Here is a 288,358-nt window from a genome sequence, read left to right as displayed (position 1 = left end):
GAAGGCCCATAACTTACTAGATTCAGGCCCACAATCCTTCTGCCTCAGTCCTCTAAATTGCTACAATTATAGCTATGAGCTACCACATTCAACACAATATTATTTTGCATTCTTGATAAACTAAAGTTTTCTAAATAAGACAACCCTTTGAGTTTCTAATAATAGACCTTACCTTAAAGTGGGTTTATCTGCTATTTTATCCTTATTTCATGGTTACGATTTATAGAACATCTCTTCCAATTTCCAATGTGTTTCCATGTAATGTGTGTGACCTATAGATAAACATATCATCTGATCATACTTCCTATTCAGTCTTGTAGTCTTTGTCATATGATTAGAATGTTCAACACATTTACATTAATATTGTAGGCAATATTCATATCTGTCATTTTGTCATTTGTTTTCTGCGCCCCTATGTATTTCTGCTCTTTATAATTTTGATTGCCTTGCTTGGTATGTGTTAAATGTTTTAACCTAGCATTTTAATCCTATGGTTTCTCTTTATTACACTTTTTCTGTTTTAATGGATTCTATAAAGCATTAAAAAGTAACTCTTACCTCAATCTACTTCCAATCAAGACTACTCTAATTCTAATTTGCTTTAAATTAGCTTCATTTCATCTTTCCTCTGTACCAGTTATTGCTGACATTGTCATGATTCTTACCTGTATTATAACCACAGTACAGTGTTTTACTTTTAAATGTTTATCATCAAAAATATTTTTTATGTATCTGTGTCTTGACTATTCCTGTTGATTTTCTTTCCTCCCTTTGGTTTCCACTTACTTAGAACATCAACTGTTGTAAGCTTAAAAAACTATTTTAGAAGTTCTCTTAAAGAATATAAAATTAATATGAATTTTCTTAGTTCTTATTTGAGAATGTTCTCATTTTGCTTTCTTTTTATATTTTGAATGGTAGTTTTCTTACCATTAAAATGAAACTAGCCAAACCAGTAAGAATTTTGTTTCATTGAATTATATATTAGGATTTCTGTTTGTTTCTCTTGTTGTTTTCATTTTGTTTAGTATTCAAATGCACCAGCCCATTGCCGTAGTGCTTGGATTATTTCTCAGCATGAGTTAACCAATAAGGAATTGCTTCTCCCTTTATATGGTAAGTTATTTTTTCATTCTACTTTTAAAGAAAATTATGTTTTCAGCTTTTGACAGTTATATTATAAATTGTCTAGGTGTGATTTCTTTTTATTTATCTGTCTTGGAACTTACTGAAGTTATTGAATGTATGCATTAATGTTTCTGATGAAACCTGGGACATTTCCAGACATTAATCAAGTAAGTTTTTGACTTTCTCTCTCTTCTTTCCCAGCACTCATATTTAAGTTTGTACAATATTATTACATAGGTTTCTAAGGGTCTGCTCATTTACTGTGCTAACTCATATAAACCTGTTTCCTAAAAAAAAATTCTCAGAGACAACACATAAGACAAATAGACAAGCATAGGGTTCATGGAAGCAGATACGAAAAGAGAAACCAAATTAACTGAGAAAAAGTAAAATCTGATCAGATCTTTGAAAGTGCCAGAGAAGCTTATAATTAGAAATAGAAAATAAACCAAACAAAGAAGGGTTTCAGAAGGTACTCTTAAGAGAAACATTTCTTTAGCTTTAATTTCTAAATCACAGTCCCTCACTGAGGAAACTCAGGGCTGGGATTTAGGCAGGAGTTGAAGCAGAAAACAGGGAAGAATTCTGTTTATGAACTCACATCTCTTCTTACATTCAGCTATTTCCTATACAGCCATAGTAATGGTGCCACCTACAATGGACTGAACTCTCCTACGTTAATCCTCAATCAAGACAAACCTTCACAGATACGGCCACAGGCCATTCTAATCAAGGAAGTCCTTCAGTTGAGGTTTCCTTTTCCTGGATGATTCTAGGTTGCAGCATTTTGACTATAAAACCAACCTCAATGAAAGTAATTAAACAAACTTGTAGAATTGGGGCTTATGTCATCTATTTTTGTAGAGGAATCATAGAAGCAGGGCTTTGCTCTGCACTGGATGCTGTCAGGAAGCAGGGAAAACTTCATGATTTAGTATTTTAATAAATCTCCTCTTGCATGTGATATGAAGATAAAGTCAAGGCCATAGTTGCTGAACAAACAACGGAAGTGACCCATATTCTCTCTGAAGAATGCTCTCTGCAGCCTAGGCTACAGTCAAAGGTGTGGGCTTTCTTACAGAGAGTGATGATGTAAAATCTGTAAGCCTCTTATTTTTGTGTAGTTTATTCTCCAATTACTGGAATTTGTTCTCATGCTTTTTAGTTTCTCTTGTGCCTTATTTACCTTTCTTACTGTTGGATTTTTAAGCATCATTAGGATCTCATAAAAATACTATAATCTGCTAGCCTGCTAAAATTGTTTGGATTTTTCTTAGTATAATACTTGTTTGTCTTCAGACATTGCTGAAAAGGCATCCTATCATTTTCGAGGAAACAGATATGTCAGGAATAATTACAGGAAGGCATGCCCAATGCCCAAGTGTCCTCCTATGAACAGTCCTCTATACTGAACTCTACTGTCTTTCTTAGTTCTCCTACTTTGGATTCAGTTTCTTGCTTTCCACCATCCCGTGACATTATTTTCTCCTAACATTTAAGAAGTGGACATACAGATACTTTCCTTTTGAAGGCTGCTTGTATACCACCCTGGTCCCTGACTCATGGCCAAAAGAAGCTAAGCTAAAACACAGTCTTAAACACAGTCTTAGTTTTCAGCCTTCATTGAACTCATCATAGAATACTAATGTCTTCCTTATTGAAAGAAGGATGACCTTGTTACAAAGCTTTATCTGTTACCTCTGCTAAATCACCTTTCTCTTTGGCAGAGTGACCCAGGAAACACAAGCAGCACACAAGTAGCACATGCCCATTACTGCAGTGTGGGCTCTCAGTAGCCAGGATGTACAGAGGAGGATCAGCAGGTTACAAAGACACCAGAGAAGAGGCATGACGTCAGGGGAAATTTTTAGAAATGCAAATGAAGAATGGCACAGTTGGTAAAGTGAGGAGAGAATTTGGTGGGGAGAGACCAGCTTGGTAAAGGAGGAAGTTATAATGCTTATTTTGAGCCTGAGATGCAGGAGAGGAAAGGCGAGGATCTCTAGTTTGCTGCAGTTCTTCCTCTAGGGACTCACGAGCTTCTACTTTACAGTTAGTGTGTCCATTGGTGGCCTTCTTGCTTCCCTCATAACAGCAGACAAGCTAGTGAGACTGTATGGGTGTGGCTTCTGACATTTCTAGGAGACATCATCTCAAAGCAAACTTCCTGTTTCCCTGGTTCTTACACATTTTCCACGCCCTCTTCTGCAATGCTCGCTGAGCCTCAGGCACAGGTGCTGTGCTGCTGATGTATCCACTGGGACGGGCCTCCACAGCTCTGTATTTTGATAGGTTTTGTTGTTCTGTCATGGTCTCAGTTTGTTTCAAAGAGAAGTTTCCTTTGATAAGTGATGAAGACTCCACTTATCAGTGGGTATAAGGATAGATATTTTGGATGTATTGGCGATTACCCTGGCTTAATAAAGCGACCCTTGTGGGTTTTCCCCCAAGGAATGCTGAGAACAGGAGAAATAGTCGTTCCCAGGGAAGAGCACACCAATTGGTTATTACAACACCACACAGCCCTAAATACACATATACCCAGCTAACATTCTATAAAGTGCACAGGTTGTATTTATATAATTCAGCAATGTGAAGGAAGCACAGGTGAGAAAAGGTGAGGCTGAGGCTTCCCAGAAGCACTGAGTGGGAAACATTTGCTGGACTTGGAGTCCTAGTTGACCTGACATTACGCCTAATTTTTGAACCAGACTCTTTGAAGCTCCACCTTCCCCCTCCTCAAAGGTTTCCATGGCCACTCCTACAGCCTCTACCCTACTCTATCTGTGCAAGAGTGGACAATCTGATGTATCAGCTGTGATGATGAGCTATCACATGATAGAACCTTTAGGTGGCCACCCTAACTTAGGAGACGAGCATCCCAAGGCTTCCTAGTCTGAATTCCAAAGCTGAGGATCAAAGCAAAATAATGGAAAGAGAGAGCAACAGAGGTCTGTAGAACAGAGACAGCAGCACACAGAGCGACTCGGGGGGTGGAGCAAGAAAGCAAGAAAGCTCGGCTTTCCATTTCTATGTCTTTCAGAGGCAGCATAGACTCATGGGAAAGACCAAGAGGCCCTGTTTCTGCATAACAGATGGGACTGCTAGTGGGCTTGGAATGACACAAACCCTGAAAGAAGAGCTGGTGTCCAGAATTAGGCTGAAGTGTGTACAGGCCTGAGTCTCAGCCAGGAACAGCACCTGTGATTTTAGAATTAGTCTTCATCAAGAAAGAGGCTATTTATTAGATTTTCCTTTCCTGAAGGTATATATTCCTGCAGACTAAACAATTTCTTTTACACTCCCTTTCCAAATATGACCTTCTGCTTCTGTTCTCTGATAATACAGAGGGGAAAATCTCTAATTCAGATTTTCTTACTATAAGTTCACAATGCAGATAACTTCTGGAATCACAAAATGAACTAGGGCTTTTTTTTTCTGCAAACCAATAATTCTCCTGTGAACCATAGATGAGGATCTCCTTTCAGTTCGTTCTGCTTTATCAACCCGGAGACAGCATCAGATCACAGATAAGGGCTCAGTCCTACAAGAATCCCTCAATTCAGACACCACAAGCAAGTCTGAGGCTCCAGGATCCCTTTGTTGGAGCATATTAATTTGCTTGAGTGGGTCTCAGAGGCCAGAAGAGCACTTATGTATACCTGCCAGAATGTTTTAAGGGAGAAGGGTAAACATATGAAGGTACACAAAATAAAGTCTGGAAGCTTCTCTAGCAGGCAACCTGTGCCGGGAGAGTGGAAGTACCGGCTCTGACAAATCCTGAATGAGACCGTCTCCAGCAGCCTGGGAGCCTCTGTGTGCTCATCTGCACAGAAATTCTTAAATTCCTCTCCTTTGAGGCTTTCCCACAGGAAGAGAGAGGAGAGAGAGAGAGAGAGAGAGAGAGACAGAGAGAGACAGAGAGAGACAGAGAGACAGAGAGAGACAGAGAGAGAGAGGGAGGGAGGGAGAATATAATATAATATCAAGGTTGGATGAAGTCACCCCGTAGGAGGAAAAGGGTTCCAAGTACAAGCAAAAGAGTCAAAGATTCTCAGTCTTGAGAGGGAATTGTTGTTCATGTGATCTGTCTTCAGGAGGAAAGAGAGAAGATGAAAAAAAGGTAGAAAAACAGACAGAGAGGGAGAATGGTGTGTGGGCTACTTTTGAGCTCTAAAGCTTCCCAACAATACAATAGGGGACTATCCGCTCTTTCAACAGTGGGCAGGCTCCCTTTACTCCACATTTAGCACTTCCTTGAAAATATGCTAGTGCTTAAACATTTGAGTCAGACGTCTTTTGGAGCTTTGTGATCTCTGCCTTATGCTCTGTAAAGAGCAATAAACTGGTACTTTTTTCAAGTGTCACCCAAGTCCATTTTCCCTCTCTTTATGCCTCTGTGAGTTCATATTTGCACTTACTCTAACACTAATTACTACCTGTTCTTTATTCACATTTTTCTGATTGATGCTTCCCAGGCTACCTGTTAAATGACCAGTTTTTCTTTTCTATTTTCAACCTATTTCAGACGAACACTTTTTAAAAGGAAAATTGTTTAAATTATTAGAAAAACAAAAGACTGGCTTATTTTCCATACACATTGGAAATAAAAATTATTGATAGATTCCTCAGATATAAACCAGTTAGATATATATAATTAGAATAAATATCAAACAGACTTTAAAAACTGCATATATTAGAAGCTTGTATGTGAACAAATAGCATAGACACTTCCTCCAGTTCTTATTTTTTGTCTTTCAGTGACCATATTTTGAAAAATAATGAATAGGATAGCAACTTCCCAAAAGAAACATACATACAACATAGAGGAAAATGTATTTATTGGTATTTAACCTTTTGAATATGAAAAACTTAGATAAAAGTAGAATATGAGTTTTACAGCCATTTTAGCAATGTCATATTAATTTTAATTGACATACTTTAACTTGTTTTCCTTTACAGACTGTCTGATTTACTATTTCTCTAAAAACAAGTCTTTGTCAATGAAAATATCTTGGGGACTTGCAACCCATTAATCTAGTTATTTGCCTTAGTGCTTGGCCCTGATAGCTCAACAACTATATAGCCCTGACCATCATCTTATAAACTTCACAGTACCTAACCTGTTCGGTAAACCAAGTCCACTGAGATGCTAAAGTATAGTCAAACTGTAGTGAGCTTTCTGAATGTGAGCTTTCGATTGGCAGATTATTCCTAGTCTAGGCCAACCGTCATCCTTACACTACACATGCAGTAACACCTAGAAGTAATATTAAGTTTATTTTCATGGTTCAAAAACCATACCATGACAGAGCACACAGAATTAGCTCCATTCAATAAATACTTATTAGAAACATTTACTAGAAGTACATATTGAGCCCTGTCATAGGCAAGTCATGGCTTTTACATATACATAGTTGTCTTCCTAGGGTTAAAGTCGGGATGAAAGTTTGCCTGTTGTCATTGGTTCTTCATTATTATTCTCCCAGTGGGGAAACTCAGCAAAAATGGGTTCATTTAACCAAAAGTTTCAAACAAAACACAGTCTGCTTATGAACCCATTGAAGCCTACTACTATATTTTGTCTATTTATTCAAATTTTCCATTACCATTCTCCTACCCACCACCAAAAAAAAACCATAATATCTTAACTGATTTTTATTTTGTGAGTTTGTAGAAAATATATATTGCTGCAATTTGTACACATATTACAATTGTAGTAAGTGCTTTTTGTTTCATTTTATTTTGTTCCTCATTAGTTCTAATTCTTCCTTCCATCAGAGCTTCCTGAAATATCCTATGCCAAGATTACAGACACTGCTGGCACATCAGTGCCTTATTAGATCCGGGGACTAGGGAGATGAATCAGCGAATAGACTGTCATTGTACAAGCACGAGAAAATGCATGTAGATCCTCAGAAGCCTTGTAAATAGCTGTAGATGGGGTCAAGATATGGTAACCCCAGCACGAGACAGTGGAGACAGGAGAATCCTAAGGGCTTGGTGGCCCATGAATCTAGCTAATTTCTGAGCACCAGATTTAGTCAGAGACTATTTCAAAAAAGAAGGTGGAGAGCAATAAAAACACCTGACATGAACCTTTGTGGCCACTACCTATGCACACATAGACTCACAGCACACACATACATACATTATACACATGTGTACGTATACACTCACAATCAAAAGATCTGTGTTTAGTTAGCATTCAAGTACAACAGCAGATCGTGTTTGACACTGTGTGGGTTTTGTTTTGTTTTTGATGAAAATAAACTTCATAGAACAAGGTCAGGTCTAGTTTGTTTGCACTTATTAATGGTTTTACCCTACCGCTACCATGGAAACCAAGGGGTTTACGAAGTTGATTATGTCTACTGTCATACCCTCCAGAGAAAGTTCACAGTGCCAGAAACTGGATGATCTCGTGAAGCCCCCATACATTGCTTGTTGAAAATCTATTTCTGCAGTCATTCTCACTGACTGATGAAGGGAAGCACATGAGCATTCGCCATGACGGTAGAGATTTTCCCAAGGCAAACTTTTCACTTCAGATACCCCACTGTGGTCATGTGACATGGCCACAGAGCTGGCACATCCACCTTGGAAATATGCCCTCAATGGGATCCACACTAATGTCCCTGGATTTTTATGGGCTTGAACAATCAAGTCATGGTGTGCAAATTCTAAAACTGCTTTTTTAAAATAAGCCCATGACTAATGCTCAGTTGGAACCAGAACCTGAGCTAAGTGGGAACTGGCTCCCATTCTTTCCTACTAGCAATATCCCCTTCTGTTTCTTAATATTAATTATGGATGACAATAGTTTTCTATGCTATGGATTACCATGAAGGAATCCAGACTTTGGGGGTAAATTTAAAAATACAGCAGGTACAACCACTTTGTGATTGAAGTAGGTCTGGGACAAACAGCAGACCTGTGCTCCTGGCTTCAGTCAAAGGCCTTTCAGAACATGATCACTCGGTTTTAGTTTAGGCAGCTTCTCCTGTTGGCTTGTTTTCCTCAAAACTTAATGTACAGCCAAGCTGATGTCTCTCCTAGTATGTGGCACATAGCAAGTGTCACTTGGATGTTGGGCTTTGGTGGACAGTTTTAACTAAACCCCAGTCCTCTAGAAAATTGGAGTGGAACAACAATATCTCAACATGGGTAGCTACCTCCATCAAGACAACATCATGAGAAGCATCTAGACATAAATAGCAAATAAGTCACTCCATCCAAAGACCTGCAAAAGGACCATCAGCTGTGAGGGTATCAGAGGCACAGCAAAATGGATGACTAGATTCACGGTAGTATTATTGATATGCAAGTGATGTAATTAGCTCTGTGCAAATCACCTTGTGTCATTAACCTTGTGAGCTGCCAGTAAAAGACATTTGATCTGTGATTTTTTTCATTGCTTTAAATTTCTCCTGTTTTCAGCTCCCTAGCAAGGATATAATTTGAACAAAGATGTCATTATTGAAGACTACTTACATTGAAGCCAAAGAGTTTTTCTAAGTTAACACCTATTTGCTCCAATATATAAGAAAATAATAAGAATTCATGAATAATGTTGTTTGCTATTTAATTGTTATTTATTGCTTTTTAAATTTGCTGTGCACATTTTTAATTTAATTTAATGTACACAAAAAGAACATCAAAGGTGACCGATTCATCCATTGCTCAACTTCGAAAAGAAAACATTTTTGATCCTTTTAAAGCCTAAAGCAGCAGCATCCGTCATAGAACCCTTTCTCCCTCACTCTAAGACAAAACAATTCTCTTGATATTGAAAATTATTGTTACTACATTTCTCTCCATTATTTCCATACTTTCATCCCGATAATATAGAATGTTGCGTGTGCCAGGTACATAACACATATCCTAATTTGGGTATTCCTTTTGCAAATTATTTTGACAAGTATTCCTCTGAGGTTTATTTATATTGATACAGGTAACTGTTATATAGTATCCCATTGTAGAAATTTAACACGTTTTACCTATGCCATTTTGGTGTGTGTGTATCTGTCTGTCTGTGTGTCTGTGTGTGTTGTGTTCTTTTCAATGTTTTTCTTATAACAAAAGTATTTTTACAACATTTATGCGTGCATTTTCTTGTGAACATTGAAAGAGGTTCTCTATTTGGAATCTAATAATAAAGACATTGTTCTACCACCATCCCCACTAAAATACAACTTACTGAAAGCTAATAATGCAAAATACATTTCATAAGTAGTAAATAGTTTTATCTTCATGTTAACCTGCAAGATAGATAAAATTATTATCAATATCTCATAATATAGAAAACATGTGAATAACTGTTGGGTGATATATAAATCTTTAATTTTATCAACATAGAAAATGATTTAGGTAAGTAAATCTCCCTTCTAATTTACTGACATATATAAGTTTCCATTAATCTATATGCTTTGAACTACTTACTAATGATAATATTTAAAAAAATGGATTCCAAACTCTTAATTGATATTCTTCTATCATATCTGTAATTGCTAAAATGAAAGTGAGATAGAAATCAATGCAAATTAGCTTTAAAAGTGGGAGAAGAATGAGAGTTTACCAAGGCCAGATGGACCGTGACTGAACGAGCATGTGATCCAACCAGATTCTCTGGTTGTGAATCCGAATGTGGCCGGATTTTCTGAATGTGGCTGGCCTGCAGTCTTTCCGAGAAGCCATTGACAATGACACTGGGACTGGTTTCCTCTGCATATACTGGATTTTTGGGATCCAGTCTGTTTGGATGCTCACCTTCCTGGACCTGGATTGAGGGGGGAGGAACTTGGACTTCCCACAGGGCAGGAGACCCTGACTGCCCTTGGGGACAAAGAGGGAGGAGGAGAGGGAGGGGGGAGTGGGAGGGCGTTGGGAGGAGGGGCGTAAATGGAAACTTTTTATAATTTAATAAAATTACTAAAAAAAAAAAAAAGTGGGAGAAGAAGGAGATCACAGGACTGTGATTGAAAAGACAGTAGAATGCTCCCAAAGTCCAGTGTTAGTGATGGTCTGGCAGGAACCTGCCTGTAGAATCAGCCACACAACCACAAAGTCTTTATTCTTCCTGTGTTCATGGGGCTGATGGAAATAAATCAAAAATTAGGGGGCAGATAATCTCGACTTCTTCTTAATGATTTGCCAGTTTGGACATTGCCACTTCAAGTGAGCAGTACACCTTAACTATTTTCATGGATTTTTCCCTCATTACACTTTCACATGCCCCTTCCTTCTCCTGCTCAAACCCTTTAACAAATTTGCCTTCTCTTGTTGTGTCTTTCTGTGAGCATGGCTCAGTGGAATTGAGGTTACTGGCTTGAGAATGGATGGGAAGTCATGTACTGATGCACCAGCCACTTAACAGTAGATCCATCACTGGAGAAAATGGCAACTTTCTCATCAGCAACTGTTAACTGACTATCATCCCTCAGGGAGGGATGGGAGTTCATGGGCCCCTCCACCACCCATTAAGAAATGTTGACTACCCCAGTCTTCTGCTGGTCATATGCAGGGACCCATAGCTGCAGTGACTTTATGAGTGTGATAGTCATGTCCAGAACACGTCATTTTGTAGCAGATTTCCCTGTTCTGTGGTTCTTCAGCTGTTTCCATAACTCTTCTGTGTTGTTCCCTGGACTTTGAAAGTGGTGATATAGATGCACTATTTAGAGACAAACACTACATGAGCACTCATTCTTTAAACTTTTACAAATTATGAGTCTTTATATTAACCACTGCCCACACCAGAAAGAGCTTGTATGTGAAAGACATAAAAGCACTAATCTGTGGGTTTAGATTTAGTGTTTAGAAGGTTGTTTGGCGAAATGCCCGTTTAGCAAAAAGACCAGGTTGACAGTACCAGACATGGGTGAGATCTGTGGTCCTTACAGTTGTGGTCAAATCAAACAAAAATAAAATATTCCAGCTCATGGAGATTGTAGAAAGTTCTGTTTTTCCACTAACACATTAGTATTACTCTTGAACACAGAGTGGTAATAAATCTTACTAAATGGAAAACTCCCAAGTGTGAGAAGTAGGCTTCTCACCCAGAGATGGCTGACTCCTCCTCATAAGTGGCTCATCTATGTTCAGGAGATTTCATAACCTCTGACATCTTTATAAGTATGCTGTGCAAACATGCTTAAGTAAAAGGGTAAGAATTGTTTTCGAAAAGAAATAAAATCCAGGCTTTGAAATGTCAAGCTCTGCTCACAGCAAGAGAACTACATACTAATCATACTGTCTGTTTTGATGGTAAGCACCCTCACCCACAGAAAAGAAGGCCCTTACCTCCTCGGTTCACTCCTCCCTTGCACACAAAGAAAGAGCTCTGAGGATCTCACTCCAAAATTTCATGGGCGTTTACATGCATGTCACTAGCCAGCCCTTACTTTCTGCAACTCCAACAAAAATATTGACTACATCAAGAAAAGCTACCTCTTTGGTTTCTTAGTTCCACTCATGTTAGAAAGATCTTCAAGATCTTTACAAGTCACCCTGGTTAATTAGCTAAATTAAATAAGTTAACAGTATTTTCGAGACTGTAGTTATAAAGAGGCAGATCGGACAGGCCATTGATATTGTCACAATCCCTCAGAACAAGGATAGAAAGTTCCTTTTTTTTTTCTAAAATGAAACTATTTCCTGGTGAACATTAGTGATGGGGGGAGATAGAGTCGACTTTGAGTGATTCTGGTGATTAAGGGTCTTTAATCTCACGTGAAACTGCTCAAAAACTTGAAGTCTGTCATGATATTCTAAGCGGAAAAAAATAATGGAAAATTGTATCTGTATCATATTTAAGCCAGAGAATTGTTCCGCAAGAGGATATCTAGTCCTGACTATAGCACATGATTCAGGAATAACCTGCCCCATTAAAGGATATTCCAAAAAGCAGCCTTTCATTCCAAAAAATACTCTGAAGTCAATATCCTTGATATAACTTAGTATCAAGAAAAGGTGTGTATTATCAGAGATTGTTTTCTTTCTGCCACACAATCAGCAGTCATCTTCTGATACTGGCCACTTTTGAAAATGGACTGAGAAGCTGGGTCCAAATGGAAACAAATGAACATGAAAAGAATGTGAAGAAATAAAAGTGTGGGAGGGACCAAGACCAAAAGAGATTATACAGGTGGAATGAGTCTCTATAATTAAAATGTCTTATTCCTAACAATTACTGTGTATAAAATATCACCATTTCTTTAAGAAAACAAAAGATCTTTGTTATTTTCAAAGCATTCTACAGTGCTATGATGCTGAATTTCAAATAAGACTATTTAGGAGACAGAAGCAAGCAGACAATGTTAGATTATAATTAGTTTCACAAAACAGATTATTGAAGATATAGGTATATAATACGCCTTCCTACTAAAATAAACCAATGTCCCAATTCCAATTTCTCCTTATGACTTTAATCAGAAACCTATGGTAGCAAAAGTGAAGTAAAAAGCATTTGAGCCAATGAAACTCCACAAGTAAAACAACAGATTCAACTGTAAGAACTCCATATTAGAGTTAATTATTATTGGCTTTCTCTTAGTTTAGAAGCCCACAGAGGCTGACCCTCAACAGGGATGCAGGTTCAATTAGTACATCAGTGAGGTAAAGGAAGCACCTGTGATATATTGATGAAGTAAAGAAAAGGAGTCATCCATAATAGTTTGGGTTAAATGAGCCAATTATCACCAAGGAGCTCAGAATCTATAGGATTCATACCCTTGGGTGTAACATGAGGGCCGGCTTGTTGGGGTTTCTGTCCCGCCCGGGTACCCAACAGCCGGCAAGTCCCAAAGAAAATCACAGAGTCTACATTAGGTTATAAACTGATTGACCCATTAGGTCAGGCTACTTATTAGCTCTTATAACTTACGTTACCCCATTATCCTTATCTACATTAGCCACATGGCTCAGTACCTTTTCCAGCAGGGCAGCTTACATCTTTCCTCTCCGGTGGTCTGGGCAGAACTGGGGAGAGAGCTTCCTGCTTCCCAGAATACTCCCAGTCTCTTTGTTCCACCTCTACTTCCTGTCTGGCTTTCCCACCTATCCTGCCTGCCTGGCCAAGCAGTGTTTTATTAAAATATGATTGACAGAATACCGATAATTCTCCCACACCACTTGGGTAATCCTTTTTGAGGTACATGGGAGTTTAAATCCTATTTGAATACTACTTCTGGTAGTGTTAATCCTCTGACACTCCCTATGCCTTCCATGGGTGGGTACCAGCATCCTCCCTCAGCACTAGAACACTCCTAGATACAGTAACATGGGCACATTATTCAAGAGTTGTAAAAGACATCAGTGGGGATTAGCAGTACTAAAGACTGTTGTATAGGTTCGAGTATGGCAGATTAGTGTAAGATTACTCTATGGCATAACCCATCAGAGACCGATTTCCTTGCAAAACATGTTACTTTGCAGAAACACTTCGTGAGGGATTCTTAACTAATCATTAGTCAAGAGCCATTTGCATTTAAGACAGGATTTGTAATAGTGTCCATTGTCAATTGATGGTATTTAAAATTACCAAGGAGAGAGACTGGGGAATGGGAAATAGGGAGGTGGTTGGGCATGCTGGGTACAGAAGGCAGGTTAGGGGTGGTACTGAGGGGGAGAGTAATGAAAGAGACATCTTGATTGGGGTGGGGGCATTTTAGGGTTAGGGAGAAACCTGTTGCAAGGGAAACTCCCAGGAACCCACAAAGATGGCCCCAGTTAAGATTCCCACCAATAATGGAGAAGGTGCCTGAACTGGCCATTTACTGTAATTAGATTGGTGACTACCCTAATTGTCATCAGAGAGCCTTTATCCAGTAACTGATGGAAGCAGATGCAGGGATTCACAGCCAAGCACTGGACTTAATTCAGGGAGTCCTCCTGAAGAAAGGCAGAAGGGATTGTGTGAGCCAGTGGGTTGATAATGATGGGGGAACCCACAGAGATAGCTGACCTGAGCACATGGGAGCTCATGGACTCTGTACCAGCAGTTAGGGAGCCTGCATGGGACTGACCTAGGCCCTCTGAATGTTTGTGACAGTTGTGTAGCTTGGTCTGTTTGTAAGGCTCCTAGAAGTGAAATCAAGACTGTCCCTGGTGCTTAGTTGGCTTTTGGGAACCTGTTCTCCATGCTAGATTCCCTTGCCCAGCCTTGATGCAAGGGAAGAATTTTGGTCCTACTTCAACTTGCTGTGCCGTACTTTGTACAATCCCATGGGAGCCCTGCCCTTTCTGAATGGAGACAGAAAAGGAGTAGATGGGGAAATGGATAGATGGGAATCGTGGAGAGGGATGAGAGGAGGGAAGGGAAACTGTGGTTGGTGTGTAAAATTGCGGCGCACTTCCTGACCAGCAGGAATGAACGCCACGAAAAACGAGAATTCCTTCCCTGATCACGTCTTTATTCGGAGCACTCGATTGAGGAAAATTGGGGGAAGGGAAGAGAGAGTGCAGGGACAAGAGAAAGCTTAGAGAGAGGAAGCAGAGCCCAGAGGCAGCTGCTTTTCTAGGGTGAAAGGCTCGAATGCTGATTGGTTGATGCCATTCTGCTAGGGCCCAAGGCCACAGGACAGGTCAGGGAACCACATCTCTGAAATGCAAAACAAGGCTCCAAGCACACTGGCCTGGACGGCAGCAACAAAGGATTTGTATACCTCCAGGCTGTAGGACTGCTAGCACTATCTCGCCAAGGCGACATCCTGGCGGCTTCCTACATAAAATAAATTTAAAATGCTAATTAAATAAAATTTAAAAATAATAATAAATAAACTTTGAGCGTATCTGTGAAGATGTTTCCAAAGAGGTTTATCTTTTGTGGAAAGACCCTCCCAGTTGTGAGAAGTACCATAATGTGGCCCAGGGGGTCCAGGGAACCAGTGAAGTACCAACATTCCTTTCTCTCTGATTCCCGGTTGTACACATTAAGTGATACGAACAGCTGCCACCTCTCCAATATCCTAGAGCATAGATGTGTAGTCTTCCGTTTCTTGTTGCACAGTTGCAATGATCAGAATAGTTGTGTGAGACTAGGGAGATGTCTCAGTCCGTAAAGTACTTATTGTGCAAGCATGAGGGGCTGTGTTCGGATCCCCAGTACCTACATAAACTCAGGTGTAGCCATATTCACCTGTAATCCTGAGCACTTAGAGATTTGTCACTCTCAGGAGCCTAATAGGCAGCCAGCCTATCAAATCGGTGAGCTCCAAGTTCAGTGAGGGACCATGTCTCAACTTAAAATGTGGAAAGCAGCTCAAGAAGATAGCCAGCCTTGACATGCATTTGTACCACCTGTATCTGTACACACACACACACACACACACACGCACACACACACACATCTAAAAGAAATAAAAGGTCTTAGAGCAGGCTTGATGACAGTTATCCTAGCCACTGGGAAACTAGGGTTGGAGAATTTCAAGGTGAAGGCATACCTCAACAATTCAGTAAGATGCTGTCCCAAAGTAAAAAGAAACAAAGGTTTTTTTAAAAAAAAAAAAAAAGAAAGAAGGAACGAAGGAAAGAAAGAAAGAAAGAAAGAAAGAAAGAAAGAAAGAAAGAAAGACTGTACATGTATCCAAGAGGCAGATGTACCTCAGGAGTAAAGTGTTTGCTATCTTGTGCAAAAGTGTGATATCTCTTCTCAATGCTGAAAAAGAAGTGCCCAGTGAATTCATTTTTCGAAGGGTGTAGGCAAGCAACATGTCCTCTTTTCTTAAAACAGGCTATGAAGTGGAATGATCCAAGGGTCATCCCACTGGTAAAGAAACAAGAAGCAGCCTGGCATCATGTGAAAGGTATGAGCTGAATTTGCCTTTTTCTCATTGTCCCTTCTACTTTTGTTGTATTCTTTAACTTCTGATAATTTAGGGGACATTATAACTGAATGAAAAACTTCTGAGAACATTAGAAAGTACACACTTTTGTTGTTTCCAAAAATACATCCAATAAATTTTTAAAAATTAAATATTCCATTTGCAAATGCACCTATAATGATAGCACACAGATACAGCAACGGTATCTTTTAATTAACTTCTGCCACATGAAACTGATTCCAGAGCAGTGACGACGCCGGAGAACAACAGATGCAATGCCATCCTGAGCCTTTCCATATCACTTCGTTGTCACTGTGTTAGAAACGTCTTTGAGACTCTGCAAAATTTCTGGGAAGCATTCTTAACAAAAGCAGGTGTACTCACATTGCACCAATCTGTATGAAGAAAGGTAGGGCTTTCTTTTCCCTATAGTGGACCTTTTGTTTCTCAAAAGTGCCATCTGCTGGCTTATATAAATGTATCCTTAGATGTAATAGTAGGTTCAGAAGCTAAGAATTTCAAGCAAACACCTTGCTTAAGAAGCGTATGTCTGGGTAGACATGGCAGCCCCCATGGCAGAAGGCTGTAGGGTGTCCCTGAACCTGGCCCGGAGCTTCCGAACGGCCAGGCCGCGGCTCGCTACACTCGCGTCTGATGTCTTCTGTGTCCGCATGGGACCGAGCCGGCTTCAGAGCACCGGACCTTCCCAGCCCAGTGGGTTCAAGCCACCACCGAAACCTGTCATGGTGGACCGGCGCCGAGCCCCGGAGGAACAGAGAAGGTTCCTGAGTCCTGAATTCATTCCTCCAAGGGGCAGAACAAACTCTCTGAAATTTCAGCTAGAAAGAAAAGATATGCTCGAAAGGAGAAAGGTGCTTCACATCCCAGAGTTCTACGTCGGAAGCATACTATGTGTCACCACAGCCGACCCATATGCCAGTGGAAAAACCAGCCAGTTCCTGGGAATTTGCATCCAGCGGTCAGGGAAAGGACTTGGGGCTACTTTCACTCTTAGAAACACGATTGAAGGACAAGGTGTGGAGCTTTGCTTTGAATTATATAATCCTCGAATCCACGAGATCCAGGTGGTGAAGTTGGAGAAGCGGCTGTATTTACGGGACGCTCTCCCCGAGTTCAGCACCTTTGATGTTAACATGAAGCCGGTCCCACACGAGTCCTCCCAGGAAGTGCCTGTTAACAAGCTCCAAGTTAAAATGAAGCCAAAGCCATGGTCCAAACGCTGGGAACGTCCATACTTCAACATTAAAGGGATCAGATTTGATCTTGCTTTAACTGAGGAGCAAACGAAAGAAGCCCAGAAGTGGAGCCAGCCATGGCTTGAGTTTGATATGATGAGAGATTATGACACTTCAAAAATCGAAGCTGCGTTATGGGAAGAAATAGAAGCATCAAAGAAGTCTTGATCTTGGGAATGGTGAGGTGGCTGCTCAGGCCTGATGATCCGAGTTCAGTTCTGGAGCCCGGAGTGGAAGGAGAGAACTGATTCTGAAAGTTGTCCTTTGCCTTCTACATGCACACCCTAGCATGTGTGGACCCAACTTGTACACACACGTAAAAATATATTTTTCATTAGATCCGTCCCCTTGTATCAGTGGGTGATCACATTCCTCGCAGTCCTTATTTCCTTTTTCATTTTCTTCCTCCTTCTGCTCCTCATTTGGACCTTGGGGGGCTCAGTCCGGTGCTCGAATGTGGGTTTCCATCTGTATCGCCATTCATCGTGGGATGAAGGTTCTCTCTGATCTTGCCGTCTTTGCTCACGTTCTCTTTCCTTCTGCTTCTCATTTGGACCTAGGGAGTTAAGTCCAGTGTTACGATGTGGGTCTCTGTCTCTATCTCCATCCATCGCCAGATGAAGGTTCTATGGTGATAAGCAAAATATTCATCAGTATGGTTATGGGCCTAGGCCGTTTCAGGCACCCTCTCTTCTGTCCAGAGAACAATCTGGGGATTTCCTTGGACCTGTGATCCCGAGGACGCAATCCAACCAGATTCTCTGAATGTGGCCGGATTCTCTGAATGTGGCTGGCTGGAGTCTTTCTGAAAAGCCATTGACAATGACACTGGCACTTGTTTCCTCTGCATATACTGGATTTTGCGGATCCAGTCCGTCTGGACACTCACCTTCCTGGACCTGGAGGGAGGCAGGAGGAACTTGAACTTCCCACTGGGCAGGAAACCCTGACTGCTCTTAGGGATGGAGAGGGAGGAGGAGAGGGAGTGGGGGGAGTGGGAGGGTGGTGGGAGGAGGGGCGGAAATGGAAACAATATAAAAAATAATAATAAAAAAATATTTTTCTTTTAAGCCCTTAAAAAAAAGCATATGTCTGCAATGACTTTTCCTAGAGTCAAAAAACCCTAGGCATCTGTACTCAAGCAAGAAACAGAATGCTACCAGCACCTGAGAAGCATATCCACCACCGCTTTCCTTATGACTGTCTACCGCTGCAGGAAAGGCAGCTTAGGACAGTACTTGACTCAGTACAAGCCAAATCCTTTATCCAAAATACTTCGGAAAAGAAAAAGAGAAGTATTTGAGAGTTGTAATCTTCTATTTTGGGAATATGCATACATACATACACATCACACACATGTACAATATAATATATAGTTACATGATATCGTGTATAATATAGCTTATGTAACACATAATCAGATTTATTACGGATGGGACACAAACCTAAATTCAAAGTTCGTGATGCTTTACACAAAGTCATCCATAGCCTGAAGATAGTGTTACACGATATTTAAACAGACTTACAGTTTGACTGCAATAGGTTTATTGTAAGAAGTCAGATGTGGAATTACTGTACTGGTATTCAAATAGATTTCATGTTTTGCATCATTTCATATTTTTTATTTATAATATTTAGAGTGTATTTTGACTATGTCTTAACTATTTATTAAAGAAAATGTACAGTCTTGGAGATTTTTGCCTCTTTCTTCATTCTCTTCTCTCAGAAGAAGAGCATATATATATGGAGACATGGGACAGAATGTCTCATGCTCTGGGGCAGAGGGTCTCAGATCTGCCTTGAATCCATTACTGGTCCTGCACAGTAATAATGATGACCAACTCTAATCAGTACTAATATCTGGACAATATTGCTCAACAGAGCAGGATCCAGCAATTCTTGGTGGTCCCCCACCAATACATTTATTCTGTCAATCCTTCCAAGTAGATAATTATGGCCCTGGCCTAGATTGTTCTAAAATGCCACTTCTCACAAAGATTTTTCTGCAATACTTTAAACCGTATCCCCAATTATTTCTTTCTTCTCTTTAGAGACATGTGACAAATCTTGGGTCCTATACATACCACGTAGCTGCTGAGTATTGTTGGGGAATCTCAGTACCAAGACTCTTTGTGCCCCTATTACTTGGACATGCCCTTCTCCCAGGTCTCCATGCTCTCATGTGTCAATCTTTGGCTGCTGCAGCAGCACCACTGCCCACAGATATGTTGCAAGTGACCAAATGCAGAGATGAGAGATCTGTACGTCCTATCTAGACTTCCAGGAAAGCAGACTATGGCATCAATGTTTCGGGCTACTCTCCACCCTGTCTACATGAACTTAAGAAGAGCTACTGCATCTTCTGACATTTATTCTCCCATCAGCATCTGCCTCTTTCCCAATTGCTTAGGTACTTAAAGCTCCATTTTCTTCCGTATTGTTTTCTATACCATTTCATCCGACTGAACATACTTTACTTCTTCTACAGCATCTTTATCTTCTTCTTTCTTAGCAGGCGTAGTTGGGTGTGACCTCTTCTTCCCATGAAAGGTCTATAAAATGAACCTATAGACAGCTTTTATTTGCTCAATAGAACCAAAAGAAGTTTTAGAGATTTCTTTCTCTCACGATGTAAAGCAAGGTAACAGCAGCAAGGATATCAATTTTGAACGACATGTTGTTCTCCTTGCATTTATTCCCCAACAGTTCTCACCTTTCTCTGTCCAATCACACCCATCCTTACCTTACATGTGTACCCAAGGTGATGGGTTAAGGTGATACTTCAGGATGGTTAAGGAAAAGTTATTATTCAGAAACAGGACACAAAAAAATATGTTTTAATATATGGTCATATCCACAAATAAATTAGTATAAATTACACAAAGAACAATTTTAATCAAAATTGCTGGCTCATGCCTATCATTTGAGCACTTGGGAGTGTGACTCAGGAATATTCTACATTCCAGAAAATTTTCAGCTAATAGCAAGTTCTAGGCCATACTGGAAAACATAGTAAGTCTCTGACCCCAAAATACAAGCCAGTTTCCTAATGACTGTCTACCTCTGGAGGAAAGGCAACTTAGGACAAATTCCTGAATTTGCAAGGAATTGCACACTCTGACTGAAGAATTCTGTTTTGTCAGATTCTGTACTATTGAGTTAAGAAACTTGAAGAAAATGACTTAGCACATTGGATCCTTTCTAGCTTAAAGATACTGTCACATCAATTATCTGATTTGGTCCCCACTAAATGAAATTATGAGCTGTTGGGGGCATAGAGAGGCTGACTTATTTGCCACGAGCATATCAAGGCACAGTGAAATCAATAAAAAACAGCTTCCATTTTGAAAAACACATCTTTTATGTAACTCTGGGCATAAAAGCTAAATTTGGCGTTTAGGTCAGATCATTTTTGAAAGCTGTCTTTGTGAACTACTTTTGTCTAACATAAATCAAATATTCATTGGAAAGCTGAATAATAGAAAGCAATCTAAATTCAAATGACACCAAATAAGCTGCTAAGTGTCCTGTTTGAAAAATGAGCACATGGATGTGGTGGACTTGCTGCTGCAGAGATTAATAACATTGAGTGATATTTGTATTTTATTGCAGGACTTGGGTGCCTTCCCACTAGAGACATAATAGACTTGGACTCTGGAGCAGTGGTTCTCAGCCTGTGGGTTATCACCCATTTGGGGTTTAAAGGCCATTTCACAGAGGTTGCCAAAGACCATTTGAAAACACAGATGTTTACATTAAGATTCAGAACGGTAGCAAAATTACAGTAATGAGGCAGCAGCTTACTACTATATTAAAGAACTGGTATCAAAGAGTCACAGCACCAGGAAGGTTGAGAACCACTGCTTTGGAGAAATAAAGCTGGACTCCGGCAGCTTGAAAACATGCTAGTCTATATGGTCAATTGTGAAATCGAGCAGAAAAGGTGACCGATGAATTCTGAAAAATTTTCCTTCTGTAAGTAGACATTTCATCTTCAAGAATTATTGAAGTCTCATTCACAGAAATATTCTTGGAAGGGTAATTTTTGTCGAGTTTCGAGAAGATGAAGAAGGAACTACAGTGTGGCAAGGAGCCACAGATCTGGGGTAGAACAAGCACTACAGTGGCATTAAAGGAAACCTCTTGCATCCTTGCCGAGGAATGGATTCTACCTTAGGATGGAGATGTGCTATTGTCTGTTCCCTTTAAGAGTTAATCCAGTTGGGATGGTCAATTACCTGGCCAAGAGACCCTCCCTCAAGAAGATGAGGTTCTTCAGTCCCATGCTTAGGACACAAGAGGCACAATTAGCCTTTAATGATGCACTTTTTCTCCCAGACCACTCCCAGTGCAGGAGCTTGCAAAGCCACCTGCTGTAAGTTCTGGCTCCACCTCCATTTTCCTGCATTACTCAGAAAAGCATTGTTTCCTCTTCTTCTTTTTATCTCCTCTCTGAGCATGTTTTTTCTGATAGTTTATACTTCACTCTTTTGTTGGCATACAAAGAAGTTCCACAATAGCCTGGAGTGGAGTTTAACAAAGGCTTATCTATTTGGGGATAAACTCACAGAAAGAGTAGCAATCTGCAGTCTTCTGCTTGTGCTGGGAACTGGAACCAAGTCCAGCAGCCAAAGGCCCTTGCATGCTTTTTGCACACAAGACCATGCCCAAAGTGGGTCAGTATCTTAAAGGCTATTGGCTGAAGGAGTTCCCACAGAACCTCCCCTTTTGTCTAAAGAAGAGAGTTCTAAGTCTAATACAAAACTATATACAAAAAGAAGAAATATCAAGTATCATCCTGAAAAAAGAAGAGGCAAGAGATACATAAAGATTAGAATTACAAGTAGCATGAACAACATCAAACAAGAAACATGCTAAATATTTCATAGTTATCCTATCCTATGGAGTCTAAAACTGGCTTGGTTAAGTCATGAGAGGGAAGTAACTATGACTGTCTAGTCTTCAACCCCATCGAAGACCTGAAAAGAGAAATAATATTACTTTAGTAAACAGGAAGTGCAATTAAGCAACTTCCAAAAGGTGTAAGAAATGACGGAGACAACCGGCTACCTGGGCAATCAGTCAAAGTTTCATTTGCAACATTAGGGCAATCAACTTTGGCTATGGCCTAGAGTATCTGACAGACCATTTTCAGAGGCAGGAAAAATTTCAAAACTGTCTTACCCTGTTTTGGCAAGGTTTGGCAGTCTTTTTTCCTGTATTCTGCTTGTCCAGTCTAGTGCATTTTGTCAGTGGTCTAGGCAGGGGCAGTTCTTTGCCCAAAGGCCAGTTTTGCCAAGAAGAGAATAAGCTCCAAGTGGAGTGTCTTTGGTATCCAACATTCTTCCAGGAATAGATTGGTGCAGCCAGGAGCAATTGAGGCTCACACCAACAAAATCCTAAGCTATTTAAATGTCATATTCCTCAGCTCTTTGAAGTGGTAGAAGATTACCTATCTATGTGGAATACAATTTCTATGCATCTAAAGAACCTAATTAGTCTACCTTTAAGTATGACAAACATGGATGACTATTGACTTGTAATTCTTAATACCTACATAGCTTAAAGACTAAGGCTTCGTATTTAAAAAAAATTAAGCAATCTTTAAACAAATGTGCAGCAATTGAGGACATTGACCTCAAAATGTAAACAATATATAAGCATATTGATCAGAGGCAGAAATGTATGGTGCAGTATGATAAATACATCCTAAAATTGCATCAGTATACAGAATATCTTAAGCAGAGGTAGAAACATGCATGCATATAATATGAGGAAATAACTTTGCATAGGTGCACAAATACTGTAAACAGAAATAGCATATTCAATATAACAAATATAATTTAAATTTGTATCAATATACATGAATCTATACCAATGCAAATTGTCTATAAATAGTAGATCACAAGTAATCTTCATTTCCACCCCCAAACCTATACCACTTATAACCACTAATTGATATCCTTCATCCTGAGGACAAACTTTATTGGGAGAGGGGATGCCATTTTCTAGAATTACTTCCATGGGGTAATGTTCTTTCTAGGGGATCCTGTAAAACTAAAATAATGGTTAAGTTTCAAGATTACTCTCTGGTACAATTGCAGACAGTCTCTGAGTAGTCGGTAAGTTTTTTCTGAAGTTCTTATTTGTAGCTCTGGTCAAAGCATTGTAAGAAGGTGCACCATGTCAGTTAGCCAAGTTGAAATCATCTTGAGCAGTTTATAACCCAAAACCAATCTTAAAGTGGTGCTATCAACATAATGACATCATGTCAATCAGATGGAATCGTTGTTGTGGGCCCCTCTTCTTCCTGGAAACTTCGAAGATTACTGTGGAAAAATTTATTGCTCATTGTGGAAAATTTAAACTTTATTCATATAGACGTATATTCAATGAAAGATAGAGACAAAAGTAGGTATGGGGAGAAGTTAAATTTTATGAAAGCAGAGTTTTGACAATAGTAGTTCCTAAATTTTATCTTCCTTCTGTTTCATACCAGGTATCTCCTGATATGAGACAGAAACTCTGAATTTTTCTTTTAACAACATGCCTGGATATAGAGAAAGATAGCCACTGTTCAACTCCAGAGCCAGGTTTGATTTTTAATAAATGATGACTACTATTATATGTATGTTGATAAGATCTTACCTTGCAGATTGGTATCATAAGTCAGATTTCTCGTTGCTTGGTGACTCTTTCTGTATATCTACCATTTTCTTTAAGCATCTATATGTCCAAGGTCTCCTGACTTTTCAAGGATAGGTATTTTCCTGCAAATACAAGAACAGAACTCTGCCCCAACCCTTAAGAGATTTCCTTACAACATGTGGATTGTCATCTCTGTGGATGAGCTATCATTTCTCTTTATCAAGAGGTTTCTCATTTTCAAACCAAATCTTTATTAACTTTGATATTATTCATTGCTTTTCTTCTTCTATGGAAACAAGAGCAAAACCCCTTCCCCAATGCAGTACATCTCCTGATATCCATTCTGAGGTCAACACATCCTTGAAATATACCATCTGGTTTAATTCAAAAGTTTTTTCTATTATTCATTATCTCTCTGTTGCCCTTGTTCAAAATTAATAAATTCAAGATTAATAAAGCACTATGCAATCTATTTCTGGGGGTATTTTTCATCTCTTTCTGTTTGTTTAGCAAATCTTTTATAGTTTTATTTGATCTTTCTATGACTGCCTAACAGGTAGGTTTGTGTGGTATGCCTGAAATATGCTTTATTATATTATAATAAGCAAAAAACTGTTTCATTTTCTTTGAGACATATGCCTTATTTGTGTAGGTATAACCATGATGGCCATAATTTCTAGTAAATGTGTGATTACCGGCCTTTTCTGAACTCAAACTAGTTGCCCATTGAAAACTTCAATGGTGTGGTGTACATATTTTAATTTTCCAAATTCTACAAAGTGGAACACATCCATCTGCCAGATTTCATTCCTTTGATAGCCTTTGGGTTACTTATTACAGGTAGTGGTGTTTGATTATATAAAGAACAAGTAGGACATCTCCTTTTAATTTCCTTAGCTTGTTGCCATGTAATAGAAGTTCTTTTTTAAGTTCTTTGCTATTGACATAATGTTTTTATAAAATTCTGAGAGCTTCAGCATATTTCTAATCAATAATCAATCAATTTCTGCATTACCTTGTGTTAGAGAACCTGGCAATCCTGTATGGGATCAGATATGTGTTATGTATATGGGACAAAGCCTAGTCCTGATTATATTTTGAACCTGAATAAATAATAAAGTCAATTCTGTATCATTTGGTATAAATTCAGAGGTTTAAATATGCAAAACAACTCTTTCTACATAATGCAAATCAATAACTATATTGAGAGATTCTTTAAAATTCCTTAATACCATGAGAATAGCATATAATTCTGACTTTTGGACAGACTCATAAGGGTTTTGTTCCACTTTACTTAAATCTTCTGGCTTGTAACCTGCCTTTCCTGGTTCACTTGCATCATTATAGACTGTAGTGGCTCTAACGTCCCACATCATTCTTTCTCTGTAGTTTCACTCCATAGCTTCTCCCCTCGCCACGTCTTCTTGTCTGCCATATGGATGACCTCCAGACCTCAAACAATGTACTTGTTCTTCTCCACTCAATCTCCTACATATGAATCTACAATAAACTCTCTAAAATTCATTCTCTGTGGTCTGTGGATTTCATTCTTCAAATTCACAAGATAAGAACTCAAAGTCACTGGCTTGGGCAGCTTCAGTGGCCACCAAGTTTTTGAGGACCTTAACTCCCAAACAAAGGTTCCATCATTCTCAAACATAGCTCAGTATTCCTTTATGGCAGGGAGGGGTGGATGAAACATTGGGATTGAGAACACTAATGGTAAAGGAGATAGACCAGAGGTCTGTCTTTGGGACTTACTTTTCTTTGGGAATTGGGCTTTGTAAAATAAAACAATGTAAAATGACAGTTACGACTAATGATAAAGTTTGTATTATAAACACTCCTGGTGTTTATTTTCCTATAAATAAAGATGTTTGTGAGGGGGGAATTAGACCCCTTCATGCCTTAGCTGCTTTGAGCAGAAGAGCTATCAGTGTAACAGCCAATCAGACAACCTTTATGCCAGCCCCAGTCATCTTGAACACTGCCTCCCCCCACCCAGACACTTTCAATAGCCGTGTACAAGGCTACAGCTGATTTCCCTGGCTCTAGAAGATACAGCTCTAGCCAAGACTGTTTGTACCAGTGTGAGACCCTAACTCAAATAAGACCCCAACTCAAGAAGCCTGCTTGCAGCTGCTTTCAGCACATGCTGATAGATGGCAATCAGCAGTGGAAAAGTATAAAACTTGCAAAACTTGCAAGACATCCTCAAGTTGTCGCTTGCACCTTGACCACAGTACCTTGTGCCACCCACCAGTAAGAAAACATCTGGTGCCAAAACTAGGCCAGACAGAGTTCGTGGTTGATGTCAACATCTTTTATGGTATTGCTGGGAAACAAAGCACTGTGATCTAGGACTGATCCAATATGCTAATGTTGTAGTCAAGCATGCTGTACCCCACACCCATTATATTTATGTTGCGGTTATTGCCTATAAAAACTTGCTGGAATTGCTGTTCGGGGTGCTCTACCTAGGCTAGAGACACCCGGTGGTGCTATCGTTAGTACGTTAATAAAGTCTCTTGCTTCTTGCATCTGGTTAATTGAGTCGTGGGGCTTCTCCTTCTTGGGCCTGCACCCAACTGGGTGAGGGTCTTTCACCAGACATTTTCTAGTCACAAGCCTCTGTGAGCCTTTCCATCTTGGTCATAAGGTGTGTACTTCTCCTAATAGAGGGCCTAAAAAGACTCATAGCAAGGTCATGGTTGGTTGAAACACAAGCCTTGAGGACCGATTTTCGCTGAGAAGCAAGGCTGTGATCGGTCCAAACAGTGGCTGTGACTGACCAAACAAGACTGGGACTGCTGTGGTTGGTTCAATCAAATATCTGTTATTGTTCTCAATACCTCCAACTACAAGCAGGCTTAGGCCCTCCGTGAAGCCAGCTGGGAGATGCGTTCCTATTCTACCTTTCCTGATGTTAAAACATCAGATCCAATAAAGTGTTTTGCCCGTGGTCTAACTTTCTTGTTTCCAAGTGTGCGGACTGGGCAGTGACAGAAGCCGCAGAGAGCAGTGGCAGCAATGAAGGGGACAGTCGACTGGTGTGCACAGGCTATCATTGACCCGGTTTCCACCGGGTCTCAGGCAACCTCGGGGTACTGGCTGCCTAATGCCGGGGACTCTAAGCAGACCACTGATGTGTTTCTTAGCTCAGACTTGGACGTCTTACGGGATCTCCGTGTTACAGCCTTGGAGTCAGTCCCACAGGTAGTGTGCTGTTTCTGACACCAGGTGCCGGGCTTCCCAACAGCTCCGTTTGTGACGAGCACCTGGATCCTAAGCCATGGGCAGCCTTCCCAGAGAAAAGCCTTGGCAGGGCTACTGGACTACTGTAAAAGCTGTGAGACCTTAACAAGTGGGAGAAAAGGCCTGCAACACGTTGATCCTGGCCACGCTGTCTAGGTCTGAATTTCCTTTCATCAAGATAAAGCAACGTACCCTGAGGCAAGCATTCTGGGAGGCAGCTCCTGACAGCTGAGCAGTTTAAGAGCAGCCAAGGCAAAGAGAATAAGGGAAATAGGTGCAGAGACAGAAGAGCAAAGAGTTGGTAAAACCTGGAGAGAATTAGAGAAGGGCGCCAGCAGGCTGGGATCGCCACGGCTGTTCCAGAGAACCGTCAAGCCTTCAGGGTGAGGGTCCCAGACCTAAGTTGCATGCCTTAACACTGGTAGCTGCCCAGGACCAACGTACTTGAAGCTTGCATTGGTACTGTCCTTTAAGAGGGTGCCAATTGCTGTTGCCACTGGAAACTGTCAATGTTGAGGGAAATGAAAGTTTTTAAAGCACAGTGTCATTTAAAGAGCTTCTTGTGTACCCATGATTTCTGTCTGAGTAGAGCAAAACGACCACCAGCATTGGTGATTAATTAAGGGATATTCCTGAATTCCTCTTGATGCTCAAAAATACCTTTCAACTTCCAAAGGGCTCAGATTATATTACTGAATAGTAAAGGAGAAGTTGCCTCTAATGATAGAAGAGAATATATTATGTTTACTAACTGTTTTTTTTAGGTTATCTAGGCTGAGCTTGAACTTAGGACGTTACAAAACCTATACCATTCTATTAGTCAAAATTAAAGTTATAGTTTTTCCAGTTAAATATTATCTTTCTTGTATACTTAATATACAATTAAATAATCTTCCCAAAACATGAGATGAAAATTAATTTTACTTATTTACATGTTGTGTTCTTAGGCCAAAATTCTACTCACCCATCATCCACATGAAGAATTTTTGATAAAAAGCCTGTTCATGCCAGGCCACAAGATGTCAGCCTAAGCTTAGTCATTGCTAAGATTTCTGGGCACTGAAACAGGTTTGGTTTTGTTTCATTTTGTTTAGTTTCATTTTTGTCTGTTTTATTCTATTTTATTTTATTTATGTTTTGAATAAGAACTCCAAAGACCTTAAGACGATTGTGGTCATATGTAGAACCTGAAGAAACTGCTGCATCCTGGGAGCTTTTCAGGGCTGATGACAGCTAGCTCCAGGCGATAATCACAAGATAAGACAAACTAGCTCCTTCTTAGCATGTGCCATGTCAGCACAAGAAACTCTACATTCTAAACACAGTTTGCAAACACCTCCCCCATTGTCTTTGTACTTGGGCTACACTTCTTTGATTAGTCTCTGGACAGATGAGCAAGCTTTATATTTTAGAGTCGTGTGTCTGGAAATAAATTGACTTCCCTTTTAGCGGGCATCCTGTCTTCATAAGCAGTTCTCAGATACCTCCATTGCTTGTCGCTGTATATGAGAAAGCATGGCTGTGACAAGTGCTTACTTCTCCAACCTCATATCCATATTCCTATAAACATCCCTTGTCTCCCAGTTCCTCTTTCATAACCTGGACGAGCATAGAAATGGTGTGTGTTTCCTCTTGGCAAGGTAGGGCCGGCCACATGGAGTTTGCAGATCTGTTTAACAGATGGGAATTTAACTTTGGCCAAACTGTTTAATTTCTTTTAAGTTTTACATTGTCACCTAGTAAAGAGAATGTAACCTGTGAGCTATATGTAGTATAAAGTGGAAAACGTGTTCAGGAACTTTATTCTAATTATCACAAGACAATGAAGCAGTGCTAGTCTTGCTTTATTAAGGAGAAAACGCTGAACTCAGAAAGACTCCAGGAACTTTGTACAAGAACTTGCTGGTGCTCCTTAAGTATAACAGACATATAGGCACATCTGATTCCGGAGCCCTGTCCTTACCCTGTTCCAGTTCGTAATTTTAAATAATCTCTGTGCAGATAATGATCACTTTTGAGGATAGGATTCTACTCAGTCAGGAATACTGGGGACTAAGCACAGTGCCCTGAACACAAGTCTGATGGAGAAAAACGACACTTCAACCCCTAGTTCATCATAGTCCTTTTTGAACATTGAAGATGCTTCCACTGAAAATAAATCTGACTTAAATAAAAATTCAACAATCTGTGCACGTCCCAGTGAAAAGGGAAGAAACACTAAGGCAACATGTCTTCTCTACAAATTAACATTCCATAATAATGGAACTAATGAGAATGGATAAATTAAATAAAAAAATTCAAAGTGGGGGGAGACATGAATAAACTCATGAATAGAAGAAAACAAATAACTGAGGGAAATAAGGAAGTCTACATAGGCTATGAAAATAGAATTCAATAAAAAGATAGAAAAGCTGAAGGAAATAACAAACTGGAGGCCTGGAAAAGGCAATTCCAGTGTCAAATTAAAAGACAATTCCAGTGTCAAATTAAAAGCTCAGTGGAAACTTTCACCAAAATATTGAACCACCGAAGAACAGAATATTAGAACTTAAAGGCATGGTAGAGGAATTGAACTTGAGAGAGCTTTAGAATATTATAAAAAGAAAAAATATGTGAATCATAAAGATTGAAGAACTTAATGCCAAAGAATAGAAAACATTTAAAATAAAATCTCAGAAAAATTTCCAAACCCAAAGAGAGAAACACCCTAACTATGAGACATTTAGAGTGCTGAGTATGCAAGATAAGAAAAGAAATTCGTCATGATATATTATAGGTAAAATACTAAATATATTGAAACAAAGAAATAGTATTAAAAACTGCAAGAGAAAAACACCAAGTCACATATGAAAGATAGAGCCATCAAAATAACAACCGAGTTTTCATGGGAAACTTTTACGTCAAAAGGGCTTGAAATTATGAATTTCAAGTTCTGAAAGACAGTGGTTACCAACCAACACTATTACACTCAGCAAAATTATCTTCTATAATTAAAGAAAGAAACCATATCTGTGGTGAAAGAACAGACAAAAAGAATTCGTAACTACTAAAGAAAACACTTGCAAAGATCCTTGAGACAGATGAATGAATGAGGCTATAGGAAATAGCCTACACAGAAAAAGATGAGAAGCGTGAAAACACCAAACACTACACAATCAGTAAATTGACAATAATTAATATATACTTAAACAATTTCTTTGAATATTAATGTTCCTAATTCCCAAATCCAAAAACACTGACTATAAGATTGGATTAAGAGACAAAAATCCATATTTGCTGTCTCCAAAGAACACATCTCACCATCAATAACAGATTCTACATAAAGGTGAAAGATGGAACATATCCATTCTAAGAAATAGAAGTAGGAGAAAAGCGGATGTCATTATTAAAATATCTGAAAAAAAATAGACTTCCAGCCAAAACTAGTTAGAGGAGATCATTGTGGTATATCTCTCTGTATGCTGTGTGTGTGTGGATATGTTTTATTACCACTGATTAACAAAAAAGTTGTTTTGCCCAATAGTCAGGCAGAATAGAGACAGGCAGGAAATCCAAGCAATGATAAAGGGAAAAAGAAGGCTGAGTCTGGGAGATATCAACAGCTACCAGAGAACAAGAGATGAGGTAACAAGAAATGAGGTAACAAATATATTTTATATTTGTGATAAAATATAGAATAAGAGAAATAGGTTAATTTAAAAGTAAGAGCTAGTTAGTAACAAGTATGAGCCATAGGAAAAACTTTTATAATTAGTATAAACCTCTGAGTGTTTATTTGGGAAATGATGGGTGGGAGAAAACCTCCATTTACAGGAGATGGAATTGGTTTCTATATGCTGATCAAGAAAACAATAAAAGATATTACAATTATATACATACATTCACTGAAATACATACATCCGATTTTAAAAAGACAAGTATCCCAGATATAAACATTAACCACAGCACAATAATAAGTAGGCAAACTCAAAATTATGCTCTCACCATAAAAAAGTCCTCCTGATAAAAACTAAACAGAGAATCATCTGAATTAAATGACATCAAAGACATCTACAGAACATTTGATCTGTAAACATGACAGAATATTCATTTTTTTTCCTCAGTAGCCCATAAAGTTTTCTCTAAAATAAATCATCTAATGGGGCAAAAAGTAATTTTAACAAACATAGAAACATGGAAATAATTGTGTGCCTTATATTTGACCACAGTGGATAAAGCTAAAACTAACAGCAAGAGAAACTGTCAAACATACATACACACAACACAGGAGATTAACAAACATTCCAATTCCAAGCAGTTAAGAAGCAGAGGATTGCCTGATCACCATGGTTTCTTCTACTGGACCATGAAAGCTCCTGCTACATGCTAAATCATTGACTCCCCTTCCTATGTAGGGAATATTGGGCTTAGGTGCCCTCTTCTGTTTGCTCCCTTCACTTTATCGTCTGATTCTTCCCTTGGTCTCCAAGTTTTGTGCTCATTACAGGAGGGCTATTTAGTGGTGATCTGGCACGTGCTTTTCCCCTCATGGTGCCTACTGTAAGAAAGAGCAAGCCAACACTTCCATCTCATGAATTTTTTGTTTGTTTGTTTGTTTGTTTTTCTATTTTCCTGGAAAATAACAGGACAATGTAGAGGACAGGATTATGGTGTCCTTTTCTCATTGTAATTCCTCCATTATGTGGATAGTCAGCTCAAACACAATTGTTTGTCTTATCATAAATAGGAATAGCCACAGCCTGCTTACAACCCATCTCATATGTGCTGACTTGAGGGACTGAAACATTTTCTCTACAAGCCACTTTGGGGGCTTTCCATATAATCACATGGCAAGGCGTCTATGTGCCACACTACATAGAAAAATATGGTCACCCAAAGAGTCTCTTCTAGGGAATGTCCATTCTCAGACAGCTCAGAACTGGTTGCATGTCTTCCAACTATTGTAAGGATTATGCAGCTGGAAGGAGGCACACCAAGTGGGAAATGCAGTGTCCCCATGAGAAGTGCACCTCTAGGCAGGTCAACCTCTGTTCTATGTTTTAAATCCCACAAAAGGATACATGTAACTGCTCCTTCAATGCTCATGTTTGGCTCTGTTGGTCTATATTCAGGCAGCAGTGTGTTATGTGATTATTCCTGGGGAAACATGAACATATGTTTATTAACCCCAGACAGGAAAAGCATGATAGACAAAAGATGTAATTTCGTCTAAGTCTAGCTTTGTAAAGCAATGAATTCTTTGAAGGGTTTCTCAGAAGAGCATGTGCAAGGTACAAGGCCTTCTTCATAGAATTCATTTTCAGAAATTATGGAATAAATACCTACTCAAACTTACTGATGCAAAGTCCATTAAGGAAACAGTAATATATTTATCCCATTCTTCCCCAGATATAATAAGAGAAATTTCTTTTTATTAAGCAGGTGTGACAAGGGATTCCCTACATGGTGTCTTTTCTTTCCTTCCTTCCTTCCTTCATTCCTTCTTTCCTTCCTTCCTTTCTTTCCTTCCTTCCCTCCTTCTTTCTTTCCTTCCTTCCTTTCTTTTCTTTCTTTCTACTTCCTGATTTCTTTCTCTTTATTAAAAGTATATTCTCTCATCTAATACAGCCTGACCACAATTTCCCCCATCCCTCCCAGCACATCCCAACCTCCCATCTCTACCAGATCTATTCCCTTCCCCTTTCTTCCTCAGAAAATCAATGGCCTCCAAGAGACAACAGCCAGATGGGACAAAACAAAACACAACAAGACAAGGCAAAAGCCCTCATATCAAGGCTGGAAAAGGCAACCCAATAGGCAGAAAAGAGTTCCAAGAGCAGGCAAAAAAGTTAGAGATACACCTGCTCCCACTGTTAGGAGTCTCACAACAACAATCGAACAGCTGTCACATATATACAAAGAACCTGGGTCTGCACCAGATTCCCAGAGAAACACTTTAAATTACATTTATTTATCTGCTTTGTGTGTGACTGTTTGTGTGACTTTGAGTGTGTGTGTGTGTGTGTGTGTGTGTGCATGTGTATGCAAGCATAAATGCATGCATGTGAGTGCACAGGTGATGCAGCATGCATATAGAGGTCCAGAAAAAACTTGCTGGAGTCAGTTCTGTATTTCTATCATGTGTACTCTAAGGATCAAACTCGCGTTGTCAGGGTTGGTGACCAAAACCTTCATCCACTGAGCCTGCAGGACATGGCACGAATTCACAATCGTTATTATTCACAATCCTTCATCATTTCTCTCTACCTTCTCTTCCACCATTCTTCCATGCTCCTTCAAATGTAACTTAGAGCACTAGAGTTAACTTTTCTCATATCTATACCATGTCTCATCCTATAAATATAATGCACACTCAGACTTTATCCAGACTTTTTTGTCTACTTTTTGCATAATATTTGGGTTTTGTAGTTATTTTCTACTACAGTCAATGCTGTGAAAACATGATACACATTTCTTTGGGATTTGGTTTTGCTAGCGACATAGAATAGATTTTCAAAATCAAGATCACTGGAACAAAGGATACATGTATTTTTATTTTACCAAGTGTTATATCACTTCCATATAGCTAATACAATCCTAAATGAGTCTAGTCTATCATTCATTGCTTGTCAGACTCCTGAAATTCTCAGACGAGCCTCAAGCCCAGGCTCAGTGAGTATGAATTACTACATTGAAGAGCTTAGGGGCTTTTCATTTTGGCTGTCAAGATAACCTAATATCAAACCAGCCAAAAATCATTCTTATTCTATATTTGCTTTCAAAATACTTCATCTTCTAGACATGTTTATCTCCTTTATTAGAAAAAAATAGTTTTAGTTAAAACTTCCTTTTTATTATTGAAAAGCTATGCTTGCTCGCTATAATCTCAGTTTCTGTTTGGGTTTCTTTTTATGTTAATAGATATTGTTCTTTGACAATTTCATACTCATATAATACATCCTAGTTACTCCCTCCCAGCATTTTATTTCCCTCCCTCTCCTGCTAGTCCTCTTCCTTCCTTAAAAATCTCTGCATCATACATTGGTTTTTGCTTTGTCTAGTGTTTCACAGCATTTAACTAGGAGCATCTATCTGTGTTATCCTGAGTTTAGAACTAACTGTCAAAACTTTGTGGGTACTATGCCTCCCCATTATCTGTCAATCAGTCAGCAGCACGTGGAAGGCCCCATGAGCCCCTTCCTACCCATAGCTGACTGTTTCCAGCGCCTGATTTGTGTGGGATCAGTGCCAGTAGTCACAGGTACTCTTGAGTTTATGATCACAGTGGCTGTGCTGTGCCTAGAAAACGGGAATTTTGAGGCCTTTCTCCCTGGTTTTCAGCTCTTATGGTATTTCATTACTCTTTTCTGAAATGTTCTCAGAGCCTTTAAAGGAGTGGAATATAAAGTTCCTTTTTTACAGCTGAGTCCTTGGCAGTCCTTTATTCTTAGCAACCTGTGAAGGCATGGATTTTGCATCAACTTGCATCCACTACAAAGAAAGACATTTCTAAATAACTGAGAGTAGATGTTGTCATTGTCTAGAAGTACAACCATATATATGTAGAAGGTGGTTTGATGCTTCATCAATTCAAATAGCAGCAGCATTGGTTCACCCCAAGGGTCTCAGAATTTCTGTCATGTGCGTTTTGTGTCTATAATACCATTTATAAATTCTTTTTTGTAGAACAGGCCTCAAATTAAAAGGGGTAGCCGTTGGTTATTCTTATAATAGAAGTGCCACTATCACACGCTCCTGCAGCTAATAGCCTTTAAGATACCACCCACTTGGGCATGGTCTCTTTTGCTTTAAAAAGCAGTGGTAGCTATGTGCTCACTCTCTTGCTTCCCGTTCTGCTTCCTGCTGCTAGACTCTGTTTCTGCTCATGCTGAGGGCTGTGGTCTAGGACAGTGATATGTAAGTTTTTTTTCCCCTTAAATTAATTACCCTTTTATTAATCATAATTCCAAACTGGTATTGGATTGTTTTGTGACTTATGCCTTCATCTGGTGCCCAAAGTTTGGTTTTATAACCCCCTGACTCAGCTGCCCACTGCCAGCTCAGAGTGTGCCCAGCTTGGCACAAGCCCTCCCTCAGCTGTCTGCGGCCTGTGCACAGAGCCAACAGTTCAATATAGAATCTCACGCAGTGGCTTTTCTTGCTATGGATCAGCCATAATTCTTTATATTTTCTCTTTACACACCTTGGATTGACTACAAGTCCCCATGTATCCTACTGTTTGCCTCCTGTCAGGGCACACAGCAAAAATCTGGGTGAAATGCCGGGCTTCCCTGGTCTGAGCCAGCTGTTCCATGGCTTTCTAATGATTTCTTTGCATTTGCCTATTCCACCGTTGGTGTGGAAGAATTGTCTGTATTCTGTCAATCATATTTTAAATAAAAATTGATGGGCCAGGCAGGAAGTATATGTGGATCAACCAGACAGGAAGTAGAGGCAGGGCGATGAGTACAGGAGTATTCTAGGAAGCAGGAAGCTCCCTCCACAGTTCTGCCCAGACCACTGGAGAGGCAAGATGTAAGCTGCCCCACTGAGAAAGGTTCTGAGCCATGTGGCTAACATAGATAAAAATAATGGGCTAATATAAGTTATAAGAGCTAATAAGTAGCCTGAGCTAATGGGCCAATCAGTTTATAATCCTATGGAGTCCTCTGTGTGATTTTCTTTGGGGCTTGCTGGTTGTGGGGTACCGGGCGGGACAGATACCCCAACAAGCAGGCCCCTTCATGTTACACACTGCTCTAAAGACATCCACAGAACACACTGTCCATGATTTATCTTTCAGCATTTCACTCTAAAATCAGATTTCAGACCAGCCATATGGATTCATGTGCACCGCTACACCCCACTGGGTCCAGGTATGGGTTACACTTACACACACACATACACACACACACACACACACACACACACACACACACACACACACTAATATATTCAGCTGGTTTTGAAGTTGGACAATGGATCTGTACTTCTCTAAATTCAAGCATGTTGTTAAAAGGAACATTCAAAGTTTCTGTCATATCAGAAGCCACCTTGTATGAGACAGAAGAAAGACTTTAGAGAAAATTTTACTTTCTCCATGCTTATTTTGTGTATATCATATTCTTCATTAAATGTATGTTTATATGAATGATGTTTAAGTTTTTAATGATGAACATAGATTTTCTTACAGATCCTTTTCTTGCAGTAATCTTTTAAGTTTCCAGAAAGAAGATGGGGCCCCACAGCAACAACTCCACCTAGTTGAGATGACATCGTGATACAGACAGCTCTACTATAAGACCACTTTTTGAGTACCAGCTGTGAAAAATGGTACACATTCTGGTCAGAACTCCAAATGAGAACTTTGAAAAACAAAACAAAGCAAAAAAAACCTATTGACTGCTCAAAAATTGTTTGTATCTATACAAGACAGTAATTTTGGAACTTAACCACCAATTAATTTTTGTAGGATCCCAGTGGGAAGCAATTCTAAAAGACAACACCCCCATCCCTAAAAAATTTGTCCATAGGGTTGTGAACACTGTTTAGGGGTTGTTGGTTATTACTTGTATTAGATAGAGGGTTGGGGTGAAAACTGTTTGTTTCAAAAAGGGGGGGAGATAGTAATAGTGGGTAACAGAGTGAATACTAGTGAGCTATTATTTATGGGTAATTTAATTTGGTATAGCTTTTGTATATTGATACAAGTTCAAATTATATGTTACTTTTGTTTACATTTGTACACCAATGCAAAGTTATTTTGTCAGATTGAATATATGCATGTTTCTACTTTGGTTTAGGGCATTTTGTATACTAATATAACTTTTAGGATATTTTCATATTGCATTATATATTACTCTTACTTCTGATCAAAATACTTATAGATTGCTTACATTTTGAGGTCACTGTCCTCCTTTGTTGCACATTTATTTACAGATTATTTCATATTCTGACATGAAGGTTTAGTTTTTAAGTTATACAGTTATTAATTATTATAGCTCAATAGTTGTTCATGTTTGTTGTACATACAGTCAGATCAATTAGGTTCTTTAGATATACAGAGATTGTATTCTGTCTAGATAGGGAATCTTCAACCACTTCAAGGATCTGTAGAGCCTGGCATTTAAGTAACTTAGGGTTCTATTAACATGAGACATGATTACGTCTGACAGCACCAATCTATTCCTGAGAGAATGTTGAACACTGAAGCTACACTTGGAGCTTATTTTCTTCTTGGCAAAACTGACCCTTAGGCAAGGAACTGACAATGATTCAACCACTGACAAGTTGCAAAGTATCCAGAAATGGATAAGCAAGACTGTCAAATCTTGCCAAGACAGGGTAAGAGGGTTTTGAAAAATTTCCTGTCTCTGAAAATGATCTGTCAGTAACACTAGGCCTTAGTCAAAGTTGGTTGCTTCAGTGTTGCAAAATGAGACTTTGGGTGATTGCAGGTAGCTAATTGTCTCCATCTGTCAGTTACACTAGGCCTTAGTCAAAGTTGGTTGCTTCAATGTTGCAAAATGAGACTTTGGATTATTGCAAATTTATTAATTATTTGTTGTCTTCAAATTATTAATTGTCTTCATCATATATTGCTCCCTTTGGAAGCTACTTGATTGTAATTACTGCCTTCTCAAGTAATATTATCTCCCTTCTCAGGCCTTTGATGGGGTTGAAGATTAGATAGTCATAATCACTGTACTTTTATGATCTAGCCAAGCCATTTCCTATACAAGACTTAGACTCCATAGAATAGAATATTTATTAAAACGTTTACCATATGTTCCTTGCTTAATATTGTTAATGCTGGTTGTAATTCTAATCTTATACTTGATATCTGTTTCTAGTGTATATTGCTTTGTATCGTGTTTGGAACTCTCTTATTAAAACAAAAGGGGGAGGTGCTGTAGGAGCTCCTTCCGCTCCTTCAACCAATAACCTTTAAGATACCAGCCCACTTGGGCATGATCTCTTTTGCTTTACAAAGCAGCGGTAGCCATGTGCTCACTCTTTTGCTTCCAGCTCCCACTTCCAGCTGCTAGACTCCATTTCTGGTCATGCCAAGGGCTATTGTCTAGGACAGTGATATGTAAGTTTTTTTCCCTTAAATAAATAACCCTTCGATTAATCATAATTCCCAACTGGTGTGGAATTGTTTTGTGACTTATGCCTTCAATCTTGCTTTGAAGGTTTGTATGCAGTTTATAGAATCCTCAGATAGGTATGACCATTGATACCTTTACTCCAACCTCCTGAAGCCTTCATAACACATCCAAGTAACAATGAGGAAAGAACTTTCTAGCTTATTTCCAGCTAGATTTCTCTAGATATGTCATGTAAGGAATGTGGTGTCTGCAGTCCTTGAACAGTGGCTTAGTTAGGATTTCTATTGCTTGAAGAGACATGATGACCAGAACAACTCTTATAAAGGAAAACATTTAAATGAGGTAGCTCACTTACATTTCAGGTTCAGTCCATTATCATCATGGTGGGACATGGTGGTAAACAGGCAAATATGGTGCTGTAGGGAAGCAGCTAAGAGATCTACATCTTGCAGAATATGGTCTGTGACACTGGGAGTAGCTAGAGCATAGGAAACCTCAAAACCTGCCCTCACAGTGATGCACTTCTTCCCACAAGGTCATACCTACTCAAACCAAGCCACACCTTATAATTTTGTTACTTCCTATGAGTTTATGAGGGCCAATTAGATTCAAACTACCACATACCACTCCCTGGCCCCTATAGGCTTGTAATGATAACATAGTGCACAATTAATTTAGTCCAACTTGAAAAGTACCCATAGTCTATCACAGTCTCAACAATATTTAAAAGTTCAAAGTTCTGAGTCTCTTCTGAGAGTCATTCAATCTCTTAATTGTAATCCCCTATAAAATCAAAATAAAAAAAAAAACTTCACACACTTCCAATGTATAATGTCACAGGTTGTATAATACTGTTCCAACACATAGGAAAGGGATCTTAGTGAGGAAATGCTGGACCAAAGGAAGACTGAAAGTCAGTTGGCAGGCGAGTTCATGACATTGCTCATCCAACCCTTTCAGCCAAGATTCTGAAGCTGAAATTCTTCTTTACTTCCTGTACTCTGGCAGAGGCCATCCCTTAATCAGGCTTTCTGTCTACAAACTCATGATGTGAAGAAATCAGTTGTAAAATAACAAAGCAAAAACATCTCCAAAGCCAAACAAGACTACTATTTTGGGTATAATGGTGACTTCTCTCATGTTCTCATTGTACCGGGTCCCACTGGTAGAGCAAGTGATTAAATACAGACAGTGTGCTTGTCACCAAAATGCAGTGTTGACTGCAAGAAGAAATTTTGACCCTTACAGATAATGTCTTTAAGCATTTGCAGTTAATTTCTTTCTCAACTAGTCCAATCTTGATCTCATATCTGTCTACAGCCAGAGGATGATCTTCAGCAGTTCAAGCAAGGTTTGAGTTTGGAGTTCTGTGAAATCACCTTACTGGCTCATTCTGTGATCCTATCTCAGGAAATAAAGAACACACACAGTGAAGTCTACAGAGAAACTCCCTAAGACATCTAGCTCCTTTTTAGTTCACACGATAAATACTGTATTCTCCCCAGAAATGCTAGGTCCTGACACCAGAACTCCAAACCCAGCAAATTGTGGCATTGTCAAAGAAACCTGTTAAAGTTTCTATCCATGAAACTGCCATATAAGTGTAGGTCTGAGTACCAGAAGCACCCTTCCCTGTGTCTATAGTCCACAGATTTATAGAAAAGTCATAGGATTCTAAACAGAAATGTCTATATCTGTACTAAAGTGTATAGAATACCCTTATTGTATCATGTCCACGATGAGGTCTCAAAGATGTCATGGTCCTCCAGTTACCTAATTCTCAAAATAGGTTTTAAATAAGCATTCCAATATGTCTGAGTCACTTTTTTATTTGTGTGATGAGATACCATGATCCAGACAACTTTTCGAAGAGCTGCAGTCTCAGATAGTGAGTCTATGACTATCATGGTAGGCACCACGGAAGCAAGTAGGCAGGCACAGGCTAGAACAATAGCTGATTGCTAACATCCTTATCCACAAGTAGGAGGCAAGGATGGAGGCAGGAGTAAACTGTGAATGGCGAAGGCTTTTGAAACCTCAAAACCTGTCCCAAGTGACATGGCACACTCCACCAAGGCCACACCTCCTAGTCTTTTCCAAACAGCTCTACCAACTGGAGACCAAGTATTCAAGTATATGTATTTATGAAAGCCACTCTCATCCCAACCACCACATCCTATTATTTGTCCCCCATAAGCTTGTAGTGAGGAAGCTGCCTGACTCCATGTTGAAGGCAGGAGTCATTTTGCTGCATTGTTAAAAATAAGTCTCTATTTACTATAAGAGCTGAGTTGCTGTATTTAAGTCTGTTCCCTGGAAACTGATCTTTCCAAACCCATGATTTTAACTTATTTTTGAGAATACCCTGAACCCCTGCAAACTCCCTAATCATATGATGTTTTTGAGATTTTTTTTCTGCATTTCCTTATTTTTCCATTGTCTCTCTTTTGTAAACCTGCCTTGCAACTACTTGTAATTTTATTCCTTAAAAGTGGCCCAAGAAATGGATTCAGGGCTTTTCTCTTAGGAGGCAGTCACTGGTCAACACTTGAGTGTACCCTAATAAAAATCAAACTTGCTTTAAATATGGCTCGAACTGTGGAGGTGGTCTTATTCTCACTGATGGAATTAACAGTAGCCATATCATAACACAATATGATATTTAGCCCAATTTCAAAGTCCTCATAGTCTTTCACAACCTTAACACACTTTAAAAGTCCAAAGTCTCTTCTGAGTCCCAAAACAATGTCTTAATTTTAATGCCCTATAAAATCAAAAAGCAAGTGATATCCTTCCACTGTAGTAAGAGGCTGCTTGTTTGTTCCTGGCTGCTCAGCCCTGAAATAACCACACAGAAATTGTGTATTAATTAAATCACTCCTTGGCCTATTAGCTCTAGCTTCTTATTGGCTAGCTCTTACATCTTAATTTAACCAATTTCTATCCTTCTATGTATTGCCACATGACTGTGGCTTATTGGGTAAAGTTCCATCCAGAGTCTGTCTCTGATGAGGCTACATGGCTTCTCTCTGACTCCACCTTCTCTCTCTCTCTCTCTCTCTCTCTATATATATATATATATATATATATATATATATATATATATATTCCAGCCTGGCTGTGTTCTGTTAAGCCATTGGCCAAAAGCAGCTTCTTTATTCATTAACCAATAAAAGCACCACATAGACAGAAGGACTTCGCACACCATTCCACCATACAAAGGCACAGAACATATATTACCATTTCAAAAGGGTGGAATAGGGGCATAGAAAGGAAATACTATACCAAAGTAAAACCAGATCCCAGCAAGCCAAACTCTAAATCCTGTAACTTCATGTCTGATGTCAAAGGAACTTAGCTGGCACTGCCCTTCCAGCTTTGTTGACTGAAATATTTGTCTCTGTCTCCTGAACTGGTTCCATATCCTGTCTGTTGCTCTCCTTGGCAGATATTCCATGGCTGCAGCATCACGCCCACCTTGGGATCTCTAGCACAGTCCATGATTCATACTCAGGAGTTTCACACAATGACCTATCCAGGTTTCCATGCAAGAACTCTCCTACACACTCCCAGCCACAGGAACTTTCTTAAACCTGGAGGAAGTTTCTGCTGCCCCTGCCCTCTTGCATTTTTTATAACACAAAAGCCTGGACCATATGGCACCACTGCCAAGTTTGGCTGCGTCCTTGAGAACAATAAAAACAAAACTAGTCCCCACCTTGAATTACGTTTCCATACGTGTTGACTTGCTGCGGCTTTAATTTGCACAAATTACAGGATTAGCTGGGTGGTGTCTTGTCCTCGGGGTAGCACTCCCTTTGTTCTATTTCTACTTACCTCTTTCTACACAAATCTTGACTGCAACATTAAATTCCCTGGTCCCCCTTTCTCCTCAAATGATCCATTTTGTATCTCTTTTTCCCCTTTATGCTCTTTTTCACTGTAGATCAGCATCGGAGTAATTGCTAATAACCAAGGAACAGAGTCAATATTAGACTGTCTTAAAATCTCCTCTGCCAAGGAAAATAGTCCAAATATGTCATTTCAGCCTCAGGCATCTGAAACCTGTTTCTCTCTTAATATGAAGGCTACTGGCAAGGCAAACCTGTCTACCTTTTCTCAACAGGACATCTGGTAGCTTTACCAAAAACAAGGCTGGATTTTCACATCTGAAATGAGCTAGTAAGGTGATTGCAACCTTGGGGAAGAATCTGGTTGCTGTTGCTAAGCTGACAAAACCACAGATAGCCTAGCTGTCGATGCCATCAGAGATCTATGAAGGATAAATTATAGAAGTATAATCCAAATGGTCTGTTTATCAATTAAAAGGGCAGAGACTACTCCTGATACCTAGATGGGTATCACAGCTCCTGTGGTCTTCATGGCATTGGGGGCAAAGGTACTAGGACAGCATCAGTTTTTGGCCACCAGGCCCAGAAGGTGAGAGACTTTCCTGTGGATGAGGAAAATGGAAGAGACTAACCTTACTTTGTCTAGATAAAGTAGTGCTATCAACTCTCTAGTGGCCTGCTTGTCCACAGTTTTGGGCAGGGTTCTGGCGGCAGATGAGGCACTGGACAGCAGATATTGTTACCACAATCCAGATAGAGTCATTTTGGTGTCCTGATATATTCTTTGGAGACCTTAGGGTCACTGCTAATAGCTGGGGTTCTCTATCATATTAAGCTTTTCCCATTAAACATTTAAATGCCATATTCATCAGATCTCTGACAAGTTTGAGGACTATTATCTATTAAGTATGTTGGAGCTAAACAAACCTAGGCTTAACTTTGAAAACAGATATAGGCAAAGGAAAACTTTTTCCTGTAATTAATCACATTAATACTTAGCATGGCTACAAGTACAGTTCAGAACATGTTGAATAATTTAATCATTTATAAGGTGCCTGACCATTAACTTGTATTTCTTAATCATCTTTTACAATTTACAATAACTCATTAACTTTCATAAGACTAGGGCTTGCTGGGTTAGAACTGAACTCGTGAGCTGAGACCAAGGAAACCTAAAGGCTAGTATTGCCCTTGACAAGTTAATAGGCGACACAATCATGTTAATGGAAGAACCACACGTTCCTTTCATCAGAGATAAGGAGAATGACTCCATTTTTATCAAGCAGGAACTTTCTTCGAACCCTCGAGGGGATGGGGGGGAGGTTGGGTGTGTGTGTGTGTGTGTGTGTGTGTGTGTGTGTGTGTGTGTGTGTATCTAAATGCCTAACCTTGGGAAAAAGACTTTATACCTTTTTTTTTCTGTTAAGTTTAAGCCTTATTTATTTCTAAATAAATTCTCTTTCTCAATTGAAGCTCTTTTTAGTATCAAAATAAAGCTTTAATTAATAAACACTGTCCATAGAGAGACTGGGAATTTTTTTATAGTATGCCATTACAGAATATAACAGTTTCTTATATGACTCAGTTTATCAAAATAACTTAAGCTTAGCAAAGTTAGCAAAGACAAGGAAGCTAGTCATGTATTTTCAAGCATGAAAAGACCTTAGGTAATGTTAGGATGCAGGCATTATGCTGGCCTGTTCACCTGGCAGGATGCACTCAGGCAATATCCTGGCCAGCCCAAAGTCCTATGACTGCTATGTCACTGCGTAGTCTGTACACAGATGCAAAAGGCCCCTTTAAGAGACAAGCTCCACTCATTCCAACTCTTCCTCCTCCCCCCCCCCGCTGTTCCTCTGAAGAAACAGACTTGTCTTTGCTTCTCTCTCTCTCTCTCTCTCTCTCTCTCTCTCTCTCTCTCTCTCTCGCAATCCTTTCACTTCTCTTGCTCACTTCCCTTCCTTGAACAAAACTCCTCAGGTGAGCTCTGTCCGCATGGTGTGTCTGCCTCTCACTCACAGTGTGGCTGTTCCATTTCACTGCGGCCGGTACTTTTGTTGGCGATTACATGGCACTGGCATTTCCAACATTGCTAGGTCTACCTTAACAACTGGGTTATCTTTAGAAACTCTAGCCCTGCAACACATTGGCAAGCCTCAGTTCCCAATGACCCTTTAAACTAGTACTGCCAGACAGACTCTTATGTTACAAAATTTAACTATCAGCACAAGCACCATTCTTATATACAAATGCATGAAAGTGCAGCTTTAATATGTTATTAAATGAGCATTGTTTTTAAATCCTATCTTTTATAAACCTTGTTTTCAGGACAGGGCAGGAATTTTCATACAAAAACCCATTCTAATCCAAAATATATTGGAGACCTGTTCTTGCTTCCTGGATAGCCCCCTTCCATATGGTCACCTTTAATCAAGTTGGTGGTGAACTCATATGACATCTGCCCTCTCCAGTCCTCAAAAATGGCTGCCAGACACACGGTTGTCTGAAGTGGTAAAGTCACATGACACCTGCCATCTCCAATCCTAGGAAAGATGGCATCTTGCCATGTGACTTCCTAAAGATGGCAGTAAGCTTCGTATTGCTTATACCCCCAAATGGAATCAGGCTACGTGGTTCCTTTAAGATTACCTATGCATAGATTTTTTTCTAACTGTCAACTCCATGTTATGAATTTTAAATTAACTTTTTCATAGATTTTACAGATTTTTGACCATACCTAATAAACTAACAAATCTTGAGATACAGAATGTTCTCAGAAACCAAGTCTATTTTATTTTGGCTGTTCTGCTTTGCTTTCTTTTCCCTGTCACTGTGCCAGGTAGATCAGCTGACACAGTGATGTAGAGGAAACTTTTAAATAAATATGCCTAAGTCTAGAGAAGGAAGAGTCACGACCCAACTCTAGAGCCAGTTTTCCAATAAGATAGAACAGCATAAACAACTTTAATACTATCTACACTAAAAAGATATGCATTTCTGACTAACCCTAATCCAGTGACCAGAAAGTTCAGAGATAAATTCTGACTCCTGGCCATAAAAGCAGTCATGGAAGCAGTAGTGACTGGCAGCTGGCAGTAGGTAGTAGCAAAGACAGCAAAAGTGTCTGACATGTTTCTGTCCCAGCTCCATGCTTGCAGCAAAACTTACAGACACACCAGACAACACAGAAAAAACTGTCCAACAAAGCAAGCAGACACAGCTTCCTTAAGAAAGACAAACAAAACTTTCCAACAAGACAAAACTTTTTGTGGGAAACAAACAAAAGCTTTCTAACCAGAACCAGAACCAAATGGGTGACATCTTGTCTTATGCTCTGAACAGGAAAATATTAGAGTCCTTTCGAAGCTGAATCCCCTCCATGTCCCAGATAAGGATCCTACAAGACAGAAGCAGACTACGACTCACCAGGAAGTCTCCATTGATGCTCGTGTGACATTCCTCAGTATGGAAGTTCACTCCAATAGTCTATGCACTGAAGGCAGCCAGGGAGTCTTCCAAGACTGCAAGGCACAAGCCTCCCGAAGCAGCCCTTCAATCCCAGAGTTCTGGAGTTAAAATCAGCTTTAGAATTTGGATGGGTTTTCTGAATCTCTCTGAGGCTGCCAGAAAATGTTAATCCCACAGACCAAGACTAAGACCACTACCACAGTTTAAAGCCAAATTTGAAGCAAGTTTTAATTAAATTCTGGCCAGGTAGATGGGCTCTGGCCAAGTATATCTCTGGGTACACAGAAAATGGTCCTGAATAAGTTTTGCAGTAACTTAAGTATTTTGAAGCAGGTCCAATCAGGGGCAAGCATACAGCCTGACATATTTCCTGCATATGAACCTACCCCACACATGTGATCAAGCACATCCAGTAACAAACTTTTTTTTAGGGGAGTAAAAGCATGTGATTTGTTATCTCCCATAAACAAGAACCTCTAGCATTTCAGGAACTATCTGTACTTGGGCAAGGGGCTTGCAGATCACAGGAAATTTTGTTTCATGGATCTCTAAGGCAGAGTAATTAAAATTTAATATGTAACTTTGGTTCTTACAAGTTTATTGGGGGCTGCAGTTATAGAGGATTATAGTCTATGACCATCCTTCATGGTAGTGAGCATGGTCTCAGAGAGGTAGGGCAGCACCTGAGAACTTACATCCACAAGCATGAAGCAGAGAGAGTGACTGCCACGGTGAATGTCGTAAGTTTTACAACCTAAAATCTAGTCCCCATCTCGTCCAACAAGATCATACCTCTTGATCCTTCCCATACAGTTCCACTAACCAGGGACCAAGTATTCAAACATATGAGTCTATGGGGACTGCTCTCATTCAAACCCCCAGAGAATATAAAGCAGCCTAAATAGAATCATCCATTTGTCAGCTCAGATTTATACATATGTTCTGGCACACCTCTGTGCACCTCAGTCAATGTCTGGATGCAAGACAGCAAGTGAGCAGTCTTATTCAACAAGTGAAAACTGATCTCTAGAGGAAGCACGTGGGTGAAATCTCATTTGAAGAGAGTCTGCAGGTTAAGAGAGATAGGCCTCAGCAGACCTGACTCATGCACACTGGGAGGTTCTGAGTTTCATTATCCAGCAAATCTGGTAGAGAAAGAAGTATAAAAGAAATACTATCAAGCTATTTCTTTTTTATTGATTTTTATTTAGCTCTACATTTTTCTCTGCTCCCCTCCTGCCTCTTCCCTCCTCTTTAATTCTCTCTCAAGGTCCCCATGTTCCCAGTTTACTCAGGAGATCTTGTCTTTTTCTACTTCCCATGTAGATTAGATCTATGTAAGTCTCTCTTAGGGTCCTCATTGTTGTCTAGGTTCTCTGGAACTATGATTTGTGGGTTGCCTTTGTCTCTCTGAAGCTATTTTAAGAACCAGGGAAAGATGCTTTAATAAAAGATTGATTTTGAATGCCTAATCACTTAGGAAATCGCAAGGGCTATGGTACTTTTACTCAGTACTAAGAACACTGAAGGGCTGGAGCAGGTCAGAGCATGACAAACACAGGCCCAAGCATGGCAAACATACACCAGCAGGTTTTGCTCTTTACCCTTCTCCCCCATTCCTTCTACCTTGTAGGTTCATTTCCTAAAATTACTCCCAAGATCTCTTCCCTTATTTGTTCCTTCCTGCCATCTTGAGACTGACCACCAATGTCCATTTAACAATATATCGAAGTCCAACAATCAAAAAGCCACTTTTGGCTGCCATAATTAACCTGTCAAATCAAATCAAACCAACTCATCCTAATACCAGGTTTCCCCTTTCCCTTTATAAACTGTAATTTGCCTATGGACCACATCTGTCTCCTCTCTATCCAAAGGCAGTCCTTTGTCTCTCCTGGGCAAATATCCCTTCCCCTTCTCCCTTGCTTCGTTCTCCTGTTTCCTCGTCTTCCATCTTCTGTCTTTGCTCTATATTCCCTGTCCTTTTCCCCTCTGGGGCAAATAAATCTCCTTTGTGTTGAGAAATTGATTTTAAAGTGTCTTGTGCCAACTTTGTGGTCCTTTCCCTCTGAAAACCTCATTGTGTGTGTGCATGTTATGTTTGTGTATTTACCTAAGAAAATAAAAACATATTTTAGAAAACCATTTCCACATAAAAACTTGTTATTTATTACTAACCAAAAGGTGAAAGCAATTGATGTCCATAAATTTGTATGTGGATAAAGTGTGATATATGTATTTGATATATTATTGTTCAACCAGAGAAAGGAATAAAATATTAATGCATATAAAATGTAAATAAACATCAACATATTCTGCTAAGGGAGAGAGGGAGAGATGCCTTTCACAGAAATACCACTCCCTCTGATTTCATTTATATGAAATGTTCAGGATATATATATAAGACTCTATAGGAAAAATAGATTAGCGAGTGACTGGGAACTCGAATAGAGGTTAAAGAAAATGAGAATTACTAATAATAGACATAGTGCTTCCTTTTGACAGTGAGAAAAGTGTTCTAAAATGAGCTCTGATTATCATGAGGTTGCTATGTCAGAAGCAAAGATGAACATGTTTGTGTCTTTCCACGTGTCAAATTTAACTGAATAGCAATAAACTCACAAACTATGTTGGTTTCCATGGCAGCAGTTTGCCAAGTAGTTCCAATTCCCTTGATGACTGGCTGAAGCAAATTCAGGTTCTTTCATTTCAATCCTAAATATTAACATTCATTCTCAGATCACATATTATACATCATGGGAATTCACCTAGTTATAGACAGATAAGGAGGAAGATAGATGATAGCTAGCTAGCTAGCTAGATAGATAGAACATTAGGTGATAGAGGGAATGTAAAAGGTTAAAAAGACAAGAGTAGTGTTCAAGGAATTCTAGATGTCTTAGTTCAGAGGTAGAAGCAGGAAATGAAAAGCATGAAACATCTCTGCTGTGTGAAATCCAAACACACAGGAAATCCGAACAGAGATATAGAGAAAGTAGGCAAAGCCAAGGAGATACCATGTAGCTGCCAAAAAAGAAAGATGCCAGCCACCAGTCAGGATCTTACCCGGTAGGCCACAAGTCAATACACAGATTAATGGAAATGGATTAATTTAAGATGTAAGAGTTAGTTAATAAGAAATCTAAACCATTGGTCAAACAGTGCTGTAATTAATATAGTGTGTGTGTGTGATTATTCAGGTCTGGGCAGCTGGGAAATGAATGAGCAGTCTCCGTCTACAGAGAGTCTACAGTCCCAGTCTACAGCTCCAGATAACTAAACCTGTTGGAGGGCTACTGGAAGCACACCTTCAGACTAGAACCTCAGACTCACTTGGAACTAAAAGTAGTAAAATGTAGGACCAAAGGGGCAGTCGAGGTGAAGGACTAGGACAGGTCCAGATTTATGAACAGGAGATGAGCAGCTAATCATTCAAATAGGCCTTGTCAATGGTGAAGACCAAGTGGAGCTGAAGACCTAAGAAAGTTAAAAGTTCTCTGCTTGTTGGTTCATTGACACATACACTGGATGGTTGAAGACAAGTCAATATGGGTCATCAGTATCACCATGACACAATGGCAGAAGTCTTGTTTATTGGGTCCCAGTTGAGAGTGTTGTATCCTTTCTCCAGTCTACTCCTTAGTCTGGTGTGTCAGTAAGTCCTTGAGCCTGACCTTTTTATATTATTTTTTAAATTACTTTGTGTTCATATGGTCCCACTTTACTTTGATAAAATGATATGGTGGTATTCTTTTTAATTTTAATGTTACCTATAAGTCTGCTCTTTGTGAACAGTAGAGCATAGTACATTCATCACAAGCCTAATAAAGTACAGAATCATTCTATTTTGGTGTTTGCATTGAAACTGGAGTCCAAGACTCTTGCAAATATATGTACTATATAGAAACAGCAAGAAGGGAGATGCTATTTTCCCAGATGCAAACTGGAGAACATCCTCCAGTAAAAGGGTAAGTGATATTTGGATTATCTTATCAAATTTCCAGAAGAGAACTATATCTCTACAAGTAAATATTAATTTGCATTGTCTTCACAAGAATCCTAAGTATTGTTTAACAGTTCCAACAGAACTGTAGGATAATCAACAGTGAATCAACAAAATGGAAGAGACTCCTGTCCTATCAAATGACCATTAAAAGTCATTAAAAAGTCTCCAAACTTAAAAAAAACATTAAAATAAAAAAAGGCCATTATGGCATGATGGTTTTACTTCAGAACTTTACCAGACTTTTAGGACGAGTTAATAACAATACTCCTCAAACTATCCAACAAAACAGAAACAGGAGGAACATGGATCAATTAATTTATGAGGCCACCATTACCCTAATACTCAAATCACATAAAGACTCAACAAAAAAAGAGAATTATAGGCCAATTTCCCTTATGCAAAAATACTCAATAAAATACTTGCAAACCAAATCCAAGAACACATCAAATAGATCAACTATCAAAAAGGAGACTCCATTCAAGAGATACAGAGATAAAAATCAATAATTGTAACTCACCATATAAACAAACTGAAAGAAAAACACATGAACACTTCATTAAATGAAGAAAAGGTACTTCGTCAAAATCCAACACTACTTTCATCATAAAAGTTCTGGAGAAAGTAGGGATACAAGGGACATACCTAAACATTACAAAGACAATAAGCTAAAGCTAACTTTAAATGAAGGGGCGCGAAACTTAAGAACAAGAAAAGGTTGACTACACAATCTATATATACTCAATAAAGTACTTGAAGTTTTAGCTAGATCAGTAAGAGAACTGAAGGAAATCAAGAAGACAGAAATTAGAAAGGAAGATGTCAAAGTATTGCTATTGGAAAATGATATTATAGTATATATAAATGATCCTTAAAATTCTACCAGGATCTAAACTTCTACAGATGATTAAACACTTTCAGCAAAGTGGCAGGTTACAAGATTAACTCAAAAAAATTAGGAACCCTCCTTTATACAAATGATAAATGGACTGAGAAAGAAATCAGGGAAACAATACCTTTCACAATAGCCTCAAATAATTTAATATATCTTGAGGTAACTCTAACCAAGCAAGTGAAAGACTTGTATGACCAAAATTTCAAGCTTTTGAAAGAATAAATTGAGGGGAAAAAAACAGAAAATGGAAGGCTTTCCCATGCTCATGGACTGGTAAAATTTTCACAGTAAAAATATCCATCCTACCAAAAACAATCTATAAATTCAATGTAATCTCCACAAAAATTTCAAAAAAAATTCTTTACAGACCTTAAAAGGACAATTCTCAACTTCATATAGGAAAAACAACAACAACAAAAGACAGGATAGTGAAAATAATTTTGAAGAATAAAAGAAATGCTAGAAGTTTCAACATTTCTTATTCTAAGTTGTACTACAAAACTCTAATAATAAAAACCACATAGTATTGGCCTAAAAACAGACACAATGACTATTAGAATTGAATTGAAGACCCAGACATATATCCACACACCTATGAAAACCTGACCTTTTATAAATAAACCACAAATACATACTGGAAAATAGACAGTCTCTTCAACAAAAATATGCTGGTCAAACTGGATGTCTGCATGTAGAAGAATGCAAATAGTTCCATATTTATCACCCTACACAAAACTTAAGTTCAAGTGAATCAAAGGACCTTAACGTAAGACCAGATACAGTGAACCTGATAAAGAGAGAGTAGGAAATAGGCTTGAATACATGGACACAGGAGACAATTTCCTGAACAGAACACCAGTAGTAAAGCAAAGAACACCATCAATCAGAAAAAGCAGGAGCCTACAAAGTTAGAAATAATATTTTTTTACCAACTCTATATCTGATAGAGGGCTAAATTCCAAAATAAATAAAGGACTCAAGAAATTAGATAGCAAAAAAAAAAACCCACAACAAATAATCTAATTTAGAATAGGGTACAGATCTAAACAGGGAATTCTCAATGAAAGAATCTCAAATGGCTGAGAAACACTCGGAGAATGCTCAACAACCTTACACATCAGGGGAAGGCAAATCAAAACCACTTTGAGAGTCCATCTTACACCTGTCAGAATAGTTAAGATCAAAAGCACAAGTGACAGATCATGCTGCAAGAATGCGGAGCATAGGAAACACTCTTCCGTCGCTGGTGTGAGTACAAACTTGTAAAACCACTGTGGAAATCAATATGGCAGAAAATTAGAAATCAATCTACCTCAAGATTCAGCTATACCACTCTTGAACATATACCCAAAGGATGCTCCATTCTACAAGGACACTTGCTCAACCATGTTAATTTTGGATTTATTTATAGCATTCAGAAACTGGAAACAACCTAAATGTCCCTCAAGAGAAAAATGGATAAAGAAAATGTGAGAAATTTATACAGTGAAGTATTACTCAGTTCTTTAAAAATAGTGATACCATGATATTTGGAGAAAAATGGACATAAGTAGAAAAAAAAAGTCATCCTGAGTGAGGCAACTCAGACCCAGAAAGAAATATACAATAAATATTCTCTTACAAGTGGATAGTAGCCATTGAGTAAATAATAATTAAGCTACAATTCATAGAAACAGAGTGGTTCAATAAAGAGAATGGGCCTGGTTGAGATGCATGGCTATATCTTGGAAGGGAAAATAGAATAGATTTTATGGATGTACAGGGGGCTTGGGGATGGGAGCAGAAGGATCAGGTTTGTGGGAGGTGAGATTGAGGGAGAGAGTGCAGGGAGAGAACTAGAATTGTGGGGTGTTTGGGGTGGTGGTAAAGAAACCAAGTGCAACAGAAACTCCCTGCAATCTATGAAGGTGACCCTAATGAGGATTTCTAGTAACGAGGATACAGAGTCTCAACTCACTTATTCTTTTAGTTGGGTGACACTTCCTAGTGCAAGCACTGGGTTCCATTTAATTGCATTGTTGTTCAAGAGCATCCCATGAAAATCACCAAATAATATTAAATAAGTAAATATAAAACTAGACATTTTCAAACATCCCTAATGAGGATGATCGACTAAAGAGACCTTTTGTTACTTAATAGAAATAGTAACGTGATCAGAAGAGTAACTGGTGCCTCATTTTTCCATACCCCAATAACTGGATCTTGGGAGTATATTGCCTTAAGTGACAAAATTAGTTTTAAAAAGTGTTAATCAAATGCACAAAAAAATCAGTTAGATTAGAATTTTCGATAGATCAAATTAAACATGATGATATAGTTAGAAACAATGTATAAATTACCCATCAATTACTAAAAGATTAGCTGTTAAGCGTTGTACCCACACAATGAAGATAATTGTAGTGATAATGAAAAGAATATATGTCAAATATTTTGCCTAAGCCATTCTATAGTGTATGAACATGTTTATGTTGCAAGACCCATCATAATGCATGCTGTAAATAATTTTAACTTATATTTTATTTTCTAAAATGGGAACTTGATTGATAAATCTGTCATTATTAGTCACATAATTACACACTTCAACCTTTTTTCAAAGCAGTCAACATTTCCGGTAATGTCAGTCAGAAATTTGTCACTGAAAGAAATTGAAATCTGTGGCATTGCTCGATTGAAGGTGAGAGAGAGGAGCAGTGGCTGAAGGATATGAAGCCTCTGAAGTGAAAAGCCCAGGAAACAGATTCTCCCTGAAGTCTACAAAGGGGAATAAAGTCTTGTTGGGATGTTGATCTTAGACCAGTGAGCTCCACCTACATTCAGATGAAATGCATCTGTTCCTGATGGAAGTGATGAGCATTTCATTTTTATTTACCATCCCTTGCTAACTAGGAATAGAAACAGATTCTTTCTAGGTAAATATTAGAAAAAGACAATTCATTAGGTTTATTTTTTTTCTTTCTACATACAAAACTTGCTCTGGAAGATATTTCAGGACATATACCTCATTCCAATTGTAGGTTTCTATATGATGACTCAAAGTCAATGATGTTCCTCCTCAACTTAGATTGTAGACACTTTCTATGTAAGTTCAGTCCACAGTTTATGAGAGATGTAACAGAACTTCCTGTTTCCAAAAATTCCCTTAGAGTTAGTTCATTCAAAAAATGTATAGAATTTCCAACTCATAAAACTTGCTTTTTAAAATAGTTATTTATTTATTTTACATCCTGACTGCAGTTTTTTCTTCCTCCCTGCCTCCCATCAGCTCCTCCTCTACTTCTGTTCAGAAAGGGGCAGACATCCCATGAGTATCAACAAAGTATGGCATATCAAGTTGCAGTAAAACTAAGCACCTCCCTTTGTATTCAGGCTAAGCAAAGCTACCCAGTATGAAGAATAGGTTCCAAGTGCCAGCCAAAGCATTAGGGACAGTACCTGCTCCCATTGTAAAGAGTTCAACAAATAGACCAAGTTGTTTATTTATCACGACTTTCACATATATAGAGAGGGCTTAGGTCGGTCCCATACAGGCTCTCTGGTTGTTGGTTCTGATTCTGTCATACAACTCACTTAATCGTCAGGATAAGCTAGTACTTATCACTCTAAAAACCCAGCTGGACCTCAAATCTACACATCTGATGGATCATCTGGAGTACTTTTGTTCTAATTTAGGTTCATGCAGAGTCTCTGAAACAAAGATTTGTGCTCAAGCATTTTCTTGGGAGGTGTTCAAAAAGAAAGGGCAAGTCAACAAGGAAAGGGCGCAAGCTGATAACAGTTTTACAAATATAGTTATTGCTGAGGGCAACTGGCTGCAACCCCACTGGTCATTACATGAACACACGTCAGAACAGAGAAAACAATAATAGAGATGCTTTACTCATGAATCCAGTGGTTTTTGGCAAAAGTCAAATGCCATGAACACAAAATCCTCAGTACACAAGGCCCACACTACACAGAAAAGGACAACTATGGTCACATGGCCTGTCCAGGTACAGAGAGAGATAGAGGGCAGATGCCACACAGTAAACTGTCTCTCAAGGACTCCAACCAAGAGAATCTGAGTGAGATGTGGTTGAAACCTGCAGTTGTAGCCAGGTTGCATTTCAGGGCAAAGCTTTGAGACGATGAATGTGTATTGTGTATAAGCTTCCTAATCTCAGTAGTCCACAAAACCTAGAGATATGAAAATCAAATCTATCTTGATCTTGATTAGAAGCTCTAAACCTAAGCTGATTAAAAGCTGTAATTTCCACTTGATAAATGACAACTTAACGTGATTACTTTCTATTTTCTCAGACAAATTCAGTGACTTCTTGATCACTCCAGATTTGATATTTGATCACAAATAGTTGGCATTTACATGCTTTTGTGCTTGAATACTGGTTTTGAGGCAATTTTGGAAATGAAATTATCTATACTCTGAGAATTTTTTCAGGCTTAATTTTTTAGGAACGTTAAGTTCTATATGAGTCAACACTGAGATGTCCTTAATTCTTCATAACTCTTTGATGGATTGCAAGACTTTACTGTATCAAAAAGGCAAAATAAAGTATATATTCTTTGTCTAGTCACAAGTGAAATCTATTAAGCCTTGAAAGTCCTTGTTATTTCATTCCTTGGTGGTAATGTTTCTCAGGTCTGTATTAGGAGAAGTATCATGGTACACAGACTGGTATCTCTCACCCTGAACCCAAATACTTTTGAGTTCATGACCTAATTTTATTGCATATTATTCCACTGACTTTGAGCAGTCAGAAAAGCTGTTGAAACTTTAGTTTCCAGATCCTCCTTACTCTAACAAACAGATAAAGTTGAGTCTCAAGTAAGCAACAGATTTCCATTGACCCAATTCTGTGCAATTTAACTATTCATTTTGTTCATTCCCTGACAACTCTCATGCTTCTAAGAAATTCTGCAGATTACATGGCAAAGCCTTTGAGCATCCCTTAATTGTCTATCTAAACTCTGTTATTTTCCCTTGTGTCTGCTCCATTAATGGAGTTGCTTAGAAGCAGACTTCTGGCCAAAACAAAAAGTCTCATCAGAGAACATAAGACTGTCATTAACTAGGTTTGTTTTTGCAGTCTACCGCTCAAGAGTAGGCTTACTTTGATCTTCATCTATGAGATATATCTTAAATAGTACATATTCAGAGACTGCTAAGTCTTAGTTCTTAGAGAGAAGGAGACTCAGGGTATTTCATTAAATGCTGTTATCTGAAGACGCAGCATAAAGGAAATGTGCAGTAGCTATTCAAAGCATTATCAATCAAGTTTAATGATTAACCTGTAATTTATTTAATTACTCAAAAACCACTAAAATGTTTCTAAATATTTAATATTTTTACTGTTAAGCCTAAAACATCCATTCACTTGAGTAGAACTTCACATTTGCTTTGATAGATGATACAAAACATTGCCCCACCACTGATTATATGCCTGAAAGTACTAAGTACAAAGGATTGGTGAGCCAAGGTGGTTTTGAGCATTCAACAGATATATCTCAACAGATATATATATATATATATATACACACATATATATGTATATATATGTATGTATGTATGTATGTATATGATATATTTTGGGGCCAGCCTAATCTACAGAGCAAGTTCCTGTCTTGAAAAATTATACATATACACACACACGCATATATATATATATTTATGCATGTGTGTGTGTGTGTGTGTAGATAGATAGATAGATAGATAAATAGGTAGATAGATAGATAGATAGATAGATAGATAGATAGATAGATAGATAGATATACATGTGAGGGTTTGGGGATATCTCCACTAGCTAAGTGTTTGCTGTACTCAAATGCTAACTATTTACATGAAAAGTCAACACTGGTAGGTAGAGAAGGAATTCTTGAAGCTCAGGTAGAGTGAGAGACTCTGTCTCAAAAAACTAAGGGACATCAACAATGAAACATCGAAGTGGAGAGGGAAATATCATGAAATTTAACCCTTGCACAGAGAACTATGTAAAACTAAGGAATGCACAGAGCAGAAGAATTAGTCTTCTCCAGGGAGGAGCATACCAATAGGCTTTCCGATATGAAATGCCCAGCCCTGAAAGAATACATATGAGCAAAATTATGCAAACTGAGACGGTTGCATTTAGAAATATGCGTGCATATGTGCACACATATGTGCATGTGCAACAATTAGTGAAAAAAGAGGACAGGAAGTGGAGGGGAAATAGAAGAGAGAAATGGCAAAATTATAATCTTAAAAAAAACAGCTAAGTTGGAAAGATATTGAAGACACCTGATATTGATCTCTGTTCTCCACATGCACCTGCACATACATGAACACATAGAAGCATGCACACGCATGCCACCAGACGCAGACAGTAAATCTCTTAAAAGCCTATACATGATTACCAAATTTGAAAGGTGGGAATAGAGGGAAAGTTAATGTGATTTTGAGATGTTTCCTTTACATACGACTTTTGTCTTTTGTAGAAAAAAAATAAAGAAAATATGAAGAGGAAAAGAAGGAAAGTAGAAAGAAAAGAAAACAAGAGAAATGTTAAAGAGGAAAGGAAAGAAGGAAGATCTTCTCCTCTCTAAATTGTTAGTTTTATCTTAAAATCCTTACTCAAAGCGTTGCTTTAGAGGTTGTGGATGCAGTGTCATGATAGGTACAGCATGGGCACAGGCCAGTTCAAAGCTCAAGATTAGGCCTCCAAAATTCAGATCAAAATAATATTATTAATTCTGTGCAGAACAATAGAACTGAGTCAAAATAACACACTGTCTTCACATTATCTTTCTGGGACACATGAGGCAGTCAATCAGGCCAAAAATAATCTGCACTTTCTCCTACTTCTTTATCTCTCTATTGTGCAAAATTTAGTAGGAAAGAAGCCAGCAAAGATTTAGTGCCCAACACCCTCTGCAACAAACTCAGAGAAGAGATCAGTAAAAAGATCATTTTGCCCTGGTGACAAGGATTGGGGCAAATGAAATACAAATCTGAGGGGGAACACTCTGGGCTGGGCATGCTTAGAATTTACTCAATATTATCATTTTACTCATCCACTGATAGGAAAAATTGAGAAACTTGCATGAAATTCGTGGTCACATTATTGTTACAATCACCTCTTCTGGAAGTCATTTCATTTTGGAGAGAAACATTAAATAAAAGAGTTTACACCCAGTATATGAGGCTCTGGCATCAGACATTATTCCTTCTTATTTTTTCTGTTTGCTTGTTTCTTCATTCATTTGTATTTTTGAACCAATAAGTACACTTCATTTTTAGATATCTTGTTTCAAAAAGTCTTGATTCCATGTAAAGACAGGAAGAGAGGTAATCTCTTCTCTGTTTGTAAATATTCATGACTGACATCTCCACACTAACAGACAGTAGCATAGTAAGTTAAGAAGAAAATATAGCAAATGTATTCAATTATAACTTTATATGAACCTGGTGACATTTAGATGACTGATTCAAAGACCCAAGGTGGATTCCAAGGTTTATATAATCCATTTTATACTCAGCTGAGAAATACAGCAAGACCTATATAATCCATCTCTTCTTAGTCTCTAAATAGAGCATCTCTCCTACCAAGTATGGGACAGGGCACCTGAAAGAGACTCATATGGTTTACTCCCACACAGAGTTTTCCAGAAAACTTAATGGTGAGCTTCCAAACAGTAAACATTGGGATATGTTTTTAGGTTTTATTCCTTGCTTTGTGGAAGGAGGCTACGTTTCTAAGACTCATCTCAAGAGCAGAAAGCTCAGTGTCACACATTCAGGAGAGGATCAGAGTGAGGCGCTGGGATGGGGTAGGGAGACAGAAATAGAGAAAAGTTAGGAGAGGGTCACAGAAGTAGTTTAGTTCAGCCAAGCCTGGAACTCACTGCATATTCCAAACTACCAACCTGGTCTCGATCTAGCAATCATCTGACCTCTGGCTTCCCAATAGTGGGATCACAGGACGGTGCCACCATAGCCGAGAATGTTACTCCTAAGGCCTTTAGCTTACAATAGGATTTTCTGATATCAACAAAGGAAAACCACAAAGGTAAGCTTGGAAATACTCAATCAGCTGTAAACTGTTGGTATTGCCCAACAAACCACAGTGCCCTTTAATGATAAAGACAAGAAACAGACCTCTTATGATTGTTGTATTGAAAGAATAGGGGTAATGAGTAAGTCAGAGGTATTTGTGGACTGGGACCCTATGGTAATCATATGCCTCACAACAGAGGAATCAGTGGCAAAATCAAGGCCAGGCGTCATTTCTTCCCACCCTACATAGGCTAATTCAACAAATACGTTGTCTCATTTTATGGGCAGAAAAACTGAGATATAGAGAAGGTAAATGGCTCCTCTAAAGTCATATGATTATTTAAAAAATGATGCATTACTGGTCATACTAGAATGTTCTGTTTTGCTGACTTCTGTCTGTCTTGAATTTTTTGATGGCCCAGGACACTTCATCATGTCATAATGTTATATGTTGTATGGTGTGTGTGTTTATATGTGGGTTACAAATGTTGCTGTTGCGATTTTAAGATTTACCATGGGAAATGAAAAGACATTGATCATTTGAATCACGTTACTTGCACAGTTCAGTGACAATAGCATTTATACTCATTCTTGTTCAATGACCAATGACAAGAAGTTTCTTCTCGACTCCAAACGAAACTCTGTGCCCCTTAGATAACAATTCCCCAGTACCTTGCCCTTTCAGCTCCTAGCAGTCACTCATGAATGTTATTTTCTGGCATTAAAAAAAAAAATCTTTATTTATAAGCAGTGAAAAAAATGTAACTATATTCAAAGGGGGAAAGGATACAACAAGGAGAAAAATGTGTAAGTAGCCCTTCAGTACAGTGAACTCTGTGAGTGTGCTGTGTGTATCTTTAAAAGCCTCTCCACCTCTCAGCCCGCCTCCTTGGTGTTTACCCCTGGAATTTTCTGTCTCCAAGTTTCCTCTGCCTCAGAGAGCAGCTAACAAGGCAAATTCCTTTGTAGTTTCAGAAGCAGGTTTGTTGCCATGGAATCCACAATGCCACTGGAGTAGACTAGTAAAAGGTAACCACTAAAGATCCTGTCCATAGATAGGCTGTGGTTCTTCTTCTGGAAAAGCCTGACTGGTAGGATTCCTTTAAGGGCTCAGCCCCAAAGTGTTTTATGTCATCATCACTTGAGCTACTTGAAAACTGAAGCTACAGGAGGCTTCTGAAAGAGAACCTATTGGGCTCAAAGGCTTCCCACCGATGGCCAATCCTGGAGGTACTGCTGTTACTAATGGGACTTTCCACAGCCCCAAGACTCAGCACAGCAAATGGCAAAACAGTGACTGTGTGAAAAATGGAATCCCAAAAGAAGCCCAGGTAAGACTCTATCCCCTACATCCTGAATCTGCCTGGTCCAAATATTTCCATATTTCTGAGCAGCATAATTTAAGGTAGTCTTTACTCAAAGTTTCTCTTGGGAGACGTTTTATTGTCTGGACTCAGCAAATCAGCTAGTATTTGTTATGTGTGTCTGCTACAAAGCTTAGATGTGGCTATAAGGGAATTTCTTCTCTGGACAAAAGAAGATGCAGACAGAGTTACAAGGTCCTAGATTCTCTAAAATGAAGAGTTTGTAACTTTTCATTTCCTAGTAAGCATTTGGGGGGGTCAAGATTATAAAAGATCAAATTCTTTGGGCTACCAAGCAACTTGCTACACTCACAATGCGAGAAAGAGAGAGAGAGAGAGAGAGAGAGAGAGAGAGAGAGAGAGAGAAAGAGAGAGAGAGAGAGAGGTGATGGTAAATCTTGTTGAGATCATGAGGTAGATAATGCTTGTCCCTGATGTATATGAAATGCCTTTCTGGTTGAATAAAAATTTTTTTTGGTGTTTAACAGAGTATTGTTATAGCCACAGCCTGCTTAGAGACTGGGGTCTCTCTTTGGATTAGACTCCCTCCCTCCAGTATCTCTTTCTAAAAACCACTTCTGGAAGTGTAGCTTAGGGTGCTCTGCACACTGAAAGCAAAGAAAGGTGTTTAAAACGGACTTTTCCAGTTATTTCCATTTTGTATTTTTCCCTCTTTTGGGCCTCTGCTCTTGTAAAATATTTGAGGGGATGTAATAGGGAAGAGAAACGCAAAAAAAATAAAATAAAATAAACTATTCAAAACAGCGTCTCAAATCTGTGAGGTTCTTGAAGAAAAGCATTTGTGCATGTCACATACCTCGCCAAGACTTTCTGGTCTGAGTCACACGGTGAGCGAACGTGCCTTAAGGACAAGCTTGATTAGACAGATAGACAATCTCACTGGCGGTGTGGGGAGGGGGAATTGGCAGAGCTGTGTGTGAAACCCCATGCAATTCTCCCCTTGTGCAGTCACCTCAGTGAGCCAGCCTCTGCTTGAGGAAAATGTTAGGTTGTGCCAAGCACCTAGAAAAGAGAGGTCTGGCTGGGGACAGGCCTCCATACTGTGAATCAAAGTTGCATGCCCAGTTGGGAGGTGCAAGGGGCCCTCAGGAGCCTGGCTTGTGTGGTAAATGATATGGCCCCTAAGTATATCCATCTTTTATCCAAAGACATTTGGAAGCACCTCCCAGAAATCTCAGGCTGAAGGAGGATGAAGAGAAAGGGCATTAGAAAACTCATGGCCCTATACATCCTCCACTCAGATCATTGCTAAGATGCCCCTTGTCCCTGAAGTACCGGTTTCACTGGACACTGTTTATCTCCTAGGTTTTTCTGATTCTTGGGTATCTTATTTGACCATAGATGCCTTCAAAACAAGTTTTTCTTTTCTTTACTTATCTTGATTTCATAACTATATTCTAGTGTTTGAAACTGAAAGAGTAAGTTGACAACACAGACATTGCTATGTAAGAGTAAGGTCCTACCTGTACATAAGTGTAACTGTACAAGTCCATAACATACTTAGTCATGGAAGCTTCTGTAAGTGCATAATGTCACTACTGTGCACTTTCCTGACAGTTCTTTCTGAGAAGATCCTGTTTGCTAAGATATATTTAGATGTTTCTAAGTTGAAATTGGCTTTCACTAAGGTGCTTAGTTAATAAATATTTCCCTGAAATAATAAACTCTGCTGAGTTCATAACAGAATGAAGTAAAAAGGACCTATTTTCTCCTTCTAAAGTATGAATAAAGTTATCTTTATTATCACGATCCTCAGGCAAAAGTTCTACCTCATGGGCCTCTTAACAAGCTATGTCTTGACCAACAGTCTTGCCTGTTGGCAAAAGCAATCCATGGGAGCTTGTAGATGTTTGAGGTCATGGTCTTTCAAATGCTTTGCCAGACTTCGGTCTTTCAGGACAGTGCCTCAAACCCTACCAGTTCCAATGAAGACCTCTTTAGCTTTTCTTCTGCTTCTTTGTGCGCACACAGACATAGAGTTACCCTTTCACATACAGGCTACTCTGTAGTATCCTATTGGTAAACGATTTCCCAGTATAGCAAGCAAAAGATAAACACTGTTAGGCAGGAACTTGGAACTGTCCTCCACTTTGATCCAGTGTAGCTTGCTGTGAACTCTGTGTTTCCAGTATGTAGACTCAGTAGCCCAACCTCACAACTGAACAGGAGCCAGAACTTTTCCACTTGGAAAACATCTAGAGTTTCTTTCTGGAGATTTCTGATCCTTAATCCTTTCTTTTCTTGTTAAGCCCCATATGCCCCTGGGATGAACTGAAACAGGCTTTCACCACTGATTAAGTAAGTGCATTCTTTGCTCACTTCTAATATGGCTCCTATGTTGTTATTCTGTGTTGTTAGCATTCTGGTTTGCTAGAATGCCATTGTCCAAGACAACTGAGCCTCCCTCCCCACGAGCATATCCATGTAAAGCTTGGTTGGCTTTCGATACCCTTAAATTTTATGACCTCTTTCCTGGACAGTTGCAAAGTTTTCCAGTTTTGCCTTTGGCTTCTATTTGTTACCAAGTCTCACCGTCAAGATGACTGAAAGTGGTCAATATTATCCTTTCAAAGCTTGGATAATTCATTGCTTCAAAAGTTTGTTTCTTCAGTATAAACTGTTCTTTGTTCTTAATCTCATCCTTTATAAAAATCTCGTGGCATAGACATAGTGCAGGCAAGTTCTTGTAACAAGACTAGCTCTGAGAACAGAGATAAGCAACACAGAGTCTCTAAAAAGTGAGACTTAATGGAAGATCCTTGGGCTAGCTGTTACTCATGACCTCAAAGGGGATTTGGGGAGATGAGCCTCACTCCAGCTTCCTTTCTGGTGATGTGATCCCTTCCTTTCCCATATATTCCCACCATTAAGATGTCATATCACAAGATCTCATCAGACCAACACTGGCATTATACTCTTAGACATCCAGTATTGTTACATTCATAAATTTTTTTATCTTGTTAAAATTATATTATTTCAGACATTTTGTTTTGATAATTGAAACCTTATCAAAATGGGAATTTGTTTCAAAAAAGTTGTTCATAATTATTACCAGACCTGTGACTGTGGTAGTAGCTTTGTAGTTGGATGATAGGCTGTTAGAGAGTTTGAAGAAGCAGACTAGAGATACCTCTGACTCTGCAGCTGGTGTTGTAGCCCATTCAATGAGATATTGAAAGACAAGGATATCAGGGAACTAATCTCAGATGGCAATAAGGAACCTGTCAGAAATTAGAGGAAAGGACTCCATCCCAGAAGCAAAGGGAGGATAAATAGACTGTGCTTTCTAGTTGGAGGAACTGGATAGTCAGAGTATAAAAGCTTTTGGAGGGAAAAAACTGGGAAAAAACTGCATAAGCACTGAGCTATGTAGACCATGCTTGAGATTTTGATAATTGTAATTTCGTCACCACAGAAGACTGGATTATGCTATTAAGTGATGCAAACAAACTTTACCCACTGAATTTAGCAAAGAAGAAAACAAATAAATCAAATCCATATCATTTCCATGGATTTTCATAGAGCAGAACCATGACAATATCAGCAATTTTAACAATATAAAAAATTAAAACTTTACACAGTATCATAAAATACAGTGAAAACTTAAAATTCGCAATATAAATGAAGGAATGGACTGTGAGATGGCTCAGTGGATAAGAGCACTTGCTTTTTTTCAGGGGACTAGGGTTCAAGTCTCAGCACTCACATTTTGGCTCACACTCCCCCATAACTCCGTCTTCAGGAGATCTGGCACCCTCTTCTGACCTTCACAATCACAGTGCACATGTGCTGTTCACTTATATACATAGAAACAAAACACTCATATAAAGAAAATGAAAATAAATAAATCTTTAAAATATATACATAGTTGAAGGGAGAAAGCCCTTACAATAGCGTCAACATTAAAAAGCATAGGAAAAGATTTAAAATTAAAGTACAAAATAATTTAGAAGTAATGATAAGATACTACTGAGAGCCATGAAAAAAACAAGAATAAGAAGAAATCCTATAATATTGATAGAAATATCAAGATGAAAATTTTCCAATTTTGTCTATTGTCATATATAAATTTCATGTGAATATATCTTTTAAGCCAGAAAAATAACTTTAAAATTATATGGAAAAATAATAAAAGAAAATAAATAGAAAAAACATTATTTGAAAGAATAAAATAATGAGGGATAATTAGTACTATGTTATACATGAAATAATTAGAGCCTTTTATATGAACAAAAGAATATACAAATTATAAAATTCATACATAAAATAGAGGATAATATATATTTTAAAAATAGTATTTACATAAAGAAAGCTATCATAATTGTAGCATAAAATTGAAGAGCTAAGCTGGGCAGTAGTGGTGCATGTCTTTAATCCCCACACTCAGGAAGCAGAAGCAGGAGAATCTCTGTGAGTTCAGTGCCAACCTGGTCTACAGAGCTAGTTCCAAGATATCCAGAGTTATATAATGAGACCCTGCCTCAAAAAGCAAAACAGACAAAAAAATATATTCAAGATCCACAAAAAAAGAGGCTAAAAACGTATCAGCATAAAAATCAAGCATTTCTTTTGAATGACAAAACCAAAATTATATATTTTTTAAAAAAAGACAACACTATAAAATCATCAAAAGCCAAATATTATAGGCCAAGAAAATGTTTACAATTCACAAAATTAAATGAAAAAAATCTATGGAGACATTTAGAACCCAACATTGAAAATGTCTTAATTCCACAGAAAAAAAATAGGAAAAAATTGTGTTTTTTTTTTTAAAAGGTGAGAGGGAGCACACTGACTCTGGACTGACAGTGAAGGAACCAGCATTAAACCAAACTAGGTCCTCTCAATGTGGGTGACAGCTGTATGGCTGGGGCAGTCTTTGGGGCCACTGGCAGTGTGGCCAGGATTTATCCCTAGTTGAACTGGCTTTTTGGAGTCCATTCTCTGTGGAGGGATACCTTGCTCAATCTAGATATAGTGGTGAGGGCCTTGGTCCAGCCTCAAAGTGAAATGCTAGACCTTGTAGATTCCCCCGTGAGAAGCCTTATCCTCTTCTCTGAGGAGTGAATGGGTGGATGGGGTTGGAGAGAGGGAAGCGGGGGTGGGGGTGGGGGGGTGGGATGAGGATTGATATGTAGAGCGAGAAAAGATTGTTTTAAAATAAATAAATTTTAATTTAAAAAAAGGTGAGATGGGGATGGAGGAGGGATTGACATAGAATCACAAAGAAATACAGAGCCACTTTCTTAGTTGTGTCTGTGAGGTGCAAAATCAGGCTGGAATGCAGTTTGAAGATCTCGTCATATAGATCAGGACAACACCAATGGTAAAGCTAACAAAACTTTCAGTCACTGCTTGGTGTCAGTCATTGAACATAATTTGCCTCACTTTGTTCTCATAGTGATATTGCTGAACTGATGTTTATTTTCGTTTTTGTATAGATAAGAAAACTCAGGTGCTAAGAGCATAAGTGACTTCTCAAGGTCATAGGCAGCTAGCAAACAAACAAACAAACAAAAAAACAAAAAAAAAAACAAATAAACCATGAGTCATTCACCCGGAAGGACTTGTGCTCCCACTGTAAGCACAGAATCCAGCAACACCCTGCTGCCCTTCCTACTGCACACCATTCTGTAGTTGAAACTGGCGAAATTAACCACAAAAATAATAATTATAATACTCCCCAACATGCACTGAGCTCTTTCAAAGCACGAGGCACTCTAAGAGTCTTACTTATAGCCACTGTCGCACTGTGTTCTACTTGACTTGCTTCAGCAGTGAGGAAACAAAAAGCTTAATCAAAGTCACCAGCTTATAATAATAAAAACAAAGTTTGGAAATAGGGTTTGCTCAATCCTTGATCACAAGGCTTTGTTCCTTAATTTACACTGCCTCTCTAAACACAAACCAGTATTAGGAGTGAGTTTCATTCCCCCATTGCAAAGAGGCCCATGGCATTCAACATTAAAGGATAGTGTTAGTATGGACTGTAGGTATTATGGGTTGATTTGTCCTTCCTATTTGGTTCCTAATAAAAATGTGAGGTTTTTTTTACAAGTAACTCCACACTCACGCATTAGAGTATTGTCTATACAACACTGTCCAACCACAGACACACCAAGGCAGTGAACTACTCAACTCCAATCTTCGCACTAAACAATTCTGAGTTAAAGAACATAGATGCCTTCGTGACCTTGAGTCATGAGGACACAGAGTTAAGCATATAGGGAGCCCTAGAGCTAAGTTGCCTGGTACTTTAGAATGGCAGTCACTTTCAGAAGCTCACAGTATGCAATCTTTTCTAGAAAGGACTGGTATCTGCAAATAATTGGTGGCACAGTAAGTGAACGGTGAGTGTGGATTTTTTATGACATTTCCCATTGAGAGATAGAATCTCATGCTGTTCCCCTGGGATCTAGATTTGCCCTAATGACTTACACAGCTAATACAGAATGACTAAGGGACAACCTGAGACTTCTGAGACTCAGCTCAAGAAGTCTTCAAGAGTGAACCCAGTCTTAAGAGAATAGTAGCTCTTAGAACTTAGATAGCGTTCTTATTAGGAACCCAAGTAGATAAGGTAAAGCCAAAGGAGTAAGAAGAAATTGTCTATGCTGTGTATGTTCTTAGCCGAGATGACTCACTAACTCGCCCTCCACGTGAGTTAGCAAGTTTCATGGTGGCTCCACTCCTTTGGGGGCCTGTCTGTTTCAGTTCATTCTTGTGTCCCATCTCAGCTCTGCCAAATGGCAGGTTTCCAAATGGTGGTTGTTTTAAATGTTGTAAAGTTTTATGAATCAGCAACAGGAAATGGACATGTAAGCATTCTATTTCTTTAAAAATGCAGAGAGAAGTCATGCTTTCATAACCTATTTTCCACACTTACACTTACATTTCGACGAGTTTGTTTTGAACACCCATTACTCTCCAGTTTTGACCTTGATGCCTTTCCTCAAGTTGTAAGCAAACATTTGCCTTATTTTGTTCAGTTTTATTTTGTTTGGTATGAAGGTTTGTGTGTTTAACTCTTAAACTAAAGGTGTACCTAGCTACAAAATACTAATACAGCAACTCATATACCTTCCACACAAAATCCAAAATGAACATGGGAAGGCAACAAATGCTCCGTTCATTTCCACATTCCTGGGCTTTTGTTTTCACATCTGGTCCAGGAATGCACAAGCTAGAATTCTTGTAATTGTCTCTTTACACCACTAAATGTCTTTAGGAAAATTTATTTCTCTTTCTACCTATAGTGATGCCCTATATTATTTACTAAACCTAGCCATCAACCCTTTCCCCTCTACTGCTATCATAGGAGTGTCTGGTATAGTAGGAGCTTGGTAAATTTCACACATAAACTCTGAATTCCTCATCCTGTGGAAACATCAGTCTTCACATTTTTTGGTTTAACAGAAGTATTTGTCGCAACTATTCACTTCCCCTTTACTATTGTCTGAATATGGGCTGAGAGTTTCCTCCAAGAGCTCACATGTTAAAGCCTTGGTACTCAGTATGGTGGCACCAAGGTGAAAGGACTTTCGAAAGCTAAGCCTAGGGAAAAGCGATTAGATAACAGAGACTGCCCATGGCAATAATAAAGGCAGTCCTTGTGAGAGCTTGTGTTAGCTCTCAAGAGAGGAAGTCACAATAGGGCATCCAGTCCCCAAGTAACTATCTTTGTCTAGATGTGATCTCTTATTCTTTTCCATGAAGTAATAGAGTCAAGAGAACCCTTGCCAGAACCAGCACTGCTGCTTGGAGGCTCAGCCTCCCAGACTGCCAGAAATAAATCTCTTTGTAAATACTCAACTTCAGGTTTGCAGAAAGTAATGAACAAATGACTGGTACCCTTCTTCCTTAAGACATTCCTGCTCTTGACTTTCCTCCATTGTCAGGAACTATCCCTTCCTAGTGCCTGTTCTTTCTTGCTCATGTCTCTGACCTGGAAACAATGCCAACCCAAAGCTCAACCCTTGCACATTTCCTATTTTTACACTATGGCTCTTGATAGTGCTATCTATCTTCCATGATGGTCTGACCTTGTCTCCTCACTATACCTACAGTACGTATTTGTGGGTCTCATTCTTCCTCGAGGATTGTTGGTCACTGCTCCATGAGGGTGGAGCGAGCCGAACTGGGGACCAGGATCAGACAACTCTGGATATGATGGTGATAACCCTCTGGAGAGATGGCTTCAGTAAGGCAACACAACTTTATTCCACAGTCTAGGAAATATGTAGGACTGGGAAGCGTGAGGATAAACCCTAATTTGTAGTAAGTGTGTTGCGCTCCTTTCATAAAACTGCATCAGTGGAAGCGCGGCCCTATCAAAACAGTTAGAGCATTAGCCTAATTATCATGTGGGGAGCAGGGGAAAATCATTTGCAGGGGCTGTGCTAAGTGTCATCCTTGAGATAAGTCAGGCATCCAGGCCCAGAAACATCCTCCAGATAAGGTCAGTTAGGGATCAGGAAGCCCCTGCTGGGGGAATAAAGTCCTCCACATTGCTGAGCTTGGAGAGAGCTGTCAGGCCAGAGTAGACTGCAACTTACGATCAGCAGAGCTTCCCAACAGGACCTCCAAACAGGTATTTACAAACAATTATTTGGCGTGTGCGCACATACATACACATACACACTTGACACCCTATTTAATCTCTGTCCTTAGATGACCAAAAAGTTCTTAAACTTAACTTATAAGCAACTGAATTCCTGATACTCCTCTCTCCATTGCTCAGATCTGTTCTGGTTATGGCCTTCTCTTTTCAATTAAAAAAAAACAAGCTCTATTCTTTTTGTGATCAAAGGCTTAGATATCACTCATGATATTTCCTCTTTCATTTTATTCATTTTATATTCAATTCCCGCCTCCTCTCTCTCTCTCTCTCTCTCTCTCTCTCTCTCTCTCTCTCTCTCTTTCTCACTCTCTCTCTCTCTCTGTGTGTGTGTGTATGCATGAATGTGGAGTGTAAAAGAGAGCATCGGATCCTCTGGAACCTGTGAGTTGCCTGACACACTGGAATCAAATTCAGATCCTCTGCAGGAACAATAAACACTCTTGCTTCATTAAAACTGAATTTAAAAAAATTATCTCTTCTGTGTGATACATAGTATTTATTGCAACTGTCAACGTTTACAGCCTGCTATCGTGCTATAACCATTGTGGGAGAACATGGTGACTAATAAGAATCTTCTTCAACTGGGTGTGGTAGCCCACACCTAAAACCTGGCACATAGGAGATGGAGATCTGAGAATCAGAACCAGCCCAACTGTGAGAATCTGTCAGAGAGAAAAAGATAGAGAGTAAAGGAAGTTAGGAGGGAAGAGGGGAGGGAAGATGAAGGGAAGAAAAGGGGGGAGGGAAGGAGAGAAAGAAGGAAAGATACTATCATTGTAAATATCCCTCGTCACTAGATTGCCTTGGGCGACCGGGCACCAGACATTCTTGTGAGGGATACACACGGTACTTGCGCTGTATTCCAAGCCTGGGGGCAGAATCAAGCTTTTAAAAGTAGGACATTCTGAAGATAGAAATGAAATGTAGCTCATTTGTGTCAATATGAATCTTAGAAGAAAATAAAATCTTCCTGGATTAGGCAGAAGCTGGTTAATTCCCTCAGACACGTGGACTTGTCATCAGATACTAATAAATCCTTCATTCCTCAGAATCTGATACCTAAGAAAAGTCAGTTCAGACTACTTTGCCATCAGTGACTTCATACAACAAATAATTTTCTAAAATTTTAACTAATAAACTTTTACATTGCCCTACAGTTAAGAACTTTGCATAATACTAATTTATTCAGTCTTCATATATCCAAACAGGATTAAAGTGTTCCCGTGCCCATTTTATAGATGAGAAAATGGAGTCTTAGCTTAGTTACCTGGCTAAACATCTCATTACTTGTATAAGTTGACCCTCCATCTGTATTTTTGGGACTAGACCAAAAGCCTTTTGCTACAGAATTTCATTACAAGTATTTGCAAACTTACAGAATGTTTTTAAAAACACTACAAGAAATGCTCGGAAAACTATCACTTACATTCTACAACTGATATTTTGTTAGAGTCTGTTGTAAATCTACACATTTTTCTATCTCTCTGTTCATTCATAAGTCTGTACATAGTGTGCATTTCAAAGAAGTTGTAGAGCCGTTACACTTTGTCCCCAAACTACTCAGCATGTGAGCCATGAACTAGACTTCAATATTTGTCAATAGTTCTTTTAATTTACAATGAAATACACAAATATAAAGTATATCTTTCTGTGACTTTTGACCTACACTGTTTTCAGACTAATTTTACTAGATAGATTTTCCTAAGACCATGTGATTCTGGAGGCTTTTCAACTTCTTAACATAGAAGAATTTAGTCGCTAACAGAAAAACTAATACACAGATTGGCATCTATATAGATAAAGGTAGCCCAGGTAAAGGAAGGGTTCACCTGCCGGTTTTCAGCCAGAAAAACATTCCTGTTGTTGAGCCATAATTCCAATGATATCAAGAGCTACTTTCATTTCTGTCTATAGCAAAGGAGAGCAAACAAATGTTAAGCATATATAAAAAATGCTATAATAAAACACATTACTTTGAATAATTTTTAAGAACTATTAAAAAATGATATTGTAAAATGTATGTCAGAAGTAAATATATTTCTTTTTTTCTCAAAAAAAAAGAAAAACTATATGTAAAAACCTTCCATTTCTGCCTTAGAATGTGGAGGAGTAGAACCCAGCAGGACATCATCCTCTTGCTAAAAACCTCAGTTTAATGCTGAAAAGTAATTCCCAAAAACAACTCAGGAATGAAACAGGGAAGGTGGAAATCTACTAGGTCTACAAAGTTAAACTGCTTTTAGCTTTGATATAATTATAGCACTTAAACAACTGATTCAACCAACAAATGAAGACAGAGATACGGTGTTAAACAGGTAGACGCCTCTCCTGGCTCTCACACCCTTAGGAGTCCACAGGAGTCGGAAAAAGTGGAGCACTCTTTCAAATACCATGACCATGATGATTTCTGTGGGGAGTACTTTGAAAATTCTGGAATGAATATTGCATCGGCATTAGAGCTAGGAAGTTCTCTGGCAATTGCAGAATAAAGAACTTGAGGACTCAAGAAGGAATAAAACATCCACCAAGGTGACAAAAGCAGTTGTCCAGAGGTAAAGGGACCCACGTCTCTCCTGAAGCTCTCGTTTCCCTCTTGGAATCTTTCCACCCATTGCTACATGCCTTTATCTTCTTGGCTCATCAGTCAAGCCCTTGGTCAATCGTTTCATGGTTGATGAAACATTCCCTCCCTCTTCTAGACAATGTTACAACATCTTTCTCCAAAGTCCCACAGTAACCTCAACGATTCTCTATTACCTGGGACTCTTTCCACCCAGATTCAGGCAGAGCATTAAGCAACAAATACCTATTAAGCTTGTTGAATTTAAAATACAAATAAAAGGTGGAGGAGAACAGGAGGGATCAGGAAGGTCATGTTGGGGAAGGTCCGAAAGCGAGAGCAAGGAAATAGATATCTTGATAGAGGAAACCATTTCTGGGTTAGCGAGAAACCTTACGAGGGAAACTCCCAGGAATCCACAAGGATGATCCCAGCTAAGAATCTAAGCAGTAGTGGAGAGGGTGCCTTAAATGCCCTTCCCCTGTAATCAGATTGATGACTATTTTAATTGTCATCATATAACCTTTATCCAGTAACTCATGGAGGCAGATACAGAGATCCACAGCTACAGACTGTGCCGAGCTCATAGAGCCCAGTTGGAGAGAGGAAGGAGTGATAATTCGAGCAAAGGGGTTAGACCATAATAGAAATACCCACAGAAACAGCTGACCTGAGCTAGTGGGAGTTCACTGACTCTGGACTGACAGCTGGGGAACCTGCATGGGACCAAACTAGGAACTCTGAACGTGGGTGACAGTTGTGTGTCTTGGGCAGTTTGTGGGGCCACTGACAGTGGTACTAGTATTTACCGCTAGTGCTTGAACTGGCTTTTTGGAGCCCATTCCCTATGAAAGGATACCTTGCTCAGCCAAGATCTGAGGTTAGAACCTTGGTCCTGCCTCAGGTAATATGACAAACTTTGTTGACTCCCCCATGAGAGGCCTCATCCTCTCTGAGGAGTGGATAGGGGTAAGGAAGGTGGGGAAGTGGGAGGAGGGGAGGGAGAGGAAACTGGGATTGGTATGTAAAAATAAAAGACTTATTTTAAAAAGTTAAATTTAAAAATTCAAGTTTTATTTTACATTTTCTTATATGTGAAAATATCTCTCTGGCCTAAATTCAGGTTGCTGAGCACCCTTCCTCTCTTCCAACCATCCTACGGGTTGGTATCTACTAACTGAGAGGTTTTGCTTAGATTGAAATATCTCTGTATTTCAGAGTCTTCAGAAAGCTTCCAACAGTAGTAACTAATTAAACCACGTATCTTAAAGTGCAGAATAAATACTACCAGAAAAATGTTGTGTCTGTGAGGGTTTATCAAACATGACTGTTTGCAAAAGGAATCAGGTGGCATAATCTGAACAGAAGCGACTCTCTCTCCCTCTCTTGCTCTCTGTCTCTGTTTCTGGAGAGTGAGAGAAAGAGAGAGAGACAGAGACAGAGAGACAGCGACAGAGACAGATATATGATGCTTTTATTTTGAAATAATTTATATTTATAGAAGAGATACAAAGACAGACAGAAAATTCCTGGAACTCTTTTTCACCCAGCTTATCCTAGCATCTTACAACATCTTGATACCTCTGTAATCATTACAAAATTAATATTTGTAAACTGTGATGAACTTTAGGATTCCATCTATTTTTCCTATAACTTTTGTCCCCATTATATAATCCAGGACTCTGCATTGCATTTTGTTTGGCTTTACTTTAAATAGCGTTTGTTAAAATTTTTATTTTCTACCTGTTTATTTCTAGTTCATAGAGGGGGAATCTGGGAGCAATTGGTGAAGGAGAAATGGTAAACAGAATATATCATATGAAAAATCTATTTTCAATGAAAATTAATGTATGAAACAATTTTGTTTCTGTTTACTGGTAATAAACAGGTAGAAAATAAAGTGTCTAACAACCCTGTTAGTGACTAGTTAGTCTGAGTCACAAGAATGAATAAAGTGTTTTAAATGGTTTTTATCTGTAAAATACATGATGCAATTCTACTGCATAAATACATTCATTACTTGGTAGCCATGGTGGGTTGTTTTCAGGACCAATCAAAGAGAGCAAACTCTACTGATATTCAAGTCTCTTTACTGATAATCCATAAAATGCTATGCAAATTTATATAACCTACGTGTGTTCTCCAATTACTTTACATCACTCTAGACTAATAATTATGCATAATCAATATGAAGACTGTGTAAATGCTTCTCACACTGTATTGTTTAGAGGACAGTGACAAAGAATAATGGCTGTGCATGCTCAGTTCAGGTGCTCTTTTAAGAAATATTTTTTTTTATCTAATGCTAGTTGGATATAGAATGGATATAAGACAAGGGAAGATAGAGAGGCAGCTACTTATCTCCCAAATTTCCCAGACAACTTAAGGGAGTTCGAGTTTCAAGCAATGCCATTTAAGTTGCACTTAAGGCTCTACCACGTAAGGTAGAACTGGATGCGTTCACCATCCTCACGCCATCCGACTGCTATCGCTTTCAGTGTTGTGTCACTCACAGGCCTTCAGCAACACCAGCTTCACATTTGATGGTATTTTAGAAGAGAAAAATAGTAGGCTTGAAATCAGTCAGCCCTTCAGCTGTTTGAAGTGGAGGATTCTGCAGAAGCAAGGACTATTCTGAACCTACCTGCCATTGGGCATGATTGATTGTTAAAATGCTAGCGGCGAGTAATTTATTCTTGGAAGTTGGAACAGGGTACTCATCCCCAGTCTAAGTCACTGAAATGAGTACATGCATGTCCAGATGACTAACGTCAGTTCTGCCTCTCTCACTAAGGACTGGGTACTAATGAATGGAATATTATCAGCACTAAGTAATGGAGAACTCAAAGGGGGATAGATTTTAAATGACTTTTATCATTCTTGCATATTGAGAAGTCTCAGATGGTAGATTCAGCGACTCAACAAGCTTACCAAGAGTTGTAGGGATTCCCATCTCTCCATCTTCCTTCCTCTATGCATATCCAGCTTCTGATGATCTCATGTCTGCGCCTTGCCAGCTCGACCAGCAGCCAAGGGGCCCAAGACAGTTTTGAGGAGAGCCTGAAAATGTAGAGCGTGGGATAAGTGTGTTCTGACTTGCTACATGTTATAAATGTGCTGCCTGCAATATGATTTTAAAAATAATTCTCACCAAAACATTTGAAATACAAGTCCAAAACTTGATACTAGTCTATACATTTGATCCAAGGATAATACTGACTTTAATGAATTTAGCAATTTCCTTTTCTTTAATAATTTTGAATTATTTAAGAAGAATTGGTATAAATTACCTTTTAAACGTTTGGTTGAATTTACCAGTGGCATCATCTGGGTTTGGTTATTTTAGAAGTTTTAAATCAGTAATTTAGTGTTTTTCTTTGCTATGAGTCTGTTCAGATTTTCCTTATGAATCAGATTTGTATCAAAGGCTTCCTTATCATGTATTCATTTCTTAAATGCTCTATTGTGTTAACATACAGTTACCTATGATATCACCTCAGATAGTTCCCTCCATACAATCAGCAGTAATGTCTTCTGTTCCTTCCTGACTTTGGTAATTAGAGTATTCTCATGATTAGTCACCATATTCTTTTTCCTTTTAAAGACAGGGTTTTTCTGTGTAGCCTTGACTGCCTGGGCACTCACTCTGTAGACAGGGGAATTCATAGAGATCCACTTGCTTCTGTTCCCAACCCCAAGTGCTAGGATTAAAAACTTATGTCATTTGAAGAACCAAATTCTCTATTGCCTGCTTAGGTTTTGTTGTATTTTTTCTCTTTTTTTTCTATTAGATTTAACTTTATCTTATTCTACTTTTCCCAGTGACAGATTATTAATCAGAGATCTTTGTTTTCTGCCGAAGGCACCATGGCTATTTCACATGAAACGCTTCTTAGTTATATCCAATAAGTGTGGTTGTATCCTTCATATTTATTGATCTCAAAATGTTTTCTAACTTTGTTTGATTTCTTCAATGACCCATTCCAGTTTTGGAATGTGTTGTTTCATTTCCGCATATTTGTAAACTTTTCATTTTTTTTCCTGTTACTTGTTTTTAATTCATTGCAGTTGGAGAAAATACTGCATGATTCCAATTATTTTAAATTTATTGGGGCTTGTTTTACACATAGTTTGTACACGTTCTTGAGAAAACTGTATATTTTTCTGATTGGGGGAGAAGAATCCTATAGCTCTCTGCTGCTTCATCTATTATCAAGAGCAGAATACCGAAGTTTCTACTATAATTGTAGAATTTTCTCTTCCTCCATTTCTGTCAGGTTTTGTTTCATGGATTTGCGAATTTCTTAGTCGTGCATGTGTTTGTCATTGCTGCGTTTCTTAGTGGGTTGCCATCTTGCCGCTCCAAAATGATCCTTTACAATAGAACCAAAGGCTTATTTCTAAGTTCAGTTTAGCTCGGAGGTCAACAGGTGTAGCACCACAGCTTTCTAATGGACGTGGCTCTCACACCACAGTGCTCCACTCTACCAGCTAATTTGCAACTGTGAATCTGTGTTTCCATAGCTGGATTTCACGTTGCTTTTATTCAGCTCGACCCTATGTCACCTGAAGGGACTGCTTCCTCCATTCCCTTTTACTAAGTGACAAGAATCATTAGGTTCACTCAGGGCGATGAGGATGCCCAGGGTCAGATCAATCGCCTGAGTCCAGGTTGGCGTTCCAGGGCCAGAATACATACATATCTGTGCTGCCTGTGCTGTTACTCAATGTCATGGTGACATCCAGGCCAGAACTGCAACTGAGGGCCATGTCAGCTGCGGCTGATCTGAGTGGCTTGTACTGCCATCTAGGGCAGTGGGGGCATCCAGCCCCAGGTGCTGCCAAGGACTATGTCTGGGGCTATGTTGAAGTCCAAGTCCCATATTGCCACCTAAGGTCACATAGAAGCCCAGGGCTGGGGCGGCCTTAGTGGGATCGAGTGCCATAATAGTCCTTACCTAAGTGGCTATTGCTTCTACCCAGAACCAGGATGTCCAGGCCCAAGGTGCTACTGAGAGCTTTGTCTGGGTCTATGGTCCAGTTACAGCTGGGGTCTGTGTTGATGTCTGTGGCCCATGTCACCTCAGCAGGCCTTAGGAACCATGTGGAATGAAGTCAGAAGGTCCTGCTGAGTTGGTCCTGCCCTTCGTTGGTCCTGGGAAAGCTGGTCTTGCCTCTCCCTGGACACAGCAGCAAGAGAGCTACCCCACCCCCACTCAGGAGAGGAGGTCCACCCCTCATCACAGGCAAGGGTGAACCTACCCTGAGGGCATGAACTTAAAGCAGGTGACTCCACCCCCTCAGCTGATGTGGGTGGCCCCAGTAGCATGAATTGAGGAGCTCAACTACTACCTAGGCCCGCAGCCCGGCCTCAGGTTAGCCAACCCCAGCATCTACCCCATCTAGGGCCTGCTGAAGCTCATGAAGTTACTGGTCCTATGGAATACCCGCAGGATCTCCAAGACTTGGAATGACAACAGGATATTCCAGTTGAGTTCAGTGAGGATCCAGTGATGACAGTGTACCAGAAACCAGAGGCCTTGAACCAGACCAGAGACTCGTTGTAATGAACATTTGCTGGGAGAGCTGATGGGGTGAAGTGTAAACTGTATGAAACAGTGATGCCTCCAGTGCCACCGGGACAAATAAAGAGGTGTTGGAGAGGCAGAAAAGAAAGAGATGCAGAGGGCTTTTGTGTTGTTGTTGGTTTTTTTGTTTGTTTTAGGGGGGGTGTTGTTTCTGTTGTTGGTGGTTTGGTTTTGTTTTGGGTTGTTCTTGCTTTTGTTTGTTTGCTTGCTTGCTTGCGTTGTTTTATATTCTTTTGTGGAGGGGGCACTACAGGGTTGAGGGGAGGATATGGGAGATCAGGAAGGTGAGTGGAATTGGGAAGCTTGATGTGAAACTCAAAAGAGAATCAATAAAGAAATTAAATTGTGAAAAACGAATTACTAGGTTTGTGTCTGAGAGGTTTGTTGTTGTTATGGTTGTTGTTCTGTTTGTTTTGCTTTGCTTTCTGGGTGTCTTGTATCTAGTCTAACTTTAACGCTTCCTTTTTCATTAAGTGTCTACTGCAGTGCAATATTTTTATTATTTTAATGGCTCTCCTTATATTTTTGAGTTTTCTTAGTAGTTTCTTTGGTGCTTAACATTCTAGGCTGGCAATGTAACCCTGTTCTTTTGAACAGGCTAGAGAAAAGGATACAAGGTAGATGATGCATATGTATCAATAAAATAACCATGTATGCATATTAAGTATGGACACATGAACAGGGCGAGGGGGGCTGCTACTTCTATTAATACCCATTTACTATTTCTTTCTCCACTCATCAGTTCCTGTGGGTTCTGCTGCCACCTTGCGTCATTCGCTTACTTTAATGTAGATTCATTCATATCTAAATTCTTTACGTCATTATTATTTTGTATATGTCCAATGACAGCTTCCATAATAAGCTTGAACATACTGGGTTGCATAATGTCTTTTAAACCAATTTACTAAAAAAAAAGACCAAAAATGTACATGTTACATTTTCATAATTACATAATGATATTTCCTTTGTTCTTAGGGGTGGAGATGACTATGTTTGAAGTGCTGTTTAAAACTTTTTTAGCATCTATTTCTTTTTTCATTTATTCTTCTCTCATACAGTATATTCCAACCACAGCCTCCCTTCCCATCACTCCTCCCAGTCTCCCCCACCTCCCCAAGACTGAAGAACTTCCTTTAGGTTCTTTCCTTCTATTCATAAATTCTCCCAGTTATTGCTTCTTTTGTAATATCTTTATTTTGCAATCACTTTTCAAGCATGGTTTTTCCAATCCATACTTCCTAATCTTTCTACATTTTGAATATTGTGCCTTCTGGACACCATCATGTCTGCTAAAGGATTGTGTCCACCTCACTGTAGTCACTAAGATGTGATAAATTGCTTTTTCTTGCTCTTCATCTTTATCACCCACATTTTTACTATCACACTTATGTAAGTGGATCTATTAGGTTTACATCTTATACTAGATAGAAATTGTAAAGGGAGGGTTCTCTGCCCTGCCCCATCCCACAACTGCTCTTAAATAATCACTCAGAGGTTTAATCTTAATTACAGAACGTTTCACCGATAGCTCGAGATTATCACTAACTAGCTCTTACATTTAAATTAACCCATTTCTATTAATGGATTAATTAATATTAACACATATTAATCTATGTGTTGCCACGTGGCTGTGGCTTTACTGGTTTGTTGGTGTCTTGCTTCTTGGGCTTGCATCTCTCTCAACTCCACCCTCCTTTCTCCCCTGTATCCTGTTTGACTTCTGTGCATAGCTTATTTCTGCCTGGCTATAGGTCAAATCAGTTTTATTTAACCAATGAGAGCAATGCATATTCACAGTATATGGAAGGATCATTCCACAGCATCTAAATGTGAGTTTAATATGCATCATCAAAATTGGGAGAGCTTTCAGCCAATATTCTTATAATATTTTACTGGTTATTCCCCATCTCTTCTCTTCCCTTTCAGATTAGGCAAATGTTTCTGTCTTAAGAGATATCTCACATTTTTCCAGATGCTGTGGTCACTTCCCCTTATTTTTCTTTACTTTTATGGGTCTTGGACTTTGTATAAATCCTCAGTTAACATTTCCTGACTTATTTGACTTTCAATTTAAATATGATGAGTCTATATGCTAATTTTCTATTGCAGTTATTGTTGAGGACTGGTCTCAATAAAATCACCTCTTATCAGGGTGGGGGCATGAAAACTGGAGAAATTATATGAAGAAATATGAAGATGCATAAAAATAATAAGACAGAAAACATAAGACAGTATCAGGAAGGCATTTCAGGAATCACTCTGACCCTGAAATCACCCACGTTTATTTTTCCACGGCTTTTATATGTAGGAAGACAGTCCACTTGTTCGTCCCAGCTGCCCAGAACCGAAATAACCATACAGAAACTATATTAATTATAGTTTCCATTAGCTCTAACTTCTTATTGGCTAACTCTTACATCTTAGTTTAATCCATTTCTAGTAGTCTGTCAATTGAATTAGAGGTCATGGCCTACCAGCAAAATTTCAGCACTATCAAATTTTCAGTCTATCTCCAGCTGCTCCATGGTGTCTCCCTCTCACTCTGCCTTCTTCCTCCCAGCATTCTGTTTAATTTTCCTCACCTTGCTCTGTTCCCCTACAGCTCTGCTGTAGGCCCAAAGTACTTCCTTCATTAACCAGTGAAAGCAAAAACATAGACAGAAGGACCTCCTACACCATTTGTATCCAACTAAACTCAGGGAGAAGGTAAAAAAAAGGTTTCATTAGCATGATACACAAGATTAACTCACACAGCCAGTTCTGAGACCTCCCACATCAGCGTTCTGCTGCCAAAGTAGTGAGATACCCTAATCACATACACTGAGTCACATACCTGAAAGACAGCCCTTCTCCTGGTGACCTCATAGTTACAAAAAAAAGAAGAGAAATACATTTGCATATCCTGACCACCTGTCAGGATGGCACCAAGATATCTTAACTTCAAAAGGGGCCAGGCAGCCACTTCCTGAGTTAGAAGGTACAATTATGCCCATCAGTCTCTCCAACTCTCTGACAGTGGAGAATGTACCTGCATTTCTCGGCCTCCACAAGTTATTACACATCTTTCTGAGAGAGTTTCCCATGTAACCATCACTAGCCTTGAATTCATGGTCTTTCTGTTTCAGTCTGCCAGGTTCTGGATTACATGTCACCATGTCCAGTTGCTCCAATATCTTATACCTATTTCTCGACTGAGTCTTTTTATTTGGGGAAACACTGTCATCATGCTTTTTTTATTTCTTTCAACATGTCTTCTTGAAGCATTTTGAACACAGTTGTGATACGTATATTTTTATAGTGATGTTTGCTTTTGCTTTCTGGTTTTATTTGTTTTGTTTGGGAGGATTGGTTCTAAATAACTGTCTGAAATCACTTGCTTTTTCCCCAAATAGCTTTATTTTTTTCTTCTGAGATGCATTGACATCTTTACTAAGTCTAACATCTGGGTCATCCCCATGGACAGTTTCTCTTGCCTGGTCTTCCTTACTCTTTGTATAGGTTATGTTTTCCTGTTTCTTTTTTTTTCTATTTCTCAAGTTTTTTTCTTTTTTTACTAAATGAATTTAAAATAATATATTCTCATACCTCTGCACAAAAATCATCCCCTGACCCAGAGTTTGTGTATACATGGTATCTTTGTGTATGTGTTTGTGTATGCTAGTCTTTGTGTGTGTATTTGTATGTCTGTGTATGTGTGTCTTTGTGTGTGTGTATGCCTTGTTCATCTTTGTGTTTGCTTACTTTATTAGCTTCACTAAGCTACTTCCATAATACCTCTCATCTCAGAGCACGAAGCTCTAAAGCTGCTCATATCTTCCTTCACGTCTGCATTGGAGTGACAGAAGTTAAAACAAGCTTCTAGTATTGTCTTTACTAGTCACTCTGGTGAGCTACCATCCGCAATGAGTATCATTATCAGCTGGCAGTCTCCATACTTACAGGGAAATCATTTTATTGACTGATATTCCCACAAGGCATAAGCTGCCATATCACCTGACTCAATCAAAACCATGACTTTGGCAAGGCTATATTTTTGAAGTCAACCTTTGAGGTTTGCTCTGATCCTGAAAGGGCCTGCTTTAGCTGTGCACTTGTCTGTTTCTCTCTGGAAGACTGACTCCTGCCTACAGTTCAATTTGCAATTTTTGGAGTCATGAGTCTCTTCTATACTGTTTACCACTGAAGTTTTTTTTTTTTCTTTCAGGAGTATGTCATCACCCCAAACTCTCCTATTCTCTGTTCCCAATAAATTCAAGTATTTAAAATATGAAAATTGAATGTTTTATGGTCAAACTTTCCTCCTCAGGAAAGTTAACAAGTCATTATTTCAGAACCAGGTGTGGAACAGTTCCTGTGCCTCTAGGCTTTATGGGACAGGGCTCTCTGGGTGGCACAGTAATCTTTGGAGATCTTGGTTTTTCTCTGCCATGGAAATCTTGGGGCTGCTGTACTCCCTGCCAACCTTAGTGTACTCTCCACCCTAAATGTGTGTAGTCAATGAAGAAAGACAGCTTCTTATCTCTTAGGCACATTGCATGGAATTTGGCCTCTGTTACAGCAGCACCGGAGCAAGATAAGAATGCTGACAGATAGTCATATCCTCAGCCCCGCTCAGAACAGGAGTAGGGAAAGGGAAACTCAATCTTTAGAGCCACACCTGCTCAGAGGGAAACTTTTTCATGTTGAGTAGTAGAGTGAAGAAGATCAAGGAGGAAGTAGGCTATGGTTTATTGTTAAAGATTTTTGCGGGTCTTTGAAGCTATTTCATAGATTATCTTGAATAAATATTACATCTTTTCAATGTCCTTACAATTTCCAAATACTTTGTAAATTCATATTTTTATATTTATTTTTTACCAATTATGCTATTTTAATTGTTCAAAGAATCTGTTGTAGCATTTCAATAATACTATTATGAAAATGAATACACACACACACACACAAACTAGCTTCTATATTGAAAGCAGAAAAATATTTTGACAAAGTTTTTTATTCCATTGCATTCACAGTAGTTCATTTTTCTGCTCAGAACTCACTCAACTGTTATAATATAAACAGATGACTCCTGTGTTCTCTCTAAAGAAAAGCTTTAGTGACAGCTTTCGGTCACAGTGTGCAAAACTGCATGCATACCACTGTGAGGAGAACAGTGATCTTCCCCTTATCTCTAGCCCTCTGGGATTCCATTGGCATTTTACCACCCCAAAGTGGATCTCATGGCTAGACTTCCTGCCCTAGTAGAGTAAATACAGTCTGAAACTTTCCCTTGTTCCTCTTTGTCAAATCCATTCTCGTTCTTAAGGCTTGATAGAGCAGCAGAATGAAGTGTGCGTGTTCCATGGGTTGCCTCATCTTGAATGTAACTTTTCTTGCAAATGGTGGGAGAGTCTACAGGATTCGCTTGATTTTAGATTGTGTATGCGTGCATGTGTGTGTGCATGTGTGTGTGTGTGTGTGTGTGTGTGTGTGTGTGTGTGTCTGCAGAGCACTGAAGAGCAATCACAGGGCCGTGTACATGCTAAGCATTGCTATCAGTCAAGGTAAATTTTGTTTTTTCATCCTCCCCAAATATTTCTCTAAATGAGCATCTCCTATTCTTACACTCTCGTCTATCGTCTCTCTCCAGGAGATAACATGAGAGCTATTGTGACATCTAATGGGTGATTGTGCTATGACAGGTGATTTGTAGATATTATTTAAGTTCCAAACCAAACATTATTAGCCTCATTTTTTTAAAATTAGAGTTACTCGAAAACCAGAGAAATCAAGAGATTTATACAAAGTCACGCAATTAGTAAATAAAATAACACAGATCTGAACCCAGGAAATCTGACTTATATTGCTGCATTCTCTACCATTATTTTCCACTATCCATCAGTGCTGGCCTGTAGTTCAGCTTTCTTCAGGAAGCCACTTCTGATCATTCAGTAAAGTACGATCCCCTTGGAGTCATCCTTGTGACATTTACATATTTCTCTATATTATAATTTGTACCTTTCACACATATACTGCTGTGTTATTGCACTGTAAAAGAGATGCTGTGTTTACTGATTTCATATCTCCTTTTGTGTTGTCATAGTATATGCAAAATTTCTATCAACAGTGTTGCCAACATCAATGAAAAAGAAATAATCTATAGAGGTGGATCCTCCTACGATATTGCAACATCCTGTATATTCCAAATTTGATCAGAGTTCAGATAGAAAACAACCCCTGGGACATCACCATATATGAAAAGGCATTCTGAGGAACAGTGCTCAGAATACAGCAATAGTATATTCAGGGAAAAAACTCATTAGTAAAGACATCATTGCTAGTCTATTTGGATAAAGAAAAGATCTCATATTTGCAAATCATTATTCAATCATAAATTTGAAAATGTTTCCTGAGCTAGAAAGACATCTCAACAGTAAGAGCATTTAATGCTCTTGCAGAAGATCTGGTTTCAGTTCCTAGAACCTACATGACAGCTTCCAAGCATCTGCTACTCCAGCTTCTGAAGGGCCAATGGCCTCTTCTGTCTTCTACTCTCGTGAGACATTCAAGGGGTTGTGCATACATTCATGCAAGCAAAATACTCATACACATAAAACAACTAAAAAGAATTTAAAAACAGAGATATCTTGAAAGAAAAAAAATCACTTTCTAAGAGGTTTGACTGACTTTAGTTTAATATTTGATGTTCGGTCTCTCCACTGTGACATTAATTCCTAAAAGCAAAAGGTGTTTATTTGTTTCACAGACACATTTAAACTCAGTTTTATCTATAAACCATACCAAGTACAAAGATAAAATGGTGATGCTTTTCTTTTCCAGCTGAAATAGCAGAATATGATTTACCTAGAAATATTTTGCTGACTCTTTCTTGATTTTTAATTTTTTTTACTTTTAATAGAAACATACAAATGATTGGCAGTGTTCAGGGTTAGTGTTTCATACGAAATACTAAACATGGATTGTTACCTCACAAAAGCACAAAGGGCTGGTTATTCTTGGATGTACTGAGATGACTTGAGAAAGGCAACGAGTCTGAATTCATGATTAAGAAGTAATTAATGGAGCTGCATTTTGGAATCTTAAAATCATTCTATTACTCATTAACTTTTCACCAAATTGTTTGAGAATTTTTTCTTATATCAACTATTACGTTATGGATTGCAAAGCAAATTTATGCTTCTCTTTATCCTTATCAATGATCAAATTCCAAAATTTTTAAAGTAATTTGTTACTTTTAAATGTGTTCTTTAAAGTTTAAAGATCAAAAGTTGACTAAAAAAGCTATCATAAAATGTTTTTAATGAAAAATTGTTAACCTTGGATTTTCTTTGATGTTTTCAGCAAAATAGGAAGCCACGTTTTTCTGATAAGCCCATCTTTGAGTCCTACCCGGAACCACCACTTTATGTCTTGGTTTTGACTTACATGGGATATGGAATTGGAACCCTATTTGGCTATCTCAGAGACTTTATGAGAAGCTGTGGAATAGAAAAATGCAACGCAGCTATAGAACGAGAAGAACAAAAAGTACGTATGTTTGCCCCCCTGGATCTGTGTCATTATCTACCTTTCCCAAAAAAAAGTGATTCAGGTACAGAGCCCAGAAAGAATAACATGTCCAAGAACCATTCAGCAAAAATTCCATTCATCTCCACTTCTCCACTTACTAATCCCTGTCTCCTGTATATTTGTGGCCTTGTTTACTCACATTTACTAGAATATTATTAACTGCCAGGAACAGAATTTTAGCTTTTTTGCTCAACATAATATTTAACTTATATGATAATTCCATAGCATATATGATGAAAGATAATTTTAATGATGAGCAAATAAATGTGAAAGACACAAATGGAAGTAAGGGCACCTAGGAGGTAATCTTCTGGTCTTCTACATTCCGTATCATTTGTGCCCTATTCTAAAATAAGAACATGTATCTGAGTGAAATGTGATATTTCATGTAGACAGAAATTTCTGTCACACCCAATTCCACAGCTGCTCAGTCTCAGGGAAATAAACAGAGGCTTATATTAATTATATACTGTTTAGCATATTGACTCAGCTCAGGCTTATAATAAACTAGCTCTTACAACTTTTTTTTCTCTATCCTTTTTCTTTTCTCTTCCAACCTTATGTATATATGTAAGCACACTGTAAACCATTTAGAGGTTTCTTTTGTCTGAATCTGTCTTTACTGTACATTTCTATTTTTTCTGACCATGTGAGTCTTTAATCTGCTAAGAGATATGACTAGGATTAAAGTTGTGGCTTTGGTGGCTGGCTCTGCCTCATTACTTAACTTTCTAAAAGTCTAGCTTCATGACAGAGGTACTGGCAGGAGTCATGCTTATTGTCACAACTCTATGGAGTTTCAAGGTGCTTGCCAGCACCAAGAAGTCTGATGCCATCTGCTCATAAAAACTATTTAAGTGTTTTGTGTCAGAGCCTTTTAAAAGAGCTCTGAGGTTTTTGCCACTACCACTGAGTCAGGAAGACTCTCTTAAAGAATCTGTACCTCTGCTTGCCACCAGCAAACAGAGCCTACTTGAGAAAAGAGGATTACCAAAAGCTGGGCTTGTCTGTCTTGTGTGTCTAGCATTTTAAAAAAGCTTTCTCAGGTTTTATGTGGAAATTCTTGCCAAATGTTTGGGTGCCATTTGTTGACAGACATTTTTATCCCACCTGGTCCTGCAGTCATTTACTTCCAAAGAAACACACAGAAGCTCATATTAATTATAAACTGTTTAACCTATTAGCTCAGGCTTATTATTAACTAGCTCTTACAACTTAAGTTAACTCATAATTCTTATCCATATTGAGCCATGAGACTTGGTACATCTTCGCAGTAAGGCATTCTCATCTTGCTTCCTTTGCTTCTGGATGGTGACTGCAACTATGCCTTTATTCTTTCCAGAATTCTCCTAGTCTTGTTGCTCTGTCTACACTTCCTACCTGGCTACTGGCCCAATCAGAGTTTTATTAAACTAATACGAGTGACAGGTCTTTACAGTGTACAAGACTATCATCCCACAGTATTTCTATTTTATCTAGATCAGGTTTTCTCAAAATCTGCATTGATATATCTCACTCACTAGGTGATTCATCTGTTTGGAAAGCAGCCTTGCGCATTGAAGGAATTTAAAGAACATCCCTGGCCTCCACACACTAGATTTGCCACTTGCACTGACTGACACCCATGGCAATGATCAAGTCACTCCGTTTAGAGCCATTTACCTAGATAACTTTTAAAACACCTATATTGCCTTGTTTCTGTACTGAGTTAGAGAATAAACTGAAAGATAATCAGAGGTCTACCGTGTGTGTGTGTGTGTGTGTGTGTGTGTGTGTGTGTGTGTGTGTGTGCGTGTGTGTGCGTGTGTGTGCGTGTGTGTGTATAATCAGTTCTTTGAGAAGTTCATACACATTTTGATCATATGTGCTTCTTCCACTAACTCCTTTCATTTTCACCCATTCCCTACACACCAAACTTTGTGTCTTTTTTTCTTTAACCCATCAAGTATAATTTGTGATGCCCAAATGTTCTTGGATATGTGGCTTTTCACTGGAGCATGATCAACTTACCAGAGGCTACACTCTTAAAGAAAACAGACTTTCCTTCTTCCAGAAACTATCCATTACCAATAGTTTCTCCGCTACCAGTGGGACTTCATGCCCATATACCCTCTCTGTACTAAAATTTAATGTGCCTTGACTTTATACAGATCTGTTGTATGCTGTCATATATGTGTAGCTGCCCTGCTATGTGTGGAAGACACTGCTTCTTTGTAGTCATCAGCTCTGGTTCTGTTTTGCTTGTTTATTTGTTTGTTTGTTTGTTTTGGCCCCTTCTTTCCCAGTGATCCCTAAACCTTGAGAGGAAAGAGGGCTATGTAGATGTTCCATTCATGGTTGAGCATTTTGCAGCCTCTCATCGCTTGCAACTTGGCTAGTTGAAGATGTCTATGTCAATCACAATGTACTACAAAGAGCTTTTATAATTAAAGTTGAGAGATTCTTTGGGTACAAACTAATAGGAGAATATCAGGACAGATATTGTCTTTATCTTGAAAGAACTAGCCATAAAAAAGATGCAACAAGAAGCATCAGAGAAATAAGTAGAAGGCACAAGGAAAGGACAGTGAGAAAGTTTTTGAAAAATACCTCATTCTGAATGTGGTGTTGAGAAAAGGCTCCTGGTATGAACAAATTAAATTAAGTTATGAATGTGGAAGAGCAAGTGGTAAGGCAAAGGGTGGGTATTCTTTAAGGGTAGAACAGTGACACAAGATGGTCCAGGAATAAGGGGAAGTGTTACAATATACAAGGAATCAAAAAATTCCAATGCCTGAGTATGAGGATAGGGACTGTGTGAAAGGCAAATGGGGTCAGACTATAACTGTTTTTATAATTCAGGAATGTTTGTTGTGTGACAGTATTGACAATTTTCTGACAGAAAAATGTATATATGTAGATTTAGAAAGATTATTCTTTCTACACTATGAAAACTGAATTACAGAAAGTAACACTGATACAAAAAAAAATATCTAAGTGAGACAGTGAGGATGGGACCAAGGTAGTGACAACAGGGCAGAGATAAGAATTAAAGCTAAGAGATATTTAAGAAGTGGCACTACGAATAGTCAATCTTATTTGGAGAAACAGAGAGATAAAGGCCACACCTAAGGTTTTGGTGTGGGCAACTATGCATTCATTGAGATAGAAAATAAATCAGAAATATTGTCATAAGAGCAAAGTGACTGATTTTTCTTTGACAAGTCTAGCTTGTCAAGAATTGGCAGCTGAATATCTGAAGAAGAACCTCAGGAGAAAACTCTCAAGGTGGATCTTGTGGCAACTGCCATGCTAGTCTTCAGTCTAGCGATGTGTAGCCAAGATCTCTATAGAGATATACGGATCTCTAGGGCAGTTCCAGAAGAGCAAACAGACAAAAGAAAGATGAAATTAACTTCAGAGAATTTAATAGATAGCAGAGATGGAATTCTAATTCAAGACCAGAAGAAAGGTTTTGTAACACAAAGGACACAGTAAATAAGACAAGACTGGCAGCCTACAAAGTGGGAAAAGATCTTCACCACTCCCATATCTGTCAGAGAGTTATCTCCAGAACACATAAAGTACTCAGCAAACTAGTTATCAAAATACCAAACAATCCAGTTTAAAAAAATGGGATACAGATCTAAACAGAAATTCTCAACAGAAGAATCTCAAATGGCTGAAAGACATTTAAGGAATTGCTCAACATCCTTAGTCATCAGGGAAATGCAAATCAAAATGACTCTGAGATAACATATTACACCTGTCATAATGGATAAGATCGAAACTACTGAGGACAGATTATGTTACAGAGGATATGGAGTAAGAGGAACACACCCCCACAGCTGGTGGGAATGCAAACGTTCACAGCCACTTTGGAAATCAGTATGGTGATTCCTCAGAAAATTGGGAATCAATCTACCTCAATATCCAGAGATCTTTGGATATATACTCAAAGAATATGCAATCATACCACTAGGACATTTGCTCAACTAGGTTCATAGCAGTATTGTTCATAATGGCCAGAACTTGGAAACAACCTAGATGCCTCTCAATGAAAGGATAGATAAAGAAAATGTGGTACATTTACACAATGGAATATTACTCAGTGCTAAAAAGCAGTGACATCATGAAATTTGCAAACAAGTAGATAGAACTAGTAAAAATCATCCCAAGTAAGGTAACCCAAACCCAGAAAGACAAACGCAGTATGTACTCACTCATAAGCAGATATTATATGAAAAGCAAAGGATAACTGGGCTACAAACCACAGTCCCAGAAAAGCTAGGTAGCAAGGAGGACCCTCAAAGGAATACATGAATTGCCCTAGGAAGGGGAAATAAATAAGATCTCCCAAGTAAACTGGGAGACAGGGGGAGGAAAGGGGTATAAGAATATGGGAGAACAGGATGGTCAAGGTCCTCCTTGGGGAGGTACTAAGAAAGAGAGTAGTGAAAGAGATATCTTGATAGAAGGAGACATTGTGGAGTTAGGGAGAAACCTGGGGACAAGGAAACACCCAAGCATTCACAAGGATGACCGCAACTAAGACTCCTAGCCATAGTGGAGAGGGTGCCTGAACTGGCCTTTTCCTGTAATCAGACTGGTGACTACCCTAAAGATTTTAATATTTGTTATTTATCCCATTTGAGATTCTTTAGAAATTTAGAACCTTTCAGAGTAAAGTATTATAATTATTAATGACTATATTCTTTGTATGTGATTTTGTCTTCACAATCCTATCTGTAGTCTTACTCTTGATTTTTTTTTAATATCTGTCAATATCCTTGCTTTGTGTTAACTATCTAAATCACATCTTGAAGACTCTTTATCAAAGCATGTGATAGGCTATTTTCCAATGACCTATGGTTCTTTTAGTGAAAATGTGCATTTTTGTCTTCTAAATATCATCACTGGTGATATATAGCACATAGCCTACTTAGAACAAACCAGCTATGAAAACAGTTTCAGAAAAGGGAGCACATTTATGAACCGGCGGTGGAGACGATCTAATGTTTTCCTCAAAAACTGTACATGGATGCTTTTATTTTCCCCTTTTCCTTTCACAACCAAAATATGACTCAGTTTTCCTATTTTTCTCTCACTTCGCCAAGTGGAATACTGGCCTAAATTTATTATTTGTTTGTTTTTATGCAGTTTTGATTTCTTACACAAATGCCCTCAACTTGATTGCAAAACATAACGGCTCTTTTATTTTTTTGCATAAGAATACCCACCATGGGCTCAGATTTGAACGTCTGGTTGTGAGTTGGTGGCCATGCTTCTGGTGTTCTACAAGATATAGCCTTACTGAAGGAGTGTGTCATTTGCAGGGGAGAGTTGGAGAGGGCTTTGAGAGCTCTGAGTCTCACCTTACTTGCAGTTGATCTCTCTCCTCTGTTTTTGGTGGGTCAAGACATGAGTTTGCAACTTCCTGGTATTATTGCAGTACCCTCCACCTGCTGCCAAGCCTCTTTGCCTCTGGACCCATAAACTAAATTAAACTCTCTCTTCCTTAAATGGCCTTGGTCATGGTGCCTTATCACAGTAAGGTAGAAGTGCCTAGCTCAGCTTTGATAATCTCCTTTACCCGGATTAACAAGGGAAAAAGAATACAAAGTTCCAAACTGCAATCCATGATTACAACACAGGCTCAGGACTCTTGATAAAATTATCAATAGACTCAAGAAATGAAAAGGACGCCAGTTTGGTATAAAACACTATAGTTGAAACACTGCCTCCTCTCTGAGTGGTGTTGACACTTGATCAAAACATCCCAGGCTTCTCTGGCTACACCCAGTTGAAACAAAGAAGACTCATGAAGTGGCAACTGTATGTAAGATTTTAGATGAATATTCACATTTATGTGAAATATAATTTGTCCTGTGTCGTCTGTATTATGGATCCAAAACAACAGCACAATGGCCCTAAAGAAGCTTTCTCCTGAACAATGTGAAAGATAGGGCAATTAGAGTACCCAGGTGATATGGCAGACAAGGGTTCAGACACTGATCTTGCTGTGTAGACCCACGAGGGTCTAGAGAGTTTCTTGGGGTAGCCTTAGGAATTGATTATATCATCATTCGGTGTGCAAGATAGTAATATTAAAGTAGTTCTTTGTAGCCTTGGTTACTCACTGAAATCAATGAGTTTTAACAGAAAACCAATGCCTGGGCCTTACATAAAAAACCTTTAATTCAACTACTTTGAGGTGTAGCCTGGATAAAGGGGTACATACAAGCTTGTTGGGTGATTTTACTATGCAGGCAAAACTGTGAGTCAGTGAATCGGAAAAATAGTTTTCAAGTTTGTGATATGTACAGATTAGGGGATGATATTCATAATCTAATGAGGATTCCATAGCAACAAAATCTTTCACTTCTAAACATGATCGTAGGAGAAGCCCCTGCCAGTTATTCTAGAAATTCTTCCCTGGAAGTTCAGCCATCATCAGTCCTCCACGTGGTGGCAGCACTATCTCTTACTGTCCCTAGGTGTTCGTCTCCCTTTACAAATCCAGCTAGTTTCCCTTCAGTTCCATGGAAGGTGGCCCATGTCTGCTTTACTAGGGTGCTGTTTCCTGAAGCCCACCGTCAATGACTAACAGCTGAGATGGGAATGAGTAAAACCTGAGCACACATCCTAAGCATCTGGGTGGCCCAAAGGGCTTGTCTTTGTCGGCGTTCTCCCTCCAGGACTGCCTCTAACAACTGTACCCCATCCCATCTATCAAGGCCTCAGTCACAGATTTTAAGCTCTCTCAGTTCCCTGTGCTCACTTTTTCCTGCCTCTCTTCAGTTTGGATTTGATGGGCTCTCATACAAACTCTACTTGATACTCACTCTTGCCTAAGAGGGCTGATTTCCCCTTAAATTCAGGATGAATAAATTCCAGGTAGTTGAGTGGTGTCTGCCAATCACATTAGTATATTTAGTTACTGACTCTTTGGCAACTATTTCTTACATTCTGATCCCTCTTCAAGTCTCCAGTACCTCTTGACTTTTGTAACAATGGTCTTTTGATTTCCATTTTACTGTGAAAAGAAAAGAAAGTGAGAATCTACATTCTTACATCTTCATCCAGTACATCTGAGCTTCCCCTCCAGCCCTCTGTCTTCAAAAATCTTTCCCAGATCAGTAAATGGTGACTCTGAAAGTCCAGGGGCTCCTCACAAAAGCCTCCAAGTCATCCTTGGTGCTCCCCTTTATTTTGTACCCTGAGTCAAATTTGTCAGTAATTGTTGATTGCCCTGTGTTCAAAATATGTTTATCACTAGATGACTGTTGGCTTTTTTGTTTAAACATTTTATTTTGTTCTGACCAATCATGCTGCAGCATGATTTTTCCATTTTCTCTTACCCAATGAACTTGACGTCCATTTTTTTTAACCTTTTGATCTCTTCTCAACTGACAACCAACATGATTCCCAAGTCAAACCATATCCCATCTTTGTCCAGAACTAATGTATGTCCAAGACTCTAACCAAAGAGAAAACCTGGGGGGTTCTCTGAAGAATGTGGTCCCCTCTTCTGTATCTAATTCATCTTCTCTACCGCCCTCCCTTCACTCACTCTAAGACCTCCTTGCTCTTCCTTAACTCCTTCTGCTCAAACTACCAGTCTCAGGGATTTTAATTTCCATATCCTTTGTCCAGGAATTGTCTGGACAGCTCATGCCTGTCTTACCTATAACTAGAAAACAAATAGGCAGCAAGATGATTCAAGAGGTAAAGGTACTTGCCGCCAAGCCTGAAAATCTCAGTTAGTGTATACCTTTAAGCAGGTGAAAATCTAATCTCCTCATAAGACTGGGTCCCATGTACCTCCTGCCTCAAAAGCAAATCCACTTTTCTACGGTGAAGATTTTCCACACTTGTATCTATAAAAGTATGTAGATAGACTAGAAAAAAAAACTCCAAAACCATGAAAGTTCTAGTATATCTTAGAAAACGAGTTCGTTGGTAAAATCAGATTTCAACTTTCTACAGAGAAGCCAGCATTTCAGTTCTTTTATTGTACAGAATTATTTTGATTATACAAATATATTATAATGGCTTCTGTGTTTTCTGCCTAACGTCACCTATATGAAACATCTGATAAAATCATAGATGCTTTGGTTTGAACCTCTGCTCATTGCAAACCTTTAAATTCATTGGTGACATTTTGTACAGGAACATGAGCAGCTACCTCTCCTACAAAAGAGGCCGGCTCCCTCCAAAACCTTGTCAGCTCAGTTTCTGGCAGTCAGCATGCTGCAGCTCTCTGCCAACCATGGTTTGGCAGGTACTTCAAATTGTTCCCTCAAATCACTATCAAGGCCCTCATGATTAGTGAAGACTCTTACCATCGCCCACGTCCACCTATCCTGAAAGCACAACGCATGAGGGAATTTAGATTCAAAAATCAATATTAATATCTCAACTATTTTCCCCAACAGAATTGTTTGAGTGTCAATACATCCCAACACTACAATTGGGATTACCCCTTTTAATGGATAGTAAGGAAACTCCTTGTCTGCCATTTTCTCTTGAATTGAGCTAGCATCCTTGTTATCCTTTTTTACTTGGCACCACCAATGACTGAATCTAGGACCTTCTATCTAAAGCCTACCACAGAGACACCACACCTGCCACTTGATTCTGTTTTTTATTTTCTGGCAGACTCACATTAAGTTGTTGAGACTAGTTTTGCAGCCAAGACAGGTTTTGAATTTGCAGTCTTCGTTAACTAGGCTTCCTAAAAAGCTGAGGTGACAGGCATGTGCCACGGAGCCCATTTTTTTCACAGATTCTTTAGGCATGCTCCATATGCTCCCCATCCACCTGTTCTTGCCCAACAAAAGTCCTCTTTGTGAATAAACCAGGATCTTTCATTTCTCTTAGATTTCAGATGCAAATAAGATCTTTTTATAAAGAAAAAAGAAAGGAAAGACCAAAACTAACCTTCATTCTCCACTTCTGTTGTAACAGGATTTTGTGCCGTTGTATCAGGACTTTGAGAATTTTTATAAAAGGAACCTTTACATGAGAATCAGAGACAGCTGGAATCAGACGGTTTGCAGCGCCCCAGGGCCCTACATTGACATAATGGAGAAAGTGTCTGATGACTATAACTGGACATTCAGGTGAAGCAGCCAGCAGGGAGGGCTTGAGGGGTAAACACTCAGGTAAACTCTAGCATGGACACAATTGCAGAACTGAAAAAGCTAAGGTGTAGATGGAGCTCGTCTTCACCTGCTCATCCCTTTGCAAGTTCTCATGATATGGTGGAAGAAAAGGGGATTAAGCTGCCAAGTGGGCTTTCTTTACATTATAATTAAGGTTATACCTGTGCACGGCACAGACAGTCAACCTGAAAGAGCCTTTGTCAACTTCCTTGTCAAATTGTACCTTTCTGCTTTCTCAAGGATGGACTCAGTGATGACTGTGGCCTTCTTTCATTAGAACATTCTGCAGCACTTTCAACCAGTCATAAAATCAACCATTCAGGGAAAACCAGGACCCAGTAATACACTGGGGACCAGGCCGCTTCACTAACGTTGTGCCTCACCTTACTATCTGGTTATATTCCTCTAACAAAAAAAGAAAAAAAACAGCAGCACACATTAAAATGGGAAAGACGATGTCAGGCTTGGGGAAATTGAAGTCTTTGAGGCAGTAGAATATCAAATGAGATAGTACTGTGTGTTCACTTGCTTATCTCCCTATAGACACACTGGAAAAGTTATTAAAGATGTTATCAACATGGGCTCCTACAACTATCTTGGGCTTGCAGTCAAATATGATGAGTCAATGAAGACGGTAAAGGAGGCTTTAGAAAAGTATGGTGTAGGTGTAGCCAGCACCAGACATGAAATGGGTAAGTACAGGATTTTTGTCCTGCCAAGTTTCAGAGTCACAGTACTACATATCAAATCATGATTGTGTTGATGTTGTATACCTGAAAGAAATGTGATAAAATTGAAGACGGAAGAAGGGAGGAAAGAAAGAAGAGAAGGACAAGGATGAGGAAGATAAGAAAGATGAGGAGGAGGAGAATGAAGAGGAGGAGAATGAGGACAAAAAGGAGGGGGAGAAGAAAGGATATAAGCATCTTTTTAGAAATGTCAGTCATCCTGTTTTTGTCACACAGTTTTTTATGTCTCCTTCAGGATATCTTTTTTTCTTTCTTTACCCTCATTTTTTCCCTAATGGCATTCATCATTGATTAAAATAATCTTGCTGTTGCATTGTATATGCATTTATGCATGTTTCTACTACTCAGATAGAAATATCCTGAGCAGAGGGATTCACCTTCTGGAATGCTGTGCTGAATGAATGAATGAATGAATGAATGAATGATAAATTATTAAATATACAAAATGGAGCACACTATTTTCTTCTCTTTTGGAAAAGAAAACAACTTTTTTATCTCTTAGAAAGAGTAAAATTTATGGGAAAGAGATGACATTTCAGATACTTGCTTTTTAAAAATTCTTTACAACTCTTCACCATGTTTTTTATTATATAGCATTTCTTTTATTCTTTAAAAATTCCTGTGCTCTGCACAGCCTGTGTGGTACAAGTCCCATATTCTAAAGAAGAAAACTCAGAATTATGGGATCTGGGCGACAGACTCTGCAGGATTAATAGCCTACCCCACATTTCAGTTCATGTCAGCTTTTTTACCGCCTGTACAGGTACCAAACGCAGGGTTCTCCAGCTTGGTTCAGGCCTACCTAAGATCACAGGGAAATCTAATCAATGAGATTTACAACTATTGCAAAACAAGTCCAAAGCCCCTCTCAGATAACCATTTGGCAAATGGGTTTTATAAACAGTTCAGTTATCTAGAAGGGATAGATGACTACACCCTTAGGATTATCTTACTATGTCCAAAGATGTTTTATGTGTAATTATTCAGATATGTGAAACAAATAACTCAAATTAAAGCAAATGCCTTTTTAATAATAAATTTAAATTTAACTACATCTTAAATGTTACATTCATTCTTTGAGAATTTTATAAAATGTGTTTTGATCACATTCACCTCAACTCTTCCAAGATATATGGCTACTCCCATACCTCTGTGACTTCCCTTTCTCTTTTAACTTTCCTTAATAACCATTGACAGCGTTTGTGCTCTCCATACACCCTTGGGTGTTGAGCCACCCATTAGAATGTGGTCAGCATGCCAGGAGTCATCTCCTTAAAGACAACTGACTCTTCCTTCTCTAGAAGACATTAACTGTCCCTAGTTCCTCAGTTAGGAGTCAGAGCGCATGAAACTCTTCCCTGTCCATGCTACAGTGTTCACTGACTTGGTCTCATGAGGCTCTTTTGCTGGGAACAGTAACTGCTATAAACTTTCTGATGGTTTTGCTCCAGTCTTGCATGATATCTGGTTTTGGCACCTTCAGATCCCTCTTCTGTGGTGATCCCTGAGTGAAGACTCAGGGGAGGGATGTGATACAGACGAACCTTTTGTGGTTGAGCATGCTCTTTGAACACTTTCGAGTTTTGACATCAATCCCCATCCACTGATGGTTTCCCATGAGACTCTAGAGCTGCACTGATCTGTAGGTAGAGAGATATGAATTTGTGTGCAGTTTTATACTATATCCATTTAGCAAAATAATGATAGTAGATTGACCTCAGGGACTGAAAACTCTTCCTGGCCATATTTCATGTGAGCCTTGTATTTCCTGCTATGAAGAAGGTCCTAAGTCCAAGCAGAAAGCATTCACTATTTAACCTATGAGTGTAACTTGCTGCCCCAGTCTATATTATAGTTCACAGGGTTCACAGTTGGGTAAGACCGCTGCTGACTTTTCCTCCAGCAGCCTACATAGCACCTTCCAGCACTGGGAGAGCTAGCCAGCAGAGAGGAGGCTTCCTAGTCATTACCAACTTGATTTCTCTATCTCCTTTGAGCATTATGTGTGTTGTCTTCAGCAAACGATAGGAGGCAACTAAGAGCAGCGACAATAGCTTGCATTGTTTTAGAGTTTCCGAAACACCTTTGACCAGCAACACATGGGGATTTATCACAAATCTGGCAGGCACTAGGATTTTTATTTGGCATCCTATTGCTTCAGGGATGAACATAATTCCCTAAGCCGGATAACTTCAAAAACTAAACTTTTTCATATGAATATATATGATGCTTATGAAATAATAGGCTTTTATATAGCTTTTCCAAGCATTTTCAACCTTGAGTGTTAGATTTTATCCACCAATACAGTAAATAGTTGGCTCAATCTCCAGAGCCAATCACGGTTGCTCATATTACTTAACAAGGCATTCTTATTAATTTCCATTTGGCATTAGAGCTAGAGATGTAAATGAAGTAGCACTGTGTCATGGGACAGAGGCAGTTCTACTCCACTTAGGCATGAAATACCCATAATGTTTTGTTTGATGATGGATCAAACGCTGGAGGAACACTTTCAGCTATTAGAAACACAGAGGGACTTCTTGGGATGTTTCCTCAAGAGCTGGTGACACTAGTACTAGGGTTGTGTATAATCAAGGCAGAAGACATCTTGAAGAACACCTCGACTAACTGAGAGAGAACATCTCTTCATCGTAGTAGACAGAAACCAAAGGGAAAAGACTGGACACAGACAATGATTTGCTGACAGAGGAAGCCACCTATAGGCAGATCCCTGGTTGTGCAGGTCAGCAAATGCAGAGTAATTAGGCAGGACTAAGTTTCATCTGGTCTTCCTTTGCCATACCAATAAATGAAGAAATAGATAGAGAAAGAATACTGTTCTTAGTGTTCTATAGAATCTGTATTAGTATGTATATCGTATATAGTATATCATATATAATATAATATATCTTAATAACCTATATTCTTATACTATTTTATACCCCCAAATCTCTTCAATTCATCTGAGTTAAGTTTTAGGACAGAAATTTTAACAGTTTTCAAGCAAATAATTAAAGGTCCAAGGATAAGCTATCTATAGTCATCATAAAAAAAAACAGGATGAAATATGAACCGAGGCTATCAGTGACAGAGTAAATAAATTATAGGGATTAACTGAAATATTCTGCAACATAAAAAACAATGTTAACATGCAAGAATTACAAATATCATTGTTCTGAGAGCCATTCATTTAAAAAATTTTCAAGTAACTGGATTGGAAAACATGTTTTATAGTCTTAAGAAAATGTTTAATGTTGCAAACTGAGTAACAGCAGATCTGCCCCATAAGTGAAAAAGACATATTTTACTTTTCTAGTGAGTTCAAATTGATTTGGACACTCTAAGGACTGCCAGACACTACGCAGCATGACTGACTTTCTCAAAGTACAGGGGTATTTCACTTTGTTTAGAATAAACACATATGCCTGGAAGATAATATCTGTCAATGGAAAATGGCAAACAGCTAAGAGACACCCAGAAAATCAACGAAGTGAGTCAGTTTTGATTATTGACCATATCCTGACACGTGTTGCTCCCCCTATCTTGAAGCCAAGGAAAAGTTAAGTTAGTAGAAGTCATGGAGAAGCATTTATTTTATTTCTCTTTACTTCCCACACTAGCTCTACAAAAATGTGGGATTTCTCTCTCGTCTTTCTTCCCCTGCACACACAAAGGCAACAACCAGATGTACAGTAGAAGTACATCGTTTGCACATAACCGCCAAACCCTACGCACTGCTGCACCCAACAGCGCTAGTAGTCACAAAGACCTAATAGTTCTCTAACTCACAAATTCACATCTGAGACAATGCTTAAAATGTAACAAGCTAACAATGCCTATGCTAACAAGAGCTCATCTCACCTTAGTGATTTATCCACTCTTGAAAAGAAAATAAAAAACAAACCACCTGTTTAGTTTAAGCACATGCCCACTTGGGAACATCCCTTCAACTTTAATTGCAGCTTTCAGTGTAGACATGGATACTTTCATTTTTCAGATCCTCAGAATGAACACATCTCATTGACATAGAACTCCACAGAAAAGGATGAACTAGGGACATATTTCACACCTAAAGTTTCAGCTGCGGTGCTAGCATTACCAGTAATGTGCCACGTGCTGAAATCTGTGTTCAGTTTAGATTCCCCTTAACCATCAGCATGTAAATACTCTGTCCTGCCCCTGTAACATAGCTTCCTGACCAGGCCTTGTTCTTGAACTTCACTTATCAAGTAATCTTATGCTTCTTGCCAAGGGAGATGAAGCATAAAATAGGAAATGTGTAGTTTCATTAATTCAAGCTTCTGAAGAAAAGACCAGCTTGGAATAGCACTATGTCTAATTTCAAACATATTTCAAATAAATAAAGCTTCAGCTATTCAAGTTTCCCTGGGAATAAGTAGATTCTAATGAATTTATATCAAGTGGAGATCTTGGTTATGTTTTTTAAGTGACCTCAGTGGTAGGGTACTTTTCTAGCATGCACAGAATATACTACCACAAAAGATGTTTTTAATGAATACAACTTTATGCAAATCAATGCTACAAACATGTTTATAATCAATTGGTTTCATTATATAAGTTACGAAGATTCTCACTTCAATTATTTTGCTTATATAGAAAATCCATTGTTCATAAATGTTGCTAGTGCCTTTTAGAATAAATTATTGCAAATTCTGATTAATGAAATGTCCTTGCATTACTCTCAAGCCACTTTAAGGGTCTTTGTAAGGTGAGGGATACTCTCAGAGAAATTGTTTGGGAGTAGAAAAGTGAAAATATATCTTGGTTTCTGAAAGCTTTTTGGCAGTTCTCTGAGACCTAATAGAGTTCTGACAAGGTAATTGTCCTTTCTTTCACAGCATTAGGAGATACACCCAAGCCAGATTTCAACAAGCACAGATATCTCCAAAAGTGTGGAAATTAGCCTTGCAGGTTCAACAGAATCAAGCAAGTATAATAATGTCAAATGCAATATGCAATAATTCTACATCAGTACAGTACATGCTCTAAAGGGGATCCCTAGGATGAAAATCTGGAGAGTCCCAGAAGTTGATGATTTGCAGATTAGTGTCTTCCTCCTCTCCGGTACAGAAGATAAAACACACAGTCCAGGCATAGTTGTGACTTGCTGCTCAATACTGCTAGGAAATCAAAACTAAGACTACTTTTCCTAGGTATAACTAAAGAGTGCATTGCATTATACCAGATTTCTCACAGCTAAAACCAGAGCCCTACTCGTTTGATGGTCACTAAGTAATCCAGGGGTTTTCTAATCTGTACTGCAAGTTAAAGGTAATGTTTCCAGTTTTATCCTTTTGACAAAAAGGATAAGAATTTATGACACAAGAGAAGTATCTGAAATTATAATCCTGGTATCCATAAATAAGGTTACACCCACCACTACCTCCAACTCCTTCTAGTGTGCTTCACCCCACACCCCTCCCAGTTTTCTGTCTCCGTGAGTCAGAATGGCCATCATCAAGAACACAAATAGTGACATGTATGTGGTGACAGACGAACATTTACAAACTCTTGGTGAGAATGTAGACTAGTGTAGCTACTATAGATACCAGTCTGGAGGTTTCTCAGAAAGCCAGACATAAAACTACCTTAGAACCTAGCACATACCAAAGGCCATTATATATCACTACAGAGATAGTGGTAGATCTGTGTGCACTGTTGCTCTATTTGCAATAGTAGAATCAATGTATGCCTATTAACTGACAAACAGATGATTAAATTATAGAATGCATAGATAATAGAATTTTACTTGGACGTAATGAAAAACAAATTCACAAAATTTTCAGGCAAATTGGCGGAACTGGAATTAAAAATTATACTGAGTGCAGTAACCTAGTCTCAGGAAGACAAACGTTACTTGTTATCTCTCATATGTGGAACCCACATTTAAATCTTTTGTTTCGTGTATTTAATTCGGAATACATGTGGAAATCAGGTCATTAGATACGGGACCTTCAGGGCTGATGATTAAGGAAGGGAACGTAATAAAATGTGAGTAAAATGAGAATAGAGAGAATCCCGGAAACAGAAAGATTCAAACATGGAGAGGAGTGGGAGTGAGAAGACAAGAGAATGGGGAAGACTTACCTGAAATGAAATGATAGGAAAAAACTATCCAGAAACCTACATCTTGATAGTATGATACAGGTAGCATGGTAGGACAGTGAGAAATACTCCAGGGTTAAAGATTTAAGTGAGTATGGGGATTGGGAGATAAGAGAGAACAAAGGCTAGGAGGTCAGTTAACCAAAACTGCAAATTTTGATAAAAATCCATTGGCTTATAAGTTAATTTTTAAGATGTAATATATCTGTAAAGGAATTGGAATGGATCTATTCTGCCTGGGTGGACTGTACTGCTCCTAGGAGACATGAATTATGAAATGAAAATCTCAATCCCAGGCAGGGAGTTCATTCCTGTGAGTTAGGGAGAGAGGCCCCGAAGTACCCAGAATAACATAGGATGTTGCCATTGCTTTTAGTTGCCCATCAAAACTAAATGGTCAGACCCTATTGCTGAAGACACCACTTAGTATGGGATTCAGGAAATACAGAAATCAACCTGACTGTCAAGAAAACTCTCTCCTTGCTGGCTAGCTTTCATAGTGCTGAGAGAGTCTAAGTACACCACTGGGAGAGGAAAACATCAATGGCCTCGCCCACCACTAAGTCCTGTCACTAGGCCCTGGCTGCTACAGTTTTGTTTCTTTTTCTTTTTCTTTTTCTTTTTCTTTTTTTTTTTTTTTTTTTTTGGCCAGCACTGAGGATTGAATCCACAGCTCTCTGCATGCAAATGCAAGTATTTTACCAACTGAGATATATCCCTAACCCCATAATCAGAATTTCTTGTTTAAGGAATGTATTCTAGAGGCCCTACACACACACACACACACACACACACACACACACACACACACACGGGTTACTGTGCTAGTCAATGAGCATATTAATTTGTTTGATATTTTCACTGTGTATATGTATATCAAAATATCATGATTATATATAAAATTACAAAAAGTAGTCTACTGCAAGATAGTGTCTTCTATATATGGCAGACAACTGGACCCCTGAAATGTCAACAATATGGTTGCCTAAATAAAACTTGAAAAATAGACAGCATCAATTGGCATGCTAACAAGAATGGGAAAAATCTCTCAAGGCTCCATCCCTAGAAAGTGATCTGTAGACAATTAATGGTTACTGAGAAGGGGAGATCAGTCTTCCCATGGCTCTTCAGTCCCAAAACACATATGCATACAATCAACATCAAGTAAACTCAGCAAGTTGTATATGTAAATGTGTGTGTGTAAAACAATAATAACTAAAGAATAAGAGGCCATGAAATTGAAAAGAAATAAAGGGGAAACTTGAAAGAATTGGAGAGAAAAAAGAGAGGGGAGAAAATTGTGGCAAAACAGTACTTATGTATGAAGTTCTCCGAAAATGAAAAAGCAAAAAGAGAAATAAAAAAATGAGAACATGAAGTGAAGGAGACATCATTTGGTCAGTGTAATGGCCCTTCTCTTATCAATATTATGTCATAGTTGTACAACCATGCCTCTCTTAGACACTTTACTAGCATCAGATTCTAGTTATCTACTAATGCTTTAACAAGATGTGGTGAGTGTCTTGTTTAAAAAGTCATCCAAAGGAGGTGTGCAGATCCAAGTGGCTTCTTCTGTTTGTCTCTGAATGCAGACGTCAGACAAGGGATCTGGTTTCTTGTCTTTCTCTGAATGCTTAACAAAATGTAAAGTAAATCAAGAGGCAATATAACCCCATAAACTTCAAGTAAAAGAACTGGGTACCCAAAGATTTCTGTGTGATGCCTAAAGCCAGATTCCTTTAGGCAAAAGAACTGATGCTGGCTAGAATTCAGGAATCCTCAGTGTACGCGAAGTGGCACAGATGTGAACTGATAACACAGCACCATTGAAACAGACAGATGGGGAGAGTTGGCAGGTTTTCATGGTAAATAACACCCTGTGCTGAGGCCAAGTCTAGAAACAGTATGCAAACAGGCTATTATGAACCAAATGTGACTAGTCACAGTTAGGGAAATAGCTTCACACATGAGACAGAGGAATAATTGGTTACTGTGAAATGGACTTCTCAATTATACCCATACTCACTGCTATCAATCAACATTAGTGTGTCAGTATGAAAGCCAGAAATCTCAACATTTTGACTGAGGGTGAGTCAGTCAGTATCACTGAAAATCCAACAGAAGCATGCAGTCTATGCCCAGAATGTGGGTCGTTTATCCTGAATGTACTTTTTGTTCACTTGACTTATGGCAATCAACTCCGTGTTTGGCATCTGAAAATATCACCGAGTGAGCTGGCAAGAGGGTAGATCCAGTTCATATACATTCTTTTATTCACAGAGCAAATTTTAGTATCCTGCTGGATAAATAAAGCATCAAAGTAATAACAGGAGTCAAAGTATACATAACACAGCAATCGGTAGAGCCCCTGACATCAGCCAAATAAAAGCTATTGAGAATTTGTTTATTCTTTCACCTAGGACTATAGTTAGAGTTTATTAGGATTCATATAAGACAGTGTTTCTATATGAAAGGAAAACTGTTGAACGTTATTTCTAAAACTACCAGGTATTTGGACCCCCAGCTGCAACTTAACATCTTTCCTGGACAGAGAGGCAAGCCTGGTGTCTGGAGAGAGGAAGCATATCAACTTCCTGGTGACTTCTTTGCTTCCTGGACTCATCCTTCACTTTTAGGAATAATAAGAAACCAACACTTAATTAGTTCAAAAAAGCCATATTTTTTACTAATCCATAAGAAATTACTTGTATTGTGCAACCTCTGAAGGCATGTCTTTGCACATGTACATCCCTCAGTTGCTTGGCTGTCTGTTTGCCTTGCAGCACATCCCACGCCATCGTAAGGACTTGCAGTGATTCAGCTGTTGTAGCTGAGCATGTGGGATAGCAGGTTTAGAAAGAACAAAGGTTGAGCTTTATCTTCAGTATCTGTTCACATACGCCTGGGTGATTTGGTTGTGACACAGTTACTCATTTGATCCCCTGGGCAGGAATAATTTATGAGGAAAGTTACGCAGTTGGCCAATTTTTGTACCTTCTGTCTTTAAGTAGATTTTCTAAATATTGATGCTTGCTCCCTAGCTACCTTGTTGCTTCGGCCCTGCGTAGATCTTTGATCTTCCTAATTTCATCTTCTACTCTTGGCTCACGCTTGTCTTCACTCTCCATAAAAAGACTTTATACAACTCTTGATACATACTGAATTTCAGCATCAGGAGAGGGTATTTTGTTCATCCTGACTAAACATCTACTACAGTATCACAGGTTTTGCTTACATGAGCATTCTGACGTTGTTAGCATCTATGGAAGGCATGGGTGTCATGTGCTCGTCTACACCCTGTGTGATCCTTTTGTAACAGGAATTTCTCCAAATTTCAGAATCAACTCTTGATTGCCCACTCCTGGGACCATCCTCTTTGGAATACAGTGATTCTAATTAAAAGTGAATCCTACAAATGATCATGTGTTCACATTTTCATCTTCAAAGTTCATTTACACTTTCTATTGTATAACGTATTTGATGATATAACATTTTATATCAAAATTTCAACCTTTTAGTAAATTTTATTATTGTTGTGTGAGAGAGATGTGTTTGTGTAAGTTCAGGGATAACTCTGTGAAGCTGGTTCTCTCCTTCCACTGAATTCTGGGATAAGAACTCAGATCATTAAGTTAGCATGATAAATGTTTTTATCGTCCAAGCCCTGTCTTCAGTGTGACAATTTAACATTTAACTGCTCCACCGAGGCTTAAGTAAGAATGACTGTACTGTGGGTTGTTTCAAATAACTCCAGGAATAAATGAATTCATGTTTGAGATGGTCACCAACTAGTTTATGTATAATACTGTGATTTCTCATATAGACAAATGCTGCTCTTCAACTATCCTCTATATTGCATACAAGAATATTAAGAATTAAATCATTGAAATGACGGCTTAATATTTTCTAAAAAGTGTATCTTTAACCATTTTGCCATTATAAATGAGCTAATTTACTAGTGAGCATAGAATTTTAATATTCCAGTGTGAACCATAATATATATTGGTAGTTACACTGAGGGAAGCATGTTTATGATGGTTCTAAACATTGTAACAACGTCACGCTCTCTTAGATCTCAACAGCAGCTCTTCCAATCCTGTGGGTGCAAGCTCCATCTCACCACTTATGTGTTTTTCTGTTCTCAGACCTGAATGTATGTATTCCCTGCATTGCCAGAAGCAACACACAGCACAGTCATTCTGACTCAAGGTTTGCGGAGACAGTTATAGGCTTAAATTGTCACACTGGAGAGATGGCTCAGTGGATAAAGTCATTTATCATGCAAACATAATCAAATCTATTATCGAGGAAAAATGCCAAGTAAAGATACAATGCAAGAGCTGTCGTTTTTAATTTTCTAACAGCCAAATTATTATTTAAACATATAATCAATATAAATTCTCTTGGTATTATTTTTTTACATTCATATTACCTCTCAGTGTGCACACTAAATTTTCCGTGACTGGAGTCAAATGAAATCCTTTTAAAATACTGACACTGTGTATAGTACAAAATATTTATAAATACTTTAATTGTAAGGTTAAAAGAAAAGTAATGAAATTCAAATATAATTCAGTTCTTAAATTTCACCGACTACATATAACTAGTAGCTATGATGCTGGGTACTATAGATCTAGAAGATAAAAGGATTCAAAGCCAAATTTAGGAAGTATTAAACTGTGCTACCAGCAAGAAGTAATATGATTATAGTATTTAAGAAGAGATCAGTAAACAAGGATATAAAAGGCTATGGGCCGGGCATGCAATCCTAGCACTCAGGGAGTTGAGAGAGGAGGCTCACTAAGTTGAAGGCAGCCAGGGCTATGTAGTAAGAAAAGAAAAAGAAGAGAGGAGGTGGTGGGAAAAGGAGGAAGAAAAGGAAGAGAGAGGTGAGGAGGAAGACAGGAGGAAAGGTCATGATAATTAAAACATATATTTAGAGAGGTCAAATTATCTCTGATGAGTTTTATCTGAGAAATCTTTAAATTTTGCTTTTCTTATCTGTAAAGTAATGCCTAACATTAAATGAAATCATTTACATAGCAGCCTTCTCAGAATATCTAATAGAGTTCAAGGTTTTATAAATTCCACTATCATCATTAGTAGTGATAGAAGTTCTGGAATCTGTGTGCATTGAGTGATAACTCAAAAAGGGTTGTAACCATTAATTGCAAGATACAGGAGTTTGGGGGTGTGTTTTATAAACTTTATTCTATTGCATTGTAAAATGCGTATCGAAGGAGCCGTAAGTATATAGCTCAATGGATTTTTACAAAACAAACATACCTGTGTACAACAACATCCAAATACAGAACATTCAGAGAAAGCCAAAATCTTTGTCATGGTCAAAAACAAAACAAAAAACTATAACTATCCTGACATCCAAGGGCTATAGATTTGCTAACTGCATATAAATGAATACACAACCTATACTCAAAAGAGTCCAGCTTCTTTCATAAAAATGTATCTATCATAAAATACCAAAAAAGTATTTTTGTCTTTTATTAGGTTACATTCAGCTGTATTTCCAAAATTAATGCATCCATTTTATAACAAGTGGGCTTTACGAGTTGTTTCTAGATTGGGACTATTACAAAAATTCTTGCTACGCTATAGGACTTTGTTGAAATACGCTTAGTTAAATTTGAGTTTTCAAACTTAGACTTGTTGAAAAGCGAGAATCACTCCTCATGTCATTTCTGCTTAGGTACCTTGGATAAGCACAAGGAACTGGAGGAACTCATGGCTAAGTTCTTGAATGTAGAAGCAGTAATGACCTTTGGGATGGGATTTGCAACCAACTCAATGAATATCCCTATACTTGTTGGAAAGGTAAGAAATTGTTAATATGTGTCTTCTTCTGCTGTATGTATAATCTGATGGATACATAGATAATACATCTATGTATTATCTTAAAAATTACATCTTCATGGAAATCCTCTATCAGAAGCTTTGCCAAAACAGTCCTTTTCTCAAGATCAAAATCTTTGCATAAAGACATCAGCATAGGCTAGCAATTCATCATGATCATCCCAGTTATTAAGTTGCTAGACTAAATATGGATCAAATGTCATCTTCAATAGTAGCTTAGAAAATCTGAAGTTTTAAGGACTTGAAGCTGCATCTGTCATGTAGCAAGCACATACTAAGCATGATTTTAGGCCAAAAATTTTCCAAGTCATTTGTTCATTCATCATTTAGCTGACTAATTATTGAGATTCCACGTGGTGTGGCATGAAGCCACACACAGGATATAAAAGAATGAACAAGATCCCTGCCTTGTAAATTTAAGTGTTCACATTGTAGTGGAGAAACAATATACTAAGTAAAATTGGATGGGTACTACAGGAAAAGAGAGCTGGCAGCTCTTCTTAAGATAGCTTGCAATGGCTATGCTAGAATCATGAGAAGAGAGCATTGATATGCTAGCACATTATTTCCTGGAACAATAAAGAAGGGACTGCATGTACAAAGCAGAGAATGGGGAGGAACTGAACATAGGCTCATGATCCAGAAAGAGACCAACAATGAAGGCATATGCCAAATCACAAAGAACTTCAGAGCGTAAATCATGCCAGAATGTTTAAGGATGTCCCTGAGAAAGAAATGAGAAGTGGGCTACCTCATGTTAAATAAGCAAGTACGATAAAACAGATTTATGCTATTAAATAACGTAATGACAGCTAAGTGTGATATATGATCTAAAATTGGATTCTGTTAACGTCATTGAAAAAATGAAGATAACACCATTAAAAGTATAAGAATAGTTAGGGAAATGATTTATTTCAATGACATATTAGATGCTGACATATAATATATGTGACATTTAATAAAAAATTGGAACTTTGTGGCCATAGCAACTACCATGTTTATAGTAATTACACAACTAAAGAATACAGATGTGAGGTATCATGGTGTTAACAATAATTCTCAAATGTTTCAAAAGAAAAAAATCGTAAATAGACATATATTTTTCAGTGTGGAGATAAGACGATTTTGCTGGCTTTAGACTCAAAAACATAAAACAATTTGTATGTGAAATTATCAAAATATAAGGGGGAAACTCAATTCCAGGTGACCGCAGAAAACAAAAGAGTGCCATCATTTTTCTTCATTTTGGGTATCCTTGAAAAGCTCTATAATGTATGCATTTTAAATTTTTAAAGAATAACAAATTTACAAGCATTATGGATGAGTAACAGTGTTTTCCACCCCCCACACACTGACCTACCATGCACACTTTTCCAAATAACCAGTTTTTAACTGTAAAAAACAGATGCTTCTGTCTCTTTGGGTTGTTAGCACAGGCAGAATGAGAATGCAAAGTAAGAGTTTGAAATGCCTTACTGTAAAATGCCTCCCGAGCTGCCTGGAGGACTAATGAGAACCTTCCAAATAATCTAGCACAGAATCAGGTACCAAATAGTCTATAGCCCTCTGCAGCACATCAGTCCTGTAGTCACAGTCTTCAATCCTTTAGACTCTGACTGATGCTTCAACATGATCTTTCTGCTGAAAACCATCTGTGAATGTTCCAGTAGAGACACAATGTCTTACAAACAGCTGCCATCTCCATTAGTCAGCTAAAAGACTAGAGAGCTAGCTGAAAGATTAGATTTTGTTCATATAAATACCAGCTAAAATTCAACGTTTTCAAATTAAATAGAGTCCAGGCTTAACATGGGTTTTGGTGTCTTCTAGTTCCCGTATGTTGTCTTTTCTTTTGTCATCTCGTGGTTTGTGTTTGTTTTCTGCCTAGGGATGCCTCATTTTAAGTGATGAGTTAAACCACACATCCATCATCCTGGGGGCGCGACTCTCAGGTGCAACCATAAGACCCTTCAAACACAACAGTGAGTATCTGAGTATCTATCCAGAATACACTGCCTTGCTCCTAGACAAAGGTCAAGGTTATTCATAATATGTTGTCCTTGCTTTTAATACTGGCAAATTAACCTAATGAAAGACAATTATGCTGATAGTCACTGCTGGCTTGTTAATCTCTGATGACCTGGAACAAGGGCTGAGATATATTAAACATCCAGATTGCTAAGTGTTACCAAAACGCATTAATGTCACTGTTAAAGGTCTTTTGGCATGGCCTCTGAAGATGTGATTGATATCTTAGGATGCCAATTATTTATCATTTGTGTCACAATCCTGCCCTTCCTGTGACCTTGTCTCGGAAAAGTTCAAAGATTTTACATTTTGAGCCATGTGTAAATAAAAAGTTAGCGTTCTTCTAGGTATAGTGCCAGTTTTCCTATCCCTGATATAAAACGCTAGTGTCTGTGTCCCCCTAATAGTCTTAGACTTTATTAAAATACTCTTTCAGAAGCTAGAGAGATGGATCTGTGGTTTAGAACACGTGAGTCTCTTGTAAAGAACCCAGGTTCAATTCTCAGCAGATACATGGTAGCTTACAACCAACTACAACTCCAATAACAAGGGTCCAGATATCCTCTTCTGATTGCAACGGATACCTTGCACACACATGGTACACACACATAGATGCAGAATAAACATTTAGAGACATAAAACAAAGTAAAAATAAGGCTCAAAAGATTTTGAATGCCCTTCTGGGCTGTGTTTGAAGTGACTGAGTAGTGAAGAAGCTGCAGAGGGCTATTCCTTCAGTCTTTATAGGTCAGATCAGACACCATTAGATGTCTCTGAAAAACAACTTAAAAGAAGCAGGCCATGGCTGGAAGCACCTATGTCCGCCAATCCAGATGTGCTCCTGATTTGTGCCACTTTCTGCAAATCCTTTCATCTTTCATTCAAAGTCCTCATCTGTAAAGCTAAGGAAGACGTTGACCTATATGACCTGTTAAAGCTCTGCTTCTGGTACATTTAGCACCAGAGGCTCCCTTTCATTTTGTGTGCATGCTCATACAAGTACACACAAAAACATGCACATACACACACACACACACACACACACACACACACACACACACACACTAGCACACACATTAGCATACTTCCTCGTATTTCTTACGGCCTTTCTCTCTTTCTTACCATTCCCCTCAACTTTCCTTGTTTCTACTCCTCAGTACATACCTTCCTTCAAAGAAATCAAAGGGAGTAAAGAAAAAGAAGACTGATAATGGCCAGGAAGGATGACCCAAAGAACAATTGTCTCATGAGGGAGGAGAGAATTCACATGAGGGTTCTCAAGTGAATTTAGTGAGTCCCTTTTCTAAATAGTGGAGTGTTCAACAAAAACCTGCTCTAACCAAAGAAGGATTGGGGGTAGGGGTGATATTGTGTTCAGCGAAGCTGTTCTATCACCAATAAAGACTCAGGAGTCAGATATTGGGGTGAAAACCTAGTAAATCAAAGAGGTGGAGGAGCGACCAGCTGATCTTCTCCCCACACTTCCCAGATCGAAGAGCGCATGGCATCCCTAACTTCCCTCCCTACTCCATTCTGCGCCGCTCCTCTGTTCATATTCCTGCCTTTTCTATGGCTAATTCCGGTCAACTAGTCACTGGCTCTGTCCCGTGACTCAAGGTTAACTTTCATAACACAGTTTCAGGGTATCAAATATCCCCCAACAGGTGGGGATTGACATATATTGGAAAACTACATTGAGCATCTGTGAACAGATTGCTATGATGGGGGAAGGACCAGGGCCAGACACTCCAGAAGACTAAGACTGCAGATATGTGACTCAACTCTGATATAGTTCAATGTAATTAAAAATATGTTGGCCTCACTTTTTTGTATTTGCGACAAATATTCAACTTTTCATTTTATTATTGATAAAATAAATCCCTTCAGTTATGTTGATTTTCCATCTATTATTACATCCAGTTTCACATTATATTGGTATTACTAAGATTTCATGTTTGAAGTACACATCTTTTAGGGATTTAAGAAGTATATTTGTTTTTTTTGTTTTGTTTTTTGTTTTGTTTTTGTTTTTTGTTTGTTTTTTCCTTCTGGTAATTTTTATTACTTTATAAATAATAGGAATCAAAATTTCCACTTCCTCCCTCCTCCCACTTCCCTCCTGCTCCCCCACTCATCCTTCCCCCCTTCCCCTCCAGGCCTAAGAGAGGGCAGGGTACCCTGCCCTGTGGGAAGTCCAAGGCCCTCCCCCCCTCCATCCAGGCTTAGAAAGGTATGCATTCAAATAGAATAGGATCCCAAAAGACCAGTATGAGCAGTAGAGACAAATCCCAGTGCCATTATCATTGACTTCTCAGTCTGCCTCAATTGTGAGCCACATTCAGAGGGTCCAGTTTGATCCCATGCTTGTTCAGTTCCAGGGGTGGGGGTGGGATGGGGGAAAGGGAAAATGGGAGAGAGAAGGGAGAAGGAAAGGGTTGGGGAGAGCTTGGGGGAGTGGGATGGTTGAGATGAAGAAAGGACAGATATGGGAGCAGAGAAGAAGATATCTTAATTGAGGGAGGTATTGTGAGGTTAGCAAGAGGCTTGACTCTAGAGGGGTACCCCGATGTTCACAGGGATGTCCCCAGCTAGAACCCTGGGCAGTGAAGGAGTGCCTGAACTGGCCTTGTCCCATAGTCAGACTTGAATATCACCATAGAACCTTCGCCCGGTGACAGGTGGTGATAGAGACAGAGATCCACATGGGAGCACTGGACTGAGCTCCCAAGGTCTAGTTGAAGAGCAGAAGGAGGGAGAATATGACCAAGGAAGTCAGGACCACGAGGGGCCAGTCCACCCAATGAGACAGTGTGCCTGAACTAATAAGAAGTATATTTGTGATGGGTATAATGGTTCCTTCCAGGAAACTTAGCATTCAGGAGACTCAGTTAAGAGGTTTGTGAGTTCAAAGTCAGGCTGATATTCATAATGAAGCTCTCCTGAGACAAGGATGAAGTCAAAGAAAAGACAGTAATGCTTTTACTAAGTGACCAGTCAAACTCCTTTGGTGTTAGCACAAATGCAATGTGTGTCTTTGAATCATTAGCATGACGGATGATTGGTAGTAGAAGCTTATGCCTGGAAATGAATACAAGCTATATATACGGTTAACACAATAATCTCACTCCTAGAATAGACAGCGCTGGGTTGTGATTTATTTGGAACAAGTGAGCTGGGTCATTATCAAGATTGATTACTTATTTCTTCATTCCATTCTACTAAAATGTAGTTTGTGGCCCAAACTATAAAATATAGGCATCTAGGGACAATCCATGATAAACAATCCAGATAAACGATTGTTCCCATCTCCAGACCAACTTAAATACAAATCTTTGAGTTGCAACTAATACATTGTCTATATATAATGTACAATGAGAGACAGAAGACCTAAATCTTATTATGTATTTTCGTATTAATTATTTTATTACAATTTCATTTCTGTATATAGTGTGCTCTGGTCACTCTTTCCCCATCCCGATTCTTACCTCCCTCCCATTCCTGTCGTCTCCTTCCTTCTCACGTGCTCCTTTACAACTTTCATGTCTTTTAGCTTTGTTTTGCCACCCAGGTAATGGGGGAATTTCTAGGAAAAGCATTATAAAACAACCTTATGTTAAATAAGGTTGTCCAACCACAGACTATGTTTTACTATGCAACTGTTTCGGTGATTATTCAGGACCCACAGTAGTTTAATGTAAAGCAAGCAACACAAACCCCAGCACACAAGCAGCCATTTACTATTTTCCTTGGGATTATACTCAATGGAAAGTAATGTCAGAGAAGCCACATGCAGGGAGCTTGGACAGCTGAAAAACAGCAATGCTGTTAGTGATGGGTACATGGACATTTTTATCTTCAATGGAATATCTGAGGTTTTCTCCATCATTTACATAGAATGCAGAGCAGAAAACCCCAAACTAGAAATGCTTGATAAAAGCCAAGGACTTGTCTTGGCAATATTATAATAGACAAAAACAATCCAGGAAAATAGTTTACTATAAAAGATACTGAAAGTTGTGACAAATGCATCTGATCTTAGATGCTGAGTGACATGAGATGATGCTATTCCTGGGTAAAACTCAGAAGAGAGCCGAAAAAGCTTAATAGTACTAAGTAAGAGTAATGTGTCAAGGTGGGTAACTATACTATCTATCACCTAAGAACTTGTATTTGTAAATGGTTGCAAAGAGGAATGTGTAACCAAGAATATGTGTGGCTCATAAAACCTACGATATTACATCTGGATGCATATAGGATAGGTCAACTGGCTCTGTTATTGTCACATAAAAGTATATCTCTCTTCTTAGGGAAGATGTAGTGAACTTTTTAGGGGTACAGGGTATAATATATGTAGCTTAGTCTCAATTCAGAAGAAATAGATGATGAATGGATAGATTAGATAGATAGATAGATAGATAGATAGATAGATAGATAGATAGATAGATGATAGATAGATAGATAGATAGATAGATAGATAGATAGATAGATAGATAGATAGATAGATAGATAGTTGGGTGGGTGGGGTGGGTAGGTAGTTAGATGGATGGGTAGACATATGATTTAGATAGACAGACAGACAGGCAGACAGACAGATAGATAGATAGCAAGTGAGATAATTTGTTGAAACATTAATCTGGGACAGGTGAATGAGAATATTTTAGAATGTCCCTATTCTTATAATTGTCTAAAATGTATGTTCAAATACATTTCTGTTTTAAAGTCTTCAACTCTGCTAAGATTACAATTGGCCTTAAATTTTAATTATCTATTTTCTGCAAAGCTTTTTTAATATTTAACCTATTCAATAACTTACTCTTTATGCTACCTTCTTACTCTCAGAAAGTATATGACACTATTTATATTTATAATAAGTATTAGCTGTAGCTATTTTGTACCAGAAACTAGCAGTTATTGAGAATTTACTATATGCCAGATATCTAGTTATTGACATTGTCTCTCTATTTATTTATTCATTTAGTTAGTCATGCAGAAAACATAATGAGATAGAAACAAATTAATAGATGAAAAGATTAAAGTTCACAGGTATTTAAGAAACTATCCCAAAATAATCTAGAGAAAAGGAACAACTCAAAGAAAGTATTGTGGAAATGGTATAGGGAGACCTGCTCATTTGGATGCTAAACTAACTTGGAGAACGTGAGCAAGGAAGGCAGGATCAGAGGGAACCTTCACCCGATGATGAATGGAGATTGAGACAGAGACCCACATTGGAGCACTGGACTGAGCCCCCAAGGTCCAAATGAGGAGCAGAAGGAGGGAGAACATGAACAAGAAAGGCAGGACTGTTAGGAGTGTGTTCATCCACTGATACAAGGGGACTGATCTAATGAGAGTTCACCAAGGCCAACTGGACTGGGACTGAATGAGCATGTGATCAAACTGGATTCTCTGAATGTGGCCGGATTCTCTGAATGTGGCTGGCACGGGGACTGTCTGAGAAGCCATTGATAATGGCACTGGGACTTGTTTCCTCTGCATGTTCTGGATTTTTGGGATCCTAGTCAGTTTGGATGCTCACCTTCCTAGACCTGGAGGGAGGGGTGAGGAACTTGAACTTCCCACAGGGTAGGAAACACTGACTACTCTTAGGGCTGGAGAGGGAGGAGGAGAGGGAGTGGGGGGAATGGGAGGGTATTGGGAGGAGGGGCGGAAGTGGAAACTTTTATAAATTAATAAAAAATTTAAAAAAATGATTCTACAAAGTAACAGTGAAATCGGGGACTGCCTGGAAAATGCCGCCCTTCTAATTGATTAGGACTATGCAGTTGGGTCATCATATACCACCTCCTAGCCCACAGACATCCATTATGAATGAGTTGCTATTGCTTAGTTTTCTGTGGAAGGCAAAATAATTCCCCTGAAACATACCAATGCCCTGGTCCCCAGAACCTGCGAATGCCTCATAACCTGGAAAGAAAGTTAAAACTACAGAGATAATTCAGCAGGTCAGTCGATTAACTTTAAAATAAAACCTCTACAGGGGTTCAGTGTAGTAATATGGTCCCTAAATTCAGAAGATGAAGCAAAATGAAGGTTGTCAGAAAAATGCAATACAAGAAAGTCTGCAGTTGCCATTTTTAGTTTTAAAGATAGAAAGGGATTACATACTAAGGAAGGTAGGGCCTAGAAGCAGGAAAACATGAGAAAGCACAATAGACTCTAACACATTCAGAAATATGCCCCAGCCTGCCAAAGCTATGAATTAGTCCAGGCAGGCCCACTGCAGCTTATGTCTAGATTTGTAAAACCTTTCATTGTCTTATTTTAGTCAATAATTTGGGCTATTTTCTTGCAGCAGAAGTAAGAAACAAATAGAAGGCTTTACTCCCTCTCACCATGTGCACCATGTTATAGTCACATCATGAAAGCACCACCTTAGGAGCAGAGCTATATACAGGGTCTTCTACTTTCTCGGGAGGTGAAGGAAGTGAGAAGGTGTTCAGAGGGGGAAAGAATTAGATGGGACAACAATATAACTGATATTCATTTCTGCTGACTCTGCTTGCATCTTAGTGATACTCAAGATGATACTAAATGTGTCTGCCTCCAATACTATGATGCTTTACTCCTGAACTCTCATAGATTGGAGTGACATATCACAGGAGCTATTTAAGGTTAGATAGAAGATGCCAAGTTTGTATCTATGACACATGAACCACACCAGGTAAAAAAGCTAATAACATGAAAGACAGGTTCTTAATGATGACTGCCCATTCCAGGATTTTACAAAAGACTGCGATTATGAAATTTCATGAAACCCAAAATTTGTTTCCTCCTACGGACTATATTCTATCCCAAGTTCTCTTTATCCCTCTTCCACTTGCATTACTTACTTTTCCCATGGCTGCGACAAAATACTTAGCAAAGAAACCTAAAGAAAGAAAGGCTGTTTTGAATCAGAGTTTTAGGGTGCAGCATGGGATGGGAGTCATAACAGTAGGACATATTTCATCCACACTCAAGTGGTCATATTGCATTCACACTCAAGAAGCAGAAAGAAATGACTGTTAACATGTGGACAGAGACTGCTCTTATGTTTCCCAACTGCTCAGACCTGAATAATCACACAGAAACTGTATTTATTACAATACTGTTTGGTCAAAAGCTTATGCATATTTCTAGTTAACTCTTATATCTTAAATTAATCTATTTCTATTCATCTGTGTATCACCATGAGATTGTGGTCTACTCATAAGTAAGGTTTCAGTGGGTGTCTTTCTCCTTTGGCAGCTACATGGCATTTCTTTGACTTCACCTACTCTCTCTATACATCTCTTCCAGCTTGGCTATATTCTGCCCTGGTATAGATCAAAGCAGCTTCTTTTTAAACCAACTGTAATAAAATATATTCACATCATACAAGGGGGAAACCCACATCACCTCTACTTTTCTGTTTAATTTAAAAGGAAGGTTTTAACTTTAACATAGAAAGATTACATACAACAAAAGTTATCAAGCATAAATTATATTTTTAATATTTAGTCCATTTACATTTGTCAAATTATGCAAAATACTCTATCATCTATTCTATCCTTGTGACTCTAAAGTTTTATATCTAATCTATCTTTTATAATTATAACTATATTTCTTCAATTCCACCAAAGACTCCAGGAGGGTATAATATTACCTACATAAACAGGAAGTACATTATAACAACTTCCAAAACTCTACAATTGACAGAGATATCTCACTGCCTGAACAGTCACCCAAAGTTATTCTGTAACATTGGAGAATCCATCTTCAGCCTACAGGTTCATAGTATCTGGTAGACTTTTCCAAGAAGCAAGAAATTTCAAAGACGGTTCCACCTATATTGGCAGTTTGTCAGCCACTTTCTTCAATGTCCTGCAGAATGTCTGGCAGACTCTTTCATGAAGCAGGAACCCTGAAGGCCTATCTCACCTTCCTCAGGCAACTTTAGCAGTCATTTTTCTATGGGTCCTGCATGTCTAGTGTCTAGTTTATATAGCATACCATTAGCAGTCCAGACAAGAGCAGTTTCTTGCCCAATTGTCCAGCCTTACATCATTGAAGGCAAACTTCACAACAAGTTTCTTCAATGCCCATCAACCTCTCTGAAGTAATTGGTGCTGCCAGAAGCAGACATGTCTCACTGCTAAGGAAAGTCTAAATTCTTAAAACATTTTAAATGCCATATTATGTACATCTTTGAAAAATTTGAAGAATACCTATGATCTGAAATATGTCTGTATATCTAGAAAACCTAACTAGCATGACTACAAGTTTGACTACTATAAATGACTATCTATTAGTCTGTATTTCTTAACGATACGTTGCATTTTTAAATACCTTAAAGAAGAGCAGAAATACATATAACAAAATTGACCTTAAATTTTTATCAATAGACCAATATACATACCAATGCAAAGTATTCATCTCTATATTATAACCCGATTTATATGAAAACAAACATTTATAAACAATATTTGAGAATTTGGGAGTAGTTCACTTCAAACTGCTTTCTGCTTTTTGTTGGGTGAAGTATTTTCGGGGGGGGATTCATGGAGACCTTTCGATGGGGTCTTGGTCCATCAAACCACATTAGTCTGGAAGGAATCCACGGGTTCTCATCATTTGTGAAAACAAAAGCAGACTCTCTTTTTCAAAGCAACATATCCTTAGACCCAGATTTTGAAATCAAGACACCTTTAAAATATATATGTTGGTTTAGATTAACAGCCCCCAGAATCAAATATCTCTCTGTAGTCAAAAAATAAGAAAACACAATAATATACACAATCTAGACTTTCTGGGTATATTCCATCTTTATGTGACTTATTTTTCTTTACTCCTTTAATCTATGACTGTACATACTCTTGTATACTACTTCGACTGTTTCTTTAAAGACTTTGTTTTGTTTTTTAAAACTATTTTTTGTAACTGACTATACTCTTCTTTTTTTCTCTCTCAAGCCTTAGTACATTTTTGAAACACACTATTGCCCATTTAGAGGTTAATTTCTGTCTGAATCTGACTTTATTGCATATTTGTAAACATTTTCTGACCAGGAGCATTTTTTTAAAATGGTAAGAAGTTTGGTTGCAGCAGCCCTGGATGCTGGCTCCTCCTCTCTTAGCCTTTTAATATGGTGGAGATACCTTTATCACCAGCTTTAGTACCACAGGATAGGAGCATGCTCACTACTTTAACTCTGGGAAGGAGCGTGCAAAACATAAACCCTTTATATCTGAGTAAAAACTAAATCTGCTATGCAATGCACTGTGTGACCTGGGTATATTACTGTGCATGTCAGAGGGAATCTGCCATGCTCCCCTGTCTGTGCACACTTTGCAGACCTGATCTGGCTGCTTTCCCAGGAAGGGGTGCTGAGCTGCTAGTGTGCTCTCAGCTACTTTCCTCGTGACCCTGTATGGGCATACAAGCACTGGGACCTGAAGTGTGTGGCTAGCCATGTGGGTTAGCTCCATGTTGATGTGCCATTTTGTAGACAGAGGCTGCTTGTTTGTTCCCAGCCACCCAGACCTACCTAAAATAATCACACAGAAACTATATTAATTAAAAACCTGTTTGGCCTATTCACTCAGGCTTTTTATTACCAAACTCTTACATCTTAAATTAACCTGTTCCTGTGGTTTTGAATTTTACCATGAGGCTCATGGTTTACCGGTAAGGTTCCAGGACATCTGTCTCCTTTAGGAGCTACATGACATCTCCTCAACTCCACCGACTCTCTCTCTCTCTCTCTCTCTCTCTCTCTCTCTCTCTCTCTCTCTCTCTCTCCATCTCTATTCAGATTTTCTGCCTGATTTTACTCTGCTAAGACATTGGTCAAAAGCAGCTTCTCTATTAACCAATGGCAATGAAACATATTCACAGCATACAGAGGGGAATCCCACATCACTAGCACTCAGCTTGCTTTCTTCTTTTCATTAGGTTAAGGACCCCATCACATGAAACAGTGTTGTGCATATTTAGGATAGGTCATCATTCATATTCAGAATAGATCACCATTCCTCTTAAGTAAAATCTCTCGGGAAACGCCCTTCAAAGAAATGCCCAGAGATTCATGACCACGATGGAGGTAAATCCCATAAACGTTAGTCAAGATGAACCATCACAACATTCCTCAAGTAGCCGAGAAAGGCGATTCTCTTCTGATGTAGCAACAGTGTGTTCTTTAAAATAGGGTACCTACAAACAAAACAGTATTCTTGGCTCTTGAGTTCCGTATAGGGAAAAATAGATGGAACGTATAGAAAGGCTATTCAGAGCAGCATAACAAATAGTAAAATAAATTTCCAATCCTGTATCAAAGGGTCCAGCTACTCACTAAAATCTATTCCTTGATATTCTTCCCTACCTTCAACAGTCACATGAGGAGCTAAGAACATTAAGCAGAAAAAAAGTTCTGAAAAGAAAGAAACTCGGAACCTTCAAAGGCTTCTTCCTAGGGACAAAAAAGGACTAAGAAGCTAATTTTCAGCAATGTTCAGTTCAAAGCTGGGGCCAGAAGTTTTATAACCACAGGCTAGTAGTTCCTGGATAATAAAATGTGAAAAATACGTCTCACCTAAAATTCAGAATCACTGATTCTAGACTTATTACACCCTTTAAATAATTATTGCAATAACCATAATACATAGTTATCTATTACCCACATAATACTGAAGACTGACCCCAGAGTGATTGAATTACATACCTGAAGTCACCCAAATGTCAAAAGGCAGAATCTAAACTTTACGCTCAAGTCTGTTGCTTTGTCTTGGTTCATTTCTCCCAGTGGCAGACCCTGAGATAAAGATTTAAAGAAACTTCTCTTGTTTAGAAAGTAAGCTGGAGAAGTACAACAGATAAACAAGATGGGAGCATCCCAGGAAGGAGGTACCAACAGGCAGCTTATGACAGTGTCTAAGACTTCACTCCTAATGGTCAATGATGGCTACCGGCATTACCTGAGGAATGACAGACCCAGGGAATCATATGCAAATACCAATTTGCTTTTGTGGATAATTTAAAGCTACTACTTTTCCAGATCAAATACGGTTCTGCAAACAAAAAAAGGGGGTGCTATTTTGGAGGGGAGAAAAGAATGGTCTATGTTTGTAAAAAGAGTTGAGCTGAAGGGATATAGCAAGGACATTTACAAATTTACAGCATTCAATATGACTCTATTCCCACAAAATGTGTTGGACTCAGACAGATATGGCCCCTTTTGAAAAAGCCATTGGATACTACAGCTATTGGATACCATAGCCATTGGATACCATAGTTATTGGATACCATAGTCATTGGATACCACAGCTATTGCAGCCCCATCCCATTAGCAGCTGGAATCTCCCTGCAGAATATACAGTGCAGCCTTGGCATTCTTACTTGTTATGTATTGTCTTAGGACTTCTATTGGTGTGAAGAGACACCACGACCATGGCAGCCCTTATAGAGGAAAACATTTATTTGGGGTGGCTCACTTACAGTTCAGAGGTTCAGTCCATTATCGATATGGTGGGACACAGCAGTGTGCAGGCAGACATCGTGCTAGAGAAGTAGTTGAGAGTCTTATATCTTATAGGAAGTGGACCAAGTATGACTTGAGCATATATGAGACCTCAAAGCCTGTCTCCATAGTAACACACTTCCTCCAACAAACCACACCTACTCCAACAAGACCACACCTCCTAGTACTGCCACTCCACTCCCTTTGGTGGCCATTTTTCTTTCAAACCACCACCAAAGAGAATCTTTGCATTTTTCTACTATAGGAAGTGAAACAGCCTATTCCTAGGTTGGCTCACTACATACCCTTAAAAAAAAAATGCTTAAGTTGAGGAGCCAGCTCCAACCAGGGGCCAGAGTATTCATTCTTCACTGATTCTAGAGCACTTTGTAATGTTTTAATTAGCATATGCTAATTATACACAGTAGTGTGGTTTATTGTGACTTTTAAGATATGTATGTAATGCATTTCATCATACTTCAGCCTAATGAGTCCCCTTTCTAATTTCACATCAGCAGGAATCAATAAATTTCATTTGAACTGCTTGCAGAAGCATGAGTGGAGGGTTATTTACAGGAGCATAAACAAATAACTAGAGGCTACACTGCTAAAGAAAATGTCCTCCTTCCCCCTGTAGCTGTTCACCTCCTACTCGGGAGGAGTGAGGCCTCTTGAGTCCCTTGTAGCAACACTTTCTGAGGATTCTGAAGCATTTTGGAAGAAATGTGGCAACTCGGGGTGTCACAAACTCTACTAAAATCCTCTCTCCATAGAAGGCACCATCCAATCATTTGTGGCTTAAAGATTTATATTTTAATCTTAGAACACTCATTATTTATTTTTAACCTTTCCACTAATTCTTTGATGGTAATTTTTATTATATTGTCCCTTCCCCTCTGCCTCCCATACCTACCTTCTATCCCATTGTCACACAACTTTGTATTCTCAATTTTTTGTAAACCCATTAAATTTGTGCTGCCAATCTACCTTCAGGTATGTGGACATTTGTTGGAGTACAGTCAGCCTACCAGAAGAGACAGCATTAAGGAGAACTAACCCTTCCTTTCATGGCAGCTATCAATTTTCAACAGCTTCTTAGCTAAGGATGGGACTCTTCTGTGTCTACATCTCTTATCAATTCTGAGAATTTTGTCTAATTTGACTTTCCCCAAACCTTGTGCATGCTGTCACAATTTCTTAGATATCATATGTACAACTGCCCTTTGATGTCTAACTAACACTATTTCCTTGCAGTCATCCACTGCCCCTGACTCTTACAAGTTTTCTGTCCCCTCTTTGACAATGATCCCTGAGCTTTGGATGGAAGGGATATACTATACATGTTCAAATTAAAGCTGAGCATTCTAAAGTCTCTAATTTGCAAGACTGTGGCCAGTCATGGGTCTCTCTGTTGAGTATCATCTACTACAAAGAAGAAGCTTCTCTGATGAAGCACTAATCTATGAAAATACAATAAGCCACTAGGAGTTAACTTAATACTATGTACATTTATCAGAATAATAAGAGTTAAGGGACAATCTAGCCATAGGTTTTTGGCTTCAAAAGTATTGCCAGAAATAGGTTCTATCTTGTAGAACAGGCCTTAAATACAATCATAAAGTAGTTGGTTACTTCCATGACATTCCTACCACCATTGTATAGTGGGGCATATCCAGCTGACAGTTCCTAGAGATTTTGGAGTCCACATCTGGATAAAATTGATGATTACTTTTCTTCTCCAGCAATGTACATAGTACCTTTTAGCACTATGCAAACAGGGGTGATGCTTTCAGGGTAGAACCAACCTGTTCTCTCCTTGTTTTTTGACTCAAATATGGAGTGTCTTCAGCAATAGTTTCTCACCATCAGTTCTGAAAGATAATAATAAAAAAATGATAGTAGCCTGGAGTATTTGGAGTTCTATGGGACCTTTCTTGCCAACAAATCTAATGGAGGTCATTTCCGACACTGTGGTTTCTATTTGTTAGTCTGTGGTGTCTATCAAAAGTATTGGTGCCCCATTACAATTAATTCCAAGCATTATTTTATATCACTGCATTAAAGAATCTTCTGGTTTATTTCAATTTGACTTAATTTTAGGAGGATGGTATTAAAGTCACTAGTATGATGTCTCATTCATGTACAAAAAAATTAGAAAAGGCAGTGTCATGTTTATGATATTTAAACACAAATTCTTGTTCACCATCTCTTTGTCCATTCATAGGCTAACAACCTGAAGTAGATTATAGAACAGAGAAGCTGTCTCCTTTGCTCCCAGGGGTTCCTTCAGGGATTTAGACATTCAGCCTAACAGTAAAGTAGAAACAAGCTAGCAATGCAGGTGAGGATTTATGAGCCCTGAGAATTTGAAACAGGAAAGTTTCTTTAGTCTCCTTGGCTGCCACCTAGTTGTGAGCAATGGCTTCGGCTGGAAACATTCAGAAGAGAGGAGACTCTTGGAAATCAAAACGAAAACATATAGTTTGCTAAGGAAACCTTAGGTCCATACAAAATGCATCTGTCTAAAGGGAGACTTGGATGGTGAGTGGATACCTTCCAGACAGACTAGAGGCAAAACCGAATGTTTGTTGGGGACCACAGAGAAGATGTCTCAGGGAAGTATTCAGAGACTAACTCATGAAGGGCTTTCTGAGATTGTATTGGTTTATTATTGGAACAAAAAGGAACAGTTTATAAGCCTCAGTAGCATGCACTGATCAGCCGTATCTGTCCTTCAGCATCGTGGTTGAGCTCAGATAACTTCCCCGCTGTCTCTCATCTTTCGCTGGGGAGAGTCAAGGATCTATGAATTTTCTTCAGCAGAAATACAGAGTACAAATATAGTAAATCTACAAAAATATGCACATTATGTAATTTTTCAGTCACTTTGACTTGAAAAGTTAAAATGTAAATAGCACATAAAACACCAAATCGCTGAGTTGATTCCTTAAATCCTTCCAAATGGCCTCTTAGCCCAAGCCCAGCCATCTTCTATTTTCACTATTTTTGATTTTCCATTGCAAGCAAACAAGACTGTCCTAACAGACATTATCCTGCCGTGCAGCATTCTGGAGTTTGAAAAGGTGGCACAAGGACTCTCACCCAAGGCAGTAGAAGTTTGTGGTTATAAATGTGGACCTGAGTACAAATTCAAAACCCAACTCTGCCATTTACAACCACAGGCCTTCCACCAGCGGTTCTCAACCTGTGGGTCGCGACCCCTTTGGCATCAAATGACCTTTTCACAGGAGTGACACATCAGCCTTCCTGTTTATCAGATACTTGCATTACTATTCGCAACAGTAGCAAAATTACAGTTATGAAGTAGCAATGAAATAATTTTCTAGTTGGGGGGTGGCTCATGACAATGAGGAGCTAAAGGGTCTCAGCATTAGGAAGGCTGAGAACCGCCGCCTTAGTTTACCTCTGTGCCGCAGTGGCCTGACTCAGCACATGAAGGACCTATAGCGGGTCTCCACAGTGGTTGTGGGAGAATTGAACAACCTATGACAACATTCGAAGGATATCAGACATGAGAAAAGGGGCTACTAGCAGTGTGTCCCGAGCTCACAAATATTTCACGCAGGACCCCACATTGTTTCACAATCTGAACACTGCTGAAACACCTGACAGTTCAAAGTCCAAGGTCCCACGGATAATGAGATCTCTCGCACCACGCAGGTATTCTGTGCAAACCCTAACAGACTTGGGTCTAAACAACTGATGAAGGGCTGTTCAATTCATCCAGCACAGTTCAGTTTTTGCCTAGCAATGAAACCTCAGCTTCACTAGATACTTGTCTATAGTATCGACTTCCAAGTTCTCTCTGGCAGGCAAAGCGAAGCTTAAGACAGCCGTACGCTGACTCAGCCTGCCTGGACAGACACAGCTGCTCGTCCTACCAGAGTTAAACTTTAGGAGAAAATAACCCCCCAAATCTTCCAGGTGTTCTCTGGCTCCAACCTTGCTTTCTCAAAGTCCAGGTCTGAGTATAAAACTACAAGTTAAAAACAAAAATAACTCTGGCACCCTCTCATGAAACCAAAAGAGAAAGGCAAACGATAGCCCTCACATAACTCGGTCTTTCTTTTCCCGTTATTTAAAGATGTACAAAGCCTAGAGAAGCTCCTGAGAGAATCCATCATCAATGGCCAGCCCCGCACAGGCCGAGCATGGAAAAAGATCCTCATCCTGGTAGAGGGCGTTTACAGGTAAGTGAATGCCTGGAGGCCTTTGACACTGGGGGTTCACAGCAAGCTGCCCAATGAAGACAATATGAGCTTTCCTGCTCAAAATAAAGGAGGTGCTTATAGATGCTACGGAGTAACACAAGATAAAGCTACCGAGAGAAACAGCCAGATCTGGGGTTTCCTGTCTTTTCTACAGCTTGGGGACTGACATGCTGGTGAAGCCTTCCTTAGAAAATGACCTCAGTGTTGATCTGTATTGCTTCCTCCCAGTGCCCTAGCATTTCAAAGACCTTTTGTGCCTGGGCTATTCAACATCAGGATGTTCCAAGACATGCCTGTCACAGATGTTTCAGTGGGTGACCCCAGCCCCCCTATGTGGACAGTGGACTTAATCACTTACTTCAGTCATTAATTAAGTAGGTTAATGACTGGCCTCAGAATACAGGGGCCTAATCTCAAGGGCAATCCTTCCTCCAGAGCGGGGCCAGTGGGATGCTGATCCTAGCATTTGGTAATATTCTCGGGATTCTTTCCCTGCCCTCCTTAGGCTGAGCAGGAAAATACCCACTAAGTCATTCTGAGCAGCGCTTTTATATCGCTGGCTGTGATTGAATTTTCTTCATTCTCTTTCTAAATCGATTACTGTGGCTCAAATGGAAATTGCACCCAGGCATTTCGTCTGTTTACACCCTATTCTGTAAGCCAAGGAAACATTTTCTCAGAGTGCCCGTTCTTAAATCCATTCCCAAGCAATCCTTACAGAAGAGAAACCTGGGGCTCTATTCCCTATGAGCTCTGGAGAGAGACATGAAATACCAAGGAAGGAAGTGAAGGCTGGGGAACCCCAAGTCAGAGTGTGGCTGCAAAGGAGGCATGAGAGCAACAGGAGCATTGTGAGTCCTCCCTCTGCAGCCCTTCCTCTTCCTATGAAAAGCAAACATTGCTACACAGACAGTTTAATGTTTACTAACTTGAAACCTCTTCAACTGAAAACAAATGAGATCATGAAGGTATTATCTTTATCAATCATAAGCAAACGTCATCTGCGTCAATACAGAGTAACAGGAGAAATGTTCCCTATCCTTTTTTTTTGGAGGGAGGGGGTGAATTCTCCAAGTCGAAGATAAAATAAAAACCAGAGTCTTTTTTTTTCTAAGCAATTAGAGTTCTATAGTAGCAAAGATGGCAGCTCATAGTACATCACTTTCCACACTTACGTCATTATTGTCTAAGGTAAACCCCAGGAGTGTGCAGTGTTTATAAGATCTCTAAAACAGTGATCTAGAAAACTGGGGTAATTTTCACCCCATCTCCAACCAGAGAGCATTTGGCCGGTGTTAATGGCCACGCATGTAGTGGAATACTATTGACATCTAGTGGGGAGAAGCAGGGAATGCTCCTGCGCATCTTGCAAAGCAGGCATTCAGAAGAATTCTGTAGTTCAAAATAGCAATACTTCCAAGGCTGAGAAAGCTCTATTCTTGGATAGTTAACTACTCACTGGCCCTGAACTTAAACTTTAAGGAAGTAATCTCACCCTGAGCCTGTGCTGTCATAAACCTAAGTGGCAAGCTTTCTCCCTGTGTGCTTTGTAGCAGCTACCAGCCTGGAAGGGATTCTAGCAACCCCTATCTAAACACCTGTCATTCAGGCTTGGACTTATGGGAGGATGAATTGGCTGAGGGAAGGCACCCTGGGCATCTTCTTTCACCAGAGTCAAAAAGAACCCAAATTCAAATAAACAGAACTTATCTCCACTAAAGGAAAGTTACATTTTCAAGTACTTGGATCATGATTGAAATTAGTGTCCATCCATGTTTTACTAACAAATATTCCCATCAGAAATTACTACAGTAGCTAAGCTTACTAGGGGCTAGGAAAGGCTTTATCCTGTCCTGTGGGGAATGGGAAAGAGAAGGTTTGCAGGTGCACACTTCTGTCCCTAAGCCAATGAGGCACAAAGCCACAATTGAGCAATGGTTATTTTAGTTAACTATTGCTGTGTATGGAAAGATTTACAGTGATCGTTTCTTATTTTTCTTGATCCTGTGAGTCAGGTCTGCTGCCACACACAGTATTCACTAAACACACTCACATGAACATAGTCAGTCAAGAATTCAAGCAAGCATGGAAAATCCGAAATTTCCTCACTCACATATTTAGCACTGGCTTTTGGAAGGTGACTGGGGTGCCTTTTTCTCATTCACATGAATCTGGTTTTATTTCATGGGCACCAATATCACAATCTGTGTCGTCTGGTGTTGACATGACATCAGATCATCTATTCAGAGCTCCCTTACAACAGGGCCCCTGGCTTCCAAGACGGAAAACCCAGAAATTGCCATTGTTTTAAGAGAGTGGTCCAGAACTTAGGCAGTGCCCTGTTGGCCAAACACACCACAAGGATAGTCTGGATTCTCAGAAAGGAGAATGATACTTTAACTCTTGATGGGAAGACTGGATTGTGTACACAGCAACGGGAAACCGGCACGCGTCTATCTTTGCATCAGTTTGCTGCAGATCAAACGACCTAGCATGTACACCAAGCAAAGTTTCCATGTCATAAACTTCCTCTCGTCTTCTCTGCATGATGATTACGCCATCCCAACAGCCTCTATCCCACCAGCAGCTGCATGTTTTCCTTTGTAAACAAAGACTAGTGTAACATAAATTCTTAAGCAAAATTCCAGCTGGAAAGCACTCACTTGAGCACGCCAGTGTAGAGCTGTCACCAGAAAATGGAATTGCTTTCCATAGCGTTTTCCAAAGTGTCAGGATTGGGAATGTGAGCTCAGTACACACATACCTGATTGGAGGCTCCCAAAGCCTCTTTTGCATTTTAACTCCTAGGGTCGTCTTTGCTCTTGTAGCTTTGTCTCTTACTTGCCTGTCCCACAGGTAAAGTACTGCACCACGAGTTGTTCATCCTCAGCAACTGTTTCATGATTCTTAAAGAAAAATGTTAAATTTTCAAGTCACAAAGTTTCATGTAGGCTTCCATCTAGAAGTGTCTAGGTGACTAGACCGAGAATGCAGAACACTTCCCAAAATTAGCAACAATAATAGTTATTATTGCCACATCCATGAAAGTTCTTATTTTTGCAAAAATTGTATAGGAGTCAGGATTTCGAGCCAGATCTGGGACCTGGATTCAAATCCTCACATTGGTCCCCTTAGCTGTGTACCCTCCTTAGAACATATATGTAAGTGTTAAGAAAGATCATATAAGGCAGGACCTGGCAGAGGCAAAGCCCATAGAAAGCCCACATGAAGAGTAACTGTCTTCATAATCTCATATTTTCCATTGAAGAGGTTTCAGGTTGGAAAGCAATAAAGTGCTTACGTAGCAAAAGTGATTTGCTCTCTATACAGAAAAGGATGACAGCAAAGTGAGGACTCATATTGTGCTTGTGTCTGTTCCTTGCTCAATATTCTAAGTGTATGACATTGCATAAGGCTGCTGAGAGTATTATAAAGATGAGGAAACAGAGGCTCTAAGGCCTAGATAAATTGCCCTCGGCAGATTAGTAAAATGAAGCAGAATTAGCTGGAATTAATAACCAGGTGGCCCTGGTGAAACAGAGGCTCCCTGCAGATAGAGGAAGCCACCTGTCTGTTGGCATCCAATTTGTAAACTCTGAAAGTACAAAGTCACTCTGACTTAAAGTAAGCCTATCTAGGCTTCATCCTCTCCATCTGTAAATTAAGGGGATTAAAAACGCAAATCGAAATGCCCATGAATCCATGACTTGGTATCAAAAAGTCAAATAGCATTATTTTAAGGTTCTAATCTGATTTCCTAATATTGTGTTAAGCATATATTTTTATATATTTTTGTGGGTTGGAGAATATCCCTTCTCCTGATTGTGGCAGTAGTCTGGGATCTTCCCAAAGGAGAAGCTTTCATACCAGGACAGAGACAGCACATGCAAATAGTCAAGGTTTACTTTGGCCAGTGAAAAAGCAGAAAAAAAAAGGCACCCTCTTTGCTCAGGGCAGAGCTGAACCAAAAGCTCACAACGAAAGCCTGTCTCTAGCATCTGAACTCATAAGTCTTGGTCTACCACCTGTGGGGCAGTCTAGGATGGTCTTAGAAGCCATTCTGATCCACCATTAGATACATTAGATACATTAAATACAAGAATATGTTTAAAAAGCCTAACGACCCATAAAGTGGAGGTTGCTGAAAAACAGGAACCTCATGTTGCTTGAGCTAACGAGCCAGAGACTGCCAAGACTAGCCTTGTTGGTTTTTCTCTGAGACCTGGTCTTCATCTTGTCTGGTCAAGGTGACTGTCTCATACCCAGCTAAAAGTCATTACTCTGACTTTGTTATTTTAGTCCTAAAAATCATTTCAAACCTAACATCTGTTTCAATTACATTTTATTCTTGTAGTATCTGAGGAGAACAGATTCCTTATCAATTTATAATGGCTAAGAAATCTCAAAGTTATTCAAAAACATGATGCTAGTAAAGATGTCCCCGGTAACTTGGGACACAAACCAAAATAGTGCGAGCCCAAACTTTCAGAATTTAAAGAGTTTCATGGTATGCGCCAACCTTTCCCAAATCATCCACATAAGCATATGATGAATTTGCAGAATGTCTTGAGTCTAAGAATAGATTAAGAGTTCTTCTCCTTCAAACTGTGAAAAGTTAAGAATAACTTCAGTGTTAAGCTTTCCCCAATCCTCTATAGTTTTAACATGTAAAGACAAAGCCTAAGATGCGTTTTGTCTTAATCCCTCTCCTCCCTCGTTCTCCCTTTTGTCTATCTCAGCCTCTGCCTCTTCTCGCCGTCCCTTTCCTTCCCTCTACATCCCCCTCTTTTCTCCCTTTTCCTCGAGCCTCTTTGTCTCTACCCCCACCCTTTCCTCTTTTCTTTTGAATTAAACCTTGGGCCTGCCAAGAAGAGTTTTCCACCATACAAGTTTCCTGAGCTGTGGCTTAATTTTTGGTTTCCATGTGGAGAAGAGGGTGACGAAAAGATTTCAAAAGGAATTGTCACTCAACTAATGCATTATACAATAAAAAATAAGTAACTTACTGACTTGTGGCCTAAAGAATAATTCAAGTCCCTAGACAGAGTCTCCGATAAACTGATGTCATTATCTTTATTTATAACTGTATTTTATTTCTTTTTCTTCTGCTAAAGCCAAAAGAAAAACAAAACCTTTCACCCAGGAAAAAATAACAATGCACTATGTGTTTTTCTTTATTGCTTTTGGTCTTGGTTGTTTTGACAGAAAATAGTGATAGTAACACAAATTATGATTTTATACTTTCACACAGACTCATTATCCCACTATAACAAAAGGTTCTACGCAAATTCAATAATACTGGGGGGGGGAAATGAAACCATTGTGGATGAATATAACTATATAAAAACTGAGTTCTCCTTAGGACTCTATGTATGCCTGGCATTAACCCCCAAAATAAGCAGTACTGTAGAGTCATTAATCTTGGAGGAAGAAATACAAGCCAGGTGGTTAGGTCCTTACCTCAGCTACAGCAGCCCCTGGGAAAATGGCTAATTAGCTGTGGAGAGTATCTACAAACACTGTCAATGTTAACTTTGCCTCCTGCCAAATTCAGTTCCAGGCAAAAAGAATGGCTGCTTGTGTCATGTCATGTTTCTAGCATATTTTGTGTTACCTACTTAAAGCATTTTAAAGATAAGCAAAATCTAAGAATTCTGAGGGTTTGAAATCATTTATCATGTTTGACCCATGCAATGACACACACATGCCTTTATTTTAGAAGATTAAACACAGAACTTTGTCAAAGGCTCCTTTTTTTATCAAATCAGGCCTCAGTAAAACTTTCTGCTTGCAAGCTCACCGAGTGCCTGGGATGGTCTGACAGTTGACAAGCATGAGCGCTAGCCATTATAAAAATTCTGGGAGGAAAGCTTCATCATCATGCTTCTATTACATAAGAATGAAGTGAAGGATAATGGAAAACATTATATAGGCTGCCCAAGTCCCAGTTTAGAAAGTGCAGTGACCCCAATCTAAGCCCAAGGTAGACATATAGTAATATTGCCTACTCAGGGGAGAGCACTCAGTTAAGCAAGAAATTGAAAGTAGTGCTGGCAGTAACTGAGAAACATGCACAAGAGAAGACCATTTGGTCTTCCACTAAAATCAGAACTTGGCCATCCAAATGACCTCGTGACATACCCATGTGCTATATCATTGATGGTTAAAGTCAACTCTTTTGGTCTGGGTAGCTGTGACACCAAATGAACTGTTTTGACTGAATCAACCTAACACTTTAACTTATTTTTAATGTATTATATACACTCTAAGACCTAAGAGGGGAGGATGGCGAAGTTCACCACTCTTCAAATGATTAGTCTCTAGCTAAATTGTTGCTTGAGTTGTTTGACAAGCTGCATTGTGTTGGGAACATACGAGTCTGCTATGCAGTGAAAAAGCTTCCAGTGGTCTGAGAACTAAGTAGAGCGAATGTTCTTTAAAACCCATTGAGATCCAGAGGTGCTATGTAAATATAAAATTTAATTTTACTTATTAGTTGACTTTATATTACTCCTCTCTAAGGACTTGAAACATTTTACAATTTGCACTACCATGGACAATAAAACACTTAGACACTCTCTTGATCACTACACACATTAAAATGGGGATGACAGGGATTAACATGACCCTGGGTAAGCATGACAACTGGGAAGTTATCCATATTCTTTCGGAAAACATGTAGAATATATAGCACAAAGAGTAAACCCTAAACTGGGGATTTTAGTTAATGTATCAACATTGGCTCATGAAATTGTAATAAATGGCCCACACTAGTGGGTGACATTAATGTCAGGAGAAACTTGGTAAGTCTGGGAATACAAGAATCCTCAGTACCTTTTACTCCGTTTTTCTACAAACATAAAGCTATTATTACAAGAAGTTTTGTCAATCAAAAAAAAGAAGCCTAAAACTTGAAAAACTAAAATAAATAATAAAATAGGTCTAAAGCAAAAGGGTTGGTCAGTAGCAGTAAATCTCAAAGTAATGTCCTTAGCCTCTGGTGTGAGCTTATCCGGGAAGCTCATATATACCATTGATCTGTCCTGCCCTCTGGTCCAGCATCTCTGGAACTTCTGTGGGAGGAACCCAGAAACCTTTGCCTTAAACCTATCAGGAGTTTTAAGGCTTAATCAACCTCTGTCCCATCACTCTGAAGAAACATGAAGAAAAGGTGCCACCGAGAGGCTCACATAAGGCTGATCTGTGACGAGTGCTGAGCAGGAATACCAAGGGATTTTCTATGATGTGACAATTGATACTACTGTGTCTAAAGTTCTGTGTATTTTTAATTCCCCAGTTTAATCTTTAGCAGATAGATCAAAGTGGCCAGAGGGGAGCACTTTTATTAAGACCAGCAGAATACCTATCCCCAAAGCATTGATCTTACTGCAAAAAGCAGTTTTACAAACAAATCAGATCAACAGTACGACAAGTTCATTTCTGAGTTACGAGTTAAGGATATCAACTCAATCCATCAAATATAAGTATTTTATTAAAGTAGCATGGAGCAGAGATGCCTTACAAGGTTGAAAGGTTGTCATTGCTGAATAAGATATGCCAATAGAACAGTGACAGATCCTTGTCAGCAGCCTGACAGTGTCAGGGCAGGTTTTCTAGGAAGCACTGGAAGGAGAGCAACAGAACTTTCCAGAAGGCTATTCACTACTTACCAAGAATTTTTCCTTCTGCGCTAGCATGGAAGGTTCCATTGTGAATCTGCCCCAGATAGTGGCTCTAAAGAAGAAATACAAGGCTTACCTCTACGTCGATGAAGCTCACAGTATTGGTGCTACGGGTCCCAATGGCCAAGGTGTCAGAGACTTCTTTGGACTGGCCCCTGACGATGTTGACGTATACATGGGGACATTCACCAAAAGCTTTGCAGCCTCGGGAGGCTATATAGCTGGGAAAAAGGTAAGAAAGGAAAGTCTAGTGTTTGTGGAGATCCTGAACACCCTAGGGAAGCAGGACACAGGGCTTCTCTGGGTTCCATGTAAATTTCAGTTCTGCTCACCTGTAACATGGAGTAAAGAGGAGTGTGGAAAGAGTGATCACAACCAGGTAACAACAGCGGGGGCACAATGTGTAGAGCACCTGGGAGAGAGGAAACTCGGCTGGAGGATGTCTGAGACATTTTGAGGAAAGATCATCCATCAGTCTTTTAGACAAATAGTGGGAGGTTCAATTTCACAAGAGACAATAGCATATACCAAATCACAGAACGGATCAGAGATCCTATAGGAACTACAAGGGAGTGGGGTAGAGAGATGGATCAGTAGTTGTGACTACTGGCTGCTGTTCTTGGTTAAATTCCTGGCATCCCACAGTGGCTCAACACTGTCTCCAGCCCCAAGGATCTGAAGCCTCAGCTGGCACTGCACAAATATGGCACACAGACATACATGCAGGCAACATGTGCATACAATTTTTTTAAATTCAAAACTTAAAGAATTAGGAGGGGTGTGTGTGTGTGTGTGTGTGTGTGTGTGTGTGTGTGTTGAAAATAAAGTAAGTGATAGAAACAATAGGAAAAGTTTGTGTATTAGAGAAGCTGACCTGATGGATTTTACAAGTTGTCACCTAAACAATGGCAGAACAAAAATGGACTTTTAAGATTATTTTTCTAAGAAATAACTTTCCTATCATGTTATATAACCCATCTTCTATATTCTCAAAATGTTTGAAAATTTGGATCAGATGACATTATACTGTTAAAGAAGTGAAAAGGAAAATCAAATATTCAGATCTAGATCTAAGGGACAAAGAAACTGTGCCCTGGTCCCTTTGCCTGTATGTACCTTTTCTAAATCATAGTAGTTGTTTCATACAAGCCAACTTTTGTCCCCAAAGGGACTGTAGTATAGCTCCTACTAGAGGGGCATTGTAGGCCTCAAATTAGTGCATGGAGGTGCTACCAAAATGTTGTCTAGGCCAGGCAGTGGTGGCACATGCCTTAATCCCAACACTCACTCAGGAGGCAGAAGTAGGCAGATCTCGATGAGTTAAAGGCCAGCCTGGTCTACAGAGTGAGTTCCAGGACAGTCAAGGCTACACAGAGAAATCCCATCTTTTAAAACTGGGGGAGGGGTGAGACAGGGGCATCTAGAATTACTTACCCACTCTGCCCAGCAGGAACAAAAGTTCAGCCTACTGGTCAACCAGTTAGACCAGGTGGGGTATGTAGCAGGCAGCTAGTATCACTAAAAGCCAGTGATTTAAAACAACACATTTCATCTTGGCCACTTACCATGAGGCATAAAGATGCCTAAAATCCTGTTTTCAGTGGTCCTTGCCCTCCTTTAACTGCTGCCGTCTTCCATACTCAAGGCATTGTATATCTTCCTCCCTCCAGTGCCCTACGGGGATGAGCTAGGTAATGCTAGAAACAGAGGGAATGTCAGGCCCTCAAAGACTTCAGTGAAGTCTAGTGAAAGGTTAATATTTCCTTCCCAACTGTCACATCAGCGGGATCAGAGGGTCTCGGGGGTTAGGAGCTGTCAGATCCGGGTTACCTTGCCTTCTACGGCCTTGATTGCTTTAGCAGCAGTTCGGAGCCACAAAACTTTTAATCAAGCGGAACTCTGTTTCCTGAACCAAAGGCACCTGGATAAACTGAAGCAAGCAGATCCTTGAAACGCTGTCAGATGTGTTGGATGTCCCAGCTTCTTCCTTGGAGTACCTTCATTTGATACCTATTTTAAACAAAAGCCCGGGACTAGCGGCAGGAGGGACAGTTCCCTGGGATTCTGCATAAGTTTTCTGTTCTGAAGGCATGTGCAGGGTTTCCGAAGTGAAATACTCTTGTCCACATGATTTCTAATCCTCTAGGGTAGAGACTGAACAGTTGTGAAAGCTATCATAAATCAGGATGTGCTTCACGCCTGCATTTTTTTTCCTTATGGTATACTGCAGTATCTCAATTAACCACCAGGTGGCATCATGAATTAGAGTATGTTTGGCCGGAGCGCGCTAGCCAAACTGCGATACACAGCCCTAAAACACCAAGAGGCAAAACCTTGAAGACACAAACAGAATTCAGTGCATGGAGGCTGAGCAAGAGAATTTGGCCACAAGTCTCGAAAATAATCAAGTGGGTTCAAAACTCTAGAGAAATATAAAAATACCTGGCTCTGAAATCTCTTGTTAGTCTTCATTTACAAACAACATTCTTTCTTATGGTTTATTTATTCTCCAGCCAAAACAGTTTCTTCTCCCAGACATTCCCCCCTAACTTCCCCTCTCCTGCTTCCCTTCAATTTTTCTCCTTTCTTATCAGAAAAGGGCAGGCCTCCCATGTATATCAGCCATGGCACATCAAGTTGCAGAAAGACTAGGCACCTCCTCTCCTATTAAGACTGAAAGAGGCAACCCAGTAGGAGGGAAGCGTCCCAAAAGCAGGCAACAGAGTCAGAGACAGCCTCTCTTCCCACTGTTAGGAGTTCCAGGAAAGACCAAGGTACACAACTACAACATATTTAGAGGTCAGTACCATGCAGGCTCTCTGGTTGGTAGTTCAGAGACAATATTCTCAATCATTGCAATGAAGATGTTCCAGGAATCTTTGTGGAGTGCATCAAGAGCAGAGTTTTGCACATTACCAACCAGAAAAATCAGGCAGGTGAAAAATACTTGGAAACAAGTGAGGGGCGGGGAAGAATGCTCTTGGTGCTAAGGTCTCACAGAAAGCAGAGGTGCTCTTGGGATCTCAGTTTTCCTTCTTATTAGGTGTTCTACAAATTCATCTTGGTGAATCAGGAGCAATTCCAAGCTGAAGCACTTTCTCAAAAAAAAAAAAAAAGGTTTCCTCTTTTATTCTTTGAGTTTGGAGCTCTGTTGACAGTGAACAATTCAGTACTCAGGAGGACATCCTTCCATGATGTCCCAGGTGAAAAGCTAGAAAATAACTTCACTTTTCAATTTTTATTTATCTAACTGCTGAGAGGATGTGATCAACATTGCCTACCGTCTGCTCTCCTGAGCATGATCCTGCATCTTCTCCTTCTCCTGAGCATGATCCTGCATCTTCTTGTTCTCCTGAGCATGATCCTCCATCTTCTTGGATGTCTGCTGTTGCCCACTGACTTCTCCCAACCTCCACAGACTGATAACTGGCAAATACGTGAAGCAGAGATGGCCCTTGTGACTGATAGACTGCAGGGTTGTAATTCTAGAGGATGGAAGTGGGAAACAGAGATGAGGTTTAGGGTGATAGTTAGATCCAGTGGCCTGAAAAGAAAGCAAATGCAGGCCCCTTACAGAGGCATTTCTGTGCTGGCATTCTCAGCCCTGCCTGCACATAACAGCCCTTTGAAGTAAATAGGGGTCACGGAATGAGTACCAAGATGTTTATTCTAAAAGCCTCCTGTCTGATTTCCTCCACAAAACCCACCCTTGCCCTTGAACTCTGGGCCTAAGGGTAAAGAAAATAATCAGGGTTTTGAACTTGAAAAAAAAAAAAAAAAAAAAAAAAAAACGGGGCTTGGAAGCCTGTGTCTGAGAATGCCTCTCACCCACTCCCAAAGAAAGACACAATGCAGACTTACCTTGCAAAGGACAAAAGTCAACTCTTAATTCATGGCTTGTGGTACCCAATCAGGGGATAAAGGGATGGAATCGGTGGGCTTTCCTTGACATTCTCCAGAAGTTACTACAGAACCCTCCTTCCTCAACCACACAAGCAAAATACCCTTCACCTGGACTAGAACAAAATGGACTCAGTCTAAAGGAATACACTGTAGGACAGAGAGTTTCTAGGTCCTGGGGGCAATTTCTCTCTGATGGGCTATTATTCGAACTAAGGATGTCTGTGAGTGACTGCATAAATTCCTCAATTTATGAAAGGAAATGGGGGTGGGGACGTTCTGATCAAAGGAGGCTTTGCTTTGTTTCCTTGTCTGATCTTTGCAGTGACCACTTCCCAGCTGAGATGTTGCTGAACTTGTTCTTAAGAATCAGCTTGCTCATCCTTAACGCATCAAGGGACTGCCCATCCTTCCTGTCGCTGAGGCTCCTTGACTTTCCACTCAGCTGTCAGTATGAGCAGGTTCTCTGCTAAGTCCCTATGACAGTGGACTTTAAGAAAAGTAGTGTACTCTCCGTTGCTTTCTCTCCAGGTACTCAGTCCCTTTGAACAAATAAGAATAGTACACACAAAATCCTTTAAACCCCCAAAGAGCAAAGTCTGTAGATCAGGGAAAGGACCACAGGGTAGGCAGAAGAGCTGCTCTCCGTGCTGTCCGAGACTAACTTCCTTTCAGACTGAGGCCACTCTTCCCTGGCTTTGGAGAGGTGAGAAGTATAGTGTTAAAGGCGGAGACTCCTGAACCAGATCATTGGGTTCAAATCCTTACCTTACCATCCTACGTGAAGATTTTTCAGGATGCCTGTGGCTCAATTATCATATATATATATATGGATATATGGGATTAAAAAGCATTGCCTACCTCAGAGTTGTTGTAAATGAATTAACATATACAAAGTTCTTAAAATGGACTTGAAAGCATCCTGTGAATGTTGGCTATGGTGTCAGCTTCTGGCCTCATTTTCTCCTCTGAGTTATTCAATAGCTCAAGTTTGTGCTCTCCTTTCTCCCAAAGGTCTGTCTGTCTTACTGTTGTAGTCGGTAGTGTTTAGGTTAGGTTAGGTTAGGATAGGATAGGTTAGGATAGGTTAGGATAAGTTTGGTTTGGTTTCACTCCTGCCACCACTATCCATCTTGGGATGGAGGGAAATACAAGCTGTGTATCGTTGGTTTGCTTCCTTTCAGCTGCCCACATGCAGGTAATTTAACCTTAGATCATCCCCTTTGCAAATAAGCAAATTGAAATAACAAAATCCCAAGAAGTTTTGTGTTTTGATCCCTGACTCCACTCTACAAATGCTTCCTGTTCTATAAACCTTTAAATTGATAGTCTAACCACTGCCATCAACTTGCATTAAATGCCATAATGTACTATTTTTCTAATATATATATTCACATATTTTCTAACATATATATGTGTGTTATATATATGTTATATATAATATATATTAATATATGTATATATATACATGCACACACATTCTTATAATCACTCTCAGGTAGCTAATGAAAGTATCACTGCTTTCTCACTTTGCAGAGAAGAAAACTGAGATAGTAAACTTTGTTATTTGTGCATAATCACTTAGCTGTCAGTAATAAAGTCAGGATTTGGAGTGAGCAATTAGGTTCCAGAAGTTGTTTCAACTCTAGGACATACTATCCTTCGAGAAAACAACTCCTGATCAACTCGCCCCCAAACCACTAGCTTCTCCCTCTTCTCCCAATTGACTCCTCCATTTGACTCCTCCATTCTTGGCTCATATATTCCACCCTTAATCCTCATTTTAGCAAGCCAATATATGTGCTTTTTAACCTTCTCTGAATTCCTCCACATCCACCCATCAACTGTGGCCAGATCACCCCTCCTGGAAACACTCCTCCATAGACACAGGATCCTATAAGCCTCTATTGTCCAATGCCTATGACTCACTGACTGTCCCCTCCTAACCTCCCCTAGCAGCCTGTGAGAAAGTATTTAATCTCAACGGAGGATGAAAACCCCTATGGCCATTTACCATAGAGCAGAACACAAACTCTGAAGGGCAGTTTGTCTGTAATTCTTAGAAGATTACCAAAGAGCTCTCTTTGGTGGGCTCCAGCACTTCCAGAGCAAACTTCCTTAAATACCACGTAGCTGAGGCTTCGAGGCCTGCTGTGTCATCTAAACTCTTCAAGGGAAGGAAATATACTTCCAGCTACTTTTATATGATTCAGAAAAGGAAAAAAAGAACAGTCACAGATGTCAAACTAGAATACGACCTCAGTCCTCCTTCTGCCTAGCTTCACACATGAATCTAGGATATAGCCCGACACAGGTCTTTAATATACTCGCTAGAAGAAAAAATAGAAGGTAAGAGAGAAGGAAAATTAAAAAGAAAGGATAGAAGGGAAGAGGAAAATATTTACAAATAAAGAGAAAAATTATTAAAATTAATAATTTGACGTTTTTAAATGGGGGAATTGGAATGAAATGAAGGGTAAGGAAAGAATCTAGAAGTAAAGGAAGAAAGGAAACAAACCATTCTCCATGCTGAACCAAAGTGTTCAAAGCCTTTGAGGTGGGCTCACAACCAACACTATGGTATCTCTTCCTCTGAAAGCAGAGCACAAGGCCAGTCCAGGTTCACCAACTGTTTGAAGAAAACACCAAAATGGGAAGAGTATAATGTTGATGGGGACCAGGCGTGGAAGAATGACATGCATTTCCTGGGGTATCTTGTCTCTCTGAACCTCGCACACTTCTCTCCTGTCGGGTTTTCATTTCTTCTGCATCAGAGCTTCATAGGCCCTGTCTCCTCACAGGAGCATCTCCTGACTGCCCCTCTTAGCAGCGCCCTCCCTTTCCCCTGCATCTTTCAGTCTATTCCACGCATCTCCCACATGCACTGTTAGAGTGCGTGGCACCATTGCTAATAATCCCAAGGAACAAAAGAACCAGATTTTGTATTGTCGGCCATTCCTGGGCATTCGCTCTTGTGCAAGGCAGATATTTCAGAAATCATTTTTCCTGCATACGCCCAGTTTTTGCCTTACAGGCCAGCTCTCAATTTGTAACTGCCTCTAACTTTCATACAGTTTCTAGATTTTGATGGGAAAGACTAAGAAAAAGGAGAAGAAAACTAAGGAGCTGGATGTTCCACAGAGTAGATGAGGGTTAGACAGAGAACTGTCCTCTTTTGAGGACCCGAAAAAATGCTTTGCTGTAATGCACAGAGGCCAAGCTCTGAGAATTATTTGCTTACATTTTGGGTCCTGCCTTCATTTTAGGAACTTGTGGATTATGTTCGGGTTCACTCACACAGTGCTACTTATGCGACCTCCATGAGTCCCGTCATAGCAGAGCAAATCATCAGGTCCTTGAAGCTTATTATGGGAGAAGATGAGAACCACGGAGGTAAGAACTCGGCCCCCAAGAACTCTCCCAGGCTTCTGCCTGTCCGTCTCCCACCTTCTCAACTATACACACTTTCGTCCTGTGAGGCCCGGTTTTTTAGTCAAGAGAGGAGCATGCTGGAATTACTATCAGCACATATAGACACACACACCACAAACCCTGTTATAACACATACATAGAGTCTTCAGCAACATGTTAGTATGATCATCAAATTTGGATCATTTTTGGGTGATCAATAGTTAAAATGAACTAAGCAATGCCTTTTGTGTTTATGTGTGTTTGCACGTGCATGTGTGCTTTTTTGTGTGTTATGCGTTTATGCATGTTTGCCTTGCTCGCCTGCTGTTCCTTGTGCTTCCCTGAGATGAATATTATTAGTATATTATTTTATATGTTTTATTGTCAGAAGTTGGGCAAGGGAACATGGCCACTGGTCATTCGAGGACATATAAACTCACAATATCAGCCCAGCCCCTCGTCTGTCACTGCGTCATTTCAGCTAAAATGTGCTTCTTTGCTTAGCCCAAAAGAGCTTCACCTTCTCTTTGGAGAATTATTTCACAGAAGCCTCTGAGAATTCTCATTCCATCTTTCAGATCTAGTCTCTAAAGATTCACTACATGTTATGATAATAAAGCAGTTCTTCCTGCCAGGGAGCTAGTGAGTAAGTAAGAAACAGCAAATTATACTTAAAATTGGCCACAGGGCTATACAATCCTTTTGCTTCGTCCTACCACCATCTGGCACCACGACCTGTATCATTTTCTGCAAACTTCTAGACTCACTTACTAGGATATATGGGAATATTTATCGTTAATAGTATTAAGTAAGAATACTTACACAAGTGTTCTATCAAAAAAAAAATCCTTCTCCAAACTGAGTATCCACCCTGATCGGAAACTGGAATGACCTGTAACCTGAAACTTTCTGAGCATTGACATGAAGTTCTAAGTGTAACATTCCATACTTGCCCTCATATTATAGGACAATCTAAATGCAGGCACACTAAAAATCTTCTGTAAAATTATCTGTGGGTGCAAGGCACAGCAGCAGGTGCCTGTGACCTCAGTGCTCAGGTGCCTTGAGGATTCTGGGTTTGAGGCCAACCTTGGCTACAGAATGATTTCAGAAAAAAAAAAAAGTCATTTCAAAAAATCCTGCCAACAATGTGTATGTATATGAATTATTAATAAATTTTGTGGATAGACTTGGGACCCATCCTCAAGATACCTCATTATATGTATACAAATATTCTCAAAAAATCTAAAATCCAAAGCCCTTTTGGTCCTAAGCATTTCTGATCAGAAACAACCTATATCCCTTATACAAATCAGGTAAGAATGAAACTGGTCTTTTGAAGTAGGGCCTCCAATCACCTCCACACTGACAGTCCCAGAGGCCTTCCAGTGAGCCATCCTGCTTGCCAGAATATTAATAAAAAATATAACGCAGTGTTTGTTTTATCACTAAAGCTGGAACATGACCCACAAGATGGTACCTTTTCTACTACATAAAAGTGGCTGGTGGATTACTGGGGTCTTTTTAGGATTGCCGTGTGTGTGTGTGTGTGTGTGTGTGTGTGTGTGTGTGTGTGTGTGTTTTCTTTTTTGACTGAACCCAGTTTCGGGAGGTAGTTGCCAGGATTCAGTTCCTCTGCTACTACTTCTTGTCACGTGACACCCCACAAGCGAATGGTGCATCCAACCCTGGGCAGGTGATTTAACTTTTCTTTGCTTCAGTTCTTCCAGCTGTGAACTGGGAATAATATCATTTATGCATCGAGGTTTTATGACAGTTAGGTAAGTTAATCTATATAAAATACTCAGGAATGTCTGGAAACAATCATGAATTTTGTATAATTGCTTGCTGTTATTTGCAATTGTTCCTGAGACGTTCAAGAAGTATGTGAAAACTCCCTGATTCTGTATGAAACTCCTTAGGAAAGAAATGAAGAACTGGATGTCCTCCCAGGTCTTGGACTAGTCAGAATAAACAAGGTTAGGCTATTGTAACAAACCCTAAAAAATCCTGTCACCTTAACAAAGCTAAAGCTTATATCTTTCATTGTTGTTGGTGATATTGTTTTGTGAACTTGTATTTATTTTTATTTTTTTTAATGTATTCTTTGACAACCAATAAGGGTGTTCATCCAAGCAAGAGGCCAGTTCCCTGCTCCCAAGAGTCATCAGTTGCCTATAGTTCTTTATCTAGAGATAGGACATTGTGAAATTCTCTCCCTTTCATAGTAACAGGTCCTTATATTCTTAGCATCATAATTAAAATACTTTACCTCATGTCTCTTGGCATCTTATGAATTTAAAGAAAACAGAATGCTGTGAGTCAAAATAGACATAGGAGGAAATTTAAGATAGTTTTTTTTGGGGGGGGTGTTTGCTTGTTTTGTGAGGTTTTGTTGTTGTTGTCGTTTTATTTTTTTCCAAACAAATGAACAAAGGAGAGCAGTTCCCTTTCACAGAACCACCGAGGTTCAGGTAACTCTGCCTGGCACATCCTTTAAAAGACTCAAAGGCAGTCTGGGAATGATCACATTGACCTCATTTATAACAATACCTGCTCAAATAAGTAGGATCGGTCAGAATACTGTATTAGCTTGGCCTTCTCTGCTGAGAATAAAGTTACCCAAAGCTCCAAAGGCTGCATCTTGCTAGATCTGCCACACAGGATCTGAGAAAGAGGAGCCTGGCTCCAAGCCTTCTTCAACCTACTGCAACTGTGACTGGAACCTTTCAAGGCTTTGTTATGGGCAAGTTTGGGGAGCGGTTGGCCAGATCTGTTCCTTGATGAATGTCTTCACTTTAATCTGCAATGCAAAGCCATACGCTTCAAAGAGAAGCAAGCTACAGCAATAAGGTCAGTGTTCCTTTGATGCCAAGGTTCAAAGATGAAATAGCAGTCCCAGTGAGATGACAATGTTTATGTACAAACAGCCACCTTCACTCTGCAACCAGGCTGCTGGTGGAGTTAATGCACACAGGCTGAGGGGCTGCAGGCCGGGTGTGCATTCCATATGCACCAAGGCCCGTTTAATCTCCTCGCCTGTCACTCTGTGCAGTACACTGAGCCCAATGTGGAGATTTGATTTCTCCATCCTAATGGTTGTTGGGTGGTCCCCTAGCTAAACCAATGTTGTAAGCCCCTTAAGGGCAAGAAATGTGTCTTGAATTAATTTTGTGTTCCTCTGAGTGTCAAACTCGGTGCTCGGCTTAATAAATACGTCATGACTCAACTTCCATCTTGCCAGCCTTCTGGATTTCAGGTCCGTGTTTGTGCTAAATAAGACTGTGGAGATGTTTATTTCAGAGGACTAAGAGCAAGAATCTGGTCCACACCAGTGTAGCACCTGAGAAGACCTTTCAGTGAGGGGGATCACTTTTGGAGAACTCTAGAAGGATGACGGTTTTGTCACTGGCTTAATCTAGATGTCAAACAAGCAGCCACAAGGGATTGAGCCCCAAATCACACCAGCAGCTTCCCTATAGAAAACAATGTCATCTGTTGTCTTGTTCTATTTAGATCTTTAGTGAGCTGGGTGTGTGTGTGTGTGTGTGTGTGTGTGTGTGTGAGAGAGAGAGAGAGAGAGAGAGAGAGAGAGAGAGAGAGAGAGAGAGAGAGAGAGAGAGAGATTTGGTCCTTTTCAACTCCCAGTCTTGACTATTCATCCGTGAACCCTCTTTCCCCAACTATGGGAAATCTTTCACTTCCCACAGAAGAAAATGGAGGGTAAATTGTACAAATAATTAAGAGGCATCCTGTGCAACCAGATCACATGTAACCCAGAGCTTGCCTTGCTCCCTCTCTTCATTCAGTTCCTCGATTGACAATGGAAACAGTGGAAGGACTCAGTGATACGATCTAGACAGTGGGTATTGCACAGTGGTGATGTTCAATAAGAACTCAGCAAAGGTAGTGTGATTTGTAACTTACGTACTTCCTTCCCTTCCTTCTCAACTAATTTTACCTGCCCTAGAATTCTCCCCTGTTCTAAGATTTTATGGCTACTCATCCATGAAGAAGAGTAGACATCCTGCATCCTGCAGCACTTGCCTAAAAATATGTCTATAATCTGGTAGTTTCTCCAACTCCACCTCTCAGGACAATCTGAACAACTTCCTGAATATTCTGCCCATTTCTGTTTTGGCTTTTCTATGGTTTGTCCTCAGTACAGAAACCCAAATCATCCTTTTTAGCAGTTATTTTAACTGCACCAAGTTAGGGGATACAGTATAATGATTTAACACAGGCATACAGTGTGAGAGATGGTCAAATCACGGCTATTAGTATTTCCCTTTCTTGGTATGTCTTAAAAGCCTTGAATAAAATATAATAATTATATATTTATGGAATACAGAGTAACACTTGAATATATGTGTATAATATGCTGAGAAAATTGAGGTAGTTAACGTTTCTACCTCTTCAACATTGGTATTTTTTTTGCATTTAAAGCCTTTGAACTCCTGCTTTTTTACTCTTAAAATAGATAATAGGGCATTATGGACTGCAGTTCCACTGTTCCCTAGAACACCAGGATTTATTCTTCTGGATAACTGCTGTCATCCTCTCTCATCCCTTCTTCTTCAATCCTTCCCAGCCTCTAATAAATCCATTCTATGCTCTTGCTGACATTTTCAAATAACATCTATCTGAGAGAAATACTAACTAGTTAAAAGAGAGACAGAGAGAAAGAGAGAGAGAGAGAGAGAGAGAGAGAGAGAGAGAGAGAGAGAGAACATAACTCACAGCATGCCACTCCCTGACTCCATCCGTTTCCCACTCACTCGACATGACATGTGATCCAGTGTCCTCCGGGCTTCCAAAACTTCTCCCTCACATTTCTTAGGCTCTTCCCATTGCTCATTACAGTGATTCGTGAGCACTCAAACCAGCTTCCACAGGAAGGCCTTTGCACCTTCTTGTCCCTCTAGAATGGCCTTTCTTTGTCTCCACTGGTCTTCTGAAAGAGCTGCCCCATCCTACATAGCGCAGCCTCCATCCCTCCCATTCCTCTGACTTTCATAGCATTCCTTCCTGTCTAGTCCTTATTTTCTCTCACTGGAGTGCAAGCTCCAAGAGAAGAGGCTCTTCCTCCCATTAAGCACACTGAGCACAGCACTGCGCAAGCATGGTCCTCTATGTCTCAACAAAGATCTGTTGAATGGCAGCAATGCTGTTCCTTGCCCTTTTAGTCCAGCAAATAAATGCCTCTAAATCTCTCTGCATGGCTGTGTTTGATTCCTCTCTCTGAAGAGCACCAGTCCCTTTCCACAGCAGAGTCTTGCCGCTATCCTTCCAAAACAATTTTCCCTTCTCTCTCCTTCCTTTACAAGCACCGGTTTCCTCTGCCCAGACTGCTTGCTCTTAGGTTCTCTCCCCCTCATCTTGCCCTGGCTCCTCCCCTCCATTCTGGGGCCTTTGCTCTCCCATTCTTCCTCCTCCCAGTTGGCCTTCACCTCTCAGCATGCTTCCCCCTGTGGTAACAGTCTTCGATTACTATTGTCCTCTGTTTATCTCGTGCTTTTATTCTTTCCCCATTCCCTTTCTACAAGGCCTCTTCCTCTGCCTGCATTTGGCAGAATCCCAGCCTCGGTTTCCTATACAGTTCCCCAGCACAAGTGTACTCCCATGATTCCTTTCCTTTATATAACAACGCGATTCCATGCTAGAGTCACCCACAAAGATGAGAAAAACTGGCTTGCTGATGCCCTGCTCCCAAATATTTCTGCGCAAATGCGTGGTATATTTATAAAAATCCTGAGTGGTGCTAATACCAGCGAACACCCTTTGAGACCCATCGCTGCATGATGACCTCATCACACTCATTCTCTCCTTCCTATCAAGCATGAATGAGTTAGGATTTCTTACAGATAGAAGCCATCCAATTCACACCGTTGGCTATCAGCACATGCCTGACAGATAACAGACAATGGAAGCATGTATCCAAATGGAATTAAAGGGGAACGTGGATAAGTTCCAATTGTGCCATGAGACAGACGCTGACAAAATATCTTTGGGGATATTTTGGGAGCCATCGCTTCATCAAAAGTGTTGAGCACAATGATTCCTGTCAGCCATCAATGCAACTGAGTCTGCTCACCAAGGTCAGCCTTTTGCACGTATAATTCTCGCCTAAATCCATGTCTACTTTGGCTCATAGCATTTGTATGTTTATTAAAATGCCTTCGGTGTAGGACGTTGTTGCCCATCTGTCTTCCATCATCACTTCACATTTCATGAAGATGGGAGAGCAGGATAGGAGGAGGAAGAGGGTTACACAGTATGCTATGGTGGTTCTCAAAGGGTGGTCCCTAGACAAGCGTGTCAGCATCACCTGGGGCTTGTTAGAACTGTATTAGACATTTTCATTTAGAGTCAGAAACTTCAGGGTTGGGGTTAGCAAACAGTCTAACCATCCCTCCAGGGGCTTGGGAAGCAGCCTCATTTGAAAACCACATTTCCATATAAAAGAAAGGAACCAGGTAAGGGTATGTTTGCAGAGGGAAACAGAACAGAAGACAGCTTTCTGGCAAACAGACAGAGCTAGACAACCTTGCAGAAAGGAGGCCTGGGGACTGGAAAATGTGAGAGAATCAGAACAAGAAAAGTATGAAACACATTTTGAGTCACTTCCTTAAGCCACCATTTAAATCCAAGCATCAACTCCATTCACTCAGTTACCACAAGTGCTTGTCCGTCATCCCTGGTATGGGTGACCCCTTTGGCTGCAGCGAAGTGCTTTTGCCCACAGAACTGTGTGTTCTTCGTAACAGGTCCTCCCGTAAACCTGTGCTTTCATAAAACTCCCTGTGATCTATAAAGTCATAAGAGCTAATGGTTACAACAATGGCGACAGTATTCTCTTTGATCATCACCGTCCAGCAGAGACATTGCTTTAGCAATTGGTGTTGCTTGGGATACAAGGGATGGTATCCATAAGACCCGCTTTAATCCTTGTCTGTGTAGGGCCGGGGAGTGAGCTTAGTTGGTAAAGAGAGGATATCAGTGCTGCATTTTTAAAAGACAGCTGTGGTAGTGCAGGCTTATAATTCCACTGTAGGAGAAGCAGAGAGGGGTGGATCCCTGGGGCTTGCTGGTCCCAAGCCAGTGAGAGACCCTAGCTAAAATAAAACAAAAAGGCAGGATGAGGGCAACTGGCACCCAAAGAATAACACCCAAGGCTGCCCTCTGGTCTCCACATGAACATGTGCACACACATACACACACACATACAAAAAATAACAATTCTTCATTATGCAAGATGGTGCATATGTCTAATCCCAGCATTCAGAAAACTGAGGCACAAGGATCTTCATTGTGAGGCCAGCCTGGACTATGCAGCAAATTTGATGCCAGCCTAGGAAACTTAGTGAGACCCTATCGCAAAAAAAAAAAAAAAAAAAAAAAAAAAAATGGGGGGCTAGAGAGATGGCTTGACATTTAAGAGCGGTTGCTGCTCTTGCAGAAGTCCTGGGTTAGGTTCCCAGCACTCACGTCGGGCAGCTCACGGCCACACATCTTCACCTATCTTAGGATTTTATCTAACACCAGTACTTTCACTTATAAAGGTTTACTGGAGACGGGAGCATGAAATGCTCCTAGTGATAATTAGCAGGTCTAAATTGAGATGACCCCATTGACTAGCTGGTTCCTTATGTGATGAAAATGGCTACAGAGAGACCACATGTATGATTTTGCCAGCGATCTCCTCTATGTCAAGCTGCTGGAATAATCACCAAATTTCTGAATCTAACATTTGCTACCACAAGTCTAGAAAAATTTAGTTTACATCTGAGTCACCAGTAACGTCTACTGACAGGAAAAGAATAGTGGAAATTTGCTTATATATATATATACAAAACTCCAATTTCTAATGTGTAATATTTTATCTCATTGGGTTGTCTCTACATCGTTTCCAACCAAAATCCCCTGTCCTTAAAGGACAAACTTTAAAAGGGTAGAATTCTGTTGTCTTCAAAGTTTATATATCAGCTGAATGATTCCATTCATATTGAGCTTTGGCCAGTCTCATTGGCTACTCTCAGCAATTTTATCTCCCAAAACATATTCTATATTTTAGCTTCACCTAAAAAGCTTTCATTCCTCCTATCAAACCTTTCTTTTTCCCCTAAACTCCTGAACCATCTTTCTAAGCCCTACCTCATGTCCCTAATTAATAATCCCCAATTCATTCAGTTTCTCAGTTTCTGGCAGTCTTTTTCTTTTTTCTTTCTTTCTTTCTTTCTTTCTTTCTTTCTTTCTTTCTTTCTTTCTTTCTTTCTTTTTGTTCCTTTTATTTTAGTCACATATATCCCAAATGCAGCTCTTTAAATAGTAGTAATTAGTATTAAAACATGTCTTGAGGCATCAAACTTGCGAATGAGTGCACACTAAATACTGGTTTTGGAACAAATCAGATTGCTTGCAAGTTTTGTAGCCTCAGCAACATCTAGGAGCACTATAATATCCTGTCCTTAAATGTGGCCTATGGAGATATTTTGGATCAAATGCTAGAATTAGAATCACTAACTGGGTGGGTCTATGTGTAAGCCCAAATCTAGATTCACTTTTCTATCCTCTGGATACATGAATGGATGTACATTGTGTATACTGGGATGTGTCTTGACATAGAAGTGAGGTAGGCAGACTGAGTAACTCCAGCCAGCACTATCCAAATAGCAGCAGCAAAAGCAGAGCTGTGTCTTTAATTATCCAAGCAGTCTAGCTGAATCCCTCACTTAGAGCTTCCTATGGAGACACTGTCTAACATTCAAAGGTGCATTTGACTTTTTAATACATAGTAATCAACAGGAATCGTGCCCTATCGAACCCTGCCTGGCTAGAGGTAACTAGGCTGACTTGGGTCTGATCTGATCTTTTCTACCCCACTTCCTTCTCTTCCTCTTCCACAATAATCATTTGTGCTTTGATTTTTTTTTCCTGTGGAATTATGTTGTGAAGGTAATGAGAAGTTGAAAAGGTAAAATTCCCACAGAAAATGTGGGTTTTCTTTTATACTACACAGCTAATAAAAGGTGGCAGGCCATTAGGATTTTGAATTCTCAATAGCTTTTTATAGTAATCATTCATTATAAATTTTTGGATTGGTGAAGGTTTATTGGCTAAGAGAACAAACAGCTTCCAACATATTTCAGCGTATCATTGGTTTAACTTGCTTCTTACTTGAGTTGAAAGGTTAAGACACAAGACTGCAAGTTCAGTGCCAGCCTGGACAGCAGAGCAGGACTCTCTAAACAAAAAGTAAAAAGAGGCCTGGGGGTGTAGAAAGGTGTACTTGCCTGGTATGTGGAACACCCAAAGTTCAGTTCCTAGTACAGTACTGTGGAGTGGGGAAATTTTTTCAAACTAGATCCCAAAGTTGTAGACAGGGTAAGGGATTTGGAATATACATGATGATTTCATGAGTCATGGTTGGAGAAGTGCGTGACCTTCCTCCCCCAAATCTGATGGTCATAAATCAATTACATGATTTTGCCTAACCATAGAGAAGCATGGAAGGGAAAGTAAACTGTAGACAGAAGTTTTTGTCCCGCCCAGTCCCACAGCTGTTCCAAAGAAACACACAGAGGCTTATATTAATTGTAATCTGTTTGGCCTATTAGCTCAGACTTATTATTAACTAGCTTTTACAACTTAAAATAACCCATAATTCTTGTCTATATTTAGCCACGTGGCTTGTCTCTGTGGGGCCTCATCTTGCTTTCTCTGCATCTGGCTGATGACTGACTCTCTACGTTTCCTCTTCCCAGAATTCTCCTAGTCTGGTCACCCTGCCTATATGTCCTGCCTGGCTTCTGGCCAATCAGCATTTTATTTAACCAATACGATTGGCAAATCTTTACAGTGTACAGGGGCATTATCCCACAGCAGTAAACCATCTACCTAGGAGAAGAAAATTCACCTTTGGTAAAAAGGCAACCAGTCTTCGCCATCCTTAGATGTCCTGAGGGACTTTAAGATATTGCACATTTTAGGCAGTCACCCAATCTTTCTCCAGTAGCTTAGTAGATAAACTCTTGACCCGAAATGTAATAAGAGCAGCTAAGAATGAAAGGAAAATGTGCCCAAATGACTAGAACAGGTCTCCTTAGGTGGGCTCTCAAGGCTACTAGCCTGCCTGCCTACAACCACTTCCCTTCTTTTTCACAGAACCGTGGTCCACCGCAGTGTGTAGTGATGTGAGTGCCATATGTTCTAAACTCCCCAGCACCATGTTCTTTATGGTAGCAGAAAATGGAATGTGAGGAAAATGCTTCACCAAAAACAAAAATTAAAATTGATGTGAAATTAGTTAGACAAGCTCTAGAATTTAAGCAGAAAGAGAAAAAAAGGTCCCTTTTTGGAAGAAGAAAAAAAAAAAGCTTAGGGGTTATAATCAGAAAAGTGGTACTGTTATCAGAAAAATTTAAATCGCAATTTAAGAACATGATCACTTGGGATAATTATCTGAACTTGGATGTATTTGTTTATTCAGTCAGTTCCCACTCCCTGTTCGCTCTCCTTGAATTCTTTTGAGGCCAGAGAAGAAAAGGGAGCTAATATCTGAACAGGGATGGAGCCTCCTGTGCTCCTATTGTGTGCATAGTCAACCCTTGGCTAACCGAGAGAGCAAACACAGGACAAGTCTGAATTCTGAGCCCAGAGAAAGGGAACTGGATAGTCCAGTCCAAGACTGAGTCCGTGTGAAAACGCCCTAATCCACAGAACTCTAAACACGTCGCCTCTCTTGAAAGCTCTCAGAACCATTTGTTACTACTGTTACTGTTAAGTGGGCAAGTTCCTGCCAAGTAGTTCATTCTAAGACTTTTGCAGAATTTCTAAAGCTTAAATTTCTGGGCTTTGTTCAGTTACTGAGAGGAGTGTTAAATGAAATGCCACAGTAACTTCGTTCTTTTTGAAATTCATTTTTTTTACAATGTACCTTTTACGGAGGAAAGAAAGAACGAGAGAATAATACTGAGAATGTATTTGCCCTGAAAAGCCCGGTTGTGTTCCATTGCAGAGTCCTTGTCTGACTTCTTTCTTTCGTTCTGCTCATTCGTGGAAGTTTACCACGAGACTGGCAGGTGAGGCACTGACCCTGCTCCTAACCCAGTACGGAATTGGAGAAAGTGGCACCAGCCCCTTCCAGCTGTGACCTGCAACCTTTGCTCTGGTCTCTGGCACAGGGCACACATATTTTTACACTTGAGTTTGATAGGTTTAAAAACAAGGGTGTCTAAGTGCGAAGATTTAGGGCGTCAAGACAGGGAAAGAAGGGAGTACCCTGGCTGACAGTCATTAGCTCTTCGGAGGAATTTAGTCCCTTCCTGTTTGCTTTTGTCATAAGATCCAGGACAAACCTCCCTCCACAAATGTGGCTTTTCTTCAGTGCTAGCTGCTTACGGCCGAGCTGGGGCAGTCACCGGGATCACCAAACTTACCTTTGAATGTGTTATTCTAGAAATGTATTCTCTACTCAGGTCTCTTTCTGATAGGAAGGGACAGTGAGAAGCTACAGAGGGCTCTGACCAAGGGATAAAACCGTCCATCGCTAAATACGGTTTAAAAAAGCTCTCCTCACATTTCTCAATGTCTTTTGCAGCAAGGAACTCGGTGACTAGAAAACTGGCCTCCGACCAGCTTTCTTTTTTTCCTTCTGGTCAAACCCAGCAATATCTTTGTTCCGTCCTCCTGAGATCCCATGATGAATGTAAGCGCCCTGATGGGATCCACCGAAAACGCACTGTATGGAAGGGCCTGGCATTGGAGGCCCTTGGCACTGTTGAGGGAGGAATTAGCTGCTGCTTCCTAAATATATTTGCCACTTGGTTACCAGCTGGGGACAGAGAAAGAAGCCTAGAAGGAAACAGAGGGCACGGAGAGCTGCGTTTTCTAAATGGTTTCAGGCCGCTGGCATTTCAGCAATAGCTAATACGAACCAGATGTCAGGTGCTACGCTCCACTGGCCTTCAACTGAGGGCCTGCCTCCGTCCATGATTAATCACCTGTGCTGGTGGGTAGCGACGTTCTACCTGGCCTTTTTGTGTGAGCAGACCTAAGGTCGGGGTCAGCAATCAAGGTGGCGGGCATTTGCCTCCTCGCCTTAATGCTGCTCATATATACACAGGGCAACTTGAGTGTGGCCACTGAATGCAAAATTAGCCAGCACACTGAACTTCTGGATAGGAAGGGGATGGTTGCCTGATTACACAGAAACGCCTGGCAAATTTCTCCAAGACCTTGTGCCTCGTCGTTTGCTTCGTCTTAGGAGTTAGCTAACGAGAGAATTTTATGTCACCCTAATGAAATCAGCACTTACTAGTGAGGTCTTACAAGGTTTCCCTAGCAAGAACCTGAAGGAAACTGCTTGCTTTTTAGACGAGACAGGGGCCAAGATTGTGTGGCCCCTTCCTTACAGCCTTCCAGCAAACCCTGCTGAAGTCTCTTCTTCCTTGTAGTAGGCTCGCGGAAAAGGCTTTGAGACAGGGGAATTGTGACATAACACACATGGAATTCCACACTGGTTCAGTAAACCTAGAGAAGGAAAGAACATAATTCTGTTCGTCTCATCTCTGAGAGTGGAAAAGAGCTGGTCTTCCACGCCGGCTTTTGTTTCTTTCATCGCGGGCTCATTTTCAACTGTGCAGCCCAACTTACTCAGCCTCACTCTGGTTCGGAGAAGTTTGTTGAGAAAACCAGCTACCTCACCCGCCACAGCTGGGGAGGATTAAGCAGGTGGATTCATGCCTAACGAAGCCCAGCATGTGTGTGTTTGAGCTACAAGGAATGTATTAGCTTTCTGTTTCTGCATAACAAATTGCCATAAGTGGCAGTCGAGAACAATGCCCGTTTATTATCAGCTTCCTTGTCAAGAAACTGGGCAGAGGCAGGTCTCTTCTCAGGCTCCCCAGGAGGCTGAAGTAAGATGCCACCATGCACCCTTCTGTCAGTCCAGGCTCCTCTCCCATGCTAGGGTGCCTATGACAGAATTCAGTTCTCTGGAGCTACAGAACTGAGGTCCCCATTTTCTTGCCGGCTGGCTGCCAGAGTCATTCTTAACAAGTAGAGGTCTTTCATTCCTAACCATGCAGCCCCTCCATCCACAAAGACGGGAGAGTAGTCTCCTTTCTGGCCAAGTTGTCAAGATGTTTGCTGGATCAAGATGTCACAGCTTGTTCCTATCTCAAGGCTTTCAGATGTTTTTGTTTATCTATTTGTTATATACACACATATATGAGAAGACTTCAAGTGTTACATCCCAGTGAAGATTTACTTCAAACCGAATACTTGGGATAAAAATTACTCCAGGAAACATAATCCTTAAGCCTCAGTTTTAAGAGATGGGGAAATAATAGAAGCAAATCCCTGGCCCCGAAATAATCTAGGACAAAGGAACAGACTATAGAGACATTGGTCATGAGGACAGTCTTTGGGAGCAAATATAAGTCAAACAGTCAGGTTTTGCTCAAACTACTGGTTTTTATGCTATTTTTGAGCCATGGGATTTTTTTCTGAAAAGAAAGAAAGAAAGAAAGAAAGAAAGAAAGAAAGAAAGAAAGAAAGAAAGAAAGAAGGAAGGAGAAGGTGGAGCCCATTGTATACACACATATCTATGTTTACTTTTACAACATTTCTTGGGTGCCTGTCACTCCACCAAGTGATCAATATTTAACCCTCATACTAGAAAGAGATGAGCTTCATTGTTGTACCTCCAGTTTTACAGGTAAAGAACCTAAGTTTCAGATAAGGACAGGTGAAGAACCTAAGTTTCAGAATAAGGAAATATAAACCTGTGGTGTTGGAGTTGATTTTGAGCCCCAGAAATTGGGCTCACAGCCCTCTGGCACTTGATGCTGGTGCTGGTGTCATGTGGGGAAAGGGTCAGGATTGGACTCCATCAATGCCCACTTCTGAGCAATCACTGAAAACACAAGGTTTTAAACTTAGATAGCTAGCTGGCAGTCCCCATAGGGCTTCTGGGTGACCACTTTCATTTGTCTGACTTCTAGGAGTCCTTTCAAAGGGTCCCTACCGACTCAGTTTCTCAGCCCATGTTTAATTTGCATGTATGTGTGCATGCATGCGTGTGTGTCTACACGTGTGCATGTGTGTGTGCATGTATGTGTGTATGTGTGTGTGCATGCATGTGTGTGTCTACACGTGTGCATGTGCGTGTGCATGTATGTGTGTATGTATGTGTGCATGTGTATGTGTGCATGTGTATGTGTGCATGTGTGTGTATATGTGTGTGCATGTGTACATGTGTGTGTATGTGGACAGAGAGAGAGAAATTGATTCTGCACATAAAAGAAAATTTGCCTTACTTTCCTATCCCCTCAATTTTTAAAAGTTCCAGAAACTTTTGGCATGCCCCTTTGTTTAAAAGTCACTAATTTATAAGGGCTCTGAGAAGTCCATCCTTCCTATAATGTGTAAAATCCTACTATTAGTGACTTGCTAAGATACTACTCTCCGTTTAAATGCAAATTAACCCATTCAGTTAATAATATTCATGAGACAGTCCCACAGAAATATGGACACAAGTCTAACGGTATGTATTACCCTTTGTATACTATTTTCTATCCTATCCACTCCTCTAGTGGATCAATTCTTTCCAGAGAGCTCCAGAATTACATCTCTGCAGTTGGCCCAGCTTCTGTATGTAGCGAGTCTTCTGTATGTAAAATGCATAGATCCTTGTATCGTAAGACACATGCATCAAACAGCAGGCTTTGATGATCTTGTAAGCGGAGCCAGCTTCCCTGTTAGCCCGCCGATGCTTTCATAATCCTCAAGCCTCAGTTTCCCATCTGTAAAGGATTCCAAAACATCACTCTCCAGTTTCTCGTTAATGTGCAGGAGATGACCTTTCTCATCCCGCTTGGCAAGCTAAATCCCTAAGAGTGTTTGAGTAGCTTTGTAGTAGTGGGCTCCTCCTCGGAGCCCTTGAGATCCGGCCATGCAGATAGCTTCCCAGCCTGATGTCCAGCCTGCCCCTCTGTGTACATTCCCCAGGGCCATGACTGAGCAGACTAAAGAGCCCCTGGCACATGTGTATGTAGCTATAAAACATGCCGTAACCTTGGAATCCTGACATCAAAAGGGAGAGCTCTGTTGCCTTATAAAAATGTGTGCTTCTCTAAGCAAACCTCTCCAAACGCTGCTGTCTCCACCCCACTGGGAAGCCTGTCACTGCTAATGCGGTTCTTACGATTCTCACCACTCATAGCCTCTTGATCTTCCCTGAGATCTCTCTGCCCCTGAGTGTGTTGGAAACAAAATGTCCTGTCTGGTGTCCAGTGCTTAAAAATAACAGACACTGGGTTCCTGCTGCCACATGGAAACTTTACTGCCAGGTCTGCTCGCCACCCCCCACTCTGGGTCATGCCAGGGAAGCAGGCAGGGGAAGGCCAGGGACAAAGGAAGGGAAGAGGCTTACACTACTGTAGGCATTCTCTAATGTCTATTTGATTTTCCATGGGCTAATTTCTCTGAAATACCAACTGCTTAAATGGCGAGAAATGTGTTACAGAAAGATACTTTCCGTCTACGGAGACAAGGACCTCATTTTTCAAGTAACACTGCCCAAGCTGGAATGTTCGATCTCCCAGTCAGTATTCTGACAGCAGTGGTGCGCTAAATAATTTAAGTGGGGCTAAGTAGTGTGTATTCGTTCCCCCAGGCCCATTTTGAAGCATGAGAAATGATAAAATAAGTCACCCGTTGGCATCTGGGTACGTTTCTCGGTTTCTTAGAAACAGAGAGTGACACTATGTTGGCCCAGGAGACCATCAGACAGTCTCTTGTTTCTCCATCTGAGCAAGGGAAATGCCTGCCCGCCCACCCGACTCTACCCCTGTGCATACCAACGGTTTGGTTGGGGAAGAAATTTTCCTCCTTCAAGACAGGTCACTTTGGCAGTTTGCACGATTCATAATTCCTTCTGGTCCTCTGGGAGACTGAGTTGTCCTAAACATACTTCTGGAAACGCCACAGACCGTTGTTTTTATTAGGGGACTGCAAAGCTTTGTAGTAAGTGGCTTTGTGTTTTATTTGTTTTCCTTCCTCTGCCCCAGCTGTTTTTGTTTTAACAGCATCAGAGGGAAGGTTAAAGAATTCGTGGCCTCCGTTAACCTAGCTCATCTCTCAGGCGGGTACGGCTGGAAATCTGGAAGGAGGGAACAGCAGTACCTAGCTCATTTGCAGGCATGGCTTCATCCCTAACCCTGTCTAGTCTCCCAAAGAAGTGAGACAGATTGACAGGGCTAATCTCAAGCTGGGGGAGCACCTTGTAGCGGGGTAATGGCCAGGAAGGCAGGTTACCCCCACAAAAGGAACCAGGGATTCAGTAACTACCTAGATATACTATCAAATAAGAGGCAGCTGTCTAGCCTCCATATTTTTTCTTTTATTCCACAAATATGTATTGGATGCCCATAATTTGTCAGTGTAGCCTCCATTTTTATTTTTAAAGTCAACCATAGAATGTAGCTCAGTCAGGAAATAGGCAGGCACCTACCACAAGCATGCATAGCTTATTGGTGAACTGCAATAATTCCAGTTTCTAGAGACATCTGAGCCTGCTTATGAATTCAAAATTCATGCCAAGTCCCATCCCCAGTGTCCATGATTCAGTGGGTTTGGGGTGCAGCCTGGGCATGTGATTCTTCAGCCAAGGTGATGCTGAAGCTGCTGAAAACAGTGGGAAATGAGAATTAGCTCTCATCCAGTATGTTCTGGATGCCAGTAGCAGTGATGATCAGGTCTCTTGCTTTACCGTTTTCATTCCTCCCTTTCTTTCTAAGGTGAGCTTATCTTTATCTTGCAGAAATCAGTGAGGCTCTCTTCGAAGACAAAAGTTATCCAGGCCCAGTTTTGTGGTATTCTGAGCTATCATTCCAAAGTCTATTCCTTCCCCTCACAACACACTCAGTCCAGAGTTTAGCAAAACGAACAATTCCATCAATTCTCTAGAAGTCTGTGTCAGAGCTGTCTCATTCATCTCTTTAGCTGACTCAGACCTTCTCTGTCGTCTATGGAATATGTGGCAGAAGGGTATGAACCTCTGTAATTAGCAACTCTACACCTTTCCCACAGGATCTGGCTGCAGTGCCCGGTCTCCAGGAACGCCGGGGTGCTGTCTCAACAGCTACCATCCTGTGCAAAAGAGCCCTGCCAAATATTCCTTCTGCTTTTACCAAGCTCTCTTCAAGCACAGATCTCAAAGCACACCATAATTAGTACAATCACCCACATCCTGTCTAGATGAGCAGCATTTTATGTGTACAAATTCCCCTTTGCCCCCAGGCCCTTCAGGAGAATACAAATGTTTCCAACTTTAAAGAGTGAAGAATAGAGTAAATAAAAGGAGCTGTATCTTGGCCAACACCAAAGACCTCAAAGACATTTGTAGTTGACCTAAATGAGAAAACATGGTGACTACAGAGTGCGCCATGATGGCTTATCAGCCGCACTGTGCTAATAACTGGTTCAAAGATAAGAAAGACGGGATAGGGATGAAGCCACCAGTTCTTACAAATCACATAATCTCAGAACCAAAATTCTGCTCTGTTTAAGTTTTCAAATGTTCTAGGAGTAGTGAAGTGGTATCACTAGCCTATGATCCAATTACTTGAGTTAATCAAGGAAGAGAAGACAGACGGGGCCAATTAAGTAGCCAGGCTGTCCAATGATAGATGAGTCATTATAGGTAAGTGCAAAGATAATGCCACTGGGAAAAGCAATTTAAATCACTTTTGTACTTCCAGACCAGGAAATCCTGCTGGTCTTTGAGGGGGGGGGGAACATTTAGGAATCATCAGACCCAGCCTGATGAAGTCATCTGTTCATCGCGCAGCTAACAATCAACCATAGAGCTGAGCACACAAGGGGGCAGGCCATATGGAATACATTTGGGTGGTTGGACTGTGCACCCATGCCTTCCTTTCGGTCACCTTCATAACACATCTTACCACCACCCTCTTCTGGTCCTTTGACCCAATCTCCCCACTCAATGCTCTTATCTCCCTAAACATGGAGTTTCAACAAATCGGAAAAATTTTAAGGCAAATGTCATCCTTCATAATTTCTAGTCTTATACTTCAAATAGGCTATTCCATGTACACAGCCTGGTTTCCAAGGGACATTACCACTTGTTATAGAACAGTTCTTTTTTAAATGACTTAAGGAGCTGTGTCTACACAGTATAATTTGTACAGATGGTCCTGCATATTTTCAGATCCCATACAATTGGCAACTCTAGAATTGGAGAGCAAACATTGCTTTATTGTTGTTCCTCTTGGTTTTTGAAGGGTGAGTGAGCATGGCAGAGAAAGATGTATACAGGACAGTGAACCATTCTTGCAGCTCCCTGTTTCTCTCAATCCAATGCCTCACCAAGAACCCCAGAGTAAAAGCTCTTATCAGTGATTTGCCATGTTAATGCATCCCAGGAATATTATAATATTTTTGCGTCTCTTGCATGTGTGCACTCTCTCTCTCCCTCCTCCCCCTCCTCCTTCCTTTTAGGTTTACCCTCCTCACACCTTCAATGTTGAATTCTTTAATCCCTGTATACTCATCTCTCATCCTTTAAGCAATCTTCCCGTGCTCTGGCTCACACTCAATCTAGTTCTCCACCACCCTGCTGTGCTCCGCATGATTGCACTATTGTGATGTTTTCTCTAACGGACTGCGCTTCTCTGGTGTTTCTCTACCAATATCTTACTCACACTTTAGATCCCAGCCTGATCATCACTAGAGCCAGGCTACCTTGCACTTGCTCTAGTCTGCCTTGTGTGAACTGTCGTAACACTACATACGCTTTCCTTCATGGTGTTGAGTAGAATTGTGGGTGTATATATATCTATATCATCTATATCTATCTAATATGATTGCTTAGTTTTATACTTACCTTCCCACTGACCATAATCCTTTTCTGCTATTGCATCTTCTCCTCTCACTGCTACCAATGTCTATTCAAAAGAAGCTGCCCTCGCTTCTTTTAACCAATAGTTCACTCTATCGCATGGGTGGATGTTACTAACAACTTTTCTTCCCCCTTTTTTCTTATTTTGTTCTATCTACTGTCCATTTTGCATTTTTATATCTAAACTCTACTGGCAAGAAAATATGGTTGGCTTGATTAGTTTTTATCATCTCTTGGTACAAGTTCCTGTGACAGACTACATACTGACTCCCTAGCCAATATCCAAATGGACTTCCTTAGGCCAAGGGAATCTTTACCCACTCTCTGTGGCCAGGATTAGGGAACTAAAATGGCAATAAATACTTTCTCTATCGTAATCTGCTTACCAGGGACTACAAAATTTGGTAAAGTACCTTTCTAGAGAACTGGAGTTAGATAAGAAGCAATAACAGACAAGAAACATGGAGATGGGTGGTGGTGATACACTCCTTTAATCCCAGAACTCGGGGACCAGAGGCAGAGACAGGTAGATCTCAGTGAGTTTGAAGCTAGTCTGGTCTACATAGTGAGTTGCAACACAGCCAGGGTGGTTACACACACACAAAAAAATCGTGTCTTGGGAGAAAAAAAAGTATGGGCAAGTGAAACATCATTTAGCATTCCACTTCTTGGTTCTACTCAACAAAATCTTCATTCCTCTGCGTGTATAGTTGGCACAATCAGGCAATGAATGTTAAGTCCCTTTAGAACCAATAAGCAAAGAAACTTTGTAAAAGATGATCTGATGCATTTGGGAAACAGCTGATCCTATCATTCAACATAGCAGAAGACTAGATTGACAAATGGCTTCAGGAAGACAGTCTGCCAGTTCATTTTACTTTTGTGTACATATCTTCAGGTCCCACAGCCAAAGTGAAGAAGCTGCACAAGGTCTTCCTTTTATCAGGCTTTGGGTTTTAATCCCTGATATCTGTCCAATCCCTTAAAGCATGAGGCCTTCAACCTCTCTACTTTCTCTAGTAAAAAGTGGGCATAATTATGATCAATTGTAATTGTAAAGACTAGAATTTTTGTTAAAGGTTAGAAAAGAGAGCCACCATCTATTTATTATCTAGACAGTGACTACAGTGTAGAGGTTAATAGATCAAATTCTAAACCCCAATTTCCTGGGCTAAATTCTAGCTTGAAAATCTACAAACTATAAAAACTTAACTAAGTACTTGGTTCCCCTCACGTATTACATAAGATTACAGTACCTACCTTGATACAGTCATCATAAAGTAGCAATAATTAAGTTTCTAAATGGTACCTGTTTGTAACTGTGATGGCATATATGAACTATAATTATTATTGCTGCTTCTATTCTATTAATATTTATTTAATTCTCTGTGTGTGTGTTTTCTCTCTCTCTCTCTCTCTCTCTCTCTGTGTGTGTGTGTGTGTGTGTGTGTGTGTGTGTGTGTTTGTGTGTGTTCAAAGCATGTGTAGATAAGAGGAAAATGCTCGAAGTTATTTCTTTCCTGCCACCTTGTGGGATCCAGGGATCAAACTAAGGCCATCAGACTTGTGCTTATATCCACTGATCAATCTCACCAACACTCTACTAATGCTATTTATTGAGATTGTTATATCCTTCGATCTACCTAAACAAAGTAGTAACCACCTGTCACTCAGGAAACATTTGCTCATAGGTGGCAGACAAGATCACTTACTGGTTCACATAATAGAAAGTTCAAATGATGTCCTAGCCTAGCCATGGCTAAATGCAAGGGTTTCATTTAAGACCCTCACTATCTTGTGCCTTGGATTTTATCCGAGTCAATAACATACTTGGCAGGTTTTCTCAATGTGTTGACAAAGATCTAGCTTCCCATCCTTTCACTTCTTCAGTGGATCCGAGACTAAGACAGATATACACAAATTCTATTCCATCATTGAACCAACAATCAGAAGGATGGATTGTTCCAGCTGTCCCAGCCATTGCAGCAAAGAGCAAATGTACCAGGTTCACTCAAACATCATTATCTACAGGAGGAAAAACAGGGATGCCCACAGCTCAACCACTTTTCAAGGACCAAGATAACAGCAACTAACATGTTCCTTGGAGTGTTCACTTTTGTTCTCTGGAGAGTTACAAACACCTACAAGTAATATTTAAAATGCTGGATAACTTTTAGGTCGCAACCTCAGTCCAATTTAAATGAGCACCTGACCAATCAGAATGGAAGCCAGCTAGAGTCAGCCAAAACTACAGTGGCACATTCTGGTTGAATAGCAACCTTCTGACAAATGCTAACACTGACTGAGTTAACATTTAGGATACCTAGAATATTGAATCCTATTCATTCTCATTGAACAAACGCCCACTAATTCTGGCTTGCTTGTTCACCAATATCCTCTAGAAGGAAGGACTGACGTAAGCAGATTTCTTCAGAACTTTGTCTTCTCTTCAATTCCCTTTGTCACCCTATGAATGTGACCACGGGACTGAGGTACATGCCTTAAACAGAGGATGCTCTTTGAATTGAGCAGAAGCATCGATATCCTTGACATGGACGCACACATTTTGCCTTACCTGTTTTAAATGAAAGTTGTCTTTCCTTTCTGGCTGAGAAAAGCAGACATTCCCTGTTCCTTTCTCCTTCTCTATTGCTAACGAGTGAAGCTGCCCTGGTCTCAGCTGGCTCCATCCTTGTTCCATGACATGCTACATCTTTAAATTGAGGTTAGGTGATTTTCCCTTTGATTAAGAGACTTAGTTTAAGAATTTAATGGGCTGGTTTGATTTGGATAAAGAATGTTACCAGCAACTAATTTTGTGTGTGTGTGTGTGTGTGTTTGTGTGTGTGTGCGCGCGCGCATGCCTTTCTTATTACACTCCCTTCTCCTGAGTTAGCGATTTAAACACTTGGCTTAGAATATATACACAAGACGTACCTGTTCCACTGGTCCTGCGACTTGCTTGCATCACTAAGCACACCTTTTTCCCATTTTGTCTCCCAGGCATAACACAATACTTTTATCTGATCATCCTATTTCCAGACCTTCCTGGCTGAGAGGCAAACCTACAGAAAACGTTTGTCATATCAACCTGACCTTTACTTCTTTCCTCCTTTTGGGGATTAAAGGGTGTCATGCCTGTCTCCTTTCAGGTCTGCGGAGAATACAGCAACTTACAAGAAATATAAAATACTTCCGACAGCGGCTGATAGACATGGGATTCATCATCTATGGCGATGATCACTCTCCCATTATCCCTGTGCTCCTGTACATGCCTGCTAAAGTATCGTGAGTATCCAACACAGAATCTTACCACTGCCCAGTGTGTCATGACGGAGAAAGCGTATTTGACACCATGATGGCTTTCTGTGCATGAATTAGATTATGGGCTTGAGTTCTGACCTCAGATACACAGCTTCTCAGGAGTCACCTGCCAGCATCTTCAGGACATTCTCCATGTAACTTCCAGAAAGAAAAAAAAAAGACAGAATTTGAGACTCACCCCTCTACATCATTTTCATGCTCTGGAAATTTAGGGAAATGATTTATCTCATCTGTACGAAAGGTGGTTTTTTGAGCCTTCTTCTGACCCAAGACTATTCCTCCAACACATAACCTCAGGATTGGAGTTTTCTGTTTGACCCACCATGCATCTGAAGAGGGAAATAATTTATAATACGGGAAACATGGCGTTAAAAGTAGTTGGAGCCTAGACTGTTGAGAACTCATACAGAGCAGAAGAGAGTCATCAATTCTCAAAAGCCCGATTCTTCTAAACATATTCTTGTGTCATCTTCTGCAGCAAAACATCAAGCAATCAGAGCACACAACTAAGTGAGTTCTTTAGTAGGCCGTGACATCAGAATCAGTTAGCCCTTTGTTCACAAACGTAGGTCAAAAAAAAAAAAAAAAAAAAAAACAAGGGACTGCCTGTCCAAGAAGAAAGAATACAGCATCATTCTGCTCAGTGTAATGGCAGGCGGGGAGCGACAATAGGGATTCTAAGTATCCACCAGTCTAAACCCTCTAGCTTCTAATGTTTGAGAGCACAAAAGAACACATGCACTTATTCAAAATGACTGGGTAAATGGAATGTTCTGTAAGATTTCAAACTAAGAGCATGTCTACCTAATATTTTATCAGGGTGAGCTTGGTGAGCTTCACAAGGCACGACACTGGAGTGAGAACAGGAAGAAGTGTGAGGAAGAGGGGAGCCAGAAGTAGACTCTCACAAGTTAGAATTGTGACTAATCCAATGAGGAGTCCACTCATAGAAAAAGTAGCGAGTTTTAGATTACATCTGTTTTTAACACTGATACATAAAATATAAAAATCATGGAAATTAATAGGGTATTATATAATTCTTATACATATCTATACACACAAATTTATACATACATCTATATTTATTTATATAGTGACTGAATCAGGGGAAACATGTCTATTTCCACAAACATCATTTCTTCATCGTGAAAATATTCAAAAGCCTTCTTTGAGATTTTAGAATATACAATGTCATTGTTATATATAGTTACCCAACAGTGTACTAATATACCTAAATTCAAATACATTCCAAATTTACTAATACAATATACTTCATGTAACCATTATTCTTAATATTGTGGTAAAAGGTTCAGAATCAGAGCATTGGCCCGTCTTCTTACTTGGAGCTCCTTGGACAAGCCAGGCAACCCTCTGAAGACTAGTCTCGCCTTGTACGAAATAAGATAAGAGAGTGCCCACTTCCTGAGATGAACCAGACAAAGGGCTGGGGATCTAATTCAGTGACAGAATGCTTCCCTGGCACACACACAAAAGCCAGCACCCAGTCTCCAGCACTAAAGAAACAGAAAAGAAAAGGTGTTTGCCGCGTCCGGAACGATGCTTTTCATTGTAAGAGTTACACAGGATTTGCTGTTTACATGGCTTTAGCTGCATTTATAGTGCTTAACAGAGCTCTTTTTAATTTCTAAATTTTTATCCATTTTGTGTTTTGTTTGGATGAGGTTTTTGTCTAGAGAGATGGATGTGCCCATGGAGACAAGAGGAGGACTTCAGATCCTCTGGCTCTCCAGTTAGAGATGGTTGAAAAGGCCCCGTGTGTATGGAAAACTAAACAAGGGTCCTCTGCAGCAGCAGCAATGACTTTTGCCAGTCCCCACAAACTGAGTTTGGAGGGAAAAAATGCCTTCTCTCTTCCCCTTCTCTTGTAAACAAGCATTCATGTTTGTTTTCTCCTTTGCTCTGAGCCTGCGATCATATGTTCTGCTCAGTCCAATCTACACAGGTTTCTCCAAAGAAACCCTGTCAGAATGTGCTGGGGCCAGCAACTAAACTGAATCCCAGTTTCTAACACATTGGGCAAAAACCAAACCCATACAGCAGCAGGATAGAGCTTATGTAGAATATACCAGAATCCCATGGTCCCCTCTCCCAACCTGCCATTCAACTCATTTACAGCTGTATTAAAGTTTAAGCCACCATGCTGTCTTTTCTCAGATTCGCTGTAAATGCTCCACACGTCCCAAAGTCTACCCAGGTGTCATTGATAACAACGCTGGCTGCTGCTTCTGGGACACATGTGTAGGTCGCACCTGACCCAGCATAGCTTCAGGCGTTTGAGAGGGTGCTCCAGGAAAGTACACTGAGCAGAAGTTGGGGATCAGTATCCTTCAGCCACCAAGTGGGGGTATGAACTCACCATTGTCTTCCAGCTTGAGGTCTCGGGAACCTCAAAAGCATGAGTTTAACGTAGCTTTTGATAGGGTGTAAGCATTCTGTTATTCCTAGCCGTTATTATCACTGCTTCCTTTCGATGTACTAATTAATAGTGGTAGTTTCAACTGAACACAAAATGAAGTTGGTGTGGTTGCTTGGCTCTCCAACGTAAGCATTGTAGTTAACGAAAGCAGAACTCCTAAAATAGTACTGAATAACCTGCTACTCTGCTAATATTAATTCCATAATCATGGGGCCTCCATCCTGGTTCCCTACATCTTAAGGTTGTTCTTCAGAAGAAGCTAGCATTGCTGATGTTGGTTATATTCTAAATAAGCCTTTTTTTTTTAATACTCACGGCAGACAAGATGTTTGCCCCCGGTTTATGAATGGGGTTATGAGACTAACAAAGGTCAGATTACCTTCTTAGGTTCACCCAGGTTGTAATCAGCAAACTAGGATTTCAATGCCATTTTCTTCGGCCCATGAACCGAGGCTCTGAAACCTACAGCCATCTTCCAAACTTTAGTCTACCCCTCATTAAAGCAACAGAGAGTGTGGGCTTAACAGTATTGAATGTTGTCTTTGACGATTCAAAATGTGCTGGCCATTAGGACAGAAAAGTGCCTATGATGCTCTTCCATTGAAAGGTTATGGATAAAAGAAGCATTTGAAACATGAAGGAAGCGGTATCAGCCATTGTGAAGACACTTGCTTTCATTTTTGCATTTAAAAATGTTGATGTCAGGGGCTGAGGAAACACAGAGAGTTAGCAAAGTGCCTCCCAGATCCAGACCCCCAGCACTCATGTAAAAGCATGAGGTGCCCATCTGTAATCATAACTCTGGGGACACTGGCAGGCAGGTACTTAGGGCTCCTTGGTCAGTCAGCCTAGCCAAACTGAGGAGCTCCACATCCAGTGAGAGACTCCTTCAAAGTAATAATTATAAAGAAGAGGTAATGACGTCAGAGGGAGTGGGCAGGACTGAAGAGAAGTTGGAGCGGGGAGTGCAGGGTGGAAATAGTATATAGTGCTTACTATGAAATTGTCAAATATCACAATAAAATAAGGGGAAGGCAGCCAACATTCACCTCCGCCTCCACATTCATTTACACACAAATACATACTTACACGCACACATACGCACACAAAATAAAACTTTTAAAAATCTAGATCTTTGATATTCTTAAAAATTGAGATTTCTTCTTATCTCTACCTAGGGGAGATTTAAAAAAGTAATCTCAAATTGGGTGTAGGTTTAATGTATGATAACAGTACACAGTCATCCAAGGTGCTCCAGTGCAATGTAATTTAATCCATAAAATGCGCAAATAAGGCAGGCAAGATAACTCAACAAGCCTACAACCTGAATTCAATCCCCGGAATCCACACGCTGGAAGAAGAAAATGAACTTTTAAAAAGATGTTCTCTGACCTCCACACATGTGCCGAGACACACATGCCTGCTCACACGCACATTAAAAAAGAAAAAGGAAATAAGTATAAAACTTAAAGAGTACATATAAAGAATATGTTACATTATCCTGTGGTACAGGTTTATACTTTCCCTACATGAGCATGGCGTGTCCTTGTCTTGCATTTGGTGACTTTGGTACACAAGATGTCACAGTGCCGCCTCCAGTACAATGCTAATGTTTATCATCATCTTGTTTATTGTTGGTTCATACGCTTGCTTTTAGTCTTTAGTAACTCTGATATGCTTTGGGGGTTACATGCCCAGAGGCTCATTATGTAAAATCCAGTTACCTACATTCACTGCAGTTGTCTAATTTTTAAATTCGGACATGTTCCCGGGAGGTCCCAGTTTATCCTAATGAACTCACAGTCGTATATCTGGCTCAACATTCTTTGGCAAAACTCGCTTCCTTTTGGTACAAAGGGAAACATACCGACAGTGAAATGGTCTTCTGGGAACTCTGAAAACTGGCCCGAGATCATGTGTCAGGTGGTTTGTAGTCTAGCAATAAAAAGCACTTGTCTTGTTTTTCAGACAATTCTCGGCTCTCATCCTGTGCGGTGCCGTGGGCAGCCTTCCATAGGGTGATCAAGAAGGCAGAAAGAACAGCCCCTGTTTTCAAACTTTCTCAGCTAGAAAGCTTTGCCGCCTTGTAACCTTCTCAGTGGAAATCAAAGGGCAAAACCTTGCCTTGCCCGAGCCAGGGGGCCAGAAGGGTTGTGTGTTCAGTAAGTTTTGCAGTTCTCCACTGCTTTATTGGACAGAATGCATCCTGCACGAGGCAACCAAAAGGCAGACAGCTAAATGGCAAGATAGATGAGTGAGTAGACAGTCTGGTTCAGTCATTTTCTCCTGAATTATGGCTAGAAGGTTTCTATGCTGCTGTCAGTTTCCAGCCTAGCATAATAGACCAGCAAGTTCTTAATGCTAGGAACAGATCAGAGGGCCTGACTTTTCTGTGGGGAGATCCACTACTCCGCAATTGTGATTTCCTGCAGAGAGCACCAGAGCCCAAAGAGAAAAAGAACTCACTAGGGGGTATTTGCCATTTTAACCTGATTTGGGCTCTTAGAACAGGGAATTTCTAAACTTTCAGTTTAATGTTCTGGAATAATTACCGAGATTAACTTTGGAATAAAGAAAAAGCAGAAGGATGAAGGGAAGCAAGAACTTATAAAGGTTCCCCTGCCTCAGAGAGCTTTGTAGTCAGTCCTATGACTGACATCCTATAGGCTGCAACTGCCCGTGAGGGTCTCTTACCTCCCTGCTTGCCTATCATCTGGTTTCCCTCAAGGCCATGCAAGAGGTTATTCCACTAGTGTACACCTATGTATATTCACTCATAAATAAAAATTTTACAACAAATGAGAAGACCCTCCCTTGCCATCCCTCACTTGGCTTCTTCAAGCCCTCAAACCACGTTCTTCAAATTATTGGCCCAAAGTATCTCATCTTCCAAAATCCACAGTTAAGTCGTTCATTTTTCAAACATAAATGTTTACATTTAATGAACATGGTTTCTCCTATTATTGTATCATACCGGCTGTTTGATTTCTAGTCCAACAGCTCTGCAGTTCAAGGCGTTCCTATCAGGGCAGACTTCTTTAACCAGCATTAGTCAGCAGCGTTTTCTGCTGGGTACCAAAGGCTCCAGACTGACAACTAGCTCACCAGTGTGTCAGCTTCCATAACAGCACACACTCAGCTTTGAGGGACAGCAAATAATTTTCTATTTCTTGGTCCATTGTGTGGGAGCAAGTTTAACCATCCTTTCCTTAATATCATTTTAAAAAGAACAAGTCAGCTAACCATATTCTTTTTTTTTTTCAGCAGGATGATTCTAACTTCTCTCTCTTTTTTTAGTTACAATATTTATATCTATTTTATATTTTATTATAACTAAGGAAAATATAATTTTTTATTAATTAATTTATTTGTTTATAAAAATTTCCACTTCCTCCCCTCCTCCCCATACCCTCCCATTCTCCCCACTCCCTCTCCTCCTCTCCCCACTCCCTCTCCCCCCCCACTCCCTCTCCTCCTCCCTCTCCAGTCCTAAGAGCAGTCAGGGTTTCCTGCCCTGTGGGAAGTTCAAGTTCCTCCCCTCTCCCTCCAGGTCCAGGAAGGTGAGCATCCACTAACTTCTCTCTTTTAACCTTTTTTTTTTCTTTCTTTAAGTGCTTTTGGAAGATATTTGCTTAAGAAAAACATCGGGGTGGTGGTTGTTGGTTTTCCAGCCACTGCACTGGCAGAAGGTCGGGCACGGTTCTGCCTTTCGTCAGCACATACTCGGGAGATGTTAGATAAAGTGAGTATCCATCTACCAGCAGAATTACTACTTCTGATACCCTGGATTCTGAAGAAGTACTTTTATTGAGCCATCTTAGGGTTCTCTAGGGTGGCTTAGAAGAAGAAAACTAATGACGAAGGAAACTCCCTGTAAAGTTTTATAAAACAAATGACTATGATGTGTCAACAATATCCAGGAGCATGCCTGAATCAACAGATAGTAAAGAAAGTCACAACCCCAGAGAACCTAGACAACACAGAGGACTCTAAGAGAGACATACAGGATCCAGTCTACCTGAGAAATAGAAACAGACAAGATCTCCTGAGTAAATTGGGAGCATGGGGACCACAGGAGAGGTTTCTAGGGAAGGGGAGAGGAAGGGAGGAAAGCATAAGACTAAAATCAATAAAAAAAAATTGAAAAAAGGAAAATTGGGGGAAAAAAACCTTCCCTATGTGTCAAATATGAACCTGAATGTAAAAAATTTCAACTCTAATTTTGCCAATTTAAAAAGAAGGAAAGAAAGATATCTATTTACTGCATTTACTGATGATTTGATTAAAGTCAGAATTTTAATTGTATAGAAAACACTAATATCAATGAATTTTTATAAACAGTGCTGTGTGTGTATCATATACAAAACCTGGGACAAAAGGACGAGATAATATTGAAAAACTAAATTAAGAGCGAGCTAATAATTCCAGGCAGAATAAATTAACCATGAAAAGAAAATAAAAAACCCTGTGGGGGCATAAAAGTGTGGGTGAGTTATTATAGTGGTAAATAGTCACAAAGAAAGTGACTTTTCAGTTGGACCTTCTTAAAGAACAATTACAGAGCATTATTTAGTTGTTCTGACCACTAAAGCAACATGATCAGTCACAGTAAAGTAAGTGTGACAAGTGGGTTAGGAAGGAAAGAACCTGGAGAAAAAAATGAAATGAAGTCATTTGAAACAAAATCAGAGTTGGCAAGAGTTCCAATGGCAGTAAAAACAACCACCAAAATGAATCTATGAACACAAACTGGGAATGCATGAGTTGCCGAGATCAGACGAGTAATTCGATGGAGGGGATTCCTGAGCAGAGAAGGCCAAAGGTAATTCGCTCGATCTCTAGTCCTGTTGAACAGAAGAATGAAGGTGAAGCAGAGATGAGAATGGAGAAATAAGGTGAAGTGCTGAATGCACTATGGCTTAAGAGCATGTGCCAACGGACCATTGATGAAAGTGGAAATTGATTGGAGAGCTCAGTAAACATTGCAGACCTAAGACTACTGTAGGTTTTGGGACTGAGGAGTTCATAAAGTCAAGGACAGAAAGCCTAATTGTTAAGAAAGAAGTAAGAGTGGTCAGGCCAAACCCCAGTGGTACATATACATCCTGAGATGGAATTGAAGGTGGGAAATAGGTGGGAATTTAGGCAGAGCTAAAACTGCCAGGAAGGATGTAGAATACTACACTGTTAAGTACACTAAACACCAGTTTCCAGAAAAAAAAAAAAACAGAAATGTTACGTAAATATAAGAAAGTTCAAATAGGGTAAGAGAAGAGACGAAACTATTGAATTAATTCATGGGAGCTTAATGTTCCTTAGAGTGGGAGGTTTTATGGGAATGTGGGGAACAGAAATGAGAACACAATGAATAAGAAGATTAAGAGTATCATTTAAGGGTGAATAACACTCTAGAGAGAGAGATGGAGGGGGTAGGAGAGGAGAAAGAGAAAGAGATGGGGGAAGAGGGTAGTGACAGGATGGGAAGAGGGAGAGACAGAGAGACAAAAGATAAAGGAGAAAGCCAGAAGAGATAGGCTAAGACAAAGACCGAGGAGAGGAGAGGAGGGAAGGGGAGGAGAGGGGAAAGGAGGGGAGGGGAGGGGAGGAGAGGAGAGGAGAGGGGAGGGGAGGGGAGGGGAGGGGAGGAGAGGAGAGGAGAGGAGAGGAGAGGAGAGGAGAGGAGAGGAGAGGAGAGGAGAGGAGAGGAGAGGAGAGGAGAGGAGAGGAGAGGAGAGGAGGAGCGGATAGACAGACACAGGCAGAGACAAAAAGAGACCGGCAGAAGACAAACAGAGGGGAAGGACAGGAAAGGGAGAAAGACAGAGGGGAAAGAAAGAAGAGAAGACAGAAAGAAGGACGAGAAGGAGAAAAGGAAGATGGTAGAGGAAAGCTTGTGCCTGTTTACACAAGAAAGTAAGAAGGCAGTGATGAGGAAACCTTACAGAAATCAAAAGGAAGAAATAAACAACAAGTTAGCTCTGAAAGGTGGCAGGAATGGGATGGGTAGCAGAGATTGTTTTTTATTTCTTGTGGTCCAAACAACATTAAGACCTCAAGTATAACCAACTTTGTCTGTAGTAATCAGAACCTGGGCTCCTTCTTGCAACTTCGTCATTGCTCTGAAACCCCTGACATGCTAGAAGTACTGATATATCAACTCGACAGTTACTTATGAGCTCACATACCCGTTTCAATGCAAGCATGTGAGTAGTTATTTAATATAACATAAGGGGAAACTAGAACCTGTTGGCTAGTCAGGGGACTAGGTTAGCAACTAGACGTGAACACTAATAGAATATAAACAATATTAGACAAAGGCAGTCAGAGGGTTGGGGAGGTGGTAATGTTGGGAAAGTGCTAGCTAGCCATCTGCAAGCGTGAGGACCTCAGTGTGAATTCACATATGAAAAACTGGGCACAGTAGCATTGGTGCCTATAATCCCAGCACCAGAGCAGCAGAGATGGGCACAGTCCTGGATCTTGTGGAACCGGTGAATTTCAGGTTGCCAGAGACACTGCCTCAAAAACGAAAGTGGAAAACAATACAGCAAGTATTGGCCCTGTCTGTGCCAGGTCTCCATGCACAGGCATGTGTGTGTATGCCTTGAATGTGCGTGCATATGCACACAAACACACATACATATGCAAAACTTACAAAGGAAAAGAGAGAAAGAGGGGTCGTCATTCAGAGACCAAGTAGGGAACAGAAAAGACACAGACTAGCATAGCATCTTCTTTATCTGGCTTCCTAGTGACAGCTCTAGCTTTTCTTAATTATTTTACTCCCCAGATAAAAAAGAAAAGTGCATAGTCAGCCAGTGGCTTCCTGCTGGTGCCTAAGGCAGAATTTGTGTCTACTTTCTTAAAATCACCTCCAGTGTAAACCCAATGCAGTAAGAATTCCCTCCCTTCTAACCCCTCCTGTTGTGAGAGTAGCTTCCGCTGCCTCAACCAATAGTCGCTGAAGCACGAGCCCACAGTGCAGCGGGGAGCGACTTCCGCTCCGTCAGCCAATAGCTGCTGAAATGCCAGCCCACTGGGGCGTGGTATATTTCTCTTTTAAAAAGAGACGCAGATCCGGATCAGGCTCTCTTGGTTCCGGCTCCTGCTCCCGGCTCCTGCTCCCGGCTCCTGCTCCAGCGACTAGGCTCCCTTCCTGACGGTTTATGGTGTATGTAAGTTTTACCCCCCAAAATAAATAACCCCTTAAAACATAACTGGTGTGGGATTGATTCGCCGATACCCTCCCATAAGCACACTTCATCAAGGACTTTAATATAAAGTTGAAATATGTGTAGTCTTGATTTTTTGTAAGTCTAAGTTGTGTTATTGCATGGAATGTAGAAATGGAATTTTAAAATTAAGTGTTAGGAGTAAGTTTTGAGAGGATTGAAGATGCAGCTATTAGCTCCCCAAATGTTCTATCTTGTTGGTTTACTCTGTTATGAAGACATAATCTCCAATGTATTCTGCAACCCTATTATTTTCTTCTATGAGGTCATATGCAGGTCTTAAAATAAATAAAAGGTTTAGGGGAGTCAGTTATCTAAGTTCCTCTCCTCATACTGCTAAATTCACAGCACTGAGTTAAAACATTAAATAAAAAGAATAACCACCCAATATTTCTCTAGTATGTTTAGGGAGATCAGATCAGTTGGTAACGTGCTCATGTATAAGCATGAGGGCCTGTATTCAGTTCCCAGAACCCACGTTTTATAAAACCTAGAGTAGTGACATGTGTTGTAATACTAACACTGGAGAGGCAAAGGCAGAAAGAGAATTCCCGAGACTCACTTGGCAGCAAGCTCCAGAGGCCCTATCTCAACAAGCAAGATGGAAGACTCTTGAAGAACGACAGTCCAGGTCGTCGTCTGACCATCAAATCCGTGTATACACACATGCATATACACCTGCACACGTACATGTATCCACACAGACAAATTGATTAGTTCATTAAAGTTCTTCTAGGACTTACAAACCAAAACCTAATGATATGGAACTTTGCGGGCAAAACATTGCTATGGGTCTTTGGGAAGCTTGCCCATTTACCTGGGCTCTGTACAGTAGGCCACTTCGGAGTTTAAAGATAACTTACGGAAAGACATCTCATTGCAGGTTTTGGAAATCGTTGATAAACTCGGCGACCTCCTGAATGTGAAGTATTTCCCATACAAGAAGTCTGGCCGCCCTGCACTCGAGAAGAGTTTTGACAAAGAAGCAAGCTTTGATGAGATGAGCATTGAGCCTGAAGCCTAAGTTTCCCGGCTCTGAGTGGAATGCAAGGACTGCCAGAAGACCTCTTTCCCCCTTTGCCTCACAAGTAGCATGACTGCATTTTACCTCTTCTTCAGGGCAGTTTTATTTTCCAATGCAGCTTAATCGAGTGAGGGAAATCATCATTTGTTTAATGTCTCTAACCCACTGCAACAAAATCAAAAATATATAATTCTAGATTTATATTTTTTCTCTCCTCCGCCAGAAACACACAAAGCACACTTTTCTTAGAGTATGCTTTCATGGCAAGGAGCCTGTGTTTTAGCTGCTACTCTCCAGCTTTTGAGTCAGATTCCTTCAAGGGCTCCAACTAAATGCAAGGATTTTGATTTTTAACTGGGTAATCTTGCTGTGCGTTCAAGTACGTCACCTGCACACATGAGAAAGAGTGACAGAGAGGAGCTGAGTCTCCTGTTCCACCCATAACAGTACCAGGAACAATTCCTATGTGTCGTGGAAAGTTCCAGGAAGGACAGAAGGCAATGCTGTATCTACTGTTTGCCACATTTCGACTTTATCCAAGGACAGGTATCAAAAGACATAATTAATGCTTGGGAGAGAATGTAAAGCAGGCCAGTAGTGATCAGAGATGCCTTTGAAGTGGACCTTCTTTCGCCTGTTGGTGCTCTCAGACAATTTTGCCATTAAGCTTTTGAGGACTGGGAAGTTTGTGACTCGTTTTCTAAAGAGGAAAAAGTAAAGCAAGCACAAGTCAGCTTTGAACCTAGACTAACACTGTAAAACTCAAACAACCCAAATGATGCTGGATGCTGGTACCATGAAGAGTGAGTTTAGCTTGTTTGGCCTTAATAACTTCCCATTCTTCTATCGTATTCTGAATACCTAGTGAAATTCAATTCCCTTTAAAAACTCATTTCCAAATTACACTTGAAGAATGGACTGGTTAAACAAAGTAGTCAAAAGCGAGTTTTCTTTGTGTCTTTCAAGGCTGTGTATCTGTAGATACGGGTCCAGGAAACAATATCCTCTATGGCACATCTACTCAGGTTTGGTGAGAAGTGGTATCGCATACTTTGGTGCAGTTCTGGTTCATCCCCCTGATACACACAAAACGGTATGAGCATCTCTGAAAAATTAGTCCTCTGCTAATTGGTTCGAGTTGGTATGGAAAAAACCAGTGGAAAACCTTATCTTTAACAAGCCCCCAGATGGTGCCCAGACTTGGAAACTCCAAAGCGCAGAGTTGACCTTTTAGCCAAGCTTCTGTAGCAGTTCGAATGAGTTACAGAACATTCCACTCCATCAAATGACACTGTAAACAAATCACTTCAAAAGAGCTTTGGCTCTGTGTGACACAGATGGGCCCAAGCTTTCATGCTGTGCATGGAGACAGAAATTCAACCTGCAACACCAATGCTGGATGGGGCAACAAAGATGCTTAAAGATCGTTCGAAAAGAAAATGACACTCATGCAAAGCTTTTTAAAAAGTATAGCCCCCCTGGTGGATTATAAAGGTTGTTTTTAAGTGAATCTCTTGAGGCTGGAAAGATGACTCAGCAGCTGAGAGCACTTTATTGCTCTTCCAGAGACAACCTGAGTTCAGTTCTCAGCACCCAGGTTGTATTGTTCACAACCACCTGTAACTCCAACTCTGGGGCAGCTAATCCTGTGGCTTCTATGGGCCCCATAACTCATGCTGGCATATCCACACTCAGACTACACACATACATATAGTTAAAATATAATAAAAGCAAATCCTTTTAAAAAGTGGTCCCCCGTTATAAAGTGCCTCATAACTGCCGGAAAGCTAAAGGAACGCTGCGGCGAAGGAGGAAAATAGGTACTATGTGCACAGCTGCTTGTCGAAGATAAGTAGATCTCAGTCCTTCCAAGTGAACTGGTGCAGCACCACTTCTGCAGAGAAAACAAGTGTCACAGAGATGCATAAAGCAAGGAAGCTGTGTAGGTCTTGTCTTTTTAATATGTGCATTCAATGAAGTTGTTTTTTTATTGATCATCTAAACAAAATGCAGAATACCTGGAGTTCAAAACAGGAAAAGGGCAGTCAAGAGGACAGAGAGAGATCTACGCCTGCGTCCTAACAGTGAGCATCCCCCTTCGTCTCTAGGTCTATCTGTTACCATCACCTACAGTGTCACACCTGCACTAAGATTTTAAACCACCAGAGGGACAGGTATCCTCCCAAGTAAGGGTGTTCATGCTTAGTATTTGCTTGGAGGAACCTGTGTTCAGTTAATCATGGAGAAGTTACTTTACTGCCCAGTATACAGAGCCAGAAGGAGGCTCTTCCCTTTTCATGAAGATCTGAGGGTCCTGGAGCAACTTGTTACCTTTCCATATACATATGAGAAGACTTCCTTTTTTGTCAGAGTCTACAATGAATATACACTTAGGAAAAGGGCTCTAATTTCAGGGGAATGCTTCCTGAGTGAGGAGAGACCCTGACTCCATTGTGTAGCAATATGAGTATACATCATATAGACAGTTGTAAATTGTAAGAACTATTGATTTTTATAAGGTTAATTAAGACTGATTTCAATACAGTAGTAACTACTGAGTTTTAGTAATCAGAGTTTGGGTCTGTTAGGATCAAGGACTCTCTGAATTATAGCATTTTACATCCCAACTACCTTATATGTATGTACCCATATACACACATACTTGTACATGGACACTTGTACTTTTTGAAAAAAAAAGGAAGAAGAGAATCAACAGATAGATGAATATCTGACTGAATGACAGAGAGATAGATGTTCTAGAAATCAGCTTTTGGAGAAACAGGCGCTGAAGGTTCCAGGCTGATGTTTGTAAGGAAGACAATTTTGTGTGATGAAGGAATGACAATCTTACCATGGCACGACAGTGTCACGGAAACTTAGCTTTACTGCCTTTAGACGTGTTTCAGTTTGACAGAGACCATCACCTTCAGAATTGATTAGGAAGCCAGTTAACATGACAAACAATGCGGGTCACACCAGACCACCACTGAGTCTGATCACAGGGGTTCCCAGGACACTACATTTTAAGAAGCCTCCCCAGGTAATTCCAAGGTATGCCAGAACTTGTAACGCATGATTAGAGCTTTCAGTAGACCAGCTGCTGCCTGTAACATAGCAGGAGACTTTTCTGATTCTTTGTTGATGTCTAAGGGCGTTTATACTAGTAAACAGAAATGAAGTTACTCTATGCTTCTTTCCTTCTCAATGGGTCATTTTCTAAGGAATATCTGTCTCTATGAAAAACAGACCCAACATTGAAAAGGTCTTCACAAGATGCCCCTTTTCTTAGGCTAACTGAAAATTTAAATTAACCCCAGTTAAATTCTCAAATAAGTCCATAAAATGACAAAAAAAAGCTATGACAGCAAAATCAAAACTTCATTGGCAATATCTGCAAACAATAAATAACGATATTCTCTTAACTTATAAAATACAAGGGGGTAAATCTCATGAAATTTTTAAGACTTGCATGGCATGGCTACCATGCAAGTTTAAAAAGAAAAGTTCAACTTCTGACTATCACAACTCTGCGGTAGTGTTATTCTTGTCAGCTCCCCAGACATACAATGCTCCTCTGCATCTTCCTTCACAAGTAACAGATATATCAAATTCTAACTCTTATTTTAAAGTCTAAGTTCTGATGAATACTTGAACTTTCTTAAATACATACTCTGATTTATGACAGTCCTAATTTCAAAGATAGTGACAGAGTATTTGGGTTCTTTTCTCTTCAAACACCATACCCTGCTGCACAGTGTTTTGTAAATCAGAGAGAGAGAGAATTTCCTGCTTTGGGGAGAGAGTACATCAATAATGTATTTCCATAGCAAGCATGAAGATCTAGCTGAACTTTACTCCCAACATTTATGTAAAAAGCCAAGCATGGTGATATAAGCTGTAATCCTAGCTCTGAGAAGGCAGAAACAGGTCTATTCCTGGGACTTGCTAGCCAAACCACCTAGCCTTATTACTCCAGGTCATAATGAGAGACCTTTTCTCTAAAAATAAAGTGGATGGCTTCTGAGGAACAGCAGTCAAGGCTGGCATTTGGCCTACACACACACACACACACATGCTCACATACACATGCTCACACACACACACACACACACATATGCTCACACACACACGGAGACTATTTTTAGGCAATTGCTGTAGTATATTACTTTATGACATTGTGAAATACAGCACACAGGATGTGAATATGTTTGTGTTTCATTGAAACATTTGAGATGACCAGTTTCACTTCATTCTGCCTGTAAAATATTACTTTAATAAACAAGTCACTAAAATTGACACAATAAAACTCATAAATGGTTTTGTGTTGACGCTGTTTCAGTCATTCTGGGAGGAAAAGGTGGGTAGAAATTTGCACCTAGGAATCTCGCTAGAGGCAACTAGTGGAGGTAGCTCTAGCTAGAGAGGTGTGTATTTTCATGAGAACCAGTGGTGCACATATCCTTCCAGATCATTAAGTGACATCGTAATGGGGGCTTGAAGTTGGCCCCAGCAGGAAACTTGACACCATAGAAATGAGCAAACACTACAACTCATGGGCCAGGAGGTCTGGCTTTCCAAACTCTAGCAGCAGGCGACTGAAACCAGACAATATGGTACAATTAACGTACAATATGTAATCACTATATATTCATGCAGAATTGTGTAGTTAGGTGGTCCTTTAGCTCGGACTCAAACTGAAGGAACAAAGCTAGCCTACAACCAACCAAATCAAGCTCCCAGGAAGAGGCGTAGGACAAGGCATTAGCACAAGCAAGGCCATTCTGTCCAGTTGGAGATGATTCTTCTGACCTATCATTTAAGATTCATTTCTAAGATGCCCACTTAAAATTTATGATGGAAAAAATAAACACAGAGTAGACTAGGCTAGCGTGATGAAGCCAATACACCTATCAGCATGCTCTGAGCATTGTCACTTAGTGACCAGGCTTTTCTCATCTTCCCCTTTACTCTCCCTCTCATTAGATTAAAGTGAACCCTGGAAATCATTTCACTTCATGACTAAGTATTTCCTGGAGTCTTTTGAAAAGGCAGTGATGTCTTAATTTGTTCCTCCTTTCAACCTCATTAAAATACAAGTCTTTGGAATAACATCAGCATTAAAATGAATCAAACATGAACAGTTCCTGTCTCTATCTCCTTAGCTAGTCGGGATTTCCATGGTTGAAACGGGTGTGTGATGTTCTAAGAGCTAATACGCCAATGATCTTTAGAGACTGGCCTAAGCATTCCTATACACACAGTCTCCTGAGGATTGTTGTATAAGTTTACAGAGGTTTCTTGGAAGGCAACAGCATGTAGTATTGAGTCACAGAGCAGAAAGGGGAGTATTGAAGCTCTGGTATTGCTTTCTTAGGCACGTGTCCTCATCCTTACTAGAGCAACTTTCTTCAAGGGTTATTTTAGCTAATCTTTGCATAATAACAAAGGTAACTCAATCAAAAATAAGAGAACAAGTCAAACCAGTCTACTTGTTGGAAAAGGCTGATAACTATGCCAGTTTGGGATTAAGGTAGGACTTGTGATTCTAATTCTCCTTGCAGCCTTCAGTCCAAACGAGGAGCTGAAAGCCAAAATTTGCAAGTCAGCTGCACCAAAACCTTATCATAGAAATAAATCAGTAAAATACCTAACAGAAGGTCAGAATAGATGGAAAAGAGGGTCTTTTTTTTCTGCAGCATGAAACAGTACTGCCTTTTATTCAGGCCAGATGCTAATTTTTATATCAAAAATATTGATTGAAGGGCCTAGTGATTTTGGCTCTTACCCAAGTTTATTCAGGATCTTTCTTAATTAGGTTTGGGTCGGCTGCAATGCCCATGGCCAAGGGTAAGTCTGGCTCCAATCACCACGTTGTGCTCTCTACTTCATCACGGGCCAAGGACTAAGGCAAGGAAATTGCAGCTTCTTTGTTTCTCCGGCCCAAAAGTTTGTTTTTTTCCAGATTTGAAGCATGCATGGAGAAAATGTGTCAGGAAGACCAAAAGGAACCGAGTGGCCATGGCTTGACTGTGGTGAGCTCAGTCTACCCTGCCCCTTGCCTGTGATCCCCAGTGGGAATAAAGGACTGTGGATGAACACGAATGGGTGGCATTGTGGGAGCGCAGAAAAGATCTTGGCATCCTGTAAATGAGAAATGTTCAATATAAGTTCAAGTAGTCAATCACTCACTGAGATTTTATTTTTAAGAATAAAAAAATAATTGCTTCACAGCAGTACATGATTTCCCTATAATATGTCTATTCTGTAAATGACTGTAGTCCGTCATGCTATCTTTTTAGTGTCAATACCAACTTTACATAATTTATGCATCTTTTTAAAATGTCACGCACATAAAACATTGGTAAATCACAGTCACAAATTATAGACAACTGCAGCAGTGAGTTTTTCTACTAAATGTAAAGTAGTATATTGATGTTTAAAACACACACACATACTCAAACAGCTCTGAAGAATTTGATTTTTTTTATTACACACATTTGATTTATAAGTGCCAAGCAGAAAGGAAACATGAATGATTAACTTGCATTCATCAATACAATCCTTCATAATAAGTAAAAAAGTTCAAGGATTTTCAGATATTAGAGGAAAACTATCAACAGTCAAAAGAGTAGTCAAGGTGAAAAGGAAAAGCATTCACTGGCAGAAACAGACAGTTTTCAGAGAGAACTTTGGAGATGTTATGGTGTGGAGCATGTAGGTTAATCTCATCAAGATATATCCTAAGAATAAGCTGACTAAAAAGGAAACGGCATTCACATAAACTAAATGTTACCTAGCATTTAAATGTTTGATGAATATAAATCAATAGAAAACGAAGAAGAAATATATTTAAATGCCCCTTAGACTACAAAGCAAAGGACAAAGAAAAGGATGAAAGGAGATGTGAAAGATACAGGCTGCCAACAAGGAAGGCCAAGAGCCATCAGATAAGTTAAGATGGATGAGTAGAAGGCATGGAATGCAGAAAAATATCAAATAAATAATAAAAGAACCATTTCCCTGGTGCTGGAACAAAACAAAAAGAAACAGGCTGCTAAGTGCTAAGATGAAGGCTAAAAGGTTTTCACATAAATATGTCTTCAGGACTTGTACACCACCAAGGACAAACAAAGGATTTCAATGCTTACAGCTAGAAAAACAACAAAACAATTCCAAATAATAAGGTAGAAGCAATGGATTTTACTGTTGAAAGTTACAAACATGCCCTTCAGACAGTTTGTACCAGCATTCTCATCTCTTTATATTATGTAGAACAGCCATTTCTTCAATAGGCACCAATGCTACAAACATACTATACTCATGACTGGCCTGTTATGGAGAAAGTGGCCCTCATTAATGTCTGGTGGTCATTTAATAGGGATAACCCTTTCTCATATGTATGTCTCCCACTGGTCTTTTGAAAGTGCGTGTAGTCTTATTTGTAGTCGCTGACTTATTCTGCATTACAAAATCTGACGCTAGAAGACAGAGAAGCAATGTATTCAGAACTCAGAGGGAAACAGGTTCTAATCTAAAATTCTTCATGCAGAAATATCTATCTAACAAAAGAAGAGGAAAATTTGCACGCGCAGACATGTGTGTGTATGTGTGTGTGTGTATGTGTGTGTGTGTGTGTGTGTGTGTGTGTGCAGTGTGTATACACCAAGGAAATGCTCTACAGTGATTCCACAAGGACAGCCAAATATTTATTTATTCTTCCATGTAAACAAGGCCTCACTAAGTTGCCCAGGGTAGCCTAAAATTGACTATGCACAGCCAGGATGGCCTTGAACTTGTGTTTCTCCTGATTCACTTTCTGAATTACTGAGATTGCTGGATTGTCATGTCATGCATAGGCAAAATAGGGACATTTTAACATAAAACACTTAAAGTTTATGACTTTCAAACATAAATAAAAAATCACTATATTTGAAAAAAATTATGACTTTCTTTTTTAAAAAACAAAATCACCTGCAAACAATCCAATAAACACTTCCAAACCAAAGGAAGGTGCCATAGCCAGTGCAGAGTGGAATCCACTAGCAGACAATGAAAAGATCCCTCAGAATGATCATTTATAGTAAAATTAATCAAACTGCTGTAACAACAACAACAACAAAAAGATGTTCAGGTTCACGGCATTTCTAGCCTGTGACCCCACCAGCCCTGATGATTTTGTCCTAGTGTGCATGGTTACTTCAGTCAATGGAAAAGGAAGAGGGAAAAGGGAAGAGACAGCTGATTAGCCCTGCATGATGACTAACTTAACTCTGACACTGGACACATTGAGAGAGTAGACCAACCCTGATTCTGTGATCCACAAGAATGTCCAGCGATGTCTAAGAAAAAGAATCGCTCTGTTATCTCAGTACCTAGAGATCCAGCCATCTTTTCAGTACTGCTCCTGTATCCATTTCATTTACTTGTATGAGACATGAATGCCTGTGAGCTCCCTCCATCTTCTGTTCATAGAGGCCACACCCAGTCTGTGACCCATAGTTGTTCATCCAGAAGTTTATCCCATCTTTCCTTCTCATTACCCTTGGATACATCCATTGAGTTCCACAGAAATGCTATGTTTATTTCTGGTCACAGAGTCCAAGGTGGTTGTCATATGTGCATGCTCACAACTAAGGCATCTTTAGGAAAGCTTGCCTGGAAAGGAGGCGGTGGCACTGCATCATCAGTGTCCATCTGCCGCCCTGGCCACCAGACCCATGAGCATACTAAGTCTGGTCCATATGCTCCTTGGGATATGAAAAGAAAGGTGATAGGCTTCTCACCTCTGTGATCTTCCCTCTGCCTCTCAAATTGTCACACCTCACTTCAGGACACTCCTGGGTTTCATTAGTTATGGGGGAAGCGAGCCAGAGGTTTGTTTAGGATTGGCTCTTTTAAATTTCACTTTCACAGGGTAATAGCCTGGAGTCAGCTCTCAATGCAATGCTAGAAAAGAGAAGCCACCGTCTACTTTATGACTTGTTTACCCATCTGCATCTTCCCTGCACACATTCCTCCAGTCCCCTGCTCCCGGGTTATGACCTTTCAGAGGTTCGCAGCTGGTTCAAAGCTACTCTCCGGTGACAGTTTAAGGGCGAGGAGAGGTGGACACTAAAAAATAACAGCAAGCACAAAAACGTGCTCCTGCCCCGGTCCCCGGGAAGTGCCTTCCTGTTTTCACCATCTAGCCTTTCAGCAAGAATGTATGTGATTGATGTGACAATAGAATTTACACGTGCCAGTTTCTTACCGTGTAAAAGTAAGGATGTAGTAGGGCGTTTTCACGAAGCTTCTGCTCATCATAATCCTATGGGCATGTCCAGGTAGTTTGGATTTATACTTCTAAAGTTGATGATGAAATACAAGTTCTATAAAGAGATAAAGCCTAAAGAAGGAGAGAAGTTCAATCTAGTTAAGAAACTACTTAAAAGCTGCCTCTTGTTCATTATTATAGTCTTGCATTATAAGATAATGTAAAGAAGATAAACCTTTCAGTATCCTATAGTATTTATCATTTCAATGTATAAACTACATTAAAAGTATACCCCTCGAATTTACAATCCCACTTCTGAACGTTTGCTTTAAAGAAATACTTGAGGGAAGGAATATGCATGCATACCTGCATAGAAAATGTCCTTATGAAAACCCAGCACAGTGTATAATGAAAATACATCCAACTCTCCTCAAGGAAACTTCTCTTTACAGCAGCCAGAGACCATTACAGAAAATCACAACCAATCAAAATGCAGTCATGGAGCCCAGTCCCAGTGGATCTACAACACAACTTTTGTACATATGACTTCTGGACCATTATAGAAGAGGGAGCGGAAAGGTTGCAAGAGCCAGAAGAGCAAGATGTTTATTGTGAGGTTGTGTCTCCCAGAAATGTCAGAAACTACACACAGAAAGTCTACCAACATGGCTGCCCAAACATGACCCGAATAGGACACCAACAGACGTGCTAATATGACGGGGGGGGGGGGGGTAGGAGACCTCAACCCTTGACTACAAACTGCAGTCAACTCAAGAGTGCAGAGCATGAGAGAAACAGCCTTACCCAGAGAAGAGTACACCAACTGGGTAACAAATACTAGATGAGCAGCCCTGAGAACAAACATACAAGTAACATTATGTGTAGAAGTTTTAAAAAGAGGTTGTGAATGTGAAAGAGAGCAAGAAGGCAGCACATGGGAGGATTTGAGGGGGAAAGTGGTGTGATTGTATTATAACTTCAGACAGTTTAAAAGAAAATACGTTTTCAAGCTTACATTATATTCATATGTAAGAATGAAAGTGACTAGTTTATACAACTAACATAAGTTATCATAAGAGAAATATTTAAGAGCTTCGGTTACTTAAAACTTAGTTTCTGTAAGTCAGAAACTCTCATTACAAAGAAGAAACACTAGATCAATGAAACATCCTTTTAAATGTAGGGACCGGTAGGAAAGTTAGGAAATCAGCAGTGATGAGAAATAAAGAGGTTGTAGTGAAACTATACTAGAGAACTAAACCCTACCCTCCGGTCTCCAGAACATGGAGTTAATGCCTACATAATAAAAAACAATGAGGACTTGGGTCAGTAAAAAGTGAGATGTTAGACTCCAATAATTATTTACAGCAGTAAAATAAAGTTTTCTGTCTATATTTTAGATAGAGAAAGAAAATTATGTATCTTGAGAAACTGTGACCTTATGGCTTTGATTTACAGATATATATCAGAATTTTGGTGACAGTAAATTAACATATAATATGTTTTATGCTTTAAGGTCATTGGTAGAGACCAAATCTCACTGTAGAAACAATCCACCATGGACAAGAGGAGTAGAACCAGGGTTGAGAGACTAGCTACACATTTTACAATAGACAGGATAGAAAAATTCCACCTATATGATTAAGGCTACTAAGAAGAAACAAAATAGTTCATGAAATAAAACTTAATAATGTAAAGAGATGATTGAAACCATAATCTTAATATGTAACTAAAACAGAAGGTTAAATGTAGTAGAAGAATGCTCTTTTGTTTCCTGGTTGCCCAGACTCGAATAATCACACTGAAACTGTATTATTTACAATACTGCTTGGCCAATAGCTTAGGTGTATTTCTAGTTAGCTCTTACATCTTAAATTAGCCCATTTCTATCATTATTTTATATTTTACCACAATGCTTGTGGTTTGTTACCTCTTTCTTCTTGGGCAGCTACATGGAGTCTCCTTGACTCCACCTACTTTCTCTTTGTATCTCTGTTCAGATTTTTTGCCTGGCTTTACTCTGCTAAGTCATTGGCCGAAACAGCTTTATTCATTAACCAATGGTAATAAAATATATTCACAGAATACAGAGGGGAATTCCACAAAAGTTGGGCATAACTTAATAAAGAATGAGTGAAAGAAACAAATTCTTTCATAATTTAACTCAGAGAGCTAGAAAGAAAAATATGAGTGTTAAAAAAAAGAAAAATATTACAAAAGTTTAGCAACAGAGACCACGGTATTTTGGGTAAAACCCAAACGTTTGAAATAAACATAAGTTTCTTTTTTATTTGTTTGTTTTTCAGACAGGGTTTCCTCTGTAGCTTTGTGGCCTGTCCTGGAACCAGCTCTCGTAGACCAGGCTGGCCTTGAACTCACAGAGATATGCCTGCCTCTGCCTCCCGAGTACTGGGATTAAAGAAGTGCCACCACCGCCTGGCCTAAACATAGGTTTCTACAAATAGGAGACTTGTTTTAGTTTTAATATTTTTGTTAAAGATATATTTGGATTTAGCTTAAAGTATTTACCTATTATTTGATAGTTATCAAATGCAACTATTATCAATGACAGTATAAACAGTTTTGCAAACTAATTAAATGTCTAAAATTTATTTATAGACTTGGGAAGATAGCTCTACCAGTAAAGTATTTGCTGTACAACATGAGGACCTGGGTTTGATGCCAGAACCCCTCCCCACAATAGAAGTGCTACACACGGTGGTGGGCACTTCTGCTCCCAACACTGAGCTAGAAAAACACACAGGGTCCCTGGACCTTTCTGACCATCCAGTCTACCTAACTGATGAGTTCCAGGTCAATGAAAGACTATGTCAAAGGAGGTATATGTTGTTCCTGAAGGTGACATTTAATGTGCGCACATGCGCGCGCACACACACACACACACACACACACACACACACACATGTTCATTAAAAATAAAAGGGCCTAAGAGATACTACTCTTTCCAAAGAACACGCCCCCTTAGTTTGGTAACTCACAACAGCCTGTAACTCCAGCTCTTGTAGATCTGCTACCCTCCATGGGCATCTTCACTCACACGCGTATACCCACCCCCTCATATGCGTATACCCACCCACTCATATGCATATACCCACCCCCCCACACATAGAGTCATATGCATACACGAAATTAAAAATAAAAGAAATCCTAAAGAAAAAATATAACATTTGCTGAAATAAATGCACAGAGAAAGACCTAAAAGTTGTATTTCCCATTTTCTCTGCATAAGGAGAGAATATGTGTGTGTGTGTGTGTGTGTGTGTGTGTGTGTGCGCGTGCGCGCATTTGTGTACATGTGTTTACACATACATGTGTATGTGTGCAAGTGTGTGTGTGATTATCTACAATTAGGAAATAACGTAAATTCATCTTTTGGAAAACAACTCAAAGTGCTGCTTTCAGATTTGTCGCTCTTTCGTGATCCAAGGCCTGAGTGCTGAGCTCTGAGGAAAGAAGTTTGAGATGCTTACAGTCTTGCGGCTTTGCATTCGGAGACAAAAATGCAGAACCCTAGAGAGGGTTTGGTGTCAGGTAGAGTGAAACATGGATCTCAGATACAGAGCGACTCCCACAAAGAGCTACCATTAGACTTCTGGGGGACCTCTAGTCAGTTTTTCCCTCCTCCTTAGACCCACCTTCTCTGAAGAGTCTCCTGTGAGGGTTGACAGGACACCTAGATTCTCTGAAGACACTGATGCCTGTCCTTCCGTAGACTGAATTTGGTTTCCCTAGCGCTAGAGTCTGTGCTGTAGGGGACACTCGGGGTCGTTTTCAGTGTGCAGAGTGGTGAGTCTTCCTCGCAGCCACCTTTCATCTCTGTTTTGGCTCTGTTCTCACACTCATTCTGAATCTCCATTCCAGGAGACGAGGGTCACTCTGAGCAGACAGACACTCACAAGAAAGAAATCCATGGAGGAAACAAGTTTCCAGTGTAAATTCTGCCTGGAATAAGAAGCTTCCAAACCCTGCCCTAGGTACATAAATGTCATAGATGCAGCACCAGTGGGTGTTATGAAGGCCCCTTCTCTGTGCCCCACTATTCCTTCTCCAGGTGTGACTTTTTAAAAATCCCCATCCAACTAAAACCCAGTACCTGTTTTTTCTTCAAGTGAGACTGCAGTCGTCTCTTAGTTTCCCCCGTACTGAATTTCTAAAGCAGGCAGCGAATACCCATTGACTCGTTTGTTTTACTGTTCTTTTATGGAGTTAGTTCTGTCTTCTTTATCCATCTGTCGTTTCTGCCTCCTGTGATTTTGATGTCCTCATGAGGCCAGCTTGCTTCATGCACACATGAAGGCAGCTAAAAAAAAAAAAAAACAAAAAAAAACACTGTGTAAGCTAAATGTTTTCTCATAAATGTGTAAAACTTAAAAGGGAAATAAGAAGTTGCTTTGCTTGCTCTCATCTGTTTTACTCTGACGCAATTCACTGGTCACGTGTGAATTAAAGCACAATGAGCTAATTGGTGAGCACCAACTGACCCATCCCTAAGAACAGGACCCATCTCACAAAGAGAGCAAACTGCACAGCTGTACAGGAGAGAGGGGTGGACTGGGGCGCTGGCCCGGAGTGGGGGAGGCAGCCAGGATTTCCCCGACAGCCAGATCCCCGCATTGCTTTACCATCTGTGAGCACAGTAGGATTCCTCCTTTATAACATATGACTAGTAAGCCCTACTCAGCCGCCCCTCAAGGGCCTCATAAGGATGAAATAAGACAATTTAAGTGGCAGTACGTGATAAACTGTAAAGCATTCAGCAGAGACGCGAGCTTCTGGGTGAAGTTCCAGGGTGAGCGTTACGTGGCTGCTGGCAGTGACCTGTGCAGATACAGCAGGTCTTTCCCATCCCTGTATGCGGCATACAGCTGCCAGCTGCAGGCAACACATCCTTTTTCCTGGAGGTTTCCTCTAAATACTAGCGGAATGAGATTCTGCTCATATGCACTAGAGGAGGACACTCGTTTTCCCTAACCCAGGGCCAGCAATGTTGTGACAGAGACAGCTTAGAGAGCATGTATTTCTCCAGAGCTGAGATAATTCTGAGACAGGAAAAGCGCCTTCACAGACCTAGAGTGGCACAGCATGATGAGGCGCCTATGATCTTTGCATGTCTTTTTTTTTTTTAAATATCATTCCCTCCCAGTGTGACTCCTACACTTGCTTCTAGGAATCAACTTCCAAATCAGCTTCTACACTTCCATTCTGATCTTGAAGCTGGATCCTGAAGAGCTGAAATAAAGGCATGTATCAAATTCATTTTACGCTAGAGAGTAGAATGCTGATTGGGCATGAAAGTTGTATACTGGACAATTACCTCAGAATATATCCAGTGCTTCTTTTTAAGTTACTTCTGAGTGAGTTTTCATTGTCTATGCATCGGGTACGTTTGTTTCTAATTAATTCATTATGTGGCTGGACTGAGGGTCAGACTTGGCCTGCCTCCAGAGGAAGATAAAACACAAGCAATGCTACCCAGATGTATTTTTCTCAAAGCCCTGTCCTGAAGATAGATAATGCTATTAGAAAGTAGAACCTACAATTAGTATATTTATCAGTAAAATGCCCACTAGACTGTGATAAATTTGTGTGTTTGAAGGCAAAAGGGAAAATATGTTCAAGATGCATTTACTTAACTGACATTAAAAAATAAAGTTCTGTTTTGCACTGAGTTCATTTCTATTTTAACAAGCTATTAAACTCTGCTGAACTAGCCCTTTGATTGAAATAAGAAAAGATGGCTTGTCGTGTTTTGTGAATATTTTTAGAGTATAATTTAATTTCCAACAAAAATGCATAGAAATGTCATAAAGTGGCTATCTATATGTTTGCTGTTGCATTTTACAATTAAATTCAATTTTGGTTAAACCTTTACCCATCCTAAGGTTCAGAACCTTCCCTCTTGCTATTCCCTCCACCTGGAGTCTATATGACTGGCTTGTTCCCATTGTTTAGACAGCAGAAAGACCTTCCACTACCTAAAATTGTGACTTCCTCTATAGTAGCCACTTGCCACATGTGGATGGTGAGCATGGCTGAAGTGTCATATATGTCTGTGTATGTACATAATATAATGTAGATTGGATTTTGAAGACAATGAGAAAAAGAACTAGCAGGGCATGCGTGGGGTTCAGGTGTATGTATGTATACATGTTTGCACATGAGGACACAAATATGTGGATGTATAGGGCGGCTAAAGGTTGACACTGTGTGTCTTATGCTTATTGCTTTCCACCCTATCTATTGAAGCAATGTCTCCCACTGAACCCAGAGCTCACTATTCCAAGCTAGACGAGTTCAAGCTTGATTGCACCAGGAGATCCCTGTCTCTGCCTCCAAAGTGTTGGAATTATAGGCATGTGCCAAGCCAGGCAACTCTGTGTGGATTCTAGGAATCCCATCCCTAGTTTTTATGCTTGGATAGCAAGTGCTTCTTTCACTGAACCATCTACCCAACCCTCTAATAAGCTTTCAAATGATTATATATTGAAATACTTTGGGATACCCTGCGTTTGACATATATTACCGCCTCTTTTTTATTGATATAACCACAAGAGAGTTTCAAAATGTGTGTGCAGTCCTTATTTGTGGACAACATCGTATTTCTGCCATTCAGTGCAGACCTGAAGTAATTCCCAAACCCCCTTCTCAGTGCTTTCTGTCATGAAAGCACTGAATGTGTTTTTGGAATGACGAAAATAAAACACCAGTTGTTTTCCTGCTTAGTTTTAAGGAGCTTGTCCAACAAATGTATTCTTCTTCAGCATCTGGCTCATGGTAGCGCAGAAAGCATAGTTCACAAATAAATTATAAACACAATAAAGATATGAATGGTCAAGGGCTGGTGATGCTACCTCTTTGGTATGCTCGGTGGATTAATGAGCTACCTTACTTGCTCCTGCAAGGACAGGGGTAGTCACACAAAATAAGTACAAAGTGTTCACTGCCTGTTGATGAGTTATATTTCGTTATTTTCTTTACAATATTACAATAAACATGAGAGACTCTTAGCTTCATCTGGTAAGAAGTTACCCATCCACCCAACACAGATGCAGCTCCACAGAGATTGTCAGTCCCGAGGAAGCTGATGATTCAGAATCAAACAGTAAGGTGACTAACTGGGATCAGAAACTATCTCTGTCTAGCGAGTAATGATTACAACCATAAAGAAGGGAGAGGTGCGGCTTCAGAACAGGCACCACTAATTGCCGGACTCTATCCCACAACAGCCCCAAATGGCCAGCTTTGCGTTGTGTAAGTGATATAACTGAGCTTCAAAGTTGACAAGCCTGCTAAGTTGAATGGGGAAGTTCACACTCCCTTCACCACTGTTACTATTAGAATTCCCAGACTGAAGACAAAGACTTTGCCCAGATCAGCTCAAAATGGACTTATACTTTGCCCTGAATTAGCTGTGTCCTGTGCAGAAAAACAAAGAGCCTAGGCTGACCAAAGGTCAAGGCTCTAGATGTCTTAAGACAAAATCTACTTTCCCTGTTTTCTCTCTAAAAATCAAGATTTCTATTTTCAAATGACTGGAAGATCACGTGGTTTTCAATTCATTTCTAAATTTTTAAGGTTCAAATTCTGTTTTGGCCAATGACTTTTCAAAATAATAATAACCCCTTTGTGTTCCTAATTACTGATTTGTCTATTACTACTATAATATTCTTTTACTACAATGAAAAAATAAAAAAGGGTTTTACTTGCGTGTATCTGCTATGATGATCTTGGCTTCCATGAGACGGAAATGATTTTAAAAGAAAAATTTTAACCTTGTCATCTATCATGAGTCTAAAGATCAAATCCTCCGTAGAGTTTCTGACCAGCTGATACTAGAAACCTGAAAAAGTCATTCTATCATTTTGATATTAGTCTCTCTGTATAATAAACATTCAGTTTCTTAGGAATGTGTACATGTTTTAATTGTGTGAAGAACATCATTAGTCAAGGCTGCTATAAGCATGTACCACAGGCTAGGAAGCTTACAAACACAAGAATTTATTTCTCCAGTTTTGAAGACTGAAAATTCAAAAACAGAGCAACACTGTGGTCTAGTTCTCAAGAGGATCCTGTTCCAAGGTGCAGACTCCCAACTCCTCATAATGTTTTAAAGTGGCAAATGAAATAAAGACAAAAAGTAAAAAAGGAGGAGGAGGAGGAGGAGAAGGAAGATGGGGAAGCAAACAGAAAATAATGAATTCTCTGTGCACCTCCTGCTGTCCATTTTTCAATGCTGGAAACTGAACTTAGGGAACTTCATATGCTAGGTAAGTAAGCTAAATCCTTGGTCCTGGTTGTCTCTTTTCCAAAGACATGAAACTCCACCAGTGATATAAAAGACCTGAATCCTGAACTGACAAAATTGCTCTAGAAGCGGAGAAAAACAAGTCTGTTGTCTCTATATTTAACTTAAATGGCCTTTAATGGGAAGAGCCACATTCCATCCTGCAGCATGAAGATGATCAGAAATGCCTCTGAAAGGGTGAACAGAGGACTCGGTGGCTAAGAGTACTTTGCTCTTGCAGAGGACTTCAGTTCAATTCCCAGAATCCACCTGGCAGCTCACCATCATCTGAAATCCCAGTTCTAGGGAATCCAACATCCTTATCTGACCTCTGAGGGCACCAGAAATTCATGTGCTACACATATTGACATTCAGACAAAAACACTTATACACATAATATACAAATAAATCATTTTAAATTATTCTAAAGCAAAGCCTCTGAAAATGGCCAATGACTGATAAATGAATGTTACAACCATGTTCAAAACTGGCTTTGCATATTAGCCTCTAGGACTCCAAGTTGAGATTCTCAGGGCAGGTGTTATCTGTTGGGACTGGAATCCCCATGATCTCTGCATTTTGTCTAGTTGTGGTTCTCTGTGGTGGTCTCTGTTTGCTGTAGAGAGAAGCTTCTTTGGTGAGGGAAGGCAGCTACACTTATTTATTTGTGAGTGTAAGGATAAGGTTTAGAATGTGGCCAAGATTCACACTGTTCTAGCAAAGTGGTGACAGTAGATTCTCTTCTAAGATCTACGAACTCACTACCACTGGGGTGTTGACTAGGTTTCCAGTACCAGACATGATTTCCTGCCTGGAGAGTGGGTCTTAAAACCCATTAGACAGCCATTGTTTACCACCAACGTGTGAGTACCTATTGAACCTTTAAGGCTATCTTGACATGTTGGTTACTATTATGGTTCATAGGCGTCACAGCTGGGTAGGACTGTTTTCCTCCCTTGGCAGCTTGCGTAGTATCCCCTGGTACTGTGGAAGCTAGACTGAAGGTCAGAGGATTTTAGATCAGATCCAGCTTGAATCACTGAGTCTTCTGTCTCTCATGCCATAAGCATTCATTGTCTTCAGCAACAGGGACTTACCTTTAACTTCTGAGAGGCAACCGAGGATAAGAGCAATATCCTATATTGTTTGGGACACCTGGGCTGCCCTGACCAACTGCTCAAAAAGGAGGTTTCTCGTGTCTGGAAATGGGATTTTGTTAGTGTATGGTTCTTGTCAGCCTTAGTAGTAACATAGGTTCTTTAAGATATATAGACAGAGATAGGTGTATTATACATAATTTTAGGTAAATATAAAATAATATGACTCCTTAAGGCTTTCTCAAACAACTTTGGTGTTATTTGTCCATCTTCCCTCCTTCTTCTGTATTGACTTCACTCCATCCATCCATCCATCCATCCATTCATCCCTCCTTTCCTCTCTCCCTTATTCCCTCCCCAGTCGGTGCACCATATCTGTCTTTAGATACATCTGCAGCACAGCTCCTGTCTCTATGACTCAGGGAATTGCTGTGGATATAAATATTCCTTTATACTATGTGAAGATATGTCATTGTGATTGGTTTAATAGAAAGCTAAATGGCCAATAGCTAGGCAGGATTTTCAGGGCAGAAGGAACTCTGAGAAGAAGAAAGGAGGAGATATCAGGAGACACAGGGAAAGCTACATGGGCAAGACAGAATAAAGGTAATGGAGCCACATTAAAAAAACATAAATTAAAAGATATGGATTAAGTTATAAGAACTAGTATGTCATTATATCTAAAGTACATTTCTTAACAGGCAGTATTTAGTGGGGTCACGATTTTTATTTAAGCAAAATGTCTCTGACATTTAAATTTAGGCAACAGAAGAAATAATGTGCTTTTGAATGAATTGAGTTTAACTACAGACTTTTGAGATGTATATTTACTTCATGTTGTTGTTTTGTGCATTTTAATTAAATAATGATGATGTTTTATTCAAAAAAACAATGAGTTTGAAACAAGCCTAAGCTATCAGTCATGCTTTCATAATTAATAAGACATTTCTGTGTGGTTATTTGGGAGCTGGCAGGCAGAACAGAGAAAGAATTCCTACAGGGAACATTATGGAGGAGGGGCTGGAAAGATTGTCAGAGCCAGCAGAATACTAGGAAGTCCACTGTAAGACTCTCTCCTAGAAATGGCTACATAAACCAAGACCTGAAAAATGACAATATCGATAGACATGCTCATGCAATAGGGGAGGAACCTCATGGGCTCCCAGTTCTAGACAAAGACAATAGACAATAATTCCAAAGTGAGGGAGAATTAATCTCTCCCAAGAATGAACCCATTATTGATTAATCAAAACGTAGTAGTTAGCCCTAACCACATAAAAAGAACAAAAATAGACTCATTAGGTAATATTCATCTATTTGAGCATATATGTAATATATAAATAACATATACATAACAATAATAATCAAAGAAAAAGAGTTTATCAACTTGAAAGACAGGTAGGAAACATGGAAGGACTGGACAGAGGGAGCATAGAAGGGGCTGGGGGAACAAAAGGAAAGGCAGACGTGATATAGTTATATTTTAATTAGAAATACAATAAAAATAAAATAAAAAGACACACACAAAAAAAGCTATTTGCTTGACATGAAAAAAAAAACCAAGATTTCCAGTGAAGAACGGAACTGTAAGTTTGGGAATTGGAATCTGTAACATGAGGTTTCTGTCCTGCTCTGTTCCCACAGCCGGCAAGGTCCCAAAGAAAATCACACGGAGGTCTACATAAGTTTATAAACTGATGGCCCATTAGCTCAGGTTTTGTATTAGCTCTTATAACTTACATTAACCCATTATTCTTATCTATGTTAGCCACATGGTTCGGTACCTTTTTCAGCGGGGCAGGTCACATCTTGCTTCTTTCTTGATCTGGGCAGGACTCAGAGGAATGGGCTTCCTTCTTCCTAGAATTCTCCTGTTCTCATTGCCCCTCATCTACTTCCTGTCTGGTTGACCCGCCTATACTTCCTACCTGGCCAATCAGTATTTATTTAAAACATGATTGACAGAATACAGACAATACTCCCACGGGAGTCAGGGATACAACAGATGCAGACCACCTAAAGCTTATACTAGCAGCTGCTATGACTGAGCCCAAAAGTCTGGGGATTAAAAGTCAAGTTACTGCTAAACCTTTGTGTCAGGGATTCTAGCCCAACAAAGGTGTCCTGCACTGAAGACTCACTATTTTGATGTCATCCTTTCTGCACTATTGCACTTAGAGTTATCCAACTTTACCTAAGTCACACTAACGAAGCTCTATAAAGAGGTGGATGTGTCCCTAGAAGTTCATTTCAACTAAAGCTTCCCTCTTAAAAAAAGACTCCAAGTAAATGCATTAGCAAGATTTCTCATGGAACACATTAACATGAGTTTATTTTCCTAAGCTTAAGATTTTTTTTATTTAAATTATATTCTTACCCTTAGTAATGCCAGGGAGCAAATCCAAGGGTCTTGTATCACTTAACTGCAGTCTAACTTTGGCTTTTTGAGTCAGGGTCTCACTATATAGCCCAGGCTGGCCTCAGACTTGGGGTCTACCTCCATGCCCTGTCGCGGTAAGTGGTACTTCTAAACCACTAGCATCATGGAGAATGTCTCATCTACTGCAATTAACCCTAAATTTCTTCCTGGAATTGGTCAGTCTCAAGAACAATTAATAAACCTTAGCAACTCATGAACTGCCCCTGTTCATCACCCAGACTCACTTTAACATGATACTCTCTGAAGCTGTCTTGCTCCCACTGCCCTGCAAAGGAAGTGGGCAGGTGCCATATTTGAAGCCGGAGAAAAGCACCATTCATAACAAGTTGGGGTTTCTTTGAAACATTCATACATAATCCATCTAAATCTACTTCCAGAACTTAAAAAATTTAAAGAAATGAAAGAAAGTTGAAAAGCATCAATAAAGTGATCGAAGAAGGAAAGTAATATTTGGTGAATTTGTCCTAATTTGGATTTTTGTTACCCAGAGCAGCTCCTTGCCCCATAGCCCAGTGAGGGGGAGGAGCTAGGCTGAGGCTTCATTAGCCATAATGATAATTACATCCATTTCAAAGAGGCTATTATCCCCAAGGCTTGAAGTGTACTATAAACATTAATTAATTTAAGCTCTGGGTAGCCCAGTACCATTATGCCTTTTGCAAAGAAGACTAAACAGAAGTGAGCACTGATCAAAAGTTAAGTGGTTTCCCAGGGCTCATTCAGCCAGCCAGCATAGCTATAAACAAAACCTAACCTGAACGACAACTCCAGTAGCCCTCAGTGGCTCAGGGGGCCAGTACCAGAGGCAGAGGAAATGAGGGTATGGCTACATTGTAACCAGACTTGAAATAAATTTCACTAATTATATTTCATAGTAAGTAAACACTGAGACACACCCAATAAAATGGAGCTCCCCTTGTAGGCGACAGCAACCTTATCATCCCAATTTCTTTTTGAGACAAGATTTCTCAAACTTGGTTCTGTATCGCTCTCACCAGCAGTTGTTCACCTGCAGATCCTGAATCAGCACACTGCTGGTAAGTCAGAGTCTTCAGAGAAGCATGTTTCTGGCTATGCTGGTGGCCTTGGTGGGTGCCTTGTGTGCCCATTTCTTACATTATTTTCTTTCGTGATGGGTTTTCCTCTATCTAACACTGTTCTCTCTGACTTTTTCCAGTACCCATGTGCTATAGTTTCCTTCCTCCTACCCCTTCAAAGCTGGTGTATCATATTTATAGAGGGGAGAAGGTTTTTGGAGCGCAGTTCTAGGAGTTTTGCCCTTATTTGGAATTTGGAGACAGAGTTGCAGACACAGTGTGCTGCTACTATCAGGCTGGAATCTGGCTCACCTGCCCTTTGGTCCCAGCATGGAGACTGCCAGTCCTTTGAGCAGTTTGGCCTTGGCTCTTCCCACAAAATGCACAAGGGGCATTTCATTTTGCAATATTTATTATACAGTATAAGTATTTTTAGTATTTCTCAGCCTTCCCTTAAAGAGAAAACATTCAATTTTAAAAAAAAAAGGAAGCACCAGAGTACACAAATTTGTACTGTGTGAGCAATGAAAGAATATGATTGAGAAGTGAGGCATCTCAAGACAAAAAGATGGGGAAACATTTAATCAGTCAGTCAAGGCTCTCTCTCTCTCTCTCTCTCTCTCTCTCTCTCTCTCTCTCTCTTTCTGTCATGGAGATCAGTATCTGGATATTTAAAAACATTTGTGTAAAATTTTCCAGTTTTTCACCATTGATTAATTAATTCAACAAATTAATTTACTGAGGGTAGAGTTATCTATAGTGTATGCAGCAAGTGCAGCAAGTAGTACAGAATATTAGAGTCGAATGGAATTTAGAAAAACCGTCTGATTTATAATTGCATTCACAGGTGTAAAAGAACTATTCAACACCCTTAGACATGAGGGAAATGCAAACCAAAACATATCTGAGATTCCACTTTATACCTGCCAGAATGGCTAAGATCAAAAGCTCATGCTGGAGAGGATGTAGGGCAAAGGAACACTCCTCCACTGCTGGTGGGAGTGCAAATTTATACAGACACTTTGGAAATCAATACAGCAGTGGTTAATCAGAAAAATGAGAATAGATCTACCTCAAGACCCAGCTATACCACTCTTGGGCATATACCCAAAGGAGACTCAACCAGATCACAAGGATACTTGTTCAACTATGTTCATAGCAACTTTATTCATTATTGCCAGAACCTGGAAACAACCTAGATGGTCCTCATTTGAAGAATGGATAAAGAAAATGTGGTGCATTTACACAATAGAATATTACTCAGCTGTTAAAAACAAGCATATCATGAAATTCAAAGGCAAGTAAATGGATAGAACTAGAAAAAAATCATGTTGAGTGATGCAACCCAGATCCAGAAAGATAAACATGTACTCACTCATAAGTGGATATCAACTGTAAAGGATAACCATGCTACAATCCACAGACCCAGAAAGGCTAGGTAACAAGAAGGGCTCAAGGGGCACGTTCAGCTCTCTATGGGAAGGGGAAATAGAAGATTTCGTGGGTGGACTAGGGGCAGGTGGGGATGGGAACATGAGGGATGAGGTGGGGATGAGTTGGTGGGAGAGTACTGAAAGAGCCAGCTGACTGGAGAGGGAGTCATTTCGGGCTCAGGTAGAAACCTGGGAAAGGGAAATTTCCAGGGATCTACAAGGACGACCGCAGCTAAGATTCCTAACAAAGACAGATACATAGCCTTGACCTGGCAGAGACCCACAGTCAAACATTAGACCAAACTAAGGAAATTCTGCAGAAGAGAGGAAGGTAGTGTCAGAGGGATCAAGGACATCACAAGAAAACCAGCAGAATCAACTAACTCGGATTTATAGGGGCTCACAGAGACTGAACTGACAACCAGGGAGCCTGCATGGTACTGACCTAGGCACTCTGCATACGTGTGAGAGTTGTGTAGCTTGGTCTTCTTGTGGGACTCCTAACAGTTGGAGCAGGGGCTGTTTCTGACTCCTTTGTTGGCTTTTGGGACCCTATTCCTCATATTGGATTGCCTTACTCAGCCTTAATACAAGGTGAGGTGCTTAGTCTTACTATAACTTGATATGCCATGCTTTGTCTATACCCATGGTAGGCCTGCCCTTTTCTGAATAGAAATGGAGAAGTGGATGGGGAGGGAAGCAGAGAGGAGGTGGGGTGGTAATTGAGATAAGAGGAAGGAGGAAAAACTGTAGGCAGTCTGTAAAATAAATGAATTAGTAATTTAAAAAAAAAAAGAAAGAAAAGGCAATGAGAAGAACTAGAACCAGATCTTTCACTGTCAGTGCTCAGAAATATCTCACCAAGATGACTTTAACCTGCTCTGAAATAATAAACTTAAACATGAAGCATGAAGAAGAATGTGGGGCGGAGCAGTACAAAGCTGTAGGTTGTTCGTAAACTTTTGAGGACATCCTCCCTTCCTGGCCATAGTCCATGTCCATCTGCAGGTCTAATCCAGTCAGAGTGTGTCGACACATATCTGGTAAATGGCTCTATAAGGTCCACAAGAGAATGGGCTTTGAGCCATGGCTGGTGACACCACTGAAGGCTGAGGTACAGCTTTCTTAATCCCCTGCGACTTGTTTCAGATTTTCAACAATGTATCTCTAAGCACAGTGTTAGGAAGCTCTGTGGAGCATTGCAACAGTGTGTGCAAACACAACAGCTAACACTATGTTGAAGAGTCCAGGTAATCACAAAATGGTAAAGTAATGATGTAATATGGGTATGACCTTTGCTCTTAATATAATTTCTGTAATTGTGCATATTTTTGTATTCAATTCTGAACAATGGACGAATTTAAAAAGAAGTTTTGGAATATTCAGGAAATTTAACAGTTGGCCGCAAAAGTCAGGGCGGCACTGCTATTTCACTGTAACAGAGGATTGTGTGTTAACTAAGTTTTGTTGGACTCACTCAGTAAATGAAAACCTTAGGCTTATTTGAATTCTAGAAAAGGTCTATCTTACCAGAATTGTCACTCATAGTTACTAGCCAAATTATACACACAGTAACTAGATGTGATAAGATGAACCAGTGTGTGGGATGTTACTGTCTTGGTTTCAGATTAGAGTCTAACTGAATTAATGCATACAACACCCAGAATAAACCAGTGTCACTCCCACCTTGAAGGAAAAACTATGGTACAGAGTTGTTAGGATGCTGATAATGCCAGTTTGAACCCTCTCTTTAAAGCTTATGGGTAAATTAAAATGTAGTGAAATCTCTGCCATCATAAAGGTACTTATATCTGGAGCTGGAATACAAATCTTACTGGAACACCCATCTTACTGTTCAAAGACAAGACTTTAGGATCTTATGCAGATACTAGAGAATTTACATTTTTCAGCTCTCTTGGAGCACGCACTTGGAATAATTATCTACTTTAATCAGATGTATCTATCAATAAAATGGCTGCAATTATGACAACGCAATTATTTGACTCAGTTACTATTGAAAATAGCGACAGTTTTAGGTAGCAGCAACTTAGCATACATTTTTATGACCAATGCCCATCTCTCTTCATGCCACAATTTGCAGGGAATTAAGTTATAGAAATAATTTATATGCCTATAAAAATCACAACCGCTGCTAAATGGGAAACAAAGAAGGCAATTTGTACTGTCAAGCCATCTTTTTAAACTTTGAAGGAGGAATGGGAACTGGGTGGTTCAGAGTAAAAGATGGAAAAAAAAACAGTAAGAATAAGTCACCTTTTGAAACAATTTTTGACCCAGTTTCTTAAATTCCGTTTGAAACTACAATAAATGAAGGCTCTACAGGCTCAAAAGTGTGCAAGCAGTTGTTACAGCAGATCTCACCAAACACAGCTTCACAAAGCCTCTTTTCACAAGCCTTAGCAATGCTCAACACCTCTAAGATGCCTCATGAATAGAGCTCACATAATATCACTCGATTTTGTTCAAAGGCAGACTTACTCAGGCTTTTGGGTGCTGATTGCATTTGAATCGGCTAGGCTTTCTCTCAGGTGCCTTAATTCCAAGTCTAAAGTCATCCAATTGCTTTCACAATAGAATCCTCCTCCTCTGAAGGGAGACAGGTGACAGAGACGCCTCAGAGGTCTGAACTGTTTGGCCTGTATGAGCTATTTGGATTCAATTATTTCACATCTCCAGCTTACAGTTTTCTTTTGCTATTTCCAGGATCCCCTGTTGACCTTTTTAAGTGTCCAGTCTAGTCATTTGTGAAATAAAAAAAAAAAATCGCTTGGGCACAGAAATATTGCTGGGGACCGCCTTTAACAACTTTAACAGTGCATTGTGTGAGAAGGTATTTGCTTTGTGTGCTGCGGGTGTAAGCAAATTATCTTTATCCTTGTAGAGTGGTATTTTCTTTCAAGACAAATTAATTCCACTGTGGAATTGAGAGAGGTAGTTGGTAGGTAGAGGCCTGAAATCAGAATAGGCCTAAGATAACCTGTCTGAGAAACAGTTAGGTACAATCATTAACCCAGGGCCACCTTCCCTGGAACCTGACAGAAAGAATAGCAGTAAGTGAAGGGAGACAGTAGACGCTATCACTGGGCCCAAAGGCACTGGGCTTCATCAGGATAGCTTTGTTGTCTCCTGCCCAAAAGGGGCTGCCTTGGTTTTCATAGCTTCCAAAAAGACTTGTTACTGAAGTCAGTTCCACATGTCTTTCATCCCTTTTGAGACCATAGATGCCCCTGGGCAAAGTTTCAAGAATCACACAATCTTTCCTAAGCACTGACATGCCATTGATTCTACCCACATGCCACTACCCAAAATAAGTCACATGATGTGTGAAGGTTATCCAGAGAGACAGCCAACAGGATGTGTACACGGTTAGAAGTTATAGCTATAAATATCAACACTGGCGGCATAGATGTAGGCAGGAATTGGCTATAAGAAATTGAGTCATATGATTAAGAGCTGAGACGTCTGCTTGTGCTCTGGGAGCTGAACCCCAGGAAAGCAAGGAGAGGTGAATTTACTCTCTGCTTGATCAATGGAACTGGGACATCAGTCTTCTGCCCTTGACGGACACTTACCCCATCACTTCTCCAGTATGGTAGACTGTGAAAGCACTCACCACTCCTCCTCCTCTCTTTCTGCACCCCTGTAATGAACCTTCACAGCTCTTCCCATCACAAGCCAGGTGCTATTTGCTCTTACTGTGAATCTGGCCTACTTTTTGTGACTGCTGTAGATCCCAGAATACAGCATGATCTGGGCCTAAACTCAAGAATTCTGTGCCTTCATATTGAACATCGTTCAAAGAAAAGTCTAAGCTAACCTGATGGAAATGAGCTCCCACTGACAGAGTTACGTGGATCCAGTTGAGATTGTCTGGGGCCCAACAATACCTAGCCTACCTGCCCTCTGATTATGAGCGAGTCCAGTTGAGATCAGCAAAATTACTCAAGTCATAAACTTGTGGAACACATTGTTTTAGTATTAGTATTTTGTATTAGTCAATTTTCTTTTGCTGTGATAAAATACCACCGCCAAGGCAACTTTTGGGAAGAAACATTAATTTTGGCTTATGGTTCTAGGAAGATGATAGTCTATCATAGCAGGAGCGCATGGCAGTGAGCCCCAATAATAGCAGGAGCAGGAAGTTGAGAAATCACATCCTAAACCAAGAGCCTGATACAGAGAAAGTGAATTGGGAGTAGGGTACAGCCTTTAACTCTCAAAGCCCATCCCCAGTGGTGCACTTCCTCCAACAAGATCACACCTAAACCTTTTCAAACAGGAAGCCCACTTGGGGCCCAAGTGTTCAAATTCCTGAGCCTAAGGAGACATTTCTCATGTAAACCACCACAGGCTTGTTACATAGAAGTAGTCATTCCTGTCATGGAGAGAATCCCTTAAATCCAGTCTTCTGCCTGCCCAATGTGCTAATGCCCAATGTGCTAATGTTGGACTTTCTCATGGTACTTTGGACAGACTTGAAAACTATAGTCTACCTTAGACCAGCCAAGAAGTCTAACCAAAACTCACCTGAAGATGTGTGTGTGTGGGGGGGGGGGCTAAAATGTTTGGTTTTCAACACAACCACATAATCTTTGACTTATAGTTTGTCCTATCTATGGGATGTGCTGGGGTAAGGCAGGTCTAGAGATTGAGGAAGTGGCCAGTCAATGACTGGTCTAGCCTAAAACCAATGACAGGAGAGTAAGCCTACCCCTTACATTGCCCGGCACATCAGGACCCACAGGCTGAATGACCCAGAGACCTAGAATAGAATCAAACATGATTTTAGGAAAAATATGTTATTGTAATAATACCTAACGATATTCTGTTATATACATAGATTGGTGCCTCGCCCAACTGTCATCAGAGAGGCTTCATCAAGTAACTGACAAAAACAGATGCAGACCCACAGCCAAACATTAGGGGATCTTGAGAAACTCTGCAGTAAAGGGGGAGAAAAGATTGTAGGAGCCAGAGTAGTCAAGGGCATCACAAGAAAACTCACAAAATCAACTATCAAGTCTCATAAGGTCTCACAGAGGATGAACCAACAACCAAGGAACCTGCATGCAACTGACCTAGGCCCTCTGCATATATGTCACAGTTGTGTAGCTTAGGTCTCCTGAGAAACTCTTAACAGTGGGAACAGGGGCTCTCTGACTCTTTTTCTGGCTTTTGAGACCCTACTCCTGATACTTGGTTTTTGCCTTGCCCAGCCTTAATACATAGGGAGGTATTTAATCTTATGGAAATTTGATATGCCATGTTTTGTTGATACTCATAGGAGACCTGTCCTTTCCTGGACAAAAATGGAGTGGACTGGGGGGTGAGAGCAGAGGGGGGTTGGGGGAAGGACTGGGAGGAGAGGAGGGAGAGGAAATTGTGACCACAATGAAAAATAAATAAATAAATTTATTTTAAAAAATAAAATAAATTTTTTAGGTAAACTGGCAAGATTTTGTTGTTGTTTTTTAAATGCCCCAGACATTCTTTTTATTTTTTAAAAATGCAGATGTACAGATGTTTTGTCTGATCACTACATATATGCAGTGCCTTCAGAGGCCAGAAGAGGGGATTGAATTCCCTAGGAGTGCATGTTTTAGAGGATTGTGAGCTTCTGAGTGGATGCTGGGAATCAATCCTTGCCCTCTGAGAGAGCAACCAGTTTTCTGAACCACTGAGCCATCTCTCCAGCCCTATATTTTACTGGCTTTGCTTAGTAACATTAACAAAGCAGAGCCTATGTCATTGTGGTGGTTTGAGAGTGACCCCCACAGGCTTACTTATTATAAATTCGCTAACCCTTTGAAAAGGATTTGAAGGTGTGGCCTTGTTGGAGGAGGTATGGTGGGATTTGAGGTTTCAAAAGCCCACTTAGGCCCAGAGTTTGACTCTCTCTCTCTCTCTGCCTTTTGTCTGTAGATAGAGACGTAGGTCTCAGGTCTTCCTCTGCGCTGCGCATGTCTGCCTGCTGCCATGCTCCCCTCCATGATGATAATGACTAACTCTCTGAAACGTTAAGTAAGTTTCCAGCTAAATGTTTTCTTTTATAATAGTTGCCTGGTCATGGCATCTCTTTACAGCAATAAAACTCCAAGACAGAAATAAAGAATATTTGCTATAGGATACATATTATAATTATCCATAAACTACAAAAAATCTTTGAGAACATATTGGAATTACTTATTTTTTTTAATTCTTCCAAATGCTCCTGAGAATCAAATCCAGGACTTCTAATATGCTAAGCCAGCATTATACCTCTGAGCTCTATCTAACTCAGTCCCATACTTATTTATTCATTATCTGCTAACTAAATTATCCTAAGAAATCTTACAAGATAAAGAATCTTACTGAGAATCATTTTCAAGCCCGTGGTTCCTGGAACATCTTCAGTTATACCCATGTTTGACTTTAGATTTTATACAGTCAATGCTAAATAAGTTATTCTGTTGCCCAAAGAAGGAGTGGGTGTTCTAATCATGACCCACCACTTGGTTGGTCATCCTCTGACAGATCAGTCACCAGCAAGAGCATCAGATACTTACAGCAGCAGGCAATGTCCCTCATCTGCGTTATCAGATTATTGGGACAGAGATGACACATTTTCAGGAAAAAAATATGCCATTTAATTCAAATTAGCATTTTTAAATGTATGAGCTTACTCTATCATAAGAAGCTAAGAAAGAACAACCAAACTCCATCTTCAGCCATGCATCTCAAGAGTATTTTTTCCAACATTTCTACAAATTAAAGCCAAACTTTATGTATACTCAATGCACAGATTTGGTGGACAACTCAGCTGATTTTCACATATAGATGCATCAGCACTCAGAACAGGACATGACACTTGATAAGTACTCTGGAAGTTTCTTGGTAGCCCAAACCAGTTACAGCTCCCATAAAGACCTATTCTTACCTCTCATTTCCCAGTTTGCTACACTTTTTCTTGAATTTCACATGAACAGAATATACCAACTGTATTCTGATGTATGATTTTTCCATTAAACATGAAGTCTGTGAAAATCATACATATTGTCCCATGTAGCAGCCAACTGCTCATTCATTTACAATGACAATTGGTATTACACTGTGTGGTTATATTGAAGTGTTTATCCATTCTAAAATTGATATATACATCTGGATTGCTCCCAGCTGTGCACTATTATGAAAAAAGCTGCTATGGATATTCTTACATGTGTCCTTTTGTTCTTATAAATGCTCATTTAGTTGGGCATATTCATCTTAATAGTATTTTAATGAAGTCAATTTTATACAACATTAGTGTCCAAACAGCAATTAAACTAATTAATCTATGATAACCATATAAAAGAATATACTGACACTTTTCAAAGACTTCTTTTACAAGATTTTAATAACCACGTACAATAGCAATTCAGTCATGTCTTTAGACTATAAAAACTTCTAAATGTGTTTGGGCTCTATGCATATTCATATATATACATAAATGTATATGTTTAAGGTATCATATATTCAACACACATTTTCTTTCCCTTCTAGGTACCCAAGATGTCTCTATTTCATAACCGTTCGTGTATGTAGGCACTGCCTCTGAGTTCTGGCTTACACATCTTTCCATATAATTTTTTGCAAAAATTATGGAATACCAAGAAATAAGCTTACTTAAGTCTTGGGGTTTGGGGGTTGTTATGAGTGTCTCTTCTCTGAGTACTACAAATAAATTATTTTCTAAAATTACTATGCTTCATATCACTGCCAAATGCTTCATACACACACATAAATACACATCACACACAAACACCCATGTACACATACAACACATACATACACACAAACATACACCACACAGACATAAACACACACGCGCACACACAAATTGTGAAACTATCTTATTCTTCAATTTTTGTGAACAACTGAGACACACCTTGAAAGTATTACTTTATTTTCTTGACCCTCTCCAAATAAATTATATATTGGAAAGCCCTACTTTTTAAAACTAATTACACATAAAAGCCAGCAATTATTCACTGAACTATGTTTTCAAGATCCAAGTAAGATCAAGGTAAATAAAGGAGAAAGTCCTGACCTTCACGAATGACAACCTCCCCACATTTCAAAGGTTTACTGACAACACTGATGTGAGTATGCCTCCACAAGGCTATCCCTCGTCTCACATTCATCATCCTGCTGAGAATTAGTTTATGAGGGGAATCTTCCGATTTTAGCTCAGACACATCTGGCTCACAAATGAGGCACCACACCCTCCATCATTGTGAAATCCTCACCACAGCCTGGATGATGAGATCTTGTGTTTATTAGTAAAGATGTTAGAGCCAGTAAGTTGCAATGCTATTTTGAGGGGAGATATCTCAGATGTGGCATCGTGGTGCTGAGGAACTACTGGGTTAAATCCACCTCTAAGTGCAGATGAAGCGGTGTTATCTTTGTTTTAGATCAGACCTTGCCTGTAGTCATTGAGAAGATTATTTCAGCTGACTTTGCTGTTAGAAAAGAGTTAACTTTTCCAACTTGGGCTACTGTTTAATTTTTTTTTCTTATTTAACTGAGTTCTTCTTAACTACCATAAGGTGTATTTAGAACTCTTGCTTTTAAAGAAACACACCATAAATATGAATTGCTTTTTAAAATCTCTGAAGATAACTGGGATTAGTAACAACTTTCTCTTTTGTCTAACATATACAGTCTCGCTTGCTTCCAAAAATAAACAAAGAATTGAAGGCCAATTTATTATTACTATTGATAATAACCTTTGATTAGAACCAACAAAATAACTGATTCATAGAGTTCATGCTGAGGACACTCTGCCTTTCCCACTGCCCTGAAGGAGCCTGGACAAGGTTGACAAGCATCTTGGAAGAAAATGAAGTACATTCCCAGAAAAGCAGATGATTCCTCTCTTTTCATGAAACTCATGATTCCTCTCTTTTCACTTTCAAAAAACATATTCTTCATCAGCAACTCTTCCAATTCAACCTCACAAAATGACTTTGGTCCTCTCTAACTTGGGTACTATTCCCCCTACAACCGGCCAAACCAACATCACAGACCCCACGTGATGTCTTCAGGAGAACACAGAGTTACCAGGGTTGCAATCCTCCCCAAAGTGCCCAGTCTGAAATTGGTCCTGAAGAAGCAACCATGTGAGTGTAAAATGAAGTTCATGCTGCAAAATTAACCTCCCAGCTTTAACACCAATGACACAAGAAGGGGAGCAGGGAGAGCAGGAACTGTTCAGGACTAAAAGCTGTACAGAAATAGAATGATGATAATGTCATGTGATCCGTACTTTTCACCTGACTTCTAAATGGAAAAGAAAACTGTGGCAGACCTTGAACAAACTATTGGAACATAAGGTTGTGTTATAAATTAAATGATACAGTACTGAAGCAGAATGTCTTTAGTATGAGAATTGTATTGTGATGAAGTAGAGTCTCTGTGTTCTTTGGAGGTACACACTGAAGTATCTGAAGTGAGGCACCCTGAACAGCGCTCTGGGTTGAACTACCCCAAATACAACAATTATTTATTTAGCTTGTTATTCTATTTAGACTAGGCTCATCTGGGTGGTCTTCTGGGTTGACTAGGCTTTCTTCTGTGTTTCTGATCAGACACAGTGGCTCTGTTTCTGGAGATGCGTTGTGTTTGCTCAGTAACAGAAGTTCGGTGGAGGCTAAGTTCCTGGTAATCTAATCGTGGATTATTAACATAGAAGAAGCAAAACATACACACAGAGAGAGAAAGAGAGAGAGAGAGAGAGAGAGAGAGAGACAGAGACAGAGACAGAGACAGTCGGAGATGGAGAGACAGAAAGACAGAGACAGAGAATTATTAAAGCCTAACTGTGGAGCTCACTCTTTGCTCCACTAGTCAGAGTAAATTCCTAGGTCAGTGTGAGGTTAAGGATGATGCTCCCACCTTGTACAGGAAGGGTTGCCAAGTTGCTTCATAAAAAGCCTTGATACAATGTGGGGGAGGGGTAATCACCACAGGTAGGATGCAATTTCTTCAAAGGTTTGAAATTCTCCAAAGCACCAAAATCTGTGGTGAGACTCACAAAAGAGTGTGCACTACAATTCAATGTGTACAAACTTTTCAGTAGACAAATCAAAGGCACGCTGATGAAAATCAGATACTAGTAAGGTTTCAGGGCTTGATTCCGGAGGGTAGAACATTTACTTTCTGAATCTGAGCCGTGAGAATTCCAAGCTACACACCAAGAACAGACACTCTTTTCTCTATAAGAATCATGTAGAGAAATTTACTGTGAAAAGTAATAAGAACATTAGCCATCGACGTCTTGTTGAGATACTGGCTCAAAGCCCCTATACTGTGTTGAGAGTATCTATCTATCCTGTAGGCCTCATTTGTAAACAGACGTCTCTACTCTGAAATTAGACTATAAGTCAGTGGTGTGCTTTCTTTTGGACCCAGTCTTTTTCAGAACTTTGAGAATGACGTGTATGATATATAACCTAAGTCCTAATTATGAAGTGCCTTCCCCCTCCAGCTATAACATGTCACTGGTTTATTTTGCTTTCCAGAATTTGTGCCGAAACAGTTATAACAAAGCAAAAGCAATGAAAAGCACTCTGTGGTTCAGGTAAGAGGTTTAAGGGCTTGTTATGTGAAGAAGCCAATGGAGGAACGGAACTTAGTATATTTTAACTTTTCACCAGAAATGTGACAAAGCGGGCCTCCCACTGAGGAAGAATCATCTCAAACTTTGCATTATCCCAATTTGTCACTGCTCTGCTCTGGTTTTTCAGAGTCCTGACTACCTCTGACAAAATTACTTCACGCTGTCTTGGAGTCCTGTACATTGTGGCCTTTGTTGGTAAAGCCGAGAGAGCCACGGGTGTCTCCTGAGTGCTCACACAGTGTGTGTGTGGTGGAGTGCTGGGAAGCAGAGGCCCTAGAGGCCCAGGTGTCCAACAAACTCAGCAGCTGTCTACAGGGGTGGGGCCCCTGGGATCGCTGCAGATGGCGTGATTTTCTCACTTCAGAGCGCTCTGCCCCCTTCTCAGTTCAAAGGAGAAGCGCAATGGAACAACATTTCAGTTGTTTTGTTTGTGTTTCCTTGAGGGCTTTGAGTGTAGTCCTAAGGCTTATTTGAACTGCGATTTCCAGAAGTTCTGTGTACGTTTGTGTTCTTTGATTGGCTATTTAAATATCATCTACCATGTGTATTCAGAACCAGAGGAGGCAAACCAGGCTCTGCCCTTGTGGGCAGAGCATGGAGGATTTCATCTAACAGAGTCACTGGTATATTAACCTTGTCCTGCATGTGAAGGTGACAGCTGAACGTCACAGCAGTCCTACAGGAGACATCCTTAGCCTCACTTGACAGACGAGGAGACTGAGACTCTGAGAGGTAGAGTACCACTAGCAGGTAAAGGCCACTGAACTCCTTAGAGGCACCTAAGCCGAGGTGATGAGACGCACCAGTCTCTCACAACAGCAGCAGTCAAAGGAAGCCACGAGGCCCACTATCTGTGTTTTATTCAACACATTTTGTTTGAGCTCTTTATATGACTGCTTTATCACTAAAACAGTGAGGCTGCATATATGGCAAGAACCTTATGGGGGTAAAAAGACCAAAATGATTGCTACTGAGTCTTCTAAAGAGAAAGCAAGTCAACTTCCTCTTTGAGAACCTGGCTTCCTGCTAGTTTGCCAAGGTTGCCCAAGCATCAATAACAAACTCCAAAATGGTAATGACTTAACACATTAAAAAGAGTTTACTTTATATCACACTATAGTTTCAGGGCATCCTTCAGCAACCATGGGGTTGGGTAAAGCATCTGTACCAAAGACCCAGGTTAATAGAGCTCTACGTGCTGGGCAGGAACGTGTAACCAACTGACAAAGGAAAAGAGGACCCCACCTAGAAGGGCTTCAAAGACTACATCTGGAAAGGGCACGGAGATAGCCTTGAACCATCTTCTACTGGTCAGACCAACATGACATGACTGCCTGTACCTAAGTGCAAAGAACATTGAGGAATGGCGTCAATATGCGCTAATGAAGAAGGGAAACATGCAACAGCCTCCACCACAGAGGAAGACTGATTTTCACTTCTCTGACCTGCTTTAAAGCCTGTATAAAATGTGCACATAGTGATATTTTTTGCTCAGTTGAGCACTTATCTTTCTGACATATGTGCTAAGCATGCAAACATGAATTGCTATGGCATCATTAAGTTTGCTTGAAAATCATCTTAGGAGGCTTGTGAGAATTCAGTAGTACCTCCTTGTCCCCCAGTGGGCACCAAAACTGCAGACGCTGCCAAATAATACATTCTATGGTCATTTCTTTACACGCATTCCTGTGTAAAAGTTCAAATTTATAAGTTAAAGTTGGAGAAGTGTAAGAATATACTGGAAAGACATCACATGAACATAGTCTCTCAAAACATTTAATTTTACCTTACTCACTCTTTCTGAGATGAGCCAGATGATACTGTCCCTACCTAGTGAGGTAAAGTCAGGTCAGAGACAAAGGTACTCTGACATAGTGTGACATACTGCTTCTAGTATAACCAAACACAAACACTGGGATACCAAGAAGCTACTGTGGGGCAGTGGTGGAACATGCCTTTAAACACAGCAGCACTCATTCATGGCCTCGGGAGGCAGAGGCAGGAGGATCTCTGTGAGTTTGAGGCCAGCCTGGTCTACAGTGTGAGTTTCAGGACAGCCAGCGGTACACAGAGAAACACCACTTTGGGGGGGGGGGAACCGAGCAATCCAAGAAGCTACTATGTTACTGATGGCAAACAGAACATACTGAGTCGGTATATTGGATGAAAATATGATCTGGCCCAGCTAGGATGGAGTAGAACATTCACAGATTTCATTGTGCTGCTCGGAATCACCTATAATTTGAAAATCCTTAAATATTTACTTCTAATTTAATGTTTTACAAATATTTTCAGACTATAGCTTACCTGAGATTACTGCAACTACAGAAAACAAACCACAGACAAGAGGACTACTGTCTAGGTGACAAAACTGCTGTGACCTCTGCTGAAGTTTGTTGAGGATTTATTATTTATTTTTCTCCTTTGTTTTGCATATATACATATATAATGTATATACCATACCAGCCTTTAGTAAAATTTAATATAAAAACATTAAACTTTCTACCATAAAAGACCATAAAGAAACCACGGTGTTATCAGTGATAACTACAGGCACTGTGGCTTGATTTCTTTTTCTTTCTTCAGTATCCCAGAGATTGTCGTGCTAAGTGAAACAAGCCAGTCCCAGAAAGGTATCTATTCCACTAAAGAAAAAGGAGTCCCTTTAGAGATATGGAAGGAAATGCAGGTTAGTTTTTTGTAAAGCTGACATGAACTAGGGTCTAGAAAGAGGGAGTTTCAGTTGACAAATTGCCTTCATTAGACAGGCCTACTAAGAAGACTTTGGGATATTTTCTTAATAAGTGATTGATGTGAGATGGGATTAATGTGTAATGTGAGATAGGCCCAGCCCACCTTGGTAGTGCTACCCTTGGGCCGGTGGTCCTGTGTTACATGAGAAAGTAGACTTCGTAAGCCATGGACAGTAACCCAGTAAACAGCTCTCCTCCATTGCTTCTGCTGCATTGAGTTTCCTGTCCTGTCTCTTTTTCCACAATAGACTGAGCTATAAGGTTGTATAAGCCCTTTCCTTCTTAAGATGCTTTTGGTCATGTGGTTTATCACAGCAATAGGAAACCTAGTTAGACAGATATTGATACTAGTGAGGAGTGAGGCCTTCCTCAAATAATCAGAAGAAGAAAATTCCTCGCATCTGCTTGCATTTCAGTTATTATAGTCAGGTTGACTGCCAAAATTATTCATCAGAAGTTACGAAAGTCCGTTCATTGCCATTAAGCGCCCTTACTTTTAACTGCTCACACCCTCTGAGCCTGAGCCTTGAATTTTCATTGTAATTCAACCAACCTTATACTGAGGGCTTGGGTTTGATTTCCAACAACTGGAGTCTTATGGCCACTGGGCAGAAGATCCTCTTCCAGGTCACACTTAGAGACCTTTAGGCTGTTTATGTGCATCTGAGGCCAGGTAATTTTATCCCAAACTCATTCTTTGCCTTTGTGACTTTATCACGGGATGCTGGAAGCAACCAGCTAGCATCAGCATGCTCCTCCCCCACAATTATCAAAAGCTTTATGAGTAGTCACTAAACTCCTTGCTCCTTACAAGGGGTTAATACAGATCATCAAGTGTGCTTACCTCAATAGCTTTTTTTAAATACATGAGATACAAAAGAGAAAGGTTATTGTTTAATAATACTGTGTTCGTGTGCCAAGTTGACAAGGAGGACTCGGTTGTGCTGGTCAATTTTGTGTCAACTTGACACAAGCCAGGATCATCTGAGAGGAGGGAACTTCACTTGAGGAAATGCCTACAGCAGAGGAGCCTGTGGGTATATGTCTCTACGGAATATTCTTAATGGCTCACTGATAAAGGGGGGCCCAGACCACTGAGAAAGTGAACCTGTGGTATAGTTAGCAAGCCAGAGCAAGCCAGTAAGCAGCCCTTCTCCATGGCCTCAGTCTCAGTTCCACCTTGAGTTCCTGCCTTGCCTTCTCTTCAGTTGAAAGAAACTGTTTATTCCCTGAGTTGCTTTGAGTATGCGGCTTATCACAGAGATAGAAGCCAAACTAGGACAAAGGAGAACGTTAGGAAGGAGGACAAAGAGTAAGAAAGGGTAACAAAAGGGTTAAATATAACTCAAGTATATGGTGTGTGTACAAATGTCTTATTAAAGTCCTTTGCCTTGTATAAGTAATACACTAATAAAAAAACAGGAACATTACTCTGTGTAAGACCTATATTCAATCCTAAAAATATTAGTGATAATCAGGAAGGTGTCCCTGTGAAGACTGTAAATGTCTTGAGAGGTAATGATAGTTGCAAAGTCAAGTGCAGATATTTCTAGTTCAATGGCTCTCTTGTGAACAACAATCTACCTAAGGTGTCCTGTCTCTTAGACCTGCCTTGGTGAAAGGGAAGGCAGAGTGCATGTCGGTAATCACTCAGGAGTCTTAGAACTAACAGGGCTCTACACTCCTGCCTAGATCTAAATGTGGCTGGAAAATGTCTTCTAGCTGTGAATTTAGGAAGAAGGAAACACGATTCTAAGGCTGAGTGGGTTCTGAAATGGTCTTGCACAAAGATAGCCCAATCCAAGTCTGCTGGGAATACAGACAGGTTAACAGACACATTCTCCAGAAGTAGACAGCTAGTGATAAGACACGAATGCAGGACCTTGGAGATTCTTGAAAGATGTAGGATTGTTTTCAAACTTTTGTCAGCTACTGGGCAGTGATTGCAGAAATGTGCTTGAAACACAGTTTGTTAATGCATTATACACAGGGCTCACTTTTCATAGAACACAATAGAAAGTCAATGTTCTTCAAGTCCTCCAAAGCAGGGTGTTGCTGGTAGCTTTGTTTAGAGAATGCAACCCGTGTATGCTTACCAGAGTACAAATTCGTCTAGAATTTGGATCACCCAGACTGAAGAAGGGACTGTAGTAGTATTCATTCACACATTTGCACAACATCTAATAAAGACTCCTGACCCAAAATCAAGTCACATTTTAGAAATTTTCATCTTCAAATCTCCATTTATAATTTTATAAAAATTCACTTTCTTTACAAGAGTTTCTTTCCAGGTTATTTTTCCTCCTTGAGTCACCTTTTCCTAGAAGAAAAAAAATAATGTAACTTTTGGATGAGAAGAAATGCGCTTGAGACTCACATGTGGAGACTGTGTGAGAAAAAAAAAAAAAGACAGAATACAGCATCCCTTCGGCCCTAATCCAGACCAGCCTGCCTTTGGCAACAGGAGTAATTTGTCCACAGCACCACCTGGAAAGGCCATGCATGCCACCATCCTTCCACTACCTACGGCTCCAGGACTCTAGTCACCACCCTAATTTATATATTCCACCTGTGTGCTGCTTCTGCTGCCTGTTGCCCTTAAGTGATTCTAATTAGAAAACACACAGGGGAATCCTTACGGGATTCCAAAGCTGCTAGGATCCCCTTTGATCTCCCATCTGAACCACCAGGGTTTATTGTTTCAATTTCTTCTCCCAGCGCTCCGGTTGACAATTATTGGTATGTTAGAGCCTGGAGATAGCAATGGGATGCCAGGCTGCCTTAGTCGACAGAAAGCACTCGGCCAAGGAAGGGGGAACCTCACTCCTAAAAGGAAAGGAAGAGATACCATCGTGCACTTTATAAATAGCTGCACTTCGTGCCCTTTATAAACAGTTTATTAATGAGCTGCTGGGTTTGGCTAGAATTTGAGGGATATTTCCAGCATTTTCAAAGAGGCAGATAACCGGATACAAACAGATGCAAACAGCAGCCTGAGTCACAGCTAGCTAAATTCTGCAAAACTGCTGCGGCGACCCAAGGAACGTTTGGAGTGGCGAAAGAATTTGTCCTGAGGTTCCCAAAGTAAACATTTAAGCTCTAAAGGTAGTTTAACTAAGAATCTCCTGTCCGTTTCTAGTGGTCATAGAAAGCGGTAAAGAAGAGAAGAGCAGGGTCCCGGTAGGAAAGTTTCATTTATTTAGTTTCATTCACCCAAAAAGAATCTTAAGGTTTTATCCTATGGTCCTGGGGGCCGGGTGAGAAATGGAAATGTGTGACAAGGGCTGTGGGAACGTGTGCTCACGCTTGACTAGGGCTGGGCTCACCAGGAGGGAAGGGCTGGGCTGGCGCTGGGGAGAAAGGAGGCGGAGGGAACACAGTATAAAAGTCTCCAGCTTAACAGAGCGCCTGCCACTTGGAGCCACTTCGGGAGGGCGGGAGCCAGAGCCACGCCGGGTCTGTCCCTGTTCACTCTAGCGTCGGAAACAAGGATCCCGCGCTCTCCCGGTCCATCGCCTAGCCGTTCCGTTCGTCAGCGGCATCCCTTGCAAGGCATGAGTCGTTCGCTGGAGCCCGAGGCTGCAGCGCGGTCATGAGGCGGTGGCACAGTAGCAGCGGCTGCGTTTCGGCAGCCCCCAAGTCCCCTCCAGGCGCGGCGCCCCCGGGATGAGCCCCCCAGACTCGAGCCTGCCAAGCAGAGTTACCCAACGCCCCGCTGACGTCCGAGCGCCTCCACCGCGCACACCGCGTCTCTTGCAGCCTCCCACGCGACACCTGCGCTTAAGTAGACGCGCGCGGACTGAATCCAACTCACCCACCTTTCCGGCTCTCCAGGGCGCTGCGGGCCAGCGATCTGCCGTACCCAGTTCTCAGCCAGCCCAGAGCCCATCAGCTAGTGTCAAGACCCTTGTGGACGAACAGAAACTGTGCCACTCCCCCAAGCTCGCCTGCTCAAAGCCAGGGCGCACTGTGGCGTTGTAGACACCTGGTTTGTCGGGCCCCTCAGTTCTCCACGCCAACAACTCCAGCTCTACTTTGCCCATAAACTTTTCTCAGGTGGCCCAGGCGCTCGCCACTCGCCCGCGGCCCCAAGCACTAGGGCGAGCAGAGGGCTAGCCCCTCCGCCACAGCGACCTCGGAAGCGCACACTTAGCACAGCCGAGAAGGCGGACACAGGCGCCGGCGGGGCGCCCCCAGTTATCCTCAAACGGTGACAACCTCGGTGACCCGGAGCCAACTCATCCGGGGACTGAGCGTGCGGGGCTACGAGGCTGGCGACCCGGAGGAGCTCGGAGTGAGAAAGGTGGTGGCCCTGAGGGTGAGTGGCTCGGGGCAGCGGGGGCGGGGAAGCCGAGAGTGGAGGTAACTCCGAGCTGCCATTGAAGCCCTCCTCCTCCTTCTCCTCCTCCACCTCTTCCCCGCGCTCCTCTGGCGGCGGCTCCCGCTCCAGCTGCGGCACCGCGGCCACATCTGGGGCGCCCATGTGCGCTCGGGGGCTCGGCTGCGCCCGCCCCGCCGCCGCCCCCACAGCTCCCTGCCCGCAGGGTGGACCCTGGCCTGGCCTGGGTCTCGGACAGACCCGCGTCCCCACCGCCGCCACCTCCGGACAGCTCCTGGGATTGCTCGGCCACCGGCTTGGACGTCCCCGGCCCCGCGGTGGCTCCGCTGTGGTGTGGGGGCGGCGGTGGCGGCTGCTCCTGTTCCCCGGGCCCCGCGCGCCCGGCCGAGCCCAGAGCCAGCCCTGCGGGCCCGGGGAGCGGGGCCCCGACGGGGGTCGAGGCGGGAGCAGCGCAGCCGGGCTGTGGGGCTCCGACTCCTCCTCCCCCGGCGCCGCCGCCGCCGCCGCCGCCGCCGCCACCGCCCGCCGCACGGGGTCCTAAAGCCGCGCGACTCAAGAGGATGGTGCGCTTGGCCGCCGAACTGCTCCTGCTGCTGGGGCTACTGCTGCTCACGCTGCACATCACGGTTCTGCGAGGATCAGGAGCAGCCGACCGGCCAGACGCGGCCGCGAGCAACGTCAGCGGGTCTCAGCTGCAGGTGAGAGCGCCGCCGGAGGGGGCGTGCGTGATTGCGGGAAGCTGGGGGCCAGGAGGCGGGTCCTCCGTTCCACCAAAGAGCACTTGTGCCTTGGCGACTCTACTAAGTCAGAAGTGCCTGGGCTAGATGATGGGGAGTGAGGGAAGGTAACCATGTGTGGAGCACTCCTCAGATCTGTCACAGGCCAGGCACCAGGAAGGGTGTTAGGCTTGGGATGTGCAGGTGACCTGCTGGAGGATGCTTTGGCTTCTGGGTACTTTCAGAGACTGAATAGCCTGTCTGGAGGCAAAGAAGGCTAGAGGTGAGGTGACAGGACACAAAGAAGCCTTATAAGATAAATCTTCAAACTGCATTCAGAAGAACTCTGATGGTTGTGCAGGCAGTGTCAGAGGTCAAGACATAATTTCTGGAGTATAGCCAGACATCCCAACCTTGTGTGCGCGATTCCTTCACCTTGTGTGACCCCTTTGTATCATGCAAAAGTCAGTCAAGGCACCTATGGAGATTTGGTCTGGAGCTAAGACTTTTAAACTTGTAGCAGAGACTTCTTCCCAGTGACCATTTCCTTCTATAGGTTCCTTTAGTAATAGGTTCCATTGATCCATTCAGCTCCAAAACAGGGGAAGAGTCGAGACCTGGGAGCATATATCAGGCCTTGAATTGCCCTGAATAAAGGTTGTCCGCATGGGTGTTTCTCCTGTGGCTTTGGAAAGTCCTTCTCGTGGCGCGAAGGACGACAGGTGCAAACCTGGAGAACTAATAGAAGTGAACTTGGATTTTCTTCTGGGCACAGCCAGGTGTCTCCAGTCCCCAAAGAAATCAAGTCAGGCCTACTAAAACTATCCACTCTGTAATGTCGATATTTTTACATCTTTATGCCTTTTTTATTTTTTGGGAAAAAAAAAAGCTATTGTTGAGAGGAACAGTTATTTAAACAGCTCTATAAGCAGGTATTTACCACGGTGCTGTTTTAAGCATGTTACAGAATTTAACTCATTTAAATCTTGTTAATTTAATTAACAAGACTGTTAATCTCTCTGCCTTACAGATTATGATGTTGAGGTACAGAGAGGTTACGAAACTTGTTAGAATCCACACATTCCCACTTGTTCATTAATTATACCAAGTGAATTATTTGCCAGACTAAAGCAAGGTGACCCTTACGAATGCAAGCCATGCCTGCGAAAACACATACTTCAAACTTAAATGTTCTTGAACCGTTCTAAAAAACACTCTAATTTTGTAGGAGCCTCTCACACTACCCTTTGAGTAAACCTGTCCAGTGACAGATATTTCCTCACGCCAAACACTTGGAGGAATAATTCTTAATATCTCTAAGACTTCTGGAAATCGTATTTTATATGTAATGCTTTCTTTCCTAGTAAACCCATGAAAGGCTGTAAAAATGATGTTCTATGGAAAAGTAAATTTGGCAGATTTTTTTATGAGGTGCTTGCTATCATTAGAATAATCTCCGATTGGCCTTTTCCACCCCAACAGTAAGTTAATGAAAGAAGCAGCTGGTGGAATTGGATAGGAATCTCAGAGGGCTTTTGCTGAAGTATAGCCCCTCAAAGGCAGAAAACATGGATGACTTAGAAAGAGTTCTAATCCTAGGAATATCTGGGGTCCTAAGTAGCTGCTAATCCAGTAGCTTCAGATTATCTGGCTACAGTGTTCAGTTATGGTGAGCATCCAAAGCTGTCACTTCACCAAGCCCCACTGAGGACTTTAACAGCTTAGTTTGTAACTTTATACTTTTTGTAATTTCTGCTTATAAAAGTTTTATATTCTTCCTGACCAGAGTTATTTCTTGGGCTCAAGGCAGTATGATTCAAATGGACAGGGCCAACTAAACCTGCAAAAGACCTTTATCTGCTGCCTGCCGGATGCAAAAGAATGCATTTGCTAGCAGCAGGTGTATTTGAATGCAAAACGGTGACTACTGGATTCTTCCTGTTTTGTGCACATTCTTAAATTCAATCTTAAACCCCATCTAAATCATTTGACTCTGTGCTGCCAAGGTCCTTCTCAGTGATCAGAAACTCAGTGGATCCCATATGTTATGAAGCAGGTACTTGTGAGTTTGCCTCAACTACACTGCATTTTGGAATTATTGAAAACGAGACACACCTCTATTTAAGATTTGGTCTTTTACATATGACAGGCAATGCCCCTAGCACGTCACATATATTAACTTCTCTAAGCTCAAAGAAAAGAACCTCAAGTACTAGGTACGGTCGTCATTCCACTGTCAAGTGGAGAAACTGAGGTTAGGTAACTCTAAAGCTGAAGAGCTGAAAGCCCCTTAATGTGTTTTTCTTAGTTTACAGTGTAAAGGTGTATGCCTTATATTTTGCATAGTGTATTTCAAATTATATATTAATTTTCCAAGTTCTCGGTAAACTCATAAGACTGGCTACAAAAGAGGGACAACTTTTTAACAAGTTACATTTCCAGATGCACATTTATAGTCTTGCTGTGTCAGTTACCAATACATACGTGTATGTGTAGGCATCTGTACTTATATCTATATGTAAACACACTTAAGAATCATTAACAAGATTTCTTTGATAGTTCCAGGGAGTTCTTGGAAACTGAATTTTGGATTGTTTTGTTTTGCTTTGCTTTTTCCTTTGTGGCTGTTCCATCACTACTGGTATGCTGCCATAAAGTAAAAAGAAAGTGTTTTGAGCACATAATATCTCTCTGTGGGTTAGTGGATCATAAAACATTCAGTAAGAAAGTCTCAGCTGTCAGCACTAGCTGTATAGAAAGTCATGGAACTGCCAAATATTTTGACTTTTGACTGGCATCTTATATTTTGCTGGCATAATTTTATCTTGTGCTGGTCAGACACTCTGATTGCCCATACACCTTTAATTAAATTATATAAGAAAAATTATATAATAAAAGCACTCTGGAAGACAGAACATTTCAAAATACAGGCTCCACAGACCATAACAATTCTAATCAAAATAATGCTATCTCCTTTTTAAACTGAATTCTCACGTACCTTCTAATAAATCTCACTCAAGTTTAAAATCGTGACTTTTGGTAATAAAACCTGACCTCATTAAAGCAGTGAGATTTTGAAGCAGGTTAATAAAATGCCAAACTGGGTACCTTTACAATAACATGAAAGGAAACTGAACTCTGAGCTTCAGTGAAAAGATTTTGTTCTGGACCTGTCATCGTGATGAACAAGCATGCTGCCTCTTCATTCGCCTGTTGCCTTCAATAAAACAGTGCAGCTTCGTGTACTCCCCGCTTTACCTGGGCCATACAGCACTAGGAGACAAACCACTATTCTCTTAAGTGAGATTCCTCACAGGGACTCCAGGGGATTGACAGTCATCTCATCCTTGATGGATTCATTTTGACCCTGGTAAACGCTCCAAACCCCAGATAGTGCCAAACTCTGGAAACACCATTTCTCCTCTACACACACTACCATAAAGAACAAAACCTTTCAATAAGATAGATTTCATCACTGTGTTTCATTTACAACTTACAGTTAGCCATTTCTCAACTAGACTATTTAGTATTTTTAGACGACATTGATTGCTTGTAGCTAAAACAAAGGAAGTGAAATGACAAAGAAGGACTGGTGTCCATCCACAGAGGAGGATGTGGAGAAACGAACAGCTTGGGGTACTTGATCCCTACACAGCTGAGGAGGGAGAAGGGTGGGCCCAGGACTTGGACCCAGACAGGCTGACTGTAGAGTCCAAGCTCTTGTTCCCGTCTGTCAACAAGATTCCTCCAGCTTTGATTCAGTTAATAGGCATTTATGTTTCTTGCTTCCCAACTTGCCTGCCCATTTTCCAGTCAAGCAGTCGCTCTCATCACTAGAACCCTTTATACGTAATGGATAATTGTCCCACTTCCCTGCTGCTGCATAACAAACCATGCCACAATTTAGTGGCTTACATGCAACCGTAGTTTTATTTGCTCATGAGTTTGTAGGGCAGCATCTAGCCCGGGGCTCAGTTGGGCGGGTTCTTCTGTTCATTGCCTCTTAAATTATTCCTGTATTTAAGCCCTCTGTTGGCATAATGTGGATGAGGTAGTGTTAATGACCTCATTCATAAGTCTGATGGTGGTTGCTCATTATCGCCTACCTGTTTTCTCCGCACCCCCTCTCACCTTTATCTCCACAGACCCAAAGCAGTAGACAAATAAAAGCAGGTAGAAGACTCTTTAATACACGGTCACATCTTGGGATCAGCTCTGCTTCTCTGGTACTGGATATAGATTCTGGTTCTAGTGGGGAGGAGCCACCAAGTTACATTACAACGGCCTGTGTGAATCTGAAGGGATTCTTGCAAATACGATATTGATCTTTTGTTTCATGGGCTTCGTAAATGTCTTGGCCAACTTGCTTTGTTTATGCAACTTTTGGCCATGTAGTAGCTGGCTTTCTTAAATGTATTCAGTTCCCAATCTTTTCCCTAAGGACCTTTGGTTAAAGATTGTAAAAAACATCTTTAAAATGCATTTTGTTCAAATATGTTTGTAGTTAAACTATTCTAGAATAGCAGTCTACTTTGAAGTTATTTCTGGGTTTTAAATATGTAACTCTCTTTTTTAGCTCAAAGGAATAACCAGTTATCTTATCAAACGTGTTAAATGCTCCGCTTTGTTATATAATGCTCCACTAAGCTTTTCACATATATAAGTCTGTTTCACCACAACTAGTCACATACATATATTACTGTGTTTGTGTAATGCGGTTATGTAGTATGTTTTAGTAGGACTAATATATTGATATCCTGTTTAAAGTATATGGGTCAGTGACATAGCTCAGCAGGTAAAGGCTTTTGCCACCAAGCCCGAGAATCTCTGAGGGTATTAGCTCACCTCAGGCCCTCACTTTGAAAGCTGAAAACCAGCTCCCCATAAATGGCCCTCTAACCTTCAAAAGTATGCTGTGGTGTGTGAGTTCACACACACACACGCACACTCACATACACGCTTTCACACATGCTCGCTCTCTCTCTCTCTCTCTCTCTCTCTCTCACACACACACACACACACACACACACACATCAATCAATTGATGCTAAAAACTATTCTTGAAAATTTATATTAAATATATCCCAGTGAACTTTATAGAGTTGTTTGGCTTTAAATTACTAAAATTTTAATAAAATTTATTTTACTTGTCTTACTGCTGTTACCTCTCCCATTAGGACAGAGGTGTCTGCGTCTTGAAAAATATTTTATGTTTATTTTTATCAACATCGATTTTTTTTCATTGAAAATTGTTTTTTTCAAGCAAAATGTTCTCTGACTATGATTTCCCGTCCCGTATCCTCCCCACTCCATCACCCACTCATCCAACTCTGGGACATCTTTCTCTCCCTCTTTAGGAAACAAAAAGGCAAAAAAAAAGGTCCAGTTTTTAACATCTTTGTCCTATAGATTATTTTCTAGGTCTGAATGCTTTTGAGACTGGTATTAGTCTCAAATATTTTGTTCTGGAATCTAGAAAAACAACACTTAGCAATACCTACTTACACTACCTGGCCCTTAGTGTGTCTGTGGATACTGACATTGCATTTTGGTAGTGTCTTTACACACTCATGGCAAAGATTCAATTTTCCTTCATTTTTTTCACTAGCACTTTAAATAATAAAAATTGAATGTCAATAAAAATAATGTTAGAGCACTCTTAACATCCTCTTTTGCTTGCTGTCTCCTTAATTGGAATCTCTGGCTCATATTCTGGGTGATTCCACTGTTTATGGCCTATTTAAATTATGGGAATATTTCTTTAGTTGGTTGTAGTAAATTATGTTTCTGAGAAAATCATACATTCTCAACTGACTTTTAATTTTAATAGTATAAGGTTTATGCATAATTAGGCATTTACAACTTTTCTATGTTCTTTGTAGTATATATTTGCATATGTAGTATCTAATGTCTTGTAATAAGACCTATAGTAAGAGTGTTAGTTGTATTATATTACCTTCCATACCTTGATTTATCTGATGATTCCTGAAGCAAAATCACTGTGGTCTTATCCTGACATTGTTCCTTTTTCTTTTCTCATTACTATAATTCTGTACATTTTTAAATTTACATTTCTAGAACCCATAGTGTCTTTGGAGTGTTGTAGTTTTATTGAAGTGAAATTTCTCATTAATCTCTTTTATTGCATGTAAATTAAAATGTTTTGTTTTTTAAGTTGTTTCTCTAAATCCATTTTGTGGGGTTTTTTGGGGGGACATTGATTTGTGTATAGTTGACAACCTTTAGTTTCAAAATTTTTCTGTTTTAAATTTTTTGATTGTCTAATATTGGTGAGGTATGCCTCAGTTTTCTTTATCTATGAGATGAAGGAATTAACCATTTATAATTGCTTTATTACTGGTAAATTTGAAGATATATATTCAGGGTGTTTGCTGTTTTTTAAATTTCTGGTTGTTTCTTTGCAGCCACCATCAGTTTATCTGTGTGACTCTAGCAAGAGGGCTAACCTCTCTAGAGCTAGTGTCCAACCTAGTGTCATTTCGAGGACCTAGCAAAGCACTTTGGTAATTTCCTTCTAGCCAGGATCTCAAAATTATATTGGTCTTTGGGATAGAAGGATGCCCTGAGAATTGTCTGTTATTAAAGAAGATTATAAAAACGATTGGAACTCAAGACTTGGCCTTTAAATTTTTTATTTTGCTTGCTTTCTCTCAAATTATGGAAGCACTGTGTCCTAGTTCTATTACTTTAAAACTCTCAAAAACATAATTTTGCTCACACATTCCTATCAATGCTGAAGATCAGTTAGTGTTTGTAACTTGCATTCCCCTATGAAACAGGATTCTGACCCTTTTTCTGTCTTGTCTGTAGGTTGTCTCTAGATTTTTAAAATTACGTTCTTTGAACTTTTATTTAGTATTGGAATTTTTCTTTTTTTTTCTTTCCCCCTTTGCCTGTTTCTTGTGCCTGGTGATCCGTGGTTGCCAGTTTTATTATGTTCTCAATGTCTTTAATTCTTTATCTGCTGCCTTATACATCTCATATTTTCATTTTTATGTTGCTAAATACATTCTTTTAAAAGTGTTTTTATAAACAACTTATTAACTACAAAAGTCTCCAAGAGCTTATATTTTCAGACACCTTTATTTGGTTCTTATATGCAATGCCAGTTTGGCAACTGGCTGAGTTATATTGTTTACTCTCAGAATTTTGAAGATATTATTTATTTTATTACACTATTTCATATTTCACAGGAAATTTTTATAGTATTTCTTAGCATTTGACTTTTGAAATATACTAGGCAAGGACTCTAGCACTGTAATGAATCCCTGGCCCACTGACAATCACAGTTGAAACTTTTAAGATTTTTCTCTTTAATGTTCATAAACTTCATCAGGTTGTGCTTCGATTCAGGGATTGGCTCGGAGTCCTTGTCAGCATATGGTGTATATACCCTTCCATGCGAAGCCCCAAGCTTGTGCTCTGCTCAGAAAATGTCTTGGTTTATGTCCAGTATCCATGTACTGTTCTTCTGGGACTCTCATCCAAGTGTGAAGCTAACATCAAGAGTTCAGGGTCTGACTTCCATTATCTCCTTAACCTCCCATGCTCTTACCTTTGTTTTGAAAACATGCCTGGCTGCATCTTCTTAGGTGATTTATCCAGCAGCTGCTCATACCTGAGCTGCCATAGTGTCTGCCAGATGGAGATGTCACATCCAGGCACTCTGAACCCCAGGACTGAATGAAGCAATGCTTTCACTCTGGTCCTTGGGCTCTCCCCAAAGTCTCCAGCCCCTTCTCATCTTACTTCACCCTCTCCCACCTCTCCACTTCCTTTCTCTTTGTTTTCCTTCTTTTCCCATTCTTTCTGTTGTTTTCCCTCTCCCTTTTTCTTTCTCTCTAAACTGAAAAGGTTTTTTTTTTAAAAAAGTATGATTTACATCCAATAAAGTGGACAAATTCCAAGAATTCAAGTGCATTTTTGGTAGGTATATGTGACCACAAAACTACCATCAAAAATAGCATTCCCTGTCACCCTAGAAGACTTCCAAATGACTGTACCTTAGTAAACAGTTCATCTTCGGATGCCCATCACTACAGATTAACTTTGCCTGTCAGAGTGCTCGCACACATAGAACTGTACTGTGTACATTTTTCTATGTATTTGTTATCTTTTACTTAATGTAATATTTTTGGGATTCTTTGAAAAAGTGTCTCAGTAGATTTGCCTTCTTTAGTACTGCTTGATGTTCCGTCAGGCAGTCATTCCACGATTTTGTTTATCCACTCCCCATCAATGGATATTTGGAGAGTTTCCAAACCCTTTTATAGTGTAGGTAAGATCATGTTACTACCACAGCTCCTTTCATAAACAAATGTTTTCATTTTTGTGAGTAGATAGCTAGTCATTAAAATTAAACTGTTCTTGACACTCTTAAAGAACTTTTTTCTCAAGGACAACATTTTCTGAAGCCTGTTCTTCTATATTCTCAACCCTGAAATATTTCACTTTTGATTGGTTGTCATTGTATTATGTCTATTAGAAGCCTGCTCCCCTCCCAGGTGATTTTTCTATTTCTTATGGCATCTCATTATAATTTAAAGAGGAAAAGAGGTGAACACAGTTGCTTGGTTGGCTAGGTTGAACTGAAACACTATACTTTTATTTCTTTTATTTTTAGAACAAAAACTCTACTATTTATTCAGCTCTTAATCATTTCCCTTCTAGCCATGTTCAGAAAGTATATTGATCTTTGAAATAGAAGATTATCCTGAGAATTCTCTGTAATTAAATTAGGTTACATCTGGGGTGTGAAGCCTCTAAATGAACACCAAACATCTTCTGTGTCATTCAAATATTTTGAATCCTCATTTTTGACACATTCTTAATTTGGACTATAATGTAATTCCATGTTCATTTTTTTATCTCCCCAGTGTTCATAGGTAAGTTGTAGTCGGAGGCTGTTTGTTCATTCCGACCAAAAATAATCGCACAGAAACTATATTATTATATATACTGTTTGACCAATAGCTTAATCGTAATCCCAGCGCTTATATTCTAAATTAAGCCATCTCCATTAATCTGTGCATCACCACAAGGTCGTGTCCTACCGGCAAAGTTTCAAGGACTCCTGTGGAGGTATCTGTCTCCTGTGCTGGCTCCATGGCTTCTCCCTGACTCTGCCTTCTTTCTCCCAGCATTCAGTTTAGGTTTCCCACCAAGCTCTACTCTGCCTTATTACAAGCCAAAGCGGTTTCTTTATTCATTAACTAATAAAAGCAATACATATACAGAAGGACTTCGTACATCAGTAGGTGCCTGCTCTCTTTCTAAGAATTGTTACATATAGGTCTGAATATCATTGTGTAACATTCCTCCCTTTGCTCCAATTTCAGTTATCTGTTTCTTTAACATATTTCCTTTGAGCTTGTTTTATGATATTTTAGTACATTCATTGGTTCTATTTATCCTCTCAGCTTCTAAGATCACTTTTCTCTTGCAACCAACCCCTGGTTCAGCATTTTGTAACCTGGATTGGTAGTGACAAAGTCCATTTCTTTAATGACAGTAAAGACTCTGTCAGGATTCTCTAGAACAGAAGTTCTCAACATGTGACTCGAGACCCCTTTGGTGGTGGTGGGGAGGGTCAGATAACCCTTTCACAAGAGTCACCTAAGACTATTGGGAAACACAGATATTTAGATTACAAATCAAAACAGTAACAAAATTATGGTAGCAATGAAAATAAATTTATTGTTGGGGTCACCACAACATGAGGAACTGTATTAAAGGGTCACAGCATTAGGAAGGTTGAGAACCACTGCTTTAGAGGAACAAAACTGACAGAATGAAATACACATATATATGTATATTATACATATATATATAATAAATGCTACCTCAAGTGATCCAAGTAATTAAAAATGCTCAGAGGTGTGTTCAGCAGATTGGGTTTTTAGTTTATCCCAGATATCATCAAGCTGACAACCAAGAAAAACTATCACACTCCCCCTACTACTTTGCCCCAAGACAGATTATTTAGGGGCTAAAGCAGAAGTATCTGGTTAATCTCATATCACATGCCATGAGCTCAAAGAAATGACAAAGGAGTATGTTGTTGGGGGGATAGTCTCATTTTGCATCTTTTAAAGCCTTATGTATAAAATTCAAACAAAGCTGTGGACATGAAATACGTATTTCATTGAATTGTCTCCTGGTGTGGAAATATGTCTCCGCAGTTAAGCACAATTACTGATCTTGCAGAGGACTTGGGTTTGATTCCCAGCACCCACATGGCAGCCCACAGTCATTTATATCTCCAGTTCTAATGAATATGACACCCTTTTCTGGCCTCTATGTGTACCAGGGCACCCACATGGTGCACATACATGTACACAGGTCCATAAAATAAAAAAGACAGAAAACCCACTTATTCTTTTCTGTGCATACTAGTCAAGACACAAGATCAATCCCTGTGCCAAGCAATTCCTCTTCGTGCTGAGCACTATTGTTCATGCTAGCTACTTTCCTGATAACCTTCTCTTCCCTTTCTGCCTTCGCCTTTTCTACTAGGAACTCTGGGAGTCTTGTCTAGGGGGCATCTCAGGTTTGCTTTTGGAAGCAACAAAACTAAATGACATACTGTACACCTCAATATTAGTCACTGGGCTGACTTCCTGTCTAGAGAGCTCCAGAGTAGAACATCACTGGAAAGACAGAGTAGAGCCTCCATGAGACACGTCTGTTTGTTGTCAGTAACAGTAATAAAGTTTGTAAGTCTCAGAAGGAGCTGTGTTATGGGCAATAACAGTAACCAATGTCTCATTCCTTCCCACAGATAGAAAAATTCATTAACAGAGATCAGAATTAGGTTAAAAAAAATTTTGTCATTTCTGGTGCTTAGGGCTACAATTAGCCCATTTCCCCTTGAAAAATTAACCCCTGCGGTCATTTACTATTTTAAGTGAGAGGATGAGTGACAACAGGAACTACACAGAGTTCTGGGAGGGGTTGAGTCATCTAATGCCCGAGTAGGCATGGCAGGATACCTTGATAAGTATCAACTCCCAAACATAGACCAGCCAATGTCACTGGAAAGTTATCTCTGTAAACTTAACAGGAGTGAAAACAGGGTTAGCCACTCCTTCCTCCTGTTGGCATTGACCTTTGCCCATCTTAGTAAAGCGAATCATCTTGCGCAAAGTGCTATCTGTGACTAGCATCCCTCTATGAGAGAGCAACCTTCCTGTTCTTCCTGAAAGACACACTGAAGCAGGGACCCTGAAACTGAACTTAGGACTTCAAGTCTGGGTTCCTGAGTTGCTGGGCTTACAACCTAGAGCAATCCAATCTCCAGGTATTCAGTAGCAGTGACATGGGAAAAAAGGATACATGGATAGAAGGCAACAGGCCAGGCCATTTCCTGCTGGACACTACCTATCTATTTTCAAACAACCAAGTATGAATAGAATGTACATGAGGGATGCAGGAATATGGAAATAATGCCATACTCACCCCTGCTTTATCTTCTACAGCATCCAAACAAAATACTCATGACAATGAGAATGAAACACACACACACACACACACACACACACACACACACACCATACTTGAGCTTAAAACTACCCATGGAGATGATGATGAAAAGAAGGGAAATAGTAATTTTATTCCTGTCTAAATTATAGCCTTTTGAGACATAACTGATAAGTGATGAACTATATTTATTTAGCATGACTACTTTGAGAACATAGACACCTGTGAGAACATCACTATCATGAAGGTAGTTAATTTCTAGACATTTTTTGTGCCCCTTTGTTATATCTAGAAAATTCTAGGCAGCCCCCAACTGGCCTTCTATCACTATAGACTCATTTTATATTTCCTGGATTCTTTGTGGGTACATTCATATGCATGATATGGCTTCTTTACTCATGTAATGAATTTGACAATTATACTTGTTCCTTTTTACTGTCAATTAGTATTCCATTGTTTGGCTCTGTGCACAGTATGCAAATTAATTGGCCCACTGCAAAACATTTAAGTTGTTTCCTATTTGGGAACTTCAAAATGGAAATACTGTCAACATTTCTATAAATATGCTTTCATTTCTGTTGGGCATATATTTAGGAGAAAAGTGGTTGGGTTATATGGATGTTGCAAGTTTAAATTATTAAGAAATCATGGCAATATTTTTAATGCACTTGGCATAATGTGCTTGGGATCCGCAATAACCCTGTAACACCTTTGAAGAACTTCACAGAGTTTGGATGTTGAATTCTAGGAAGGTATTTTCCTCAATTAAAATATAAGTATTTGACCTCTGGTGTATTGTAAGAATCCAAGGGAGAGAAAAAAGAGAAACCCTGCATCTTTGGAAAGAGTTTTCCTTTCCTTTTAGTACAACCAAAGTACAAAATCCCATATGGTTTAGTTACCTAGGTAACATAATGACAGTGATGTGATGGTCTCTGCAGAGTGAGGATGGGCAACAAAAGGTGGGTCCTGGACCAGAAGACAGATCAGAAATGTGGCCAAACTTCCTGTGTGCTTGCTACTGTCCACTGTGCCGTCCTCATCAACCTCCCCACGTCCTGTCTGACAATTGAGAAAACTAGGGGAGGGCATTCTAGCTCAACTGAGTTGGGACTTAAAGTCCGGTATGGGTTGTGAATATAGAATGAATGTCAACCAGATTGATTACTAAGAAGCTTTAAATTCCAAGAAGCGTAAATAATAAGAATTTAAAGACAGATGATCACAAAAGACAGACTAAGGAAATATTAACATGGGTTCATCTGGCCAAGATGCCTGTACGATCAGCCTGGAGTGTGTCAGACTCCTGTAACAGTCATGGCCCAAAAGCCCACAGGAGAAACCCAGGATGACTTTGCAGCCCTTGTACCCAGAATGCTGTGGTGGACCAGCAGCACTAGCATCTCCTTGTGTACATCCCAGAATCACTGAATTAGAACCTACCTTTGACAAGGTCCAGGCGTAATCACAGGCAGATCACAATTCAACAAGCCCTCACTAGTCTAGAGGTGTGCTTCTGAACACCCAGAAAGCAATTAATATAGGTTCTATATTATTAAGCTACCCCTTGATAATATTACAGGATTTTATCATGACTAATAAAAACCCAGAGACAGATATTGGGATTCAACCTGAAGACCATAAAAGCAAAGCAGCCAAGCCACTAGAGAGCTCTTACCTCTACAAAATCTTCAGACTGAAAGAGAATGAGTTCCTGTCTCATCCCACCTTACATTCCTCTCTAGTGCTGGGATTAAAGACTTTCACCACCACCGCCTAGCCTCTATGGCTAAATAGTGTGACTGCTGGGATTAAAGGTGTGTGCCACCACTGCCTGGCCTGTATGACTGACTTGTATGGCTGTTTTGCATTCTGGTCTTCAGGCAAGATTTATTCATTAAACTACAAATGGAATATCATTACACATAAAACTTAGTAACCTATAACAATTAGCATGCATCTGCACGTTCATTGGTCAGTGGGTCAGACCTGGGCACATGCCCCAACAAATCCTGGCTTGGGGTTACGTTTGTCCCATGAGTGTTCTACTTCTCTGGGTCAAGTTGGATTCCTGCTAAACCTTTATTTCCTGGTGATAAGAATGTACAAAAAGGCAAAAAATATGCATGTGTGTTAACACAATTTAGCCCCTTGATTGAGCTAAATTAACATCCTAGCAACCAAATCACGTCACAGGGTCCCACAGAGTTGCCAAAGAGTGGCTAGTTCCTGTTCTGTTTCTTAGAGCATGCCCCAAGCAAAAGCATTTGCCCCTGCACCCCATTCTGTAAAAGTGAACAAAATAACTACATCCCTGGGAATTTATAATGCTGTAATGACTTTCATGCCATGTAGGAAAGTTTTAGCACATAGGTGGTAGTACGGAGAATTCTGTGACCCTGGAAAAATCGCATCAAGTCTCTGAACTTCATTTTTTTCATTGGGAAACAGATAACACTATTATGTGAACTTCACTTTCAAAGCTGATGGTGGTAATAATGGCGATACAAAAGCTAACACAAAGCTCTTACTGTGGTAGGCATTACTGTTTGGTATTGATTGTGTGTTTCCTCCTATATTCCCAATTTCCCATGAACACTGTCCCCATTTTGTAGTAGAAGAAACTGAGGATGGTCGCTGTTATGACACCAAGATTTCCCAGTATGTTCTTGTGAGCACTTCGTGCAAAGGGAAACACTTTGTAGAACTGACATGGTCCAGGCTGGTCTGTGTAGCTGTCTTCATAAGCTTCAAGCCAGTGCTGATGCTTTTGTTGCCTCCTGTGGGAGAAAAAGGGACAAAACAAGGAAATGTCCCTTTCTGCCACATGGACACAAGGAAAATAAGTTCCAGTGAGCCCAGACATCTTCCAAGGCTGTATAGTAATGTTTCTCGGTGTAGCTTTGGAGCCAGAGTGAGATGGGAGAGAAGGATAAGACCCAAAGGGTCCTTTCCCTGAGAAATTAGATATGGGATAGACAGGAGGAATAGATCTTTCCTCTCATAGCCTACTCTGTTGGCACAGGATTCCACCCTCGTGAGTGTCATTTCTGAATCAAGGTATACATACATGTCTACCTTTTTCCACCTTCCTTCATAATAGCTGCCCTTTCTGTGCCTACACATAGCATACTACATGTTGAGAATAGAATTGTGCCCACAAATATGTGATTCATCACCCACAGAGCTCTAGCAATGTAAGCCTGTAATGACTTACCCTGATGAAGGAGCACCCTCTCCTACCTTCCCTTTCCCTACATAGCAAGGGGGCAGGCTTCCCATCAGCTATGTGAGTTTATATTCTACTTCTTAATTACTGTCACTGCTCAGAAGGATTTATTCTTGTGATGAATCAGGTTTCTTTTTCTTCAGTATGCCACAAGTTTACCTTCTCATGATATTCTCGGGAGCAAGTGACCAAGATTTTAGAATGTTCTCCTGGCGCAATGCTGTTGTCTTTTTTCCTGCTTCATAGGTCAAGCATTACCTTGTTCATATCTAAAACCAGCTTGTGGGCCACTCTGATTCCAGATTCTTTTCTGCTATGTTTTCTGTCTGTGACTTTTCTGTACCCCTGAAGAAGTTTACCTTTGTTCTGTTTAGTTATCAATGGACCATCTCTCATTTATTTAGCACAACCTGTTGAATTCCACTACACATTAGCTGTTCTTTCTTTGTGACTCAACTATGAACTTGGAACCAATGTCACTCAAGTTTTCTACATAACTCATTCATATGGTAGTCGTCACAGACTTACTGACTAACGTGCAGTAAGAAAAAAATGGCTTCTATTTTGCACTGCTGGACATTGACTCTAAAGCCAAGAACATACTAGACAAGCACTCTATCATAGAATGACACCCCCCCACCCAACCCTCCATCCCCACAAAGAAACAACTTATAAAGGGATGTATGATCACTGAAGATGTAAAACCACTACACTATCCCACTGAAATGGTAAAATGAAGAAAATAATCCTTGTAGGTACTAAGGATTGGTAATAATGTCGAGCAACTCAGTGGTCTAGTGGGAGTGTAAATTGATATAAACACTATGGGAAATGGTTTTTCCAAAATAACTATCTGAAAATAAAATTTCTACATACCACTGCCCCATCAACTCTTCCCTGGTGAGGTATCCATAGTCAATGCACTTAGAGACTGGGAAAAGAATAGACATAATGTTTTTAAACTCACCCCAACCTCAAGTCATCCCAAATGCCATGAATGGTAGAATGAATAAGAAGGCAACAGAGCACATACTTAGAATGAAAAAAAATAATAGCTAGGTGCAGGTTTATTAGTATAATGCTGTGTGAACGCAGCAAGATATAAAATACTATCAGTTATATAGTCCTATCTCTATATCCAGATCAAAGCCATGACAAATGAGGATACGAAGGCGGAAGGGAGGACACAGGTGGAAGGAGGACCGAGGTCACCCTTGTCAGGAAAGTACCTAGGATGCCTTCTCACTCTGGACGTTGATTGTATTGTCCCTGTTGATCTGAGTGCTGGTTACACAAGTGGCCTCTATTCGTGAATTTTACTCAACTATATATGCACAATACCATGTGAATATCATACTCAGTTAAAAATATAGTCCAGTGAGCGACAAGCAGGGAAAAAGTGTAGGAACTGCCTCAGTCTCTGCATTCCCTGCTAAAGACTGCCCTGCAAGCTGGTCTCCACATTTTAATGAATGTAGACGAGTTTGTGTGTGATGGGTGTGCTCCTCTGCCTTCAAGGCCCAGTGCTATTGTTAGAACATCAAAGACCAACTGCTGACTAAGATACTGTTCTTATGAAAAGAGTGACCAGCAAATTTACTGCTTGACTTCATTCCCTCTAAATGAAGCTTGGCCCCATGGTCCTCTTTGAAAGCTCGGTTGTGGACATATATCTTCTTTATAGGACATTGTGCACAATAAAGAGAAGCAATAACTTCAGATAATAAAAAAATACCTTTGAGAATACTGTGAGATGGACATTCCATTTAATGAATATCACTGTGGCTACATACTCCCAAACCTACTGAACTCCAGCGATTGGCCCAAGAACCTTTTATTTGACATAGGGGCTCTTTTGAACTAATTGACTTATTACATTTATGCCCCAATCCTTTCCTTAGACTCTATAAGATCTTGGGAATAAAACAGGATTATCCACTCCAGAGGGTCGCCATACTGAAATTGGGCCACATGGCACATTTCTATCTGGTTACACAGTCGCTTCTTAGGAGCTGGCCTTCAGTAGAGCAAACTAAACTCCTGTGTCCACTATATGACGTCCTCTGATAGCCATCTGATATCACTACTCATAACTCTGGGGTGAAAAACTCTTGGCATTATTAGCATTGTCAGAAACTGAGACAGGATTAGAAAGGATTGTATCATTTTATATCTACTATAAAGTAAAGATTGTTACTAATTGTCTGTGAGAGAAAAAGAAAAACTACTTCTAAAGGATGTACCTGGCTTAACTAGGTTGTGGGAAAAGAGGCGTCCATAATCATAATCACCAACCTGCTCAAAATGAAATAAATCAGAATGCTCCTTTCACTGCAGAAGTTTTCAGCCCACAGCACATAACGCATTCTGTATAGTAATCAAGCCACCGAGTGTGTTGGTGCACATGAAATGTGGAGGCTGGAGGAGCAATGGTTCAAGGACAGTCGTGGCTACATAATGAGTCTGAAGACAGTCTGGGATACTAGAGACTGTGACACAAACAGTAAATGACCAGGTAAGCCATCTGCTTCTGAACTCATCACTGCTGGAGAGGTTCCGTGTGCTACAATTGGCTCATGTGGTTGGAAGCAGCCCGCTGAGTAGATCCTTGCCTTTCCCCTCTCCTCTTTGGTCCATTCAAGAAAATGCACTTGAAATGATTGGGAGTACCCTGCTGAGATTTTGATGAGATCAAAGAACTTAGTTCAAAAAGTATCTATGAAGTAAATATGCAGAGTGAGCATAAAAAAACCTCACAATGTTTGTCGAGCAGTAGGCTCTCTAGGAAAGACTATACTCCAAACAGTGGGTGGGAGGAATGAGTCAGACTGCATAAGGTACCTATGGAGGGTGGATTTTCTGCTTTTATACTCTCCCCCACAACCTCACAGCCCTGAAACTCATCCAGTAGTTCTTCTAGAGCCTGAGATAATCCAAAACTGAACATTAATTCCTTAGCTCTGATTTTGCTCATACTGGGTGAGACAGGAAGAAAAGAAGGGAATTGGGCTGGACCAGACCTAGCTGATTAGATTACACAATGATACAGTCCCCAATAGAGATGGGACTGTGTTCTATGGAGCCAAGTAAAATGGTATTCCCACCTTCCTGATGTGAACGGAGGAAAAACAAAGAGGATGGGGTCACAGTTTCAGAGAGCTACCCTCTAATTGCAAGGCTGCGTCTTTTCTCTGGGTCTCTGAATGGTTGCTCCCAGATTGCTCAAGCCATTCACTCAATTTACTTTGCTCTAAAGGCTCCTGTATGTGTCTGTTGTTCCTTTGGGTTGGCGTTTTTCATGCCACTTAGAATGTGGTGTAAATAGAAATGCCATGGCAACCTGCCAGTATGGTGGAGTCTACCCAGATGGGAAGAATGTCTGTTGGCTACACAGGTTCCCTTTAAAAGAAAAACTCAGTACTCACAAAACCCTAGGCGTTCAGACTGAGGGACATCAGGAGGCCACCTGCATCCCACCACACATGAGATCTAAAGCAAACTTTTCTTTGGGTGTTTCACCATGAGGTGGTTGCTGGTGGGAAAAATTACAGTGGGTGTGGCCCTATAAGGGTCTGTTTAAGTGAAATACCTTAGAGAGTTTGTGGGCACGTCACAGATACTCTTATGAGCTTATGGCAGGGATGGTAGCCATTCTGCTCCCTGGGTTGAGCCAGGCCTTCACCTGAACCTACTATCACCAGTGTGAGATACACTGTTTAGAAGACAGGTTGCAGATACTCACCAAATCTATGGATTTGTATCATTGTGAAGAAAGCCCCGTGTTTGCCTTTCATTAGTGAAGAAACTGAAGTCTAAAAAAGAAAAGGATATTTTTCCCTATCTTAAAACGTATGGTGGTTAATCTTGACTGTCAACTTGATTGGATTAAGAAATGCGTAGGTGGTTTGTGGTATCCTGTCACAGTGTCAATAACCCCAACTAGTATACTTGATGAAGAGTCCAGAACCCAGGGAAATGAAAGAAAAATATATAGGGAAGAACCATGGAGTAGCTACTAAAAGAGAAATGCTTTTGAGGAAAATTACAGGAAAATCCTGAGCTGAAAGGCCAGTTGCATATAGAAATCAAGGGGGTTGTAGCTCAGGCAGGTAAGTTCAGAAGCCCCAGAGCTTTGAGAGGGAAGGACTTTTGCTTTGTTAAGGCAAGGAAAAGAGACTGAGGAATAGTTTGCAAGAAAAAAAATGTAGTAAATAAACTTGTAGCAAAAGGCATGGACTTTGTAGACCCTGTTAAAAACCTCACTATTCTGAGATTGACAGAGACGAAGCCACTGAAGAGATTTTGAATGATGGCTTTGGCTACTGCGCAGAGAATGGAAAGGAAGACCAGAGACTTAGAAAGTTTTATAAAACCAAGTAAGAGACGATGTGATACGGACCAGAGTGGAGAGCAATGAATGAACCCAAGACACAGTTCTAGGAGACACACAGAAGAATGTGAAGATGACTGAACTTCAGAGGATAGATTTATATGGAGCTCTTACAGTATGAGAAGTCAATGGGATGTCTAAGTAAAGGTAATGAGGAGGAAGGTGGTCAGGTGGACAAGGGAGTGCTGGTCCTCAGCTTCCCTCTCTTTGGCAGCTGCTGACTCATCTGCCAGCTAGACGGACATGTAACCAATGGACCTGGCTATGCTCCCACACGTCACTCTAGACGGAAACCTGGCAGAAGCAACTTGAGGACTGAACGATTTCTTTTGGCCCATGGTTTTAGGGACTGCGCATGATAGCTTGGAGGCTGGGCCAGCTGTCTGACGGCACAGCAGCTCCGTCTGTTAATGGAGACAACTTCTCACATCTTATTGAATCAGGAAGCAGAGAGTTAGTAGCAGAACCTGAAGTAGATCTCAATGACCCCTTGTCCTGAAACTTGCTCCTCCCCAAGCCCTGAAAATTCTGGAACCTCTCAAAACAGCACCACTTGCTTAGACCAAACATTGAAACGCATGATCCTGTAAGGGACATTTCAGATTCAAACTACAACATTCTCTCTCCCTCAAGACAGGCAAGGTACACACAGGCAGACAGCAATTTTGCCTCAACCATGGATAAATGCAAAGGCCTATTTGCACTTGCACAAGCTAAATTAAAACCCTACAAGAAGAGGAGGCCTGACTCAGAACAGTTTTATTTCTCACCGATTTGCTGTTGCAGGCATAGGAACTCTTGGCCACTGTTGGTGAGCATACTTCTCCACGGGTGTCAAGCTGCAGTGTTACTGTTCTGTATGACATCATCATGAAAATGCCTGATAGTTATTTGCTTGGACATTGTATGTCCCAGGGTCCTACAGGTTACATGGTGATGCAGTTCTGAAACTGTGCCTTGCTTTATTCTGTTTATCGCAGTAAGATCATTGAAAAGAACTTAATGACAAGCAGCGCACTGAACATAAAAACATGCTAAAGAGATTTAGCATGAGGGTTATTCAAGTTCAAAGATATGGTGTTAAGTTTGTTGTTCAATTCCATAACTCAAGCATAAATGAGGAGATAATGTGGCTTTGTTTTGGTTTTTCCCCCAAACCTTCCAGCTGAGTGTTCTGTTAGCTATCATTAAGGCATTCGGTACTGTTAATGCATTTGTGGGTGATCTATTTTGTATAAAGAGCATATTTATCCTTCCTCAGTCCTGAAGAAACGTATTATTGATGCAAAAACCAATCACACTTGAGGAAGGTGTGTCTAAAGGAGAGGGGTGTGTTTCTCCTGTGTCAGATTCGGAAGCCTTTGCTTTGTCTTGTATACATGCTGACAGTTTTCCTGCTGCTTTCCTCTGGACTGTCTCCCTGACCATTGGAACCTGAAAACAAAATGATATTTCCTTAGTCACTTCCAGGAAATTGTGAGATAAGGAAATGGCAGGGAGACCCCTTTATATGAAAAGTCCCTGGAATCAATAAAGCCTAGAAAAGCGGTTCTCAACCTGTGGGTTGTGACCCCTTGGCAAGCTCCTCCTAGAAAAGTATTTATATTTTGACTCATAACAGTAGCAAAGTAACAGTCATGAAGAAGCAACAAAAATAATTGTATAGTTGGTGGTCACCCCAACACGAGGAACTGAATTCAAAGTTCACAGCATCAGGAAGATCGAGAACCACCGGCCTAGGAGAGAGTGTGCAACTGTGGGCTGTGATCCTGAGGTTTGGATCTCGAAGAGCATAGAGCATTTGTTCCCTACTCTCCCCGTCACCGTGCACATTAAGTATCTTATCCGGATTACAGACACCTTCTGCTGTACAACAAATTGCCCCAGAATTCAGAAGATTAAGAGGATCCACATTTATTATCCCAGCATTTCTGTGTGTCGGGAAGTCAGCCCTCACAAGCTACAATTAAGGTATCAGGCAGGACTATAATCTTCCTGGACGAACTTCAGACCTGTTTCATGGGGGCACTGATAGAATTCAGTTTCCCATGGGGTTTTGGCTAGAGGGAGCTCTCAATTCCTTACCACGTGTCTTCCCTATTGTGCGGGTCACAAGAAGAGAGCTGTTTTGTTTTGTTTGCAGAGCAAGGATATGAATAGAGCCAGAAAAAAAAAATGTGAGAGAAAACACATCTTTTTTTCTTTTTTTGTAATCTTGTCTTCATGACACACCTATTACTTTTACCACATTCTCTTTGCTAAAAGCAGGTCTCTTTTCCCATCCCAAATCCAGAGAAAACGTATCATACAAATGTATACATTCCAGGAGATAGGGACACTGAAGGCATTCCAAACCCTGCCTGTGGTGTATTTCCCAGACCACCACATGCCTGGATGTGTGCTCATTCCTGTTCACCAGACAATGCCAGTTCGCCTCCACTCTGGCGTGGTGATCTGCTGGATCCTTACTTTTCCAGATTTCTTGATTTTATTTCTGATTTCTGTCCTCTCACCTCCGCTCACACTACAGTCCTCTGATTTCTTGCTCTAAATCATTGTTCTTCCTTGCTAAAGAACATTTGATGATTCCCTATTTCTTGGCTCAACACACGTATTAAGAATGTCTATATCTTGGAATAACCTCATTTCGTTCCCTTCATTTCAACAGGCTACCTGCAGCCAAGTCAGCCTTCATGTTCTGTTTCCCTGTGCTCATGCTGTTTCCTTAGCTTAACACTTCCCTTCCCCTTTCCAACTGTGAAAATGCTCAACACATCACAGGAGAAATTTCCGTGCGATGCTGGGACTTCAATGGGCTCATTTCTGAGCCCTCTTGCACTGCCTGTCCACTGAACAGTTACTCTACTATTATTCCCACATAACTATCTATGTATAAATGCCGTTGTTCCCTACTCTGCATATTAAGCAGAAGAGGGGTCTTGAGCTCCAGTACTTCCATCTCTGTAGTGACCTGTGGTATGCAGGCATACGACAAGGGTTTGATAAAGTCTAGAATGGCAGTGAATGCTTCCCTATATGCCTTTCCCTATATGAGTTAGGAAGACTCACTCATTTTATTCTCTTCATGCTATAAACGAGAAAAATGGAGATGGAGTTTACTTGCTTATCTGGAGTAGACCAAGGACCCTGATTTGGGAGTCCCCATTCATTTGTTTTAGTTTGCTTTGTTTTTATTCGAATCGAATATCTGATTCGACCTGGTATTTGTTTGTTTAGCTGCACCAGGCATTAAGCCTGCAGCTTCACACGTGGTAGGAATGCACCTTAACCCTAAATTACAGCTTCAGCCTTAATTTTATTTTAATTTTGAGATAAGTTCTTGATAATTATGCTTGAAATGATGATATTCCTGCCTTATCTTCCTGAGTTGCTAGTATTAAAAGTCTACACCACCATACCTGTTTGATTATTTTTAAAGACTCATTTCTTTTTATTTTGTGTGCATGAGATCTTTGTCAACATGCCTCTGTGTATACTACCTATGTAATATGTGTCTCTGTGTGTGTGCATGTGTGTGTGTGTGTGTGTGTGTGTGTGTGTGTGTGTGTGTGTATGTGCCTGTCCATGGAGGCCAGAAAAGGATGTTGGGTCTCCTGAGACTGGAGAGGCACCATGTGGGTGCTGGAAATAGAACCCAGGTTCTTTACAAGAGCAATAAGTGCTCTTAACCACTAAGTCATCTCTCCCAGGACTCTAGCTTTGATTTTTTTTAAACAGAATAATTCAGAGTCACTCAACAGCCTTCATACTGTGATTTAAAAAAATCATTCTTAGTGAATAAAAGAGGGAATAAGACAAAAAAAATTTAAAGTAAAAAGAGCTTCACAGATAAGAGGAAGGTTTAGGTCTGCCACTTCTTGTTCATTTGTGAATTAACCTTTTCAAGTTAACCCAAACAGCAGTGTCAGGAAATGTCAGTGTGTCTCCTGCTGTCAGAGACTCACTTCCAGTATGGCCAGATGTTACCAAGTGGCCATAGCCTGCACAGTTAGGAGGACTCTCGTGACTCAGGACACCTAGATGCTGTCGTTAGAACTATAAGTCCGTCTGTGAGCGATCAGGGTGTATGTGTGTGATCTGTGTCATAAAGAGAACTGACACAGGAAAGACCATTATCGCTCCAAAGCCATTGTCCAGACCTCTACGGGCAATGTTCTGAATCTAAACGACTTTCAGCCAAGTCCTGTTTGCACCTGGGAGCTATGAGCAGTATTGAAAAACTTCATAAAGGGGATGAAACTTGACCAGGACAGGAAGTGACGTACAGCCGGCAGTCTCAGATGTATTGACACAAGGTAGTGAAGTAGGAAATTATGGTTTTCAAAGAGAAGTCAGATCTTAGTTTCTCTTTTATCTCAGTATGATGTGTGTGTCCTTGAATCACAGCCCTCTAACCGCAGGGCAAACGTGACATTCATGCAGCAAGAGTGGTTGGAATCCCTGGCTTTTGTGAGTCTCCTACACAGGAAAGTCAGACTTCCTTTATGACTTGTTCATCCTGTGTCAGTATTGTGGTTTCCAAATGCTTTTGGAAGCCGATTTTCCAAGTTCCAGGTGGGCTCTGGGCCATGGCAGCAGCCAGAAGTGCTGAAGGCATTAGTTTGAGCCAGCGGGTTTCTTGGAGACTAAGGCTGGGGTAGTCTGTTTTACATTAGGGTATTTCTTTGTACATGAATTATCAAAATCCTTCATTCCCTAGCATTTCTTCTCTTGCCTCTCCTGTCATGGCATGTCTTGTTATTTCTGCATGAACTGGGCTATCCGACAACAAGCGATTATTCCAAAACACTGAGCATAAACTGTGCGGCTAGGGAGAACTATTTCCAAGGGAATGTGATCAACTGGAAAATTTGATAGAATTTTGACAGTTGATGGATCGTGAACTTCACCTCTTGAGCCAGTCCCCATAACATCAATTTCTACTGTTTCCTTGTGTGGCCTTGCTGTAAGTATGTTGATTTAATTTCCCACTTCTTTCCCAGTTTTTCACCCCAGACTTAGTATTAGGATAACAATCTGAAATGGTCTGAAAGGGTAACACATGATCAAATATATATGTATATTTGATCATGTGTATATATATCCTCTCCCACATATATATGTTAATATAGAATATTAACATATATTAATTGGGCCTCATAATAGGTCTCATTCTGACAGTTTTATGCATGTATATTCATCCACCCACTCCACACCCAAATGAAGATTTTTGACTCATTTCCTTGATCCCACTAGATGAGTCTTTGTTTTGCCTGACGTGCTACTTAGAACAGAGGGGAAACAGTAAAATGAATATATTTTGTCTGCAAAACTTAACAGTGACTTTGAAGTAACCTAAAGATGCAAATGGAAAACAAGGTAAAAGTACAGGGCAAGAGGCAGTTGGTCAACAGGAAGACAGCAGATAGGGTTGGTTCTTAAGCGTATGTAGGAGGAATGGCTATTTCTATTTAAGTGAGATTGGTTAAACTACTTGGGCTGAATTCTGGCTTCAAATACATGTGGTCAGCCCAGGAGCCCTGGAAAGAATCTGGCTTTGTTTTAATACAAATATTAGTCATTGCTGGGTGGACTTTTGTGGGATGATTTTTGAAAAGATAAAATAAGGACACAAAAACTTGGGAAAAAAATCCAAGTGTCACAGACAGCAATGTGATCTACTCTCCCCATCCCTGAGGGATACAGAAACAGGTGTCAACGCAGGTGGTGAGCCTGCCTGTTTCACAGACGGATCTGGGCGCTATTGTGGCTAAAAGAAGTCCAGGACCTCCTGATCCAGCCCAATGACTACTGTTGCCAGATATGAAGCAACAGAAGGTCATCTTGAGCCCCATTGTGCCCTGAATAGAGAGACACAGTGGGACCACACGGGGTCCATTCTTTTCCCACAAAGCAGTGATGTGTTCCAGGCAAAAACCCAATTTGGGATGTTTTGGCCCAAAGGAAACATTTACAACCAAATTATACACCTCGGAAAATAAATGAGCTTTCATTTTGGAAGGAAACCCTGCCGGGCTCTTTATTATTTGTACCACAATCATAAAGTTGGTTTTAATCTCTGCAGTGGAATGCCATTGGGTTGGCCAAGTAGCAGGCTCAGTGGTTGGAGTGGGGACCATTTCACCCTGCAGAAAACACAGTGGGAAATAAAGGGAGTTAGTTCTCGTGAAACTGTTCTCAGGAACCATTGGTTTGGGGGTGGGTATCTTTTTCTGGCACATTCATTGAAACTTCAAAGTTGGTTCCTTTCTTCGTCTCTTTCTTTTATTCTCCTCTTCAAAAATCAGGGGCCTTCTGGAAAAATGTGTCCTTTATAAATGAATGAAAATCCAGGAGTAGACCCAAGAAAGTCTATAAGGGATTTCTCCCATAGTTCCCTGGAGAATGGGATACTGAACCTGCAGGAGACTGAGGGCAAGGCTGCAAAGTTTTTCTTTTTTCCCTTAACAAAGAAATATGGAGACTTAAACCTAAGGAGCCTCCGCTCGCAGGATCTCTGCCATGAAAGGACCATGGTGTAGAGAAAGTGGCCAGGGGTCTATGAGCTTCTGGGATGGTGTGGGTGGTAAGTGTTTTAAACCACTATCAGATAAAGCCCGGAGTATTGTGTACCAGTTTAGAGTAGAGTAGAAAGCAATCCATCCTTATTACCCTTCAAGGATGTTACCAATTCTTTGTGTTGGGAATGCCTTTTCATAGACCACAACACTTAATGATCTTGCAGGGAACTTCCCACTTGTTCTGGAGTCACCGGGATGCCCCCCCCCTTTGTTGGCACATGGAGGTGTAGAAAGCAAAGCATGACAGGAGCTGTTCATGGGAAGAGGAGTTCACGGCAAGGCTTTGGCACACGGATCAAGCGGTTAAGGAATCCAGCTAACAATCCCGAGATAAATTCTACTAATCTTGAATGTCCTGGTGCCTGCATCCTACCAAAGACACCCTGATTTAAATAGCTTTGGGTTTGCCTAGACTGTAAGATCCGCACCACTGTCTAGGCTACTGCTGCCTGTAATATCAGGGAGGGAAGGGGCTATGTTTGCCTTGCTCCCCATTGAATCCCCAGCCCTTGAGTCATTAGCTCCCAGCAATTAACTGGGGAAGTGAAAAAGAGTCCTGTAGCTCATCTGTCCACACACCGTCAACACAAATCCCAGCTAATTAGATGATTTCAGCTCGTAATCATTTGAGGTGGTTAAGTGTGGCATACGTTTTGGGTCTTCTCTGTCCCATTGCTCTCTTCTCGCTCTCTCTCCTGAATTAAAACATCCCAAGAGTGAATTTAATAACCTCTTCTAGTCTGTGTTTTATATTCATGCCCTGGCAATGTTTAACTTATAACTGTTGACTGCTTTATATTTTTCCATGAGTGAGGAATTTATGTCTGAGCTCCTCTCTTACTGGGATTTCCTTACCCTTCCAATAATACTCAGTTACTCGGAGGTGGATCAACTCGGTCATTCTTCGCCAGCAAAACCCTGGGAGGGTCTCTCACTTACTCCCTTGTTCTGACATTGAAGGCTCCCGTTTCCCAGTGCCTGCCTTCCTTCTGTCTCACCCGCCTTCCACAGACACCAAGTTCTGGCAATGGATAAGTCAGCTTTTATTATGAAAATGTTTATGGAGACTGTCAGTTCTTAACCTTAAAGCTGAACCGTGCTGTTTGTGTTTTTCTAAGTGATGGAGAGTGTGAAGGACTGATGAAAATGGAGCGTGAAGAGATCAAACATGTGCCTTGGGATCTTTGTTGAAGACCTGGAATAGGAGAAATTCCACTTCAGGGGGGACTGAACTCCCGAGAAAAGAACCCTCAGTGAGCCGAGCTTGAAGCCTGAGGTCATGACTTGATGTGAGAGAAAGTGAGGGGTAGGGAGTGAGGGGGCCAGTGTGGGATGTGTAGGGATAGGGTCATACAACGTCCTGGGAAACAAACCACTGGAAACAGTTAGAGATATAGTTCTTTTGGTCAGAGTGCCAATGAATTCACTTGCAACCAGCTCTAGCTTCTGAACTTCTCAGGTCTGCTTTCAAACGTTGGGAGTCTGAAAGAAGCCATTCATAAGTGTGTATGACATGCTGTGTTGCCGAACTTTTGTTTACCGTGGGACTTTTCTGTGGACCACTGGGGAGAATGAACATTTGAAGCTGCGAGTTTGGCTCTTATTTATTGAATACCTAGGACATTAGTAAAAAATGGAGCTGGCTCTATCTAAAAGGCCAGTCTTTGTATCTTCAGACTCGGGGAGTAAGTAGGAAAGTCTGAGCTGGAACCAGCAAAGGACATTTTCACAAGATGAGTTATAAATCTGCCGGAGGAGACTGAGACTACAGTGAGCAGCAAGTGTTTTAGTTGGGGCCTGTGAGATTAGTTTGGCAAGAGCATTTTCTGGGACTGGTTCTTGGCATAATTTGTCCTTGTCTGTGGAGCTTGGGGCACCAAAAGACAATCTTCATGTCTTTCCTCTGTCTCCCACCATCTTTATTTCCATTTTGTCACGTCCTGGTGGATTGTTTTTCCTTCGTAGCTTGTCTGAGACCCCAGAACCTTCGCAGGTCTCATGTGATTTGTTACCTCTGGGCTAGAAATAGCTACCCTTTCCAGTAGCCATATGAAGGCATGCCTATGTTTCTTCAGGACCTTGGGTCTTTGTAAAGAAAGATGCAATGCAAGGAGCGGAGGAGGTTGGCGGCACTTTGTTGCCTTCTGTGGGGTACATGCTACCTAACCTTGCCCAAAAAGCCAGATTATATTGACACTCAGAAAACGCAGAAGTGAGTTCCCCCTCCATCTTTGCAGGTTGTGATCTTTTACCTTGGGGGTCCTCATCATTTAGGGATCCTTAAGCAGTGACTAACAGTTATGAGTGTCTTACCCTGGCTGGGCTTAATGGCTTATGTTTATTTGTCATTTGTTTGATTATATTTTCTCAAGAGGAAGCACTCCAACAAGTTGAGAGCCCTTCCTATTATAACAGCCCCATCACTTTGCTCTAGTGCCTCCCTGAAGAACAATGCCTTACCTGGTCCCTGGTCTCCAGCTGCTTCTCCTGGGGCAATTGGGTATGAGTCTGTAGCAGGATTGCCTGGAATCTTGTGAGACACTACCTGTGAACCCCAACTTGGAACTCTAATTTCACAGAAGCCTGAGAGTAAGCATTGTAACACATTCCCAGGTGATACTGGTGCTGCTTTTAAAACAGCTGATAACTTGGAGGTACCAGTTTTTCTGGGAGGTTAAGAAAACTGTGGGCTAGGGCATGGACATGGTAGGGTATGGTTGCAATCCCAGGATTCCAGAGACCAAAGAAGGAAGACTGTAAATTTAAGATCAGCCTGGGCTATATAGCAAGATACTCAACCAGGCAGGAAAGGCTATTTCATTTATCTTAAAATTAAATAAATGTTAAAGCAAAAATTAGTAAAGCAAGACATTATCATCTGCATTCATAAATATGTTAGCAATCATAGTCATATATGCATACATGCAAATACATATTTCGTGTGCTTTTATACATGCATTTATAAATAGTATGTATATATTATTTATATAAGAGTATTTGTGTATTATTTATATAAATATATAAATGCACATATATATACTCTTGGAATATCTCAAACTCAAAAATTTATGTAAATGGTATTTATATAAATATATAACTGTACATATGTACCTTTGGATATCTCAAACTCTGCCATTTTCTGTTGTTCTACTAGAGCTGTTCTTCTGGACACTAACTGAGTATTGGATGTGCCTTAGTCAGACAGAGACAATAGCCACTGGGTCCTTCATCATATTTTTCTTGTCCCTCTAGGAGAAAAGAACAGTGATCATGTTATCATTTGAAAGCAGATGATGATGCTGTTGTCCCTGGACTTGGAGTCAACACATGAAAACGGGACAAAGACTATGTCCTATCTCTGCAAGAGTACTTCATCCTCCTATCTTTCAAGAACCAAATTCTGTTCCATAGATAGCAGGATGAGTCAGCTTGCCTACACAGTCAGGCTTCAAACCCTGGTCTGTTCATTTCTTCCTTCCATCCTTAATCCATTTGTCCATTGCTCTTTCTATTTCATGGTCCATTTATTCATAGAGAGGACATTTGGTGAGGGCCTATTGTGTATCAAATGCCTGGCATATAAAGTTACAAAACAAAATGTAATATCTGCTTTCAGGAACTGATTTTCTGATGGGAGCTATCATAAACAGGAGAGCCCATAAAATGTTGGATTGTGGTAAAAAAAAATCTTCAAAGGAAATAAGCAGAAAGATGGGGAGTGATGGTGTTAAAATTGCATCCCAGTGGGGAGAGATAGGTAAAATTTATCCCTTTTTCTAAGATCCCAATGGCAAACTGAGGCATAATTTTACTGAAGTTCACTATGGAGAACCAATGAGGTGTTTGGGCCTCCTTACAGAGCATATGTGAGGGGTGACTTAGAGGTGTATGGGTGCCCCATCCCAATTAAAAGTACGTGGAAAGCCTTCACCCAACAGAGATAAAGCCCCTCCTCCCTTGGTCACTGTCCTTCCCCTCAGCCACATGCAATTGAAGCAGAGTTGTATATAACAGGGGTAGAGAGCAGCTGAATACCCAGGTGAGTTTATCGTGACCTTCCATCTCTACATGAGTGGCTGTAAACAGTCAAGCCTAGGTGGGATAATCCTTTTGCAAGAGAACACAGCTGAACTCCTTGAGATGGAGATTGCTCTGCTCTGAAGATAGTAATGCACCACAGGTGATCAAGGAAGTCAGTTCTCTCTGAAAGTGACATTTGAAAAGAGGAGAGGGGTATGCTCTGGACCAGGATGGTAGCAATAGGCGTTGTGAAGTGAATAAAATGGTCCTTCCTGTAGGCAATTAATAGTGATGGACTTGAGGAAGCAGCCACGCTAACCTAACTCACCCTTTATATAGCTCAGTTCACGTTTCAACCACTATTTAGCTACAGATGATAATAAAGGCGAAAGAAAGCTCTGAGAATGTGAATAAATTCAACAAAAGAAGGCAGTGTAAGGTACAGCATTAATGTAGAAGAGGAAGTCTTCTGGCAACAACTTAAAAAAGGCTTCCTAAAGAAGGGAATAGCTCAGCAGGGTTGTTAAAAACACACAGCAACTTTCTGTGGATAGTAAAAGGAGCAGAAACAGAAGCAAGTTTGGCATGGAGGCATCTACCATCACCTAAGCCTCTGTATGAATCACAAAAAGGTATAATAACGTCCCTTCCTACAGAGTGAACCTCAAACCCTACTTGAACCTCCACAGACTCCTTTCTGCTGTGGATACATTATACAATGTAAATGGCAGTCCAGATGACACCACAGAGGGTCACCTCTACCCTGCATTTCAAGCTTTGACATTCTGTTTGTTTCACCATCCAGATGTGTGGTCATTCATTATAGTGTAAAAATCTGATTTAAAAAATTATTATTTACATTTATTATGGAAAAGGCTATCAGTTCTTAGCATATAGGTGACAGTTGTTGGTTACTAAAAGACTTTTTCTAACTTTAATTAATTTAATTTTTACCCATTGGAAGATTCATGCATATCTATAATGAATTTTAGTCCATCTTTACTCTTATTAGCACACTGTCTCATTTCCCCTTCTTCTCCTGAACCTCTCCTTCTTCCAAATCCCCTTTCCTACTTTCAATGGTGTGGTGTGTGTGTGTGTGTGTGTGTGAGAGAGAGAGAGAGGGGGGGGGGGGGAGGAGGGAGGGAGGGAGAAAGAGAGAGAGAGGCTAAAGTTAAGCAGGGATTTCTGTTCCTATACAAGCATGAGCAAGTCATTTACTGGACCACATCAGTTTCTCTTATGTACAATAGACAGGGGTGCTAATTATTCCCATTTGATGGGAATTTTGAGAGGCAGTTGATCAGAATAATGCCTAAAAAGTATTAGAACAAAGTTAGTGTAGAGATTGTTTTTTGAGGGAGGAGGTAGAAGTTTGGTTGGAAGTAGGAAAGAAAATAACTGAGCCCTGGGAGAATATGATTGAGAAGAAAGACCCAATTTAAGAGCACCGGGAAGACAAATGACAGGGAGGAACTGGGAGAAGCAAAGCTGTGTGCTTCTCCGCGAGCTGCTACCCGTTTTACAGGGGAGCCCCAAGAAAATGATGTGAAGCTGCTTATTTATGTATTATTACTTTTGCAGTGCTGAAGATCAAACCGTTGGAGCCTTGCCCATGCCAGGCAAGTGCTTCTGGTGTCCACATCCCTAGTAGCTGCTCTTCTGTTCTCAAATACTGTCTTTCCCTGTGTTCCTTTGTTCTGAAAACAAACAAACAAGGACAGAAACGTGGTTGTTTTTAGGAAGTGTATTTGACCTTCCCATGTGCCATTCCCTTTGATTTCTTTCCTGGTTTCTTTTGTGGTCTCTGTAGTTATACACATCCTGTACATATAACTTATGGGGAGAGGGAGCACATTTCCACAGAGTGAACACATTCGTGAATCCATCTCCCAGATCAAGTAAGCGGAATATAGCTGTGCTCCACAAGGCTCCCAAGGGCTCCCTTCCCTTCCCTGGCTCCCCCGGGCTGCCACAATCCTGACATCTAAGACTATTGGTTAGTTTTGCCTGCTTTTGAACTTTATATAAATAGAATCTTAAGTCATATGTTCTTTTGTACTTGGCTTCCTTTGTTCTCTATGATGTTTGTGAAATTTGTCTGTTATTAGATGTGGTTATAGTTTGTTCATTCATTGCTGTATAGTGATTCATTCTATATTTTAAGTATACATTTTGCTTATACCTTCAACTACCAGTGGCCAATAGGTCCCTGTCACTTTTACAATTCAGCTCACGTGTTTAGCAGGTCCAAAATAAAATGTGATGGCCCCACCTGCTAACATCCAAAGCAACGCGTATTTGGGACCCATTGTTTCATCTGTCCCCGGAGTAGCTCTCTTCATCTTTGCATGAAGAACTATGTGGCATTTTGCTTCTGCCTCTTTGGGTGTGGGTTGGTCACCATCTGTTTTGTTTCCTCCTTGCTATACCTTCTGGTTTTATTGACCTGATCTAATTTTCCCTAGGATGTTCTCAGATTGCACAAACCACATCACACTGGGCTATATGAGAACTACGTAAGAGTTTCTCTAAGAAAGGGAGGCCCGGATTTTCCCATTACCAAACAAAATGGGGAACCGAGTTGAGAATTTAATCCATAGTGTGCTTATTCTGGAAAAACAGGGAACTTAGGACAATTAGGGACTCTCTTATTCTAGACATCTCCAGGGGGGAAACTAGGACAATACAGACCTGGGAGAGAGACTAGAACTCTGGGTCATATTTTCTAGCAAGGGACCTCTCAGCCACTTCCTTTATAGAACTGGAGTTCTCACGGTTAACTCAAATGAAAGATTCATTTCACATTCACATGGTGCCTAGGATGTTTGAGTAATGCTTTATCCACCCAATTTCCAAGATGCTCCAAACTCTCCCATTTTTCTCTCTAGATCGACTTTGCACATTTCTCTGCTCAAATTTATGGACATAGGTTCTACATGCATTGAATCAACTAAGTTCTCCAACAGCCTCTTGCTCTGACTTCAGGTTGACTGGCCAGTGTGAAACATGGCAGGCATAAGGAGAGAGTTGTATTTGCAACCCCACCCTTCTCCCCACCCTTACACATAGCTCTATTTTCCTTATAGAAACAGTAACCTCTCCATTTCTTTACATCATCAGGTCTCTGGTGTACGATCTCCAGGGGTTTGTTAACCTGGCCCCTTTTCCCGGAAATGTATAAACTGATCTTTTATTGAACTTCCTTCAGTTACCAAGCTTAAGAGCACCACCAGTTTTCTACTCATACTCAGACTGATGTACCTTCATATGGTAATATCGATATCTGTGTGATGGCCAATCTTAAATTTCAACTTGATTGGAATAAAAGGCAACTAGATTAATAACACACACCTCCGAGTGTTTCTGTGAAAATCAGAGACTGTTAGATCCTGGGAGTTCTGACCTAATGAGTAGGTTGTTTAATCCCTTGATGGAGTCATTATATGATAGCATTATTGGGTGGTCAGGAAATGTAGGAGATGGAGCCTAGTTGGATAAAGTAGGTCACTGGAGCTGTGTCTTCGGGGGTCTATCTTCTCTGACCCTCTCTTATCTGATACCCTCCTGTATTCCCTTTCTCTGTTTCCTAACTGCCATAATGTGAACTGATCTGCTTTGGCATTCCTTATTCACCATTATGGATTGAGACCATTGATACAGTGAGCCAAAGTAAATCAGTCCTTTCCTTAAATGGATTCTCATAAGTATTTGAAGACAGGGATAAGCAAAGTAACTAATATGACTGGGAAAAACAGCAAGCAGATAAAGACCTTCTCTGTTGCATCACTCTTTCCACGGCCCCCTGATAGCCTCTAAAGAATGTGCAGTTCTCCTTCTTGAACCTCAGCTAACGGAAGGAGTTTTGGTGGGAGATTAAAACCAGAATGTGCTTTGTCTCCAGAATTAGAAGGGGAGTATGTATGGGGACAGGGAGGTTGAAAGTAACTTTTGTACCCAATGGCAGCCCTTCTGTCTTTTGAGAAGACATACAAGGGAAGTCATTATCACACACCACGGTTCTCCATTCTTGTTTCAGCTTTTTAGTGCCTTGGGCTGGCATCCAGACAAGTCGGATAAGATTAAAGGGCTTAGTAAATGATGTGAAAGAGTCATCGGCTGGATGTGGTGCTGCACAGTTGTAATCTAGCCCTTTGGAGGCAGAGACAGGCAGATCTCTTTGAGTTCCGGGCTGGCCTGCTCCTAGTAAATTTCAGGCCAGCCTAGGACAGGATACATAGTGAAAGTGAAACCTAACTCAAAACCTGGGAAAAGGTCACTCACTCCATGATAAGTTGTGAAGAGTCTGGACCACTTCCCCTCCTTAAACTGAAACTATCCCACCCTTCAGGATTTCCTATGTCCTCTCCTGGCATTCTTTAGTGCACGAGCATTTTTTAATTTCTGCTCTGGAACTTTTTAAAGACAAAAGAAAAATCTGCCCATACACAATTTTCATAAATTTCAATTTAAAGGCATGATTCTTCTACCAATATAGAGTTAGAAAATCTCAAAGATTTAACTAATTAATGAGAAAACTAGGAAGAGATCAATGCCAGTTCACGGCATTTAAAGAACAGATTATAAAATCAGTTGATAAAATAATTAAGTACATTTTATATATTAATAAAATTGATTAATATACTAGACAGCCATGAAGTCATCCGCCTCAAGTGTTTCTGCTGAACCAAATCCATTTAAATTTCTACAGGATGAAGATCTCTAAGTAAGCATATCACATTTAACCTATTTCCCTAATCAATAATACCTCAAAGATGCATCCTCCCAGAGAATTAAATAAACTCTGACAAGTATGTGATATTGTGCCTCAGTATGAAGTGATGAATTTGTTCTCCCCTTTGACTTCATTTCCAAGTTTTTGATAACTTTTCCTAGCAATCCATGTGTGATCTGTACTGCCACGGTCCAGCACACAGTGCCTGATACCATATAGAAATGGAAGGAGTGTTTATTGGGAGAACTCATGAATCTAACACACACCCCTGATTACCCAAGCTTTGTCAAGATTCCCAAAAGCTGCATCACCTGCAGGGACCAGACTGTGTTTTCCTGCGGACAGAGGACCAGAAGCTTCATCAGACTAGTCTGGATAGGCATGTGGGAGAGGAAGCAAGTCCTGGTGGCCTGAAGCTTTCTCCTCACCTCCGGCCACATTTGGTCTGTCACAGCTCTATAATTAGCTTATGCTACCAGTCCTGGCTCTCAAGTAAATGAGTATGAATGGTTTCTGGCAGCCCATGGTGCTCTCCAGGTGCATTGTGAAAGCACAAGGAAAAGTTGCTGCGACTCAGTTCTGAATCTTTGAAAGGCTGGTGGTGGCGTTGTTAACAAAGAAGTATACGTAAATGAAGGAAGTAGATGGTGGACAATGCAATAGCTTTCATCAACCTTAAGATAAAAAAGGAGACGGTGGTGATCTAGTCCCTGAAGGTAGCACCTTCATTTGATGCATTTGGAGTCATTGGGTTTTTATTTAATCATGCTCTCCACGGATCTGATGCTTTGGTCATTTCAAAAAGCTTTAAAAATAAAACACATTGAGGCAGTTAAGGGCATGTACTGCTGTTATAGAGGACCTGAGTTCAGTTCCAGCATCAAGCAGATCACAAGCACCTATAACTCCATCCCCAGCAGGATCCCAGGCCTCTGGCATCTACAGGCACCGGCACTTATATAAACTACACATGACCCCGTGTCTCTCTGACACACACACACACACACACACACACACACACACACACAAGGGTAAGCTGAGACTGCTTGTTTGTTCCCCAGCCACCCAGACCAGAAATAATCACACAAAAAAATATATTCATTACAATACGGTTTGGCCAACAGCTTAAGCATATTTCAAGCTAGCTCTTACATCTTAAATTAACCTATTCCTATTATTTTATATTTTACCATGAGGCTTGTGGTTTTCCAGTAAGGTTCTGGCTGGTGGCCTGCATCTTTCTCCTTCAGCAGCTACATGGCATCTCCCTAACTATGCCTTCTTTCCTCCTCTATCTGCTTGGAATTCCTGCCTTACTCTGTTCTGAATTGCAATAGGCCCAAACAGCTTCTTTATTAACCAATGGTTAAAAAAAAAGCACATATTCAGAGCATACAGAGGTGAATCCCACATCACCTCCCCTTTTCTGTCTAAACAAAAAGGAAGATTTTTAAATTTAACATAGTAAAATTCCATATAACAAAACAGGTATTAAGCAAGAATTACAGTTACAATATTTATCTATACTTTGTCTTTCACAATAACTAAGGAAAACTGTAATTATAACTATTCTTCAGCTTCATCAAAGACCCCAGAAGGATATAATATTAGCTAAGTTAACAGGAAATGCATTGTAAGCAACTTCCAAAACTCTAGAATTGACAGAGACATCTCACTGCCTTATGAGAAGAACCTGAAGTTCTTCTGTAACATTGGGGCATCCATCTTCAGCCTACAGGCCATAGTATCTGGCAGACTTTTCCAGAAAGCAGGAAATTTCAAAGACAGTTCCACCTATATTGGCAGTTTGTCAGTCACTGTCTTCTATGTCCTGGAGAATGTTGGGCACATTCTTTCATGAAGCAGGAACCCTGAAGGACAGCCTCACCTTCTTTAGACAACTTCGGAAGTCACTTTTCTGCGAGTCCTGCATGTCTAGTTTATACAGCATACCATCAAGGAGTTCAAGAAAGGTCATTTTTTTTTTACCCAAATAGCCAACTAACTCCATAAAAAGCCTCTTCAATGCCCATCATCCTCTTGAAGTAGATTGGTGCTGCCAAGAGAAGATATGTCTCATTGTCATGAAAAGTCTAAATTCTTAAACATTTTAAATGTCATATTCTGTTAGTTATCTTTGAAATATTTGAGGAATGCTTGTTCACCTGAAATACATCTCTATACATCTAGAAAACCTAACTAACATGACTACAAGCTTGACTATTATAATTATCTGTTAACCCATATTTCTTAATAATACACTACATTTTAAATGAGCTGCCTAAAACACAGTACCTTAATCAAGAGCAGATATATATATATATATATATATATATATATATATATATAATAAAATTGACCACAAATTTGTATTATTAAACCAAGATCCATACCAATGCAAAGTATTCATTTCTATATCACATTCCCCTTTAAGTGAAAACAAACACTGATAAACAATATTTGGGAATTTGAGCATAGTTCCCTCCAAACTGCTTCCTGCTTTTTTGGGGGGGGGGGGTAAAGTATTTTGGGGTTTGCGGAGACCTTTCGGGGGAGGGGATCTTATTCCATCAAACCCCATTAGTCTAAAAGGAATCCACAGGGTCTCATCCTCTGTGGAAACAAAAGCAGAACCACTTTTCCAAAGCAACATATCCTTAGACCCAAATTTTGAAGTCAAGATACCATTAATATATATATATTAAATAACTCTCTGTAGTCAAAATATTCAAAGAAAAAATAATATATATAATCCAGACTCTCTGTGCATATTCCATCTTTACACGGTTTATTTTTCTTACTCTATTACTTTTTCTACAAGTTTAATATTTATTTCATTATCCTTATTCCTTTGATCTACAACTGTCTGTGTTCTTTTGTATTATAACTGTCTATACTCTTTTTTCGCTCTCTCCCAAGCCTATGCATATTTATCCAGCACTGTAACTCATTTAGAGGTCTATTTCATCTGAATTTGTCTTATTGTATGTGTATCTGTACCTATTTTCTGATCAGGAGTGATTTTTTTTTCTTTTAAATACTAGTGGTCACGGCTAGGACTAATTCTGTGGTCCTGCCTGTTAGCTGTACCAAGTTCAACATGGCAGAAACATGTTCATTGCCTCTGAGAGCCATGCACACTGCCCCAGCTCCAGGGTCGCAGGAGATCTATGGCATCATTAAGCAATTTGCAATACACTGCTCACAGATCCCATTTGAGTGCTTGGCCTCCTGAAAGAGCCAGAGCTGTTCATGCAAGTAGCACAAGCTAGGAAGCTGCCGTTTCTTAAAGAAGCCACACCATTTTTTGCTATTGCTGAATCAGGAAGAACTCTCTTAAAGAAGCCGTGGTGCCCCTGCTTGTTGCCAGCAAACAGAGCCCATCTAGGAAAAAAAAATGTGACTACCAAGAAGCTGTGCTAATGTGTGTGTGTGTGTGTGTGTGTGTGTGTGTGTGTGTGTGTGTGTCTAGAATTTTTTCCAAGCTCTCTCAGGTTTTATGTGGATGTAGCTGCCCCATGTTAGTGAAAATGGGTTCCATCTCTTTTTAAAAATCTATTTATAGGTACTTGGACTAGAGAGATTTCTAGAAGTAAAAAGTGTTGACCTTAAGTGTTGAGAAGACTCCACCTCCTTAATCAGTACAGTTACTGGGCAGGGCCAGCCCAGCTTTTGACCTCAGTCTCTGAACCAGCATTCTAGGTGATCTGGTTTACCTTCTGGGATTTCCCTTCCAAAATCAGAATCCCAGCTTTGATCTGAATCCTTAATACTCTTCATTCCATCTGGGAGATACTGATTCACTGACTGAGCCTCCTTGGCTTGCTGGACCCCTTCTCCTGATCAAAGCTGGATTTGAATACTTGGTACCTGCTGTCCTAATTCACTTTTCTGTTGCTGTAATAAACACCAAGACCAAAACTAACTTGGGGAGTGTGGTGGTTTCAAAGACAATGCCCCGCATTGGGAATGGTACTATTAGGAGGTGCTGTTTTGTTGGAGCAGGTATGGCCTTGTTGGAAGAAGTGTGTAATGGTAGGAGTGGGCTTTGAGGTGTCCTAGGCTCAAGCTATGCCCATTATGACACACAGTTCACTTCCTGTTGCCTGCGGATCACGATGGACAACTCTCAGCTTCTTCTCTCACCATGTCTGCCTGCGCACCACCATGCCCTCCATCATGATAATTGACTAAACCTCTGAAATTGTAAGCCACCCCAATTAAATGCCTTCCTTTATAAGAGTGGTCATGGTCATCGTGTCTCTTCACAGCAATAGAAACCTTAACTAAGGCAGGGAGGAAAGGGTTTCTTACATCTTCCACTTCACAGTTCATCATTTAGGGAAGCCTGGATAGACGTGCAGGGCATGCGCCTGGAGGTAGGAACTGAAGCAGACATCATGGAGAAGTGTTACTTGACAGCTTGCTTCCCCTGGCTTGCTCAGTTAACCTTTCTTACCCATCCGAGATTCACCTGCCCAGGGATTGTACTGCCCACGGTGTATTTGACCCTCAGATGTAAATTAGCAGTCAAGAAAATGTTCGCCCAGATATTCCCACAAGCCAGTCTGTTGGAGGCAGTTCCTCAATTGAGATTCCCAGGTGATTCTGGTTTACATCGAGTTGACAGACACTAGCCAGCACATGAACACACTGATTAGTGCCTCTTCAAGCTGAGTCCTGGAAATGGGTCCAGATCAGTGATTCTCAGCCTGTAGGTTACAACCACTTTGGGGACTGAATGACCCTTTCATACGGGTAGTCTAAGACCATTGAAAAACACAGATCTTTACATTATGATTCATAACAGTAGCAAAATTACAGTTATAAGGCAGCCATGAAATAATTTTATGGTTGGGGCTCACCATAACACAAGGACTCTGTTAAAGGGTCTCAGTGTTTAGGACGGTTGAGAACCACTAGTCGAGATAATCACTGTTTTCTTTCTTTCTTTTTAAATACTTTTTGAGAATTTCATTTATGAATCTTATGTTTCTAGCTCTCCCTCTCCAACTCTTTCGATGTCCTCCACATGTCCTCTCAAATTCCACAAGTTCTTCTTTGTCGTTATTTACACACAAACACAGAACCTACCGAGTTCATTTACTGTTACTCATATGTGCATGTGCTTGGGACTGACCACTGATTAGATAACCAGCTCATCCCTGAAGAGGACTGATTCTCTCTCTCTCTCTCTCTCTCTCTCTCTCTCTCTCTCTCTCTCTCTTTCTCTCTCTCATTGATTACCTATAGGTCTTTATCTAGAGGAGCACCTTGTGAGATTTCTCCTATCTGTGTTGATATGAGAAAGTGGTGTTGTCATTACGCATGTCTTGTTTGGGCAACCATATTGTTGAGATGTTATTGGCACAGATTCTCTTTTACATTTCGACATTACAGCAGAAAGCGTCCTGGTCCTCTAACTCTTACAATCTTTCCACTCCCTCTTCTGTGAGTTTCTCCGAGCCTTAGGCATAGCTAAAATGCATAGAATCACTCTGTCTTCTATCCTAGCAATAGAGAAAGCACAACTTGGAATATCACCAATAATACATACTCAGTAACATTCATTTGCACAGAGTGCAGCCTTGAGGGGGATGCTGAGCTCCAGTGTGACCAAAAAGCAGTGACTGAAGCCCCCTGGTGGACAGCCCAGGCCTATCCATTATAGCCCTTGGCAAATTAGGTCTGGCCTCAAATTTGAGTAATCGGGGACATGGTCCCATGAGAGCCAGCTTTATTATCTAGGTTTGTCTACCTACCCCTAAGGAGGACTCTAGAAAATACAAATTTTCCACCTTATATTTTCATTGATTTTTATAGCATGTGTAGACATTCTTTTCTGGAAAAACTGGCTTTCTATCCTTGTAATTATGTCGTATATGTTATCTTAGAGTTGAAAGGGTGATTTCAGTTCATTTTTTAACTAACAGAACATAAAAGAAGAGGGCCCTGGAAAAATTAGCCCCCTGTTTTCTGTGCCAGCGATGGAGAAAACACAACTTGAAACACCACTAATAATCTACGCAGTTTTAAGATCAAAGCAATATAGAAGTATTTGAGATAAATCAGCAACATGCTGACTTCCATTTTGCCAGCTGGCCCAGAAGCTTTAGAAAAGATGCACAGAGTTGGGCAGCCCCTTCCCCGAGAGAGCCAATTCCTGCCCCCGTCCTGAGAACTGACTCTCCTTCATCTCTTCTAAAGCAGAGCCTGAGATCAGAAGTGAGGTCACTCCCATGCCCTAAAGTAAACATCCTCCTCATATATTCTGCCACCCCAGCCAGAGATTCCTCAGCTATTAGTCAGACTTTAAACAGAAGGCTCTATTGGTTCCCAGCCAGGACTGTGACACTTCTGCCTTCTTGAAACATGATGTGACTGTGTCACCAACTTCCAGGGTTGTCTTTGGGATCCCCTAGCAAAGCACATGTCTGGCCATCTCCTCTCTGCCAGAATAGTCTCTAAAGAGTCATTGCATTTTTACACTTGGTTTATAATAAGGGCATTGATGATGTAACTATTTATTTTATCCCTGCAGCTTGCAGGGGAGCGACTGTCAGTGCATGCAGGTACAGCAAGAATAGAAGACAGTCACCCTTTGTACCCTCACATCCAGATAGAATGACGTCTCCCTAGTGGGTCTTGATGGTCTCTTTGCAGCACCCACTGCTGCCACTTGCAGAGTACCCACCTCCATCCCACCCATCTCCTTGAGCACCAAGAACAAGTGTGCCCCTTGGAGAAAGAGATGCCTGAGATCCCAAAATCATTTTATTTTTCTCTGGCTTTTCTCTCCCCAGGAGTACTTACTTGCTCTTCACTCATGTGTGAAGATAATCAGTGTGTCCTTTATTCTTTTATCTCCCCAAGTGGAGAACTTTTGCTCTTCCCTTTGAAACCCCACCCGTGGCATTCTTGAACTTATTTTTAGATGTGTGGAAGTTTTCCAGACAAAATCGATGCCCAGCACAGATAAAAAATAAATAAATAAAACCCAGTATGATTATCCCGGGTACATGGAAGCAGAGCATCTTAATACGGAAGAAGTGTAGCCATATGCCTGGGTGCAGCGTGGCTTTCTTTAATCTGGAAAAAGGAAACAAGCATTGTTGATAATAATATGCAGATGTCTAGCTGCAAATGAGGACATATTGCTAATTAGCTATATTGTTAGTGTGTTTTCAGGAGACTACAGTGACGTTAATTACAATCTCTGTTGTTTGCTGTTCAAAGCCTGTGAGACCAAATGCATTGCTAATAATATCTTCTTTAATATCTTTAATAGAAGATTCTGAGATTCTTTTCTTTCCTTTAGAATCCCACATTAAAGCTACATTAGAAGTAATGAGGCCAACAGCCTGCGCCTAATTAAAACAAAATCTATCAAGACATAGCAATCATTATCATTAAGTAGTACTTATTTGGTGCCCCGTTACCATTGGAATTGGGGGATGGGCCTCAAAGATCGCAGATACAGCCTTCTTTGCCCCCCAGAAGTTTGCCATCTAGCCTGACTCTGAGAAGTCGGCCTGCCTGCTTGTATTTATCTGGGAATGGTTTCCATAGCCTTAAAAAGGGGAAGCACTAAAATGTTTCTAGTCAGCCAGTTTGTTACCAGCGTGTGCCTCTCCTGGAGGCTCGGGGAGGGGTCAGAGAAGCCTGTTTTTCACGCAATAGCCCTTGGCTGGTGTCTGTTGAGTGGAGCGGGTGCTATTCACAGAGGGGGACCACAAGGCGTAGGTCATTTCTCCAAAAACCGTAGACACTGACCATTTCTTCGCGCTGTTCCTGTCTCCTGTGATCCTCCTTCTCACTAGGTGATCATCATCACAACTGGGACACTCTGGCCATTCTGACCACTCTGGCCATTGATGTGGTGGTGGCAATCCACCTTGTCCACAAGGAAGTCACAATGAGCGGTTTGAGCCACACAGCAGCAGAACGCTGTCGCCGAATATCCTTCGTCTTACGCCTATAACATACTCAGCATAAGGAGCGCAAAGATGAAAACTTATGGCTTATCTTAAGCATTGTTCCAAAAAACCACTCTTGTTCCTCTCACTATAAACTGTCCTGGGGGAATGCAGGACCAGGTTGGGAGAGCAAAGAGAAATAGAAGATACGGGAGGGTTAAGGTAATCCACGTACCACACAGCTCCCACAAGCCCTCAACCGACTTGCAGAATGCCACCAGTGAAGTGGCACCTAGTGGGAAAAAGTCACAAGACAAACTGGTATGTACACTATCTAGCTACGCTATGGTAGGGCTATGAGGTGTCCCCTCTCAGTTCTGAACTCTTGTGGATATGATAAACCAGGATCTGTCAGCTGCAGGCCGTGTCTTCCTGGCTCACCATCCCACTTTCCCGTTCCCTTCCTGTTCACTTTTATCTCCTTTTGATCTCAGTTCACAAATTACCCCCGCAGAGCTTAATTATAGCCACTTCGAATAATGATAGTCATTTTTTCTGGGATTTTTTTTATAGGTTCTGTTATATGTGTGTACACTTTCAGACTCGGTGTGCACCAGTCATGTAGTTTTGTTTTGTTTTTTGATGCCCAAACTGTCTGATCTAACTAGGAGCCCTTCAAGGCAGTTCTTGGTTTTTTGTTTGTTTTTTTACCCAAGAGAACCCAGTTAGGCACTGAAAATGTCTTTGCTGTCTGTCACCGCAAAATATTCCAAACTCATGTGCACTGTCTACTCCAAAGCTCTTGGCTCAGCTGTTTGTGCAAGGAGCTCTGGTTCATTTGATGAGGACAAACCCTTGAATGTTACCGAGAGCACTCTAGGACAATTTAAAGGAAAGGCTATGTAGCACAGTCAGCAAGATTTGAGGACTGTAATATGTAAATGTAGAAACAGTGACGATTCAGTAATATCTGTAGAGGGCTGCAGATTTGGAACGGGATGTTCCGGGAGGTTGTAGCGCCCAGCATCTATAACTGGCTGCCAAGGAATTTAGTCACATTTCATTTTATGCTCTGCCAATAATTCTGTCATTTAAGGATTGAGTTCAATCACAAGAATCAAAATATCAACATGGTTAATTAGCTAAATAGGTTTTTACTTTCTATTGAATATTTTTTCATGTAGCATCTTATGAACATGGTTCCCCTCCCTTTAATCATTTGATTTTATTAATATATATAACATTGTACATACTTATAGAATACAGTATGATAATTCAAAGTATGTATGTCATATGAAATGATAAGTTCCTGATAATTAGCCTCAAATATTTATTATTTATGTATCATGTCTATGTTTTAGGAATTTTTGAACTATTCTAGTTATTTTGAAACATATGATAAATTATTGGAGATTGTTGTTACCCTCCCGTGCTGTAAAACAACAGACCTAATTTGTCCTCTCAACCACATTTATGTCCCCATTATTTAAGCTCTCTCGGTACTCACTCCCTAACCTTCCCAGTCTCTAGCAACCAGCACACTCGCTACATCATTGAGATTAATATTTTTTAACTTCCACAAATGGGCACCAATGGGTAGCATTTGTCTTCCTTTGCTTAGCTAATCTCAGCGCAGTTCCGTGACTTCCATCAGCATTTCTACAAATGACAGAGGACAGGAATTTTTTTCAACCTACCCAAACACATGGTCCTGGCAGAAAAGCTGACACATAAACCAATAAAGCAGAGAGTTTCACATTTCAATCCTTGTCACGGTTCTAAAACTACAAGAGATTTTACAGAAGAGGACACTGTTTCTGCTCCTGTAGCTTTGCTCTGCTGGCTACTCCTGTGTCAACTTGATACAAGCTTGAGTCGTCGAAGAAGAAAGATCCTCAGTAGAGAAATGCCTCCATAAGGTCTGACTAGAGGGCATTTTCTTATTTATTTGATTAACTTTTATTGATGAATTTATTAATTATTGACTAATTGATTCATATGGGAAGAGGCTAGCCCACTGTGCTTGGGACCACTCCCGGCCTGGTAGCCCTGGATTCTGTAAGAAAGCCGGCTGAGAAAGCCATGAGTGAGCCAGTGAGCAGCACCCCTCCAGGGCCTCTGCATCAGCTCTTGCTTCCTAGATAAATCAAGTTTATAATTACTAAATTAATAATAAAATTTTATTATTCAATTCAATAATTACTATTGAATAATTACTAAATTCAATAATTACTAAATTAATCAATAAAAATCAGTTAGAGCTGTGTCAGTTAATTAAATGTTAAACCTAAGAGCCTGATGTTTTTAAAACCAGGCTCTCAAATACTTGTAGAAAAGTGAAGGAATTCCTACACACAAAGGTGGAAAGTGTGAAGCTGTAGGTAACTAATTTGATCACTTGCCTCAACTTTAGTTCTCCTGGTTTCATTTTCAGTAGGACTAACAGCTCTACCATTAGGACCAGCAAGGGAGAATGACTACTGGGAATGGAATACGGCATTGCCAATGGAAGGTCACAGACTGCAGGAAGACCTTGGAGAATGGATCATGTTCCCATACTGAGCAGGCAGGCCCTTGTGTTACTTCAATACAGACAAAAGAAAAATGACATCTCAGAAGGAATGTAGCATCTCTTGTCTTAAATTCCTGGACACCTCCAATCTACCATCTCCAGAAAAGAGTGTTTGTTTGTCTAAACACAGTTCTTTTTTACAGTTTCCAACTATCCTGCAGCTCCTTCCCCTGTTACAGTAATTTAAGTGGGACATCTAATGAGTAAGTATGGTGACAACCAAAGTGTTGTCGTCAGCTAGACTCTGCAAGGAAGATGTGACCCATGTCCTTTTAAGATGAAAAAAAAAGCCTTTGTTTGTACTGTTAGTGAATATCCATCATCCTCCTGTCCCAGATCACCAAAATAGTGGGTGCTCTCATATTTTGTTATTGCTAGAGTTAAATTCCATTTCACCTTAGAGGACCATTCTTAAATACCCTTCTCTGACCCCAAGATCTCGTTTTTGAATAGTTGGGAACATGGCATAATACGGTGTCAAGGTAACTACATTTTAAAAAGGTACAAACATAATTCAGATTTTCAGAGACTATGAATAACATTTTGTCATTAATTCCAATCTTCCAAATACTTTACGAATGTTGAATCCCAGTGTTTAGGGGATGGGGTGGTTGGGGAATGATGGAGCAATGCCACAGTTTTGTGCAAGACTCAATTCAAAACATACTTGAATCCCAATCCTCAAACTATTCCCAGCAGAGGTACTTGTGGCCTGGATTGCTCAGTCAAAGGTCCTAACTTTGCATTTCTCTTTTATTGTGTAGATACAGTCCAACTCTTGACCATCTTACTAGAAGAGTATGAGACTATGATTATCTGCTATGCTTTGCATGGAGGGGCATTGTGCCATAGAAAGTTGAAAGAGTTTGTTTGGTTTGAAGCTAAACCCTGAAACACTATGGTGGTAAATTTTCTATCAGAAAAATGCAAGAGTCAAAGAAAAAGAAATCAATTAAATTCAGTCCTTTTCTTTTCAGACACCTAAGTAAAATGTCAACTAGCCACATACAAACATTTCCATTCTCTTCAAAAATACAAAATTTGGTAGTGAAATATATCATTGCTTGTGTGTGTATGTGTGTGTGTGTGTACATATGTATGTATGTATATTGCAATACTGAAAATTGAACCTAGGACCTTGAATGCACTAGAAAAATGCTCTGCCACTGAGCTACATCTTCACACAAAGAGTTTTGGTTTTGATCTTGTTAAGAACATGTTCAGTTGATACAATAAAGCTAGGGCTTGAGTTACAAAAATCCGTAAAGCATTTGGAAAGCAAATACCAAGCCCCTTATGTGATTTATATGCCTGAGTCCCCAACAAGAAATTCTCCAGGAGAACCACTGTGTACATTCTCACACCTAAAGGGAGAATCCAACTGTACTGCAACCTTATCGGGGATTACCAACTGTACTCTAACACTGTCAGGGAGAACCTACTGTACTCTAAAACACCATCAGAGATTACCAACTGTATTCTGACACCACCAGGGATCACCATCTGTACCATAACCCAATTAGGGATCAACGATTGTACTCTAACCCCCATCAGGGATCACCAACTGAACTCTAATCCTATCAGGGCTCACCAACTGTACTCTCACACCATCAGGGAAGTGTTGGGATGGATGTTCAGTGACAAAGGCACAGACACAACCTCATTAGGTTCCTTTGAGGAGGTGGGATAGAGAGGTGTTATGTTGAAGAAACCTCTGTTCTCTGTTCTCTTCTATTCTCTCTTTCCTCTCTTCTTTCTCCTCTCTCTCTCTCTCTCTCTCTCTCTCTCTCTCTCTCTCTCTCTCTCCTCTCTATCCCTCTTTCTTTCTCATGCCCTCTAACTCAATCAAACAATAATACATTTAGAATCTGTTGCATTGAGCAATGCCTCATAATACTAATCCAACTTCTTCTACAATCATGCCAGGAAACAGAAACCATGGCAAAAAGGTAGCTGGAAAAGTTAACAGAGACACTAACTTGGTCACATATCCCGAGCAAAAGGGAAGAACAAGAGAAAACATGGAAGCAACTTCTCACTTCACACTTCAGAGGTGACAGACACACTCACACAGTTCCTCTTTGCCACTTCAAACTTTGACAAAGGTAGTCTGTGTGTGTTTCAGTCTCAGGCTGCTCTTGACCTTGGGTACTCAAATTCAGAAGTGTTTTTACTCTGGACAGAACTGTTTGGCTGAGTCAAGAGCACTGTAGTGGGGGCAGGGAGTGCATGCGGAGACAATGTGCTGGAACGTAACTCCCAAACCTCAAAACATGCCCAGCAAAAACAACAGCATTAGCCGCTGACCCAAAGGCTGGAGAAATTCTATCTCCACATCTCCTTCCACCAGTAAACATAAAAATACTGTCCCTGAAGGGATGGAAGATGCCTTCGCTGAGTGTTCCAGAGGGAATGAAAGGACAGGCAAAGCTGCGTTAGAAAAAGTTTCCCCAATGACAAGTAAATTGGGACACTTTTCACTAGGTAAGAACACCGTTTGCCTTGCAACTTTAAGAACAAAGGCATTAAATTTCAGAGTTCTCTTTTCTGTCACTTTTTCTTCTATCTCTTCATCCTTCTCCCATGTGGTTCTTCAACTTTTGTCATTCTACACCCAGCCTTCCTGATTTTTTGTTTCTTCAAGTAGCTGTCAGTTCCTCCTCTAAAAGTCCTATCTTATTTGATCTTTTGCCTGCCTCTGGATCACTTCAGGGCTTCCCCTTCTCTTGCTCAGATCTTGTCTCTGCTGATACCTCCTCAAAGAGTTGTTCTCCGTCTACCTGGATAATGTGTTAGTAGTCTTGTAACATGAGGGGCCGGCTTGTTGGGGTTTCTGTCCCGCCCGGTACCCCACAGCTGGCAAATCCCAAAGAGAAATCATACACAGGACTCCATAAGGTTATAAACTGATTGGCCCATTAGGTCAGGCTACTTAGTAGTTCTTATGACTTATCTTAACCCATTATTCTGATCTATGTTAGCCACACGGGCTCAGTACCTTTCTCAGTGTGACAGCTTACATGTTGCCTCTTTGGTGGTCTGCGCAGGAATGGCAGAGGAACCTCCCTGCTTCCCAGAATTCTCCTGTTCTCATTGCATCACCTCTACTTCCTGTCTGGTTTTCCCGCCTATACTGCCTGCCTGGCCAATCAGCGTTTTATTAAAATATGATTGACAGAATACAGACAATTCTCCCGCATCATAGTCTCTTATCTTACTTGTCTATATAGTTTTTGTTTTTACACATAGAAGTGCATTCCAAAAGAATACATATAACTATCTCATTTATTAATGCATCTCATGCCTAGCTTGTTGTTGGAATTTAATTTATTGGAGAGGTAGAAAGACATAAATCAAATGGATATATTTATGGATAAATGGGTAGATGAATAGACAAGAATACATGACTGAACAGAAATCAATAAATAAGTGAATTGATGAGTGAATAGAGACTCAGTGGGTGAATGGTGGATGTAAACAATACTTTGACTTCAACATTTACCCAATTTAATCAAATATTTCCTTCATGGCTTGCACCAAAGAAACAAAACTGGATGTCTAGGCTATAGTTAACCATGGTGGTTAGCCAGTTGAGACTGTGAGGAATAAACTGTAAGTTGGTTCCGGTTTTAAATGAATATCTCTTTTCCTTCTAAAGAGCTCCCTTATTTTGATGCTCTTTGGTGTTTAATAAATAGTAAACTAGGAGACATTTCCTGACTTGACCTTTAAAGATGGAGAAACTAACCCATGTGCTAGGGAAATGACTTGGGAATACTATGCTGGCTGTGGTAGTTTCAATAATGGCCCCCATTGGCTTATATATTTGAATGCTTAGTCATTAGTTGGTTGACATTTTGAGAAAGATCAGGAGGTTTGGTCTTGTTGGAGTAGGTATGGCCTTGGAGGAAGTAGGATATTGGGAGTGGGCTTTAAGGTTTTAAAAGTCCCTGCTAGGCCCAGTGTCTCTGTCTGGTGCCTGTGGATCAGGAAGTCAAGATCTCAGCTACTGCTATGCTATGCCTGTCTGCTTCTTGCCATGATGATAATGGTCTAACCTTCTAGAACAGTCAGCCAGGCCCCAATTAAATGATTTATTTTTATAAGAGTTGCCTTGGTCATGGTGCCTCTTCACCATAGAACAGTGACTAAGACAGAGGTTTAACTCAAGGCACTGGGATAAATTGTCCTTGTCTTGTAATTTAATGGACTGTTAAGAGTAGCACTTTTAACCACCTACCTTCTAAGCATTTGTTCATTACTTGTCTGTCAATTTGTCTGTTTTAGAATAACCTCAACCTGGAGAGTGATTCCACATCAGAAACCAGCTTTCCTCTGTCCAAGGAAGTCTCAGGGGAGCACCAAGTTATCCACCAACCCTCCCCCAGACAGCGATTCCCTCAAGAGACTGGGCATCCTTCACTGCAAAGAGACGGCCCCAGATCGTTTCTCCTTGATCTACCAAACTTTCCAGATCTTTCCAAAGCTGATATCAATGGACAGAATCCAAATATTCAGGTAATTCTCAGCAGCTGGCAAGCAAAAGAAAAGAAAACAATGCATCTTTTGTTTCCTAACCTGATTCTAACAAGCCCTGCAGCCTTCCCTCCTTGCCCTTCTCAGCCCCTCTGAGATTCCTGCCATGGGCTGTATTATTCCCATAAAAATAGTGTTGCAACACCCATGATGTTTTTTTTGAGACATTAAAATATAAAAACAAAACAAAAATGATGTACCCTGAAATTAATGAAATGTGGTAGTTATAGGAAAATGCTTGTGACTAGACCAGGTAGCCCACAATCTATCTTCAAAGCACTCAGGAAGGTACTTACCCTCCGGTGCCTTGGTAACTTGCCTTTAGCACCAGAAATCCCTTCGGGAGAGAGCAACCTCCTAAGGAATAAATGACTTACCAGATAATTAAATAAGAAGACACCAGATACCACAATATCTTTCAAGAGTACAGGTTTTCTATGGTTTCAAGTATCAGAGTTATTGGCAGAATGTATTTGAAACTAACACAGTTCCAGTATAGAGATGTTGATGTCAGACACCCAAACAACACGAGGCCAGTATGTTTTTGTGTCCACCACAGTCCAGGTATCCCATTCTGCTTTAAGTAATCAGTGTTTGTTGGTCTTCCATGGTGCAGAGGAGCGAGACAGAAATGTTTAATTGATCTGATGTCTTCTTTATCCTAGAGAGAATTGAGTTTCATTTCTGGCCTTTTGCTTTCTAGAAGGCCACAAAAGATTGGTGTGAGTCACTCAGAAAGATATTCAAAGGCAGCTACTGTCTCCACGTACTCCAACCGTCTCTTTCTGTGTGTGTGTGTGTGTGTGTTTGTGTGTTTCTCTCTGTGTGTCTCTCTTCTCAGTCTCTCTGTCTCTCTCAATGTATGTGTGTGTGTGTGTGTGTGTGTGTCTAGACATACATACTCATATGCACACCATTAGTCTCTACCGTCCCATGCACCACTGCATTTGAGTAAACCAGCTCCCTGGTGGTCCTTTAGAATACAAGGTACTTCCCAAAGGGGAGGGGTAATGATTTCTGGGTAGCAGCCCTCATCCGGGCTCAGAGCACTGTTCTTTTGTTGAAAGTCACTGGCTTGACTCAGTCCATCTAGTCAAACACAAAGCCCCATTGCTCACCATGGCCCCTCAGCATGTCTGCCCTGGTTAGTGGTATGAATAGAGGTAGGGGTGTGTCAGTGGGTAGGCATCTGGTGCCAGAGCCTCTGGCCTCCTGTGCTCCCTCCTAGGCAAACTGATCCTTCCTCCCACCTAGCTATCCTCAGCTGGAGTCCAGGAGCCTAGCAGGAATCAATACCCTTACCCCTGACACCTCTGCAGCTCCAAGCTCTGAAAATGTGCCTGAAGCTGCAGGGCTGGATCTTGTCTCTCCTTTGAAACTGCCTGCACCTCTCCAAAGTGACATTGCTGAGCAAAGGGCTGTGTCCCTTGGGCCTCTTGACTCTCAGAGTGGAGAATCCTTCTAGAAGCTCAGCATCTGCTCCTGTGGAGCATTTTATGACATAAGTCAAGCAGCCTCCGTTCTGTGGGAATTAGACTCAGCCTGAGCACTAGTTTCAGGCTGTGGACATGGGGGTGGGGGAAGGGAGAAAGAACTATTATCTCTGCACAGAAAGAAATGGCCTCAGATTCCTAACTTGGCTCTCCATGTTCGATTTAAAACAACTTAAGAAATTAGTTTCTGCTTTAAAAAGAAAAAAATCATTCAGGAAAGAAAGCAAATCCCTCGGGACAACTTAGACTTGAACTTCAGTGCCCTTGGCTGAGTTTTTGTTCTTTGGTTGATGGTCAGATAATAAAGCCAAAAATTCCAAAATAAACTCATTATTAGACGTGCTGTGTCAACTCATTACGCCAGTGGCTATTCACAACCAAACAGATCCCTTCTCTGAATCAGTCTGAGGTCAGTATCCACTTCCACCAATATAGTGCTTTCTTTGCCTCCATTGAGAGGGACTTAAACACAGCCATCCACAGACCTTTCTTCACACAGACTTATTTCCACGCCCCTAGGCCTCTGGGGTGCTATAAGATATACTCAAAGGGATCGGTCAGGCTTTTATGTGCGTCTGCTTCTGCTGTTCCCTCCTGTATCTATAATACTTTTGAAATGGCCAGTCTAGCTGTGTAAAAGCCAAGAAATGGCTGTGCCCTGGATAAGGACCAATGCGGCAATGGGGACAAACCTGGACAGCTGAGCTTCTCACGGACTTCTGCCGTCATCATGAACTATGGAGTCAGTCTGGGCTAGACTTCATGTCTAGCACCACCACTCAGTCTGCTAGTCTTGGGTTCCTGGATGTTTTTTCAATCTCTCTGCACCTCAGTTTTCTTGACTATAAAATCGGTGTGATAATTCCACCTACAATTACCCATGGAATCTGATCTCTGAGGACTGAGATTATCCACACCAAGGGCTTAGCATAAGGTTATGGGTCTGGTAAGCTTTCTGGAACTGATAGATACGCTGGGTGAAGATGGTCCAGATAAGGATGGCAGAAGAACATCTATAAGAATAATTAGGTCAGCAAGGTGGCTCGGCAAGTGAAGGCCCTTACTTCAGAAACCTGGCTACCTAATTCAATCCCCAGAACCCACATAGATGTGAAAGGAAAGAAGTGACTCTACAAAGTTGTCCACTGACCACACAAATTGTAACAAGTGTACACACACACACACACACACACACTGCAGGGGGAATAAACAACTGTTTCAAAGATTAATTGAGAATCCCAAAGATTTACCCAGAAACTGTCGCGACACTTTCTTCACCATTTAACTTGGAAAGCTGATTTCCCTAAGCCAAGATTGTGCCTGAAAACTAAGTCTAAGTTTTGTAGAACAGACACTAACGTTTGGGCAGGCACACTGCTGTAAATCTCAGTGCAGCAACCACAATTATGTAGGGAATACCACAGTTTCTGTGGAGCATCAGGAGGTCTGAGACAAGAGGATCGAATATCCTCCTGGTCTACTTCGTGTTCTTCCTGCCGCAGTTGTCAGGGAAAAAGGACAGCCGAATCCTTTGCTGCAGACGGATTCCTGGATGTTCTGTGCTCTTGAGGGAATCCTCTTTCTTCCTGGGAACTTTCCAGGCTACACCCATGCGCCCAGTCCATTCTGCTCACAAAGCTCAGAGGAGCAACGGGAGAGAAAGCTCCCCTGGGTTCACTGTGGCAGCTTGCTTATCTTCACAGTGGCCATAGCGCCTTAGCTGTTAGAATGGGGAACTTACTCAGTCTTGCTGCCCGAAGTGCTTTGCAGAGCAAGTGTAAAGAATTTGGTTTTAATGTAAGTTTTAACTATTTAGAAAAAGAAAAACTGATCAAGGTTACCAATTTGGGGCAGAATTGACACCTGTTTTTGCATTATCCTTTGGAGCTGGGAGATTCTGTCTTACCTTGGGCCTGGAGCTTCTGAGAGAGTTCTCACTCTTTCACTAGGCGTACTAAAGTGCCCCGGGGGATATACAATAGAGCTTATTTAAAAGGGTGGAGCAATCTAGGGTCTTTATCAGCTTGAAGTTTACTGTACTTCGTACATTCAAGTTCATTGCTCAAGAGATTTTTCCAAAGGTTTCCCTGACTCTAAAACACCCGAACAGAGCAAGGGAAACAGGAAACAGAAAAGTAATCCCAGCCATTTGAGAAGGCATTTGCCATGCTCGTTGCGTCTTTTTAATTGGATGCCTATAAAATTTCAGGTTCAAGATTAGATTTCTTCTTTTGATATCAGTTTGAGGTTTCCACATTGCTGACTGTGGGGAAAGGGTAGGTCCTGAGATTTGTTTATGTTTTGCTTTGTTTTGTAATTCATTTGGGGCAGTGGCTAGAAATTAAAGAGAAGAAAGAAACCTCGACACTGTTAAGATTCAGCCATTGATATCGTTTTTGGAGTAAACTATTTTGCTACCCATTGCCTTGCCAGGCAAGGACTCTATTTTGTTTGGATCTGAGCAGCAATTTGAGAGGGGAAAAAAATCGTATTGACGGTAATAGCTTGAAACATGAAATTGTTTTTATTCCCGGCTTGGAGAAATTGCAGGGCACATTTTGTTTAAGCAATCCCTTTGACTCTAGTCTGAATACAAACGCAGTATCGAAACTATTGGGCGCGTAGTCCTCTCTTATCTTCTGCTCAGAGACTGATTTCATTACCATAATTGCCTCCTTGCCTGACTCCCCTTGGCTTCTTACAGCTTCTCTCCTCCAAGATCCTTAATATCCTTACAAACAATCATTGTAGCTCAGTGGTTCTATCTGTAGGCAAAGGGGATGGGGCTTCAAAGGAGGAAGATCACGTATTCAAAGACTCTGCCTTGCCCGACCTACCAGGATAGTTTTTTTCTCTGCCATCCAGTAGTATACTCTTTATTTACTTGTCCTTTCAAGGTTCCACGTGGCTCATACAAGTCATTATTCCCTAGCAACCATCCATTCCACCAAACAACAATGATAGAACATGGGGGTTGCATTTCTTTTCTCCTGATCTTAAAATTACAGCTGAATCACATAAGACCTTCATAACTATAAGAATACCGGAGTTGCTCACAAATGAAGGCAATGATGGCATCAGGGGTTAAAGCTCACGGTGCCCTTCTGGGCACCCCACAACAGAGGAGATGGATGTACTTGTCCTGATACATCCTCAGTACACTATGGGATCTAAGGTCACCCTCTGGACCTCACGCCCAGGACCATTATTGGCTTGGCAGCTTCTTTAAGTGTCAGACCGAGTACAAAACAAACAACCCCCAAGCTATTTATCTGGAGGATGGGCATACCCCACTGCAACTTGGCAGGGTATCTCACCAACTCCTCAGATGTCAGGTCGGGGCAAAACTGGGAATGCATCTGCCCAGGACATCTTGCGCTGATTACTTGGAGTGCGTGTTTCTGATTCATTTGCACATAACCCTTCCAGGACGTGTTGCAAGAACTATGTGATGGCCAGCGGAACCCAATGAGTCTTTTACTATTTTTTTAAACAAGTTTTTCTATGCTGATTGTCTCCCAGAGCCAAGAAGCTGTGTTCTTCCAGACCTATGACAGATTTCAAAAGTAGGTTTCGTTAATCCAAAGAACAAGTTCTAACCGTAGCTAGGGACGATGTGCTTTGACCCTGTTACTAGGCTGAACAATGGGAGGAGAGAAAGTATCATAGCTGGAAAAAGCCTTATCTTGAGGGCCTTGGGCGCACGTCTACGTGTGGCACATGTGCAGGGTTGTGGTCTGTAAGAATCGATAAGTTCACATGGACAGAGCATTTAGAACAGTGCCTGCTACGGCACCTGCTCAATAAATTGTGCTTTGTTGTGGCTGTTCTTTCGGTACCTCAGGAACACAGTGTTCCTTCAGTGAAAGACTTATCCATAATTTGGTCATCAGTAAGCCAAGAACCCAGTCACGACTAGCTTCTTGCCTATCTGAGACCATAGCCCTTCTAATCATGGAGTTCATGTGGGCCATTCCTGGATGTCTTGGATTCTCTACCGCCGTGTAAGTGCAGCTTTCTTCCGCAAGGGCTGCAGCCACCCTTTTCCTCGGCTCTCTCAGACCTTCTTCCTCGCTCGAGACTGCCAGTTCGCTATTGATCAGGCCTGTTCTCAATTCCTCAGGTCACCATAGAGGTGGTCGATGGTCCTGACTCTGAAGCAGAAAAGGATCAGCATCCAGAGAATAAACCCAGCTGGTCCGTCCCGATTCCTGACTGGCGGGCCTGGTGGCAGAGGTCCTTGTCGTTGGCCAGGACAAACAGCGGGGACCAGGACTACAAGTATGACAGTACCTCAGATGACAGCAACTTCCTCAGTGTTCCTAGGGGGTGGGACCGTCCAGCCCCAGGCCACCGGACTTTTGAAACCAAAGAGCAGCCAGAATATGGTGAGTTTACTACCCAGTAATATAAAATTGGTGGGGAGAGGAAAGGAGGATGATAAGGCCTCCCAGACGAGGGGCCAAGCAAAACTCAGTTTACAGTATGTGGTTTTCAGTCTTCTATGAGGCATACCTCATAAAGGCTGCGTTCACAGAAGCCCAGTGGAGCCTTCTGCAGCCACATTTTTTGGGGAATGCTATAATTTTAAAATTATACTTGAGATATTTTTTTAGGGTCTTTGGGTTTTTTTCCTGTCTAGTCTACGCTGAAACTTAATTTTACTTCTAAAGATGAATAAATCATCAAATCTCCTTCCCTGTGTTTTTTAGCTGTAAAAAATCTATGATGCAAACCAATTTAATAACAGAGACGTATACAGATGCTTCCTGTGCCCAGGCAGCATGTCAGGTCTGATTCTAGCAGTAGGGTGGCCCTTGAGAATCCGCACGAACAACTTGTGTCACAGTTGTCAGAGCAAGCCTCCCCCCTCTACTGTAAATGTTGTACCCCAAGCTGAGACTACCACGTTCATAAGTTAATGAAAAACTTCCAGATCCAATGGTTATTAAATTACTTTATTAAAATAGCAGAAGTTCTTTTCTTACTTCAGCTAAGATGAGAGACAAGGTGAAGGGATCTCAGTTCCAACCTGTCACTCAATGATTCGAACTCCCTCTTCCTTCAAATGAATACTTGGCGTGTCACAAATGTTCCTGCTGTTAAGTTCTTGTGGCTTCCCTGTCGGCAGACCAAGAAATGAACAATACATAATGAGGAGTGTCGTGGTCTGGATGAGATGCCCTGCAAATGTCTCAGATATTTGAGTCCTTGTTCCTCAGTTGGTAACTGTGTGGAAAGAATTAGGAGCTGTGGCCTGGTTGAGGGAGGTATGTTACTCAGGATGGACTCTGAGGTTACAAAATCCAGCACTCTCCAATGTGTTCTTTCCACCTCTGGCTCCTGAGCTCACAGCTACCGCTCCAGACACCTGCTGCCGGCTACTTCCACTCTCCACTCTCACCTCCGTCGTGGACTCTAACACTCTGCAACTGTAAGCCCAAAGTAAACTCTTTCTTAAGTTGCCTTGGTCATGATGCTTTATGACAGTGGAAAGGAAAGCACCGTATACAAGAATGATACAGAGAGTTTCAAACAGAGATCCAAGCAAGTACTTTCCTGTCCATGGTCATGTTCCCTCCCCTAAACTGGCCATAGTAAAGTTAGGGGGACACTGCGCATTGGTATCTCCGTTAGGATTCCATTCTTGGACATTCTCTAACTTGTCATGGTCATATTTTTAACAGAATATTTCGCCGTCTTTATTTTCCCCATGGAGTTTTCTTAGTAATGTTCATTATGATAGTATTATTAGTGCCTTAGAAAGAAGAGGCTAACTTTGGCCAGAATCAGTGTTGCTGGAAGGCAGGACAGATCAGAGTCTGGTGGGACGATGTAACTGCTGTGGTGCTGAGTCTGAGCTTCCTTAAGTTTTATTATAAGCTTCAGTTTCCTTACCCATAAAAGGAGTAAAATATTCTTCCTGTGGCAGACTTATCCTGGGAGATAAATGTAGCCATGACCATCTAGGACCAGTGGTACTGGACTCCCAAGACCACTTCCAGGCCAGTTCCAGTCAGTTCAGTGGTTCCTACACTGAACTGGCCATGGCCCCTATAGAACTGGCCTATGATGCCCTACTGTCCAGACACTATAAATAGAAGATTTTACCATCCCAAATAGCACCTATGAACATGAGTTCTCAGCTCATTGCAATGGTGAGCATTGTCTTCCTTCCTCAAGCCCTTTGATGTCATTGGGCTGTCAAAATGCCACAGAAATATTCTCGGGAACAGTTTGTTCTTGTTGTCATTGCAATTATTGTGGCCGAGGATCATTTTCTGCTCTGAGCCATACTCCCTCCCAGTTAAGCTCACATACCATGTCCTTACTTGTGTTTCTAGAATCATAAATTAGGCTTACCTTCTGTTATATATATTACAACTTCTCCATCTGGCATTAAAACAGAGAGGATCTCTCCCCAGAAAGATATGTTCCAAGCAGAAATCCTTGTTCTGCCCTTTGACCTCATGAAACAGGAATCCCATGGAAGGTCTTTGTTGGATGCTGATCTGGATCAGTGTGTGATAAGAGGCCTCAAGATGGTGAAGATCTTCCTAAAAGATTGCTCCTCCATAGAAATGATTAATAATGTGTCTAATTTCTGAGAAGTTAAGAATTTGAAGAAAGGCACCTACTGGTAGAATAAGTTCTTGATGACTGCTTATATATAACATATCTTAAGATAAAAATAGATTTTTGTGGCATATTTCTAACAGATTTTAGAGGGAACTACATGCAATCCTGGCATTCTGGAAGCTGGGGCAGAAGGGTCATAAGGTTGAGGCCAGTCCAGTCTACATAGTTTCTGTCTCAACAAACAAACAAACAAAAACAACAAAGAAACCAGTCTGATTTAGCCACTTCAAACAGCAGAAGAAGGGTTCTCTCTCAGGAGTCTGCAGGTTTATTGGAATGTTCATCTGAGCTGTGATAGACTGGTTTGACTGGAGCTGAACAGTCTTCAGTGAACTCAGTAACAATGATGGGACCCAGACAGGAATGCTGAGATGGCCAGAGCCTCTCTTCTGGCCCTCAACTTCCTTGGGCTCTTTACATGATAGTGGAATAGTTCCCTCCAACTAAACAAGACAAGTCTACGTGCTTAGACATTTTGCAGGCCTTTGCTTGCATCCTATTTGCCATCACCCCATCGACTGAAGCAAATCACGTGGTCCAGAACCAGCATTTTAAAAAAGGTGTAATCAAGGAAGTGGACATGGAGAAAGGATTTGCGGGCATCATTTCTCATACACTTTGATGCAACACTATGTAGCATGAGGGACGACTCGTTGGGGTTTATGTCCTGTCCAGTTCCCGCAGGCGGTAACCCCCAAAGAAATTACACAGAGATCTATATTAATTATAAACTGATTGGCCCATTAGCTTAGGCTTCTAGTTAACCCTTATAACTTACATTAGCCCATTATTCTAGTATATGTTAGCCACATGGCTCAGTACCTTTTTCAGCAGAGCAGGTCACATCCTGCTTCTTCCGTGGTCTGGGCAGGACTGGGGAGAGAGCTTCCTTCTTCCTAGAATACTCCTGTTCTCATTGTGTCACCTCTACTTCCTGTCTGGTTTTCCTGCCTATAACACTAGCATTTAGTCATCATGCTGTGTAGGCTTTGAAAAACTGACAAAAGCTATAGTGGACTTTGAAAAGGGGACCTCAACTAAGGAACTGCCTCCGTCAGACTGCCCTGTGGGCGTGTCTGTGAGGGCATTTCCTGATTAATGATTGACATGGGAAGGCTCATTGTGAGCAAGTGGTCCTGGCAATCCAGGACCACTTAAGAAAGCAGGCAGAAGCTGGGAGGTGGTGGTGCACGCCTTTGATCACAGCACACAGAGGTAGGCAGGTACCTGCAGGCAGGAACTGAAGCAGAGACCAGGAGGAGGACTGCTCACTGGTTTGCTCCCCATGACTTGCTCAGCCTTCATTTTTTTCTTTGTTTGATTTTTGTTTTTCATGATAGCGTTTCTCTGTGTAGCCATGGCCTTCCTGAAAAGGTACCTGCCTTCAGCTCCTGCCCTGATTTTCTTCATTGATGTGACCCAAAACACAAAATACACCATTTCCTTCCCTACGCTGATCTTGATCAGTGTTTTAGCAGAGCAATAAAAGGAAGCTGATACAGTCATTTAGATCCAGAAAACCAAAGTGAGGAGTCCAGCTCATACAGAGATTCAGATACAGGCCTCATAGTGAGCTAAGCCCTCAAGTTGAGTGACATTGCCCCGCATGAGTTCTCGCCCTTAATGAAGTGGGAAGGAAAGGCTGCAGGAGATTTCTGGACAGCAGAGGCACCTTTGCTTTTATAAAGTCCAGCAGTACAGCCGTTGGCCTCACTGGATTTTATCTTAGGCTGCTATTCCCTCAGCAAGTGACATGGCATCTATCTGCATGGAGTAATGTTTGCTTTCCAAACTTGCTCTGTCTCTTCTTTTGGTGTGAAAATATAAGAATCTTTACTTGTGCCTCTTGTTGTTCCCTTTAACAAAATCTGGCCCTGTTTGTGTATGCAGAATAAAAATGCAGCTTGTGAACTTGTAATATGATTCACTGCATATAGATGGCATCACTGACACGCATGCAATTGTTCCAAGCATGTCTGCAAAATTCTGGGAGAGAGCCCTGACTATTCTGTCTCAGACTTTTCTCCCCATGGAAGCAACTTGTCACTCCAGTCCTGCTGGGTCTGTGCCCCAGAGGAGGCAATAGAGAGGGTCACACTGGAAAATGGTGTCCACTTCCTTAATGTAAAACGGAAGCTTCAGACTTCTGGTTGGCTGTGTGGTTAGGAAACTTGTTTCTTAGATGAAATCAAAGAAACAAGTGGATTAATTGAAAAAAATTATTTTAATGAAAGGAGATAGACATGGATGATGCTTCCAAAGGCAGGTATGCCATGAGAAACTTTATATTCAGTTAGGGAAGAGGCCATCACAATGTCATATACACACATACACACACACGCGTGCGCAAGTGCACACACACACACACACACCAATTCTGAGAAGGCTCAGCAGCCCTGTGATAGCCCAGGATGCCTGCAGAGTAAGTATTGTCTAAGCAACAGCCTTAGCAGCTGGCACAGGACCCAAGATTCGGGTGGAAACATATGGAGAACATTCTTGCTGGGTCTATGTAATAACAACCACACAACCTATTGTGAAGGAAGGGTATCCAAACCTTTCAAAACACCTGACTGCAGCCCCATAGAGACCCCAGGGCAAGCTGTGCATGAGCCAGGAGAAATCTTTACGGAGTGGTGTTACTGGAGAGAAGTCATGCATTAGAGATCTGGGACCTGATGCTACAGCCCAGCTTTCCTTTCTGTTACCCTGATAACCCTGGACAAGACCTCCAGATACTCTAAAACCTTGGTTGCTTCTGATAAGAGATCATCAATCTCTTATCAGAAGAGATTATCAGAACAATGTGCACACATCCCCAGCTCTCTCCAGCCTCTTCTAGTGTGCCCCACATTGTTCCCCATGTTATTCATAACTTCTAAATTACCATATAATTTACCATTTTGTATTCATTGCTCATTCTACCAGGGTAAGGAAAACTATTCTTAATAATATATCCCACAGATCTAGAATTATGCTTGACATATAGTGAGAGTTCAAGTAATACTCATTGACCAGATGTTGAATAATGACTTCAGAGGATAGTTCTCCTCTTACCATTAATATGTTGGTTATTTGTTACCGTGTAACAAGCCATTCTATACCTAGCATTCATTATTTCTCATGATTCAGTGACTCAGCGAGTTCAGACTGTTTGGCAGTTCTACACTTGATGGCCTCATCTACATTCCGTTTCCATACAGAAGTATTGGGAGCCTCCCTTCCACTGTCAAATGTTCTGCCATCCTTCATGTGACTCCATTTTGAGGGGATAGCATCTCACCATTCTTGAATTTGTTCCACTTGAACTTCTTTCATAGTGATTGGATTTACCAGAGTAAACTAGACTGGAAGCCAATGGGGATCATAAGGTCAAAGTAAGACCAGATTCTGTGGAACTTGGAACTCTCTCTTCTCTTCTCTTCTCTTCTCTTCTCTTCTCTTCTCTTCTCTTCTCTTCTCTTCTCTTCTCTTCTATTCTCTTCTCTTCTCTTCTCTTTTCTCTCTTCTCTTCTCTCTTCTCTTCTCTTCTCTTCTCTTCTCTCTCCCCTCCCCTCCCCTCTTCTCTCCTCTCCTCTCCTCTCTGCTCCTTTCCTCTCCTCTCCTGTTCTCTTCTCCTCTCTTTTCTCCTTCTCTTCCTCTGTCTCCCTATTTTCCTCCATCCCTCTCTCTTTTCCTTTCTTCTGCATTCCTCTTCCTCCCCCTTCTCCTGTCTCCCTCACCATCCTCTCCTTTTCTATCTCCCTTATTCTTCATCTCCCTCCCACGAGGAGAAAAGGGTCATCCCAGGTGTTGAGTCCTAGTCACGTACAGATCAACACAGCACCACAACCCTCTTGGTCTTCACAGACCTGAGTTCTAACATGAACCTATGGCCGTAAGCCTTTGAGCTCAGGCTGCAACCAATCCCTTTGAGAGCAAGAACAACGAAAGAGGAAGAGAACGTGACTGACAGGCAAATTGAACTGGAGACTTGGGAACTCTTCAGGTGGGGATGATGACCATCTCCCTGGCTCCCTTCCAGATTCCACAGATGGTGAGGGTGACTGGAGTCTCTGGTCTGTCTGCAGCGTCACCTGTGGAAACGGCAACCAGAAACGGACCCGTTCTTGTGGTTATGCATGCATTGCAACAGAGTCAAGGACCTGTGACCGTCCAAACTGCCCAGGTAATTGTGGGACTATGATTACAAGTTCAAGGGGAAGGTTTTTTTCATTTATAATTTAAAACTTGAAGAAAACATTTAAAAGATAACCATTTTCGTCATAAATCTTTTTACCAGAATGGGACAACTAGAGATAACTGATAGACTTGGTGAATGGAAAGATGGATTTCCTTAGTCTTAAGCACAATTGCGGTGGCTGTGACCTAAAGGGCAGAGCCATATTGTTCTTATTTGGCTTGAAGGAGGGCTTCTGGTCAGTTTGGGACTTTGATGTGGGAGTGTCATAACTTGAAAAACTCACTTGAAAACAGATACTTATATCTGATAAGGAAGCTAGCATTAGTGAATTCTCATTCTCAGGAAAACCAAGGAGTTAGCCTTGTCAGTAATACCAGTGAGCTGCCGAAGGCTTCCCATGAAACAGACTGGTGTAACTTAGCATTTGATTGTGATTTTATACTGTAGTATCAGTGCCTTGAAAATTAAATTAATTGCTAACTTGACAAGGAATCCTACTGGGACTCAAAAACAATTCTGACTGTGGTTGACAAAGTTATAGTGGCTTGTCAAAATCTGACCTATGACCTATTTATGTAGAGAGCTTCATTTTTAAAGGAATTAAGCATGAGGAGCAGAGGCAACCAAGGCCATGAGTGGCACAGAAAGCCTGAAGTATGCGCCTCCTGGTCCTTTACACAAAGCTTATCGCCTCCTGCCCTATGGTTTCACTGTGTTCCCACTGCCAGGCAGAATACCAGCCTACAATAATATCTTGGGCCCTTTCATGAAACCACACATTCCAAATGGCTTCATCTAAAAGAAATTTCAGAGACTGAAAATCTGATCCCCATACCTCAGACTTCCTTTCTCTACTCCTAGACATTCTATTCTCAAGCCAAGGACATTTGGACCAAAACAAAAGTGGAAACACAAAGGGGTTTCTGAGAAGGGGGAGAAAGGAGCGACTTGAATGAGGCGTACACTGGCAAACTGTGGGGTTGAAATGTAAGAAGTGGTGGCTCCGGCTCCATGTCAGCTCTGCAGACATATTATTTTTCCTCATCTTTCCTGTGCTTTTTGCATTGAGCTGAGTTGGATGTCTGGCAAGTGGGTTGTGAATGGGTAGGAACCAAGTTGTGAAGAATAACATGAGTGGGAGGAAGCAACAGTCAGGAACAACGTGAAGAAGAGAAGACAATGAAGAAAAACAGAGAAGTAAAAAGGATATCGGGATAAAGAAAAAGAAGATCGTCTAGAGGTGAAAGAGAGAGGACTTGTCTGGCCATGTGTGAGGCCCTGGATTAGATTCCCTAGCGCCAAGCAAGAGAGAGAGGAAGGAAGGAGAGAGGAGAAAGCAAAGGGTGAAGAGGGGGAAAGAGGAAGGAGAGGAGAGAGGGGTGCAGAGAAAGGTTAAGATTAAGGAGTTGAAGAAAAACATGAAAAAGATAGTAAGGAAGAGACTGGGCGTGTCCTAAACAATTGAGTATCAATCAAACTTCCCTGACTTTTAGGTGTGTTATTTCATTCAATTGTCAAAACTGCCCTATGGAACAGAATTTTATTATTGTATTTGTCTGGCATTTAAGGAAACTGAGGCCCTAAACCAGCAACAAATAATAATAATAATAGAATTTGAATCCACGCTGCCTGACTTGAGAGACCATGGCCCTTGCTGTTACTCTTTCCCCTTCGCCATGAAGGAAGGTCTCTGAAGGCCACACATGGACACAGAAAGGGTTCTGCCTGGAGTCATGGGGCATCCCTGTGTTATTTTCAGAGCTAGCACAGACAGCCAAGCCAGCAGATTTGGATTTCCTGCCAGGGAAAAGTTCTTCTCTGCTGCCATTTCGCATGTTTCCTTTTTGGGTACCAGGACCACTGAGAACACTGCAGTTGGCATTCCTGTGCCCGCATCTCCTTCTCATCTGTCCTTGCCCACTCCAGCCTTTCCAGCCTTTCTGCTTAAGGAGGTTCCAGCTTCAATGGTCCCTTTGGATATAAATGATTACTTTTAGTAGGCTGTCCTTCTATATTTGGGTTTTTTTTCTAAATCTCTACTTTGCTGTAAGTCATTACGGAATAGGCAAGGTCTTGAAGGCTTGGTAAAGTACGTCCCCTTGGGGGCTGGAGAGATGGCTTGTGGCTAACGGCACCTGCTGCTGCTTCAGTTCCCAGTACCTATATAAGGCAGTTCAAAACCACCTGAAACTCCAGGTCCCGGGAATCTGATGCCTTCTTCTGGCCTTATTGGGCACTCAAACATACCTAGCGTACACACACTCATACATACAAATAAAAATAAATAAATATTTATTACAACTATGTCCCTAGGCTAACCCTTGCTTGAGGGATCTAACAAACTCAGAGTGCTCTCTTAAAGGACATACAGTCGTGTCCAGTGGAGCTAGGGTTCCCCCCAAAAGCTACCAGCCTCCACTCTTTCTTCTTTCTCATGACTTAGCTTGCTAAATCTGAGTTGGGTGTGATGGTTCTGAGAGGGGGTGGGAGTGGGGTGGGGCTAGGGGAGCTGAAAGGTTTGCAGCAAGCTGGGTTCAGTTCCTTGGAGTAAGTAATGGATTTCTCTGCGCGTTCTTTCTGAAACCTCAGTAGGAATGGCGCCAGACAACCAACGAAGCAGGAGCCATGAGCTTTTGCTTCCTCTTCTGGGAGATGCTCTCCTTGCACTCCATTCTTGTATCTCGGTTACCTCTGTGGGGGAGAGGTGCCACTTAGTTCTCCTGAATTTAGAGAAAGGAAAACCGAGGCACGCAAAGATGAAGTGTCCTGCAAAGGTTCGCACAGCTAGTAATGATGTAAACCCAGGCCGTCAGCCATTAAAAAGGAAGGTTTTGAGCACTCTGCTGGCTCTGGTTTAGTTTGTCACTCACGAGACAGCCACCCTGACAAGTGCCCCACTGCCACCCACCCCTCATCTTTAAGGCAAACGGGTAAGTCCGTGCGACTCGCTGCCGGCACATTTGGATCTGATCTTGCACTGTGGATAGTATCTGGAGTTTTCATATGCTTTATGCACTGCTACCTGTTTTTACTGTTTCCTCTGCTGGCAAGTTTCTGCCCATGAGTAGCGATGAACACAAAACGGCTTTGTTCAGGTGTATTTGTTTTGAATTTGAGGGGGGTAGTGGTGAACTTTTCCATAAAACTAGAGGGAAAATGAGCTCTTGTCTGTGTTTAGGAATTGAAGACACCTTCAGGACAGCAGCCACTGAAGTGAGTCTGCTTGCGGGAAGCGAGGAGTTTAATGCCACCAAGTTGTTTGAAGTTGGTAAGAATTTTCCCCCTTTTTAAAAATCCAAATATTGGTTCAGTGTTTTGGAGATTCATTTTGCTTTTGCAGTGCCATCATTGGACACATGAAAATGTTTCATTTTTCCCTTTGACGGTCCAGTGCTCCCAACAGATTTCCTGCTCACTGAATAGACTACTGACAAGAAAGAGGCAACCACAGACAAGAAAGAGCAACCTCATCCCTCCAACACTAGGTTAGACTGAGCCATAGAATGCCCTGTGAGCAACCTGCAGAGCCTCTCAAGTAAGAGACAGGTTGAGCCCACCCTCCACCTAGCACAAATTAAGCCTACTGCCCAAAGTTTTCTCAATATTATATACTTCCCTCCTTTGCAAGAATTTTAGATGGCGGGGGCAGGGAACTTCAGTACAGTGTGTGTGTGTGTGTTTCCCACTTTTCTACTCGAAAGCGCTGGCTCAGAAGCAGCAGCCTAAATGAACACATCAGAAAGTACACGCTCAGGTGCAAGCTTGCTTTACAGCTCAGCTTCATTTACTTCTGGGTACCATTCTGTGTTGTCAAACAGTCACATTCCTTCTCTCCCACTTCTTTGATCCACGAAAATTCTTTTGTCAACTCAAGTCTGCAGTCTCTCCTCAGACAAAATTGAGCAGGCCTAAGTCTCTTTCAGTTTCCTAGCCCAACTATTTTGATACTTAACTTTCTCTTTCCCAGAAACCTACAGAAGACAGTCAAGGGTCTAAGTAGAATAGTCTAGAAACCAGAGAAACACTGAAGAGCACGGTGCGAGCACCCTGGTGAGAAGAAATAAGGAAGAGCTATATACCAGCAGCAGCAGTGGGCAGTAATGGGCAGGGGCACTGACAGTCCTGCCTCATCCCGCCCTCACCACCCACGCTGAAGAGGTATTGCCAGCAGAAAGCTGCTGGGAGAAGGACAGTCCGCTTTCTCTAAGGGAGCTGAGCATGTTCCAGTTGACAACAACATAGCCAAGAATATTGGGATGACACAAATTGGTCCTGATGGGGGAAAATGGAGTTAGGCAGTTAGGGAGGAGGGTAGCTCTGGGAAGAGCAGGGGTGGTGAGTATGACCAAAACATATTGTACAAAATTTTCAAAGGACCCAGCCATTATCAGTGTGTAATCAGACGGGCTGATTTTTGAAGACTGACCCCAGATCTTATGTAGCTAAAATATACCTTAATTTTGACAATGTTTGTTAATAATTTATTTTTAAAAACAAATCCATTCAAGAATGTCTGTAAGCCAAACTCAGGACAGTTCAGAAGTTCTGTGTTAGTAGGGCCTCCATCTAACCCTCTACATCACATACACAATGAAATTACATTTACTGAACAAGAGGCCACATCGATACAAGACACCAGAACTATGTAGACCTATTTCAACCAGAGTCGAGACAAAAGTGAATTGAGCACATTCAGTGTAGGTAACTGGTGAGTCTTTGGTGAAGGCCTATTTATTTGTAAAACTGAGGAGAGTGGATGTAAACCAAGAAGGAAACCCCAAGATTGGCAACCTTGGAAAACCCTTACCATTCTTGATTTGATGGGAACAGGATAGGAGCAGCAGACACAGATCACAGAGAAAGTCACCTGACCACAATCCCAGTTCTCCAAAGGATGCAGACAGTATGCATTGAGAGAGGAACCAGTAAATCATTCTAACTTGCCTCTCTTCCCTCTGTGTGGTCCGTGGATGTGTCTTCCCACGGGGAAGTTCAAATAGAAACCAGGGGTGAAAGACCTATGGCTATGGTCTACATGGATCAGGATAAGAGCATCATGGAATGAAGACTTGGAAGGGCAAACAGGAAAGCAGAAACTGGAAACACTGGATCATCACGTGATCAATTACTCTAACTAACACGACCTTGAGTTTTCTCATCTATAGAACAGCATGAGATAGTGCATCTCACAGAATGACTGTGGAATCTAGTGTGTTAATACCTGTCAAATTCAAGCATGCCCATCATACTATACAAGTATTTCTTTAAAACTTAAAAGAGTCAATAAATGTCCTGAGGCACAGGAGTTAAAGGAGTCTCCCACCTTGAAAAATATAACTCCATTTTCTGGAACCTCCTGAGCTTCGTTTCTGAAGGTCCTGCCCTTCCAAGAAAAACCTATTACATCCCAGGTACTGCCCAAGATGGAACTGTCCCACTCTGAGTGATTGTACAGACAAGAAGACATAGCCACAAAATCCTAGAACTCAGAGAAGAAAGGAGCCACCCTGCATGCCAACTGTCCCGACCCAGAGCACATCCCCTGGCTCTGAGTCTCCATCCCAAGCTCATCAGAGAAGTTCTAGTTTCATGCCCACTTGAGAATAAGAAAATAGAAGCCCTGCAAGTCGAAATGCCTTGTCTGTGGCCACAAAGCTGCTAAGAAGGTGGGATTTAATCACAGTCAGGCTAAATATGAGAATCTCATCTGACACCAGAGCTCTGGGAGAAATGTCCCATCTCCCCCCTCTTCCCCAGCTAACTGATAAGAGACATGTGCCCCCCTCCCAGCTGACTCTATGTCCTGACCATGTGATCTTCATTGTCTGATGCCAAAAACCTTGTTCTCTTGTATCTTCTTCTCCAGAGAAGAAAGTGTCCTCAGCCCCAATCATCCTATTTTTTGTGTTCTCTCTCTCTCTCTCTCTCTCTCTCTCTCTCTCTCTCTCTCTCTCTCTCTGTGTGTGTGTGTGTGTGTGTGTGTGTGTGTGTGTGTGTGTGCCCACCCATGTATGTGTCTGTCTTAACCTTTTGAGACCAGGTCTCTCACAGAATCAGAAGCTCATTATTTCAACTAGACTAGCTAGCCTGAGGTCCGCCATGACCCACATATCTCTACTAACCCCCCAGTGCTGGGGCTCCAAACATGTTTTGCTGCACCCAACTATTTTATCCGTGCTGGGGATCTGAACTTGGATTATTATGCTTACTAACAAGTGCATTAAGCCATGCCTCCTGTCCCCCATCAGATATTTTTCATCCCAAAGTTTGGTTTTTACAATTAATGCTTAGCAGAAGGCCCTCCCCACCTCCTGCCATCTCTGCCACTGAAACTTATATCAATTTGAGTTCTGCAAGTAGCACATACCAGACAGGAGTGACAGTCTGACACTTAAGGAAGAAGAAAAGGAGAAGCAGGAAGGAAAAAAAAATTAACTCAGAGCCGTGTCCAACAGGGACTGCCAAGGGAGGAGCCAGAGAGCAATGCTTCCTCCATGTTTGATCATCAACCTCCAAGGCAAGGATGAGCTGGATGATGGGAGGTGGTCAGCAAAGTCAACACAGCAGGCTCTCTTCTAGGAGTTCTGAAGAGGAAGTCTGGCCACTACCAGTCCTACATGGTGCTCGCGATCAGCATGATGTAACAGGCACCCAAAACTATTCCTGGCTTACCCTACTAGAAATAACATAGTTCAGTTTTGAAATGTTTTTGTTTTGTTTTGTTTTTTAGACAAGAGTGCCAAGTATTGTGGTTGATGCCTGTAATCAACATTTAGAGGATGAAGTGAGTTCCAGGCCAGTCTGGGACACACAATGAGACTGTCTCAAAAACAACAACAGAAGAGTGTCTAGGTTTAGGTAAACAGGTTTGCTCTTAGGGAGAAGTAAATAAAGCATGAAAGAGCCATGGTGTGTTCAAATTTCTGTCACTGTGGGAAAAAAAAGTACTTGAAAGAGAAAACAACTTAAAAGCAAGAAAAATTTATTTTGGCCTCTAGTTTCAGTGCATGGTGTTTGGATCGTTGTCTTCGGGGCTGTGGCAAAAGCAGAACATCACGGTGAGCAGGTGATTGGGCAGACTGTTTACCTCATGGCAACAGGGAAGAAAATGATTTGGTGATATTTTATTTATGTTTTAATAAATAAAGCTTGCCTGAAGATCAGAGTGAAAAGCTAGCCACCCTAGTCAGCCATACAGGCCAGGCAGTGGTGGTACACACCTTTCATCGCAGCAGCCAAACTAGTTAGCCATGGAGGCTGGGTGGTAGTGGTGCACGCCTTTAATCCCGGCACTAGAGAGGAATATAAGGTCGAATGAGACAGGAACTCATTCTCCTTTCAGTCTGAAGATTTCATAGAGGTAAGAGCTCTCTAGTGGCTTGGCTGCTTTGCTTTACTGGTCTTCAGGTTGAACCCCAATATCTGTCTCTGGGTTTTTATTAGTCATGCTACAAAAAGAAGAGAGAATGCAAAGGACTGTCACCCCAAGATGCCTTTCAACGGCACACACACCGTTAACTCCCATAAGCTCCACTACTCTGGGTAGTGCCACAGACTGAGGACATGAGGATACATGAGCTTTTGATGGACATTTAAGATCCAAACAATAACAGTGGGAAATGGGATGGATATGTGGCGAAGTGGAACGGCAGATTAAAGGATGGTTTATCCTGGGACCAGCCACCCTCCTTTCATTAGGGATCCTGATGGGGAAAACCTGTGTGCCAGCTCAGCCGAATGAAGGCCAAAGTCCAGGGGTTTGAAGAAAGGAGAGAGGTTTGGTAATATCTGATTAAGGTGCTTTCTGTCCCGATCAGTCAGTGTGGGCAAGGAGTTCGACTAATCACGAACAAAGAAAGAAAGGTCTGAGCCTGTGCTTACCATCTGTAAACAGAGATGGAGCATTCTGAACCTCATCTAAGTCCAGTGTGAAAAGGGCTTCTCTGCAGCACGGTGAAGATGGGTGGGGACATGGATCCTTAATGCTGCTGTTTGCCGGGACAAAGTTCTTTGAATCACAGGCATTGGGCCTACTCATGTGCCTAGTCTTCCTTTACTTACTATTTTGAGGTAAGGTCTCACTGAGTTTCCCAGGTTGACCCTGAAGTCCTTCTGGATATCAGGTTAGCCTTAGATTTATTCTCCATACCAGATTTGTTTTAAACTTATTCTGTAGTCCAAGCCAGCCTTGAACTTGTGATTCTCCTACCTCAGCCTCCAGATTAGCTGGAGTTACAGTCTCCGGTGCTCCAGCCTGATCTGGGTTAAAGTTTTTAAGTAAAATATGACACTGTCATTGAATGGGAAGACTGAGAAGGATTTTCTGAGTTCCTGGGTTACAGCGAGACTCTATTTGTTCCTCACATTTATTTGATCCCCCTAATATCAAATCCCCTCCTGTTTGGCTAACATTTCCCCAGTGTCTGTGTTCTTTTTTTATTTTATTTTATTGATTTTTATTGAGCTCTACATTTTGCTCTACTCCCCTCCCTGCCTCTCCCCTCCCCTTCAATCCTTCCACAAGGTCTTGACCAAACAACTGACAGACCATGAGAACCTCTGTGAGAGGTCAGGCAGGGGCCAAACTGACCTGGGAATGTCCTGTCCTGTTCAAGTAAAGTGTTTCTGTTCACCTATACCCTGCCAGTTGTTCCCAAGGGACAATGCAAGAACAGCATATGTTCAAATTTCAGTTCTTAAAGAAAGCCAGAAATGCACATTTAGAATTTGAATTCATAAATGATTTTTTATTTTTTATTATTTAAAACAAACTTTAAATTTAATTATATTTTGATCATATTTTCCCTTCCCCCAAGTCCTTCCAGATCATCTCACACAACCTTAAGTTGTTTCTCAAAAAACAAAACCCTAATAGAACAACAAAGGCCCCCAAAATTCAAAACAAAGCCACACCCAAAAGAGAAAAGAAATCATCAAACTGTAACCAAATTAAAGAAGCAGTTGATCAACATGTAATTAGAGTCCATAAATTCTTAAGTATTTGCAACTAAATTAATCTTTTCTCAATGCTTTGAAAACCAAACATATCACCTCTGGCCTCAGAGCTACACTCTTACCCCTTTGAGGCATCTTAGTCTGTGAATTTGCATAGTGATAATTAAGGTCCAGCAGTTGGGGGATGAATTATGTTTTAAACCACTCAGTGAGTGGCAGAAATAAAATAAATGCAAGTCTACAAATAATCCTTTGAGGCCTTTCCACAACATTACCACTTATTTAGAAAATTCAATACAGCTCTCTGAATCAGCTAATTGTGTTAGGATATATAATTAGGCTATGGTTATCTGTGATGATATTCTGTTTTTTGTTTTACATTTGAGGGTTTTATTGGGACTTTTGTTGAGATCTGGTTTGGTTTGGAGTTTTTTGAAGATGCTTTCAATTTAGGGATAATAACATATGTTTCTACATAAAATTTTAAAGGATGGATCAAATGCACTGATAGTTAAATATGGGTGAGAGAATACTGGTAGTCATTCAGTCAGTGACTTACTCTACTCTTTGTTGTCCTGTGTTTGAAATTTCCCCCTACTATAAAGTAAGGAGTTGGAAAGATGTCTTATAAACGAAGTTGCCAAGTTCAGGGGTGATGAGAATGGCCACCATGTGTGGTGGTTATGGATACCTGCTGGGTGTCTGATGTAAAGGCGGACACTGTTGACTCCATTGGCATCCTCACACCTAGCTAAGCATGTACTTAGAGGAGTTCTTTGGTCTTTTTCAGATATGGACAGCTGTGAGCGATGGATGAGCTGCAAAAGTGAGTTCTTAAAGAAATACATGCACAAGGTGATCAATGACCTGCCCAGCTGTCCCTGTTCCTACCCCACTGAGGTGGCTTACAGCACGGCCGACATCTTTGACCGCATCAAGCGCAAGGATTTCCGATGGAAGGATGCTAGTGGACCCAAAGAGAAACTGGAGATCTACAAGCCTACTGCCCGGTACTGCATCCGCTCTATGTTGTCCCTGGAGAGTACCACCCTGGCTGCCCAGCACTGTTGCTATGGGGACAACATGCAACTCATCACCAGAGGCAAGGGGGCAGGCACACCCAATCTCATCAGCACCGAGTTCTCTGCTGAGCTCCACTACAAAGTGGATGTTCTGCCTTGGATCATCTGCAAGGGTGACTGGAGTAGGTATAATGAGGCCCGGCCTCCCAATAATGGACAGAAGTGCACAGAAAGCCCTTCTGATGAGGACTACATTAAACAGTTCCAAGAGGCCAGGGAATACTAAAGCAATGCTGGTTCGGAAGCACAAACGCACTGTTCTGCCAACTGTCACCCAGTTTTTTTAAGCCACATTTTTGTACATTTGTATATTCCACATGAGTATTTTTCTAAGTACACGAGGGGTACGCTCCGGGTCTGAGGGACTGCTATATCCATTGCCTATAAACCATGTTGGAAGTCCTGACAGTGGGTATGTAGGCAGGAAGAGGCACCTGGGAGCCAGAGTGGGTGTGATTCAATTCCCACCTCTGTCCAGTGCACAGGAGCACAGAGACTGAGACTGTAAACATTATAAGCGGTTTTTATATATAACTTATTTAATACAAATGTGACTTAAGCTTTCCCTTTTCTCTGGAGTTGACCTTGTAAAAAATTATTTAATCACTTCTGAGAGAGTTTGAAAAGGAAAGGACTTCGGGGAATGGGGAGAAAAGGAACTTTGCTGTGGAGACGCATGAAGACAAGAAAGCAGCAGCTTTACACCGGGTACGCTTGAGCCATAAGGTGGTTGCTGGAGTCACAGAATCCAACATTTTCTTGCCTTAGACTAGGCAAGGGGTGGGTAGTAAGTGAATGTTTAGAGTCAGATCTAAGACTTGGTTTGAAATGGCTTTAGAACAAATGACCAGTGTGATTCCATTAACAAGCTCAGGAGACTGGAGGAAGTTTCAGGCACAAAGCCAGGAGTGGCACTTTCCAAAAGAAAAAAAAAAGCAAAACAAGTGGGAAAATAATATGGGCCCCATTTTATCTATTTTATTTTAATATAACAACTTTTCTCTACCAATATATTCCCAGTAAATAAATATAAAAGGGGGTGGTAGTAGCTGAATTCCGGGAAATCCTCCTTTTTTATGTTTTAAGAAAGAAAAGAAGCCGCGTTATTTTTGTAAAGTATTTATTGAATCATTGGATATTGTGCATTGTGCAGCAATAAAGCAGTCCAGTTCTGTGGGGTAGAACTGGAGGACAGATGAAAAGTTGGTTCTAAGGCAATCTTACTTGCAAAACTCCAGGAAAAGAGATATATAATAAAATCATAATAAAATGTGTTACCTGCATCCTTGATTTGTGATACAAATATTGTAACTACTCCAAGGAAAGCAAGGCTTTCATGGGGGAAAGCTTCAACCCAGGTAGGAATAAAAGACTCCCAAATGGACTTATAGTGGCGAGGCAAAGCCATACCACCAATGGCATTAAGTGTATCTCCCTGTCCACAAATTAGCTCAAGACAATTGGCATACACATCGTATTTTTTTTCTCATCAAGATCTAAGAAAACCAAGCTAGAGCAAAGGTTTAAGTTGGCCAAGGCTACTTCAGACAGAATACATAAATACAACTAACATGCAGAACTATTTACAATGCAAATCATTCTTTTGCCAGATGAGAGAAACCAAAGGTCAGAAAGCACAAACCATATTCCTTGTATCCCTGGTGGTTTTGAAGTTCTTGACCACACATTCAAGTTATCCGATAAAAGTGTGTTCCTATGGCAAAGCCCTTGTTAGTTTTTTATACGTTAGAATGAATTCTTTACTGAGGCAATAACCATCCTATTATTCTATAATAGGTTCTGCATCTTGTGATAAAATAATGATTCTTATTTTGGGCTGGAGATGGTTCAATAGTAGTTAAGAACACTTACTGCTCTTGCAAAGGACCTGGGTTCATTTCATAGAAACCACATAGTGGCTCACATCCATTTTTAACATTTCCAGGGGAACTGGCACTCTCTCTTGGCCTCTGTGGATACCAGGCATGCACGGTACACATATAACCATGGAGACATTCACACATACACATAAAAATAAAACCTCACCAGGCGGTGGTGGCATACTCCTTTAATTTCAGCACTTGGGAGGCAGAGGCAGGTGGATCTCTGTGAGTTTGAGGCCAGTCTGGTCTACAGAGTGACTTCCAGGACAGGCTCCAAAGCTACACAGAAAAACCCTGTGTCAAAACGTCAGATACATAAACAAACAAGCAAGCAAACAGACAAATAACTCTTTATTTTAATGTCTTATTCACATCTGAAGGGGTGCTAAGCAAGTGAACCAGCAGAGAGAATAAACGGTCCATATATCAGAGAAGAAGAGAGTTTGGTTTGCATTATGGAAGAAAACATCTTAAAAGAGAGTTGTCTGGAAATAGAATGTATTACCTTTCCACTGGTTGTTTTCTTGCCAGGAAACACGTGTAAGCAAAGGCCAGAGATATGGCATGTGGGAAGTTCAGCTGAGTAGCATGGAGGGCTATGAAAGCTTTTCAGCAAGACTTGAGGGGTGTCCTACAGCAAGTCCAAGGCTGTGGGGAAACCCTGCTGGGGATGAGGAATGCATCTTAAAGTTCCAGTAGAGGAGTAAGACTTTTTCTTCTAGTAATTTTAATTGATTTCTTTTTTTAAAAAATATTTATTTATTTATTGTGTATACAACATTCTGTCTGTGTGTATGTCTGCAGGCCAGAAGAGGGCACCAGATCTCATTACAGATGGTTGTGAGCCACCATGTGGTTGCCGGAAAT

General features: G+C 40.6%; 2 protein-coding genes and 1 pseudogene across 2 annotated transcripts; all 3 read left to right on the top strand.

Moving 5' to 3' along the window:
- The first annotated feature begins 16,510 nt into the window (after nucleotides 1–16,510).
- LOC148120614 (large ribosomal subunit protein bL19m pseudogene) lies at nucleotides 16,511–17,536 on the top strand (annotated as a pseudogene).
- A 42,011-nt stretch (nucleotides 17,537–59,547) lies between these two features.
- Sptlc3 (serine palmitoyltransferase long chain base subunit 3) lies at nucleotides 59,548–176,063 on the top strand. The gene is made up of 12 exons (XM_048455580.3): nucleotides 59,548–59,773; nucleotides 83,934–84,119; nucleotides 93,111–93,265; nucleotides 93,851–93,999; nucleotides 105,890–106,014; nucleotides 107,942–108,035; nucleotides 123,684–123,789; nucleotides 131,505–131,724; nucleotides 138,659–138,785; nucleotides 160,881–161,016; nucleotides 167,102–167,231; nucleotides 171,605–176,063. The coding sequence occupies exons 1-12, from the start codon at nucleotides 59,657–59,659 to the stop codon at nucleotides 171,743–171,745; spliced, it is 1,686 nt and encodes a 561-aa protein (XP_048311537.3). The 5' UTR covers nucleotides 59,548–59,656; the 3' UTR covers nucleotides 171,746–176,063.
- A 37,428-nt stretch (nucleotides 176,064–213,491) lies between these two features.
- On the top strand, nucleotides 213,492–286,882 carry Ism1 (isthmin 1). Its single transcript, XM_048455571.3, has 6 exons — nucleotides 213,492–213,760; nucleotides 263,008–263,238; nucleotides 268,873–269,137; nucleotides 275,413–275,556; nucleotides 278,750–278,839; nucleotides 285,317–286,882. The coding sequence occupies exons 1-6, from the start codon at nucleotides 213,623–213,625 to the stop codon at nucleotides 285,832–285,834; spliced, it is 1,386 nt and encodes a 461-aa protein (XP_048311528.2). The 5' UTR covers nucleotides 213,492–213,622; the 3' UTR covers nucleotides 285,835–286,882.
- The last annotated feature ends 1,476 nt before the right edge of the window (nucleotides 286,883–288,358 follow it).

This window comes from Myodes glareolus, chromosome 10, assembly GCF_982192425.1.
Source record: "Myodes glareolus chromosome 10, mMyoGla1.1, whole genome shotgun sequence".
In the NCBI taxonomy this organism is placed as follows: domain Eukaryota; kingdom Metazoa; phylum Chordata; class Mammalia; order Rodentia; family Cricetidae; genus Myodes; species Myodes glareolus.
This window is presented reverse-complemented; position numbering and strand designations above follow the sequence as displayed.

What these genes read in the sequence shown, in the direction of transcription:
- Sptlc3 (XM_048455580.3), top strand. Translation starts at nt 59,657, where the DNA reads ATGGCCAATCCTGGAGGTACTGCTGTTACTAATGGGACTTTCCACAGC. An exon ending in TAGAACGAGAAGAACAAAAA is followed by an intron (nt 84,120 to 93,110) that starts GTACGTATGTTT and finishes CTGTTGTAACAG; the next exon opens with GATTTTGTGCCGTTGTATCA. An exon ending in TCCCTATACTTGTTGGAAAG is followed by an intron (nt 106,015 to 107,941) that starts GTAAGAAATTGT and finishes TTTTCTGCCTAG; the next exon opens with GGATGCCTCATTTTAAGTGA.
- Ism1 (XM_048455571.3), top strand. Translation starts at nt 213,623, where the DNA reads ATGGTGCGCTTGGCCGCCGAACTGCTCCTGCTGCTGGGGCTACTGCTG. An exon ending in TCAGCGGGTCTCAGCTGCAG is followed by an intron (nt 213,761 to 263,007) that starts GTGAGAGCGCCG and finishes TGTCTGTTTTAG; the next exon opens with AATAACCTCAACCTGGAGAG. An exon ending in GACAGAATCCAAATATTCAG is followed by an intron (nt 263,239 to 268,872) that starts GTAATTCTCAGC and finishes TCAATTCCTCAG; the next exon opens with GTCACCATAGAGGTGGTCGA.